Genomic DNA, 288,358 nt, shown 5'->3' with positions numbered 1-288,358 from the left:
GATTAATGGTTTCCTCTTGTCCATCGTTTTTACCCAAATATGTAGCATGGAAAGGAAAGACCTCAGGAATACCACCTTGGTGCTTTTTCTGTTTGTTTTAACATAGGGACTGAGCTATTGTAATGTTTCTAATAGCAATTTTTGTATGACTCCTTCTAATAGAGTCTTAGAGTCTATAAAAACACACTGTGTATGCTTGATGTAGGTCTCAGGTGTTCTGTACCAGGGAGTCAGGAGAGGGAGTGCTACTAGAAGCAGAAGCAAACCTCAACAGGTTCCCCAACACTGTGCTGCAGGGGCTCCCCCTGTTATCCTCTGCTGCCAGGTGGGAGTTTGCTTTCATGCCTTCTTTCTGTGCTATGCTTTGAGACACCCTCTATAGGCACTGTAAAATCTTCCTTGTTAGAAAAAGTCTTAATCCTTTCCTTTCTGTCTAGCACAATCATAACTGTACCTATTATATGCAACGTGATGTGTACCAGAGAGCAGAAAAATGTGCTTTAAAAAGCACGTTTCTCACTTTGAGGAATGAAGACAGCAACAAGCTTTGAGCAGACTCTCTGCCTCAAGTGCTCTGGGGGACAATTTTCCACCAGCCCCTCCCTCCAGAACCACCTAGTCAGATAGTGCTGAACAAGGTCTGAACATTTCATGGTAGACAATACACTTCATTGCTTTCCCAGTTATGCTGTTCCTTACCATACCGAGACAGAAATTTTACTGATACAGGAAAAAAGATTCTCCAAGATAGCCTTCCTTCCCTCTATAGCTTCCTTCGAGCTGTGCATGAGATTCACCACAACCCTTCCTTCTTTCTCATGACCGTCTTCCCTGTGAGCATAGTCTTTTTCTTCAGTCAGGCATTTCTTTCCTGTATGTGATTGCTTCCTCTGAACTCCTTACCAAGCTGGTTGAAGACACCACAAAACTCAGGTGTTTAGAGTCACCTGAGAGCTTACGTTATCTTTCTCAAGCCAGTGGAATTACAGGCTCTAAAAATTAGCCAAAAAATATTCTCCTTCTGATGCTATGAAATTCCAGCAGATCATTTCTAAAGGTGTGGCTCTTAAAATAGACATGGTTACTTTTGATACATAACACAAAATGTTCTTGACTTTTAGTGCCATGGAAGGACAGTAGACTGCAGGACATAACTACTAAATGTGAGCTGATAGGGATCCAGTTGTGTGGCTTTCTTGCTATTCTTCAAGACTGTAGCTGCAGTCCTGTCCTTTTTGACACTTGATATTATCATTAAAACAAATTCTCGGGAAGCTGTTTTCAACTGAAAATGGATCCTGCAGAACAAATAATAATTTAGGCAAACATTCGTATTGCCCAACAACCTTCTCTAGCATAACTCAAGAACAAAAAAGAGAAGCTGTTCGTAAAACTTGCATGTAAGTTATGGGACAAGCATGGGTGAGAGGACAAAGAGGTGATTTATCCACAACCCCTTCTCCCTCGGAACTCTAAGCACTTCATAAAGAGAGAAAAGTACTATTTCAGAGTTACAAAGCAAGAGAAGATGAAGTGTTTGTCCACAATCCAATAGGTCAATGATGGAAACATAAACAGACCTTAGGTCTTCTAGGAATGCCTTCCTTGAGAAGGAGCCAGAGGACTGAAGGCTGTGGTCTCTAGGTGCCCTCCTGAGATTGCCTCGGAATACCTTGGAATTGCATCTTTACCCTCTGCTTACACTTCACTGTTTCCTGTAAGTTTATTTTATTTAAAAATACTTTCTGTTGTTCAGTGCTTTATAGATGGGTGCGAGCAATTTTTAGTGTCTGCCCTTCTGTACCTATGAATTATATACAAGTCTTGTAGGCATAGGTGACAACGCACTGACAAGGAAATGCTGTCTATGAGGCTGTCTAGAAATTTAACCAGATACAATACACCCATTTCCAGCTTCAGCCAGATACCTACCAGCAAAGAACACCCTGCTTATCAATAAATTCATAAAAGTTACCTGACCATTTTTTGAAAGTAAAAAAATGAGGGAATGACAGCTCAAAACCAGCAATGAGAAAAGAGCAGAAATCACCTGGGAATAGTATTCCAAGAGAAGAGCACAAGGATGGGATACAGTATTGCAAGTGCTAGGCAACATTTAAGGACCCATTGAATAATTTGCAAAATTATTTTAGCATATCCATTCGTGAGTATGGAGCCTCAAATGTAGTCAAAATACTCTGAAGCTGAAAAACAAGTGAATAAAAATGCAGTAGTATCATTTTAGACCACAGAGTTAAAAGTTATTTTTGAAAATGTGGCTTCCTAAAAAAAACCCCAAATTTCACTGGCAACTGAGTAAAAATAAATTAGCTTTGTCAGGCTGGTTTACTTCTGGGAAGACTTTAGTTTTGTTTAAGATGCATAACTCAGCAATCAGAGGTGTTTCCTTGTAAAACCAGCAATGGCAAACTTCTTGCATATGGACCACTGGGGCAGTTTTGAAAGCAGAATTTTTTTCTCTCTCTATTAGGAGTCACATTTTCTTCCAACTAACAGCAAAGAGAAAAATGAATCTCTGAACTGATTGTGATACAATCAGAGCCAGCTCCCATATTGTATCCAAACTGGCTTAGAACCTCTTTTATAAAGTGCTGTTGACACTTTCACCTGAAGACTGAGTACTCTGTGTACTAAAACCCCCACTAGGTAATATGAAAGAAATGCATACAGCGTTAGCGCAATTCTGAGGACTCGCTTAAATCTTTAAGAGATTGTCTCTGCAGGAGCTAAGAGGGCACAGAAGTTACTGACCAAGAAATGACATCAGAATACACTTAAAAGAAAAAGGAAAAAGATAGATTGGTCCACAGTCCCTTTTTTACTGATTTGAGAAAGCTGATGCGGTCTTTGGCTGCTATAGTATGGATAATGTAAATGCACTAGAGAAATATATTTACACTGTTTAGCAAGAGTCAGAGATAATGGCTTAGCATCATTTTTCACATAGCCAGTTACTGACTCCAAGTTGCCATAATGCCCTTGAAATCCAATTCACTTGGATGAATAGGGTGACACAGCAGGATGGACTAAATTCAAGGATTGGGTTAACTGGGCACAGCTTCCCTGCTGTAATGACCTGGGCTGTGTGGTTTATGCCCAGCCAGCACAGAGAGGGGGTAGCTTGCTTTGCTCACACATGCTCCGGTACTTCCATCTGCCACTCTGAATTTCTGGAATAGTTCGGCTTTCACAGCACCATCTGCACTGAAACATTTCTAGGAACTGGTTGCATTTTGAGACTACTTGGCATCCCTCTGTCCTCTCCCCATACAAAAAATAGATGCTATTTCAGGAGGAGAAGCACAGTTAATGAAGGCTTTCCCAGCCTACTACACTAGAAACATCTCTCTCTTCATGCTTCTGAGCTGCGAATAAGTTAAATCAAATGCTGCTGAGTGCTGGTCAATTACATGGCTTGAGCCCATAGAGTGGGTGCTTTCAGAGACCATGACAGCTTTTTCAGGTCTTCCTGAAATGTGAAAGGTTGCCAAATCCAGCAGATAAGAAGGTCAGATGCAGGTGATATTCTACTGCTTTTACAGAAATGTTCTCTTTCTATTAAAGAAATTCTGTTTCTGTTAAAGAAATACGGAAAATGTGTCCTAAGGACATTGTTATCAACAGTACATCAGTACTTCTTTTTCTTTGCTGCCCTCAAAACCTACCCAAAATGCGTAAGGCAGAGAAATACCTTTTTCACCATTACCATAGTGTCGGATGCACCTTGTAGAGGTAAAATGGCATTTACTCCACCATCTGGGTGCCAACTTGTCCCCATGCTGTTCATAAGCTGGGATCCTATTGGGCACTGTCAGTGAGGCAGTGGGCAGCTCTCTTCGCTGCATGGAAGCATTGTGATGGTCTCCTAAACTTGGTCTGACAACCTGAAAGTGAGCCCCTCAGCTCAGGCACAGATCCAGGGCAGACAAGGGGGATAAGGGATGCCCTGAGTAGTTGCCTCCTGGGTGCTGCTGACCACTGGCCGACCAGAATAATACTCGAAAGTTAGTTACTTAAATTTGACCAGGTGGTTTACTGTATCTATTTTTGGTGTACCTGTTTATGTTGCATTTTTTTAAATTTAAAATACCCATGTGTAAGGCTTTTCATATCAAGGTACCTGTGTGCTGTTCATTTATAAACAGTTTAATACTGTGTAAAAAAGTCTTTCTGCCTGGCTACAGATAGTTATGCCGTTAAATTATCCCTCAAATCAGGAAAAGATATGCTGAAGAAGTATATATTAATTACAGGAGAAATCTACATAACACTACAAACAGGCCACACAGCTTGTCTGACAACTGGAAAGCATAGTTTCTAAATGTGCATCAACAAGGCTAATGTGAATGCGTGTTAGCGTATGACAGCATTGGTTTTTACACATTCAAAATTAAACCCCTAGTAACTGAAGTAAAAATCTAAAGGTAGCAGAACTTATTAAGAACTGACAAATATCATTTGTAGAAATGGTACATAGGGCTCTTGCACATCGGTAAATTGCAACAGGGCTGATGAATATTTCAAATCCTGCTCTCCACTCCATTAAACCCATTTTATACCTATGCAACACCATTATTATTAATAATTAATAATAAATAAGCAAATCCATTTGAAAACAACCTGTTGATGAAAATGAGTGCAAGTCATGCAGTTAATAACCTCATTACAAATAAAACTACTTCAAAGGAAGAGCAAGATTCTACTAAAGAGCTTTGTTCATGATGGTCTCTACCACAGTTGTACCCTGAGATCTCTGCTAGATGCTGTAGGCATAAAATAAGAACCCCTGCTTCAGGAAGCATGCAACCTAAGACGGAAGCTGAAACCAAGATCCATGGCAGTGAGGTGACTTGACTGAAAATGCACTGGGCACAGAGCTACCAGAGAAGAGGAGGCAAAGGAAGGGGCATGTGCAGGAAGCTTTCAAGTGGGGAGGTTTTAGCTGTTGTTCTTCATTTGCAGCCTTTCAGTTTAATAATTTAAAGGTGATTAGCTGTTCATTCACAGACAGGATGCCCACGGGTGTGAAGTGCTAGTTTCACTTAAAAAATGGAAACAATCTAACAGGATCGCAAAGAACATACGCTTTGCTTTGGCTTGATCAGTGTATCTGGAATTTCCTTGGTAATTATTATAGTGCTGATGCTTCTATCTGCATTAATGTACAAAATAATAACTCGATCGACAAAGGAGAATGTGAAATATTCCAACACATAGAAATTAATAAGATTTCTATATGTGAGCATGAAGTCTATTGAACAGGCTGCTAATATATTTGGATTTATTTCAGAGATATTAATTATCTCTGGGCAGACAACAGTGAACTACATTTAAACTGATTTTTATTTCACAAGCAATAAAATGTTATGGAAAAATAATAAAATGTGATCATTTAGACTAATATTTCAGCTAAATCCCACAAAGGCAAAGAGCATTTATAAAACATTTTCTTTTGGCAAAATACTAAGTTAAATTAATTTACTTGAATGCTTGAAAGACAGCTGAATGAGGTAATCAGGAGGAGATCCAATATGTGCAAGTGTCTCAGAAATGAGGAAAGAGCCTACCAATCACAACTGCTCAGGTACAGTTTTAGATTAAGTGCAACAGGCAAGGGAATCCACCACACAGGGACACCTGTGAAGTGCACAGGGGTTCACCACCCTCTCAAAGGACAAGAGGAGAAGAATGGCAGCGTTTTTCCTATCTTCTCTTCCATTCTGTTACTATATTCCCTTCTGCCCCACAGTCATACTTCAGCAGTAAAAAAAGGTAAAAAATCCATTAATTTGCCATGCACCTTCACCCAGGCTTATGGTTTGAATTTTTGCTTATTTTTAAAATTCTGCTCTCCCTCCACTGTTCTGAATATGTGATTTATGTTCTGATTGGTATCACCATAGCACATCTAAACTTTTCTTCAGCTGATCTGTCTACCACACACCAGTCAAAAAAACCTGACATAAATCTGAGACTGAACAAGATCCTACTGTGTCTTAAGAGAGTTCATGCATTTGACCTGAAGCTAAACCAAGAGTATAACATTTGGGGTTGGGCTGTTTCTGACAGGAAAGAAGAAAACCTGCCTGCAAAGGCACATGAAAATTTATTCGGGCTTTAGAAACCAGTGACTGACATGTATTCTGAGCAGTGCTAGAAGACCTTCTTAAATGCAGGATTTGCTCTGATTGCATATCCCTCCATAAAGATGTTACTTTCAGAATATCAACTTAAGTATTTAGACACCCATTTTATCTCTTCTCTATAGAAGTAGAGAAAAAAAAACCCCAAGCATTTTCTTACAATGCATGAAGATTTATGATGACTACTATGTAAGCAAGGTAGTTGTTTTTGCTTTATTAGCCTGAAATCAGGGAATTTATGTTTTCTTAGCAGGATGTTGGTTTCTGTAGTGACCAAATCATCCAGGTTTTGCAACATCTTTCTGGAAGCTCTGCTTTTTGACAACCTGTTGAACACTTTCATTTGTGTTCTAGGAGAATAATCCTGTATTAGCCTTTATATTAGCTTCAAGATAGTCTATTCAAAATGTTGGATCTGAGGGGACATAAATCTAATTTTATATTTTCAAAATTTGTAATGTTGTCACTTCTTTAACAGACAACAAAAGCATTCAAAAGCAGGTTTCCTTAACAACCTTAATAACGAAAGGCCTTAACTAACTTGAAAGCTGCAGAAAAAGTAATATAGCAGGACACAGATGCCCCAGGTCCCCAGATTTACTTATTTATTTATGTATTCTAAGTTAGAAGAAACAACTAGGTGGGAAGCTATTTTTTACTCGAGCCTCACAAATAGAGAGGAAACGCCTGAAATCCTAAAGTCAGAATGCCCTTTGGATGAAATACATCGTGAGCAATAGCACTCAATGCCAGGGAAGGAAATAACAGTGGCGTGAGGACATGAGGCGGTGGCACTCCTGCCGAGGTGGACAAAAGGAGAGCAGAAGGCACGGGCTGCTGCCGCGGGATGGAGACCACGTAGGCAGTCTGACTAGCTCCTTTGCTGAGGGAGCAAGCAGCAAGCACATAACACACACGACGAGGAGAAGGCTGAGTTGCCCTTTTGCATTAGCGTTCACAAAATTTGTGACAAGCCGTTTAACACAATAAATATTAGCAGGTATGTAGAAAGCAAGGCAGAACAGTTAAAGGGCATGATAGAGGATGGACAAATTAACTGTATTAAAGTCAGTGGGGCATGCTGAAATGCACCCTAAAGCCAAAGGATTCTCTTCTGAATCGCTATCCTTGAGAAGCCACGGAAAGCTGGTGAAAGGCAAGCACTGTACTTTCCTTAATGCAGAACAGGTCCAGGGAACCATGTATCAGCTTACTTCATACCCTGAAAGATGCCAGAGCAAATGTTAAATGATCAACTTGTAAATACATAAAGGATAGTAAGGTGATAGAGTAGACAGCAGTTTTCACATATATCAAAAAAAGGTTGAAAAGGGTATAGTGGTTAACTATTCTCCAAGGCTGTTGAAGGTGAAACAAAGAATAATTGGTTTGTTTCACAGCAGGGAAAGGTTAGAGGCTAGACTGGAGTTTAGAGCAACTTTCTACTCTAATAACAAGGACAGCAAAATTCTACAAGAGTGCCTACAAAGGTATGAAAATTAAGCTTGAAGTTTTCAGTAGTATGTCAGGTAAATATCTGCTAAAGAACATTTCATTGTGACTTCTCCTACCTCAGAGCAAGGAGATGAAATAGCAAAACAGGAGATATCTTCCAGCTCTTTATTGCTCAGATTCTGTGTTTCATATATTTTAGGAGGGTATCTTTCTTATAGATTTTCATATGTTGTTTTCAAAGGCAGTTCCAGATGTCTGTTGTAACTTTTTCCAGCTCAGAACTTTAAGGGGACCTTCAAGATATTAAACGACTTTAAGAGTCAGCTCACCATTCATAAGATTTTATGAGAATACTAGTTTTCACTTAAAAAAAAAAAAGGGGGGGGGGGCAGGGGGAGACACAGATCCCCCTCAAATTTTACAGTCCTTGCAGCTATAGAGAAAAACTTGACAATGTGACCAAAGTGTAATCTAAGACTCAGAAATCAAAGAGAACGACATTCACTTTTTGTAACACTGATTTTGAAAAGCTTGATGAATTATTTTTGAAATGTTCAGGACTGGTCATGAGACGAAGCAAGAGATATTTTCTTCTAGTATCAAAATGAATTTCAATTAAAAAAATGCTAATTTTTAATTTACTTCTCTTTGTTGGGTTTTAAAGCATCTTATTCTTATCTTGCATTGTTTAAGAAATTTAGTATGGTTTTCATCAGCAAGAATAGATGCAACAAACTAACAGGGATTTATTAAGCATGCAACTCAAGTCTTAGGCTCCTAATGAGCTACTTTTGCAATACTGAAAGAAAAGAAATAATACAAAAACTTTTAATTAGGTCTCCTCTTCCAGGTCTCCCTGGACTACCCGTTGTCACTTTGAACAGACTTACATGAGAGCATGTAGCATGACACAAATCTATTCCTAACACAAGCAATCACTTTTTTTTTTTAAACCATTACCCATCTATAAACCCACAATAGCTGTAAATTATGCCAGAATGTATTCTGTTGATTTACAACATGCATGACTTTTCCAGCATGACTGGAAAAAGAGTGTGATCCATGATTATGATGCTCTTGACATAGTGCTCGGATAAGTTTTACATGTTCCTCCCACCCTGACAGGCATCATTTCACATCTCATACATGACAGGATAATAATGCTGTCACCATGCTGTTACCGTTCTACTACTACACGCTGGCTACTACTCAGCGTATGTGTTTTTTCTGCATTCATTAAAGTGACAAAACTAAAAATCTGAAGCAATTCCATCTTTTCTGTATTTCTCTTACACCAATTTTTACCTATTGCATCACAGTGATGTATTTTCATGGGTTTTTTTCCCCACCCTTTTTTTGCCATTTAAATAATGAGTATTTGAGTTTTAATTTTTCAATACCTAAGCCCAGATTTACAAAAAAACAGCCTCTCACTCCACTGACCTTGTTTCACATCTGCACCTACATGTGCAATTTTATTCATTTGATCTAAATCAAGATATTCTCCTAAACATCACTTGGTTAATCACTTATCTAGGTATGCATCCTGAACATGAATACAAATGATGCAGAATCTGACTTTATAAATAACTGATGTAACAAAACATTTGGGTGCATGTTCATCATCAGTATGAGAATACCACTGCATGCCTAAAGTCCAGCATTTTGCAGGACTATGACCCAATGAGTAATATAAATGATGAGATTTGTATCTGTAACTGTTGCCACAAAAAAAAAAAAAAAAGCAGGTATGCATTTAGCAAGCCCAAAGTAGATCTGTAAGCTGAAGGAAGATGAGGAAGATGGGTAGAAACACCTTGAAAGAATGAGGCTCATTTCAATCTGTAACTTGTGCAGTGCTTTTTAGGCAGCTTGATTATATTTTGCTGTGATACTCCTAGAAAAATCTTAGTCTGAAAAATAGACTTAATTGTACACATCAGAGTGGGAAGTGAACACGGACTGCATTATTTTCCTTTTTAATTTCAACAGACTATGTGATAGTGTTGTTTTAAACACTGTTTTGTAGGAGGGAATATTTTCATACTATATGTGGGTGAATTAATGAAGTGTTCTCTGACAACTAGATAACATGGGAGAAGATTAAGAGCATTTTTTCTATGCACCCTACCAGTCCTTCAGAAACAATAACATTATCTTAATTCTGTGAGTACAATTAAACTCTACCATCATCACTTTATTTTAAACATGACATTTTCCCTTCAGACAAGGAATAGAGACAAGGTATCTTGGTTGCTTGTTCTCCACTGAACTTCCTCCAAGCTCTACAACTCTTGGTCCTCTTTTTAAGACTATTATCTTCATCAGTTCTTCATCAAATGAAATGGAGAGACTATTTGACTTTGGGAAAGGAAGCAATGAAGGCAGATGCTTTTTCCTCTCAACTTTAAAATCAATATTTTTAAGTTTTCTACCCATTTTGGAAAAGTAGGGCTCGTACAGCAAAATATTGGTACCTGAGAATCATCATGCAAACTGAGAGGAAGAGGCTGTGTGCTGCTGAAATGTAGCTTATTAGTTCACCAGCTTTCATAACACTGCAGTGATGTTGAAGGACTGCTGAACTAATCAATTACTGCATGTAACAGTCTCAGAGGAACAGCTGCACAAATAGATTGAACATTATGGAGATCACAGGTGCTGGGATTTTAAGTCAATCATCTGTGCAAGCATAAACATTTAAGGCCAGCGTCTCACATAACACCCTCTCAGACAGCGTGGAAACAGGCTTATCACAGTCGTTTTAGCCATTTCTTAAACTACCAACCTATACTTTCTAAAAGTCTTATCTGCAGAGCCAGAGTGTAATGCTAACAAATCTCTCTAAAAATCAGTTAGGTTAGATCCCAATACTGGAAGAACTATTTGTGTAGAAAAAAAAACAACTGTGAGAACAGGAAGTAGTCTCATATTGAACACCTTCTCCTTGCTTTCTATTTTTTTTAACTGTGAAAATGCCCTATATAAGGTCTGTATTTCCATCATGAAACTAAAAAACAACATGGCAGGTGAATACTCAATGGCCATATATTTCTGGTATGTGTCATAGAAATGCAAATGACCTCTTTTACATTTATAATCAGTGAACATCTCGCGTTAAATGATGAAACTAATTAAGAAATGATGATTTCTTTTTACTCGAAGCAGAAAAAACCCAGCTCTTAGAAGAAAGCACTGAAAAGCCATCATAGGCTATAGTACCTTGCTCTTCAAACTATCAGTTCAGAGGAAGAAATGAGTCAAGATATCAAACCCTGCATTTTTCATACTATATGCTGCAAAATAATTTGTACTATTTTGCAATTAAAAGCAGCATAATGGTATGTATAAAATGAGACAGAATAACATTTGGAAAAAGCCGGTGCTAATTACCAAAAGACACATCAATACTTGCATAGTGATGGTACCCACTGAGCATCAGATTGTCACCCCGTTTTCTGCCACAGTGCAGAGGAGATGGGAAGCATTGCACAAAAGGAATGGCAGATCCCTGCATGTTACCTGACCTCGCTGCAGACATCCAGACAAAGTGAAGGAACACGGACTAAGGCCCTAAGCAATCCTCATTAAAATGCAGTGGAACTGGTGTAATTTCCCTTGGGCCCACAGAAGCAGACAGTGAAATCTTGAGTGCCACTGCTTTTGAACACATCCTGATGTGTCCTCTGTGAACTTAACAAGTAAATTGAGTATTACTGATTTTCCAGAATTTGACGAACTCTTCCAAAAGCCTGAACTATATTTACATGTAATTTACAAAACACACTTAAGATACACAGGATCCATCATACTGTTTCACAAGACTACCAGTAACTGGGACTAATCTGGAGCCAAGTTCTGACACCACTGAAGTCAAAGACTGAAATCCTATTCACTTCAGTATAGACGTGATTTTATCCGGCTGTTCATGACGAGAGGCTGCTACAAAAGCTGAAGCACATCCCAGGAAGAGGGAACTGAACTGTGATCATTCATAATTCTGCTTGAAAGCCAGAGTGCACCCAACCACTCCGGAGGCATGAGGGGTATCTGCGAACATCGAGGAAAACATGCTGCAAGCCAGTCATCAGGGGTTTCCTGGTTGAATCTGAGTCTCATATGACACTGAGCTTAGATTTAGGTTTCTTATGACTAATTAGCTAATAGATAACATAAATGAAGGAAATGGTACAAAGGTTGTAAAAGATAAATAAGCCATAAAAGTGCCTCAGTGACAGAAAATGCAGAGTTTGAGGAAGACAGACAATTATTGCACTCTCATGCAGTTTCTTTTGGTTAAAGGTTTTGTAACTTGTCAGCATCACAATGCTGAATTTAAACTTCATTTTTATTAGCAATGAGGATCATTGCCCCCCCCCGCCCCCTCCGCCCCAGTGTTTGTAGATTGCTAGAGGGGGAAACAAGACAATTTTCTCTCCTTAGTCCTGAGGCTATACTCAAGCGTTCAGCAGTTGTCCCCCTTCTCCCTCTTCTTCACTGTGCTGGAGCAAGTGCCTCAGCAGCTACACTGTGAGACAGATTCATGTGGAAAAAATTATTCCCCAAGAGTGGGGTTGGTTTTTTTTAATAATCGGTCTCATGCCAGCATGAGGTAGGATATACGACTGAGCAGGAAAGCCTAATGGGAGGTAGGAACGAAGTGGCAACTGCTTAACCAACATTGCAATAAAAATCATTTGTAATGCTCACATGACTCATTAAAAGAGAATGAGGCAGAGACTGAGCTAGATTAGGTTAATGGAATGCAATTATTGAAGGCAGCTTTACCTGCTCCATCTAATAGCATTCAGCTCACCACATACAATCTAGAGTAGCTTGAGGGCTGCCCTGTATTTTATTGTTAATACTCTCAGATACCTTTTCAAATACCCACGAAGAGGAGCTCTGGGAAGCTCTTTTTGCCAAAGTTCCCCCCACTCCCACCTCAAAACAGAGAAGACGGGGTGCTGGAAAAGGAGTTCTTCATATCCTGTAGGAATCACTCTTGGGAAAAGGTGATTACGATAGGACAGTAAAACCAGACCTCCAGATGTTTTGCAAGTTTACTGCAAGAACAAAGCTGCCAACCCACATAGGAGGATCAGGGCTTGTACGCTTTCAGAAACCCTGTATGAAGTAAAACCACAGTAAATGATTCTCTGACAGTAAATTATTGAAAATATTGAGTCATCATACCAGATGAGGAGTTGTACTTTTCCTTTAGTGCTGCTTGAGTTCGCACTCTTACTGGATTGCTGCAGCAGGTCCATTTGTACTGCAAAATGAAAATTCATCCAGTATCTGCACGATTAGAAGCAACAAGATAAAAGTAGTAAATAGCTGGGATGAATCGCTATGTACCTAAAAGCAAAGAATGCTAGGAAATGTGGCAAATGCAGTTTGACTGATTTCTCTATATGACCTACCTAGATTAAGATTTTTCTTACTGATACTCAGTGAAGTCTTAATTTCTCTTTGCTATGATCAGTGAAAGATTATACTAAACCAACCACTATATCTTCATGCTCAGATTCATGATCAAGTCATCAGCTGAGATATGGTAGCTCTCCAAAGATTAATCTCACTTAACCTTAGACAATTATACCTGAGCTAATCATGTAGATGCCTTTTAGACTCAGTGGAGCAGGATTCACCTGCTCTCTTTTGAACAGCTATCCCAAGATCAGACAAAGTGCACTCCAGAAGCACCTGTTTCTTTCCGTTGACTTTAGCATGAACTTAGACAACTAGCTCAGACATAGACCTCTCTAATACAGAGATCTAAATTTAGAGCAGTGAATCCCTCCCCATGTGCACATCTAACCCATGGCACACTGGGAGTAATTTGATGCAGTGAAAGAGAGTTAAATAACATTGCTTCGCATTTTATGTGTCAATCACACACATGAACAATTGCCACAGCTCAGCTGACATATGTTGACAACTTAACTTGCTGAGCTGTCATAACGTGATTGTGAGTTGTTAATCATACAATATCCTTTGGCTTCTTGGTTACGTAGGACAAGTAAGAGAGACAAAACCTTTTGGTGTTGTTTTGGGGTTTTTTGTTTGGTTTTTTTATCATCCTGATATTGTAATGGATTTGGCAGGAGGAAATGTACGCTGGTCATAACCTTTCACAGCACCATATTATCTCTTCTTTTTTTTCCCCAATCACATCTGAGCAGCTCCAGCTATCCAAACTCTCACTTCTTAATTTCTCTCTCAAGAGTATGTGAGGAATCAAGAAGATCAGGTAGCAGACTGACATTGATTACGGCTGAGCAGCCGAGGTTTGGATTCCCAGCCCTGAATATGGTATTGTATGTCCAGTCTTTTTTCATCTCTCTGCTTCTCTGTGGATTTTTTCTAACTGGATTTTGCAGCTGTCTTATTGTATCAGCTTTTGAAGTATTCTGTTCTTCACATTGCACTCTTGTACATACTGGCAAAAGGAATGGCATTCAAACTGAACTTTTTTCCCCTCAGAAGACGCACTAGCCACTGTGAGTTCAAAAATGCCAAAGTATTTTCTTGATATCAATTTGTTCTGTGATATTTGATGAGAATGCTTCCCAGAGTCTTACTTTACCTGGGACTCTAACAGCTGGAACTATTCAGTGTTGTTCATGGCCATCCTTCATAGCACAGTAGAGAGTGTTGAACTCAGAGTAAAACTAACATGCAAAAAGCATGCACTGCCCAGTCTTAAAATCCATTCCAAAATAATAATTTTTTTCTTATGAATCCTCAACTCTCTTTTCAATTCTTTTTTCTCCTTCCATACCCATCTTTCTACTGAATTCAATCCAAAACCTATGTGACTGAATAGATAAGGCTATAATATCTTGTTACATCCACACACACATATATATATATGCACACACATCTATATATATATATTAGTCCTCTATATACCCAAGGTGATTTTTAATATGTCCTCAAATAAAAGTGCATAAATAGCCAGTCTGTTCTGAACACCAGCTGATATAAATGAACAAGGCTTCTCATAGTATTTTCTTCAATAGCCATTGCTGGACCAGAACTTCAAATGGCAGAGAATGAAGCAGGACTGGTATAAAATGATAAAATTGCACTTAAGTCATAGGAGCTATGTGAATTTAAATCTGAAGGATGCATAGCATTTTTTCAGGTGTGCCTGAAAAGCCCTCAAAGGTTCTTCATGCAGAGGGAGGGAGTCATAACTTACCAGAAATTATAAACCCAGCCAAAGTGGGCTTGCTCATTCAAGATATTCACAGCAAGGCACTATCCCTAGAAACACTTAACACTTCTGCAGCTTACCTGCTTTCAGGACATGCAGCTGAAGAAGCTGTGTTCACAGTTTGGTTAAATGGGCAAAGCCCTCCTGAGATGACTGGATCACACCAATGCGGGTCTGGAATCACTGGCACAAGTTTATTCATACCATTGTAAAGGCAGCCAAGCTAGTGGGAGGAAAATATTTACAGTGAGCAAAGCCCTTCATGTGAGGTCTTCGGAGGAGTTTATTTTATCTGTTCAGCCTGGTAGGAATAGCCTAGGGCAGTGAGGAAGAGAAGGGATGAGAACGTCACAGGTATTAATGTGGATTGGGATAATGGGCCAACACACCTCAGCTGTGGCAGTATGTTATTTAGCAGCTCCAAGGCAGGCTGATGTTCCCTACTGCTGTAAGGAGACTGCACCTAGCAGGGATATGAAGGAGGCTGTAGTCAACAAAGCTCTGTGCCTCCTCAGTAAATCCACCAAAAAGGGGAACAAAGTGTGATGGACATCTTCAGAAAAGCTTGATTTAGTGAAAACTCAAATTCATTTAGCCTTGCCTCACATGGTAAAGAAAAAAATCCCTCTCTGTTGTAGTCAGTGGCTGTTTAAAGAGCTCCAGGGTAAATTTCCCAGAGTAGCCATGAGGCAAAGTGCTCACTTCTGAGCATCAGAAGGAAGTTCAGCAATTTCATCTGAAACCTGCTTCCCTTGGGCACATCCCACCTCTTCTTACAGGCAAGCAAAATGAGTTTCTTCTACCAACTCTCTGTGCATGTTCATCACTTTGCGCAGTTCTGGTGTTCTCCCGCCTCCCCTCCCGCTCTCTCTCTCTCGGGGAAAGCTATCCGTCACAGTTAAAGCACAAAAGGGATGTGGCAAAGCCCAAATTTCCCAGGTTTCTGAAAGTGGTCTTCTGCTGCAGGTCATACCAAAAGGAACAAAGAGATAAAACAGCCAAACGCTAGGCTGTTGTAAATGAACAAGATAATGGATATATTTGCTTCATCGTTTTCACATAGATGCCACAAGCTGAATCTTCTGCTGATTCAGCTTGAAGTAGAGGATTTTAAGAACTGAAAGTCAAAGAACAAAGAAACCCAAACATTTTGAGATATCGGGTACCAACTCAACAAGTTTATCTAAAAGCACATTTCTATTTTATAACATCCTGGCTGTGAAACATTTAAAGCAATGTATTTTAAACTGGATTCAAGAGCTCTACAAGCTCATCCTTCTCTTGTTGAAACAGCCAGAAATAGATTTTCAAATGTCAAGTGTCAGAAAAAGCATGGTTAACATGGCAAAAGACATACCTCCTTTAGACAACACTGCCACTGAATTCCAAAATCCTCTGACCTGTGCTCAAAACTGTGCATGCCACTTTAGCTTAATACTGAGAGGTCCAATCCAACAGATAGTTTTTGGAAAATAGGAAGTTTTGAAAATACTAGTTCTGCTCCTCCAAGGGCTTCACAGAAATGAGCTTTTATGTCTTGTAGTTAACTGTCAAGTACAATTACAATGAAACAATTTCAGTACTAATGGTACTCCTACTCTATGAATCTTGGTTAAGATGTTAGTGACTTGCAATTCGGGCCTACCAGGATCTGCATAAAGATTATCTTTTGTAAAACAATTTTAAAATACTGTAAATATTTCAAAGTTTTTTTGTAATCACACATCACATGATTTGAAGCAGAGGCCAGCCAACGATTCCTGAATTAGAAACATTGCACTTCAGTTTTCCTGAAGTTGGATGGTTAAATATCTTAGTGTTATACCTGAGTAATGCCAGGTAAGGCTTATATCTATATCTGAGTAACAAGCAGAGATATGAAGGCATATAGCTGTTGTACGTATGTAGTATCTTGGTAGATTCAGTACTGGTGCTCACATTTATGATGTTCTTGGTGCACATGTGAACAATATTGTGGTGTATCTTTAGGAGAAATTGTTTGTGCCTCAGCATTGATGCAGTTGCAGCAGAGGGGTGGCAACAAAAAAGCTGCATTTGAGCGTGATTAAAGTCATCGTCATCACTGGTGACACTTAGTGGAAAATGGGAGATCTTTGCAAGCATAACGAAAGCATTTAAATTGAATATTAGGTAAATATACACTGAGAACAGAACATAGCAGCTGGCACAGATACTGACCAGTTTTAATGGTTCCCAAGAGACCATCTTGCGCAACAAAATTGCTTTCCAGATTGAAGACCCACTGCCTTCATGCCTGGAACCACAGAAGAGCATCTGTGGCGGTGTGCTGCCCCCACCTCTCCCAACCCGCCCTTTATTTCCCGTAACCCTGCTCAAGTGATAACCACCAGTGGCGCTGGTAATGGATGCCTGGGGTCGTGATGGCTGCATCTGGCTCAAAGTGTTTTTGGGGGAGACAGATGACAACACAATAGCCGAGGGCTAGTGGAGCAGGCGCCAACCAAAATACCATTTGCATGGCATGCAAATATGGCTATAAGTCAATCGTCTTACTCCATAAATAGTGGACAGCCCAGGGCCCACTGAGCTCTCCTGGACCGTAGTGGGCTGCATGCGGGGATCTCCTCTTGAGTAGGGACGCCTCTCGACGTTACTCCTCGAGGCTGAGGAATCCTTATCGCATCAGATAGTCAGTAAGCGAACTGGGAATAGGAGCACTGAAACTTTGAAATCTTAGCTAAGTGATATAAAGGAATGATTGCACATACATAATCCTTTAGACATAAAAAAACACTGACTAAGTCTGGAACTAAGTCTAGATCCAGCCACACCTAAATTCCCCTCTGAGAAGGAGTTTAGAATGCAAAGGGGTCCTTCCTGAACCTAGTGACTCAACGGGAGGGTCTCCCTGGCAGTTTTGTCTGACCCTGCCCTCTGCACAGTAAATACTCAAGTGTACTTTGCCATCTAATCTTGTTAAACCACTGTCGCATTTACTATTGAACTTTGTTAACTCACTGTCTCACATCAATAAAATACATTGTTGCTTCTCTCTTACAAGTGAAGTGCATCACTCCATCCGCGACAACAGCTGAGTCTGAGGGCCTCATTACAGAGCAGCAATTCATCTGAGATGAGAGAGATAATAAACAATGCAATTACATTAAAAATAAACTAAGCTAAATATGTAGAAACAATGATAAGGAGTGAAATTCTGAATAAGCTGCTTGCAGAAAAGGTAATAAGTAAAACCATGATAAATAAAGCAACTTAACTGCCACATCTCTTCAGCATCAAGACACCTGGGGAATACCCTACATTTGAAGGTTGCAAATAAGGGCAGTGGTAAGTGTGGCTGGTGCAACCTTTTTTGAATTCCCATTCACCTGACAAATAGCTTTAACTCCACAGAGCTGTACTAAAGCACTTTGGTACTTTCAAGCTTTACATTAAGACAGATTGCCTTTAAAAAAAGCCCAGTAATTTTGCTGAATTTTCAGCTTACTAAAAGGCTTATGTAGATTTCCAATCAGTTTCTATAATTTACAAAACACTCCACGATAAACAGAGTCTTTCTAACCAGAGCGTGCTGCAACTATGGAACAGCAATTCTTCATACACATTTTCTGTTTGATAGTCAAGCATTTAGTGACACCTCACCTTACAATAATGATGGCTAAGTTTCTAAAAATTTGGCATATGGTTAAAAGAATTCTTCTTGCATAAGTTTTTCATATACAGTAACGTTCTTGTTCAGCATGTTTGCACAAGTTAAGCAGGTAAGGAAGCTAACAATATAAATTTCTATAACATGAAAGTTTACCATCTATTGACTGACCTCTAGTGGAAATAAGGTACATTTTGGAATAATTTTTTAATTGGTATTGGATATTATGAGGACTATGTGATTTTGGGGTGCTAAAAATGTATTTAATTTGCATTACATGCTTGACACTGTAAAAATACAAAACAAATCTGAGAACATGTGACATTTCTTCTCAAAGTATATCCAAATACATGATTGGAATGGCAGGATGGAACCAGACCCCAGAACAACAACAGTGATTAATCACAATGACTATTGTGCTGCACGTGCAGAAACCAGCTCTTAAGTTTTATTCAAACTAAATAACTCTAAAATGGCAGTGTGTGAAATATGCCAATAACATAGACCCAGGGTAATGATATTCTGTAACAGGGTACAGACGCTGCTACTTTCTCTGTTGGTCAAAAACACTAAGTCATTATAAATTACCACAAAGTCGATCTGAACAACCTCATACATTCTCATCTTTATGCATCAGTTTCACTCCTCTACAGATGCCACCTTCCCACTGGCTCCATTTCAACTCCATTCTTAGATGTTGGTTCCTCACCAGCTGAGGTATCACTAAAATGTAGCCTTATGTGTTTGTATTTTATTTTCTTCACTGTGCGTTCCCTAATTTCATCTCTCCTGTAACAATTACTGGTTGGTACTTAAGGAAATAAGGGGTGAGTGTGTACGTGTACATGAGACACCAGTTTCATTCCCTTTTTTTTTGTAGGGTCTGGAAGTAATTGAAAACTTGCTCAATAGCGAGAATGCTGAGGATATTTCTTCGCTACTTATTTGTCTTGCCTGTGTCTGCTTGCCTGATTACTAATGAAATTCCACCTCCTCTCCCCTGACTCTGTTGGATTCCAGTTACATCTTTGCAATTAAGCCTTTGGTTCTGTAGCATACGGCTGTTGATGGTTTTGAATGAGGAGAACACAGTAGCATCTGGAGGGCTTTGATTAAAAAATATATTGAATATAAAATAAGCCAAAACAGTTTCTTGTAGAGATGCTTCTTTCAGTCAAAATTCTCTGTTATTAGAGAAAATATTAACGGATAATTTCTAAGGCTGCTGCATCTGAAAATTTTGGGCTTGCTATCTATTCAGCTCAGCCAGACCTTTCTTGTTTCACTATTTGCCGCATTTTTGATGCTTGGAGAAGCAATCTTGCATTGCCCTATGATGGGATTAGAGAAAACCCTGGGAGTATCTGTACTGGAAACCATAAGGAATAATAGGACAAGTCTGTAGTATGTAAACATTTGACTTAAAAGAAGAGGTATTTTGACTTCATGTACATGGAGTCCTCAAGTACTAATATGCAACATCCTAGAATACATAACACCTTCCAGTTCAGCTGTATTTCTTTCTCTGAGCTTATCTTTCCACCTAGAACTCTCCCCATAGCTCCCTCAAAGATCCCTACCCTAAACTGAGTCAGTGTCTCTTTTCCTCCTACCACTTCTGCTTACCAGGGAGACCACCTCCACCTCCCCTTCATCATTACTGACATCATTACTTCTGTTCCCTCACTTCCACTAATATATTTACAGTTATGCATTTCCTTGTTTAATGCAAAAGTCATAACAAGATCACCCTGGGAAGGAACACTGAGCAAAAATACTGATTGATATTTTATTAGGCTTTACAAATACATTCATTAAAGGTGTAAAAATGAAGATTGCTCCTACTCTGAAGTTGGATGAGACACACTGTAATTTTTGATTAATTTGTTTTGGTTGATTCTTAAAGGAAACTTGTGGTAGTTGATGGATTTTTGCACTGACAGTAAGAGAAATATATAGCAGCTCATTCACTGAGGATCTTGTGATTATACATTGTACCACAGACATTGACAAATGCTGTTGTTTGATGTAAGGAGAATAAACTATCTTTGTTTTGTTGAGTTTACCAAAGAGATTTTTTTTATACCACTCCTGGAATTGTGATCACATTTCTGATAGTTCCTCCACTTTTTTTTATATTGGCCATCCTTCCCATTAGCAATAGGGTGAAACTGTAAAGACTACAACGTCCCCATTTTTGGTAAAGATTTGAACGATGCAGTAAGGGGAGGGAGAGTACTGCTTCAATCCTGATTGGAGGACTGTGTTTTATACAACACAATTTCATACCATTTGTTGTTCACAGATTATATAAAGATTATGGGAATGAACATTCACTTAATTAGACTTTTCTGTACTTTCTTAGTTCTGGTTCAGACCTTTTCCAAAATTAGACTTTCGACAGGCATTTATCTCCGTTCTTTTTGCCCTTGTAGTTATTGTTGTGCACTCTGCCTACTGTCCCAATCTCTGAATAGTTTTTCCATTCAGAGTGGAATAGAGGTTGGATTTCAAGCTGCTGAGTACCTTGGACTCCTAATGACTTAAGTGAATGTTAAACATTCACCTTTGAGGTCTGGAAAAAAAAGCAGTTTTAATGTTATTTCACCATCATCTACAGGACCACTTTAGGGCTGAATAGTATAAAAGTGCTGAATATCTCATATATAAGGCTACAGACCTTCAGCTGAAGCTATCACTTCATCACTTAAGAAAAATGCATTGCCTCACAAAATTCACTGTAATCAGTGCTGTGAAAAAAACCCCCAACACTGGCCATCAAGATGCAAGCTAATTCAGAGCTGTCTTCACCTGGATGACCTTTTCCTTCTTCATTCCCCAATGGTGTCATGTGCAGCTTGAGAGATGTGCAAAGCCCCTTTGAGAACAGAGATGGGATGGTCTCCAGCAAGAGAGCAGTAAGCCCCTCCTCTACTGCCAAGGTCTTGCATTTGGCCCTGATAGTTGGGGTGCCTCCTTTAGTCTTGACATCATTATGACAGCAACAAAACACTACTGAAACACAAGACAAGAATGTCCTGGTACTGTTTATAACAATTAAATGCCAGGAGGAAGGGATGCAAATCACTGTTACAGATAAAAACAAGATTCTGTTTGGAAATGTTCATTTTCAAAAGAACCCATTGCATCAGAAAGAGAGAAAATATAAACAAATGGGCTCATGTGCATTTGCTTGAATCAAACCAGTCAGATCAGAAGTTCTTTGCCTGCAGATGCAAAAGCTGCAGTACAGTCATTTAAATGATCTGTAAGAAAAATTCTGCCACTTTTAGAAGAATACATAGAAATACCTATTTAGGTAACTACACCTTTGGAATTGTTAATGTAACATTGCGAGTTCATCAAATTCGCAGCTTTAACAGCAGAATGGCAGTTCAGGATATGGAGTCATGTAGGGATTTTAAGTTTCCAAAAAGTAATAGAAGCCCTGAAAACCTTCTGGGCAAAGTGATTTCTCACAGTACTTGTAGAAATTAAATGACAAACCTAGGCAAGAACAATACACAGGATGGAAAATTTATATGCGGTGATTTATTATAGCCTTTTTAGAGACACTTGTTATTTTTCCTGTAAGTTTTCTCAGATACTTAACAAAGAAACTAAAACATTTCTGTAATTTAGGGCAATTCTCTCCTCCTCTGATTTGCTTCCAGATAATTCTTCATAGCTTTCTAAAAATACTTTGCAAGAATTTACACAACTCTGATTTCCCTAGTAGAATGTGCATCATATGATCAGAAAGACTATGCCAAAATCATAGTTGTTTAAGGACTTGGCAGCTAATAGTTATATTTTTTTCCTCTCTTCTTAGACTGTCAAGGGCTGGCTTGTCTTTAGGAAGATCTGACCTTGTTAACACTTTGCAACCTCACATCCACTTTGTTTCTTGTGAAAAATGCTTATATTTTATACATCTACAATATGAGTTACTGTTTCCTACAAAAATGAACAACTTCAGCATGTGGTTTAATACTGCTGTCAGCTTTGCCTTTCTCAAACCTTTGCCCTCCTTCCCACTCTAACTTCTCCAGCCTATGCTTGAAATCAATGTATAGTTACTCTTGGGAAATTTCTTTTCCCCTTGGACCAGAATATTCACATAATTTTCCACTGGGTCATTAGTGTCCTACTCTGGGCTCACTGGAGATTTAAAAATCAGTTTTTCTTCTGTTTGACTCATGTATAGCATTTTTCACACTTCCATGCTATTGCTAAAGAATATATGGACATTTTTGCTTCACTTCAGTGTTTGGGATTGACCATGGAAATAAGGACATGCAGCCCAATGCATGCTCCAGAAGGCTGTGCTGGTATACTGGTTTGGGTATAATGAATACAACATCAGATGCATAATCTCTCCTGTATGAACCTAGCTTCCTGCAATCTGAAGTACAACCATGGAAATTGCATGCAGTGAAAACAAAATAAAACAAAAATTCTTCCACTGAAATGAGGAGTACTGATTTTAATGAAACAGGAGATTTGTGAGATTTTACTTTTCCACTAAAACCTTTTCTCATCCTCTTTTTTTAATTTTTTTTTAATTCCTAATCTGAGCTTTATATAGCCATCTTAATCATTCTTCATAGCAAACCTGGTTTCCAATCCTATTTGGCTGAAAGCCCAAAGGATTACTAGCTGCAAGATTAGCTCTCTAGAGACCATCCTTTCTTCTACTTGATATATCAGTCTTGAAAGCTGTTCAATAGATTGTAGGCAATTTTAAGCTTGAGATTAACTACTTTTTTAAAAAAACGAAAATGTCTAATGGTCTTTTTAGAACCATTTGGGTTTGCTAATGTGAACTCTGTTATTTTCTACATCCAGAAGACATCAGACTATGCTGGAGCTAGTGCTTTTGGGACAAAACATAAATATTTTTTTTAACCTTTCAAATATGGTTTGCAAAATATTTTTGGTAAATAAACATTTACCTCAGGAATGTTTTAATTGGTCATATAACAAATATTGAGAGCAAATACAGTGTGTTGCTCTGTTTGCTTGATCTGATTTTGCTATTTGTATTTATAACCATTAGACTGAAATGAAAGCAGGGAGAGCACCGGGCTTCAGATCTAACAAAAAATTTAAATCCCATGGAAATGAGAATTTGGAAATTTCAAAGCCATTAAAAAAGGCACCTCCTACCCTTCCCCACACAACCATGCACACTTTGCACATGATTAAATTATAGACCTCATTGCCTCAGAATTTCTAAGCTCAAAGAGAACTGAACAACAAACTGATCTGAAAAATATCAGGGGTTGTAATGATTAATGGAACTAAACACAGAGGCTGTCTGGTATGCTGGGGTCCCTTACAACCACTAAGGATTGCTGGCCAGATTGCCCTCCTTCCATTTTCTGCTGTGTTTTTTGCACCTTCCTCATATACTCAATGACAAGCAAGATGTTAAACCAGCCAAACCCCTGGCCTGAGCCAGTCTGGCCATCCCTCTGACAGGCTTCTCCTCCAACAGCTGAACTATTTTATTACCTTGGCACTGCACTCTCAGCAGACAAGATACAAGAAGAAAGGAGGAGGGCCCTTGTCTGTCTCTTATATGCATATAGCTGGCTGAATGGGATATAGCCTCGTTCAGCTGAACCAGCCGTTGAAATTGTGGTTGGCTCCCAAACTGCCCATTGCACAACCTCTTTTGAACATCACCTGCTTTTTCATGCTACTGTCCTCTCTTGCGCAGAGCCGTCACCTCTCAGCCTCTGCCAGGTAGGTGGTGCCTTCAGCTCCCTCTCGTCTCTTCCACAAGCTCATGGTGAACGTGGGCGCTGCCAGTGATGGTGCAGACAAGCTGGCTAGGTCTTTTCTGCTGGTCAGCATCTGCTGAGCTGGATGCTATTAAAGGTCCAGTACAACTCTGGGTTTACGTACGTGCTCATACATTCATATGCATAAAAACTATGGGGGTTTTTCAAACAGCCTTTTGAACAGAGAAGGAGAACTCAAGCCTTTTTTGTAAAAAAAAAAACTTTTTCTGAAGGTGCTTTAAAAATTCTGAAGTGTGGTGGAGAAGAACATACATAAACAAAGTTTTATGTTAGAGAGCTCACTGGATTTTTACCTGTTAGAAAGAATATTTTCGTACTTTATGGCCGGACGAAAGAGAAATTTTTGGCACCTGGTTCTTCCCATGTCACATATGTATGTCTGGAATTGTTTCACTGTAAATTAGGGACTCCTTACATTTTAAGGGCTGTGATTATACATGCGGGTCTACCATAGGCTGAGCTATGCTGGAATCCAATGGTTTCAGACAGTGTCTTCCTCAAGAAGAATCACACACTCCCAGAGAGTGGAAAAATGCTATCATCTGGCTCCCACTCACTTTGTTCATCCTCTGCATGGGTCCCAGCTGTTGATATAATTACCAGTTGTGAGATAGCAAGGTCTACAAAAGAAAAGGAAGAATAGAATTGACTTTCTTTTCTCTTAAAATACGAACATGAGAAAGTGCTTCAGTCAACTGCTGCACTATCTATCTCAGATCTCAGGAAATACACCTACAAAACAGTAATTAACAAAGCAACTGGGGAACTAAAGAGCAGCTCAAGACTGATTCATCAGCCAAAAGGTCTGAATATCTCCAAATCCATCTTAAATCAATACCAGACTTTTATTCTCTGTGACAATTAAAATCTATATTTTCAAACAGAACAGATTTCCAGTTCCTATTAAAAACAAGTAGCAAAAAACATGGGCCTCTGTGGTCCTTTTATCCCAAGTATTACCTTGTGTCTGTTATATGCCAGTTTTTACTAGTGCACTGTTAATTTGTGGGTAAGGCCAGGAAAAAAAATGGACATAGTCCTTTTGAATTAAGTCTATCTATATTAGCCTATAACATGAAGTGAAATTCTTAGACTAATCTATAAGCTCCTAGCAATCTGCTATTACATTAAGTATGTTTAATTCAGTTATCTCTTCTTTATTAATTTATCCAACTACTTTAATCAACTTTTTATTAATAAAAAAAGTAAGCAGGATATTTTTTTTTCAGGAAGAAGGTCATCTAGACCAAAAACATAATTATGTTTACTAAGATACTCTTTTGTTCAGCAAAATATTTGGGTAGTCTAATCAAAGTGCAAATTATGCCACTAGTGAGAAAAAAGACAGTACTTAATAGCTAAATGTTCCAGGATTGCACAGACATTGCTGATAGCAATTTATTTTGGAAGATCTCACTCTTAAAGATCAATCTCATAAATCATGGATTACATTGCTATGTGCTTTTCACAAGGGCATCTCATGTCTGGGAACATATGTTCCTAAAGCTTCAGTGCTTGGCTTGCTGAATGCATGGCCCCCATGCTTTTCCTATAGGCACTGAGCACAAATTCTCTTCGAATTTCTCTTTCTGGTGATGGCCATAGCATAAAAATACAGTAGAAATATGAGCAGTCTCCTTACCCAGAAGCTGCCATTTTCTTTGCTGCTAAGGGGATGAGGTTGGTGTCTACAGCCACAGATTATAGGTTACAATTTGTCATCCATGCTTTCCTTGGTGACACTGGCACTGGAACACCACCTTACAGTTCTACCTCATCTTCTCTCCACTTTTGTTATTGATTATGTAAGGCCTTGATTTTGTCTTCCAGTTGGTGTTTGATCTGCCCCATGTAACCAGACTGTGGCCTTGACAGCAGCTCAGTCGTGTGTGTATGTCACAGCGCGTTTCATTGCTTGTCACGCAAGTTCCTGTCCATCAGCATGTCACAGCAGCAGGATCAGGGCCTTGCTTGGGTTCCTGCAGTTACCTTATGGCCTCTCCTGCAGAAATCAGTTCCACATGATTAATTTCAACATATTTGACTTCTTTCTGTGCACTTCTTACCAAAATAAATAAAGAGATCAGAGAGCAAATACATGTTTTCATGAAAGTTATACACCCTTCTCCGTTTTCTCTCCAAGCCCTTCAGGCTTTCAAATGTTTAAGAGGTGAGGTTATGCTTGACAGCAGAGCAATGCCTTTCTGGCTTCTGGGCTCTTTCATTTTAAAAGTGAACTTTGGCATCTTAAAGCATTATAGAAAAAAATCTTCACAATCTCTATGGATAGTTCAAAAGAGTGGGAACATGTTAGAAAGACAACTTGCCTGCCAAATCTACAATAATAATTAGGCTAACTGCTAAGCCAAGCATCAAAGAGTAAAATTTGATTCCTCAAGCCCCACGTTCCGCTGTTTCGAGTCCTGTGGCACTTGAAGAGTAGTCCTCTGTGGAGAGAGGGGGGATAGTATTTGCTTCTAGGTACCCACAAGCTACCTATAACATAACAAGCCAGAACAACAAAACTTCCAGCTTGCTTTTAAGCCTTATTGAGAACTATGAACCTGTTACTGCTCTGGCTTTTCTGTGAAGCCTGATGTGATGGACACGCTCAAAGTACATCTGCTGGGTTGGGCCCTTCAAGGAAGAGAAGCAGAGTAGTCTGCTTTTATGGGCTGGCTTCATTGCCAACACCTCCGCCTCCTTGCCTCTCCATTTCTGTCCTTTCATCCTTGCCATCTCCTTCTTCTCTCTCTTGATTTAGCACCTCAGATATCAGCTCCAGCATGCCTGTGCTGAGCCACGCCTGTAATCGGTTTACTACATTTATTAGTCTCTTCTTTGGAAACAATTCAACTTGAACAGACTATTTAAATATGTCTTTGGACAGAGAATGATCTCGAGCATGATTAAAAATTGAGGAAATTTTCCTTCAGTGGAGAACCGGTCTCCCTGTCACTGCTCCAGCATCTATTTAGGTATTTAGCTAAGCATACATGGGAAAAGGAACTGAACTCCAGCTCTTCCCCTCCACAGGCCCTCCAGTTACCAGTTTGTATTTACTCCCCCTAAGCTGCTAGGAAAGTCAGTCCCTGCAAGGGGGAACCATGTAAGTGGAGCTTAATGAGCATCATCTCAACAGTACAAATAGCCTAACAGCTATTTCAGTCTGACAGGAGCTAGGGGTTTGAATCCACTCAGACAGAAGTTCAGTTAGGAAGTCACTAGCAACCAACTTCCATATTGTGCAGTTGGGCAACGCTTTACAATGAATTCAGCCTCCATTGAATTTCATTGTGACTCTTTAAAATCAATGAAACTGGCCTGAATTCTGTGAGAGAGGGAGATAGAGGTGCTGTTTTATGCAGAGAAATTTTAGCTCATGTAAAGACTCTAGGTGGTATAGGAATATTGGGTTTATTACTTATATAATTTATGGTTACTGTGGTAGTTCCTGCAAGTAAAAATACATCTCATTTGCTGGGTAACTGCACAGTCAAATTTTTTGGTCCTGGTGAGTGTATTTACATTTCAGTAATGTAATTTTAAACCACCATGAATTTCAGGTTTCTTCAGTAAAAAGTCACCTTTTGCTCTTGCAAGATTACTTGTAGCAAAAAAACAGATTTTACTTAAAAAGAAGCAAAACTGATTACAATGCTTCTTCACTTGTTTGCTGCAGCACTAAAAGACAAAGGTTAAACTTGGCTACTTTCATTTATCACAGTGATGCTTCATGGTGATTTAAAATTCATCATCTCTAATGGGATGTAAACGTTGCTGTCACACTTTGTGTTCTGCCCCACTGGGACTGTAGGAATGTGTGGTTTAAAACTGATCACTTGAAAAAGATATCAGAAGATCCAAACTCTGAAACAATCTTTTAAATTTTTATTTTTTTTTTCAAATATCTGTATCTGAAAGCAATGAGAAATTCTCATCTTTGGTGTTTCAAGTTCTTCTGACTCTTTCTTCTTAGTAAACATTACTTAATTGTACTAAAGAGTACAGAGAATGATTAATTTACATAGATATCAACTATTTTATGCTCCTGACAGATGATTTATTCAAGAATGAGATCCAGTGGATCTCATATCAGTTCCAAGAGATTCATAGGAACTCTCCTACTTGCCCTAATTAAACTTTGCCACATCATACACAAAAATCCCCACTGTTTTGTCACGGAAGAATCTTTGACCACATGGATTCCTCCCTGTTTATTTTTTAAATTTCTTTCAGTAGTTAATGTTTTATATAAAACAACTAACTCAGATTTCAGAGAATAAAAGTGCTAGAAAATAATGTGTTGATTCAATGTTAGTAAGTAATCTTGCAGTTTAAGCGTTTTTTCCAATACTGAACGCAATAGAACTTAAGTACATTGCTGAGGTTCTCAGCTGCTACAATGGTCTCTCACACACAGAGAGTAATAATTTGCCTTATTATATAATGATAACATTCCTAAAATTATTCATATCATTCGGGATGTAGGCTGACTTTTCACGTGGCCTTGAGGACACAGACTTCATATAAAGACTGCACAGAGGGGGCATGCACAAGGAGCAGCGTGTGGGAAGGCTATCTGCAGTCATTGTGTATTTGGGGCATATATTCTCACCGACCACATATCTAGTGTTACCATAACTAGAAAAAAATTTAACAGCAATATTCACACCTAAAACTGCAGTGTGGGAGATGAGATCACTTACAAGGGACAAGAATCAACAAATACAGCCATCAAAACCAATGTCTGGATGTAAACTTATACACTGGATGGTAGGAAAGGACGTTTGGACTAAACCTAGCCTAGTCTGCAAATATTTGAGCATACCTAGGAAATGAAAATGTGACCTGTATTTAGACATCCATTTAAAACACATTTAAAAGATTTTACAATTCAGGTGTAGTATAACATTCATCTTGGAATTTAGCAAAATTATTGTTATTTTAAGGATGAAGACAGTTCTTTGCAGTCAATACAGAATACATTCTCCTATCACACATACCTTTTTCTCCCGATTTGCTCTTTTATTGTAGCAAAAGATCTATCTCTATCATCTTAGCTATCACTTATAGAATTGTAAGGGACAGAAATTGGCCTCTTTTATAAATAGCCTATTACTAATAATTCTGGATTTAGTTTTAAGAAGGCTTGTTACTCTGGCAGATTTAGCTGATCTCGGTTGAAAGCAATGGAAATTGAAAATCGGGTCCTAAATAGGGAGTGACAGAATGGAGTTGTAGGAAATGCTGACTGCACATGAACCTGGAAATGACATTGGCATATGAAACACATTTGCCAAGTCTCCTCACTGAAATATCACCTTTGATAAAGATTATTTATGACAAATTTGTAGTATTGCTGAAACTCTCCTTCACAACATAAATCCAGGAAGGATATTCTAGTCAGACATAGCAATTTGTAACATATATACAATTCTGGAATATTTTATATAACCTGAATTTACTTTATTCTGACATACATAAAACTTTACTCATTTAAATTAATAAATAGAAGATTTTTCATTGATTTATGTGATGAACAGGTGATTTCTTATGCTAAACAGTTGTGCTTTTTTATTTTTCTTGGTTTTCTCCCCCCCCAAGAAACAAAACTTTCTACTCTACTTTGAATTCTTTCTACAATATAAAGGGGATTTTTGAGAAATTTTGCTCAGGGATTATAAGGATCTAAGAAGGATTTCTGTCTGTTCTAGAAAGAAGAGCTACATGTATCAGTCCCTTTCCCTTCTGTGGTTGGGCTAGGACAGATTAGTATTTATCTAGCCCTCTGAGCTCAACTTTTTATCCCTTATTCCCGACATTTTACATCAGAATGCCATCTTCATTGCTGCTTCATCTCGCTGGCCCAGAGGGGATTAAGCAGACTCCACCAGGGATGAGAAACAAAAGGAAGAAATCTGTCCCATATGAAGTTAATGGCAAAATTCCTGCTACCTTCCAGTGACAGCCAAGATTTCACCGGGAGTATTTTGCCAAGATCTCCCCAAGTTGTCAAGTACAATTCATCTGTTTTGATTTGGTGTAAACCAACACACAGGTTGGTCTAAACTCTCACAGTCCGGAGGAAAACAAAAAAAAGCTATGATCTCAAGGCATAACTTTTGACCATAAATCATTACAGGCCTTAAATCTCCCCTGATTTATACAAATTTATTTCAGATATAAAGCCACGAGACTGCTGCTTGATCCAAAATATTAGCTGTGCTGGGAAGCCCAGCGAAAAGGTTGGACTGCTTTGCACATGAGTTGATTGAACTAATATTGAGTTTTGCCACCTAGACAAGCAAAAGTATTCAAAAGAAAGGCATGTTGGCAAGTCAAAGCAAACCTTTAAAAAGTGCACCAGGATTTCCAGCAAGACGGATTCCTAATTCTTCTTCCACCATAAGAGGACAGTAATTGGTAGAGCTGACTAAAGAGTTATGCAAGGATTTTTAAAATGGACACTTTTTCTATTTTGTTCAGAGTTTGGTAACAGCCAAGGTGCTGTTACATCTCAAACTTATGAACACAAATAAAATTGTTGGCACGAAAGAGCCTTTATCTGCCTTTGAGAAATTGCAGGTGATGTTAGTGGTCTTTCCTGATTTCAAGTCGCAGGAAGGGTAGGGCTATTTTCTACTGTAAGTCAATACTGTTATCTAAAATGTGCCACCAGTTATCTCAAGTACTCCATACTCATTGCAGAAACAAGTCGGATTATTTGTTGGCAATAATGTTCGTTGGGCTTTATCTCCCTATAATCCAGCATGCAAATGGCTTTCAACAGCTTTGATTTGTGCATATCTGATTGTTTTATGTAACACTTGGCAAACCTAATTTAAACCCACAGATTGCTTGTAAGCCCTGCATTGTTCAGATGTCATTGAGTAACTCAATGACATCTGAACCCAAGTCTTATCTTTTCCTTAAGACTTTATTCTGGGGCCTGAAAGAATATTATTGTAAAAATTGGGCAAAAAAATCCGTAATTTGATTTGCCTTAAAAATGAAAACATTAATGTAGAGATACTACCGTCTCTCATAGAAATTGGTTGCATCTATGAGTTGCACTTATGCTTTCTTTTGTGTGGCTCGCTGGCCAAACTACACCACAGATTCCAGTTTATCCTGTTTAAATGTTGATTTTATTCTTGTTGTTGCGTTTAAGTATTTTTAACTTCTGGGCCAAGTGAATGTTTGGGGATACTGATGCCCACCATCTTCTTCTCTCAGCCTTATTACAGTATCAGTGAGAAAAACCGTTTGGGAAACCTCCCTTCAGCTCATCCATGACAGAACAAGAAAAACAAGGAAGAAGTTCCTTTAGTAATTCAAGTTCAGAGGGGAAAAAAACCCCACAAGTTCCTAAATCAAAACTGTTTGCAGCATTGCATTTCCTATGCAATCTGTAGCATCCCAAGCTTCAGAACAGATGCATGCCGGGGATCTTTACGGCAGCCACAGAACCACTGCCTGGGCAGTTAGAAATCAAGGTCAGGTTTTCATCCCAATTTATTTGAGCAGGCCTTTGGTGACTCAAATATTTTTTTCTATATTTTACTAAGAATTTTATATTAGCTATATCTTTATGTACATTCTATATTTTTACGTTAATTGTGAAATAAATAGATAGAAACTTTTCTGACACAGAAAATACTAAGCCTTCATTCATACCGTTCTTTCAGAGGACAAAGGCACGCACTGTACAGTCTTAAAATAGCTGTATTTATGTAGATTACTATCTATATATAGCTAGTCCTTTTTCCTTCAACTTTTGCAAAGCTGTAGCCTATTGAAAGCAGTTTTCTATTGATAGCCAGTTCTGAATGACTGTTCCTCCCAAGACTTAACAACTTATTTTCATATAGCTTTCCCACTTTCTGATTCATTAAAATACAAACTCAGCCCCCAAAAGAGAAACTTGAGCTTTCCAAAGAAAATGTGTGAAAAGCCTGAACATCTGAATGTAAAAATCCTATTCATAAGGCTTCTGACAAGATGCAGCTTCAGTTCCCAAATGCTTTCTTTAACCCAGAACTTTCGATTTAAGAAAGTTCTTATAGTACAAAATAAAATCTCCCCAAAACAGTGTATTCCATGACTAAAACTATGCAACGCCATATTTCTGGAGACCACAGAACAAAATATGCACCCTTATTTATACAGTGTCACCTCTTCAAAGTTTATTGGAAAATGGGAAACAGTAATAAACATGGTCCATTCTTGTGACATGCTGGGAGGTTTCAGACCTGACCTGGGTGGTGCATGATCATAGTGTCTGTGTCTCAGGCTCACTCACAGTGTCCCGAAAGGATTCCTGCATACCAGTTGCGTTGCACAGACACACAATCCTCCCCACAGCACAACTGCCAACTGCTCCAACACACACAGAACAAGTAGTGGTACGCTCTAGGTCAAGCCTATGGCTTGTGTCCTTGCCCATGCTTACTTTCCTGTTAATAACAATGGTAATAATAAACCCCCCACTAATCTTGAATATTCCAAAACCACAAGTAGATCATCAGTTATGAAGAGTGAAATTTCTTTTAAAAAAAATAAATTTCTCTTTCTTTACTTTGTTTTACCCAGCCTTCCAGAACTCAGCATAAAAAAGAAAACACACGCGGAAAGCAGTTATTCTCTCAGGACCCATTTAAGTGCAAGCAAATTCCCTTTGTGTTTGTGTGTGTGTTTACAAACAGCAAGAGCCAACTTTTCAGTATGAACTTCAGAACAATGGTTTTGTCTGTTGTATTTTAAAGATGAACAAAAACTTCCAGCCATATTTTATACTCCGTATTACTAACATCAGTAACAAATTGTTAAGAACAATCTGAACTACCTGAGTCTATCTCAACATGAAACTCAGTTTTGCAATTCATTGAGAAAGAAAAAACTAGGCTGCTGCAATAATAGATTCTTCTTATAACCCCTACTATCTTCTTGTGGATCCATAATATTTTCCTACAGATACTTTACTGTAGTAAAAATTCGTCCATTTTACCGTGCAAATCTTGACTTGCATCAGGCATTAAGGCTCCTTTCCAAGCAGCTGATGCATCATTGTCTTCCGGGGCCGGTACTGCCTCAGAGCTGTGGCTGACTTAATTCGTCCTCTGGAGATGATGCTCCATGGTCTGAGCTGAACCACCGCTCCTCGGGAGCTGGCATTACCAAATCTGACATAATAAGGCTGTGGGAGAGAGAGAAAGGTCTCATGTAGTAGCAAAGAGCTTCAACAAACAGATTTTGAGCCCAACCAAATGAGCGACAACCAGCATGCTGCACCTCATGGTCACAAAGCACAGACCATGGAGCCATTTCCTAAAGCACCACTGGTGACGGAGGTACCAGTTCCCAAATGCCTGCATGCATGGGAAGGGGCATCCTGGCACGTGATGAGCATTTCCACGCCACTTTTGTTATGGTACATTTATCGTGGGGTAAGAAGCTCAACAACTCAATAGAGAGTTGAAGGCAACTCTATTACGCTGACATGATGATTAATGCCTGCACTGGCCACAGTAGATTCACACTTAATTTACACCTGTGTAAACAACCAGAGACATGGCCAGCAGGATCTGATGCTACTGGAGCGTAACCACTTTGGCAAGTTTGTACTGATGTCAGTGGGAGCATGCAGCATTCACATCCTGACTGTTTTAATAATAATGTCTCTAAGCCCCTGGAAAGTTTGCTTAAAAAAAAAGATGCCTATCATTTATTGACACTGTGATATTCTCTTAGCCACCCACACAGAGGCTAAAGCTGTATTTCAGCATGGCGAGAGAGAAAATGATGTGCTTTTCCAAAATCCTTACTATTTTTTTCAGCCTACTATAAATAGATAATCTACAGGAGTCGGTTTTAATCCCACTCTGAACAAACCCAAGAACCTAAACTTCAATAGCATGCCTCCTGATTTACATACCCTCCAAGGTATCCGATAACCTGTGCTTCTGACCCCTTCCCCAGTCTCTTTGGGCAATATGCACTGGGCTATCAGCCCTGCCCAGTCCTCCTGGCTGAATTCACGCCTATCATCCACTTCAACCTGTCACCACCAGCGATGACAAAACAACTGCAGATTAGTAAAACCTCTTTGTGCCTGTCCTTCAAGTAGTCACCTCTGTGTTCTTCTGTGAAGCCATGGTATTGCTTTTGTGCTGCTGCGTCTTTGGCCCTCATCTGTCAGATCAATGCATTCATTAAGGAAAGCTTCCTTTTACTGCCCAGGTGAAGAACAGAGATCATGAAACTGTTATATTTGACAATTCTTATTACAGATTTTATATGGTGGCTACATTTCTGCTGCAGAAAAGATTCAGAAGACTTTTCCTGATGTAAACCTTTCCAACAAGAGGAGGAATGTAATTAAAGTGTATTTTCTAGAATTCTCTGCTTTGTTCAAAGATGAAGCCAGACCTCATTCCTCACATTCCCTTAGTTTTATGGTAATTGTGAGTAAAGTGAAGTGGGCTGCAAATATCTTTACAATTGTTTTATATTACTTGGATAGATAATTATCTGATTGTGCCAACAAATGCACGCTTAGCCTTCAACCAGTGAAAGAAATGATATGCATTTCTAGCCATAATTGTGTGCAGGTGAAAGAGCAAGAATAAAGTTTTGAAAGCTAAACTGAGTTCCCTTTGCAAATCAAGAGCCTAACTCTTCTCACCCGGGGCGGGGAGGCAGGGGGGAAGTTTCAAGGATGTTTTAAGATGAAGTTTCAGGACAAAAAGTTTTGGGATGAAATAGATATCTTTTCATTTTCTGTGTGATTCAAGAAAATTTTGTTTGTGGCTGAGAACTCTGCAGCTAGTGGGGAGGGAAAAATTTCCCCTTTCTCGTGAACAAAGCTCAGGGCTGTAGCTTAGCCCACTGAAAACACCGTAGCTTGCCCTTGCCACAGTACAAGGAATATTGCTCTTCTCCACCTTAGAAATGTCAGCCAAGTTCCTGGGAAGTGTGGAAAGAAAAAAAAGGTCCCTTGAATGGTTGTTCTGCCCAAGCTGCTTCTGCAGCACTGATCTGACACCTTGCCTGGGCTGTCTGCAGGTGGGATAAATTCTGTTTATCTCATGGTAATCGTTGTGGTTTGTTGGAATAAGAATTCATCATACGGTTATGTCCAAATGTCCTCGCCTTAGTTTGCCATACTTTTCAATAGTCATGTCTCAGCACTGCAGGGGAAGGTAAAAAAGGTCAAAAATCCACAGTCTCTGATGCACTAAAAATCAGCATACAGTTAAAGTACTGCCCCAGGTGTTCATAGTTTACAAACTTGGAAAAATCCCATATGGGCACCACAGAGGCACCATAACAGGACAATTCTCAATACTATTCATCACTGCCCCAGTGTATCACTGAATTACATCTCCATATCTATCCCTGCTTTATCTGTGAAAAACTGATCCTCCAATTAAAAGGGATGTAGGTCCACATTCTTGTCATTTTAATACGTGACCCAGTTGTCTCTATCATTGCAGCAAAACGCACTGTATGTCTTGAAATGACGGTGGGCAAGTGTAGATGTTCTTTTTCTGTTTGATGAATAATCATCATCATATCCACATGCTCCTCTACATTTTTAATCATTAATAAAAGGCACCTTTGTAGAGAATTTCTTATGAAATGTCTGTAATATCTTATTTCTAAAGAGAGAGAACATCATCCCCTGTACTGTCTTCACACACTCTGGCTCTGGTAAGACGAATAAGTGCTGCAACAGAAAATAAAACTTAGCTTAAAAAAAATTCAGTGGCAAAATCAAACCTTAGGAGAGAAATGCTTCTATGTAATGACAGATGGATTTTCCCTCAAGTGGGTATGATATTTGCGTGCACTAGATGCTATATGGATAAACAAAACCATATTAAAATCTTATTTCTTGACTTGTTTCCCTAAAAAAAAAAATTAAAAAAAAATTGTAATGCAAAAATTTCATTATACTCAAAATACAGTCTCCTAGCTGGAGAGAAGGATGCAAAACATTCCAGCCCATGATTTGCTTGTGACAGTCAAAGAGCAGTGTTGGGTAATGAATTATTCTGTGTGAATCAGCAGAGTGAGAAAGAGCTGGGGCTCACTGCAAGGCAGGGCTGCCTAATTAACACCTCTCACCTGTGACAGTCACCACCTGGAGACTTGACATCCCCAAACTCATTTGCACACAATCCTCTCCCCTGTCTCCCTGTAACAGACATAAAGCATGCATTTCCTTGCCACCCGGGGTAAAGTGCAGATTTTCTGTGTCATTTAGTCATTCCTTCCTCCCCAAGGTCTGTGTTTCATATGTTTTGAAAAGAAAAGTTCCTGCTGCATACATGGCAGATTTATAACTAAAATTGGGCTACTTTGCTCCCAAGCATGGAAAAAACCCCCACATTTCAAAGCCCTGAGCTACAGAGCAGCAAAGCCAGGTTCTAGGGAGGAGGAGAGAGATAAGCTTTATACGTGGCAGCGCTTTTTCCAGTTTATGAAAATCTTACAGAATCTTTCTGACTTTATATTTAACATGGGAATTATAATTTATCTGCTGTGATCCTAGTAATCTGAAATAAAAGGTACTTGGGGCATATTTTAAGAATATCTAATTCAACCTAATAGTTGTGGGGGTTTTTCGGCTATGTTTTGTGAACTCAAGGCAACAAATGGAGAGGGACAAAAAGACATAGACTGTAGTTCAATAAAGGTAGAAATTGCATCATTACCTCTAGATATATATATAACCTGGCACATGATCAAGAGAGGGATAATTGGTGCCATTTGACTTCTGTGCTGGGCACTCTGGAAAGGTTAATTGTGGTTACCAGATGTTACGTACACAGCGTCATCTAAGTGGGTATATGTGCAAACATATATTCGTAATCATTGTTTTAAAGCTCTTTAAACTGCTAAAAGGTAGGATAATGGTACAAAATATTAATATGTTTCATACAAAGCAAAAATACCATAAGTATATTGTTCAAGAGTGTGTTGTGGGGTTTTTTTAAGTGAATATAGCTTAATTAAGCTGTGGTTATGAAAGTAAATTATGAGCATTCTTGAAATACAATATCTTCGCGTAAATCCATTACAGCACATAACCAAGGTAAAATCTGAGCATCATGGAGTAATCGACAAATTCTGGTATTGCAATGAGCCTCCAAACAGCACAATCATCCAAACAGGAGGTTTTCTGCCCATCCATGTCTGCAGTCAGTTTAAACAGGATGAGATTACATTGGAAAACCACCAGAGATTGCGCAATCCAGACTGTCCCACTTATTATGAAGAGTTTCAGAGAGTGCTATGGCTGCAAACTGGCATACATGTACATCTTTCACATTGCTCCAGTCACACCAGTGAAATTATGGCAAGGATGAATTTAGGCTAGTATGTCTAATGCAAGAGAAAGTACAAAGCATTGGAAAAAATGAATAATATCCATTATAGGGACAGTATTGGTTTACTTATTGAATTATCTCTGTTAAAGCAATATCATTGACATAATAAAAAGTTAGAGTTCAGAAGTCTTGCAAGGACTTCTCCTAATTCCTAATCATTGCTCTCAGCAACTGCGTATAATATATCAATTTTATCCCACATGGGGAATCGTTACCCTTTGACTCTGAATTTGCAGAACAGAATTTAAGAGCTGCAGTCTGTTTCCCACATGACAGAAGACTAAATATTTCCATGAAGATTGCCTAGTCTGAGTGATATTTTTTGTCACTGCATTATAAAACTTTAAAAATATTGGGAACTTTTAATGTTCCACTGTGCTGAAAGCATCCCTTCTGGATTTACTGAGGCGTCCCAGAACCTTTCATAGTCTTCCAATCACACAACACAGAATAGTCAGCCTTCCTGTGCACATCTAAAAATATTATTCACAGCTGTGTTTGGACACATATTTTAGGACTGCTATAGACAGGGCTGGATGTAGCTGCCTGTGGCTACGATGTGGGTGGGAGGCTGTGCAGTAACACCGCAGCTTTCATCAGGAGACACAGGCAACCATTGAGATAGACCCAACCCTCCCTCATCCCAGTGCTTCTTTGCTCAGCCACAGAGACATTTATCACAAGGGGAAAGTCTCCCTTTCTCTTTGTTCTTCCATTATTTTTCCCTAGGTGTATATAGGATACATGAAAGGTGCTCTAGTTAAAGCGTCCTTAGTCCTCAAAATCCCAGCAACACCAAGTGTGTCCCCGTCTGACAGCCTCAGAAACATGCCCCAGCAACTGCGCTCAGGCTGTATTGTGCCGCACAATCTGCAATAGCAGTTTCCTCATGTCCCCATGACCCTAGGCTTTTGGGCCTCACAGATCCTCAGAAATATATGGGAAAAATAAAAATAACTGAATGTAACTGTATAAGCTCTAATAGTAAACTAATCTACCACTAGATCTCTGTACTTGCTGATTTTTGAAGATTGCATGTGATCAATACCAAAATGTTGGAGGGTGTTCTACACACCAGCTGGGAGACCCCTATGACAAAAACTGTGTAGCATTTTGTACCTCTTTATAATGCAATTAATTCATAACCTACACTAGAATCCACCAGAACCATTGGATTCTGAGATCAGGTAGAACAGCCAAGCATGACCATATAACAGGCTAGTAATTTATGCGTTTCATTACCTTGGGCTGTATGTCTTTTTTGTGGGTTTTACTACTAGAAATACTACAAGAAATAAACTGTGTAATGAACATTACAGGTACCACATGCACATACAGATACCACAAGCAGCAGAGCTATAGGACCCATTATACCAAACCGAGGACAAATTTGTTCGGATTTCAGACAGGTAGCTGAGAACTGGAACAAATTTTTTCGGGGATATGCATACCAAAGCTGCTGCATGGCAGTCATGACCTCTCACAAACCCTGGTCTTAATCTGAATTTCATGGGAGTTTAAAGTCCCTTCTTGGGTGCAATTTTATAACAATTGTTAGCTACTTACAGACCTTGGCATTATCAGTGGAGAGTGGATTGTTGGTATCAGTAAAACAATCAGTAAAACTATCCCAACAATGGCAGGACAAAGATGGGTCTAGTTTAAATAATTTCTTATTAAGACAGAGAACAATTTCAAGATATGAGTCATGGCACCTTATCAAGTCCTATCCAGTCCTGCTGAGGTTCACACAATAGTGAATTACCATGCTGATTATTTAGCATTTGTTCACCGTGGGCATAGCTCCCTGATAGTTGTAACCCAGTTGCCAGCAATCGATCAGTTGGGTTTTTTGGACATCTTTTATCAGCTCACTAAAAGTTTTCTTCCTCAAGAGAGATCTTAGGCCATAGGAACAAACTTGATGGCTAAATAGGAAATTGCAGCTGTAACATCCAAAGATGCAACTATTGTATCACTTGTAACAATGGCTAAAGAAAAAACAAATGACACGCCCTCCCCTCCCCCTCAAAAAGCAGCTTTTTGTCATATATGCATTATTAGAAAAAAAAAAAAGGAGGATATTTGCTATCAGTTATGTCTAGCCAACCAGCTAGATTTCTACCACATCGAATTTCTTGCCTGTTTTGCTTCTATGGAAGTGACAGAAAAAACATCCTGAGGTCCTGGGGAATATCTGGGTACTCTCCAGGCAGCTCTACTGATACATTTAAATCTTGATCTACAGAGAGAGAAAAAGAGCACCTGAAAATGAAAAGGTTAACCAGACATTCACTGTAGTAGTATTTTTTCTCTGCTTCTTCGTTAAATAGCTCTGGAAAGCCAATGCAAGTGTGGAGGAAGCAGTCCCTTCTCTCTGCCTGCCCAGCAACAGCCCTTTGGGGTGCGCCAGTGAGGATGTCCCCAGCTGCAGTGTGGTTGCTTCTGGATCCTCCCGCTACCCTCTGTCTCTCACAGCCTCTTTGCTCTTAAATAGCTTGTGAAGGGATTCACAGGAGTGCTAGACCTCCCTTTTCCATTATGAGAAGCTGTGAAACCTGGAACTTGCCTCACCAAAGAATAATTGTTCTTGTACTGGAAAGGAAGCAATTAATCAATTCCAGCATGCACATTTATTTACAATAGTGGATTATAAAAGCAAAGCGATCTGTTAGGCTTTGCTTTCTGATTTTCTGTTGGGATTTGCCTTCAGACTTGCCTGTGTGCCTTTTAAAACATTGGCAGCTGTGGTAATGAAAATGGCAAGCAAACGACGATTGAAAATGGTGTCACAGGAACATTCTTTATGAAGGAAGCACATGGGTGAAGTTGTAGTTTATCCAGGGCTTGGCGTGTGAGCCTTTTGTGCAGGACTTCCTCCTCTCCCATCACTTTCAGCCTCCCTCGAACCCAGCACGTCTTGAGAAGCAGGACCTGAGAGACAGCAGAGGATGGGCTCCCCGCTGCCGAGCCCAGGTCCCCAGCTGCCCACCACGGCGGGAGGCAGGAGGGAGAGGACCCTAGGGTGTGTGAGATAGTCGGCGTGAAGGGCTTTGAAAGCCCAGGGGAGATGTACTTTTCCACAGTAAGGCATAACTTTGTGGAGAAACTATTTGTTGGGTTTGAATAAATGCAGACTAGTGACAATATGTGAATCCAGGTTATGAAATTTGCATCATTTTTGTGAGTGACTTTCGTAAACCATTACTATCAAGTAAGCCAAAAAAATTCAGCGTCTGTCCAACTGACTTTCAATAGCTAGGATGTTGTATGCCTAGTGTATTTATAAAAACACAAAAATTTCTTTCTGCTGCCTTTTGGATTTCAATTGCAGATTAAATTATTTCCAGACATTGTCTCATAACCCTAATTGTGTGGTAACATCACAATTAAGTTTATCTGTGACCTTCTTCCTTCTGACAGAAGCAAAGCGTGCAGAGCTCAGGCTTCCCAGAATTCAGCCTCAGCACAGAAGCTTCTTGCCAGATCCACATCTGAGACAATGAAAGATGATCTGTTCCAAAGCATCCAGCTAAGGCTGTGAAAGGACTGCAAGATACAATACAATACGAAGACATTTTTGATTTAAAGGCAAAAATGTAGACTAGGTGCAATTCTAACCACTCTTTACACTGATTTTTATGCTCTTGTAACTTCTCTCTTTCAAAGGGTAAATGTCTTTAAAATACAGAACACATATCTGTAAAAGCAATGATTTTTAAAAGGGTAACATGACATGAGCCTAATCTTTCCTGTTTTATCTGCAGACAGAGCAAATGGGATATAACATGACTGTCCACATCCTCTGTGGCTTGAGCTCAGAGAGAAAGCTGATACGGAACATTTTGGTGGGGGGAAAAAATGGGAAACAAGACTTCTTACACACAAAGCACAGCTCTGTTATCAGGATGATTAAAGCCATTTACTGTAAAATAACAGCTTTCCAGATCCTCTCAACATCCTGAATTCATTCTGCTGTTCTGTAGTAATTAGATGGGTTTCAAATGTTGTAAAATACAAGCCTGTTTAAGGAAAAACATTCTGCTAATCAAGTTGTCTCAGAGTATTTGGTACAAGCTTTCATCTCTGTTCCTTCTAACATCTGTCATACAGGGGAGGCAACAGAGCTTTGCAAAAACATAACTAATACTCCTGCAAGTCTAATTTGTCAGAGCTTAAACCAAAACATTGAAGAACAGAAAATTCTGTAAGAAACAAGTAGAGCTGGAGTGGCTGCCAGAGACGCAAGGAAAATGAGAATTCTGTATGAATTCTGATTTCTGGGAGCCAGGACGTGCTTGTGTGTGCGTGTCTGGGTTCAGGTCCTCTGGGAGAGGTTGAGAAGAGAGCACAGATCTCCTGCACCCTGAGAAGATTTCTGACCCAGCTCCTGGTTTAAAAAAGAGGAGATAGCAGAGCTACCAGCAGCACCAGCTTTAGGTCTCCCCCTTCATTTCTTTTGCTTTCCTTACAAGTCAGAGCTTGCAAAGGAAAATTCCTGGTAGCCAAACAGTTACATGGTTTTTATTTTAGTTTCTCTTATCAATTGTCTTTTTCTAGATTTTCCTAGTCCTTTGAGGCAACAAACTGTTGGTCAATGGCTATTGACTACAGCTCCATTTTTATTTACTGTCATTCATTTCACTGCTCCAAATCTCTTTGAGAATGCAATCTGCTGCTTTCTGCAACATGGTAGGGAGACAAGACCTCCCCTCCGCAGCCCCTGCTCCCCAGCTCTTACCAGTTAGCTGCACTCTCACCATGACGATGGCTCTTTGGTGCAGGGCCATGCCATCATCCCAGTCATATTTCAGTCTCCTTCCCAGGTCACCGACTCCTGCTCAGGAGTTTCGGTCAGCAGCTCAAAATTACAGTACAATCTTTGGGGTGCAGAAAGGTTAGTTTTCCTCCTTGGTCTTTGACAATTATTTTTTATAACTAACATTTTGATACCATTTTTAAACAAAGACACATATACTAAATGCTAAAACCCAAACTGAGGAGTTGGACACCGATGTCAGGACCCTGCGGGCACTAACAGCCCTCCCTGTCTTTGCCCAGCCTCCCCTGGGCCTTCGCCCACCTTGCCCAACACCCAGGAGACCCATTCCAGCTCAGCTCAGGCTGTCAGTCCCTGCCCTGGTGACACCACAGCACTGCTGGTCTCCAACCCCACCTCTGTCCCTGCCTCCTGGATGGACCTAGACCATACGCTGCGGGTAGCCTGTCTCCAGGACGGACCCTTTAGATGTACCCTATAGCTGTCTCTCCAGTCCTGTCTCCTTTTGCCCCTGGCTGGGTTCCCCGGTTGGACACCAGAGCTGGTTCATCCCCTCACGGCATCAGGGGCTGTTGATGGACCCTGTTAGAGTGGCACCCAGCTGTGCCTGTGGTGCCCAGACACCGCGGGACCGCACTCCACCAGTGGGTCACCCTTAGCTCCTATCACCTCAGGCTGCCCTGACAGCACACAAGCTGCAAGGGGAGAAGAGGAAAAACCTGAAGGTGACTTGGCGTATACAGATGCATCACAGAAATAGTTCATCAGTGGAGATTTAGGAACTGGACTATGTCTTTTGAAGAGGGCAAGACTTGATTAGCAGGGTTTTCAGGCAGAAACTTTGCCAGAGGGATTTGAGTGGCACAGTATAGATGTACAGACATATAAGGATTGTAATGCTACAATACGGCTGTACTTATATCTATGTACGTATGGACGTGGTTCAGCTTTCTCTAGAGATGAACAAAGTTATAAGCTTCAAGGAAGTGTAGAGTTCTCTAAAACCAGCTCAGGGATGAATCTTTTCCATGATAATTATGTAGTAGTTTCTACAACCCAGTTGCATGATGTTAACCTGTCAGGATCGAGTGGCAGCCATCTGCCCGTAACCAAACGTGGGTGTAGTTGGCCACCAGGCAAAGTGAATTACCTGCATCTCTAGAGCCCAGCGAAACACAAACTCAGTGTTTGCAGCAAGCTGCACCGTGTAGACAGCTCAAGCCAGATCACCTCATCAAATCCCCTCTCCACACGCAGCCACTGATTAATAAGAGTAGCATCCCATCACAGACAGCTCAAGGAAGGTACCTATCACATATCCAAGTGCCACTGGAAGCTTTGAATCCAGTTACACTAGATATGAGTGAAAAAAAATTCATGACATGGCATGCCAGTACAAATATCCACACCACATCCTAGGGCTTAAAAAGTAGAATTGTTCACTGTGACCATTTCTCTCAAGACTGAACAGGTAATAGCTCCACTGTACTAATTCCTGCTTCTTCAAAACACTTCTCACCAAGTTAATGACACAAGGGAACAAATGGATGCAGATGCAGTGAGAAACAGGTCAAATAAAATTTTTAAGACCCTAAATCAGGCATGCCTATACAGGATGTTCTACATTTAGTAAATTTGGATCACAGTCTCAGGTCTTCTGATTTACAAAGAGTTTGTGTCCAAAGTAGACTCAGTCCGTATTGATAATAATTGACATTAACCTTGCAGGGGCTGCAGTGTTTTTTCCTACCATCGATAAAGGCAAATCCTGCTTGCATCTGAACATCAGAGTTGTTTGAAAAATGATATGCAGACCACTTACTGTTTTGGTAATGCTGGAAATGCTGTTTCTCTTTAAAAAATGGGCCAAATTCTGTAAACTACCAGTTTTAGTTCATCTACTGGGCATTAACATGAACATGCATTGTGGTTTAACTCCAGCCGCCAACTGAGCACCACGCAGCTGCTCACTCACTCCTCCCCGCACCCAGTGGGATGGGGGAGAGAATTGGAAGGAAAAAAGCTAAACTCATGGGTTGAGATAAGAACAGTTTAATAGAACAGAAAGGAAGAAACTAATAATGATAATAATAATAATAATAACAATAAAATGACAATAATAATAATAAAAGGATTGGAATATACAAAACAAGTGATGCACAGTGCAATTGCTCACCACTTGCCAGCCGATGCCCAGTTAGTTCCTGAGCAGTGATCCCCCCAGGCCAACTCCCCCCAGTTCATATACTGGGTATGATGTCACATGGTACGGAATACCCCTTTGGCCAGTTTGGGTCAGCTGTCCTGGCTGGGTCCCCTCCCAACTTCTTTTGCCCCTCCAGTCTTCTTGCTGGCTGGGCAGGAGAAGCTGAAAAGTCCTTGACTTGGTTTAAACACTACTTAGCAACAACTGAAAACATCAGTGTGTTATCAACATTCTTCTCATACTAAATCCAAAACATAACACAATACCAGCTACTAGAAGGAAAATTAACTCTATACCAGCTGAAACCAGGACAATATGAAATCTTTGCTGCAATTTCAGGAAGTTACCAGCCAGATTTTCAAGGCTGAAGGCTTAATATGCCTATCATTTTGTGCCTCCCTTGTTCTTACACCTTTCCTTAAGTATCAGTTATCATTTGCATCAAAGATACAGTACAGTGTTAGATGGACCTTGGCATGATACATCTTGTCCAGTGTTTGAGTAATTGAAGGAAAGTGGATTTCTGAAACAGATTCGTTATTCATTCAGAAGCACATATATGTAAACATAATTTCTGTTCAAATGGAAAGCTGACATTTTTTTTCCTTCTCTTTTATTCAGAAGATTATTTACCTCTCCATTTTCACTGGAACAAGTATTTTGAATGTTTCAGCATGGATTCTTGTAACACTTTGAGTTGAGACTACTGAATAAGTTAGACTAGCTAATTATTAATATATTAAAAACAATAATCTTAATAATCAGATGTCTGAGATGGAATTAAAGGAGCCAGAAAAGAACATCATAGAGGGGTGTATCAACTATCAACTACATTTTCCAAAAGAAAAAAATAAAAGAGGGCGGAAATTGAGCTACAGCACCATGTTGTGGTGTCAAAAATACCAATATTGGCAACAATTTCCCAGTATGTTCTGTTGTGGGGGGAAATGTCATTGGCAGAACTGTTTTGGGAATGGCTCCTGTTGATTTAGACAGAAAGCCTTTGGTAGACTAGTGGCAAAAGCAAGAATAGTTTACAGTCATATTTGCTCATTAACAGAAGTTCAGCTGATACACAGTTTGGACTGAAGTTTCAGCACGTACGTGCAGATGGATGGTATATTCAGAGAGAGGAAATTCAAGCGCAAGAAACAGTAGGAGGGCTAGTGACATAGTGAGACAGCTTACATCAATGCTTTTTAAATTTTACTGCCAACACACACTCTCTCCAATTTTACTGTTGCTCATATGGATAATTTTCTCTTTGAAAAACAAAATCAGTTCAAAGCCAAGAGTAGCAGCCAATTTCAGGTAACATACAGCATATTTGCACCAAGAACATCAATAGATCAATGCCATTTATAAGTGACTACTGGGACAGAAATGACCCTGTCACATGGTTATACAGGAAGAATCTGTCAGTGAAACAAAACTATTTGTATTTAAATGAAATTACTTCTTCCACATCTACGATGTTTGCAAGAGATGACCAGTGATCTGAGCACCTTCTGTCTGCATAGGAATTGTGAAATTTCTCCACTTTTTTGTAGATTCTCTGTTGACACCAAATGGTTAATGGAAAAGACATTATGCTACTTTGACTTTTTTGTCAGACTGGTTTGGAACATTCATAGGTCTTTTTATTTGATAAAAAGTTACCCTTTTTTTTTTTTTTCTCTTTTATCTGATACTTTGTAGTGCTGGAACAAGGGGTCTAACAACCTTTTATTTGTTCTATCGCATATCTCAGCTCTCTATTCTTACATGACTTTAATTTACTCATCAGTACAAAATGTTTGATTAAAATAGACATGGGTGGGTGTGTGGCATAAAATGCACTTAAAACAGCAATCTAAAATGGGGTTAAGAAAAACGATGTCCTTATGATTAATTGCAGTACTTTTTTATTTGATGTGAGATACATATTAATGACTGCTTTTAACATATTCCCTTGCTGCTTCTTTATCTATCTGTCCACAAAGAGATTTGATTGAGTAACTGCTGTGAGTGGGGCTTTATATAAACATGCTTTACAAAAACAGAGGAATAGGATTACAATAGGCTTCTTGAAGTGACAGATTCTGGCAGCAGCAGTCCAGCAAAGGAACAAATTGAGTATGTCAGCCTTTAATTGTTCTGCACTTTCATATAACTGATATTGGCACAAAGGCTCCATTCTGCAGACAGTGGGAGTTTAAATTATGGGAGGAGGGCGTTCAGTCTGTACTGTATATGAAAATGGTCAAGCAAGCCATTAACTAGATCTTCCAACACCACCTTCCATCCCCTGACACTTTGAACTCTTCTCTCCTCTGACTGATGCACAAATTGGATTAAGAGAAAAAGATTTTTCTGTGAGAGGACAGTAAAGGGACTGCAGACTGCTTGCTGGCACAGGATGGCACAGGTTTTGGTCACTCCCATCAATGTGAGCACTGTCTGCAGGTCTGGTATAAGCTACCGGGATGCCAGCAGCAACTGCCACTGAAAGCAAAAAACATCTACCCTCCATCGTTCCCACACGCACAAACAAGCCAAATCATAATGAATAGTATCTATATTTTACCCATAAGTATAACAAAAGTTACCTGAATAATATGTAGAGAAACAAAGTCAACACAAGTGGTTATTTTTCAGCCTGTGGTACACAGCCTGTTAGGGATCTCCAAAATACTTCTAAAGAGGCTACAAAAGTTAACTAAGGAAAGCAAGTTCCTTGTCCGTAAGCTCATGTCATTTGCATGGAGTCCACATATACACTTGAAAACTTTAGGAAAAAGGTTTGAAAAACATTGATTTCAATACCACCACCAGTAGGGGGTTCTTTTCTTTGTAAAAAGAGAGATCTATCAGACAAGCAAGATATAAGAAACAGATGCCTACCAAAATTATAGCTTCTTGATTTTTAGAAAATTTATCTTCTTAAGTATGGGAAATTTAAAACCAGTTTCTTAAAGCCATGAATTTCTGGTCCCAACAAACTAGTCACAGAAACCATACACCTTTGTGTAAAATAGATTATATGCTGAAAAAGAGTTTTAGAGTCACTCCTTCTTGCAAGGAAGATGTTTTTCTTTCCTTCCAATATGATAAAATACAATTGCAGTTCCTTACTGAGAGTCAGTTTTTACTTCATTCTAATGCAATTTCATGGGACACCCCCCCATGCAAGGTAAAACACATGCCACACAGGCCTCAGTGCTGGTTGGCAGCAAACTCCTGTCCATAAGGTGGGAAAATACAGTATACATTCCTTTCTGAGGCACATGAGATGGAGCTGCAATGCCCTTCCCAGCTGCCACCTCACCTTAGAGAAGATTAAATTTAAACCACTCAGATGTCAAAGAATGACTGGGACTACATATCAGTGATGCTGGAAGTTCGGTGCCTATCTCACAAACCATCCCTGCTGAAATTCAGAGGTATAGCTGTCACACAATCACAAATGTATACTTTACTGTTAACCCTACAAGAAGGGTAAAGGTGAGGGACACATATATTTTGGTCATTATAGCCATGCAAGTGGGACTTGATGGGCAAGCGAGTGACAGAGGAGACGTTTGCAGAGCTTTGCCTCTAAATTTCCTCCCTTTGTATATTTATTATTTTTTTAATACAATTTGATTTTAGATCCATTTCATCTTCAGAATGCTATCCTGACAACTTTTTCTCAAGCTAAAAAAAGCTTCCAAGAGAAATGGATTACACCCTCTCAGAGGTACCCTGGGCTGGCCTGGGTTGTGCAAATACTTTGCTGTGCACAGGGGAGAATTATAGAATGGTTTGTGTTGGAAAGGACCTTAAAGATCATCTAGTTCCAACCTTCCTGCCACAGGCAGGGACACCTTCCACTAAACCAGGTTGCTCAAAGCCCCATCCAGCCTGGCCTTGAACACTTCCAGGGATGGGGCACCCACACCTTCTCTGAGCACTCTGTTCCAGTGTCTCACCACCCTCACAGTAAAGAATTTCTTCCTTACATCTAATCTAAATCTACCCTCTTTCAGTTTAAAGCCATTACCCCTTGTCCTGTCACTACATGCCCTTGTAAAAAGTCCCTCTCCGGCTGTCTTGCAGGTCTCCCGTTAGGCACTGGAAGGCTGCTGTAAGGTCTCCCTTGAGCCTTCTCTCCTCCAGGCTGAACAACCCCAACTCTCTCAGCCTGTCTTCATAGGAGAGGTGTTCCAGCCCTCTGATCATCTTTGTGGCCCTCCTCTGGACTCGATCCAACAGGTCCATGTCTTTCTTATGTTGGGGGCCCCAGAGCTGAATGCAGTACTCCAGGTGGGGCCTCACCAGAGCAGAGTAGAAGGGAAGAATCACCTCCCTCGACTTGCTGATCACGCTTGTTTTATATGCAGCCCAGGTTACAGTTGGCTTTCTGGGCTGCAAATGCATATTGCCGGGTCACGTTGATCTTCTTGTCAACCAACACCCCCAGGTCCTTCCCCGCAGGGCTGCTCTCAATCCAGTCATCACCCAGCCTGTATTTGTGCTTGGGATTGCCCCGACCCAAGTGCAGGACCTTGCGCTTGGCCTTGTTGAACTTCATGAGGTTCGCACAGGCCCACCTCTCAAGCCTGTCAAGGTCCCTCTGGATGACATCCCTTCCCTCCAGCGTGTCAACCGCACCACACAGCTTGGTGTCGCTGGCAAACTTGCTGAGGGTGCAGTCGATCCCACTGTCCGTGTCACTGACAAAGATGTTGAACAGCACCGGTCTCGATACCGACCCCTGAGGAATGCCACTCATCACTGCTCTCCACTTGGACATCGAGCTGTTGACCGCAACTCTTTGAGTGCAACCATCCAGCCAATTCCTTATCCACTGAGTGGTCCATCCGTCAATGGATGGACCAGGGCTTTAAGCTGTACTTCATAGGTGCACAGCCAGATGTACGCTGGTTCACTCCAGGGAAATAGGCAAGTCAGTAGAAAATTCAGACTAGCCTCATTAACTCAGAATGTGCTCAGGCCTTCTCTTTCCTTTGCTTTAGCTTCTGCAGGCTTGATAACACATAACAAGATGCACCAGATAGTTTCTGGATGGGAGGGAAAGACTTTGCTGAACGAAGAGCAGGGATGAGAGTTAGGAACTGTTCCAAATAGAAAACCTGTGACTCCTGGAAGGTGAATGGCTACATTGAGGAAATTCTTGAGGAAGGACTTCAGGCTGATTGTCATCACTTGAGTGGATTTTTCTGAATTGGAGAGGGGAAACAAGTAGTTTGAGAAGGGGGGAAGATGCGAGACAGAATTGGTTTGGCAGGATTTAAGATAGATAAGCGGAGGATTAAATAGTGTAGTGAGGGAAGGAGCAAGGAGAACTCTTGAAGAGAGAGAAAATGTCAGCAAGTATCTGAGTAGGAAAAAGAGACAGAGGACAAGACTACAGATTGTAAAAGAAAGAAAAAGGGGGACTGTGAGATATAGGAGACACAATAAAGACAGCAGCCTTCTCACTCCTTTCCTCTGCCCAGATATTTGTGTTCTGCATTAGGAACAGGAGAATCTCATCTCATTCCACTTCCATCAAAATCCTGTTTATTTGGCTTATACACCCCACTACCTTTTTTTTTTTTTTTTTTTTTTTTTTTTACTTCAAATTCTGTTGAATCTCTGCTGATGGAGACACACATCTCACTGCAGTATGTGTGATAAAACTAAATCAAAAGAGCGGCTATCTTACTTCTTTTTAGACATTAATATTCTCTGGTGAATAAGTCTGAATCCTGTTTGAGCTCAGTTCAGTTCAATATCATATGGCAATATCATAAAGTTTCTGTCATCATCTCTCCTTCTGAGCAACATCAATATGTTTCAGGGCCTCCTTTATTCTGCATCCACTGCTGGACAGAAATCACCCTCTTTGCAAATTGTCTTGTAAGCACCTCATGGAGCAGTTGCAAAAGGACTTGCATCTACAATTTAAAATCAATATAAGTGCTTGACCATAATCAAACATATCATGGTGTGTACCTCCTCTTGTTCACTGTTTTTTTATTTTTTTGAGTCAGAAATAAATTTACCACTCCTCAGTTTGCAAGAAAATTGCTTTGATAGCAATTTGCCAATACAGTCCTCAGATCTTGTGACCTCCATGTTGCAGTCATTTGCTAAATTCCTCCCTTTGCCAGCATTTTGAGCCATAACCCTCTGTTTATTATTAAATCATTCTAAAAAATATCAGCTAAAATTAATCTTTGGGAGGCAGAAGAAATAGCTGCAAGACTCCATATGTTATCAGTCTTAATTTTTTTCCCTCCCAGTCTCATAATGCTCCTTCCATTTGTTCCAGTAGTTCACTTACCATCTCCCTGAGGGTACCTCAGACTAGTCACTTCTTATCTCTTTACCACAAATGTGACATTACTTAAAGTAAAAGCCTGAACAATGATATCACTGTGTTTTCCTCTCCCTTTCTTTGTTAATGCACAGTACTAACTCAGCCCACTCTTTTGCACTTGATACTCACTGAAATAAACAGTTAACAAATACAAGCTGTTTTCTGTATTTTCTTAAAAAATAACTGCAATAAGTCTTTCTCGCTAGATCATGATGAATTTGTAACTATTTGACTATGCAAGATAAGCTAATTTAAATATTTGTTTCTGGTGAAAATGGCATTGTACCAGTAAAATTGAGAGCATAGGCTGACAGCTGGGCTGATGGCAGAGTAACCTTTTGTCCTATGGGACTATTGGCAGGGCTGCTGACAAAAATTAAGTTAGAAAACACTCCCACACTGAGCATCTACCCCAGGATGCTAAATCGGAACACTTACCCCTGAACATAATGCTTTCTGCCAAGATTAGATGAGATGATTTCAACTCGCAGGTTCAGGTTTGTAAGGCATCATCAGTAGAGAGCTACAGCACAGTGACTTCAATGACCAGATGACAAACTAGGGAAAAATACAGAATACCAGTATTATTCACCATCAAAAATGATGAGATAAGCATTTATATGATACATACATTTTGATGAAATATTTATTCTGCAGCTTGCAAGGAAAAAGAAAAGACTGTTTACTAAGAACAACTGTGAATGAAGAGCAAGTTGAAAAGAGCTGACCAAAGCCATACATCAGAGAAGACATGAGAAAAGATAAGGTCATCCAAGAGAAGAGTAGATGAAGAAGCACCGGCATATGATGGCCGACAGGAAAGCTGGCGAGCAATAGGAAGGCAGTTAGGAAATCTTGGCCCTTTATGGAGGCAGGAGAAGAGGAACCGAAAAGTACTGGCACGGTCAAGCTGCAGAGTGGGAAATTGGTTTTACCAGCAGAACACCACTTAGACTCCAGTTATCAATGTAATGCAACCAAAATGAACAGAACAGTGTGTGGTTTGTTTGGGTTTCCCCCACCCCCATAAAATTTCTTTCAGAAAATCCACAATAAAAAAAAGTGAAAAATCTTTCTGATCCTTTGCAAGTGTCTTTCTTTGCAAGTCTCATGTGATTTGGTGACTAGTAGCTAACAAAATTAACTTCTAATTGCTATCAGGTCAATACTCAGCTGTTTTATCTGCAGTTCCCTAGAAAATTTGATTTGTCCAGTCAAAGTACTTTGAGTCATATGCTTAGAGGGCAAGTTTAAATAGCTAAATCTTGATAGATTAAATCATTTCTACCTGCGACATAACTAATGTTTGCAGAGCACCTGTAGAAAAATAACTGCATTCCTTCAGAGCTCCTGGTGAAACAAGTCATATATCTCTGTGAGATAGGCCCTTGTTTACGTAAGTGCACCGCTCCTAGAGCAAAGAAGAGAAAATAAATGGAAATCAAGACCTAGTAATTATGTTTGCACAAAAGCACATCATGGTGTTTACTGAGAATAACAAATTTTGAGTCTTTTGATCCTTAGCTTTTTGCGTCAGGGACAGTACCTCCTCTCTGTGGTTGTAGCAATCAACACAAGCAAGGTAGTTGCTATCAAAATTGGCTTTGAGAGCGCTAACGTAAGAGAGTATTTACTATTATCGAGAAACCTGGAAAATACAGCCGCAAAATAGTAAAATGCAATTACTGGAAGAGCAAGGGAGAAATTGCCTGCCTACCATCACTTATATTACACTTCAGAAATGACCCAATTTGTAATACATTTTCGAATACTGGGTGCAAACAACAGTTGTCAGCTCAGACGAAGGCTTCAGCTTGCCCTGGCAGTCCTCGTCCAAGGCTGGAGAGCCCATGTCCCTGCGGATGCTGGGTGCAGCCTGCCCTTGCCTTACTAGTGCAAGGCACAGGCACAGGCACGCCCCGTGATGAAAATGAAGGCCGATGGCAAACGTGGGGAGGTACTAAAGCTTAGAACTCCATGAGCTGCCTAAATTAGTCTAGGAGCTCTTCCAGCTTTGAATCGGACCAGAAATTAGGATATAAACACACAGCCTGTGTTTTCCAGCATATACCTGTGGGAGGCTAAAAGTGCAGCATTTGACCTGGATTTAATATCTGAATGTCCTTTTCCACATTTCCCCGAACACCACCAGAGATTTATGTTCCCCTGTCAGTGCCACGCACCTCCTTACAGCACGCACTTTTTCTGACAGCTTGGTTTATGATCTGTGGTGATTTCATTCCCACCATGGAAAGCGAAAGGAGGCTCTTCCTGGCTGAGTGTATCCTGTGTCCATCTCACACAAACCACAATTAGCTGTTTCAGCTCATATAAGGCACCTTCTGACAAATTTGTACTTTAGTTAACCCAGGCATTCTTAGCGTATGCTACAAAATCTCTGCCACCAAATGAATTCTGTATTTCAGTCTAACATTTACAGCATATTATGTAGGCTATTTTCAAAAAATTTAGGTCTGTTTTGTGAATTTATGGAATAATGTTTTAAATTTTATTTTAATACCAATATTAATAATTGTTAAATACCATTTTAATGTAAAGTTTAATTTTATATGTACAGTAAATATTAAATTTAAATACTTGACATTATTATTTTTGAACTCTAAGAGACTTTAGAATGTTTCAAATAAATACCCACAGTTTACCAATGCAGTACAAGCAATCACCTAAATTTATATTTTAAATTTAGTCATGAGGATTATATCTGGCTGGACTAAGCCCTAGCTATAATTCTCACATGATCAAGTAAGGCATACATGTCACTGCAGTTTAGTGAGCTGCCTACACTTAAACCTGATTGAAGCTTAAGTAGATCAGGAAGATAGTCAGCCTGTGACATAGTCTCAAATGCCAAATATGCAAAGGAGAAAGAGAAGCCCTCAGATTTTGATAATTTATTTTTATATTTCTTGGCTAGTCAGTCCAAGCCAAACAAGGAATATGTTCTAATTCAACAGTCAAAAAATGCTTTCAGATCTATTATCTGGTAACTTGGACAAAATTACATGCTTATATTTCTTTAGGATGGTTTAATGCTTTTAATCCTTGATTATATAACAGTGCTTTAATCCAAGAAAAATTGCAAGAGAGCAACGAACCCAAGGACCTCGAGAGTTTTGATTTTCAGATCCACTTTAGCGTAAAGGCACCCTATGCTCTCAGACTAGGTCAGCAGAAATCTTCAGACCTCAGCAGAAGCCATGCCTGATTTGGTACTGTTTCAGGCTCGGTCCAGAAAATATAGCGGGTTTTACTCTGTACAATTATAAAGTTTGATCAGTCTCTGGTGTGCATGTCCAGAGTGGTGTGCACACTTACAGTTCAACATCATTTTGTTCTTCAGTGGGGCAATTTTAATTCCTCATGTGTGTCTGTGGTGTCTGTCTACTCACTGTCTCTTCAGAGGCAAACAGTCTCTTTACTCTATTTACATAAGCAATCAACAAAGCAGCTTTAGTCAGTAAATTGTTATTTTTCCACACTGCAGATGATAGATACCAAATATCCTGCTTCTAGTTACTTTAACTCCTACAGCTGACACAAATAATACTGAACAAATACTTAAAATCCCCAAATCCATATGTCTAAAGAAAGACAGAGAATATAACTGGGCAATATGCTAGGTACACAGTGCTTCTTTTGAAAAGTTAGTTAGATAACTGCTGTCATGTTACAGATATAAAGACAATGATACACATAATTTTTATTTCCTTGACCATTGTTACGGCAGAGGTGAGCAATGACTTAAAGAAAATTCACAAAATATCAACATTTGCTGAGGTTAGATTTCTACATAGGAGTGAGTTTTAGGCTCAAGAAAAATGAAAACTTAAAAGCCAAAGACCATAGGTATACAGCAGACACCAGAAATGCAAGGTTGGCGTGGGGGGTGTCCCAGATTTGATGCACTTCCCTCAAATTGGGCCTGAAAGACAACCTCAGAAATAAAGAAAAAGATTCCTTCCAATTCAGTTGGCCTCAGCTGGGAGTGCAGAAAAATGACAAGGAAGTGTCACATACAGCAGTGGTTTTGGTAGTTGTTCCTATTCAGAATAAAATGGGAGCCATCGCGCTACTGCTTTGTAATAAGACACCTCCAATCAATCATAATTACAATGACAAATGTTAGGCACTATTTACCTGAGCTGAACGTAAATTAGACACTGCACTATAATAAATCCTGGCTAAAATATTAAACTCAATGAAATTACATTCATTAATTCAAGAAATAAATTATCCCCTGACATGTGAAAAACTCTATGCTGTTATGTGAGAGCAATTGAAATCTTTGGGGATGGTTAATGGAGAACAATGGAATTTTTTTGTGGAAAGAAACATGGAAAGTCTGCCAAGTGTTTTAGAGAACGTTCTTTCAGGATACACTTGAAAATATGAATAAATACTTTTATATTAATAATTTACTGAACGGTTTCAAATGAAAATAGATTGTATTTTGTAAAGTTCTATCGCCTCATAAAAAGAGGAGAGACATTTATTGAAAGAGCATGTTGACTCCCACGTGATATTAGTGGTGTTCCCAGTAAAGACCGCAACCTATTGCAAAGCCTATCTTTAGCACGGGTTCTCCCGCACCATCTCCTCCCCTTTGAGGCCTCCTGCTTCCTGCCAGCGTTTGACCTTGCAACTGCTCAAGAAATATCATGCTAGAGATGAAACTGGTAAGGAATTTCCCTCTCCGGTTTACTTACTCTCCAGTTCCTCACTTGCAGCCCCAGGATGTGTGTCAGCTGGGGGTATCAGCAGATTATTTCAGTAGTAGGCTTTCTGAGGCTAAGTCCCTGCTCACAGAAAAGTGTCCGCCCACTAGCCAGCTGATGAGGTTACATATGGAGGGGTGTCCAGCTTCAATTTCTGCTCCTGACACTTAGCTATGTCGTACATAAAAAGGCAGGGACTCAACATATATGGCTGGGAATCCATGGTTTCCTCCTCCTAAGCGAAAGGTGCTGGGCTGCTGAGCAAGGTTCACACTTACTCTTGCAATCTTGAGTTCTTCACCAGCCACTGCTGTGCTTGAAAAGGACACACAAAGGATGTGTCTTCCACCTACCTTACCCTGACCAGTAGGATTTTCTGAGAACTTAAAAAGAATGGAAAAAAAAGAGGTCTGTGGATTCATTCCAGCTTTCACGCTTTGCATGCGAGAACACTACCCACATAGCTCTTTCTTAGTTACCAAACTTCTTTGGACGTATTTTTCCTACTGAACTGACCATTTGAACTGACTGCAAAGGCAAAGAAAAAAATTGTGTGTAAAACACAAGAAAAAGGGTGAGCAGTGTGTCCAGCCAATAAAAGTCAAGGCAAAGAAGCAACAATGACAGTTGCAGTGTTTAGAAGATTGTTATGAAAAAGGGTGTAAATACTTTGTTCTCTGTAAAAAAAACCAAAAAACTTGCCAGAGAGGTAGTAAGTTGAATGTTAGGAAACAATTCTAATAATACAGTTGGAGAAACACAGGAGCAGATTACCAAAACGATGTTTCTAAGTTCCTAGTCAGGGGGATTTTCAGATCAGGGCATAACTCAAGCAAGGACAGGACTAAAGAAACTATGTGAACTGGAAATGCAGGTGGTCTCTGAACACCGGTGGCCTATAAACACCGGCATGCTTTCCCCGTGACACTCCTCACCACTGAATCGCTGGCTCTTGCCCGGGAGGCATACTCTCCTGTTTGCATTGGCACATGAGGCACAGCAGGGCCAAGCACAGCGCAGAAAAAACGAGGGTGGCTGTAAGGATCACAGGCTACCACATTTTCCTTTTCATAAGCAGGTAGAGTCAAGTGGTCGAGTGCAGTATATACATTAAAAGCTCCAAGTTAAGGTCACAGCGCTCAATTTGGCATTTCCTAACAGCTGTGTGCACAATATTTGCTGCAGGGAGAGGACCCTCTAAACAATGTTGTGCTGCCACCCTCTAAGCTCCACCATGAAACCTTCCCTTCCCAGTGATCCCGCACAACTCCAGAGCCTGGGAAGGTCCGTTGACCAACAGCACAGCTCCCAGGTGCCTCACCACAGAGGTCTGTCCCATGCGGCTCATGGAACGGATGATTTACCAGAAATCGAGAGCCATGGGTTTCTGTGGACTTTCATTTCCTATTTCATAATATCGCTAGTTATCCGCACTGGAATGCATGATGAATACATCCATACGAGCTTAGTGGAAAAAACATACCGGGCATTATCCATTTTATATTTTTCAAAGGCTCAGAAAGTTGGCCAAATCAAACCCAATTTCCACTGAAACTCTCCAAAGTCCTTCCCCGTGAAAGCTATAATCCCTGCCAAATGTCAGTTCTCAACTGGGCTATTCAAATATTAATTTTTAAATGTTTTCATGAAGGGCAGAAATATTTTTTTTCTCTTTTTGCATTTACAAACAGAATACAGGCATCTCATCAACATTTATTGAACGATGAAAAAGGGTTGCCTTTCCCAAGCAACGTTTTAGCCTCACAAGGGAAAGATTCTGCCTGAATGAAAAGAGGTAATTTTGGCGGCTGCCTTGGCTACCTGCATCATACGATCAGTCTCCATTTTTGCAAGATCACTGCAGTAAGGTCAAAAGCAACGACATGAATGTTGATTCCTTGCCAGAATGAGGACACAATGCCATACCATACCCTGACCAGAGCATCTCCCTGGGTGGGGGAAGCAGCAGCACTGACATCCCAAGTGCTCATCCCACACCTGCCCTCACACCTACTCAGCTCAGAAGGTCTTATAAATGAAAACAATAAACTGCCACATAAAAAAGTTAGTACTAAATCTTTCAGGAAAGAAAGAAGGCCAGCAAAGACATCATGACTCATAATCTTATATGTTTGTTTTTGCAGACTCTACCAATAGTTTGCTGTATATATAGGAGTACACTAAACTGCCCACAAAAGGTATGCACAAACCACAATATAATTCATCATTTTCACTGGTTTGCTGACAAAACCTTTATTAAGCCAGCAGACAACTATTTGGTATGTTTACATTGTTTTTGCTGCAGTGAGGTGCAAATTCTAAGTAAGTCATCAGTTTCAGAAAGCTCAGGTTTTAGATTAAAAGAAGAAAAATACGGCTGACTCGAGCTTACTTAGTAAATCTTTCTGACTATATCAGAGTAAAATTTCTTTAGTATTCTGGTTCAACTCTAGCTTTCCCCTGTTGTTTGAAGGATCTTACATCATTAGCCTGTGGGAGGAACAAGATTAACAGCTGATATTCTGGGGGAGGAAAGGGGAAATGATCATGATTAATTTTTTGCCTTTTTTTAAATGGCTTGTTATTATTTGCTTTTTTTATAGGTTCCATTAGAATGTACAATGAGGGAACTTCCACCTACTTCTGCTTGATGGTTTAGTGGTTTTATGCACAAAAGCAAATCCAAAAGAGAGAGGGAGAGAGGTTGTGGCAGTGCTCCCTGCCCTGACCTGTATTTCCCATAACCCTGCTTAAGTGATAACCACCAGTGACAGTCGTAATGGATGTGTTTGCTCGTAATGGATATGTTTGCTCGTGATGGCTACATCTGGCTCAAAGTGGTGGATTTGGGGGAGACAGATTGCAACACAACAGCCAAGGGCTAATTTGAACAACGCACCCACCTAACCACAGTGCTGGTCAGTGTCTGACTCAAGCCAAATTTGGAAGAAGCTAACATCTGTAGTCGGTATGCAAATAAGACTATGAGTCAATTGTCTTATTTCATAAATAGTGGACAGCCCAGGACCCGATGAGCTCTCCTCAGGCTGCACACCAGGATCTCCCCTTGAGTAGGGATGCCTTTCAAGGTTACTCCTCAAGGTTGAGTGATTCCTTGCTACAACAGATTCTCTGTGATTAAAAACATCCTAAACTTTGAAATCTTAGCTAAGTGATATAAAGGATTGATTGAGCATATATAATCAATCCTTTAGACATAAACCATTGACCAACACTGGGACTAAGTCTGGATCCAGCCGCACCTAAACTCCCCTCTGAGGAGTTTAGAATGCAATGGAATCCTTCCTGAACCTCATGACTCAATGAGAGGGTCTCCCTGACAGTTTTGTCTGACCCTGCCCTCTGTGCAGTAAATACTCAAGTGTACCTTGCCATTGAATCTTGTTAAACCACTGTCGCATTTACTATCAAACTTTGTTAAATTGCTGTTTTACATCAATAAGCATATTGCTGTTTCTCTCTTATGAGTGAAGTGCATCACGCCATTCACGACAGAGGTGTCCTAGCAGAGAACTTGGAGTCACCCCTTCCTTGGTGACAAAGCTCCCAACTGACCTGCTGCACTGCCGGGAGCAGTCACTTCTCCAAGATGCTGGTATCTCCAGGAGCCAAGGGCATGTCACAAACCTGGCCTCACCAGCCCACTCCTAAGACTGCAGTACCATGATCTGGAGGGTGGATCTTCAGTTGTAGAAAGCAATCTGGAGAGGATAGAAACATCATGCAAGAAAGTATAGCCAATTGTAATCTCAGCTCCTTCAGCTTTTCCTGATTTTTTCACATTATGAGTAGGCAATATTTTAGTGTTCACACTCCATTACCATCTTGTGACTGAGTTTGAAATGTCCCTGATAAAAGCCCTTGTACGGGTATTCTACTTAGTTTCCACACTGACATGACATTTCCAACTCTCTAAATCCTAAAAGCCAGAGAAAAGTCTATGCTCTATCTCAATTAAGGCTATAGTCAGGGAAGTCCAAAACAGCTAGCTATTTAGCTATGGGATCATGGCCAATCTTAAAAATATATTTGTGTGTAACTTGGGTTGGAAAATGATTGAAACTGGCATCAGACTTATTTCATAGGAAATTCTCTCTAAACATGCCACCACATTGTCATCACAGTTAGCCTGTGGTCTCTAGAAAAGCTGACAAATTTGCTATGGGAGGGGGTGGGGAAAGCAGTAGCTGTTGAGAGGCATCTTATAGATGATGTCTTTTATTTATTAATTCCTTCACTACATGCAACAAAGGAAAGCAAAAGCTAGGAGATAATGGCTGCACCTAACTAAGCTTCCTACCAGGAGAAAGTATCCCTTAATGCAAACGCAGGGTCCTCTTCAAATGCCTAAATATCATCCCCCCTTTCCTCATTCCACTCAGCAACGTGACATCCTGGATATCAAATCCTTTGACCATGGAGCCTCCAACACTCTGTAATACATATTTCCAGTGTATTAGAAATACCTCTAGTCTAGGAATTGCTGGGCTAACTAGTGCTCAGTGCAGAAGTAGTCCATACTGTCAAGTGTAATTATATCCAATTGATCTGCATTGGCCTCTCCCAAAACCTCAGCAGATTCAACTGACTGTCATCCTCTCTGTTTCAAGGTAGTGCTCTTCTCTACCATTTTCCCAGCAGATCAAAATCCAGGGGTTCACACTGCTCACAGAAAGCAGAGGCTGGTTCTAGGACTGAATTACCATCTTGTAATAAAGATTCCTGTTTTGAAAAAAATGTCTCTGTTGTTTACTGAGGCATTTGATAAAATTCAGTCCTGCATCAAGATTATTTCTGGCTATTGCAGAAAGTGTCTAAATAAATCCAGAATGCATTTTAATGCTAATTTATTTAAATTAATTTATTAGATATGCATATTAATTGTATTTTAATTTTTCTTTCCGTTATTTTTGGTGAATGGTGAAAGCAGGAGGGAAAACATCTGTTCCAGGTGAATGGCATACATAAAAGCCATCAACAGGAATGTGATACAAAGGCTGGCTGAGCCACTAACATTTCTCTACAAGCAGTGTCTAATGCATCTCAATAGCCCAAGCCCAGAAACAATAAGAAAGCCTTTGTTTCTGAATAGTTATGCTAATCAAGGTTAAATATACATAATCGGATATGGAAGACAAACTGAGTGCACAGAAAACCAAATAGATCAAAAATAGGAAATTCTAATGAGGTACTTAACAAAATAAATGCCAAGTTCCACTTTCAGCTCTGCTGGTGCATTGGTTTCAGTATTATTACTCCAGATTTACAGCAGCATAGCTAAGATCTGAATCTGGTCTGATCTAACTATTGGTCAAGAATTAAATGATATCCCAGCAAAGGATATGTGTTGTACCTGTATCTTACTTTCACAAATCCTACCTTTTTTTTTCCCCTACCAGGTCTAGAATTATTTCAATCCTGTCAAGAACTTGGTAAATCATGAGAGAATTAAATACAGAGTCAATGACTATTTTCCAGAAGCAAATACCATAGAAAGTAAAAGCAAAAATGACATGGGTATATTACTTGAAACACAGCTACTTTTGAAAAATGCGCTAGTTAATCAGGATGACAAAATATTTAAATGACTTATTAAATGAAAAATTTTTGCTACCTAGGTAAAGGTTGATTCAACCCACTCATTAGTGATATGCGCTCACCATCATGCTTTAAAAATTTAAGGATGCTCAACCATTTTTCATGGTGTTATACATTGCAAGTAGGACTGAGCATTTAGAAGGGCTGCTTTATACTTGCAGCACTTTCCTAGAAGTGCAATCTTGTTAGAAGAGTGTGCGCAGTAAACAGGTAAAGACTTATCAGCAAGCAAAGCACTTTCTTTAGACAGGCATCCTTTTATACCAATTTGATTTTTTCCATAAATCTTTACTTTTTATTTCAGCTTTCACTGCTGCTATTAGGTCAGATCTTAAGCCAGCACAACAGATAGAGGAATATATGTGGAGTTAATTACAGGCATTGGAGAACAGCCAAGAAGATATACTGCTATGAAACATTTATTCACATTCCGGAGGTCATACGAACAACAGTAATGGGATTCCCAGCTTCAAGACTGCATGGAAATGAAAGTGGGGAACCTCCCATAGGAATATAAAAATGTAAGCTAAAAACGGAAAGTCAGACAATAGGGAAGGAAGCTTTAGGACTTATTAATGCAAGCAGCTATGCCATAATGAAGTGAACACACACCTTTTTGTACTCATATGCAAAGAGTAGAGTTTCAAGATCCAGCCTGTGAATATGCAATATTAAAATATAGGGGAAAAAATGCTGCCAGCAGGTGAGCCTTCTCTCTCCAGTTTCCTGGCTTTGAGAGAAACGCCCACAGAGTAAACAGTAAACATCACACAGACTTGTTCTGATCTTCCTTTCTGACTTCCTTCGTGTTGATTTGATACTTAAAACTGTGCAGCCAAGATCCAGAAGATCCTGTTTTGGATTCCCTGGAATGGAATCTCTGTTGGTTAAATCCCCTGTTTCTGTACAGTCAAGCTGCTGGCAGCAGGGGTGCTTGGCCATGCTTCCCAAAGCCTCCAGCATGACAGGCATGAGGAGGGTTAAGATTCCCATGTATGGTTCTCCCAAAAGGGGGAGAGAGGATAAATTCTGTGGCCTGGTATGCCTCTGTGCTCTTTTGGGTCAGGAGCACAATTTTGAAGCAAATCTCCTGGTTGATCCCACTCACTGTGTTTTGGTTTGTATTCCAAGAACACCTCAGAGCACACAATTCCTTATGCATTAAATTCAATGGGACGATGCGCTCCAGGAGTGCACATACTGTGCTAATGGGCAGCAAGTCCACAGGATCAGACTAGAGCTATTAAAAAATAAATCCCCCCAAGGCATCTGCTGCAGAAATCAGGCTCCCCAGCACTAACTGTTTTACCTTACAGATCATCTCCTACTGCAGAGCATTTTTTGTTAATGTCAGGATAACCTTAGAGAAATAATTAGTTTGTCCAAACCAAACCGAAAAGGAATCAAGTGAGACCTGAAGAGATTTATTCTGCCTTGTGTTGTCTCTTCATAGATATTGTACATTCCTAACTTCACCTTCTTTTAACTGTTTTTCACCCACAACATCTCCCCTACAAATATACATAGCTCTCAGATATACCTCTTCCATACCTCTCAGTATTTGTCATTGTCACAGTGAGTCCCATGACTACTATTAGAAGAGGTGAGTCTGTCAGTCTCAGTAGGTGTACAAACCTAATCGCAGGAAATACTTTCTACCACGTGCCCTCATAAAGACGCTGTCAAAGGCATGGGTGTCCTGCAGAATTCACTGCCAAGGCTTCTAAGGATGAGATCATCTATCTAAAGAGTCATACATCTTTATATACTTGGAAACTGTTTTGCCAACATGCAGTCAGTGTATATCCAATAGAGGTTACTGAAAAGCTTGTCAGCAGTCTTTGAAAACACTCAGGTTTGTTGAGATGACCACAATTCAAGGTTCTCACTGCAACTAACAGAGAAATTGTGTATAAAAAAGAGGAGCCACATCCACAGCACAAACGGTCTGATTCCATAATTCTGCATGGAAGTGTTACAAAAATATTTAAATACCACAAAATATTAAGTTGCTATCAAAGTTCCCATTTGAAGAGTAAGCTTGGATCCACACCACCTAATTCAAGTAGACTCACTCTGTAGAACATTGTCTGATTTTTCAAAGAAGAGGGTATCATGAAGTGACGCACCCACTTACATGCCAGGTAGACTACGTCTTCCTCTGCTCAGCAAAATTCTGATGGGCAGGATGACAGTTTACACATTCCCTTTTCCAGGTGCTTTTGCCTTGTCACTGTTTTCCAGGAACTTGGTATCCCTGCTCAGGGCATAATTGACAGTCTGCTCATTCTACTCACATTTTAGTTTCTATATAATTAAAACACACACACACCTCCCACACACACTCACACCCACCTCCCCCCCCCAAAAAGAGACCCTTTATTTCACTGTTGTCTCTTCTTGGGGTCCTATCAGTAGGCTTTGGATATTGATGTTCTCTTTGTTGGTGTTTTCCCTCAAGCATCTTTCAGGAATCAGCAACTTTTGGAAAAATCCTTGCTTTCATCTCTTGGTTACATTTTCATTTTTTTTAAAAAATAAGTTTCTAGTCCTGGTAGCTGTAAAGGAAAGCTTTATAGTGTAAGCCAAGACTGTCATTTCTTTTTGTGAGCCAGAAAAAAAAAATAAAAAAGAACCCCAAATATTTAATACGAAAATAAACTCTCCTTATTGTAATTTAATTGGGGAGGGGAGGCAGGGAGAGAAGGGACTAATGTTTAAGCTGTGAATTCTTGTGGTTGACAGCTCTTTCAGCCAACCCACATGCTGACACAGCCCAGTTACAGTATTTGCAAACATTTTACGCAAGGCGAGACCTGTACATTTCACATGCAAACCACAGAGCTCTCTCTCTAATTGCACAAAACTCAGCAGCTGACCAGGTATCTTTTCAACAACCGCCAAAACCTGACTGGAGGTATATGGAATCCTCATCCCTTTTCTGATACCACAGACTGCAGAACAGCAACGGATTTCTCATCTTCTCAACTGCTGCATGAATTCAGGATGAGCTAAATTCTCCTGTGTGAAAACTAACAGCAGCTGGCAGGCGTAGTGGCTTCTTAGGAGGTTCACAGCTCCACGTACAAAATCCTAGTGACATAAAAGCATGGATGTGCTTTGGTTCAAATAATTAAGTATTCAGAATCTTGTTACGTGCATTACAGCACAGTAACACCACTGACTTCAACAAAGTTGCTGCTGCTTTCATATATGAAAGATCTGAATCTGGCCTCTAAAACATCTGAATCTTTCTTTGGTTATTCAGTCAACGGTACTTTAAATCTCTCTTGCTGACATCCTGTAGCCACAAAGTACATCCATGCCATATCGTGCTTTCCAATCGGACTTATGTATGTGTGGGATGCAACTATATCCTTAATACAAGCCTCCAAGAGAAATGCACAGACTATTAAAAGCATTCCTTCCAATTTTAAACATGATTCTGCCAAAATACTTAAATATAGCTGGTCAGCAGACTGCACAGTGGTTACTGTGATGAAGTGAGACACCAGCTTAAGCTCTGTCTGCACCACAAATTTAACCAAGCTGGTAGCTGGTTAGCAGTACAGTCTGTTGATCTGGACTCATCTCTCAGTATAATACATCCTAAGTCATATTTGGTCCCATCAACAGAATATCTGAACATGTCTGTGGCTCTGGGAAGGCATGGGAGCGGGTGTGTGCTATTCACAGATGTGATGCTATAGACCTTCAGGAATGCAACAGAAGAAATTGTTGAGGGTTATTTATCCTCTAATTTAAAGCCAGGCTTTTAAAGGTGAAAAAAACCTGAAAGACTGGCTCCCAACACTGCTTTGCAAAGTGAGACCAGGTGAGTTTGTCTTCAAACAGTTGGATGATTTACTTTGTGATTCATATCCCTGGACGCTACCCTTTCCTTTTTGTCGCAATGCTGACGCAAAAAATCACTAAAACAACATAAGAGCCAAACAGTAATTAAAACTTTCCATCACATTGCACTGACATTATCAAGCCGTGGGTGGATTCACTGACACAGTAGTGGAAGTACAAATTCAGCATTGGTTCCATTCTTTAGAGATGCAGTGCTGCTGGCACCCATACAGAAACGCCTACAAGTCTTGAGAGAATATGATAGTTGACCTAAAATATTTGTATACACTAGGTTATTCAAACAGTTTTCAAGATATTTCTGAGAGCAAGCCTTATTTCAGTTTGATCTCTGGCTCTGTGCTCAAGAAACATCTTGCACTTAACTGAGAATTTGCTGGGAATCTAGATTATATCCCAGCGCTGAATGCTTGGCCAAGGAGATCTAGGGTCTCTGCCAGCAGAAATATACACTGGAAGACAGGCTGCCTCCGTGTGTTTTACCAGTACTCCACCACATATTGGACTGATTTAAAACCACCAATTGCAGTTGTATTCCACCACAAAGAACAGTTAAATCAGGCACATTTCACCACGAACCACCTCAGAAGGATTTGAATTTATATGGAAATTTTTGTAATGTAATCTTTACGGGGGGACGGGGTGGGAAGCAATAGCTCACAGAAAGATTAAAGAAAAAAAAATAGCATTTACACAAGTGTGTACGGATAGCCATCTACTCCTATTTGGCTTTATCTTTCTTTGCAGGCATGCCCCCAGATAAAAATGCAGAAGTTTTGAGCTTTCTTTCCCCTTAGAAAAGAAGAAATCTACAAAGTATGCCCCTTTTTGCCATTATAGCAACCAAAGATCAGCTATGGAATAGAAACTTAAGTTAAATATTTGCAAGTATTTGACAAGGAGCAAATAATAAATGCATTCCAAAATATCAGAGCTGTCTTACAGGACAAAACAAGCCCTGGGCTATAATTCAGGGGGAAAGAAAACAACCCAGTAAATGGACTGTTGGAAGAAAACTGCTAAACAAATGATATGCCTGGATAGCCAAGGAAAATGGCACCAGTCACTTGGGGTGATAAGAACTGGTCTACACAGAGCACAAGAAAAGGTATTTCACAACAGAGCCCTTAATGTTAGGGACAGGACTCAAACCACAAAGGTCATAGACTAACAAAAAGTCAATGTTCACCAGCAAGAAATGTACAGACACACACCTACTTCATATAAAACACATTTGCTCTGTTTTAGCAAAGTCTGGCACTTAGAGGCACCTGAAGCCCATTCCTCCCTCCCAGACAAATGCTCCAAGCACTGGGCTGGGCCAGGCTCTCTCCCTTTTCCCTCCATCCTCGTGCCCACCAGCATTGCTTCAAGCGGGAGGTGGAAGCCCTGCAGCTCCTCCAGCCACGTGCTGCGGGTGCCCTGGGGCTCTCTCCCGACGAAGAGCGAATCTGGACGTGCACCTCCATGTGCCAAGGAAGAAAGTCAGCCCAGGGTCCCCAAGACATCTGGTGAAGATATTTAACACCTAAATTAGTTCATAAAAAAACAGTGCCCTTGTCCTCCTCTGCCAGCCCCATTTTCAAGGACGAACAGTCAGTTCTGGTCAGCTTTCTCAGAAAATGCTTTCATCTGCCTCCCTGTGGGGAGGACCCCAGTCTCTGGCTCCCAAGGGGACAGGAACCTCCAGCAGCCTCAGACATGCTTTTAAGGTCTGCCAAACACAAGAAATTCCCCCACACGCCTCAGCTTAACCAACAACTCACTCCTTTCTCTGGTCAGCAGCAGAGATGCTTCATTTGCCCATCTCAGATTCTAACTCTCATCACATACTGGCTGCAGAGTCTCAGTTCCCACACTCTGTGAGTTAGGGGATGAGTTACGCTAAAGCAGCTGAGCCTTTGACTGAATCCAGCCTTTAGGTTCATGGTCACTTAGGAAGTCTGTATCATCAGACTTCAAATTTCAAAGCAGTAATCGCAGGGCTGGGTTTGTGTCCTGAGCCATAGGTCACCCTTCCTCTGAAGCTGCCCTGAAATAACATTGACGTAAGATCAACGATTGACAGTCATTTTCCAAATCACGTATTTTTCTTACCAGCATTCATGAGCTGAGTTTTTCTGACACTATCTATTTCTTCCTGATGAGCAGCACATACACAAATTCTGTCCCATCCATGAATAAAAACAGGCTTGAATGTATGCAGAGAGCATACGTGGCATTTCTGCTACTCTGCTCAGGGCTGATCACCGATGCTGGCTGATGGTCTATGACATTTGACTCAGCTACGTGAGGAGGGATGGGGTAGGAGCTACCAAGAACAGTAACACCTTCCAGTGCTTTGATCACCTCCAAGGGAGGCAGGAGGGCTCCATTTCTAGAATTTGGCTGCCCTAGGGCACAGGGTTTTTTTTAACCTGGAACAGGAGAGAACTTCTAAAGCAAACCTCCTGAGTGTCATCACCTGAGTGTGCTTCAATTCACATCCCCAAGCAGTCTCACAGGTTGCAAACTAGGTTCATTTCATGTGAAACCTGCTTAGAAGATGAGCCTCAAGAGGGCACCTAACATCCTCCAGCTGGTAGGGGGCACTCTGTGCGGCCAGGCTAGAGCTAATCCAGTGTATATGCACTTAAAATCTGTAAAGCATGGATGCTAGGATTTCAGCTCCAAGTGTTTAGATCCACAGGTTTGCTCCTGCTGGGCTGCATTGCTTTTTAACATAGACACAACTTCTGTTAATTGAAATTAGGGCACCTGATTCTGTCCCTGAAATATTTGGTTGCAGAGGATTTTCATTCAGTCATATTCCAGGAAATCGTCTTATTGCCCATAGTTAGCCCCACAAGAGAGAATTTCAGAGCTCATTCTAAGGTGTATGGTGCATAAGACACTCCTTTTCCATATGTCATGCTATTGATGTCATTAGAGGAGAACGTGAGCAGCATTCCCAGACAACACCTCTTCCTGGAATTAGAGCTTGGATGGATCACAGTGCCTCACTCCAGAGTTTCCAGATTATTTTTTATCACTAGAAACTGAGTTCCAGTGCTCAAGCCCTATGTCCATCGGTTTCATTTCCTCCTCTAACAATTCGCTCTGCAAACATGCCCACATCGTTACCTTCTATGAGGATCCTATCCTCCCCACAGACCAATAGTTGGTCTTGCACCCACCCAGGCAGTATTTGTCCCAGAAATCCACCTCTTTATAAAATCTTCACATACACCATACACTCAGGCCATTAAAATAAATAAATAAAAAAACCACATGGCAACACAAAACTGTGAAAATTATAAATAGCACAGCTTCCCCTCTCCTAGCCTCCATGATGCAAAATGCACTAAGAACAAATGGGGCAGAATGGCCAGTCTTTCAGTAGGTGTCCCACAATCGCCATCCTACTGAGGTGGCCTTGAATTATTTCAGACTGTAACACCAAAGAGCACCACATTATTTACCCCACAAAACACCATACTGATTCCTCAGCAGTAAGTACAATAAACAGCACTATTAGAATAAGTACATGGATCTCATTTCCTCCTTGCTCTCTCATCCAGCGGACATTTAGAGAGGCTCAGAAATCTTTATGATCTAGTTAAAATTCCCCTCATATCACAAGATGGGTGCCTATCCTGGTAAATTACCAATTAATCTAATCTCTTCTTGTTGTTCCCATCGCTAAAATGTTTACCAAACTTCAAAACTAAGGCAAACTAATTTAGATTATAGCAGAGTGCCACCTAGTGCTAAGCAGGTTTGAATTCAAAAGGCATGCTCTTATCTCTAAGAAATTATTGACCAAAAATTCATTCTTCAGTTGTACTGGCAGTGTAACACACCCTCTCTGAGAGGATGCAAGGAAAGCATAAGAAATAACAGAAGGGAAGATTATAAAAGAGCCTGAATTAATTATGTTCTTTGTAAAGTTGACAAGGCTCTGCTGTTAACAAAGCCCTGCACTTCTGGGTGAGTGCTTTCAGACTGTTACACATGCTCTAGATTTTAGCACATAACATCATATACATGAACAGAAGAAAATGTGACAAAAATATGCTCAAACTACTAGAAATGCCCAAGAATGGAGGAAAACAAAAAAGTCATGTTTATTTCAAACTGTGCTTTTCAAACTTTGCAAGGATTTATTTTTTGTCCCACCAAAAGAAAATCTAAATCCCCTGGCTGAGGTGAACACATCACACAGGGCCAGGAACATCATCTGTATTTCAGATGAAAGGCACCTACTGACCCCAGCAAACATCAGCTGAAATCTTTATATGCCCCACAGCTCCTTGAAGAGATATTGGGTAAAAACTCTGCTTGTGGGCTCTGAAAATGGCCTTAGACATAAACAGAGATGAGAGAGACAAACGTTTTCACTCCCCAAATGCATTTACTGATATTCCAAGGGAGATTTTAGGCTGGCAGAGCGGGGGCAGGAAGAAGTTCCCTGATAGCTCAAACAGAGATCAAGCATTTCCTAGTCTTAAGCTAGGGAAAGCATTTCCCTGGCTAGAATGATGTTCCCATGCTGTAGACATTCTTCTCCAAGACCAACAAAGGACAAATTGAGAAGTGTCAATTTTTTTTTTAAATTTCTTAAACGTTCAACACACCCAACAACAGGTGTTCTGTAAAATAAGATTTCCCAGAAAATGATACCCAGACTACAGAAACCTCAGTCCCTTCTCTTGGTGATTGCTACACGTGGTTATGAACAACTGGCTCACACAGACTGTCAGGGTGGAGCACAGATATTCTCAGGAAAACACAGTCTGAGGTAAAGTCTATTTGCTGCTCAGTTCTGTCTTCTTCCTTGGGTGTGTTTGAGAGAAAGCTGAGATTAACTGACATTTATTACAAAAAACACAGCCTATCTTCAGGCTAGTAGAAGTGGGCACAGCAGATAAAAAATAATTCAATGAATTATTCTGAATTATTATTCTGATTCTTGTCTCATCCTGTTCAGACTGCAGCAAAGCCATGAAACACCACTTTCACTGTTGGTGTTTGGAGCCTGTTATAATTTACAAGCATGGACTGCAGCATAAAAATTACCAAGTTCTTCTGTTTTAGAGGATCAAACAAGATTTCATAGCTGCTTAGTAAATGTTTCCAAATACAGCAAATACACCCTTGCAGTGGGAGAAATTAATGTGATTCACAAGTTGCTTTTTCTTTTCTTTTTTTGGTTAAAACCAGTCGAGTTTGAGAGGAATAAAACACAAGGGTGTAGCAACTCGAACCCTTTGTCTGCTGTGCAACTGCTGTAGGAACAAAAGCCGCTTGAACTACGTTCCTCCTGTTGCAACCAAAAGTCATCTGCTCTGACCCAAAAGTCTTATCTTGAAAGACAGGGAGGTGCCACCCTGCTGAGACTATACCTATTTGTAGCCATTGTTACCATGGTGGAAGAATTTGGTGCAAGCCCTGCAGCGCGTTAGCAGGCAGGGTGTGGAGATGCCTCTGTAGGCTAGTGACCTGGGGAAGACTTGCTCACCACCACCCTTTTGAAGCATCAAGTTGGTCCCACTACACACCTTCCCACCTCCCCCAAAGCTCAGGACGCGTGGCTCCAGCTAGCAGAAGTGTTGCATACTTACATACAGTTTCATACTGCACTCTGTGTGACAGAGCTCATATCCTACAGGTAAATGAAAGTGCCCCATTTGTTAAGTCTTAAAATGCAGAACTCCCCTCACTCAAAACCTAAAATAATAATTAAGACAAAATTGAACTTGAACTGTGGCTGATTCCAATTATTTAAAAAAAAAAATAAAAAAGGGAAGGATGCACTCCCACCCCCTTCTCGAGATTATCCGAGGGTCCCCCAGAGAGCCTACATCTTTCATTAACCTCAGTATCCCACCATCTCCAGCACACTGCAAGAATTGAAACCTCCACAGCTGGCTCAGCAATCTGGTCCTGCAAACACTCTTGCTTGAGGCAGAGAGAGGAGTAAATCCATTCTGGTTAGAGTAATTCGCAAAAAGCTCCCTTTCCTCTTACAGGATGCCCAGATGGAGGCAAAGGGAAGTGCCGCTGTCCCTGACATTTCCCATTTTAGTGAGGAGGGTTTCTCATGCTGCGTGGAATGGACCTACTTCAGCCCAAGTGCAACAGGCACAATGTGCTCTTTCATCGTGCAAGTTCCTGGCCCACCTGCCAGTTTGCCATCTTTGCAAGTAAGTATCATCATCACAACATCTATTTTCATACATTTTAAAACATATTATTAAATAATATTTATCTTTATATAAATACACGTATATATATATTTCTGGCAGGGCAGCACACCTCGGTTTCACAGCGGTGAGTTGCCCTCATTCTACACACAGGGAAACTGAGAGACAAGGGTGAAGCCCTTTGGTGAGAGCTTCCCCATTGAGTCGGGAGCAGCACTGCAACGTCCCCAGCCTCCCCCCGCGGTGTCCCCACCCAGCTGCAGCTCTCCCCACTGGCGATCCTGAGGCACCATTTGCACAGGGTCAGCCGCCTTGTTTAAGCTGGGACTCCGGTTTAAGACAAGGTCAGCCGCCTACCCAGGACTCGGGTTTAAAAGATGGCTCTCCGTTGGGAAGCGGCTGTCCCAGCCGAGGACCTTTAAACCCAATCCAGCAAGCAACGAGGAGTCCCCGTCTTACAAAACTGCGCAGACAAAACAAAGGGGCTGAGCCCGAACGGCCTGTGTGATACCCGCCGGTGGAATCCTCCTCCTTGAGTTATTGCATTTGAACTGCTCACAGCGAAACGCAATGCTCAGCTGTAAAATATTTGCTTTTTGGCAGCTCACAATCTTGTTCCAAAGGCACATGTGAAATACATTCCTGGGTAATCTTGGAGTGAAGTGGGCCAGATGGTAGCAGTCAGATGTGACCCAATTCTTCTTAAGCTCTCACATTTTCAAAGACGTGTGCTTAAAAACCTCATGCTTCTCTCCCACAACATATATATATTTCAGACCATGTTTTTTGAGGCAGTTGCAGGCACGTACGGAACTGTCACCTTTCAGCACCCTGTGTCCTGGGGATAAGGAGCTGTGCACGTCTGTAACAGAACGAGTCATGCCATGGCAGTTTTCATTCCATTTCCCGTGGACTGAGGGGATATCAGGCAGCCTCCTCGGCTAAGGAGGGCGAGGGAGCGGAAATACTTTCTCTGACTTTACTGAAGAGAAACAGATAAAAGAGGGACAGGGGTGGAAACTGGTTGCAGTTGTTATATCAGCTGGAGGGGAAGGAATGGCTTTCAAAATGGCCATAGAGCATTTTAGCATAAGGTTTAGGCTTGTTTTTCTCGGAAAGACTTTAAAATGCCTGATTCTTGTTCAATTAAACATGCACGCAGGCCCTCCCCTCCTTCTGGAGGGTTTACTTTCTGTTCTTATTTTCTTTTCACGTATCTGGCACAGGCATCTGAGTCATATCCCTAGTGTTTAAATGTTTCAACATTTATTGCAATATCGTGGAGCTCAGGGTAAGCCCATGTCACTAACGCTGGAAAACCCATCAGTGTAGGAGGGCCACCTCCGAGAGCGGGGGACGGAAAAGCCCCGCCAGCCCAGATGGCAACCGGAGCTGACCGGTGTCGGAGCAGGGGTAGGGCAGTCCCTGACCCCGCTTTGCACAGGACTCTTCACCCGCCTCACAGCAGTTTTAGGACAGCAGGTCTGATTTCACATGTGTATGCAGACGAGACCTCTCCATAAAGCTTTTCTCCACAAAACTCAACCTTTTCAGTGCTGTGCTCTCTGACAAGAAGCTTATTAGTACTTGGTCATCACTACCTCACGTAATCATGGTCCCTTCAGAAAACAAACCAAGTCTGTCTTTCCCAACTTAGGAGAGGCAGAGTGAGAGCTGCTCATTACAATGGCTTTTCTGCCCCTCAGGAGAGTTCAGCAAACAAATCAATACATGCCGCTCTCGGAGAACCTGAGCTGGAAATTTTAAAGGTGCAGCACACCAAGAAGAAAACAAAACTAATGTTCAAAAGCTACCTACAGCCTGCCATGGCAAGCATGCCTTTAGAAGGTCTGTGTCGGGATTTTGGGTTTGATAGGAAATGGGATGTCACTGAGCAGAGCCTCTACATACCCTTCCCTGTGCCCTGCAGCCTCGCAGCAGCACAGTCCTCCCTCCTGGGGCTCCCCTGCACAGCCAGCAGCACCACTGTCACGCTCCGGCCTCATCTGGAGCTGGTGCAAACCATCACAGCTTCATGAAGGCACATGGACATATGGGTATCTCACTTGGGTTAGGTCATCTACTTCCTCCTTCAGTGAAAAAGCTGAAAGCAAGCTTGTGCATTAGAAGCGTAATATATAAAGAAAATGTCAAACTGATACAAACATTTGGTTCCATATTGTGGATGATCAGACTGAGCAGCTGAATTTAATTTACAAGGCACCTCCCTGATGGTGGCTGGGTGCAGCTGCTCGCTGTGAAAGGTCTTACACCCACACCGCACACACAGAAGCAGACTCAGACTACAGCAGCAAGAAGTGCGATATGAGGATCTGACACCTGCATTTCACCAGTGTAATGGTTTTTCATTGTCTGCAAAGAAGAGATCAATACCTTTGATTTAAGATCATAGAATCATAGAACAGTTTGGGTTGGAAGGGACCTTAAAGATCATCTGGTTCCAACCCCCCTGCCATGGGCAGGGACACCTTCCACTAGACCAGGTTGCTCAAAGCCCCATCCAAACCAGCCTTGAACATTTCCAGGGATGGGGCATCCACAACCTCCCTGGGTAACCTGTTCCAGTGTCTCACCACCCTCACAGTGAAGAATTTGTTCCTTACATCTAACCTAAATCTACCCTCTTTCAGCTCGAAGCCATTACCCTATCAAGCCACCCCTTGTCCTATCAAGATGTGGGATGGTTCTCTGTTAGGGAATGTTTTGACTGCACAGAGCTACACGATTCTGATGACAAGGTGGAGTGCTTATGGGTGAGGACGAGAGGGAAAGCCAACAAGGCAGCTATTGTGCTGGGAGTCTGTTATAGACCACCCAACCAGGTTGAAGAGACAGATGAATCATTCTACAAGCGGCTGGCAGTAGTCTCACAATCGTGTGCCCTTGTTCTCGTGGGGGACTTCAACTTTCCAGATTTCTGCTGGAAATACAACACAGCAGTGAGTAAACAACCTAGGAGGCTCATGGAGTGTGTGGAAGATGACTTCCTGACACAGCTGGTAGGTGAGCCTACCTGGGAGGAGCCTTGCAAGACCTACTGTTTACAAACAGGGAAGGACTGGTGGGAGGTGTGATGGTCAGAGGCCGTCTTGGGCTTAGCAACCATGGAATGATAGAATTCTCAATTTTTGGTGAGGCAAGGAAGGCGGTTAGCAAAACCACCACTATGGACTTCTGGAGGGCAAATTTTGGCCTCTTCAAGGCACTGGTTGAGGGAGTCCCTTGGGAGACAGTCCTGAAGGGTAAAAGGGTCCAGGAAGGCTAGACATTCTTAAAGAAGGAAATCTTAATGGCTCAGGACCAGGCTATTCCCGTGTGCTGCAAGTCGAACTGCCGAGGAAAACGACTGGCCTGGCTGAACAGGGAGCTTTTGCTAGGAGTCAAGAAAAAAAGGGGAGTTTATCATCTCTGGAAGAAAGGGCAGGCAACTTGGGAGGAGTGCAGAGATCGTGTTAGATCATACAGAGAGAAAATTAGAAAGGCAAAAGCTCAGCTAGAACTCAATCTGGCCACTATTGTAAGGGACAACAAAAAATGTTTTTACAAATATGTTAACAGTAAAAAGAATCCCAAAGAGAATATTTATCCTTTAATGGGTACAGAAGGGAACATAGCCACCAGAGATGAGGAAAAGGCTGAGGTACTTAATGCCTTTAATAGAGAGACCAGTTATCCTCAGGGTACTCTGCCCCCTGAGCTGGAAGGCAAGGATGGAGAGCAGAATATACCCCCATTAATCCTGGAGGAAATAGTTAGTGACCTACTACGCCACCTGGACACTCACAAGTCTATGGGACTAGATGGGATCTATCCAAGGATAGTGAAGGAACTGGTAGAGGAGCTTGCCAAGCCACTCTCCATCATTTATCAGCAATCCTGGTCAACAGGGGAGGTCCCAGACGACTGGAGGCTTGACAATGTGATGCCCATTTACAAGAAGGGTCAAAGGGAGGATCTGGAGAACTACAGGCCTGTCAGTCTGACCTCGGTACCAGGAAAGATTACGGAGCAGTTCATCTTGACAGCACTCACATGGCATGTGCAGGACAATCAGGGAGGGGATCAGGTCCAGACAGCACGAGTTCATGAAAGGCAGGTCCTGCTTGACCAACCTGATCTCCTTCTATGACTGGGTGACCCACCTAGTGGATGAGGGAAAGGCTGTGGATGTTGTCTACCTGGACTTCAGTAAGGCCTTTGACCCTGTCTCTCATGGCATACTCCTTGAGAAACTGGCGTCTCATGGCTTGGACAAGTGTACTCTTTGCTGGGTGAAAAACTGGCTGGATGGACGAGCCCAGAGGGTTTCACCCCAGTGGGGTGAAATCCAGTTGGCGGCAGGTCACAAGTGGTGTTCCCCAGGGCTCAGTGTTGGGCTCTGTTCTGTTTAATATCTTTATCGATGATCTGGACGAGGGGATCGAGTGCACCCTCAGCAAGTTTGCAGATGACACCAAGTTGGGAGGGAGGGTTGATCCACTTGAGGGTAAGAAGGCTCTCCAGAGGGATCTGGACAGGCTGGATCGATGGGCTGAAGCCAATTGTATGAGGTTCAACAAGGCCAAGTGCCGGGTCCTGCACTTGGGTCACAGCAACCCCATGCAGCGCTACAGGCTTGGGGAAGAGTGGCTGGAAAGCTGCCCAGCAGAAAAAGATCTGGGGGTGCTGGTTGACAGCCGGCTGAATATGAGCCAGCAGTGTGCCCAGGTGGCCACGAAGGCCAATGTCATCCTGGCCTGCATCAGAAATAGTGTGGCCGGCAGGAGCAGGGAGGTGGTTGTTCCCCTGTACTCGGCACTGGTGAGGCCGCACCTCGAGTCCTGTGTTCAGTTTTGGGCCCCTCACTCCGGGAAAGACATTGAGGTGCTGGAGCGTGTCCAGAGAAGGGCAACCAAGTTGGTGAGGGGCCTGGAGCACAAGTCTTATGAGGAGCGGCTGAGGGAGCTCGGGCTGTTTAGTCTGGAAAAATGTGGCTGAGGGGAGACCACCTACATGAAAATACAACTTGCTAATTAAAAAAACGAACAACAACAAAACCCCAAGTCTACGTGTTCTTCCACACACTCACAGTCTACTCCGCTGAAAAAACAGAAAGAAACACCTTTTTGGCCACTGCCTGGACTAGAGGTCCTGATGATTGATACCACTATGGGGTCAAAGTTTTGGTAGAGAGATTAAATAATTAGTTTCTACCTGCAGCAAAGAGATATACAAGATGTTCTACAAGTGAACAAGAAATTAGTAATAAAAAACATGAAAAATATATCCAGAACAGGATATAAGTTTGGAAAACATTTCCAAAGTTAAAAAAAGTAACTGTGCAGCACTGTTTAGTTTCAGTCTTAGTACAAGCCTACACACAGCGAACTTAGGTAATCATAGCTGTAACAAAGGTACTGTAAATTAATCAAAATATTTCATCAAGAAAGGAGAAAAATCTAAAATATATATTATCTGAAATGTCTTTGTAGAAATTTCTGCAAAGCTGTAGGGTTTCCCAAGCTATACACTAGCTCCAACATGAGGAAGAAAACAGTGTCATTGCATATCCTCCTGTCTTTATTGGGTACAGTTTTACACGTTGAAGTTGGGAGGTGTGAGCATCTTGCCACCCGGGCAGATCTTCACCTGGGAGTAAGAAAGGCAGCAACACAGCTGGTTATCAATCCAGCTCTAATTTATACTGAGGTAGTGGTCAGAGATGAGTAAGGTGTACTATAGCACTGCTGGAAGAACAGGACTGGCCATTGCTACAAAACAGAACATCCCACTATCTCATAGGTAGAGGTAGCCTATATAGCCTGTGTAACAGATGGGATGTTCAGAGGAAAACTGGAGGACAAAGTTCAAAAGCTTAAGCTTGAATACATAATTCCTCAGTGGCAATGTGTTTCCTTTAAGGACAATTGTCAAATTAACCATTATCAATTTCTGCACGTTAAGGAAAGTGCTAACACAGAGCCACAGAATACCTGAGGATGGGAAGATATTCAGAACCTGCTTGGATAGAAAAGCAAAATAATGAAATCCAAGTCTCCTGGAGGTAGAGTGGATGGCAGTGGCATGATTTCTGAGGAACAGAGAGCTTGTATTCACACTTCACGAGCTCTTTTTTAATGGAATAACATCCCTGGATAAAGACAGGTACGGGAAAACAAGAATTACAAACAAATGCTAGGAGCACTACCTGAAGTATGTCTAATTCTAGTGGTCCTAGAAAAAAAGAGCACTGAAAAAAGTTGGTTAAAAAAATCAGCAAGGAAAATCCTTCAGGAAAGTCTGCTTTCTGTTTTGACAAACCATTGCACAACATGCTTCCTATTGCCTTTTCTCTGCTAGAATATAAAAGACCCTTTTAAAAGGTCAAATTCTTGTAGTTTAGAGAATGAGAATTGCAAACCCACCGTCTAGCCTGCAATGCGCTGTAGTGGTGAGCACACTCCTTTGCTAAGAAAAGTAGGATGACCCATCCATGCAAATCCCCTTTTCCAGCTTTCTCCCTCCTTTCAGTTTTCAAATTACTCAAGCAGCATATCATTATTTCCTAGAATAAATCCACTGCTGAACTCCTATACCAGTGTTTGAAGACCACTTATCTGTTACGATTAAGAAAATTCAGTGGTGCAATCCCTCTCTCTTATTGTGTCAGTCATGTAAGACCACGTATTTCCTTCCCGTAATCAACTCTCAGAGTCACCTTTCCACTTCAGAGCTTAAATTTGTACCTGTAAATTTCTCAGGTGAATATTTGTTAATGCTAGCTTAAAATTTGCCTAGTGTGAAATTTCCATATTCATGATAAGAAGGGGAGGATTCTTTTCCAAATTAGTGTCAACAAAAAGCCACAAGTTCCTATGCAGCACTTCAGTTCAGGAGGCAAGAATTGTTATTACATTCATACATGGTCAGTGGTTGGTGCATGAGAGTCAAGAAAAAACAGGTATCAGTGTTACTCGTCCAAAGCAACTACTAAAGGCAAACAAGTCTGATTATCATGTCTACACAGCTGTGCTAAAACGGTATGCCTTTACTGCACTTGGCTTTTATTTGCCATTACTATGTAGAATTGGCTTTTTCTCGCTACTATATTCAGTAACTATGCAGCCTCACTACTGTAATGTTTCGTCAAACCATCAGCAGTAGCTTGATCAATTTTGGATCACAGGAGAAAACAATGGTGCATTTTATTGTTGTTTAAATGCAGCTTTGCCCTGAAAATGACTCTGAACTGGAACTCCTTGAGAACTACCAGGAACAAACCTCATGGAGGGCCTTTGAAAATTTGAAGGAACAAGGGAAAACAAACAAATCGGGTTAAGGATTACAAAAGAGTTGCATGTTGGGCTGATCAAAAACTTGCCTATTCCTTTACACATGATATTAATTCCCTCCATTTCATGTACATTTCATTAAATACATATTTTACAGAGACGTGGCATGACAGATGTGCAGCAGAGCACAGTACCCCCAGGCCCAGTTCTCTACGCATACAACTTCATGCAGATGTATCTAGCCTGGAACTAGTAAGCTGATTCCCATGATTTTCAGCGAGACAAGTCCCTAGAAGTGTTTTCAATTCAGCAAAAAGCTGAACTGTCAAGTAAGCCATTTATGGCAGCTCTCCCCATCTGCAGCCCTCCCCCTTATGCAGAAAAATCCTTTCTGCTCTTTGCTGTAGACTTATGATTTATTCCCACAGGATGATTCTGGGGAGATAGTGCATGCAGTGGGGAGATATTATAGTTGGCAATAATTCAGGACCCAAAAATGGCATACAGCCCATAGTTCCCCTGGGTCTCTTCTTATAGCAGAGCTAAACTATCACTGTATCTGTGACATTACGATCTGTGACATTGGTCAGGCTGCAAAGACATGGAGGGGAACATAAGAAAAAGCTTTCCAAACCTGCAGCATGCTTTGTGACAATGCTTTGCTTCGCCCATTTCCGGTCAAACAAATTTAAATCTGTGGAATAATGAAGAAAAAAAAGTAAAAATCAAAGCATTAAATGAGAATGCTGTATGTAAAAACCTCTTCCCCTCCTCTCTGAGAAATTTATGGATTGTGATAGCCTGTGTGCTGCTACTAAACTGAAAACACTCCAGGAGAAAGTAATCTGAGGAAGTAAAAGTGCTCCAGGAACATCACACAGGCTGATAACGATGATGTGTCATAGTGCAGTACTCACCAAAACAGGGTGACCTTGATGGGCCCTGCACAGCTTCCCCCCACCCCTTAAGTATGTGCATTTACGTATGTACAGAACCAGCCCTATTTAGTCTCTAACTGCAATGTCGGCACAGGATAACTTCGTCTTGACAGCTGAAGCCTTAGCCAAAATTTTCAGATGGCAGAAGGCCTACGTGAGTTGTAGCCGTTCCCCTCATTGATGGTTAGGGAGACAGACTCTGCTTTAATTGCTGGAAATAACCTGGAAGTTCATCATACTCTTACGAGAAAAAAAACATTTTGAAACATTATGTATAATTGAATAGAAATCTATTAGAGCAAGAGGCCTACTCAGGGAAAGATGTTTCAGAGGCACATACACACAATGTAACGTAAGCAGATCCATATGGTCCTGGCAAAGGGTGGAAAGGACATCTGTCCTGAAAAATCCCTCCTAGGTATGCTTTTTTAAAGTTTAAAATGCTTCACATCTGTTTCCCTCCCAGCCGGCAGAAGTTCCACAGGACTGCAGACCTCCTGATATGTGAATCAATCTAAAAAATGCATTGCAACTTTTGACACAAGAAGCTCAGCTTCACACGCTCAATTGACATTTAATTTGCCATTTGCCAAACTTGGGGCAAATGGGATACTTTCAAGAGCCCTGTCTATACTACAGCCATTTCATGTTAAACATTCATGACAAATCTGTGTGTGGACAAGGTGTTGACTGCTCTCTCCACTCTTAATTCTGCATTGTCCAATTCTTCAAGGAAAACTTGTAATCAAAGCAGTGCTGAAAGCAAGGTTTTCCACAGAAATTCTGCCTCCAGTAGAACCTGCAGCATCACTAGAAAAGAAAGTGCCCACCCACAGCAGGGATGCAGCTCACACCCACCTTTGGACCAGAAGAAACACAGTAAGAGCAGGTCTGGCATACAGTTACCTCCTCTGTACACACAACACTACCTAGCTCTTTGCTCCCTCTTCTTCCGCTGTCAAGTTGAAAACTCTTTTTTGTGTGCCTTGCTAAAGCCAAATACTTTAGCTGGCTTTTTGTTTTTGGTTTGGTTTTTTTGTTGTTGTTGTTGTTTTGTTTTGTTTTGTTTTCCTGAGCTATGAGGCGAGCCTCCAGGCCTCTCTGATGTAGCAGTAACAAGAAGTTTGTTCCAAGTTCCTTTTACCTAGGACATAGATAGTTTTTTAAGTTCCCAAGTCTACTGTCAGTGTCCACACAATACCAGAGACACTCTTTTATAGAATACAAAGTACTAGGGATTTTTGTACTTACATACTAGATAGTGTTTGAAGGTGTATCCCTTGCCTGATGCAGACAGCTTATGACTTTCATTCTCTATGGTTTTCCTGTATGCAGTTACAGATGCACAGGAAGTGTGAATGGGCTTAAAGGAGACTAAAAAGAAAAACTATTGCCAGAGCAAGGACTGCTCTTTTCTGTGGGAGGGGAAAAAAGGGTCACACACAGACACTAACTGGAAGGACAAAACAGCGTACTTAAAGGAAGCTGAAATGAACTCTGAAGCAGCATTAAAAGCAAATGTCACCTCTTGCTTTTATCCTGGGAGGGCAGCGATGTACACAGGACAAAGACCGTGCTGTGTGACAAGGAGGATTGAGAGCAAAGTTGATTGGCAAAACAGACGATGAATGACAGAAACATTGAATTGCTGAAATGTCTCACAATAGGGAATAGAATATCTCAAGAGCTATCTGGAGCACTTATCTGGCTCACTGTACAAAGGCATGTTCTAGAAACAGTAACTTAAAGGTACTTTATCAAAAAATAAAGCTGCGACAATGTAACTGATTGTAACTCAGACAGTCTAAGAATTTACAGGAAGTGTTTTTTTTACAGCTGTCTCAAAGAACCAACAAAGCGTGGTGGTTATCTGAGAGCAAAATAACGTGACATACGCAGAGGTACGCAGCAGAAGCTGTTAACAAGGCACGGACCTTGCTGCCTCTGCTGGAGATCACTTGTCTGGTGAGAGCTGGGAAATGCCCAGAAGTCCAGTCCCCTTCTGAAGAGGATGCTGGGCTGTAAAACCCACCACTTAAATCGCTAGGACGCACATATCGCTTGAACATGTAGACTTCCCAGATTTTTGTTTGTTAGTAAAACTTTTTGGAAGAAAACTGTTTTCTACAATTGTTAAAAATAAGACCCAGCCAAAATCTCCATAAACTTGCTCTTTCTCAAAACCACCCTGTAACTACCCAGTGCATCTAACAGAAGTGAAAGCTTTTCTAGGTGTTGGCATACGGAAAAAAACCTAACAGAGGGCAATTTTGGGTGTTGGGCAGGGAAAAGAGTTAATTTTTATTTTTTTTTTTAAATTATCCATTCATAATCTCCCCTTCTTCCCTTAAACCAGTTTAGTCATAAGTACAATATCAGGAGGTGGGGTGTTTTTGTTTTTTCTTCTTTTTTCAATGGCAACCAGAGTCCATGTACTGGAGTCTCTTCTTAATGGGGCATTTCATCCCTCCTTCCCCACAGCCCTCCCGTAACACGCTCAGCTGTGCCAGGAGGCAGCCGAGCTTCTCCACTTCAAGTTTTCCTCTTTAGAAAGAGGAATCCCAGGTCTGTGCTCAGTTCAAGGTAACTAAGGAAGTTTAAGGTAACGAGGTTAGCAGACCTCTGAAGTGGCTTTTCATTTAACTGAAAGCATCCTACATTTGTGAAATATCGCTTAGGGGACTTGAACCTTTAGGAGATGTGTCAGGAGCGTCAGCTTAGTCCATCCGGACGGAGGGGGACAGCCGGACCTGCACAGGAGGGTACTGGGAACCCATCATAGGAAACGCAGCTCTAGTACAACCACCATCCCACCACTGTGCCTCCTCTCCCAGTCCTCTTGCCTTGCCATCCTGCTGGGAACACTTTTTTTCCCCTGTGCTCCTAAACCTTAATTCACTGCAGTGTGAAGTCATCCACATTTCTCTTTCAAACAAACAAACAAAAAGGCCTCGAGCAGCCGTCTCTATTTCATGCTTGTATACATGTGTATGCACACAAAGACACACCATGCACATTAAATACATTAAAATGTGTACACTGCCCAGTCTTCTAAATTGTATAATCCTACTGTAAGCAGTTTTTCATTCTCAGTTGATTAAAGTATTAGTACAGAAAACATCTGTCAGAAATAAAGATTAGGCAATGGGCTCAGGCTTGTTCAGGAGGAAAGCAAACAAGCAGCACAAGTATCGCGCAAGTAAAATCCATCTCATGTAGTATTAATCCTTTCATTGCCAGGAACCAACATTTTATTGGCATGATGCAGCAGAAGAGAATATTTGTTGTTTATTTGGCTTGGCCAAGCTTAAATTTCATAAGGACATTCTACTTACTTTTATCCTGGTTCAACTGAAATACTGCACTGAACTGAAGGAAATATAAGGCGGTCTAACACACCTTATGCGGTGAAGCAAAAAGTAGAAATACAACATACTGTTCAGTGTAGACTGTAATCAATACAACAATCAAAATTTAATTTTTGCCTTATTTTGAGAGACCGAGCCAGAATCTATGTATTCTAGGGATGATTAAAAAAAGTAAGAGGCTGGAACTTGACATGCATCATATGCAAAAACTAGTACTTGTTACTTATAATGAGAATTACAGGAAAATCAAACCTAAGAAATTCTTGGTTCATCATTACCCATCCACATCCCCAGCCTCTTCCTCATCCATCCTGGATGTTCTACGGGGAAATACCCAAACCAAAGTATGTAGTCATATCCTTAAAAGTGCCCTTCCTATGTAAAACCCAATTAATACCATAACATGCATAACATGCACCCAATACGGATGCATACTGCAAGAATCCATAAACTTGGCATTTTGTAACATTCAAGTATTTTACTATGCAACCTAAAAGAAAATTTTAATGCAGATTTTGAATTTAAATTTTCAATCATGTAAAACAGGATGCTGTTGTAATTTTATGCCTTCAGTGGAGCTTCCACCCTGAACTTCAGCTCCACAGGACAAATACCATCACTGCAGCAGATGCTGCTGTCCCAAGTAAGAGTGGGCACTTACGAGCCCCATCCTGTCTCCACTCTGAGAGAGGCTCACAGAAGACCAGCTTACCTACTCTTCAGGAAGATTCCTGCCTTGCCCAGCATCCCAGGAGAAGAGGTGGCAAAAGCCTTGAGCTGAATTTTGAGAGAAAGGGAGCAGAGCCTAGAAAAGCACACCACTACACAGCTGCCCCCATGGCGAAGTGGTACATGATGTTGTGGGTGTGCTGGAAAGAGCACAGCATGACCTCAAGACATCTGCCTGTTGCTCAAGTTAGAACAGCAGCATTCTCTTGACAATTTGGTGGAAAAGAAGAGTCATTGAGGTTTCCAGTCAACCTCAGGGGGTGGCAATGATGGTTTTTTGCTGTTTGTTTTTGTTTGTTTGTTTGTTTGTTTAAGTGAGGATAAACATGAGGTATTTGTCTATCTTGCAGGTTTCTTCTCTACCCCACCCTCCCCTTTTGTGAAGGACAGAAACCAGCTGCAAGAAATGGAGATGATTCAAAGTCTTTAAAGACTGAGAATCTTTCACAAGGAATGTATTAAGCATATTGTGACCTTCTGCATCTGCAACTGGACAAAGACTATCAGGAATGTAGAAGCATCACGGTATTTAACATGTTACATCCAAAATAAGCTTGTACTCTTTTCGCATGACTTCCAGAAGAAAGCTTCTGGCAGAACCCTGGAAGGTAGACTGCATTTTGCATCAGGACAAATACCTATTTGTGATCCCCTGCTGCCCATCAATTAGCTACAGCAGGATAATGCTAGTAGGCTAATAATCAAAAATGAAAAAGGGAAATGTCATAAACATACAAAAGTAAACAAGACCAATATTTAGGAGTGCCAGCATTATTCATGATGCTGAATCAGCTTATTTTTAGGCAGTCTGGGAGGTTATCAAAAAAAGCACAAGTCAAAAAGGTTCTTCCAAAATCATAGACCCAGACATTGCAACTGTCATCACGGCATCCACTTTATATTCAGAAGAAACCAGAAGAGATATGGAGAAAGACACTGCGGTATATTATTTTGATGATTTTATTTTTTTTTTTTAATCTTCAAAATTTTCTGCCTTGAGACAGGAATGCATGATAGATAGAAATGGCTCAAACATCTTCACATGAAACACTCTTAGTCATAATTCATTCACAATTATTTTTCTAAAACATCTACAGTTACATAATCCCACCCATTTCCATCCATTATCACAGATTTAATTATTTGTTAAACAGTAGTTGCCAGCAATTGAAAGCTGTAAGGCTTTTTGCATATTAGTAGAGTCTTCTGAACTACAAACACAAGAATACCACAACTATAACTCTCACTTTACATGGCAACCCCAGGTGACAGATGTTCCAAAAAAAAAAAAAGTGTTGTTTATGTGGAGTTCATAAAAATGACAGAGAGAGCTCTGTGCCTCATTAACTCTAAAATCCTTTCTCCTTTATTAAGATTATTTTCTAAAACTACAGCATATTCCTCATTTGGAACCAAGAACTTTGATGAGCTGACCTTTACCTTCCATTGCTGCTTTTTGGCAAATTTGCAAGTCAGGCATACTAGAGCTCTCCAGCAAAACTCTATGTACAGAGCACAGTTTAAACAGATGGGTTGCTTGGAATTCATATCCCCCTCCATCTGAAGGGAACTACTTTGAGGTTTTCTGGAACTGTTGTAAACAAGAGGATATTTTTTTATATATATATGTGTGTATATATATATATTTATATATTTTATATATAAATGTTCTAAATGTCCTTTGGGAGTCCATTTGTTTTTATCTTTCCAAATGATGACTAAATACCTGATCTGTAGCATTTCTCCTGAGAAGATACTTGTAAGGGAATGACAGTTTTGATGCACTTTGGAATGGCACAATCACGTAAACGCTTGCACAATTAAGACTTATGAACTCATCCAAAGTTTCTAAACATGATATTCTAACTAAGAACTAAAATACCAGCACAATGCAGCAAGTTAAAAAAGAAAATTCTATGTAATCAAAATATGAACAAGTACATAGGAAATGGATATCTGTCAGTAAATCTATATCTTTTTAAAGTAGGAAATGTATGCACTTAAGAAAAAAATGTAGCTATCTGACAAACTTTGTAAAAAAAGTACTTTCCAAATGCATAACAAATGCCAAGATATCCTGTAACTGGCCAGGTAGAGCCACATGAAAGCTGCACGGCTTAGAGCAACCCAGGGAGGGGTGGAAACACAAATCACAAAAACAATAGATCAGCAAGTCTAGGGGAAAAAAAATAAAAAATAAAATCACATCATCATCTAAATTACTGTATGCTTATATCACAATTGCTAAAGGAGCCAGTGGGGGAGGGTAGAGATTGCAGTTTAACGATTCTTAGAGTCACCTCTAAAAATTCAAAAGAAAAAATTATCAACTTAATATACTAATCCTAAGCACCAATTTAATAATTTAAGTTAACTGTATTTATATTTCTCCTACTAGGGATGGAGCAAGTTCTGCTTGAAGGATTAAAGTTTAACTTTGGAGCCTGTCTGACTTCTGTGCTCTTGCCACGCTTCCTCTGCTGTTCACATCAAAGTCACTGTAAAGACTCTCTTAAAGTTTCAATCTCTCTAGGCAAGCAATTCTTTGAAGAGACAATTACATCTTACAGTTTAAATCAACTTTCAGGTCATGAAAAGTGAAACACGCCAGTATTTGGTTAGTCTGATACTAAATAGTCTGTGAAAATGGAACAGCCAACACCGTTCCTTGACAGGATTTGCCTTAGAACTAGCAGCACCCAGAGCAGACCAACTGCGAACACATCCAGACTCCACTAGGAATTAGTAGTGTTAGAAAATTGCATATATGTTAGATCAAGAAGGCATCGCCATGCACGTGGCATCATTACATTGTTTCTCCTCTATTTTTCTCATTAAGAAAAAACAAAGGAAAACAGCCCTACAAAGAGCTTTTTGGTTGTTTTTTTGTTTTGTTTGTCTTCGCACCTGGAAAAAGCAGCACAGTACTCCCCAGCTGGAACAGCTCAGTGCTTTGCATCAGCTTAGTTCTTTCAGAAAGCACTTTCACATAGTTAAGGTGGTCTACTTCAGCTAATTCTCAGAGCTAACCTTTTTGCCAGTATACATTTCATGCCACTTCCTGACAGCGATTTCAGAACTGAAATGGATCTATGGTAATGTCCACTACTAACCGTGACCAGATCTTGACACAGACCATCAAGCCAGGCCCTTAGGATGGTTCCACACATTGAACTGAAGCTCAGACTAAAAATCTCACTGAAACTCAAAAGCTGGAGTGGTCATGAATCTCAGCTACTTTTCCCTATTTGAACCCTCACCCTGTAATGAAAGCACGCACACCAAGGGAAAATAACAACCGCCTGAGCAGGGAGCATTAAGACACCGGTGAGTTATCTTGCTGCTCTTCAGTGACCGTGGCTTCGCTGTGCTCCTCGCTCATCTCGTTGGAGGGCTCCTCATAGCCTGGCTCAGCAGGATCCAGGCTGCTCCCCTCGCTTTGCTCCTCACTCTGCTCTTCGCTGGCCTCCGCAGACTGCTCCAAGTTGCTCTCCAAAGAAGCCGGAGAGCTGCCAGTTACACTTTCATTTTGGTTCATTTCATTAAAAGGCTGTGGGAGAGGTGCAGGAGACTGTACAGCATTTTCACTGGCAGAGATGGGCACTTTGGTTGCACTGATGTCTACAACAATGTCATTTTGTGGTAGAGTAACTTTCTCCACAAGTTTCCATTGAATAATACTCATGTCTTTCCCTCCAGTTGAAATCAAGTGGCCATCACTATGGGTGAAGCTGACATTTGTCACATGACTACTGTGAGCGCTGTATTTGTGACTTGGAGCCTATTGAAAACAAGCAGAAAGATAAATCACATGCTTGACTAGAAGAGCACACGATACCAAAATCTAAAACTGCTACTATTTTTGCTTAGCCCTTCGAGAGAGCTCTTTATTCACATAAGAGTAAAAAACTGTATTTATATTAGGTTCCCCCCCCACAATACATCCTTTCTTCTTAAGGCTTGTAACTTGGGACAGATTTAGATCTTTATGCAAAAAGTAATGGACCTTACACCAAGGCCAATGAACAGAAAGTGTCAAGCCTCTGCTCCAGAATTTAAGGAGAACTATTGCCTCTTTGCTTTTAGGTATATTATTTTGTATTTTATATTATTTTATATATAAACTTAATGGGGAAAACCATGCTTTTGTCTCTAGCACTGTTCTCAGATATAAATGAGCTGTTTGGCTGCCAGGTTCCAAACAACCAAGCTGGAAGCAGGTGTCTGGCAAGGAAAGCTTCATGCAATGCAAACAAGCACATAGACTAGACTGGTCTAGACTTACCTTTGGCTTGGAACAGGGATACTGAAAGAGATGGACCTTACAAAAATCATCAGCAACCGCTATCACTTTTCGGTTATGGGATCTGACAAGGGCATTTATGTCTGTCCCATCTGATCCTTCGGGCCAAACTCCTAGGAGAGAGTAGAGCAGATATTTAGTGATGGTAGTTTTAGAAACAAATTGAAAGACAATCCATAAACAAAAACAAGATCTATAAAGCTGTGAGAAAAGGCAAGCTTAACAAAAGGTAAGACAGACATTCAACTGGAAAATGGAATATGCGTTACATTAAATGTCATTAATATTTTGCTAGCCTAATGCTGTTCCTCCACCCCGTTCCCCCAAACCCTCAGCCTCAGCCAGGATAATCTCTCAGGCTTAATATATGTTTCCTGTTCAAAACCTGTCTTGTTTAAAGCTTATCTTAAGATTAAGTTTGCTGTTAAAACTAGCAACTCTTAATTTAACACTTTCATTCATGCAGAAATGTTTTCAAAGCAAGACTCATGCTGAAACATGGAACAAGCCCAGGTACTGTACATTATGCAGAGATTTCTTTTGGTTTTATTTTAAATCTTAGTATTTGCATGATTCAAAGGAGGCAACTGATTTATGATACTTTGCACAGAAACCCAGCCTCTATGAGTTTCATAGATTTAGGTGCTGTCAAGTGCTTAAGTATAATTCAATATGTTTTTAAGTGAAAAAAGTGACACAGATATGTCTAGACAAAAGAATAACAACATTGCCTGGATAAAAAGCACTGAACAAATTGGGGAGGGGAAGGGTCTATTTTTATTAAAAAACAAAGACCCTAGAGATTCCCATAACAAAACTGATGATTCACATCTGCAAGAAAAGCTGAACAAAAGGTAAGCAAGGGGTTATAAGATGCCAATTTATGCCAAAGGTACCATATTTTTACAGCTCAGACTTGGGTTTCTGATTAGTTCAGGAGTTAGGAGGAATTTCCCCCCCTCAAATTTCACCCCCGACCCTGAAAAACTGTGTGTCTGATGGAGTGAGAGGGATGTTCATTATCAGATAGGAAAATATCTTCTTCCTCTGTTACAATCACTGACTTTGGTAAAATAAAAAACATGTGCTGTCTACTATTTTATACAGCACAAAACACCAACTTAGAATCGCCTTATCTTTTTCAAACTCCCACACTAACTCTTCTTGTTTTTAAGCAAAATGGCAAATAGCATTTAACTTTAAAGTTGTTTTTTAACATTCTTCAGTGGGTGGAGTAAGAACTTCATTTTCTCTGAAGAATAACAAAGGCAGCTTGTTAAGCTTGTTACAATGCCAATAAGCTACACTGTAGGTAATTTACTAAATAAAGATATGAAATGCTAAGGAAAGTATTCAGAAACATTTTAGAACTCTCACATCAATGAAATTAATCTGAAAAATATATACTACTTAAGAATTTTCAAGTAGCTCAAAATGAATGAATTTTAACTTTCTCCTGCATTCTATGTATAAAATATGGTGATCAGGTGGGAGTAATAAATGAACTTCAAATCAGTTTCCTGAAGTTTCAGCTACCACCTTAGGCAGACTATGCCAAACAGCTATGCTATCTCCTTTTTAATTTAAGATTAAAAATACTAATATTCAAGATTGCATCTCTTACTGAACATCTTTTGTGTTCACAAATTTCTTTAGCAGCTCGAAAGGCAAGACAACCTGTTGTCATAAGACAGCAGGATTTGCTTTTGATGCATCAAGCAAACATGGAAAAACCAAGACATTAATATGACCAAATTCTTAGTTCTTAACTGTAAAAATAGCAAAAAATAGAAAATAATAGGACTTTGTTATTAGGCACGACAGCAGCACTTCAATTTTAATAAATTCTGCTAGCCAGTGGTAAGCCTCTCAAAAGAATCTGCTCAGATGAAAGTGTGGGAAATGTGCAGTAAATGAGAGTGTGACTTCCAAGTTCTTGGAGTGCAGACTGATGATAGTGCTGAGCCAATATAGTAATATCAACTGCCAAAAAGGAGCGATGCTATTCTCATCTGAACCATGCATTTCTATCCTCTTTCTTCTGCTGACAACAGTGCAATGCCTGAGCCTATGGACACACTATCCACAGAGCTAAATTAGTAAAACACATACCCCCAAAGCCCAAATCCCATAAACTTAACCCTCTGTCCTGAACATTAAAGTGAGCAGCCCCCGGCTTGTTTGAATCCCTGAGCCAGCTGACCCTCAGGTCAAAGCCAGACTTCTCCTTTGGGCAGCAAATATCTGCTAGATTGGCTTAGATGCACTGTCTGATTTAATGGGAAAATACTTGCCTTTGTCTGAGACCTAGCCATAATTTTAAGATTCTGTAAAGGGTGTCAGACTACCAGACAATATAAAGTCAAGGCATGATGAATCTTGGCTAGGAAGTTTAAATATATTCTGTTCTGCCCCAGAATAACATCACATTATCTGCTTTATCTACTTCATTCCCAGGTCCTCTGGCACACTGAAGATTTTGAGAGCTTTTGAGACTAATTAAACTTAACCCAGAGTGGTTAAAGTTTGTATTAATCCAAAAGGGAATGCAGAGAGGATCAACAGACATCCACTTTTTAAAAACAAAAAGTAAAAAGGCTTCTCAAAACAGTCATTATGGGAGCTGCTCATCTCCAGCCTGGCCCCAGCCACTTCTATCCAACAGCTGTTAAAAAGACAAAGCCAATGGTCTAGATGTGAAACCAAACTCTGCACTCCCACACCTCATCTCCTTAGGTCACGAGTAAAGGACACTCCTGGGAAAGCGCTGGAATTCAGAGAGCTGCTCCCCTTATCCTGCCTGCTCTACTACCAAATGAAGTTCAGTAGCAACAGAGCCACCGTCTGCTACCTCCACCTTCCTGGTACATTTAAGTACTCTGCATAAAATGTAAAATGCCTTCAGCTCCAAGGCTATTCCAGAAGGAATATTCAGTCCTTACAAAGTGTTTTCATTGCTCCTGGAGAAAGACATCATAATAGCATCAGAGTTTTGCTTTTCACTTTCTCTAGCATCTCCTGAATCTTCTGATACTCCATTTTAAAAAAGGCATTTGCGTTGCACTATTATTTCAGTCGCAGTAGCAAAGACACTGAGGAAATGACTGCTGTGGACCAATTCCTTGTCAGCCTAGGCTTACATGCACAGAGCATCAGGAGGAAACAGCCATCCAGTCTCTACTTCACCCAGACAGACTGAATAAAACCAAACATGTACACAACCCAGTTCACAGTTCTCAGGCTAATGAGAGTCAATATTTTCATCAAACTAGCAATAAGCAACAGTATTCAGCTCCAGAAACAGCATGCTCCTGTTTATTTCTGCTACCTACCTCAAGCTCCAAACAACTCAAAAATATTTATGCAGTTTATCAACCAGTCAGCTTCCTTCTCTGACCCCTTTATTTTTCCTGCTCTGCCTCAGATCTTTGGTACCCACAAAAGAAATCAAGCCCGGTTATAAAGCACCAAACGTCCTCCACCCAACCAATATGCCACACAGGGTCAGTGTTATCCCACAGATCAACTGCAATCAATTAAGGCTACTTGCTCATTAAGCACATGACAGTCCTAAAATATGCACAGATAGGTGTCAGAAGCTACAGAAGCACTCAGACTTAACTGATTTTTTTCCACCCTGCACATAAACTGATATTCAAAGTTGAACTCCTAGTAGCTGTGAAGAAAAGATTATAGACCTAACCCTCACCTCTAAAGAAAGTGCTGATTTACCTGCTTTTAATGTTTCCACCAACATGAAGAACAGAGGTATCTAATCTCAGCGGAAGTGAGACATGCAGCATCCTGCTTACACAACTTGGTTTTACAACACTGACAGCCCGAACCATACTTTTCAACCCCTCACAGAGGGGCTCCTCATTTATGGCCAACAGAGCTGCCTTCAGCAAAAGCACTTTGAACTGTTTGGCCACAGTCTCAAACTGCACTATTAAAATCAGATCTGCAGCTCTGTAAATTTTTCTGTACATTTTAAAAATAAACTACTAGGTAAAGAATCTGTTTAATCTTTAAAGCATTTTTACTCTTTAGAAGCAGTGCATATTATTCACCTTTGACTACAGGTATCAAAGTGCTGTCATGATTTTAAGTCATGAACTATAACCTACACTCACATAGTCTTGTTTCTATCCCAAAACAAGGTGAGCAAAGGAGAACGCACATGTGCCATACGAGCACTTTAAAATATCAGCTTTTTGCTTCAGTGCCTCCAAAATTGGTAGCCTAAAATGGCAGCAGAAAAGTCAAATCCCAAACTTCAAGATGAAACAGAAATCAATTTTATGTTGTCTATAGAGCATCCAGTGCTCTGTATCACAAACAAGTACTGCGGTCAGTCTCTTTGGTCTGTCATCTCAGCACCATCCCCAATATCATTAACAGTGTATTTCTAATGACAAATTGAAGCAAAATAAAACCACAAAAGCACAGCATGAATAGCTTAAAAGCAAGTTAAATGGTGCTTACCAAACACCTGGAAGCCTAGCACACAAGTGTATGTTGTCCAATCTATATCCTTACAGTCAGAACGATTCCTGATTAGCTTACAGCCACTTGGAATGTCCCCTGTAAAAAAAGTGAATGATGAGTTATGCCATAGAAAATTATATTTACATATGTGCCCTTTGAAGGTGCTAAGACAGTAAATAAATAAATCTTAAAACCAATCTGGAATCCCAGTGTAGAGGCAAAGACAGACCAGTACTTTCATCAACTTCCAGATACTTGAAGCTCCGCTTGGTATTTAAGAGTCACATTTACCTCTCATTTCCCTCTTTAGATCAGCATACCTCAAAAACATTTCCCTGCAGCTTGCGTCCCCTGCCACCTACTCTACAAAATGCTTTAATACAGTCTATAATAGAATAATTTCTCCTTCCTACCAGCTTCACTGATGTGTTAAAATTCAATCAATCATTCAGGAAGCTCTGCTTTTAAAACAGTGAGCAACTATTGCCAGAGGAGCCTTCGACTGCTTTTCAACTAGGAAAGGAAAGATTGTCCATCTTTCAATACACCAGCCCAGTACTAATGGGTCACAGCTCTTTGCTTCCCTATACAGGCAATTATAAGCACCAACATTTCCTTTTGGTAGATTGAGATATTGCACTATCCAGGTTTGAAAGCTAAGTTGTGACAGGCAGAAAAAACATGTTAAGGTGACAGATATTTAAACTGCTGGCTCTTCTTGCCTGTACAGGAGCAGAACTACAATCCTCTTGGATCTAGTTAAAACTACAGGAAGACAAGAATACAAAAAAGTATTTAAAAACAGACTGATATGCACTATGCAAGTTGAACTTTTGACATAACCACTATATATTAAATTCATATTTTCACATATTAAAAAAAGACAAACACAAACCCATTATTACCACTAACTCATTAAAGTAGTATTATTGCTTTGCTAAATTTTCAACACCACCACCCAAGATAAAGTTTAAAGAAAGAAACCCCAGAGCAGAACAGTGGCACAGACCCACTGATTTTATTCCCCGAAAACAACTGGTATTGTTGACACTAATTAGACAACTGTATATATTATTTTCAATCTACAGAACTTTGGGCCAACATCAAAATGTAGCGCCACTTGTTCTGTAAATTCTATGCTGTTAAACTGATTTATGACCTTGTAAAGAAGTAAGCTATATTTGGCATTGCCATTAGGTAATACACAGCTCTGAATAACATCAAGATATCAGGTTACACGAGTTCAAATTGGTTCCTTTGTCAGTAAGCATTTTGTACAGTCCTGATCAAACACACTCTTCTAAATCTTCTGACAGCTAATACATATTTCTGTTTCCAGTGTATCTAATTTCATACTTACAGTATAGTATTTCATAGTCTCCTGAGTTTGACATTATATACTTGTTGTCCGGGGACCAGTCAAGGTGTGTAATATAGCTGGAATGTCCCTGGAGAAGAATGCAGTAACATCAATGTGAAATGCTTACTTTTAATTCAAACACAAGCAGAAGTTACACCTACAGATGTGACAGCTAACAGCAAAAAAGCACCTCTCCACCCACCCCAGGTCTGCCACAATTCACTTGTGCTCCTTTAAAGGCTCCTTACTCCACAGTGCCACACTTGCTAAACAAATGCAGGCTGGGCATCATGCCTCTCCCACCGCATGGTGGATTCTTCACTTGTAAACCATGTCCCTCTTAGACCCCAGAATGATTTATTCCTAGAAGGTACATTGCTAAAATATGGATGAACTCACATTTCTACTAATTGAGAAAGGCAAGTAACTTGCACAGGATCATTTTTAGATCCCAACAGAAAAGTGACAGATAGGACTCTATTTTATTTCTCTATCCATTCAAAATAATTTCCATTAAATGCACGCACATTCAAATAACCTTTGCTCATCCTAAAAACTTAGGATACCTCAGTTAACAACCACCATGTAAAACTAGAAGATCAAGGACTGGTGTTACAAGAATACCCTCATAAGCTTTTTGAAAGTTTCTGCCATGCTTCTTACACTGCATGCATGTTAGTGCCAACTTTGAAGAAGTTTTCCCTATAGACACAGGGTCATCTATATAAGAATCAAAACACTTTGGCCCAATTGCTTAGCTATCACCATCAAGAGCACACTGCGGGATAAACACCCACCTTTGTTTTCGAGGGAGAAGCTAAATGCAGCTGGTCAGAATATTCTTCCTGTGCACGAACTTTTTTGGTGGTAGTAATAATAATAATAGTAATAATAAAGCTATGAGAGGCTCCAGAGAAGCCACACATTTGTATAAGGTAGGAATAAATTATTTCTCTGTAGAGGAAAGGCTAGGAAATTAGTAAGAGTGACGTCCATGTCACTCTCTTCTTCCTCCACCCTTCCATTTCTTCTTACTGCTCCTCTTCCCCTTGTAAGACCATCCATTTTCTCCCCTTCCTAGTCATTCTGCCAGGCAACAAAACACCACTTTTTGACTGAGAGATGCCAATTCACCTCCCTCTCTCAGTGGGCATTATGAAGATGGCATCCCTCAGCACCCCCCAAGGTCTCTTGGCCCAGCCTGCACCCACCGTGCCAGGGCCATGCTGGAGCACTGCACCGGCTGCCGCACCACCCACCACACCAACTGCCCCTATAGAGAACTCTAAGAGGTGCTGATTGCTTCCAGAATTACATGTAGAAATACGCCATGTCTGTCTCCCTCTCCCCAGGTCATCTGTGAGAGACTGCAAAAACATTTAGGAGAAAAGCTAGCCTTTAAGATTTATTTACTTATGAACTAGTCTCTGTCTCAAGCAGAGGAACTGTGTATTGACATAACTGCTTTGCAGTCATGGATGGGATATACGGTATCAACATGCAAACTTGGTATTTTGGGAAACAAAAAAAAAAAAAGAAAAGTGCAGTTGGCTAGGATTTTCTCTCCCCCCCTTATTTTCCAAGTCTTCAAATTTGCAAACGAACTCCAACATGGAAAAGAATTGGTCAGTCATTTACTAAATCCTGCCAGACATTTGGCAGCTGTTAAAATTCCTGGGGGCAGCGGGGGAGGGAACAAAGCAATTGGCCAGGGGGCTCCATGCTGCAAAATCCCTTCAGGCAAGCGATCACTGAACGAAGAACTGGAACAAAACATTGCTGTAGTATTTTCAATAGGATGATCCCATTTTCTATTAAAATCTTTGCCCACTGATAGGGCAACATTTTACTCTTTCCTTTTCTGTACCTTTATAGACAATGAACATAATTACTCATATTATCACTGGCTAATAAAACTATCTAACTAAATGGAAACCCTCTCCTTCATTGGCAATGTTCATCTGTTTCAGATTTAAGTGGTGCAAGGGTACAAATACCCACAGCCTATAGGATTGGCATGCTAATTATTTCAGGTTAAGTCCAGTGGATCAAATACTTCAGGGTGGCTGCCTGTGTGGCTTTCACCCCACAGCCCCCTCGGTAAACGCACAACACTTCTCTTTTGCTAACAGATATCTCTGATGTAAGGCAAACAGAGACAGCGCCAGCTACCATAGAGCTGCTGACATGCTGGAAGTTCATACCCCAGCCCATACCTTCACATTGCTGTCTGCATAGCTGGAGCCCTCAAAAAACAGCTGCACTAGTCGAAACGGTTGTTTCAGCTCATCTGAAATTCTTTCTGATCACAACCAACACCATCCCTCATTGTGGAAACACGTTCACAGGTCAGAGACTCGCCTCTCTGGCAGCAGCAGAAAGCCTGGTCGTGACTGAAAGGGGATTTAAATGTAACAGTGGGCATACAGCCCTTATGCACAAGCTGATGCTGGTTCAGTAGATAAAATCCTTCTGAAAGTATTCAAATAATTTATTCAAGTTGGAAGAAACAACCAGAAGTTGACTACCAGGAGGACTGAGTCATACTACTTGGAGGTCATCCGCGAGGCTACTGAATGACACAAGAACGCCAGAAGGACGCAGTGCCAGCACCGAAGCACTGGCCAGGAGAGTGCTCCGGGTCCCCAGCATGCCTGGGTGTCTCTCTGCTTAGTATCAAGCTGGTATCGACCCACCAGCATGCTGGCAGGCAGCAGAGGGGAGGTGCAGGGCACATGAAACCGGATCGGCAGCCTCGCAGCGTGCTCCAGCCAGCTAACACGCTGCTGCCTTCTGCGCAAGCTGGAAGGGTCAGGGGAGCTCAGCCCCGACAGAAACCAGGTTGCTAATTTTGGCCTCTACACACAGTCACTCGGACTGAAAAAAATGGTTAACAGAAATCTGCTTTGAACCCTTAACGCTTCTGCCGGAGTATAACAATGCTCATTTCTCCCAACCCTATTTTTACAAACCCCTTTCCTGCCAAGGCAGAGAGACAGACATACAGATGCTGGTTTAAATTACAACATGCTCTCTCCTGATACATAATACATATGACACAGAAATAAATGACCTCATACATCTTCAAAGAGCTCACAGAGACCTTGAAGTACATAGCAAGCTAAATATTATGTGTGTTAAGATTAGCCATCTCTGAGTGATTTTATCTTTTGATTAAAAAGTAAGTGATGGGGTAAAATGCTGTACTGAGGTGCAGCCATCTGCCGCCATCCCCACCAGCCCCACTGGGCTGCCAGTCTGACTTACGTGTAGGCTCAGCCTTTTCCCCACTGCCTGAGCTCCCTGGGAAAGCTGCAGACCTGATTTCTTGTCTCACGACGGCTGTGCTATCGGCTAAGCCTGTCACCACCCTGCTTAGGGGCTGTAGGATGCCCTGGCCCACCCTGCACCGCAACCCTGCCATTGAGGAGTCCCCAGCATACCCAACAGCCTTCCCTCCCAGCTGCATCCCATGCCAGCGCCAAGCCCTCCCTGCCAGTCTGCACACTGTAGGTATGGGGCAAACCCACAGCTGCTGACCACCCCTGCAGCCCTGTGCCCCTGGCAGCAGCTGGACACAGGCTGCTCTGGACTCCCATGCGCTAGCAGTGTGGCGCATCCTCAGCCAAGTCAAAAATGATTGAGAAATCTCTCAAAGACATCATACATGTCACTAAAGGACTGGCTAACGCCTGTTTGTTTTCCCCCTAACAGTGTCCACTGCAAGTCTTGCATCAAAGGTTGTAGGGGGAAAAAAAAAATATCTTAGAAATAATTAAAAAAACCCCAACCCTAAACCCCCACAAGTTAGCCTTATGGTCCCCTTACCTCCCATTTTCAAATTAACAAAGCAGCTTTTGCAGTTTTCTTGTTTTTAAAACTAAATGCAATTGGTGACAAACATACGAAAAGGGTTTTGAGCAGGGGATGCACTCCTTAAAAAAAACATTTCACATTTCAAATGTGAACCTATTCTTACGATATCATTTGCAAATCCCATTAAGGTTCAGATGGTCTTTATGTAAATATTCCTACTAACCTAAAGAGATAGCTGAACTTAAGGCCAGGATGTTAGACACCTAACTAAACACTGGGACAACCTCATATAAGGACTAATATAAACTCCACTGCTTGTGCTACACTTAGATTTATCTACCCTGGGCCAGAAATTTATTGTTAACATATCCCCCAATTCCAAATTTTGTAGTAACAATTACAGCTGAAAACAGTGCATATTTGCAACCTCCAAAATCACATATTCTAAAGAAATTCCACCATCTAATGTCATGTTGGTCCAATGAGTGCTTTACCGATAGGGGGAAAATACCCCCACACAAGTGTAATATTTTCCCCAAGAGTTTCAGCATATAGGTACAAGGCATTTCTCCATCTTACTGCTAATTTCCCATTTCAAAGAAAGTCAATAGACTGAGAAATTAGCCATATTCAATGCAAAAGTGTTCACCTAACACTAACAGTTGCAGTTCCCATCAGACCGAAGTTTAAAATCAATCAAATGCTGAAAAAAACCCCACAAAACATATAACCAAAACTAAAAATGGAAAAGCATCAACGCGGAGAGTTCCACTGCTTAACATCTTGGTGCATGTATAACATCAAAATGCAAGAACTGCTGATTATATTTGCTCCAAAACTTACAGTGCATTTTCCGTATCTGCTATACTTTCTTCCATTTTCTGTTACTACGTAGAGGTAAATAAAGTTGTCATGGGATCCAACTGCAAGTAAGGTGCCATCTACAACACAAAATATTTGATATAAATTATCAGAATATTTGTTTTCCAAATTTTAATGATTTCAGATTTATCACTAAGACAATAGCCTCGATTAAACTACTGCTTACTAATTGTATTTAAGGATACATAACTGTTTATATTATGTTGTTTTTCAGTCAGTATCTGTTTACTTTGTGGGCATGTTTTTTGGGCAAGTTCTTTCACTTCTGCTTTTTTTAAGTAAGTGTCCAATGGACAGGGTATAAATCCTCAGATTGCACTGGATTTCTGGAAATTGTCAACAGCGGGCAGGCTTGAGTTTTGTGCATCATAAAAATGTGTAACAGTATTTACTCTATAGTTAGCTTAGCTGGGGCGGGGGGGGGCAGGGGAGGCGCGGCAGCGGGTAGAGTTGTGTATAAATCAGCACCAAATAAGGTCTAAATGACAAGTGGAGCATTCAAACATTACAAGCAGTTTTCCAACCTGTGTTGTCTCCATTTTAAAAGAATTACATGGACAAGAGTTGCCCTGAACCATGATCAAATGCCTCTGTAGTGTCAAGGAACATCAGTGCTTTGAAATACATTGCTGCGCTTGGCAGATGTGGCAGCAGCAGACAAATATTTTGCCCACTGACATGGCATGTTATCCAAAAGCAAACAAGAAACAGATTTACGAGGGTGTTCTTCCATCCAGTTTTAACAGAGAGAATTCAGCCTCTGATGGTCTGTCATGTCACATCTGAAGAGGAGACTCAATACTGGCTTGGACACTGTGTAAACCCATAGCAAATACTGAGCAAACAGCTCTGAGTTTCAGACAGACCTGTTTGGTTTTATGGTTTTGTATTAATAAACTTGAAATTTAACCAAGAAGTATATTAAAATATTACTGAAACACTATGCTTTTTACAGCCTGTTCTGTTAACCTGCCAACTATTTAGTTGAGAACTTTTAGTTTTTCTGGGAGCAAAGCTAGCTTTTATTGTAACAGTACAGATCAACATGAAGGAAAGGCTGGGAAAGGTGACTGTAACTTTGCAGTTACAAAACTCCAAGATTTAGCATACACAAACAAATCTGTAACCAAGTATTCAGTTATATATTAAGCATCTTAAATGATTTTTTTCAAAGCTCTACCTTTTCTAGTGACTGGGGAGTAGTTTAAGACAGTTTAACAGAACAGACATCTCGTTTATCAGCAATTATTCTGAACGTACAAGTCTGCCTACCTACTGAGTAGCGCATCACTGAGAGCTGTTCGTTGCCATCAGTGTGTATTGAAACCAGATCCCTTGTTTCTGCATCCAAAACAAACCACCTACAGAGAGAATTCCAGTAAGTATCACTTCCACTAAACAAAAAAACAAGCAAAGGAGCAATAATCACTGCCTGCCTTCATCTTCTTATACTAGCGCCTCAAAAGCAGCACAGCAAACATCTGTTTTTAATGGAACGCTTTTCTGGTTCACAAAGCGATATAAGTCTCAGTGAAGAATACATGAAAGATTCTAAATACAGCCCAATTTTTTCCCCCTCCCTTGAACACTGCAGTAATCACCAAAATGTCTACCAGATGATAAACATGCCACCAGGTAGCTAATATGACTGCACCTTATCATCCTGAAGCCTTAAGGCTACAGCTGAATTTTGATCTACTACTTCTTCCCCATTTTGAAGAACAGCTTTGATATAAAACCTGATCATTCAATTTGTATGAAGCAAAGTTAAAAAAAATAAAAATAGAAGTAGTAGGGAGTGGAAAACATTTCCACACTCATTTTAAACACAAATATATTCTAATTCGGTATTTTCCCCTCAGTCCTTTCCATTTCTATGAATAATTTTATCAAAGTAAGAAGGCATAACCATCTACAAAAATTTGATGGTTCATAACCTAGCATTTTATTTTTTTATTTCCTGCTTGGATAATTTATAACTAAGGTAATTAATTGCATTTTTTATTATTTAACAATAACTTTCAAACTGCAGTGTTAGTTATGAGGCACACGTAAAAAGCTCAGAGAAGCTTAAAAAACTCAGTGGTCTGTACACCGAAATGGCCACTGACAGCAAGACAGGCAAGATCAGCAGAACCTGAGCATTCTGCAATGGTTCTGATGCCCACCTAACTCCTAAATACAGTGAACATTAGCAAAACAAAGACAATGAAAATCTAATAAAAATATAAATACATACACATGTATCATGAAAACATAAGGTGTCAACATGGCTAAATACATTAAAGCTGTACACAGAATTTAATTTCTTTGCTCCAAACTTCTGATCTCACAACCATGTGCATATGCCACAGCCAGGCTTCCATCCCTAGTGGCAAACGGTGAGCTCACACACTGGGAAAACGAGTAAGGCAATTCCACCCGCTGTCTCGTAGTGAACTCAGTGGAACAGTGCTAAAGCTAGGACCGTTTATTTCATAACAAAGTTATATGACCTAAAATAAACTCCAGGAACAACAGATGGAGATCAGATTCCAGCTCATGCTGATCCAGTGTCCAGTAGCTAGGTATCTGGAAAGTGACCTGGTCCAATGGCTTAAAACCACCTTGTGGTTAGAGAACCACATGAAAGAAATTAAATGACATACACACAACCCCCGTCCCCAGCCCCACATGCTATGGACTGCTGAATAATCTGTGTGCAAGACAGATGCAACCAGTGGAAAACAGCTAACATGTTTGCATTGGACAGCAGTAGAAACCATGCTACCGGTTTCTCTTCTGTAATGCTCTGGTGAAAGTGGACTTTTGATTTCCAGTCTACACACTGAAGCTTTGCTGGTTCTCTGAACGCATTAGGAGTTACAAGTTCCTATTCTGCTATTTAGTTCAAACTGTGCCCCCCTTTGGCCCTGCCAAATGCTTCACTAAGATGTTACCTGGGTGATAACCCTGAGAAGGGTGGGTGTGGATATTAAAGAACAAACAAAATAAATTAAAAAAAAAAAACCAACAACCAAAACCACAAAAGGGTTTGGCAGGGGTGAAGAGAGAGAGGGTACCTATGCCATTTTGCCACCACAGAAAGAAAAACAATCACTCCACCATGACAGCAAAACTGCTTTAAAAGTACATCCTGATGGGACAACAACAGAATGGTGAAGAACACACATGGAGGCATCACTGAGTTGAAATCATCTGGTTTTCAAACAACACAAGAAGCTGGTCTGAAGGCCAGTGCCCCACTGTCTCATTCTCATTTTGTGTCTTCCTGAATCCAGTACAGGCTGGAGGCTCCTCACTGCTTCAGCCCAGGTGGGCAACACACCTCTTGTGCACAGCCAGCAAAACAGGAGATAGGAAGACTGGAAGACTTTTTGCTTTACCAGAAAACTTAGGCAGTATACTGTAAAATCTATTTATCTAGCAAGATGACACAGCATGATACCTGTTTGTTTATTCTGAGAAGCGTAATTGCAGTGCCTGGATATAAAACCTGATGATCAGCACAGTAACAGCCAAAAGCAGCTTTCTTCCACAAAGCGGGTATGTACCCCCTTTCCCATGCCCTCCTGCAGGTGCCCATGCTGCACAGCGCTTCTGCTAGACAGCCAAGGGGAGAGCTGAACCCTCCGTGTCCCAAAATACACAACCAGGGCAGGGCAGGGCAGGGAGGCTTCTGCCACAAGGACATGCCTCTTGATGCTGGTCCTGACACTGACTCCTTAGGTTGGTCCTTTGAGGCTATTACCTGAACCAGGTAATCCTCCAGTTAATAGTCTGTAAAATGAAAAATACCCAAAGCCTAAAATGCAACCAGAAAAACATTCAATCCCCCCCTATTTTACTGAAAGCACAGAGGTGGGTATTGTTTGGTATCAAACACAATGCAAAACTGCTGCTGCTTTTAAGAGTGCACACTGAACTTCATCTGGCATTAGGAGACAGCATTTTGTGACACCAGTCCTTCTCAAAAAATTCTTCTGCAGAGGACATACTAGCAGCAATCTTAGCTGACCTTGGAAAGAGTCAGTGCACCGTGACAATTTTGATAATAATTTAAGAAAGGAAGCACTGGTCACATCTAGTTCAGCTGTTTCCTGATGCTTCCACGAATTGTAATGAGACGTGCTCTCTTCAATCTTCCAAGCTCTCCCAATGCCATGGCAAACACTGCAACTGCCAGCAAAAAAGCCCTTCTCCATGAAATGTGTCTTCAGTTTAGCAGCTACAGCGGTTCATCAGCATGCCCCACAGAACCCCTTCTCGCAAACAGCTGGGGTCCACCTTGAGACTGTGTTTCCGATCTTCCTTCCAAGACCAAGGTATGCAACATGCAAATGGCAGCTGACCCTGACGAAGTCCTAAGAGCTGTGAAATGCAAAGCTTGGCTGCCAAGTGAACTTCTGATCTGTAGATCGGATGAAATAAATGGATGAATGGTATCCCAGCTGTAAGATAGTGGTTCTTTCACTTTCTCTGATTTTTATTCATTTTTCTCCCAATTATTACCGAAGATAACATGCTTAACTTGTTTGTGAGTTCACGTAAACAAGACAAAACTTTTGCGCTTTTCATCTGTTTCTTGTCTTCCCATTCCTTTGCTTTAAAAAAATACTAATAACCGATATAAAAAACCATGCTTTTAGAAACAAACCCCCTTAAACTACTCTCTTTTGGAAAACAAATTCTGACCCATGACAGACATTTATTATTGATAATTCACATTTGTGAATGTAGATCTTTTCTGATTAAATCACCAGGGAAATGGTATTCCATAGTAGTAATATATTTTTGCACTTACACTTGCAATTCCCATGTTTAGGTAATACTGAATGTTGAACCTGCAAGGCATTAATCAGGGTGAACAAACCAACCCATCTTACAAGACTGGTTCCCTGGGATATTTAGGCTTCTTCATCTTAATACCACAACAGATGCTGAACTGGTATAATGCTCAATAGCTCTATTGACTGATTTACCTCCTTGTGGCTCTGGCTTATGCTGGTCTTGTCCTTTAGCCTTCAGTTTTCTTAATAATGTTAGTGGCTTTTGAGTACTCATATGCACAGCACTCAAGATAGTCTACATGATTAGTCACAGAAAGATCTACTTCCCTGCAAATAATACCACTGGCAGCATGGCAAAAGGATCTGTACAGTGCCTTGAAAAACCCACTTTTCTGGTAGGACTTCTGATTGCCAGCCCTTTTTAGTTTTCCACCTGTGCATTTCCAGCAAACAGCAGGATCCACAAAAAGTATTAGTTCTCTCCAAAGCAGGCTTAATCCCAGACAACTGATGATCAGGCACACAGCAGGTATTTAAAGAAGCAGTAACAAAACCTGCAGCAGACCGTTTGCAGACAGCCCAAAAAGGTAAATGATACCGAAATACTAATCATGGGAAGTGGTATGTGAAAAACACACCAAGACCATGACATGTTGGCTTGATAAAAACACACCACTGTGAAACAACAGACAAGAATGGGAAGAGAGGTAGAAATTTCATTTTTCTTCAGATGTCACAATTTCAACCATCAAACCCGACTTTCTTAATGCTCCATTCCCTACCTCTGTCTTACTGACCTCCACACTGGAAGCAGAGCAGCACAAGAACAGCAACACATAGACACATGCAAGGTTTGTGTTTATTGAGTCCTAAACAGATTAGACTCATTTAATACTTGCTTTAAGCATTCTGGGCTATGAATCAAGTTATTAAATGACTTGTTATGGGTCTGAGATTATTTTCTCCTATGTTAATCGAGGTATATCATGCAGCCCTCATTCCTTGGGAAATAACTCCCTTGGACTGGATTATCTGGCACAGAAAGCACTGCGTGATGTCGCTGGTTAGGCAGTAAATTTAAAACTGGTCTGTTTATCTTGATTCACAATTCCATTTATTTCTCATACACTTGTCCACTTACCAGGGCTCATTTAAATTCAGTTTCATTTGTATATCTCAAGCCTATCACTGAATCATGCAATAGAATGCAGTAAAATATAATGGTGAAAATACAACTGCTTAGTTCCAAGAACAGGGTAAAAAAATCAAACAAAAAACCCCAAAGGCCGCCATCACAAACTTATCCAACATAGTATAAACTGGTTGCCTCAAGTAATTTAAAAATAAGAATTTAAACTGAAAAGTGCTGAACTCAAAAAGTAACGTTAAATGGTCTGGAAGGGAGGGAAAAAAAAAAAGTAAAGCAAAAGTAAACAACAGACTGAATGCTTTGGCTGCTCAATATGCCTTGGTTGTGCTTTGATATAATTTCAAAAATGTCTAATAACTCTCAAGAAATGTAGCCTGACCTTCTCTTCCCTTTTCCCTATTTCAAGTACTATTAGGCCAGTATCTTCTGCTCTGCTTAATGAAGGCAGAAACACTTGTTCAATTTAATGCTATAATTAGAAAGAGATGAAAAAATGGAAAAGTACAATGTGGAAACCAAATATACAAGAGCTCAGCAAGATTTTTCTTAGGAAGGTAAACTAGGTTTTCTAGCCTGATATTATACCTAATGAATTAAGTGCAGACTGCATCTTCATCTTGGAAAAGGAAATTCCCTAAGAAGTATTTAACATTTCATTTTTCCAGGAAGGTTTAAGGGTATTGCACATGGTCACAGGTTTCTAAAAACCAAACTTTAAATGGTTTTTAGGCATGTGGTTACACATAAAAATATTTCTAGGAGGCAAATTAAACACAAAAAAATCCATATTTTCTTACATGCACTATGCATTATTTTATCATCTATTTGTCAACCATGAGGTAGAACTGAAAAACAGAATAAAAATCCTAACAGATTAAATATCTGCTCCTCTCACCTTCCTAATGCTATGAATATCCTGTTTTTCTTTTAATTGGTACTTGCTAAAAATCCATTGCATGAGACTCCTTTCTTGGGAGGTGATACCAAGCCAGAGTTTCACTATGAGTTAAAACAAATTTTTTCCACTACTGAAAGACGCCCAAGTTAAAAGATTCAGTTTGTGTTTTGATAGCTTTCAAATACGCAACGATTTCAGGAAGAATATGAACAGCTCAATAGGACTTCATTGCAGCAATGTGCCATGTCGAACTCTGTCTTACATAAAAATCAAAATACTAGCCTGTTCACTTGCCTCTCCACATCAATTTAAAAGATTGCAAGTCTGTTTGATTTGGGAAAGAGGAAGATCTATACTGTACCTGTCTTATTAACTAATGTAACATACACACACAATATTAAAATAAATGATACTTGGTAAAGCCAATAAGGAGTGCTCATGGAAGCCCCTGCAAAAAAAATAGTTTAAAAAAAAAAAATCAAGATCTGGGCTTTCATGAAAGAGTAGTTAAAAAACCAGAACAGCCTAACAACAGTCAATCCTTCTGTCTTCACCTAACCCATGTAAGAAAGATCGATCCCCTTCCCCCAAGCTTTTTAGGCTACGTAACCTCAAGCAAAAAGAATAAAAAGCAAATAAATTCCAATAGATAAGATACATAGTATCAAATTGTCTCCTTTAAACTTTCAATCATCACAATCATCACAATGCAGTTGAAAGGTGTTTACCTGCCCGAGTGCGTTCCTATCGCAACCACTGCTCCGCTGGGATGGAAGTCAGCACAGTGCCCCGGTTCCTGAACAGAGAGGCACAGACACATCATTCACCCACCTGCTTCTTTATGGTCAAACACCTCTCCTTATACCAAAGCTACCCTAAAAGTCTGAGGTGAACTGACACGGGAAAAACCAATCAGTTAGCAGCATGCTTAAAACCCTCAGAAAGATTTTCTTTTAATCTATCAGTGACACGCACTACATGACATTGAAAGTAAAAAGCATAAACTTCTGTGTAAAAAGATATTTTTGCTTGGGTATTAGGACAGAACTAGCCAAAATATGACACAAACAATGACAGTAAGGAAGGACATCTAAAGCCAAACCTCGCACAACTGTTTGATACCCTCTTCAGATTGATTGAATGACTGAGGAAAAAGTTAAACTGTAACAAGAACAAAGGACTAAGTTTTATACAACTTGAATTGTCAGAATGGCATCAGACAATGGTAACCAGATTACAGTCTGTACAATGTCTCATGAGCCTGGTTAAGTTTAGCAAAGCTTCTGAATAGCTGTTTTTAAAGCCGTAACTACAGGATTTTTGTTTCTCCTGCAATCAGATGGGACAAGGGTGTTGCAGAAAACTAATGCTTTTTCTTATTTTCCAGCTTTGTATTTAACATTAAAGGGTTGACATACATCTAGCAGCCTGGTCCATTCCAGTGTGTGGTCCACAGAGTTCCACATACAAACTTGCCTATCTTGGGCACATGTTAAAAATAAGTCTTTGAAAGGATGGGATGCCAGTCCCCAGAGTTCATCCGTATGTCCCTGGAAAGAAAACACATATGATTTAACAATGAATAAAATAAAGACTCTCTTAAAATAACACAGCAGCAGGGAAATCGAAACCATTTTTGGGTTGTAGCTTAAAAAAAAGTTGTGCTCACCTGTACCTCTACTAGGAAACCATCGTTAAATGTTCCCCGCAAAACAAAGTTTCGTGAAGTACCCACTAAAAATTGATCTGCTTTTCCTTCCGCTACTGCTCTGATTGTTCCATACTGGTCAGGAACCTAGGAAAAGAAACATCTGTAAAACCACATCACGCATCTTGATAGGTGCTTATTTTTGAAGGCCACAAATAGCGCACAAAGACGGTACCAGAACTGCAGTTCTCCCAGTAAAAAGAACAATCTAATCATGTATACACTAGATCAGGACTTGACCCAAAACCTACCTCGTTTATTTGTTCAGTATACAAGACGATCTCACTCCAAAACAATCACAATTATGCCATTTTAATAAGTCACAGTAGAAAAAACTTACAAATTAAATTACATGGATTTTTAAGTGCCAAACACACTAAAAATGCTCTCCACAACCTTACAACTCATCTTATAAGGATAGCAATAATACACAGTTACTGTTTACTTTTTAAAACACATTGTGAAAAATAAGGAACATCCTGTAGCCCACAGTAAATGCTTCCTGATTAGCCTTAAGTAAACGTTCATATGCCTTATGTCAGCAATGACCCCAAATTTTATTGAGTTTGTTTATTGCATGCTTGAATTCTAATAGACTGGTTTGTTTTACAGTGTGCATTTGTTTGGTATTCTAAATGATTTACCTTTAGAAAATACACTAATATTAGCCACACAAGATAGAAAATGAATGCAATCATTCAGAAAGATGTCTGTCAGGGCTCTAGTAATATTTCTCAACGTGAGAAATCAGCTTCAACATAACATTAACAAAAGGCAAACAGAGACACTGATACGAATAGAGTGTGTTACTTAAGCCTAAGAGTTGTATATAATAGTCAATGCTTACTTACTGTCAAGATGTGTTTTCTAAAGGTAAATATTAGATTCAAGGTAGTAAACTCTAGATGGAACTAAACATATGCAATAAGCAAAAAATGATGCTATAAATGGACACTAGCTAAGTGGAGTGAACCATTACTAGAACAACTGTTTAAGAAGAACACATTAATTCAAGAGGTCATCTTATTGTCGGGATGGGGGTAGTATTTTAAAATCCATCATGTACAATTTTTTTCCAGTTCATCCCAATTTACCTAGCATTGCCATATAGCCAAATCACAGACACATACATATTCACTAAACACTTGTTTTAGGATAAAGTTAAAAGAAGTTCCTCAACATAGCTTATTAATCATTAATTCTTACAGAATACCCATAAGTATCCCACCGATTGCTTGCCTTATGTCAAAAATTCTATTAAAAACCCCAAATCCTGGCAACATTTTCTTTCTCCAGACAGGCAAACTTAACAAAAACACAGGTGATACTAAACAATATCCTCAAAAAAGTGACAAATAAAAGAAACTAAGGAAGGGCTAGGAGGAAAGAAAAACCTTATAAGTTCTGTTGAACTTAAAACAGAGGAGAACTGAAGCCTCATATAGGCTCATTATAGGCTGAAAATTTAAACACTTTATAATAAAACATTGCCATCCACTTAAAAAGACAGCAACCAGAAGACATTCTATCATCCTAACTACTGATCCTCCAAAGGGTGAGGAGGGCTCTGTCTTGCTAGTCAATACCTTGCTCAAGGCAATTCCCTTGTCGCTCTTGCTTTCTTACCTCAATTTCCCTTTCAGGATTCAAATCATGATCCCAGAGGATGATCTTTCGGTCTTTCCCACCTCCAGTTAGTAGCATCCCATTCCTCAGTTGACAGAGTGTGAACACACTGCCATCGTGAGCTTTGATTTGTCTGCTTATCTGATATACTCCTACATGCACAAAAAGAAAATAATACAGAACACTACTCGTTTTTTCACCCGGGGTTTACAAGAAGCTATGCCTTTTGACAGAAGAATAAAGTAACAGTGTATAATAAACAATTACATTTGGACTGTCAGGCTATTAGTATCGCATCAGTATTGCAAACACAAGGTGGTAGTGTTTTCTTGCAGGATAAAAAGATAAAACAAAGGGCCTGCCTTTCTGAAGAGAATTTTTTGAGATTGATTGTCCTACAACTTGTGAAGGCAAGAAAAACAATTATTTGCAAAATGCTTTCATTTCTCTGCTATCCAAGGGAACACAGTCTTTCCAGATGCAAGAGAAACTGTCGTTTAGAGTCAATAAACATTTAGCAAGTAATTATTTGAAAACAATTAAAGTTACTTTCTCATAAGAAACTCAAAGATTTCTTGTCTATAGTCTTATAGGAATAAAAAGCAAATTATTTATAGCAAAGTTTCCAGGATGCATGAACTTAACATCTAGTGCTGGATGTTGCCTCACTTAAAAATAGTGTAAGCAGCATTTGGCATCTATCAATACAGTAGCCTACCCAAAGGAAAACACTAGGAGGAACAAAAGAGAGGTGAGAAAATTAAACAACAAAGGTAGCGACTTGCATATTTCCAAATAGCAATCACAGAAAAAGCCTAAAACACCACCCAAATAAATACCAGCTTAACTTCACTGACTTTGCCTATGGCTCAAGTCAGTTCAAGTCAGCATGCTCTCACACTGTGAAAAAGGGTATGAGATCAAGTCCTGTGACCAGTCTAACGTGATAAACCAACTAAAAGATCCCATATTTAATTAAGGCAATGTAAATAAATGTTCCATTTGATATCTTTTAAGATTATACTCAGGAACGGTTATTTTTGCACAAGAACTTCAAAATTAAACATCAGGTAATATGTTATTTTTCCATTGCACTTAGCTTGAAAGACAAGAAAAAGATTTACCTACAAAACATACTTATGTTTAAAAATTTACTTTTTACATGAATGTTTTCCTGGCATACCCATTTAAGCCAGAGTGTTTGAAAAGCTGCCAAGTAAAATAAATTATCCTTGAATTTATAAGTTACCTTAGGGCTCAACTGTGCCAGGTCTGCATATGTAGGGTAGCAAATAATTTTCCTTTCTTTTTTACAAAAGCTTTGCCCTAAAGAGTAAGTTTAACCCAAATTTCAAGTAAGATGGGTTTTAAAGTATGTTATACAGCCAAGACTTATCTGCTAAACCAGATACTCTTATTTGCATAATTGGTACAACTATGCATTATATTTTTCCTTCACATACAAGTCCCATTAACATCAGTTTCAACACTTAATGGTATTCCTCTGAGACTAAGCATGGTACAATGGAAGCCTTAAGAGGCAGAGGTAGCCTGTGGAATCCTCAAACTTATCCTACAGCCTTTTCCAAATATCAGGATGAAAGGAAAGCTAATTAACTGTACCTGTTTTTAAATGCAAACCCTTCAGATAAAGTAGTTTTCATTCATTTCAGGCACAGTCTCATTAATTATTTAGAACCGCTAGACTGCTCTTAAGTCAGCAAATTCATGACACTTTAAGGAGTTTAGTACACCTGTTAGTAACAGGAAGTGTACACCCTTAGTCAGGCCTGTTTCCCTATTCTTTTCTAATGCAATGCTTTATGTTTGTCTTCTACAGACTATCTAAAATCTGCGATTAACTGTGAATGTATCCTACCTTTAGGTCCTTTTCCTGGAGTAGATTCTACAGTAGTTTTGCCCCATGTAAGTATTATCCCACCTGAGTCTCCAGTGAGCACATCACCATTTCCCAAAAAAGCCAAACACTGAACAAATTTGGGTTTTTCATATTTCTGAAACAAAGCAAGCAAAAGAAAGGGATAATTGCTTGTACTCTCTACATAATTAGCATAACGTATCCACACCCATATACCCTGCATACACATAAGCAGAATTTAACCTTTTTTGTTTGTTTACACCTCTGCTCAAACAGTACATGGTAACAACGAAGCAAATTTATAGAAAGTGTGAGCAGATCATTCCATTGACTTAAAACTGACCTGACATCAAGACATTCTTACCCCAAATATCCCTTGCTTCCTTGATAATGAATTGCCACTCCAGGTCCAGAAAAATATATGAGATTTGCCACATGTTATTATGGTATTTGCATCAGTTGGATGGAATTCTACAGCAAGAACAACTTCATTTGTAGTCTGAAATAATAACAGAAATAATATTTATTCAGATGGGCATTATTCAGACATTAACTACTAAAAACACATGTTAAGATCCCAGGTTTCAGAACAGAGATATGTGGAACTAGACAGCTCATTGTATGCTTGAAAGAATCCGTACGTGTTCCATGCTAAATCAACTGTCTGAATGACCGCACATATCATTTTATATATATGGATTTTCTACATTCGTAAGAGATCTTTATAAAACTTCAGTAGGAAAGTCAGGGTTTTACATTTGCTTTTTAAATCATAAAAGCTTCTGCCCTCTGAAACAGCTAAAATTTCTGCCATGGAACGTGAATGATGTATAAAAGACACCCTGCTTATTTTTCACACAGACTAGTTTGGTATTCTGGATAACAAAGCTCTGACAGAGGCAAGTGAGACAATGGTAACAGCAGGATTACATCCATCATTCTCTTTCTGAAATTCTATAAAAATTCTTTTGGGTTCTTTCTTCCTCTCCTTTCCTCCTCACAAAGAAAAACAGAAGCCTGCATAACTCAAAACTCTGAAACACAGTGTCCCACCGTTGTATTTTTACTGGCTGCATATACTGTTACTGAATTACTAACACCTCAGTGAGTATTTCATCCTTTACCAATAGATTTTACAAACATAACAAAATGACTGGTCATTTATCTAAATTCTAATGTACATTCAACCAAACTGTCTTTGAAGACAATCTCCCGGAGGCAAGGACTCTACATAACACTTAAGTAAATGCATCAATGCATTTCAATGGGATTTAAGCCCATGCTTTAAAGGGGTATCCACAAAAGTGCTGCTGAATCAGCACCTTTTCCCACTTCATTTTTGGCTCACTTTAGGAAAACAACCTTCTTAAGTTTAATTTTTTTGTTGATGGCCATATTTACTGAATTACGCTTCTCACACAGAGCTTCCTCCACGTGAGTGGATTTGCGATATCCACAAATCCTATGGAAACTAAGGACTGAAAAATGTAATGGAGTTCAGCTGAGAAAAGGCTTCTGTTTTGCACCCTAGCTCAAGGGATGAAACTCTGCTCACACCACCTGTTGTGGAAGCTGCTTAAGATACTGCAAGATCAAGTCCTAAACAGGAGTAAGTACTGAAGGGCAAGCTGTCCCTGCCAAATTGTTTTCAGCCAATTCTGAATCACCAAGGAACTCCTTGGAGAGTGAAAACAGTCAAAACATAATGTCAATAAAAAGGGAAATACAAGGCACATGCCAAATAACTTCACATTAAATATCAGCAAGGAAATGAAAATACTGACATAGAATTACACTAAAACTTACAGAATAGAACATAATTAGTATTGGTCAACATAATTTGAAGAAAATGGGTCAAACCAACCTGATTTTGTTATCTGAAATTCCAAGTTTGTAATCATATAGACATACATGCCTGTATTCCTCTTGCTGATTCATGATTTAAAAAAAATTAAAAAATACACAGTTCCACATCCATGTAGTATCTCCTTGCTTGATATTGTATAATGCAAATCAAGATGTCTCAAAATATGGGCTTCAATAGTAAGTTGTTATTGGGTTTGGTGTTTCCAGTGGAATCAACTTTACACAAACATTGAGCGCACCTCTGAACGCTTCTCATCAATCAGAAATTTAGGAGGTTATGAAAAAAACAGGAAAGCAGACAAGACTGCAATCTACAAAAGTACTAATGGACTTCAAATGAGAAGAGACACATGTATGGATAATCTATGCCTGGAACTCGATTCAGACAAAAATGAAAATAAGGGATGTCTAAAACTACTTTTTGTTTTTGTTTTTTTTAATAAACAGCTACAGACTGAATCACCACTTCAGTTTCTTAAAGTTCCCAGGATTTTTTTTTTTTTAAATTAGGAAAATATTAGAGAATTGCTTTATTTGCATTGGCTCTCAAGGATACGTAAAATGTAATTATAAGCACTCCAATATGCAAAACCCCTCCAATATCAAAGTTAAGAATACACTTCTTTTGTATCCTTATACAAGCCAGTGGTATTACAGTTGCAGTTTCCAAGTACAATCAAATGTGTGTGTCTCAAACTGTTTTATTTATGGGAATAAAACCACCTGTATTTCAGAATATTAATTTGTGCAATAATTACCTTTATTTCTGCTATTTTTGATTTCCTCTGCCAATCCCACACAGTAAGCATATGCTCATTAGAGTCATCAATTACACACAAATGACTACCAGAATCCTAAAGGAAAAAGAAAAAAAGAAGTGCTGACAAAGTACTATCACACCCCATTTAGAAACAGGGCAGGGTAGTAGTATTTTAAAAATCCACAAAGGTACAAATATAAATTAATCAAGTCCATTTAAAGTAATTATAAACTCCAAATATCTGGTATTTTCCTTTTCTCTTAAAGACAGACATAGATTTTTTTATAATCTCACAAAAAATGACCATGCTTCAAATAATGATTCTAGGAAACCTTTAAAAGTATCTTACCAAGTCTCTCTCTCCTAGTTTGTTTTTGTTGTTGTTGTCTTTTTTTTTGCTTTCTTGTTTGCAATACCATGCTAGTAGCAAAGAGGTTTCTCCCTTTTTCTATTCTGGAAATATTTTGTTTTTCCTCAGGTCTCAGAAGCAGACACATAGCTCCACTTTTGTTTTTTTCTTAAATGTCACCGTCACATACACACAACTTTACATTATCAAATTTTGTAAGCACATATAATTTGTTCCGCATGGAGCATTAAGTACCAGTAGTTTCATCATGTGGTTGGTAAAACTGCAGCAAAAGTAACACTTTCTGAATAAAATTATGCTTACAGAGCAAAAAGACTGGCATCTATAGTATTAAATTACTAAAATGGCTTATTTTGAACAATTTTACAACAAAATGTTAAATATGGCTATATGGAATTAGAAGAGCAGACAGAAAATCTTAGAACAAAAACATACTTATTCACAGCAACACATACTTGCACAAACCAGTTGTTTCAAGGACATGTGTAGAAAGATTTGGAGGAAGCCTTATTTATTTTAAAGTTGATTCTTGCAGTTCAACCGCATTCTCTAACAAATTATGAAAACAGAGGTGGCTGAAATTTTTATTCCCAAATACTATTATGAGCAGTAATATGCAAATATACATGTCAATTATTAAGTGGAAAGAAACCCTGAAGACAGCATTGGCGATATACGCAGCTCTTGTGTGGCTTAATGAAATTATGTGCTAAAAACACAGTTCTAGATACTGCACGTTCACTGTTTCTGTCTAGTGAGGAATCATATGAGACTGTAATAAGGTATCAAAATCAGTTTCAGCTGCAAACCAGAACTAATAAAAACTAAAATCTGGTCCTCAAAAATTCCTGTGTTTTTTGCTTGTTTGTTTTGTTGGAATGTGTTTATTCACCTTAGAAAAAAAAAACAACGTACTTCAGTTCAAAAGTTTTACTGGTTTGTTAGAGTGACAGGAATGACAGTACTCCTTTCACATTATTTTATTTATGCTACCCCTTATTTGTGTAAAAAAACCCCACCATAAAAATTATCTTATTTACTGAAAGACAAAACCTAGATGTAACTAACATAGCAACGTTTCAGTGTTAAGTGAAACTGCAGCAAGATAGCATAAGCATTTCTTTTCAACAGGTTGCCCAGCGACACCGTTGAGTCTCCATCCTTGGAGATACTCAGAAGCCAGCTGGACACAGCCCTGAGCAGCCTGCTCTGGCTGAGCCTGCTGTGAGCAGGATGGTGGATGAGGTGATCTCCAGACATCTCTTCCCACCTCAGCTGTCCTGTGAATCTCTTCCTCTATTAGCAAAATACAGCAGAAATTATTTTTCTGCCTTTTTTTTTTTTTTTTTAATTTTACACACATTAATTCTTCTTGCTGGGATGCAAGAATCACAGTCTAAGTTTTCAGCAGGTCTGATAAGTCTCAGTGCTTTGGCAAAAATACAAAGGCAGGTTAAAGATTAAAATATACACATATTTTACAAAAAAATAAACTCATTGCCAATTCTGAAATGAGAACTTTATCAATGCCAAGTAGCACATCTCCGTTTGCTACTGATTTTTCTGACAAATTCTGTGGGCCCAGTAACAAGACTTCTTTTTTTTTTTTTCCCCGTGTAAAAGTAGAGGCACAAATTGAACAAATTATTCCTTGGGGGAAAAAATAGCACAAGACAATGTTGGGTTTTTTTTATTTCTCGGTGGATAAAAACCTACTCCAGCTGTGCAGGCAGGAAAAGTTACCCCTTCTATCAGAACTTGCTAAAATTCGTCTTCACGAACCTCACTAACAAACTTGTTTTTAACATCCAAACGAAAAACCAAGCCCCTCACAAACAAAACCAAACCACTAAACCCAGCATGGCCTTCAATTTCTAGTTAAGGTTTTTCTTGCCTGCTATTTTTTCACTGTGCTAGTTTGTTACCACAATTTTACGTGTGCAATTTCCTGTTTTTCCAGCTAGCTTGCTGTCAGCTGGTTTTATAAAGTATACATAAACTTTACTGACACACTTTTAATACCAAAACAGATCAGCTAGACAACCACATACAAAATGTCCAGAGATCTCCTTCCCGTTTACATAGGATTGGATAAATTAACACACCAAGTAATCGCACCCATCTTACCGCTTTTGAAAAATCCAAACACCCCACTCCACGCTCAAAAGTCCCGAGGCCGATAACCTGCAGCGTCACCAGGCTCACCGAGTCCCATACTCTAACATGGGGCTGCAGAGGCTGCATGAAAAAGCAATGGGACAAAACAGCGTCATCAACGGTGAAAGCATCATATGCACGTGTCAAGTTTCCTTAAGCAGATGCTACCTGAATTACAAACTGCAGACCGAAATGCAGGATGACCTGTGCTAATGATGCTGCTGGATAGTATCCTGAAGCTCAAAAGGCAAGTCAAGACAATCTTCCCCCCTGTGTCTGAGCTACAAACGTGGCAGCAGTGCCACCGAGGCAGGAAATTAAGTGTGGTGGCATTTGGTAGTTGTGAAAATAAATCTTTGCCCAATTTAAGTCATTGAACCAATAATGGAAGAGTCATCTTGCATTTCAGGCACCAGACCTAGCAATCTTATGCAACTGCTGAAAACAATGATCAAACCTTGGTTTTTTTTATACATAAAGTAGGAAAAAAACCAAACCAAAACAAAACACCCTGGTGAAGCAAGTCTCCTAACCATCACCAACCACTCCATGAAAATGTCCACGGTTGTATTTCATACAAGTACTATCCCAAACCAACTTAGCTTCATAAATGTGAAACAATCACAAATGAAGTGGGAATTAAGTTGGCTTAAGGACAGCATTCACCATCGAAAGTGTCAATAAATCATCCCACTGATGGAAAAACAAACCAGCCAGCCCTAACAAGAAAGTCAACAAATGTTCAGTGGAAATTATAACACCATCTATACAAAAAAACCCACATCAATTTCTTACAAAAGAAATTAAGTTGAACATCTGAATAAGGGTTATATTTAAGGTGCTTCTACACTTCATAGCATCTGTGTTCTTTTTCCCCTCTTTTTTTTTTTTCTTCCTCTGTCTAGAACTTCATGAAGATAATCCAATTATTCAAATTGTGACAGAGTTTCCCAAGAACCAGGGACAAGAGCATTTAAACACACTTGCTCCCAAATGAGCAAGTTTGTAGGAAAGCTTGACACACCTTCCATGAACTCTCAAAGTTGGTTTCTTCTTCCATGAAGCCTTAAGAGTACACTGACCCACAGAACTGGGGACTTCTCCTCCTCTGGCAGAAGACTTATTGAAAAAAATGTGACAGAAATGATGTGGCCTTATAAATCAAGTACAGGCTTCACATTTGCTTGCACAATTAAAATTGAGTTTCCTATGTCACAGATAAAGGACTTTATGAGCTTCTGCTCTTTTTGGCGTATGGCTGAGTGCTTAGTTGTTACTGTCTTTTGCTAGAGATATAGGCTGTTACCTTAGAAACAGCAAAATATCTCAGTAAATGCAGTGCATAAAATAAACTACAAACAGAAGGTGATGATGAGATAAAAAAAAAAAAACCCCAAACACTTTTTCCTGATTTTCAAAACAAGATACTACTGCTCAACAGCTCTATTACTTACCCTTCCATCTTTATCCACTCCAGCTAACTGTCCTGTTGCAATTCTAATTTTGTCTGGATGAACTGCAAGACTAAGACAGACAGAAATATGACTTGCTTTTGCTGTCATAGGTCTTCAAAACTGAGAGGTTTTTTGTAAATTTTTTTTTCTTTCTCAACAGAAGCCCATGAAGACACTTATGACCCTAAATCCCACATGAGACGGCTTGAATGTTTTTCATCAGACTATTTCATTACATACTGTACTGATGGGTTGATCAGGCTCTTGCGATGGCTGCTGGCATACAACCAGGAGTGCCAGAAGAGCCACCTCCACACATGCTCTGACAAATCTAAGGTTTGACTGTATCAGGAGTCCACTGTAACAAAATGTACCTTGTCTCATGATGAACTTCCTATGCATAGTTACGTGCCATATTTATAAACACTATAGCATATTTTATGCCTAAACCTACAGATAGCATGAACCTGGGGAAAAAACAGCTAAAAAGTTGGCTGAGGGCTTGTGCACCGAGGAGTCAGGGATTAACTACCACTTGAAATGAGTAATTGTACTAATGAAGTTTTCCAGTATGGTGTACTACTAGTGTAAGTAAAAATCTGCTTTTGCTTATCACATTTTGCTTTGGACCCAATGCGAAAAAACAGATTTCAGAATACACATCCTCTTAGTCCTAGTGATTTTTTTGACCGACCTTCCTACTTGCTTTCTCTGTAAAACTACAAAGGTGGAGAAAGCCGTTGAAACAGGAAAGGGGGAGCCAGGGAGAGCCTGAAGAGGTCAGGATGATGGACACCAAAACCATTTACTATTCAGTCTAGTTTTTTGAATGAAAGTGAAGAACACAAGACTGACTGACAGCATTCCTCCCACAGGAAGCAATTACAGTTATCAAAGCACAGCCAGGAAAAAAGATGTTTAGATGTCAAACCTTCTCCATTAAGGTACAGTAGGGAGCTTATGTTCACCATCACATGATGTGCACTACTCTTCAGACTAACATTGTAAAATCAGCAACTGCCTTTCCACCCACAATGACATTGGCTTCAATTTCCCTGCTTTTCTGTTTTGTTTTGCAAACTTCTGATTTCCCAGACCATGTTAATACTTGGATGGGGTATCTATTATAAAATAAGAAAATTATTGCTCAGTTTTCCGTTTGGTTTTCTAATTCTCCTTTAGGACTACACCTTCACCATACTGCCTGTAAATCACTGATTTAGAATTAGGCTGACAACAATTTTTCATTTCTGGGATATCTACTTAGAATAATTTAAGCAAAGATCCTTTCTCTAATCTGGCACTCTTAGATTGTCTACGCATCGCATTGTTTTACATTTAAGCCAGAAATTGTAAGTGAGCATAGACTGCTCTAGCACCATTCATTTGTGCAGTGTTTACTACAGTGAAATCTACTGGGGTAGATGAAACAGAAAACAATTACAATTAGGATGACATTAATGAGCTCATACATACAGTAGGAGAGAATAAAAAAAATACATTTCTGCATTATTACACACATACTTACATGCAAATGTTATATACTAACCATTTAACGCAGTCTGTATGACCCAAGTAGTGTCGCTGAGTTCTCTCCTCATAGTTAAATAGTACCACCACTGATGCTATGAAATACACAATTTCTCCAGTAGGAAGGAGGTAAACATTGGCTCGACAGTCTCTTCCACGATACCCATATCTACATATATATTTTTTTTTAAAGTCAAGGTTTTCATAATCACTGTATATCAGAAAAAAAATACCAACTTTTTTTTTTTTTAAAGGATTCCTGGGAGCTTTCATGTCAGGAAATGCCCTTTATGATTTTCCTCTAAAACTATAGCACAATTTCAGTAACACAGTTTAAAAAAACAGAACAAAACAAACCCCATACAATTGGATTTCAGGAAACCAAATCCCTTAAAAAGTGATGCTCATTGATGTTAAAAATAAAATATATAAGGCACACTGAAGTAAAACAAATACAGTGCTGTCATTTTATAAAAACTTCCACATGAAGTTTCATTAGGTAATAGCACGACTCACTGTTTTGATTTAACAATTTTTACAGCAATGGAGCTATGCATCTGCACTGCGGGCACCAGAGCATTACTTTCAGTGTATACTATTCAGCCTTTTACAACAAGTGTGTGAAAATTCCTAATGCCCTTCAGAAAAAGGCGAGCTTCTGCCCAGCAGCTGCCAAGTTCAGGAAATATTTCTTTAGACTGTTTTAGAGTATTTTTAAAACAAACAAAACTAAAAAGGAACTGACACAGTGAAAAATATTCTATCCAAACCTACCCAAAATATATAAAAGGGATGACTTTTGGAGGAAACCTGCATGACTCCTAATGATGTTCAGAAGTTTTACACACTGCGACTCAGCCTTAGTTACGCTGATCAAATGTTATTACAGCTTCTTATTTCTTTGAAGCAGGTGCAATTTTCTTCATCTAGACTATTAAAGTGTCTGTCTGCCTGTACTGCAGTTCCCAGGGTCACTAAGTACAATTAACATCATAACTCAGACTTTACAGTAGTTCTGTAGCCTCAGAAAATGTAATTTTCCTGTTATGTCCTGCACTTCAGAGAGCTCTCCACTTCAGCGCCAACTAATACACTTGCAAGAGCAAGGAAAATACGGGAAATGCATTAAGCAACTATCTAAAGGATTCCAGCCTTAGGTCCTGGTTAATCAGGTAAATAAACGGAAGTCAAAGACCCACATGGAGAAAGCTGGATGCATGAAGCTGGCCATTTCTCATAAATGAAAGCAGGTGCAGTAGTCCAAGTTTGGGAGTATCTAAACTGACATCTAAGCTGACAGCCTGACCTCTATTCTTCTTGGAAAAGGGCTACCTTTTTACCAAAAATACCACCACACCCCTTCCAATGCCACCCCCACAGCCAAGAATCCCCCACCACACTACCTTTCCTCTTTTGCAGTCCCATCAAACCACAGGACTGCTATACCACAGAAACACTCGCAAAATTAAAAACATGCTGTAACTAAACAATGGTTCAAAGAGGGACACTGCATTCAGTTGTCAATTAAATCTCTTAACAGTACAGAAAACAAACCAGATTTATATCTTGCTGTCTTCCATTTACTACAGAAAACACAATGGCTCCTCTGAAGCAGAGGAGCTTGCTTAGCAAATGATAACGAGAGAAATGCTGATACAACACAATGCTGAGGGCAGAAAAAATAGAGGATGCCTCTGTTTCTCCTCCATCACTGTTTACTTTCCCACTAAATTTTCCTCTTTCTTCTTCTTTTAAACACTAATGGAACAAAAAGAAACTCCAGAATGGCCTTTTATAAAAAAGAACCAAACCTAACCAAAACAACCAGATCACTGAACTTTCAAAAACAATGGGCTACAAACCAATGAAAATATTTTTTCTATCCTGAAGCATTAAGAACGCTATTCTAAATACCTTCTCAGAGGAGAAAGGCAGATCTTGTTAATCTGCTCTATACAATAGGGAGTGTATTGGTAAGGATTTAGTAAGATTGACATCTTTGAACATTCATCCTAGAAAAGTATTAACGATTTATGCAAACACACCTTTCCATAACAGAAGTCTACCATGCAAAGCTAAGGCTAAATACTTTGGCACCCACCATTGAGCTCTGGCATTCATGAGGCTGCAAAAAATGGTTACATTTTCTCAGCCCATTCCTTTCCTTTCCCCCTCCTACATAATAATGTACCAAAGAGCAGCTGCATTTTCTAGGAGTGTGTTTTTTAGGAGCATGTAAAGAAACAACCTGTTTTGTGGGAGAAATTTTTTGCTTTCTTCATTCTCCATCCCAACTATCTCGAGAGAAAACAAGAGGAGCTGTTGCTCCACAGCAGTTCTTTCCTTCTCCACAGAGAACAAATCAGCACATACATTAATACAATAATTGACTGACTCTCTCTACAGAAAAAGAGGTGACACAACGTTGATGCTTAATTTCCACTAAATTTCAATGTTAATCTTTCAATGAGACTGATGTTTCAACCAGGGATATTCAGAGATGGTTGTCTTCATATTGTGAATGTTTCTCACCAATTACAAGGACTGTTTTGTTACAACATTTTATATACTTAACAGCTTTTAGTTTTGAGGTTTTTTTTGTTTTTAATTGGCTAAGAATAGCCATGGTCCTCATGAAAAGTGATCCACTCTACACCAGAATTCAATAGTACATTTACCACTAGCTTCAATTATTCTTAGAAAGAAGAGCACCAGTGCTAAAAATAATCTTACAAAACAGTCAGAAATACCCTCCAGAAACTGAGCTACTATACATTGGGAGAAAGAGTCCATAAAGTCACTGTATGTCAACAGCAGCACTGACTGTGACCTCTCTAGCTGTTACATAAACTCATTTCGCTATTACTGGGAATGCCAGATATGCTTTAACCAGTTCTGAAGTGCAGTAGGAAAGACTGCACTACAAAGCAGGGATACCCAAGCTAAATTATTAAATTTAAATGAAATCACTCAGGAACCAGACACAGTGAAGAGCTCAGACTTCTCCACGAGCTACTTTATCTTGCCAAGCAGCTTAGGTATTTCTTCAACTGACAGTAATCTGCAGGGCAGACAAAAGCTAAGCATGTTCTGTTGAATCTACAGTACTGGGTATCAGTAGTTGAATATACATGCAGGACACAGTTCATCTACAAAGGACACCCCCCTCCCGAACCAATCAACCAACCAAAACAAAAAAAACAAACCCCAAACAAAAAACCCACCGCAAGAACCCTTCAGTTCTTGCCTTGAAGTTGTTCATAGTTGATTAGCATGTTCCAAAACAGTAATACTGAAGGAAAACCCAATTATGAACAATCATGCAGAAGGCAGGAGAATTAAAAGTGTTCAAAACAAATCTTAGATTGAACAATTCAACACTCAATTGACCTTTCAGCTGCAAAACACTGACACTGCTAAAACATTCTATGAATCACTGTCTCTATGCCTTTTTAATAAGGTGTACAGGCTTCAGAGTGCCATCATATCTGGAAGTTACAGCTGGCCTGCAGATTTCTTCCCCTTGCTAAACCTGTGCATGAAGTACAAGATCTGCTGCTGCTGTATCTTCCCATCTCCAAAACTGAAGAGCAATTCTGTGCAACTTCATAGAGACCAATATTAAGCCCTCATAAATTTTACTGCCTTTTCGTCATTGTTTTCTTCACCATTGTATCCAAAAGATACCTTACACTCATAAATATACCGGTCTGATTTAGGATGACATTTCCTTAAACAGATTCCAAAAACATATGGACAGTATGTTTAGACTAGATTTATTTCACTTTAATCAGCCCTCAGCAGGAAATGGGTTTAACCTAAGGTCCTTGGACATTAAGTAAGTGTGTCTACACTGGATTTGCACTTATTTAACTGAGGGTGTGATTTCATGATCAGTTTTGTCAGTCCAAACTGCTCGCTGCTGCTGAAAAAGTAGATCTGGTCTTCCTCCAGTATGCCAGTTCTAGCTCTTGCATGTTTGTGGGGCAAATCAAATTAATGAGTTGATCCTGCTGAAAGTTAACTCCACAAAAAAAAAAAGATTACATTTCAGCCAGATCAGTGACTGACCCAATTCACTCCACGGTCATATGAATGCCAGCATCAGCACCCAAGAGCTGTGACAGTAGGAAAGCTGGGCATCACAGCTTTGCAAAGCATGAATAAGCTCTGTTTTCCTTCCCGTCAGACTTTTAATCCAAAACTTTCCCCCTTTACAGTCTAAGCTTCCACAGTCTCACTGAAAAGTTCAGAGGACATGAGCTCCACAGCTGCTCTTCATAACCAAGTACCCAACATTATCTGTTTTAAACATCTATTAGTTAATAAAGGCAGGAAAAATAATAGAGAAATCTTCTTTCCTAAAGGGAGTAACAAGGGGTGGCTTAAAAAATACGTATGCCTTAGTCACTAAGATATGCTGATAGAGGTAGGGGTAGCCTCTGTCTGTACATATCCTGCCATATGACAGTGTATCATCAACATTCCTAAAAATGTTTCTGCTTTCAGCAACATCAGAAGGATCAAACTTGAGATTATTACACCAACCTAAGTGCTGCCTAGACATGTTGTTTTACTGAAGTACTAAGAAATTTACACAATCACAGCTTACTGGAAGAATCTGCAGAGATGAGGGGGTGTCAGGAAGACCCAAACATGTGCAAAAACACGTTTCTTATAATGAACTTAACATCTCATCTACTAAGCCTGGAGAATTGTCATCAGCCACACACCAACTCCATTCTTCAAATGATAAATTTATTTAGAGCATTTAATGCACACTAGTCTCCAAGAAAGTAACCCCTTCACTTTGGAGCTGAAACACAGAAGCAGTGCAAAGGATGGCTGCTTCTTCAATCCTCACTCCATAGGTAAGGACCACAAGAAATTCAAGATCTGCCATAGCTCTAAACCCTCCTAAAAATGAATAGAGATTGAAAACAACCAATGTTCCTGAATGCAAAGCCTACGTTAATACAGTGGGGGGACAGAGGAGGACATTTCTGAAACTCTGTAACTCTCCAAAGAGACTTTCTTTCACACTAAAAATAAATTTTAATTATTTTCAACAGCAAAAAAAAGAAAAAATATGGCTTTTCTGTGCCTACATATTTTGCAGCTTAAAGTCATACTATACAGTAGCTACGAACCATTTCAATTGCCATATTAAATTGAACTTTTTTCCCTGCTTTTAAGTAATTTTTGTCTCTGAACAGAGCAGACAAGACCAAATTCTAAAGGAAAAAAAAGCAACACAAGACGAAAAGGGAACAGAGCAAGTAGTTACTGATATCAAGGATACACCCACTCCAGTTTTAACTTTTCAGGAGGCAGTTCTGTTCTAATATCATCATAGTTTTCTACATCAGAAGGAATGAACATTGTGATTGGTCGACCTCGCATGAACATCTTGATATATTCTCCCTCTGTTGAAATAAAAAAGCATATTAATCACGTGGCAAGTTTACACAAGAAATAAGCATGAAAGAAACCAGTAATAAGCACAGAAATGCAAATAACACTTGCGATATAACAATTATTTTTGAAATGTGAGCTTGGTAAAGGCCCAGATTTTTATTTTTTTTTAGACAGAACACTAACACACACGCGCGCGCGCACGCACACACACACACAGAGTAAGCGTTAGTAGAATTTGTGATAGAACAGACTAAGCATGTATCATTTTAGACATGCAAATGAAATTACAAAGGCAAATTTCAAATTCGAATTAAAATCTGAAATTGAATAAATAAGTAGTCATAAAATCACAGGATAAGGTATTCCAGGTTGAAGGAGACCTCAGGAAGTCTTTAAATCCAACCTCTGGCTCAAAGCAGGCTCAGCCACGAGGTCAGACTAGGTTGCTTAGGGTCTTGCCTAGCCCAGCCTTGAAAACCTCCAAGCACGGAGACGGTACAACCTCTCTTGGCACCTGGCTGTCTGCCAGCACCCCCAGGGCCTTTCCTGCAGAGCTGCTCCCTGCGGCCCCTCTGTCCCCAGCCTGTATCCCTGCCAGGGGCTCTTCCTTCCCCCGGGTGCACGACTTGGCATTCGTCCCTGCTTAATTTTGTGAGGTTCCTGCAGGCCCATCCCTCCAGCCTGCCCAGGTACCGCTGGCTGGCAGCTCTACCCTCCAGCATATGAAGTGGGGCCCTGGTCTGCTGTCCTCTGCAAACTTGAGAGTGTACTGTGTTCCCTGCTCCAGGTCTGTGGTGGTGCATTCCCCCCCACCATCCTGGGCCGCTCTACGATCTCAGGAATTCCCATTGGACCTCAGCCTTTGTGTAGTGAGTTGGGTGGTTAAGTGTCCCTTGACCGTACCAGGAACTCTTGCATGGCTAAGGTGGGGAGTGGGAACAGGAATAATCAGTCATCCCCCGACAGCCTTGGAACATCCCTTATCTGAAATTTAGTCGTCCCCTGGCAGCCTTGGAACCTCCCTTATCTGAGTAACTCTTGTGAAATGGTACCCGTGTTACTGTAATCCCAGTAATTTGCTGATGACTAAAGCCAATCATCTTGTGAACCCACAAAGAGCGGTCCTAAGTGAGGCCCTCTGAGCTCTCCTGGACCACAGCGGGCTGTGACCAGCACCTCCTTCTGAGAGGGACACCTCTCACCGCTCGCCAACTCTCCCATTTGCGAACATCGGAGGACCGTTGCTGAAAGCTGGCAACAGGACCTGGGCTGATACCCTTCACTCCTTGAGGCTCAACCCCTTCGCCTGTTGAGAAAATGCCAAGACATTTGATGTGGGTATTTCACTGAACTCAAGGGGAATTCTTAACAGGTATACCTTTGCTTATCTCTCTCTCTCTACCCCCCCCCCCTCTCTCTTAGTGTCTGTGTTCATGTGTGTGTGAGTTGACCCAGGTATTCTACAGCAAGTATAATATAAATATTGCCCTTTCTAATCTATAACCAAGTCACTGTTGCGATTGTAGTAAATTCTACTGAATCACTTTGTAAATGTTAAAATGATCAAATTCTACTAAATCTTGTGATTCACATCAAACTGTGAATGAACCTCAGACGGCTGCTACACACATAATCCCTTTAGACATAAACCATTGCCCAAGTCTGGGACTAGGAGTGGATCCAGCCATACCTAAGCTCCATCAGGAGTTTAGAAAGAAGGGGGTCTTCTCTGAACCTCATGACTCAACAGAGGGTCTCCCCTACCTTTTTACATCTCTGTGCAAATCATGAAAAATCAATTCTAACTCAATTTTCCTTTGCGTGTTTCTCTCTTAGCGTTTTGCGTCTTCAGTCTCTGTATAAAAAATTCTAGTTTGATTCTAACTTGATTCTCCTTTGTACGTTTCATCCATGTATTAAGTAATAGAGTGAACTTTGCCATCAAACTTTGTGAAGTTGCGCTTTTATAAATTCCTATTAAATCACTTTTGCTAATACCGTTGACAGTGATTGCTTAAGCAGTCCAAAGCACTCGTTCATGACAAGGTCATGGCTAAAGTTGTTAAACAGGACAGGTCCAGGACAAACCCCTCCAGACTCCACTTGTTACCTATTGGCCACCAGGTAGAGTATGACCCATTTAACCATGACCCTCGGAGGCCAACCATCAAACTGATTCTTTTACCCACCTAGCTTCCCACCTATCCAAACCATAATGGCCAAGCTAAGACAGAAGGATACTGCAGGAAAAAGTGTCAAAAGCTTTGCTGAGGAGTATCATCTGAAGTTATGTATCATCACACACACTAATACACTAACCTGAATTATTAATTTATTGAAATCATTCTAATTGCATGCTATTGCACATTGCATCATATCCTGAAGAATGGAAAGAAGCAACAGCTCCTAATGACTCCAGCTGTAACACTGTCTACAGCTGTGGCAAAATACATGTAAATCTGTTGGGGCATCTGAGCACTTCACAAGCTTTTAGCAGTTCCTTTTCAAGGAACATGAAATTGTTTTCCACTGGAGAAAACTAATTACAGAGTAGCTGGGTGGCTTGGTCAAACAAATCAGCTAGTCATTGGAAGATAAGGCATCTGGATTTAAGGAATACATGATTGCAACTAGTATATTAGGTGCCCTACACAAGTCTTCCCTCCACACTACGACAATAATAATTTTCTAACTTCAGATGGCTAGAAAAGTCCTTGGAGACTTTTAAAAGCCTTTACGCTCTACCCACATAGCAAAACCAGCACTGTAGTGCTGTTTAACCATGGTTAAATCAGGCCTCAAATCCACAAGAATTAATGCCAGACTCCAATGCTGCTGACATGTGAGTTTCATTTCAAAAAGCACTGATCACAAAGATCCAAATATTTCACTAATTTTGCGTCAATGAAATGGCAACTTTTTATCACTCTTCAACTTCTTTAGTAATTAATATCCATTGTTAATGTAACTTATATCACAAATCCAAAGTAATATAATATTCTACTGTGAATCTGGAACTACAGTATTTTTTTATGAGTAGGGATTTGAAAATCACAGCAGACAGAGGGAACTCAGAGTCTCAAACCAAAATGTGAATAGTTGAGAAGGACTGGAGTAGAAGAATAGCTGTGAATTAGCAATACAGTATTAAGAAATCTCTCACTGCACTTGATGCAACCAATATTGAGCTCTAAAATTATGATCTTTAAACAATTACTATTATATTTCTTTCAAAAGACAAACACGAGACAGACTTCCCTGTAAATGCCCAGGGAATGCTTGTAAATATTTGCCCAATTGGGCGCAATATTATTACTCAGACTGCATGAATGTGTAATCTGTGTTTTGCATTCCCTAAAATATCTATAATTGAAATTATTAGAAACTCAGACTTATTCCCACAGAATTATAGCTTAGCAGTTCAAGTCAAACTTGGAGATCTAAAAAGGCAAGAGAAAGCAGAGCATTTCAGTGACAGCAGAAGCAATGTAGACTCCAAAATAGTCTCTTGCTTACAGAAACATTTTAGAAGATGCAGAGATCGAGAAATAATCAAAGCTGTGAGCAAGACCAACCTTAAGCCAGGGTCTCTACCCTTCTCTGAATTTGAAATACCCCTACTACACAGACTGCAGAAACATACTCTGCCTTACTGCAGTCAGAAGAGAACGCGACAGGAAAAACCTGTAACCGTTTTCATCCACCAAAGATATAAAGCAGTCTTGCACAAAGTTTGGAAATCAATTCTTGACACTCAAGGTCTTTCTTCTACAGCTAGATAAGATAGAAGAACAACAGTCATCAGTCTAATGAAAAAATATGGTGAATATTCTAGGTTATTTAAAAGAAGTATTTCTGACCATAGAGAATTTTACCAGAGTTGTGTGAAATTCTGTGGAATACCACCCCAGCTCTGAAAACACTGGAAAGCACTAGCTTTGAACATAGCAGTGATGATCCTAGCACACACCAATGACTTGGACAGCGTTGACACATATAGGAAAAACCTATGGTGACCAAATCATATAAATTTATTCAGTAACTCCTAGCCAAAGAAACCACTTGCGTGGTTTTAACATCGCTCGTCAGAGCACTGCTCAAACTTAAGTAGGTCAATGAATCTAAGTACCTGAACATAAACTAGTTGAAGTATTCTAGTAGGTGCATGATACTCACTTTGAAGATTTCACAACACGTATGGCTTAATTAATCAAAAACTTTTGGTTTTCCTCCTAACACACTGTAGTTTGATTTCTTGATGCTCAACAGTTTTAACTTTTTTTTTTGTTTGATGAAACAGATCACAGTTTATCAAATTTACCAAGTTCCCAGACTTAAAGGATATGATTAGTGTGACTCCTTTTCCACTTTTCGTGTGCTCACGTCAACCTTCTGAGACCAAGAATTCATTTTCCTTGAATTTTGTGTCGCTTTTGACCCTGATAGTAGGTTTACTCTGTGCTGGAGGCAACATAAGAGAATTCTCCTACAACAGTCCAAATACAGCTGAAAGCTAGTGCAAAAAACCCACAGGCTCCAAAAATAATTCCTAAACAGAAATCGTAAAAATTGAGCAATGTAAAACTAACACATGCATAAAGGTTTTTCCTTATTTAGAATACTAATATAATGAAAGTTGAGCCATTTAAGTCCAGTATCAAAGGAACAAATACTGAGAAGATGCAAAACAGTTGACCCACTTTTAAGAACAAATACAGCTCCTTTGAACAAGAACCCTGTGAGTCCATCCACTGACAACAGTAGAAAACTTGCCTCAGATCAAATATCAAAGAACAAAGAAAATCACTTTGTAATAGCTACATTAGAAACAATAGTTATTTTACCAAACGTGCACTGCTTAATTGCATTGCTGAGAAAAGCTAAAGATCAGTGTTGTCACTAGTTTAACACAAATGTTTAGATAATTACTCCAAACTAGTAACATGTCTCATTTTTCCACCTAAGTATTTTCTTATAGTATGTATTTTACAGAGATAAAACAACACTGGCCAAAACCAAGAGTAATGTATTAATAGTGACCTTTCTATTAAAATCTGGCACTCACACTCTTATAAATTTAAGCACAGAGTAGCCTGGGGGTATTTAGAAAAGACCATGCATTTATGCAAGTCAAATTCTCAATTTGATGCTGAGCTTGGCACTTCTGGTTCCACAAGATCAGTGCAAAATGACACCACAAATTTAGGATCAAATTTCTCATTGCTGCTTAGAATGGTGGAGACAAGCTGCAACTGAAATTCATATGGATGGAGGCAGTTGCACCTGTTGGACTCTGCAGATGAGAGATGAAGAGTCCAAGATGAATTCAGTCAAGTCTTTGGCCAGAAGAGAAGAGGTTCTCCTGGAGTTCAGGGAAAAGATTATCTGCAGGACATTCCGACACAAATTGGCTCTCTGAACCTCCCCGTTAAAGAAAGAACATTTTTGCTTTTATTAGCTAGCTGCATGTCATTCAAGCTTACCTTTGAAGATAAGTATTTAACACACTTGTTAGAGAGACATAGGCTAGGCATAACTTGATTAAGCCTCTCCTGAGAGAAGAGGAAGGATTAAAAAAAAAAAAAAAAAAAAAAAAGAGACAACCCACTGAAAGATTTTTGTCTAAGACTGTAAATTTCCTTTCATCAAAATAACTTGTAGGGCAGATTAATATTAATGTCAAAATCTTTTGAAATACTAGAGAGGGTGGCAGCATATCAACAAAACGATTCTCAAATACAAACTAATTGCCTCAGGCCAAATTCTTGTATTTGCAAATTAAGAAAACCAGTGATTTAACTCTTTCATAGCATACTGGCTCAACTGAATGCTCAAGAGCATTAGACTATCTGTTTCTTTCCTGCATTCTCACTATTTCCAGGTACAAAGCAGTATGTCAAGACTTTTTTTTCCCCTCACTTGATCTTCTGGAAGAAAAAGGCCTTGGTCATCCCATAACAGACACGTAGGTAAGAGAGTATAGGGGAGATAAAGTCAGAAGCTTTAAAGCAAGCAGAGGAAAAGAAAAAAACCCCAAGAAACAAAAAATCCTCAACAATTCTGGTATCTACCTGCCTGAAAACAGTAGGTACAAAAGTAAAAATTCTCTACAGCATATAAAGAGATGTTCAAACCCCGCTACCCACTGTGCAGAAGCATTTGGGGGTCAAGGGGGAAGAGACAGGAGGGCATACCTGAAAGGACCTTGGCACTTGCTAAGTTAATCTGCAACTGCAGATGTCCTATCAATCCTTTCAAATATGGATCAAACCAACCTGAAAGTACAGTTGGAGCTCTGTAGATAGCACACCCAGGTGCCATGGCTTATCCACGCCACACAAAAAGGAATAGCTCGGGCCCAGGGTTGCTACAAAAGGCAGCATCAAGTGGATGCAGCGCTCTGGCTTCAGGGGTCAGCTCTTCACTGGGAACAGCTGTAGCTGCTTTTGTGCAGCTTTGAGCTCACATTCACAGCCCTTGCCAAACTCTGCTTGGCTACGCAATAATTCACCTCTGGAGCCTCAACAATCTCTTTGCACAAGTGCCAGGGGACACATGACCAGCACTCCCAATTTTTGCCCCCAGGATTGGGTCAGGCTTATTAGCCTCACATGGCAGCCCTCTGGGTGTGCTGGACCCAAGCAAACTCCATGCAGGTATCAGCTGTCTGTGGGATCCCCGGAGGTCTGGGGAAGTTATTAACTCAGCCCCAGAGATGCAGAAACACTTCATCTGATGGTGCTGTGGCCCCAGTCAGCTGAAGGGACACAAAACATCAGTCAAGAAGAGTGACACAAAGACAGAGCCCAGTGACTTGGCAAGAGCCCACCTAAAGGTGGATTTGAGTGCTTATCAGCCATGAGGCTCTGCCAACCCATGTCATGAGCTGGAAGAACATCACAGCTGAGCCGAGCTTAAGCCCTGCCCAAGAGATGCACAGCACTCCCCGCAGTGCACTCTCTCTGCCTGCATCGCTCTGGTTTTTACTCTGAGCAGGGTACTTGCAGCACTTCCTTTAGACAGGAGAGACTCTGCTGTCACTAGGATACGTACAAACACACTCTGCTGATTTTGGAATACCATCCAAAAATCTCCTTCTCCTAATAGTTGGGAACCTCTCAACTTCCAGGCAACAACAAAAGCATGGCCAGGTTGTTTGCTTTTTGTGCGTGTGACAGCATGGCTGTTAACTTCAGCACAGGTCTGCCCATCTGCTGACTGGAAGTGCATCAGGTGAGCATGAAAACAGATATCATGCCCTTCCTCCTCCCAGCCTTCATTTTGCAAAAATAAAAACATCCAGCTATTTAACTCTCTTTTTGTGTGATTAGGTTTCAGTCTGTCTCCACATCACCACAAAATTTGCCTTTTATGATTGTGGGTGGCTATAACGGCATGCAGTGTTACAGAGGAGAACCTAAAAGGGTTTGACGCATTAAAATTTTCCATAAGGCTGCACATCTCCATTACAATTGCTTCTGATAAATCCTGGGATTGCATTTGTGTTTTTCTAACAAGTGAGTAGTTCAATCTTTGTATGATTAACTAGCATGTTAGAGCCCTTTTCCTCAACATTTAATTCTGGCAGACAACCTGTTTATAGCTAAAACACTGCCAGCAACTCCTGCATGTATGATCTTTCACTTTGATTAATTTAATTTTGTCTTATACTAGTCCAGGCCACAGGAACATCTAGGTCTTACTATATTAAAATCTCAGCTTGCACTATATCAGTTTGGTCTCTCAGCTTCATGTCATCAGTGAAATTTCATCAGTGCTCCTACTTTCCTATGTTAAGTTCATTAATGCAAACACTAAGCCAAATATGTCCCAACAGACTGGAGGCAGGTGTTAGCAACCAGAGATCTGCTGTGGGTTCTCTGAAAGTTTATAGCCTGCTAGAGAAGAGAGGAATAAATATGTCGGTGAAACAAGGTGCTGCTACTGAGAGGGAACCCTAGAACCCTGCCTGATCTACAAGGAAACAAGTGCATCTTCTTCATTGACAGTCACTGTAAGCCAGCATACTTACCTTGCATGCAAGGAAACTGTTGGTAAATCATGCAACACTCAAGAATCCAGGACTAAAACTAGGGGCAAATAAAGAATTGTAGAGAAACAGTAGACAGTGGCTGAAAATTTTCTGCAAAGCCTCCTTGTATCAAAATGAGATTCCCATTAACATAAATAAGCTTTTAATCGCGCCTTATACAAGAAAAAGAAAGAAAGAAACAAACAAAAAACAAAAAGAAAAAGCAGCACAAAGGTAACAATAAAATTCAACTGCAAACAATGCCTATTAATTTGCTCTTGGAAGAAAGTTCAAAGCCCAGCAATTCAGGGAAAGCAAGCTGGAAGGTAAGACCAATGAAAAACACTGCAGGTGATAACAAACAGTAAAGATATGGCAATACAAACCACCTGAAAGGCTGAAATTAGTGCTTCTATGAAGTCAGTCCAGAAAGACTCATGCAATGACACTTAAGCAATTTATTACTTTCTGTGAATCATATTCTTAGGGGAATATGGAAGGTTTTCAGAGGAAAATAATAAAAATAACAGGAACTGATAGGATAAGGAAAAAAAAGATCAAAGAAGTCTTTGTAGATTAACTCAAGTATCTAGAGAGAAGAGCAATTCAGGAGACATGAAAGCTACTGTTTAGATCCTTCAGAAATTTGAAGGCAGTGACATAACAAAATCAAAATCCTTCTGGTTTCCAAAAAACATGCCTCAAAATAAAATCATCAGGGAATACACAGTAGTTTCCTAGAAGCATGTGAGAAGCCCTCATCCTCAATTACTGATTTCTTAAAAAAACCTGGAGAAAATATTAGAACCTATTTTATATCACACTATTCCTCATTATTTAGATAGACCCTGGGGTAGCCCCCCAAGTCTGTGCTGTAATTAACTGCTCTTCAGCTAGCAAGTGTATGCACAATGGGAAGTCTAATGAGCATGCAGTAGATTATATATATATATACACACACACACACAGAGTAGATAATAGTGAATAAATAACAAAATTATCTATTTTTCTACATGGTTGTAAATTTAATTCTTAAGGAATCATTACAATAATCTTATCTCACAAATTATTAGTGACTATTTTTCAATAGGTCCTACCCCATCTAGTTTGAAAGAGGAACACGGACTGATGCATCAAAACCCTCAGCTCAGTTCTACTTGTGTTTAGCATGTGAATCTTACCCTTAAAGTGAATTACAAGCAAATGAAAAACCCCAAAAGACTTCAACTAGCTTGGCCAAGCAGAACTCTCTAATATACAATAAACTACCACATCCAGAGTACATTTATTAATCTGTCTTCACCTTCTAGTTGCTTGACCAGTGAAGTTATGCTTTTTAATACTACAAATAGCTTCTTTCCCACAAGCTTTCTGCTTTCAGGCCTGTGTCCAAGAACTCTGTAGGACCACTAACCTGAGGAACAAAGGCTTAAAAGCCTGTTTCTAATTTAAACCAGTGCTAACAGCACAGAGACAAATACAACCAAATTCAGCCACTGTGCCCAGACCATTACATTTTAAGTTACAGTGGAATTAAAATGCGACTGCAGGTCTGACATCTCTCTCCCTGAGCTCCATGTCAATGCTTTCTGAACCTGACAAGCGGACATGCCCTGTTGCTATTGAGTGCTGGTGCAATGCAAACCAACAGTCAAAAAAAGCAAATGAGACAAGAGGTTTCTCAGTGTGAGATGATTTTACATCTTTGCCTTGTGATTTCTTAATAGATCTTTGGTTATTAATTTAATATAACTTGATGAGTAAATCATAGTTAAAACCCCGCTTTGGCATGTACCAGGTGACATTAAGAATCTAGGTACTAACAACAGTTACCATTTGCACTGAAATAATTCAAGTTTAATAATAAACTCTAGCCTTTTATTAAAAAAGAAGAAAAAGACTCTAAAAGAAGTACTGGACACAAACAAACTCAATAAGACTGTATCTAAATGCTTCCTGCTTAAATAATAAAATCCTGATTTCACCAATCTGTTTTTCTTACAGTATCTATGGTTTTTAATAATATGCACAATGCCTGAATGAGAGCAAGCAGCCCAATAATAACGAGACAGACTGGGTCTCCATTTGCCCTCAGGTACATGAGCACCTTCAATAAGCATCTGACAGAAAATCTGTGTCTGATGAAAAAACTGATCCAAGGTAGTTACTGAATTTTGCACTCTCCATGGACAGGACACACTGGAGCAGGGTAGATTTTTCTATTGTGTGCTTCACGATCGCCCCGTTCTGTGAAGCTAGAACTACAGCACAGTTAAACTAACAGAAGAAAAAGTACTGGAAACTAATAAAGCACAATCTAAAAAGAAACAAACTGAGGCATGCAGCGAATGTTTTTCATTAATTCTTTCACATATGGTTTTTATTGCCATCCAAAAACGTCTAAAGTGTCTCTTACTTTATAAGTGAACAAGTGATTCATATATGGAGTTGCTATCACTGAAAACCAAACTCAAACATGGAATCTCAGTGAAAAAAAATTACCTTTTATCTTCAAATAAGCCAGGTCTTTAACTTCTGGGTATAAAAATATGAATGCTTTATGATTAATACTTTAAAAATGTCTCTGCTGAAGTGAAAAGCAAGATGGCTTTTATAGGCAATTATAAACACCTGCTGGTAAAGAATTTAAAAGAATAACTTTAGCTAGTGTCCTTGTAAGGCTGTAGTCAGCACCTGTTCATTCCACCCACAGCTTTATTGGATTTTCACAGAATTTTAATACCTCCTTAGTACTGGATTTTATTGTAAAAAGGTTGCTCCTGTTTACAAGGATAAACAAATGCTCAAAAATAAGCTGAAAAACACCCCCCCCCCCCCCAAAACCTCTTCAGCAAATGTATGGAAGTGTGTATACCTCCCTCAGTGGATTAGCATCACCGAAGTGTTCCTGTCTGTATTACCCTGCTTCGGCATACACCCAGATGCATAAAGCTCAGGCCCAACATTAACATGGAGTAGGTGCAACTCAACCCAAGTAAGAGTGATAAAGGCACTGGTAACATGCATGGTCTCGGCATGGTGCTGAACAGAGGAAACTCAAGTGACTGCCCACAAAGCAGCTGCAGACTGTGGCTCCCCACACTGCTGCTGCTGGCAGGAGGGAATTTCCGAGGTCTTGCTGACATTCACACGCAATACCTGCAGCATGCTCTCTGGGGGACTCCATACCGAAGACAATGCCTTTCACTACGGAAACTCATCTAAGATTCATCCTCACCTGCTCCTCAAGTCTTTCACTTTTACAGCTAATAGATACTATCAACAGAAATCATAATGAACATGCACAGATGGTTACAACACAAATAACACTGAAGTAACTTCTGCTGTTAGAAAAGTACGATTCTAAGAACTACATGTGCAAAACCACATTCCTCTACATTTTGTGGTACTGTACTACACTGACAGGTTTCAAAGCAGTTTATTTAATAGCTGAATCAAAAAAAAAGAAACAAAAATGACTGCAGGATGTTCAAAACTACACACCTTCCATCCCATTATCCCACACAAACACCTTCTGCTATGATAATCTGCAATTTCACTGTGTTGCCAAGCTTATGTGTGTATAAAGACACTGAAATATTCTTACATAGATGTGCTTTGAAGCTTGACAGTTTGTACACCAACAGTCTCCCCAAGCGTCTCCTTCACACAATTTCTCAGAAGTGCACTGACACAATCGTTAGCGCGGGAGGTGTGTGCCGGGGGCGTACACAGTGTTTCACATACAGCCTAGTGAAATGAGCAGCTCAGGGGAGCTACTGTAACTTAATTAACACCATGCTAGAGACTGCTTACCTCTAGAGGCAAAGGCTGGCAAGCCACGAAGCAGTGTTAAAGCAGCTGTAACTTTTCATGCTGTTGGGTTGCAGAACATGAAGGTCCTGCACAAACAGCATGAGCAAAGGCTACCCTTCATCCCACCCTGCCCAAGACAACTCTGTCCAGCTGCACGGGATTTACCTCCAGAAATCATGTTAACTGTCTGTGCAACCCTTCAGCTTTCTGACTGGGTGGGTCATGGTGCCAGCTGGAAACTGATTTGATGTGGCAACTAGTGAGTACAAAACAGGCTCAAGTCACCTACCCTGAACAGGAAGCTGCACTACAGAGAATTGGCTAAGTATTGCTAAGCTTATACTGAAAAGGATGGGAGGACCCTCTGCAACTACAGTAATGAACAGGTGGTTACTTCTGTGGCAGCAAACAACACAAAACCTAACACAGCCTTACACACACACACAGACAGACACATACTCTAAAAGCTGTTGAAAAATACACTCATTGGTCCATATAAAAAAAAATAATAATCTTTGGAGACTGAACCCTGCTAATCGCAACCATGTTAAAGGCAGAATTATGTTTTGCCACTATACATGTTTAAAATGTTAGTAAATGCATTTTCTACAACAAGATTTTCTCTCAGTCTTCCATATACATGGGGCCACTGTCATCTGCATCGTATTTCTCTTTCGTTCCAGTTGGGCTAGAACAGACTGTGGCATGACACACATGGCAGGTACTCATTCACCATTCAGTGAAAGCTCACATCATCTGCAGAGTAACACAAGAGATAGCAGAGTACACATCGAGGCCATGTAAGTTATAGCTACCAGGATGAGAGAACTGAAGGATGGCCCATTCTTGGCAGAACACATCAAATTGTAGAAGCACATTGTAAGGAAAGAATTAGTATCGAAGATATTTTAGCTGTATGCAATTTGACTTTGTGAAAAGTTGAGTTTGGTAGAAAGGGTATTTTTAATATAACAGTTTTATTTAATTCTTGCAAAGCTAAATTGCAGCTGGTCGGGACACTACTGATTAGTTGTCTTTCTACAGTAACCATTGCTGCACATATGTACCATTCCACAGCTAGTGTTAAGCAACCTGCCATAAAGAAACATTTCTTCTTTGTTCCTCATGCTTAGGCACCCTCTTTCACCCCTCTTGTCTTTGAAGGATGCTTTTGGTAAGCCTCAATTTAGAAAATTTTTAATTAGAAAAAGATAAAGCAATTGGATTCAAGTTGATTTTGCTCTCATTACAACTATTCATATATTAACTTTTTGAAAGAAAATCTAGAGAAGACCAAAAGTAATCAAACTGTGTATAATGTAATCTTGCTTACAGCACAGAATTTGGAGACTTCAGATTTGTTAATTAGCAGCAAAAAAGCATGAGACAGAACCTCTGTGCATAGATACATATTGTGTACAGCATGCACTTGGGTTACATGCTTTAGTTTTGAAACTGCATGCTTCAGTACACTTTGCAGGACATCAAAGCAGAGTAGTTTTGCGACACAAGAAGTGGATTTCTTTTGTTGTCGCGTGCCACCACGTTCAGGTAGATGGCTCCTTTTTCTGTCTGAACAAGCCAGCAGCAGCAGGTAGCCACAGAATGCAAGATTCATCGGTGCAAAGACATACGCTTTAGAAGAGACTCATTTTTTATTTTAGGAGACTATATTAAAACCTTCAGTCTCTGTTCTTGTCTAATCAGCGTGTATATGTTGTAATATTGGCAAGACAGAAAGCTGAGATAAAACAAATCTTTTAGTTGGCAGTTCTTAATATTCTGATATCTCAGGCAACAATGCAAGACTTCTAGAACCTTATTTGAACACACGTTCCTCTCTGAGGAAGTTGTGTATGTAGTAATTTATTTTAGGCTACCCCCAAATAAACCCCACATAGATTGCAATGTGATATGCATAAATATTTCCATAACAAGAGAGCTGAAATATTTATTTGAATGCACAAAGTTTTTAAGAGATCATGCACTGATGCTCTTTGATGGCGAAAAGCCAAATAAAAGATTCGTGAGAACACTAAATTAGAAAGCAACCAAAGGGCATAGCTTAATTCTTACCTTGGCTGTTTTTTTCACGAGTTGACATTTTTGCTGGTTATGGGACAGAAATAAAATATCTTAAAACTATTTCTAAAGTCTCACACCTGCTTGGATGAAGACTGGCACATAGGTCAAAACTTTAGATTTTTGTTTTCATAACCTCTCTCTATTTATGCACACACACACAGAAAATAATCAAAAAAGGGTTTTTGTTTCACAAGAGTAAAACAAATCCTCCCACCACCCACCAAAAATTTATGTCCTTCCTAAAGTTCCAATTTGATGAGGCATTTCTCCATAATTTCAAAGATCCTTATACAGGTCTTGAGTAACATTTGTCCAGATGAATTCTTGGAGTAATTGTTAATGCTATTTTAGCTCTATATCTGTTTCATAAGCATGTATCCCAATGTATTTACAGGAAATACTATTCAGTCAAAAGCAAATCTTTCAACTTTATCCAGTATTTAAAAATAATTTATTTACCTTGGCTGACGATGACATCTTTATGCCTGGGGAAAAATTCAAAATAATATTGTTAATAATATGCAAAATGCTTATCAAGCCAGCGCTATCTAGCTCTTACACTCTATTGCATTTGGTAATCTCATCAGATTCTGTGTACAGTGTGACTGTAGTATAGGATGCTAAATAACTAATCTTATAGTGCATTTTCACCCATATATTATTTTACGCAGTTCATCATATCTTTTGAGTAACTTAAAGTCTTTGGCCCTATGGCAAGGGTTCCTAAGAACTACTGTGATAACAACAAAATACAAAAAGCTTTTAAAAATAAATTATGGAAGGCATGTTCCTTGTGCACAGAAAATTCCATTTTGAGAGCAAACTTGTAATAAGCAAGTGTTTTAAGCTGCCAAACACCCTCAGGCCTGCATGCAAAGCATTTAACACCTTTCAAAATTAGCTGTCAGCACACACCACCACAAACTTTTCTAGAAATTAACCCTGTTGGACACATGGATTAAATGTAAGCAAGTTGCAGTTTCATTTAAACTGGACCCATAAGGCATTAGTGGATGTACAACACAAAGTCTTCAAAGGAGTGCAGCTGAGATGTCTCTCCTCACCAGAACCAGAAATTAACTACTCACAAAAAACGTCAATCCTTTTTTGTGAAGAGGGAAGAAATACTAATTTCCAGCATCAGAGCTACTTCTTACCAGAACACCACTCCTTGACAGGAGGGTGTATTGCATAAAAAAGCCTCTTGAATTCATTTGAAATTCAGCAGGAAGGTATGAGTGGCATCCAGTATTTTTAGCTGGATGAAGGTCAAATTTTTGTAACAGTGGCAGAGGGTCAAGCATATGCATGAGGAAAGCAATCTCTGGCTATTGGTAGAATCTCCCTTCACCACACTGCCAAACGAAATATTAGAACTAGACTCCCAGTCTTGCCTGAAAAACACTGAATGATGGGCTGCCGTGGGAACCCTCTTACTTCTTATGGCTTTATCAGACTGATTTACAGCTCAGTGCTGGCTTAAAGACTGAGCTTACTAAACAAAATTCATATCCTGGGCTGGTAGCACAGAGCATATGTAGAACATTTCTGTCCTGGGGCCCACATTAGGGGCTGAATTCTATTCCCTTGCACAAGACTCGGGTAACTTCAGGCAGATTAGGCCAATGTTTCTTAATTGGGAAAGATAAATGCAATATAACAATATGCCTTTGCACAATACCAACCAATTCTTTCAGAAATTGGGCACACAGGATATGAGTAAGAAATTAGTATGAATGTGTACTCTTGAACGCAAATAGTGCTTTTATTATAAATCTCAGCATAAGAACAAGGTACACAAACAATACAACACCCAGTCTTCAATCAGATGATAGTCTGCAACTGATAATGTTTAAAGCTTTGGGTTTTTTCCAAATACTTTAAGATACAACAGCTTCAAGTAATGAACAGACAACTTTCTCTTACAACATTTAATCCTAATCTTTCCTTGTCTGTTACATACCTGATTTTTTTTTCTGCATTAGAGATTGTAGAAAGGAAGCATTTAAAGTCTTTTATAAAAAAAATCACAACAACAGGAAAATGAAACAAGATACCTCTGTTTAGACCATGCCTGAACCAATATACAAAATGTCAATAAAATTTATTTTTTGTGATTAGCAAATTTGAAGTATATACCACATTGTGAAAGGTATTTTAGTAGCATAACAAAAACTAAGAAAAGAAACTCGATAAACAGAAATCAAGTCAGAGAGTTTTTTCATTTCAAAATATTATCTAGCAGTACCCTGCTATAATCTTAACTGCCAAAGGGCTTTTAAATTCCAACAGTGAAAACCAATCATAAAAGGAAAAAAAATACTTGCAAAATACATAACCCATAGTCCCTCACACACAGAACTTCACTGCTCTGCAGAATTCTTCAGACTAAGCATAAAGCTTTTAGTAAATGTGCTGATATCCACACCCAAGATTAATTTAAGATGTTTCTGTTCTTCCCATTCCCAGGGAAGAAGGAATGCACTTGCACTGCTCCTGACTAAGTATGTATTTGACAGTCTTATATCCAAGCTAAGGACAGCACTACAGACACAATCATAAAAAGACTGGAAATTACTCTGAAAGGTCTGAAGAGTTTTATTTGTCATAGTGGGAGGGATTTTCAGGTAGTTCTGCCTTGGACCAGTTAATGGCTATTTGAATGAAGATTAATGAGCAGATGCATGAAATCTGCAGATGACATCAAGCTGGGAGAAGCTGCCAGCACACTGGGTGATCTCGGCAAATGCGAGAGGGCTCAGTCAAAAAGTCAACACAACAATTTCAACAAATTCAGCAAAATTTCAACAAAGTCAAAACCAGCAACTAAGTGTGTGAATACAAAGTGGTAAGCCCAATTGGCAAAGAGTATTGAGGACAAGAAGTTGGTCACAATAGGGATCAACAATGTGGAGTGACAGCAAAAAGAAAACTCTTGTATCTGTGCTGACAGGAGTGGGAGAAGTAACTACTCTGTGCTATTCATCCCCAGTGAGGCCTCCACTGGAGACCACAAACTGAGAAAACCTGCTACTGACGAAGAGCATGAGAGGAATGGTGGGCTATAGCACATCACCTACTGAAGGTGAAGCTGAAAAGAAGATCCCTGCCTATTATCTAGAACGTGCAATCAGGAACCTGTTAAATAGTTAATTTGAGAGACCCACCTGAAATCATAAAAGTATATTCTTACTACTACAGCCTACTTTAGAAACACACATACTACGTCAAATCCAGTAAATTAACTTCAAGGAAATACACTTGCATTCTCAAATCAGTTTTAATTAGGAAAAAACTGGTTGGAAGATTCACAACAGTGGCATTAAGCCATAAATCTTAACTCATAGTGCATAATTTCGCTAACCCAAATGGGCAACATTAAAATATATTTACACTCAAATCCTGCATTCACAGTTCATAGTAATTTTGAGATTCCACAGGCACCTGGAGCATCACATTGGCAGGTTATGCAAGTAATTACTCCTGGTAAAAACAAAGATACAAATGGTCTTAGCATATACACAAATAAGTTTACTAAAATTATGCAATTTAGTGATATTTTGACTCTAAAGTTCACTTGCTTTTATGCACCAAACTGATACATACTTGTCTGCATTCTTTGCCACTTTTGATATTAATTTAGATGTTGATGCTACTCTCAGCAGCTTGTTACGACTGTCATCTGAACTCTCCCAAGCACTGTGAGGTTTTTCAGCAGTCAAGGATTTCTTTATGCTAGAAGAAACAAAGATACATTTTAAAATTACAAGATAATAAGATATCAATAATTGGAACTGGTATGCAACGGACAGATCAAGCAGCAGGAGACAAAAGCAGAGCTAGGTCTTCCTTCAAGCTGAAGCATGAAACAGGAAAAAAAGATTAGTCAAAAAGTTCTAACTGGATGAATGAAAACAATTGAGCAAGACAGCTGCCAAATGTTTTATCCATTACTTTCCACTTCCAAATGCTCTCATATAAAGACTTGAACAAAACAACTCTGTACTTCATTACTATATTGCTAATGAATTACAAAAGTGGGAAAAAAAATGAGGCTACAGTAGATTAGCCTTAAAGAATAAATTATTAAAAAAAAAAAATCACTTAAGAAGGTAACAAAGAAAAGTAGAATTTTTTTCCCCTGATTAACTGTTCACTAGCTTTAACACACTGATTTCTGAGGCAGAACAATTCTATCAGATTACAGATTCATATGGCTGTTTTACAGATAGCACATTCTAAACCACATTAATGGCTTTAATCTTTTTGAAAAAAAAGTCTGCAAACTTCTTGCATGAATAATGCAAGCTAGGTTTGGCCCAATACTACAGATGATTCAATCCATGAATTCCGATATAATTTTTCTGCAATCTAATTGTAGCCAATTTACACTAATGGGAACCTGCAAGTTTTGCAGTCACTAGTTCATTAATTTCACGCACATCTTAATCATGGAAAACATTTTCAGAAGTGATGTAGCCCAAATTATTCTTCAATCAGCTGATCTAGAGTCTACATATGTCCTGCTAACAGTATCATACTTCATCCTGTCAGAAACGCTTTTTGCAGGAGTAAGTCCTGAACTGCAGCTTTAGAAATGGCAAGCTCCTTCCACAGCACCTCAGGAGGCTGAAAGGTCCTGTGACAAACAAGTTAATCAAATCAAGTTAAACCATTAGGAGACTAAAAAAGGCATTTATTTTTTTCCCTACACTGCAAAAGATTAGTAAGCGAGACTTCAGACAAACATCTTTACAGTGAGATACCAGGCAGGAGAACAACAGGCCACAAGTTCAGCTTCAGACAACTTAAAGAGTTTGTGCAAGACATGGAAACAGAGCCTTTATGGAGTGTTATAACATGCATCAGTCAAGTGAAAGTTAAAATATTTATTAGAGCTGTGAAATCGAGCAATGCAAGACAACATCATCTTGTGAACTACGGTAAATTTCAGAATAAATTTCATTTATTTAAGAGCTTGTTTCAGTCTCCTAAATGTCAAACAGTAAAAGAAAATTTCACACCTCCCAAAACAATAAGGTAACAATGAACCGAAAAAACAAAAAGAAACCACACTGAGTGATCTGCATAGTTTTGAAACTCAGAAGTAATCACCCAAATCTTAAAATCCATTTCCTTGACTTAAAAAGGCATTTAAAAAAAAAGTACCATTTTTCCTGTACCTAATTCCCACAAAAATGAGTGGGAACTTAGAGGCAATCCTAAATAAACTTCTACATTCACCTCAGTCAAGCAGTTCTATGATTTGGGTGTAAAACCAGAACTTCACTCATGTAAAGAATCAGAATAAAAGTGAAGTGAACCACCCTGCAACCTAGCAGGAAATGAAAAGTGAACGGCTGGAAAAAAAAATAAAATATCCAAACTGCAGTCACTTTATAGAGTACTTTGAGAAGAAAAACTCCCAAAGGAAGAGTTGCAATGATACTAGTATTTAACTAATGCTGTTATGAGATGTAGTAAATGGCCATGTGCAAAATACACTCCACAACTCAGCTATGCCAGACAAAACCTATGAAGTGTATTTTGAGAAGGATCAAGTCAGAGTCATCGTTAAATATTTTAGAATAATGACTGATTAGAGGTAATCTACCATATTAGGATTTCAATCACAAAGAACAAAAAAAAAGCCTAAACTTTGTAATCTTAAAGATTTACTCAAAGAAAAACTGCATTTTTACATATTTGCTCTGTTGCAATGCATGTTGAATGCATGTTCTCTAGCACAAAAAATATCAAACATTTATTAACTTGATCATGAGATTGGAACTATTTCACATGACTTGTTGTCAAATATGAACTCAGTATCATTACAATCATTTTCTACTTCTGTACTGTGGTACTGTGAAAACCTTTTAGCTGGAGCAGAACTCTTGCTTTCTTGAGTTTGCCTGTGTGTTTGGAGAGTCTGTGAGGAGGGCTGGGGAGAAGGTGATGCTTGAGTTTGTGGACTTTGATCATTAGAATGAGATTCCTCTTTTTTTTCTTTCTGTCCTGGAGGTTTTTCCTTCTTTTTTTCTGTACCGCTGTAAAATAAAGTATAACATAGGGGGGAAAAAAAAAAAGAGAACAAGCAAATAAATTAAAAAGGTGGGAGAAAACACCCTCTGTGAAAAGATGGGAGAAGCATGTAACAACTTACTATATATAATCACCAAAAGAACACTTTGATTAGTTACTCAATCTTTTCAGGTTAGTGTTTTGCTGAAATAAGATTTATTCACAAACTCCAAAAATAAAAAAGGTGAGGGAGGCATGAAGGTTATTTACTTATTTTTACCATGTAGTTGTACTAAGTTTACTCTGATTTTAAAATGAATATAACTTTGATTTGAGTATGTCCTTCATTTGCAGGTGCTCCTACAGCATTCAAAGCTGACACAAGTTGATACACCTCAAGTCTGCTGTCCCTCAGAAAAAAAAAAAACCATCCTCTGGTTCAGCTCACTGACTACCTTACTGTGCTGCCAGCCAAGGTTCAGTGCAAGGGAAAGGCAGGAGTGTGACTTGCATTATCTCCAATTAGCTTAAGCCTGCCATGAAACTATACCTACCTCTCTGTATTTCTGGACACGTGTGGTACCGCTTATCTTTGTGCTGTCACTGAAAGACTGAAATGCTGTTGCTGGTCCCTGGGCTCTCCCTGGCTGCACCATAGTTCAAAGGAAATCATCCCTGAAAACTCATTGCTGTTTTGATCTGTAGTTGACTAACATCAGACTGTCTTGCCACTTCTTTAATGCCTTCAGTAAACGACAGCTAAGGATACATCTTTATTTTCATAATGCTGTATTTATTAGGTTAACATTTTAAACAGCTTCAAATACATACCATTAACAACCTTAAATTCATTAAGAATCTAACCAATGGTCCACTAAGTAAACAGAAAGATTAATTAAAAGGCTCTTCTATCAAACAGCATGCTTTGCAATATACTGAATACCACAAACAATAGCAGGATCTGAAAGAGAAGAGTATTCTGTAGTACGTGGCCTATTTCTTTCTTAAGAATAAAAAAAAAATCTTCCAAGATAAATTTCTCAGTGAACAAACAAAGCAAGATACAAACATTGGCTAAAAAGGAAAAAGAAAATTTTTTTCTCTGGGGTTCAAAGTAACCTGCAAAGTAAAAAAGAAATAGTATCTTTCTGAAGGGGAGAATCCAGATTTCTATTCCTTCACACCAATTCCCTCCCAAACCCTTGTATAATCTTAATTATTTGTGTTTCCATTTACCTTTCCCCCAAAACCAATGAAAAACAGTAAGACAATATTAAAAATAAATGAATAAAAATGGTCCCCCAATTTTAATATAACATTCATAAGACCCTCTTTTTGTTTCATTTATTATTTCAATTAAAGTATATCATCTACCACTGAGACAAAGCCCTCAATGCTTATATGAGTTCAAATTTTCTAAATGCTTCCAAAGAAGCATAGAAGAACAGGTAAAAACATATGCCAAAATACATTTATAGTGATCACTCAGGATTTCTTCTGTAAACCATATTGGCTAGTTAAAAATGTCAATAAAATCCATCAAAAGTTACATTTTTTTTTCAGAAAAACAGATGAAAACAAGACAGAAAGAGCTTTCACAGTTCTTCGAGGGCATATATGTGATCACAGAGAACAAAGCTTGAAGAACTGTGGGGTTTTGGTTAATAATTTATAGCCAGAAGTCCTTAATTAACTAGAAGCATAAAAATCACTATTTTTTAATCAGAAGACTTAGCTTGCATTGCTGGATGCAAAAGCACACTATGAAATCTTCATCTTTTTGCAGTCTGTGGCAAGAAATGCAGTATAGCGAAATTTTCGGAATCTCTTGTCACTAAAGAAAACAAGAGTCTCTCTATTCCTACTCTGACATGTACACTCATAGACCTCTGCATTCACTCTCCCATAAATGCAGGATTTCTCACAACAAAGTCCATCTACTAGGACGGGGGTGTGTGTGTGTGTGTGTGTGTGTGTGTGTTCCATTTTTTTAAAGAGATCATCTTTTAGGAAGACATGCTTCGAACTTTCCCTTTCCCTCTACTTGGGGATTTCAAAATACAGTCTAATAACAGTAAAAGAGATGAGGGAAGCACGAGAGAGACCACACAAATGTAACGACTTCCGTAACTCCAGCTTGCACGTCTACAAAGAATGGTCCTACTTGGTCAGAACAATGGCTCTCCTGGCACCACGCTCTGTCTTCTGATGGTAACATAAAAGAGTTCAACAGTGGGGTCTTTACCTGTAGTCCCTTTCACCACACTTTTTGTAATATCCCACTTACAATGACACACCAGCAATCCTGCAATTCACCTCTGTGTTCCTCCAGCAGGCTCAGGTGAATGCCACCTGCTGATAGTGGCATACATCTAACTTATCAATTTGGTCTTGTGTTTTCTGTGTTCTTACCCAAACTCATTTAGCTCACCTGATCCATCTCCTAGAAACCACAGGTTCAGTGTGGGAATCTCTTCAACGTCTTCATTGAGCTTGCAGCTGTGGACTATCCATTTCACACCTTTACCATTAGGCTCACTCCTTAATTTCCCCACTGGGCCACGAGAATCACTGGACCACTCTGGCTTTTCTTTGCATTGCAGCACAAGGTATACCTTGGGTTCCAACACAGTGCTTTTATCTACCACCAGGTTGCAAGCAGGCTTCTTTTTTTGACTGCCATTTTAATTTGAAAGTAAATTATGTAGATATGTGGCAGCCTGGGTATGGAATATCTTTGTGCTGAATTTATTTCGTTTGCTCACTTCTGCTAAAATCTTCAGCTTAATTGTATTATGACTGGCTATTACAGAGTGGCTCTCCCACTAATACTTCTTCAACTAGGTCTTGTGCAACAACTGAAACCAAATCAAAACCAGCACCTTTTCTTGTGGGTTTCTAAAGACTAGTTGTTCTGGGAAGCAGTCATTTAATGCATCCAAAAATTCTTTCCAAATCCCAACCTGATGAGGCATCTCTTCAGTCTACATGTGAGTAGCTGAGAGCTGTTACTATCTGCCCTAATTTTGCAGATTCTTTAATTTCACGCAGCACAATGTTTCATCCTTTGGACCACAACACATTGGCAGCTACTGTGGAGTATTGTCATTCTGAAATATGAAGACTATTCTTACCAGAAGCTGCTTTCAGAAGAATGTTTAGTCCTAGGGAAAACGATCAGACAGGTCTCTGTGACAGTCACCTACAGTACGAAGTACAAACCTGCTTCCAACTCTGGTGATATACAAGGTATGCAGCATGGTTCTTTCTTCTGAAGTGTTTCGACACCTCTATCACAAGTCTGTTTCAGACTATAGGGCTGAAATTTTCCCAACATGTACATGACTTCATTTCTGTCAATGGGACATCATCTACCTGTTGTTCGTGATACATTCCTGGGCTCTGGTTTTAGCAAGAGCTGCTATTTTAGCATACCTTTGTTAAAATGAGACATGCTGCTGTTGTGCAGCTACTGAGCCATCAGATCATCTCCATGAACTCAGTGTTCATGTTGGTAGAACAAGGATTAAATAGTCTAAGAAATGAAACTGTTTATTCACAGAATAAATTCTCAGAGATGGCAGGTCTACAGAGGCCAGAGCCACAGAAATATACAATATTAAGACCGCATGAAACAGACACTAAACTTCAGCAACAACAGTTTGGACACAAGTAGGCCACCTGTTATTTTTGACTAGATGTGTGGCTACATATATTTATAACATGAAAAGCTATAAGCAGGCTATGGGGTCTGTTTGGCAACTACAGCGTACTTCTACATCAACAGATGACCGTGTCCACCTGCTGCACCAGTTCCACGTCCAGCCTGAAGAAAAGCCTGGACAAGGTGGGGTGAAGCATCCCACGACCAGCTGATACTCTCCTTTGGCCTTCCTCTTTTTCACCACGACAAGAGTGTTAGAAATAAACATGTTTACCCTATCTTTGTTACGGAAATGGGACTACTACTGACATTCACTTATGTTTCTAATAGGAACACTATTCGGTACCGAACGGTTTTACTGTTATTAAAAAAACACATCCACAAAGCCTGAGATCAGGCATTTTCTTTCATCTTTCTTGAGTTGGTAATTTTACAAGAGGGCAAGTCTATATTCTTCCGAATACCAAACAATTTTAATGGAAGAACATATAAAGACAGGAGAGTGAAAGGAACTGCTGGAGAGTGAAAGGAACTGCTGGAAAGATAACTGAAGAATGGACTTAGGCCTTCCTAAAACAAGCCTTGAAGAAGGGAGTCATGTATCTTCAGCTGCACGGGAAGCACCAAAACCTTCCCTGAACAGTTACTTGGGGGCCCAGGAAGAGTTGCTCTTTGCATATTAAGGTTTTCCTCTTTTGGCCTATCCAGGTCTCCTTTTAAAGACCTTAACTCAGATGAAAGGGATGCCGTTCTCTTCAGGCTGCTCTTCTTCTGTAGTCAAGTGTTGAGCAGCCAATGAATCAAGAAGGTGATTCAGCGCAAATGCAAGCTGAACACCACGGGAACCGGACTGGCTCTCATCAAAGTGCCAAGAGCCACAGCGGTAAGATTAATGGAAAAGTGCTAACTAAGAAATACCTTCCTATGGGAATGTCTTTTGTCCCAGTGCCTGTCACACTGGTATAGAGACATACAGTGATCACTTTCTGATTTATTGTTGAAAAGTAAACATAAGGATTCATTAAAAAGAAAGACGTGCAATGCTACACAATGGAGAATAGCAAAGAGCAGGGCATTACCCTTGCTTTCCAAATTCCAAACGGCACTAAAGCTTTTCCTGGTTTGTTCCCATACAGTTTATATTTGCATGCAGCATTTTTATTCCCTGAAGTATATCATTTCCCTGTCTTGTTCTATAGCACAGTATTTACATCCATGCTAGAAGATAAACCAGCCACTGAAGTTACCAGAGTACTCTACAGAGGCCAAGAATTTGTTTGCATAATTTACCACAGTTATACATTAGAGTATTCTCTGCGCTGTGGCTGTACCTGGCAGCCCGTTCTTCCCAACAAAAAGGAATAGGTGCAAAACCTACTGATTAAAGAAGCCATGCAATCACTATTTAACAGACCCACAGAAGAAAGTAGTTACACAAACATTTTGTTTACTGTATGCAGCTGAAACCATTACATGGAGGGGAAAAAAAGCTATGTTTGGTGCTTAGCTCATTCAACTTCAAATACTCAAGTAGTGTTATTTCTACACATTTGAGATCTGATACAGATATTCTTCATAAGGACTAAGTAGCCACATTTTGGGTTAAGATCTTCTACACAAAAATGTAAATTTTTATCTTACACAATTCACTATTGTTTCATAGCTATTTTGCTACTGCCTACTATTTACACTCCAGACAATGAATTCAGTTTTGTTGTTTAATTTCTTTGAAAAAACCCAACAAAGATGCAGATGAATACCAGAAGGAAAAATTTTCCATTTGTATTGGAAATACGTTTGCCTGTTCTGTCCCTCAGTGAGAATGCATTTTGGACACTATACACTATAGAAATACTCTCCATTTATGAATTGTTTTTAGAACCCTGCTGTAAGCAGCCCAACAACGCGGTACATCTCCAAAGTTTATTTGTGCCTTACTAGACTTCAGGAAGCTCTGCTGAGGGTCATGCAGAGGCAAAAATCAAACTCTCGCTCCATTTGTTTGTTAAAAAAAAAAATAAATTTTCAATTTTAATAACAAGGCGGTACCTTTTTGCAGCAGATGAAAGAGTTTCTTTTCTGGCAACAGAAACAGATGAACTGTGGCTTGTTTTCCTGCTTCCTGTACTCCCGTTAGTTATACAGGACATTGAGATAGCTTCTCGAAGGCTTGGCTGACCTAGAAAAAAAATATATTGAAGAACACAAAATTTTACAGCTGTATCCAAAGATCCATCCGAAAAACCAAAAGCTCTCAGGTGCGGACCTGGTATCACACAGCAGCAGCCCCAGCATTCAAGACAACCATCTAGCCTATATCCAGTGACATACATTCATGAAAGCCTTAACATAGGCAGCTAGAGATGGGAGACCTGGGACAGTAAGACAGGCAAGAATATCCTCTGATAGGGATCAGCTTCTCTACTGCCATGCTGCCAGCAAATACTTTAATTCAGTGACACGCCACATCTCTTTCTGGTTGTGATCCACAGGGAGAATTAGAGACTACGGCTAGCCTTGGGAAGCTGGTTAGCTCCAACAGCCGTGGGACAGCAGATCTCATTATTTCAATTCTGTTGTTCAAAACCATCACAGCTCAGATAACACTACATGAGGGTTGTTGCTTTCAATCTGTTTTTTACTAAAGTTCAAAGAAATTGCAGACAGAAGCCCTCTCTACACTGAAAGAATTATTGAGTTATTTAAGGGTTGTGATTCTAAGGATTCAAAAATCCAGTTTTTCAGCTTGTTTTCAGCTTTCCCTTCGATCTTAAAAAAGTATCGACCTTTGCATATATGCACTACAACATAGCTGTTAACGTTTCTGATACAGTTCACTCCATAGAACATCTGCCACATCCAGTGAACATTACAGACTCCCTCTGGGGATGAATCAAGACTGTATTTGTGAAGAAGGCTGTTGTCTGTCAGATGCCCACTTCACTCATTGTAGAAGTTTGAAACTATGCAGTGAATGTGGGAGGGGATTGCAAGGAAGATGGGGGGAGTGAAGGCTCTTCTATTTAAAGAGCTGAACGCTAGCCTGGCAGTTGGCTCACAGACCTGCCTCTGCCACAGACCATCAGGGAAATAGAAGGCATTTTACTTGAACCTGACATTTCACCCTTTCCCATTAATTGTGTGTGTCTCCTTTTTTGCCTGCCTGTCTTATTTCTAAGGTCTTACTCAGGAAACAGTTTGCCCCCTCCTCCCCCTGAGTGCTAAACTTGTGCTTTTACCCTCTGAAACATGGCATGCCCTGAAAAAATTCCTGGGCTAATCTCACATCAAGCATCCAAAAGTCAGTGGTTAGTTTTGATCCCATCTCCGTGCCACATCCCCATTTCACAAACAGCAAATTGTTACTGCATCTCATGGGGTCATGATGTCGGGTCTCTCTGACTTCAGCAACAAGCATGAAGGACACAACTGACAGGAAAATAACAGTTCTGTGTTCATGGCAGGCTTGGAATAGTGTGAGTTAGATAAGGCATGAGGCCACACATTGAAGATAAAAGTGAGGAGTAAAAAAGCCGTCAGGGAGAATCAACTGCTCTGTGCACTGAGGGCAAACTCACACAGATGCATCATTTGAACAATACCAGCGTTTGGTCCATTTATCACATCGCAGCTCTATCAGGCAGGTTAAGAGGCAAATTCTTGTTTTAAACAAGCAATTTACATATGAGAGATACCATCAAGGGAGTATTAGATTTCAGAACTATTTGGATGAAGGCAGAAATAGGCTGACCTGCGCTAACCATATACTGCTTCAAATGCACCAAGCGGCATGTGACCAAATCTGAAATTGAGATCAGGAGAGCCAAAAGGAGCATGCAGAATAACCCCGGCAGAAATGAGAATAAAGGAAATATGAAGAAAGTAAAGACACACTCAAATACAGAAACACTGCAAAGATCATTGTTCTTCCTAAGTTCTGCATAAATCAACTCAGTGTGATTCCTTCCAACTGGTACTTCTTAGTGACTGTTTTACTTGCAACATACACATTTGGAATATAGATTTTTATATTAAAAGTTAATATGCTGTACAAAACCTCTGAAGCTCAAGAGATTTTTACCCCCCTGTGTAACTTAGATACAAGAACAAAAGCACATGAGCTTAAAAAGCACTTTTAGTATTAGAAGCCTATAAATTAGCTTCTTTTATTTTCAGTGACAAAGTAAATCATCTTCTTTGTGGAGATGCATAATATCAAGGCCTATGATTCACTCTTGAACCGCATACGACCTTAACATCTCCGTCTGCTCATCATAATAGATCAATGCCTCTCCAAGCAGCACTAGCACAACTTTCCAGAAACATGGATCAGGAGGCATAATAGCTGTAATTCTCAGTACGGTGGAGAAAGCATTCAGTGGAAAGTGTAAAGAACAACAGTGCTAAAGACAGGGTACAGGAACTTAATGAGATGGGGAACAAATTTCTCAGTTTTCTCAAGCAAGGAGCACATGGCTATTTTGTGAGTAATTCCCCCTTCTAGGTACAAAAAGTGTTAGCTCCTGCTTATGTTCAAGGACAAAACTGATTACGAATAAAACTGTACATCAGTGCATACTCATGACAGGAACATGCGTTGTTCCATGCAATGTTGAATGCAAGAATAATAATAATAAAAAAAGGATCCGTATGGCAGTTTTTGGGTTATTTGGTTTTTGGTAAAGTGGATGTTGATGGTAGATCTGCAGAGTACTTCCTAATTTCAAAAAGCGGCATGCAAAATTAAGTTTGAGATGAAGATTTTTTGAATCAAAATAAAAACAATTTTTCTAAAATGACTAACAATTATACATAACAAAGATCTCTTGAACCATTCATTCCTTGAAAAGGTGACCAAAACATTTGGACACAGACCAAAACATCAATATCTAGGAAAAAAGCCACACTGACAGATTTTTTTCAAGAGTCAAAAATACATCAGGCTTTCTTACAGTCCAGAACAAAATCTTGGTTAGTCACAGTTGAGAGTGCCACACTCAATGTGCAATAAAATGTAAAAAAAACAACAAAAACAATGGAGAAAAAAACCCCCCACAACCCAACCAAAACAAATAAAACCCCTCAAACCCCAAACTCAACACCCCTAAGAAAAAAGCCCCCTTCCAGACTCAGTATATATTCCTTTTTAACTAGGTATTCAAAAGTGACCTTTAGAATACTATTTTTAAAGGGGGGAAAAAATGAAAAATTCAAGAAATCATCTGCAATTACATGTAAAGAAAATGCATTTACATTTTAAGCCCTGTGCACATCCCAGGCAGTGGAGCAGTGAAGCCTGCCTGTCCATGGGGTCAGAGACACACAACCAGGATCTTGCCAGCCAGGTCAGAAGCTCAGGGAAGCCAACCTACCAGTCCAAACCATGCAGCTCTATTCACAACTTTTAACCAGGGCATCTCTACAGTCAAAAGATGTCAAAAATTAACAACGCTATAACCTTCTTCACTGCATGGTAGGCCTTCATAGCAGTCAAGCAACTTTGCTTCAGACCTGGGAAATAATGAAATGGCACAGGAGAACACAAATTCCAGATCAATAGACTAAAACAATTGAGTTGTCCCAGCACTCGGATTGCACATCTCTGCCAATATCATGTCATACGTCACCTGCTAGCATAAACAGTCTGAAATTTTTCAGACTGAATAGCACTCAGCTTTATCTGTTAGTTTGGAACAAAAGCCAGACATAAACTGAACGTAAAATGAAAGCCAGTGTATGGTGACCAGGATTAAAGCCAAATTGTCAGAGATCAAAGTGGAAAAAAAATGTCTTTTATGGATAACGGATTCATCTCTGTTCTGATAATTTTCACAGAATAGTATCTGTTGAGTTCAAAAGAAGCATTTCATTAACATCTGTCAAGTACACAAGTGTGTGAATGAAAGATAAGTAGGATTAGAAAAAACAGACCACAATAAACCAAGAATCTATTTCCAACTCTTTATCAGCCTTGATTAGCTAACTGGGGGAAAACTGAAGCCAAGCTGTAAGAGACAGTGCTAGTTTTGAAAATGTGTGTCCTGTGATAACATGACAGCTTTTCTTTCCAAACATACATATAAGGTACTAGAGCTGAGGATCAGTTAGTAATTCTCTTCTTTTTCCCAAAGCCCAAAGTTACAGGTTTTTATGTTTAAATATAGTTTATTATGTTATTAGTTGTATTAGCTGGAACAATAATTTGCTTAATATCTCTGTATTTGCTGATACCCTGACAGGTAAACTGCCTTTCTTCCGAATTAAAATCTAACCCTTCTTTCTCTTCTTCAGGTAATTTCAATTTAAAGTTAAGAAGCTGCAGCTACATCAAAATAACTTCTCTGGACACTTCATTCTAGTGGATTTAAAACAAAAAGCTCAAGAAATTATGTGTTACAAAAAAAAAAAGATAGACTGTATTTTTAGGCTTGCCTTGTTGTTAAAAAAAAAAAAGGCACACAATATCCAAGTCTTTCAACAATCTTACAATACTTCATTTTCAGCAAAACTTGACAAAGGTTTCTATATTTCAAGCATATTACATGCCTAGGGGTTTTGTGCAAATAAAACTGATGGGTTTAAGGACAGAAACCCAATTTAGTACTCTTACTAAAGAAGCATACAGTGTGTGTTCAACCACCCTATTAGTCACCAGAGAACCCACACAGGTGAGCCGTAGAAAAACAGACTGAAATAGTGCTAAGTGTAGAAAAACATAAGATTTTATCTGCACTTCCTTCCTAAAATAAAGACATCAAAAACAAACTAGAAGTTATGACAAATCCTAAACTTACTTCAAGATGTTATAATAAATTGTACCAAAGCAACTAACTGTAGTCACTGCTGTTTCCAAAGTTTCAAAGGATGTCAAGTCCCTCAGCTCATGGAAGATGCTGGCAAAGAAATAGCTTGGGAGCACTAAGACTCTTTTAAAAAGACTACCGTATTCTGAAGGGTAGGGAAATATTTTCTTCAGCATTTTTCTTTATTCAGCTACTTCACTTACACAGTAAGAGTGAAATTCTGATTGAGATTTCTCAAGTAGAAAAAAATGTTCTCTTCTTCTATCCCATGAACAAACGTTACAGGTCAGGGTGAGATATTAGTTCTCAAATAATGACCAGTATAAATCAGGAAAAAATAATTCCGTTCACTACCTATGGGTTATACTTAATCTTGTTTAATAATCCAATTTTAAGACAAAATTAAGTTTTGACAAACTTTATTATTCTTACAATAATTGTATCTAGCTGAAAAAACACAAGATGCTTTTCATCCTTTTTTTTAATTGAAGCCCAATTTCACAAATCTCAACTGACAATTGGCTATTAAACACATTATTTGTCATTTCCTGTTAAGAGCATGTTAATATGCAACAGTTCGAGAATGTATAGCTAATGCATAAACATCTTGAGATGCAAGTGAGTCTCTCCCAACAGGCAGATAAATTAACTACAATATTAAGAACAATTAGATATTTATTTAGAGATTTCCTACAAAAATTTTATAGCTGGTGACTTAACCTGTCAACACACACATTTCTAACTATAACTGATTCTCCTAGAAAAATAAAACTAGTTTTTCAGGTGTTCTGCTCTTAAGAGTCTAGGGGAGCCTGCTCTAACGCATGCTCCTTGGGCAGGCATTTTAAAACCTACTACCCAGGGAAACTGAGGACTTCTTTGGCATGGGACAGCCAGTTGCTTCTTCAAACCACAGCCCCTCTCCTCCCCCCCTACCATCTTATTGTTTTGCTATACTTTCCCAGAGGCACCATCTACTTCCTCAACCAACTGCCAAATGAGCTATACCCAAGCAGAGGACATAAAATTTTAACTATGGTTATCTGAAACAATTTGATGTACTTTGGCAAATAGTGATGAAAGAGCTACTCTAGTGTTACACACAACAAGCAGTTTTTATCTGAAAAAGTTAGTGGCACCATTTAACTCTTCCAACATTGCAATTCTTAGTTTGAGGAAGCATCATGGAGAACGGCTGAGTACCGCTCAGGAGAATTTGCCCACACTGTTCTAAAAAAAGCACAAAAATGCATAAAATAGATCCAAAACTGTAAGAAACATATGGAAGAAGAATAAAGACACTTACCACCACAACTGAAAACCACTCCTCTACAATGCCCTAAGTATATTCTCCAATGAACAAGATTATTAGGTTACAGAAGTTAAAAGAAAACTGAACTTTCTTCTTCTTCACTTCTCTTTCCTTAAACTTAGCTTAGCTCGTTAGTAACCCTTAGTTCATCAATGCCCTCTAGATCCAAATTCTTTGAATAAAGGAAAATATGTGAAGAACATCAAGAATAGAAAGTATAACAGAAGAAAAAGAAAATATTAAAGACAGAGGAGAAGATAGGAAAAAATGGGGAAGAAATGCAGAAAAAATAACGTTAATGCAGAAAGAACAGATGGCACTAAAACCAATACATGGAAAATCCATTAAGACCTCAAGAGTATCATTATTTGTTATGCGAGCATACAGCCTGCAGACTTCAATTGGACTATTCCCATGAGTAAAATGACACACGTACAAGCTTGCCAGGTTAGTTCTAATATTGTGGATAAAAGCCTATATCCTACCTCTACCATAAGCATTTTCCTGTCTACACTTCTATTTTCTGTTCCTTTAACATTTACTGATTAGACAACATAAACATGACCCAGTTATTAGTACAATTCTGTGCATTAAAATGTGTTAGAACTAAAAACATAAATGCAAGTCTATCCTATGCTTTCATTAATGAAACTTCCTGAACACCTGAAATCAATTTTTGTTAATATAAAAGAAAATTACTTAATGTTATTGAAATGAAACCATTGTTGAGATACAGCAAAAATGACATCTGAAGTGCTTTGCTTACATTAGTGCAATGAGATGGAATTTGATCCAAGATACTACTTAGGATTTTTCCTATTGAGGATACACACTATTTCACACGAGAGAAGGGAGCAGGAAAGGAAGGGGTTCTCTGGGTTCCTACTAGAAAAATCCACTGCACAAAGGAAAAAGTATAAAATAAGTTTTTAAAAAATCTGCATTTCCAGTACATGGCTGTTTTTTCAGGTCCCCAAGATCATTGCTTTAAGTAAAATAAATGCCTCTCAAGTCTGCCAGCCTGCATTGTCATGGGAGACCCTCTCTGCAAACTGCCATCCACTACTTCAATTTCACTTTGCGAGTTGAGTCTGCATATGAGTTATTTGATATCAATTCTTATCCAAGCAATAGGAAATGTTCGTCCAAAGGTTTAACCTGTGATGAGGCTCCTTCAGGTCCAGAAAAAGGACATGAACTCTTTGTTTCTCTACAGGCAGACATCAGATGTACTTTCTGGTAGATGGCCGCTTTTTCAGGCAAGAGCTCACACCCCAGTGATATGATTAGTCTGAGATATTTTACTGGTGCCATTGTGTGCCACAAACTTGTCTCCACACCCAGAGCCTGAGGGATGAATTCTCCTGTTACACACATTTTGACACCCTAGAAGATTTTAATAGGTTTACCAGCCACCAGCTGCGAGCCAATCTATCTTGCTGGCAGCTGCAAGTACCAGACTGCTTTATGCTTTCCTTTTCTTCGCTGTCCAGGTAATCTTTGTTTTTGGAACTTTCTGTGAATGTTAACAGCATCAATCATTCATCAACAGCAGAGACATGTGGCAACAAGAGCGCAGAGCTGCCAAAAGCAAAGAACTTCCCACCAAAGAAATTCTTCTTACCAAGCCATCTACTAAGAAAGAAAAGGAAGACAGATAGAAAGAAAACATCCTCCCACCCCCCTCCAAATGCACCCTCACGCTACGATCCCCACAAACCCTGTAGCTGCTGGGGACCAGTTCCCTAATCAAGCCCTTTCACATTTCTAATTCTCAACCCTATCTTTGGACCTGGTAATTTCTCCTTTGTGTAGTTACTCTTAGCTGTGTGCAGAGATGGAGAAGTAGTATTGTAGCCTTTTTATTTTGAAAAGATTTTCTCTATTTAGAATGACACTGCATCGAGACATATTGAACAGGAAAACAAGCCACGTGCAAACACTCCAAGTCTGCTTTTCACTGTGCAGTAACAGACAAGCACTAGGTCTGTTGCAATCCTTACTAGAGGTATTTCCCTCATACAGTATCCCCACTTCATACTTTACTATGAGGCACTACAGTGGCTAAAAAAAAAACCATAAAAATCTAACCCTTTAGCTTTTCTCATACAGTTTGGAAATCACCTATCCCTGCACAAAGAGCAGCTTGCTTTTGAGACAGGGCAAGACAGATAAAATCATAGGTAGTAACCTCCTGACTGATAGCCAATGGCTTAGAAATAAAACTCTACCCATGCCCATGTGAAGTTTTTCACTGAAGACTGGACTAAGTTCAAAATAAGCATGCAACAGAAATGTAGGAAAAAAGAAAAACACAAGACTACAAGGATAATGCAAACAATTTTATCTTCAGCTATGGTTGCTTCAAAAAGGCATAAGAAAAATAAGCACAGAATTAGCTCACCAGATACGCAATGCAGACAAACTAACACAAAGGACGAAGAGATTTCTTTTTGCGCTAAGTTGGGCCATGAACTTCAGAATGAAAAAATCAGTTGAAAAGTGATCAGGATTTGTCCCTTTCAGCATGATTCATGGTCTATTCACAGCACTTACTTTTAGCCTATGAAAAACCTCTCTTCAAAGACACTGCTGAGGTGGCAACAAGAAAAAAAAAGGAGAGGTTTTAGAAAACTTATTTCAGCAGCAAGTAGGAAAGACTCCTTCAAACTACTTTAGATATTGTCTCTTACTCAGATTAAAACTCTTTTGTTTGATGGAAAGATTCAAGATGGCTTTTTCCGGTACTATGATTCTTCTAAGTTCAGTTTATTTTAAAAGTATTTATCTTACTGTGTTGCCATACTTCACATCTCTCTCAATGTATTCAGAAATATGCACACATCTATCCTCTTTGCTCATTTATGTCAGCATGTATTTAAGGGCTGCTGTAGAGACAAATACTTCTGTGAATCAAAGCGTCAGCATTTTTTTTTAAAGAAAACCTACCTATAATATTTACCATGAAACTGCAATCATTGTAACGCAAAAATCTGGATTCTTGACAGGATCATGAACACCAAAAAGAGTTTTGGAGGAATACAATTACCTTTGCAGCAACCATGACTTGACTAGTAAGAGCCTGTTATGTACCCGTAAAATACTTCAAAGAAAAATTAACAATGACTTCCTTGAGTATTATTTTTGTATGACAATTCAGATCTTCTGCCAATCCTACTCATTCACAAAACTAATACATTTCTCTTTGTTAAAACATTTCAAGAGCTCTTTACCTAATGAATGAACTCAAAATATAGAAATCAAAATCAATCAAAAATCAATACCTAAGGTATTGCAAAAAGCTATGTACAAGCTTCTTTTGAAATGTTTATTAAAATATTGATGTTTAAGTCAATATTAATCTCAAACTCATTCAAGTCTAATTTTAGACTTTTACAAAATTCCAGTGACTGTACATGAACATTTTCTTTTGTGATGTCTTTATAACATGTATATGCAGCTGATTTCATGATAAACAGTGAAGTTAATGTGTTGCCTAATGGCATTAGGTAACTGAACACAATGGGGACACATCTACCACGAATTAAATACAGTGCCAATTGGGCATAACTCATTTAAAGTTCAATGCATTAGCTCATATGTGTACATACCTACCTCCACCCCCATCTTTTTCTTCCATTTACATGCTATTGTCATTAACTGGTTGAGATGTAATAGCACAAAGCTGAAGATTTTTAGATATTCCACCCTCCCTCTCCCCCAAGAAATAATTAATTTATTTTTCACTGAAAAAAAAAAAATCACCTGGAGAAGTTGGTATGGCTGGCCCCAAGACCCCCAAAGTCTCACTAAGGAGATGGCCCCAAGGCATTTTGCAGAACACTGCAAGTTTGCCCTGCCTGTGCACAGAGTTTGCTGGGTATTAGACAGCTCCAAGCCAAAGGTCTTTAGCCGTGTTTTTGCATATTCCAGCTCCTCTGCATTTAAAAGGGAAGAATAAGGTCCTATGTTGCACACATTTTGCCCACAGTTTTCTACTTGGACATTTTCTTTTTATCATAATGGACAGCACACAGCAAAGAGTGATTTAGTTGAAATACTTGCTAGAGCTCTATTTACAAAAAGTTAGAGAAGTAAGTCTCAATCTTGTTTAGACCAGAGATGCATATTGGGTAGATAAAAACTGCGTTTATAAGCAGGGATGACAACAGTCTACCATCTAGCAAGCAAGAGAGAATGGCAGGATTCAGAGCCCAAGCCAATTAAGCATCATCACTTCCTTCCATCTGGCAGAGAGACTGCAAAAACACTTAATTAAGGAATTTGATCTCTCTGCAACTTCTAAAATAATTCAAACTTTCAGCATTTTCAGCCTGTATAATGCAGCCACCCAAACAAACATAGGCTATGATGTGTCAGTTCAGTGTTATACTGGCTTTGGTGTAATGGGTGTACTTCAAGGATGAAATAACATGGATTGAGCCCAGACAACACTGCACTGCATGGTTTGATGGGGATACATGCATTTATGGTGAACTGGAACTGTGAATTACCTGAAAAATGATCTAACCTTTTATTTAATCAGAGGCCTAATATATACCACAAACATATATATAGCCGTAGTTCTCTCTGAACACACAATTTTACATTGGATTAAATTCAAATAACTAAATTCAATTAGTCCTCTGGAACAGAAAAGGAAATGTCCACAGGGGGAAAAAAAAAGTATGTAAAAACTAGTGCAAAAAGCATCTAGTTTCTCTACTTTTAAACAATCCTGTATATTTCAAAGTTGCTAGCTAATAAGTAAAAGTTACTAGCTAATAACCAAAAGAGATATTGCTGAATGGCTATATGGCCACTTCTTACAAGAAACCTACTGGTGGTGAGTTATCTCTGTAGATGAACAAAAATTAACTATATTCAGAACGCTTCCTTATTTGGTGGCAATGTGTTTTGGTTTTTTTTGTTTTATTTTATTTTTAAATCAGGAGCAGGGAGAAATGTAGCCTCTAATATGCTCCTTCAGTTGAATAACTTCTAGGTGAAGTCAAAGCTGAGACTCAGAACTCCCCATAAGCCCCAGAACATCCTGTGGCAGGTTAAAGACGGCAGCTGTAAAGCATTTCGCCATTTAAATTAAAACAAGAACCTTTTAACAAGAAGTAAGATAAACTTTCAGCAGTGTTAAGTACATAAAAATGTTAGCAAACAGCATATTTCAGATATCTATTAGCCATATCCTATAAAACCACTCTTAAAAAACTAACCCCTCCAGCTCAAAATATATCTGCCTTTCCAAATGAGATAGAAAAGGGAAAAAAGAAGTGATCAATGGAGAACATTCTAAAGGATAACATTCTCACTCTAGAAAGAATTTACCAAATACGGGCTTACCTTTACTTGGTGCTGATTTTCTCACAGAAGCTACATGGTCTTCGGAGATAGCAAGACGCCTTAGCACGTCAGCCAACGCTGCTTTTAGCACAGTGATTTCATCTTCTTGTTGCTGTACTCTCAGCTCCAGGGCTGAAAGACGGTCCTGGACATCAGACGTGCTCGCAGCTGAGATGCTGTCATCTGTACAGTGGGAAAGCAGAGTAGAAAGAGACGTTTAACTGTTTTGTTCTTAACTAAAAGCCACAGAAAAAAGCATGTACAGCATGAGTATGTCTGTCCCATCATTTTGAAATACTGAAGACATTCAAACAAATATGTTCAGGCAAATAAGGAATGGATATTATGTTAAACATATCAAATTAGTGCTTCAAGACAGAAACTTTACTTATCATTAGCCAAGACAGAAGGCTTAAGGTGCATGGCCCTATAACAATCAGAAGAGGCAATGTGCTTTCTGTTAAAATAGCGTAGAAAGAAAAACATGCTTAGCAGCAGAAGACAGACTGAAATTAAGCTTATTTAAATAGCCAGCTGAATTAACCAAAAAGGTATAAAACTGTGGTAAAATTTTGCAATATATTCTTTTGGAACTGTTGAAGAATTTTAACTGTGATCCTTAGTATTAAAGAAAGTTGTAAAGCTGAAGAAAAAATTCCACAGTTGAACATAAAAGTATTGCTAGCCACGACCTAATTGCATCAAGTGGCAATCTCAATCTAAATGGTCTAAATCAGAGTTCTTAACTTCAATTCCTTCTCTAACTTTTTTCACATCACCACCCTGTACGTGCCAGAAAAACATATGACATTATAAAATTTGGCCTGAAGTGAACAGAAAATAAATACACTGCAAAAAGGTTCCAAAAATCTGTTTGGCCACACAGAGATAGATTAGCATTGAAGGCATAATCCAGCCAAATCTATTCTTCAGTGGTAAAAAGAAAATTACAGCTTCTGCATACTGTTTGCCTTTGACAGTTCTTTGTATTACTTCTGCCAAGCCAAAATAACGCGTAACAGACTTTTGTATTTGGCCGTTCCAATAAATCACAGGCCAACCACTAAACAAAAAACACCATAAAAGAATATGTTGCTTAATCACAAGGTACTGAATTCCTTATCCATCCTGATTTAGGCTTACCAAAAACTCAGGAAGGGACTTCTAATACAGGTTTACAAAATTTACCTGTATTACACAGACAGACAGTGTAAGTCCATTTTCTATGAAATGTATACAAAGAGTGAATTTACACGTAAGGGTAAATAGCTGATATTATTACTGCAATTATATACAATCAAAACTTTAGTTCATTAATCTTATGAAGATATACCAAGGAAAAAAAAGAGTTAATATAAGCCACAATCCTAAAACTGTTTTTCACTAAAAAAGCCTTAATCTTTGAAATACTTGAATAAGGGCACTTTTAAAATAAATGTAAGCAAAAGAAACACTGAGCCAAACCCCTCCACTGAATTAAATATGAAAGCGATTAAGGAGTTTAATGCCAACTTCCATTCAGTTAAAACATGATACTCACTACTGAAGGACCAAGAATTGAATCAACCAAAATAAAGAATCACAGTAACACTTTCACAACACCAACAAAATTCCTGCATAGAATTAGTAAAACAAACTAATATTAGTAGTGAAATGTATTCACGATTATTATTACATTGAAAGGAACAGTTAAGATTACATTGATAAAACAACGCCTACACGAAGACAGTTTTGCGTATTGATTTAATTCACTATTTGGTTAAACCAAAAGCAGAAGTGTATCACTTCACAGGTAATACTGTATTCATTCAGGCTAATAAATAAAACAAACTGTGGGGGAATTAATAAGGCATGTACTCAGACTGAGATCCAGAGACAAAAGATCAGAACAACTCTGTACAAAATGCCTTTAATATCATTAGCCATAACTGTACCTCCTATATGCAGAAAATTTATTTTAACGACTCTACAGCCCAGCATATCCAATGCTCTCTCAAGAGTACTTTACAAATCCAGACCAGTGACAGCTACCCCAGGTTGGGAAAGACTGTGTAAGATTCTTTTATTAAAAACCCCATTTTCAAACGATAAAACCTATCTGTTTTAAGGAGCTAGTAGAAGTTCCTAAAAGCACACATACCTGTGCAGCATATAAAAAGGAACTAAGGTAATTTTACATTAATTCAGGAAGAAAAGCTTTTGCTTTAGGGAAGTAAATAGACTTCAAGAAGCACCATATAATTCACATTTTTGCTATCCTTACAATATTAGCCTTTAAATACATGCAACGGACCAGTCAAAATGAACACTGCAGAAAACAATGACAGTTATTTTCAAAATAGTATAATCTTTCTAACTCATCTTACACTGACTAGCAGTTCAAACAGAAGAGACAAGTATGACATTTCCTTAAAAAAGAAAAGAAAAAAAATACAGGAAAAAAAAAAAGGAAAGCTTAATTTTTTCCTTTTTTGTCTGCCAAAGCCTTCAATTAATGAACTACTAAAAGGTCTTATAATGGATAAATTATGGATAAATTCCCAGGCTGTATAAATATACAGCAGATCACTCTAAAACATTTGTAAAAGAAGGAAGTAGTTATGTCAAATCATCATTTCAGAAGCCGGACATTACTGTGTTCTCTGTGTGGAGTCCAAATAACAGTAATTACCAAACCAGCCATGCTCCACTGTTGGTCTGTCTCTCTGATGAGCATAGATGCAAGTGCTCTGCCCAACGTGGACATCTTTCTTCCCCACTGACTACTAACATGGCCTAGACTGCTTCTGCTGAACCCCAGCACCCCAAAAAAGGGACGCATTAGATAGCTCCTGCAGTTCCCAAAGCCACAGTTATGTCACTAATTAGAAACCTGAAAGGAAAGCAAGAGAGCAAATCTTTCTGCCCTGTAAGGGTGAGCTGCAATGCTCTGACCTCCTCAACTTATCAAATGCGATGGTAGAGGAGTTGAGCAATGTCCACCTCCGTGACCTGTCCTATGGAGGTTTAACCCCTAGACACAGCATCGAGAGGCAGAAGGACCCACAAACTCAACTTCATCCCAACAGCTTGTCAGAGGTCGTAGCTGTATAAATAGGGCATGAGTAGGAAACCAAGACGGTTAAGCCATTTAGCTGATTCAAAAACAGGCAAAGCAGTGGGCAATGTGTGTGTACAATGGCAGAAAAGAGGTTTCAAACCACCAGTGGCTTTTGCATTGCAAAGAGGGCACATGAGACAGTGACTGAAGGTTGGACAGCAAGAAGATCACTAGAAAATCACAGATATTTTGGTTGATCAAAGAACAGTAGCACAATAGGAAAATATTTTATTGTTCTTTATCACTCTACAGAAGCAGCATCTGTTTCAAGTGATGACAATCATATATTACCCTGGCAACTATTAGAGAATTAAAATGAATGACTCCCAACCCAAACACCTCACCCATGAAAGCAAATATTCAACTGAACTTCAACATGCCCTCCTTGGTAGTGTCTTGAAAAGCAAGTCAACTAGGGATTAGCTTAAAAGAAGATGCCTTGAAAGTAAACACAACTGCAATCCTTGAGATCATTTTGACAAATCTGCACAATGCAAAACTATACTTTTTTTTTTCCATAGAAGTTTTCAAAATCTCTTCCAGATTTCTTCTTCCATTAAAAATACATTCTTACAGTCTACAGAACTATTTCAAAAGAAGTTTAAACAAAAAGCTTCCTTCAAGTGCATGCCCTTCCCCCTTCAGAGGGGAAAGAACTCTTATGCAAGTACAAAATCTGTCACTTGTGAAGCAGAAGTCCATCTCCTCCCTTCCTCTTCTCCCACTCCTAAACATCTGGCCTTTTCCTCATGCTGTCTCAGACATCTATCCAGGCCTTCCATGAACCACTCTTAATTTACTAAACCAGAGGGAGATTTATTTATTTATTCATCTATTTAAAGAGGGAAACCAGTTAAGGGTACATATCAAGAAATTTGTAAGTGAAGTTGACTACTGATTCATTCACTTAATTAATTTTAAAAAGATCTTTTTAGTTACCTGGTTATTTTTATTATAATCAAATAGCATAATTTCTGATGTGTCAGTCACGTTTCCCAAGCTGTTCATGACCTATGCATTCAAGAGAGCCACTGGGAAGAGAACCATTGCAAAAAAAGCACCATCTGCAGTGCTTGCTGGTAGTAGTGAGGAGACATCCACACAGATGAGGATCTAAGGTCCTTCAATCTTAAAAAGTGGTTTAAAATAAGAGTATTGGTACTCAAATGACAGCAAAACCATGCTAGGTCTAAACGTACAGTACTGTAAATTTCAAAATAAGATGTCTTATTTTATCATAGTTGCCATAGCTCAATAGATTTTTAATTTTAGCCACTAAAACATCAATTCTTCCCCCGCTTTTGGAGTAAGCAGGGATGTATACGGGATGTTTGTATTCAGTACTCATGAGACATCTGGACGACCCTAAAAATTAGGGTTCACTTTTCATAGTCAATGAACAGCATTAAACAGATGCATTATGCTGCATGGGACTCCTCAAGTCACATGCATCAAACCACTCCCAGTAGACTGAACAAAGCAGCAGCTCAAACCACCCCTTAGACTTGGGCCAGGAACTTTGGAAGGGGTATCCAGCACATAGTAATGGTACTTAACAAACCTTGTGACCCATGTATCCCTCCTGTCCTCACATGTCACCAACCAGGCAAGTGAGGATAACAGCATTTGAAAAGTATCACCCTTCATCACTCATTGCCTAGCAGAAATTTGAAATGGCTGCATTTAAAAAAAAAAAAAAAAAAAATCATACTACTGAACCATCTATTCTGGAGGCCCCTCAACAATTCCAGAGCATCCATTATCACTTCTCTGAGTCAATTCCTCCCAGCCCCGACTAAACATAAGTAAGGGCTTCATTTTAGACATAAGTAACATTTCAGAAAAACAAATTTTACAAACTCCAGCACATGGAAACTTAAACCACAGGGTGGAAAATTCTACATTTTATCCAATAAAGCCACACAAACCACAGATATTTTTAAACCCCTGCCTGCCAAGGCACCCACACAGTTTTCTATGTTTTCCCCAGAGTGGTAAGAGACTTTTATTACAGAAATGCAATAGAAATTACTTGGAGTGGTATAAAGCTCTGGCTCACAATTTCAGGGAGTAATTGGCCCAAAAGAACCCTTTCTCACTGGGACTACAATCTGTCCATGTGTGTAGGAAGGTACGTATTTGCACGACTTGTAATTTTTATTCTGAAGAGCAGTGAATAATTTGACTCTGTATGAGGCTTATATTTCCAGAGAGATAACTGACAAATTTGTTTTTCCTACCATGTTAACTGAAAGAAAATTCTCTGCAGTTCTCTGCAGCTCACTTGTCTTAAGACTAGCTTATAAAAGATCAGGAATTCTGTTCCATATCTCAAATATATAATTCTCAAAAAAAAAGAGAGAAGTAGAACTAGAAGTAGAACTAGACTCTACACTTTTGCCCACAGTATCTCCTTCACCTCCTCCAAAGGCCAGCACACACACAAATTATCTCGGTTTTGTAAAGGACGTGAGTCATGGAAGGAACATGAGAACAGGAATTAAAACCCACAACACAAATGTGGAAGATTAAAAAAGCTTCTCCCTCCTCCTCCTCCCCACCCCAATGATACTGTATTAACTCTGATGTGTCCCTAGAAGCTAGATCTGGTAGCATGGAAGTGGAATAGGAAGTTGTCCCCAAATTGTCCTTTCCTGCAAATGCAAGACTATGGCCTTTAACATTCTGGATTACTCCACATATTTTTTATTTCCTTTCCTACTTCTTCATTCTCTTTCCCTAATTTCCACTTTTTCCATTCAGAAGTAAAATAATGCACTGCTTGATCTCACATTAATTGTTGGAGACAAAGGTAAAAGCTCTTTCTGCACTTTCTTGTAGAACAATGCAGATGCTTTGAGATGGGTACAGATAAGTCACTGACTGCAGACAGTGATCTCCAATTCAGGGCTCTCAAATATGCAGCATGTTAGTACTTCCAACACTAGCTAAGCGTTGTGTTTTTCTCTTCCACAGACATTTCTTCAGGTTTTCGGGAAGAACGCATGTTGTCACACACCACTCATTTGCTCAGGCTTGATGCTGCACAAGGACCACCATGTTGAGCAAATTGTCTTCCTTCTGCAGCTCATAAGATTAGACTATGAAACATTAAACAATCTCATTTTAGTCCTCTACATGCTAGTTAATAAAAAAAGATGCATTACTCTCCACTAGCCTTTAACAAGCTGCTTTAAATGCAAGTCCACAGTAAGCACTAAGTTTATTTGCACAGATCTTAGTGCAAAATCAGACCATAAAATGAGAGTGCAATGTCTAGTGGATAGTGCCATAAACATCAAAAGTGATCACCCCAATAGCTAATCTGCCTTTTTAATCATAAAACGTGTAAAAAGATTGCTTATTATTCACTTTAAAATATAGCAGTGCAATGTGCCATGCTAACTGATGGATAAAGAACTTGGTCATATAAAAAAACACCAACAAAAAAACCCCAACCCTCACTCAAGTCTGAAAATGCAGACTGTGCCTAAAAACCTCAAAACCCTGAAAGGAATATAATCTATGCTGTTAAGAATTTATGCATGACTTGAATAAATGTAAACTGGCCCATCTGGAATACAGACCTGTATATATCTGTATAGATAATCACACACAACAAAATGCAATTTAAAAAAAAAGAGGGGGGAGGGGACATAAACTATAAATTTAAATCATTAAAGCAGCGCATTAAATCTTAGAAGAACAAAGATATATAACTACACTGGACAAAGTTTCCTTAGGACTTTTCAATTAAGCACAATATATACATTATACAACTGCAGTTTTCTGTCTGTAGATGATCCATGAGGAGATATTACCCTAGCATGTGAAAATTATGAAATGCAATAGTCACTACTGATCTTTGCTATTTGTGAACTGCTTTATGGTTTATTTGAAGTGAGTTCATGCCTGGCAGCCTACTACTGCACCATTACATTATAAAGAACATCACCTGTGTTTTCAGGCAATCTCATTTAAAGGGTTGGTCTGACACGTAAGATGATCTACCGCTTCATCTCTAGTAATTAGTAGTTCTACTTGTGTACACCAAACAGATTTGTGCACATAAGCTTTCAAATATTTTTTTTTTTCTGACGTGAAAAAGCAAGGGAAGGAGAAAGATAAAAAACGATACAAAAACTTCCTGAAAAAATAACTTTGTAATAACCACAAATTACAGCTGTTATGACAAAAATATTTTTGTAATAATCCTGTGCATCTGCTGCTGTAAACACTCATATTATTTTTAATACAGATAATCTAGAAATATATCATCACAAGATTCACAGGGCACAACTCCACCCATGCTGTATTTGACCAACATGACTGTTCAGCTTGCCTAGGTTTCCAGTATTTATTGGGCACACAAGTTTTAAGAAGAAACAGATCAGACTTCATACTTGCCAACACCAGTTTTGATACACAGACCAAGAAAACAAAAGAAAACCAACACTTACACAGACTTCTCATATTTTATATTGGTATCTGTATAATTACTCGAAAAGGCAGGTAATTATGCTGGCTCTCTCATGTAACCTTCCCCAACTGCATACTTCATATCAGCTCCACCTCCATTAAGACACATCTCAACAGTAAGACTATTCATGGGATTTTCACCCCCCACTACTTAAAAAGCCTTGTGGTTTTTAAGTATCTTTCTTCCCCTAGCATTGCTTAACTCTTGATACTCCTGACACTGTTCTAAAGCTCAGGACTCTTCAACACTTTGCCTTCAACCAGCAAGACATGCCTTTATCTTCCAAAATGGTGTTTCTGCTCAACAGATGAGCAACTGTTGCTCACTGTTGTGACACTCCATAGACGGAATTCATGGTGTCTACAGGCACCTGCTTGGGATCCCCCTTATAACTTGCTCAGCAGCAATCCCAGTCACCCCAAGCTCTTTTTAATATCTGATGCCACCTTATTTTCATGTCACAGTAAGAGAAAGAGAGGGGCAGACAGCATCTTTTCTAACACATATGCTTGGAATTTCACATAGCAACCAGAGAGACAGCTGCAACAAACTGCTCTAAGTTACACATGCATTAAAAATAACACTTTAGCACACATACATTAGGATTCCTTCGTCAAAAATATTTCATGTTGGGCTAGAAGTGTTAGAACACTTCCATGATAAAATGCTAATCTAAGAGTTACAAATTAATAACTTTGCCAAGCATGAAACTATGTAGGCTAAAAATTTCAGTGCCTGGAGTTCCTTTCCCCTATCCTCCCCCATGCCCAAACTGATCTAGTTAAAATTTTCTAAGGAAACAACTTTTCACTTGCTGAAGATGAAGAGGGACCGGAACTCTGAGGTCTTCCTTGCCACCAAGGGCTCTGCCAACGCTTGCCTCCCCGCACCATGAACAGATGGCACCCCGGCCGCCCCATGGAGAAACTCAACAGGTTCCAGCTTTGCAGGATGAAGGCAAAGCCAGACACTGCTTCGGGCTGAAGGGTGCCCAGAGCAGGACACCAAGAACAGGAAAGCATCCATCCTGCACTCCTTAGGCCACACAGAGGAAGAACCTGCATGTTCTGCCTAACCTGAAACCCTGGACATCAGGGTGGAAAAGTGCTGAGCTCTCACAGGTACCTCACACCAGCAGCAATCAGGCTTTTGATGTGTACAGGGCTGTCCTACCTATGCACTTTGACAATCAAGTCTTCCCAGTTTCAAATTGGGCAATTACTTAATTAGAAAATTAGGTAATTAGCAGATGCTTTTGACCTTAATCTCTTCTTAACTTCACTCTTCATCTGTTAAATGCAAGCATCATCCCACACTGCATAAAGGTTAATTAACACTTGTGGGCTACCAAAGCACTACCATAAGTGCTGTAGTGAAGTCAATGTTTAAATTCATGCATTTCTCTGAAAAGCAAGGCTAAAAGCTTTGCCATAAAAATAATATAGGAAGACATGCAAAGAAAATTAAGGCAACTCAAAATGCTGAACAACCGCTTTTTAGGCAGAATCACCTTTTCCGAGTTCTGAGTTGGAGGAGACTATGATCAAGTAATTAAAGGCTGCATCTTAATACCTATATGATCCAGAAGATTAAATATAGGCTTGAAGGACTACCCCAGTTCTGACTTTCATGTCCTGTATTTTGACTTCCCACTCACAACACTTCTCTTTAACCATATGTCATTACTGCATAAATCTACAAAAGTCAGCAGCAGTAATTGTCACTGATCTGCTCAACACAACGAATGATAATAATAACCATATTCAGGCTCGGACAAAAGTACCACTATCCAAAACATCATGAAGTCCAGCAAACGTCGTAGAGAGTTCACCGAGAAACATGGGATCATCTGAAACACTGGTTTTCCTGGAGTATTTGCAAACTCAGTTTCACAGACAGGTACTCACCAGTTATCTGGCAGGCAAGGAAATTGGTGTGAAGGCTTGTAAATGGGGGGGGGGAAAAAAGGGGGGGGGGGTGGCGGGACGCGGCAGACTAAAAAAAAAGGAGCACTCAGAATGATCTCAGACTCTCCACCTCTCTCTGCACCCCTCCCTCCCCTCGGGGCCACTTATTTTTTAACTGTTCTTGTCAGAGTGATGGTGCTAATTCCTGCTCAGAGAAGTGTCCATATATTTAGGGTATCTTTTTTTCAGAATTTAAGCACCAATTCATACAGGTTACCTCTGATTTTCCAAGCTATATTTCCAATATATTTTTCTAGTAACATGCAAATAAAATGCAAGTTTGCAAAATATTCAAGCTTTAGATTGCAACATCTCAGGGAAAGTCCAACATTCCCCATCGCTGCAGTACACCTCCTCTGATGCAAAACATTTGAATTCAGTAGTACCAACATACCTTTAATCTGAAACTTACGGAAACCTTCCAACATCTTAAATATTTATTGCTTATTTGGGCAACAAACTTATCTGAGTTTTTGTTTGTGATGTGCTTTTAACAAGTACATTTTTGCCCCGGAGGAAAGCTGGTTTTACTCTTGAAGCTTGTTATACTCTCATCAATTCTAGGGTATAATTTCAGCAGCAAAACAGAAAAGCACTGAAATCATTGAGATAACATCAGGCAAAGCAACATACCCTCTTCTTTTATGGATACAATTTATTTTGTACCATGCAATGTTTATTTGCAAAATTTTACTAATCTAAAATCCTAGAAGACAAATGAATAATCTCCAGCTTCTGTTACAGAGCAATCAAGTTAGACATTATCTCTGTAAATAAAAGTGTTGGAATATTTCTGAAATTTGTTGTATTGGCTGCTTCATTGTGCTGTTCTTTTTTCCTGCCCCTAGGACTCATAAGTAACTAATTTGTAACATCAAAAATACCACTGTACAAACTATGTTTCTTTTATCTCATTCTGTGCTATTTTAAGGCGCTCTATCATAAATGCCACTATGCAAAACTCCATCAAGTCAGGAAAAAGAGAGTCCTGGCCTATTTTATTAATTTCTTTTGCCAAAAGAAATATGTTTTTGTCCACGCTGTCCACTTATGAATCTGGGTTGTACAGGTTGTGCAGCTGTCAGTGGTTGCTTGTGTTTCACAGGCAATAGGATGTTATCTGGTAGATTTAGTGTTATGTTTACGCAACAAGAATAATCTCCTGTTGGAATGATGGACATGCATATAAAAATACCAGTATTAAGGTACTGACACGTTAAAGAGATTCACTTCTTGATATTGATATTAAACATGGAGCATAGCAAATGCTGTTCTCACTTGTCTTCATCTTCCTTCATGCTTAAGGGACAGCTGCCCAAGCCTGTCCTTTGCAGCATCACTTCAGGCCCAAAATTCAGCCTTAAAGTGCAGACATCCCTGTTCATCAGCACTCCTCCAAATTCACAGCGACCCTCTTGTGGGTGCCAGGACAGCAGGGCAGGATGCCATGCTCATCCCAGGGGACAGAGCCCTGCGCCCACTCCCAGGGAGGCTGGCGACTCCCCACAGGCCACCAACTCACTGCAATTCAGTTTTGTGGTGCTGGCATCCCCCTGGGCACTCAGAGCTCCCTCTCCCAAAACACTCCTCTCCCCCCCCAGGGGAAGCCTTCCCTTTCGGCTCTGCTGAGAAGAGCGGGATCTGGTGGGTTTTTGTGCTCAACAGAAACACACTTGCACCAGAGGAGGGAGGGGAAAGGGACCAGGGCTGGTGTACACAGCAGGATATTTGACAGCTCTTATCTCTGCAACTCACAGGACAGTGATTTCAGATAAAGGTAAAATCTGTTTGGAAAGAGACTTGGCAAGTCACTGTCTTATCTTAGTTTTCTAGTATTTCATAGAATCATAGAATCATTTAGGTTGGAAAGGACCTTCAAGATCATCAAGTCCAACCATCAACCATACCCACTAAAGCATGTCCTGAAGTGCCTCGTCTACACGCTTTTTGAATACCTCCAGGGATGGTGACTCAATTACTTCCCTGGGCAGCCCATTCCAATGTCTGACAACCCTCTCAGGAAAAAAAATTTTCCTAATATCCAATTTAAACCTCCCCTGTCGCAACTTGAGGCCACTTCCTGTCGTCCTATCTCCACCCACCTGACAGACCAGCACCCACCTCACTACAACCCCCCTTCAGGTAGCTGTAGAGAGCGATAAGGTCTCCCCTCAGCCTCCTCTTCTCCAGACTAAACAGCCCCAGTTCCCTCAGCTGCTCCTCATAAGACTTGTGCTCCAGGCCCCTCACCAACTTGGTTGCCCTTCTCTGGACACGCTCCAGCACCTCAATGTCTTTCCTGTAGTGAGGGGCCCAAAACTGAACACAGGACTCAAGGTGCAGCCTCACCAGTGCCGAGTACAGGGGAACGACCACCTCCCTGCTCCTGCTGGCCACACTATTTCTGATACAGGCCAGGATGCCGTTGGCCCCCTTGGCCACCTGGGCACACTGCTGGCTCATATTCAGCCGGCTGTCAACCAGCACCCCCAGGTCTTTTTCTGCTGGGCAGCTTTCCAGCCACTCTTCCCCAGGCCTGTAGCGCTGCATGGGGTTGCTGTGACCCAAGTGCAGGACCCGGCACTTGGCCTTCTTGAACCTCATACAATTGGCCTCGGCCCATCGATCCAGCCTGTCCAGATTTCTCTGGAGAGCCTCCCTACCCACCCTCAAGCAGATCAACCCTGCCTCCCAACTTGGTGTCGTCTGCAAACTTGCTGAGGGTGCACTCGATCCCCTCATCCAGATCATTGATAAAGATATTACACAGAACAGGGCCCAACACCGAGCCCTGGGGAACACCACTTGTGACCTGCTGCCAACTGGATTTCACCCCATTCACCACAACCCTCTGGGCTCGTCCATCCAGCCAGTTTTTCACCCAGCAAAGAGTACACTTGTCCAAGCCATGAGATGCCAGTTTCTGAAGGAGTATGCCATGATGAGAGACAGCGTCAAGTCCTTGCTGAAGTCCAGGTAGATAACATCCACAGCCTTCCCCTCATCCACTAGGTGGGTCACCCAGTCATAGAAGGAGATCAGGTTGGTCAAGCAGGACCTGCCTCTCGTAAACCCATGCTGACTGGGCCTGATCCCCTGATTGTCCTGCACATGCCATGTGAGCGCTGTCAAGACAAACTGTTCCATAATCTCCGCCAGTACCGAGGTCAGGCTGACAGGCCTGTAATTCCCTGGATCCTCTCTCCGACCCTTCTTGTAAATGGGTGTCACATTGTCAAGCCTCCAGTCATCTGGGACCTCCCCTGTTGACCAGGATCGCTGATAAATGATGGAGAGTGGCTTGGCAAGCTCCTCTACCAGCTCCCTCAGTACCCTTGGATGGATCCCGTCTGGTCCCATAGACTTGTGAGTGTCCAGACAGCATAGTAGGTCACTATTTCCTCTTGGATTATGGGGGGTGTATTCTGCTCTCTGTCCTTGCCTTTCAGGTACAGGAATTCCTTCCCCTTATTCACACCCCATTTGCGGCCACTGCTTTATTACCTCTCAATACCAGAGCCCATTCAGGAAAATGCCAACTTTCTCTCCAGCAAGCCAAAGTGACCTTGAAAAGTTACTGTCTCTCTTCGCATTTTCTTATCCAAAGGATGACGATACGCTCACTGCCTTGTGAAAAATAAGCTCTATTAAGAGACAAGCCTTCTGGAGGGAGTATTAATTCCAGCGTTAAGTTTTCTCCTGTGATCATCCATCATGGCTGAGGCACTGCCACACCGGAGCCAAGGCGACCGGTTGTGCTTGTGTACCTGTCACGCTCTGTCCCAGCAGGCCTCATCCCCTGCAGAAGGCACCCCTGGTTCCCAGCTCTGTGTTGGAAACATTACACTCGCTGTTGCAGCAGAGGATACCACCTCACAGTCATTACATGTCTCCTGTATTTTGTAGGCAAGAACAGACATAAGGTTTGCTTTTGATATTTTTAAAAGTCCACGGTTTCTTGGGAGTGTAAGACTAAATCTCTTTAATCACAAGCCAGATCCAACATGACACTTCTAACAGCAGCAGTCAAAATCCCACTTTTGTTTACCTCCACAAAGATGCCTCCCCAAGTTCTGCAACTGCTTGCAGCTTTGATACTAGAGGAACACCTCTACAACAGCTAATGCTTACTCCAGGTACAACCAAATCAACAGCAGTTTGGTGGGGTTTTTTTGCATAGGAAAGATCTAAAATGTCTCCATACAGACTAGGCATAGTACAGACGCTGCTAAGCTATCTGCGTAGTTTAAAGGATAAAGCACAAGCTGCATGACTCCCACACAGCCAACCTGTAAGGTGGTATCTGTAACTACTCATCGCACATTAGTCACAATCTCCATTTCAGTTACTACAGAGGAGCAAGTATTGAGAAATAAAGGGAATATTTGCACATTGTGTGTCACAGAAAACATTTCAGACCAGACAGCAAGTATCTATTCTGGTGTAAGTCAACAGCCACCCTCAAAAAGGGGAACCAAATGTAAATACAATTAAAAAAAAAAGAAAGACTAGTTCTTTAGTTAAGCTCGTTTTGTTTTATTATGTTAGTGATTAAACAGCCCCAGCAAAGCTTTGAAGTTAACACCTATAAACAAGGTGTGGGTGGAAAGCATTGCTCACACCTTTCCTGCCACTGTGACTGCTGCTGCCTGACAGGAGACGGACTGCCAGGTCATTGATCCGGCCATTCTGCAACTCGCTGCGTCTGAACAGCTGTAGAAGTATTTCATATTAACGTTTATTATTTTACAAAGAAAGATACTCTTTTAAACAATTCAGACTGCAGATCTACCATCAAGTGTTGCCACATTTTCCTTAGCAAGGACACTATAAACAATAAGTTTCCACAAATGCTCTGCAAACAAATGAGGTAACTGTCAAATTGAACTAATTTAATTCATGAAGAGGAAGAACCCTCGAACCGCATGTGTGACTACACATACATTTTAAAAAGCTGTAGTTAGGCTGCTTCTACAGAAATGAATACATAAAAATGAAGCCAGTTTCAATGGTAATTTCAGTTGCTAATCCTGGCACTAGTACGCCTAAAATGGAAAACTCCACTGGAAAGGGAGGAATTAGGTCTCATCTTTATTTAGGCTAAGCCACAAAGCAGGTTTCAGAAGTGATTCACCTGCAACCAAACACAAACACACAGCAACAGTGTTATGTGATGCTACAAATTCCCAGAGAAAAATCACTTAACAGAACATTTTGGATGACACAGGAAGGCTAAGACCTTATAGAATTTCACCTTGAACAAATTTTATGTAGAAGTCCTACATAAAATTGAAGTGTCACAATCGCTATTGATAAAGCATATGAAACCATCATGAATGCGTGCATTGAATTTGCCTGCATGGGAAAAACATACGCCTTTTCACGGAGATACCTTTTCCTTCCTTCTCAAAGAATCCTGTAGGAAAACACATACATTTCTTACGTGGAATGTTTGACAAATTTTGTAAACTCAAAAGGGACCACAGTTCTATCAAAGTTGCTTAAATACATCATGTTTTGTATCATAGACAGATTACTACCTGTTCTTTGAACAGATGGGGCCTCTGAAGTGGAAAAAATCTTCAGGTTTCTTTTCCCACTATTTGGTACAAAGCAACAGGTTTTTTAGGTAAAGAAATATCCCTACAAATTAGCAAGGGAGACGGGACTGATCATGGATGTGTCTGGTATTAGAAACGATCAAGTACTACAAACGCTTGATGGGGAAACAAGAATTAAATCTGGCTGGGACTAAGTAACAGCAGTGTCACAAACCAGGAATAAGCTTAATTTTTTCGCATTTTCTTCCTTATTCCCCAAAATCAAGGCATTAACTAATCAAGAACTGACATCAGTCAAAGCCACCTCAGAAAGAGCAATCTTTATGTGCTAAAGTACACAAGTTCAAAAAAAGCAGCAACGTTTTGCTGCAAATGTACACCACCACTGATGCAACCACACAGCCTCTACATTGCCACTAAACCTGCCACATCGGCCATTGCTCCTTCGCACACCTACCACAAAGCTTTTCTCTTCAGTACACTGGGTATCACTTCCAGCTTTTTATAACAGATGAGGAACAGCAATGCTAGGGAAAGCCTGCCCGCAACCCACGGAAAGAAAATTTATAGTTTCATACTAATAGACTTCAAACTAATGAAGTGAAAAACACACTGGAAAAAGCTGTATGTTGTAGATCTCCAGTGTTTGCAATTCAGTTCTCTTCCCTTTTTAAAATCCTGGAGATTTCTATAACTGTTTGATATCTGGGAGGGAACAATCTAAAACAAAAAAAATAATAATTATTCTGAAAGTAGCTATCATCTTAAACCACAGCTTATCCACTTTATTCCTTTAACGCTTATGTTTTAAGATTGATTAATTCCACATACACTTATTAAGCATTCGCTATACTAATTCAGCTATTCATACGTAAAAAAGAGCCATCCAGGAGCATGCAATTTCTGCATAATAATGCCAGACAAAATAACAGGATCGTTCATGCATGAAAAGGATTTCCCCTCTCCCCAACAGAATAGATCAATAAGAACAAAATTGGTTTATACATTTTCAGCATCTTCTAACCTTTCTGATAATCTTATTTTACAAATTTTATTTTTAGCATTAGCAGGAAAGAATAAAAACTGAGCTAGTATGAGCAAGTTCTTTGGGCTACGACCTGGGGTATGGCCACATAAACTACAAGGGAGTGAGCCCAAGAGGGAGTTAACAGCATCACAGCTTCCGTGTAGTAACTACTCAAGTGCACTCTCTTACTCAAGACTAAATGCCAGGTTGTTTAACCTACTAATCCACATTTACAAACCTGCTGTGTCAACATGCTGTAAGTTTTCCGCCTTCACTTAGCTCTCTGCAACTCATGTGCAAGCCCACACTCTAACTAGGTGTGACCATCCTTTCTGACCTGCAACAGCAAAAAGTCCTCGTATGGGAGCACTACATGAAACGCAGCTTGTACGCCTCAGAGCTGGGGAAGACCTCCCAGCATTAACCCACAGGCGGAGAGGACAAACGACCCTGCCCCAGCAACGTCACTGCTCTGGTGCAGAGGGAGCCGCGCCAGGAGCACGGCTTTGCCCCTGCCAGCTCCTGCCAAACCCCTGCCCAACAGCCCCCGGGGCCATTCTTCCACCAGTCATGTAATCTAACCCCAATATAGAAACTACACGTGACCAGTGCAAACCACTCAGGAATCAAAAGCCACTTCCACCTCCAATTTTTGCCCCTTTATCATCTAAAAAGAAACAACCCCCTAAAAACCCTTACCACTCAAGACACCGTGCCACTTAAGCAAGCCATTGAGCAAATGGGTAAAAGTAACAGTGGCAACAGCATTCAAAAACCTGAAGGACCAACTCAAATCAGCTTCTCATGGAAGGGAACGCTCTGTTCAATGCATCTCATAGGTATCAGAAATCTCACCGTGGGTATTCTCATGGTTTTAAATGCTTCTGAAGAGCATCACAAGCAAACAAGGGCAAACCCCAACAAATTCATGCATTTTTAGAGCATACGAAGAACAAAAAAGATGCTGCGAGAGAAGAGCAAAGCCAGAAAACGTGGCACCTAAATCCTATCTGGTTTTGCAATACATCACAGCATCTTCTCATCACACGATAAACAGCTGTGACCAATGACTGCCACATCTGGTCATTCCTTCTCCTTCCCCACTCACAGGGCAGGTTCTACAAGTCCAGCAGTTTTTCTGTATTTCTTTGCAAGTTAGGCTCTCAGAGCCACTCTGTCTCACTGCAGAATGAGCAGGTTGAAGAACCACTTTAGTTTTGCATGCTGCAAAAGGGAGGTTTCCAATGCTGCTGCTTTCCTGATTAATTTATTTATCCACTTGAAGCAGGGGTGTGATGTAGCGTTCATAAAGATACTTTCTTGGGTTTCTTAATCTGGGCATTACTCAAAATTTGAGATCATTGACTTAGCGCTCAGAAAGCGTGTGCAGTCTGAACGTTTTTATCTGACCTCTAATGACAAGTTTGCTGTGTCAACTGCACCTTTGATATTTCACCAGTTTTGATACTTCAGCAACTTCAAGTGTGGCTTGCAATTACTTCACCTTGCAACTACTTTCTGCGACTGCTAAGGAAATGCTAACCATTACCCTGCACAAGTCATCATTATCTTCTCAACTCTCTTTTGATGACTAATACATATTCCTAGAACTGTTAGAAGTGAGATAGAGACCCAGACAGGCAAAGCAGAAGAAACATTACCAAAAAATGTAACCGCATTTTTAAAAGGTAACTATCAAGTTAAAGAAACTAGACTTTTCCACTGAGTCTAGGTAAGTATTAACCTTCTAAACAGTGTGAGTTGAAAACCCCTATGGACCTTTATGATTTTGTAATTTTATGCTGTATCTACATGGCACTGCTGTTACAGTGCAATACTGCAGATATTTAGTCATATGCTATAGATTAATAAAGCAGTTATTTACCAAAGTATATACCAGATATACTTTTTTCTGTTTCTCAGTCGAGACATACATCGAAAGATTTTTAATGAGCTGTGTAGGTGCAAATATTTACAGCCCATCCACAGTTAGTGACAATCAAACACTGTGTTTGACCTGACAGAGGGATCCACGTGGCTCTGCATGATGTCACCACACCAGCCTGTACTGTGCATGGTTGGGTCAGACCAGGCATGTCCCTTCTCCCGGTTACCTGGAAAGGCAGTAGTATCCGAAGAGGAAATAGCACCTTGACAATAAATTTAATGTAATAAAGCCTGGAAACAGCTAGCCCACCTAGCTTAGAGCTGCCTTCATTAAGCATAGGCTCAGCTAACTCATGAACCAAGTAAATACTGCTTTGTCCAACTGTGCTTATAATGACTCTAATATAACCACTCAATAAAAGCTTCATTTAACTCTGCCAAACTAGTAGAAGGTGGTAACTAAAACTATCTAACCTGATAAGGAAGTAGAACTTAAAAGCAAGTATACATTATCCTGCAAATTCTAGTAGACTTACGGCTGCGCAAGAGGCAACAATGGTATTTTCACAAACTATAATGAGATGGGATTTCACCTCTAGACATAAGACAAGTATCCCAGCTGAAGATGTCCAACTGATGTGGAAAATGATGCCAGTAAAGAGTGGTAGCTCTCATAATTTCCTTCTATAAAGTATGATATAATAAGCAAAGAAGCATACAAAAGGAGAGCAACATCCCATCCGTCCCTACATTCAGAAATCCCCAATTCCAGGCATTTAAGCCCTTCAATCACAAGCATGAATGGCCATGTCCACAAAAATGCAACCCTTTGCATTCATTTCTTGGTGACTGTTGTTCCTCCTGGTAGGGACCAGTTTGCCCTTCTGTTAGGTGATCAATAGGAAGCAGAGAATTTTCCCAAAATACAGCCTAAAGCATTTGGACTACCGTAACCTTGGGGAAAGGGAGCCCCAGCTCTTGTGGAATAGCTGGGTTGCATTTCACTATTTCTAGAAAATAAAATGCTCTGCCTCCTTCACTGAGGAAACTCACTGCGGCCCTTTAAGCGTACTACTATCAAATAGGGTTTTTTTCTGGAAAACAGGAAAGCAAGTTCAGAGAAACTATTAACACATCTCTAGCCCAAGACTGCAGACAATACGTTCCTTATGTCAGATACTAATCCAAAGTAAGTACTCCTCCGCGAGCGCCTGGTTAGGGAAGCAATGCAGCAAGCGCAGCAACGTGCACTGGCCACCGTCACCCCTGCCAGCGAGGCAGAGGGCAAAGTCTCTGCCAGCCAAGGTGCCCTCCATGGCACGGTGACACCCAGGGAGGACACAGTCTCACCCTTGCAGAAATCCTGCAGAGCCACCACAACACCACCACCTTTACCACCAAAGCCTCCAGCAACTGGCAAATCCCCACTGTGAAACAACGCCTAAGCAAACTCTCTACTAGTCTTAACATTAAAGATAAATGTATCCAAATCAATTCAAAAGTCTGGAAACAATCAAGCTTACAAATTTGGGGACATTTGTGGGGTTTTCTTCTGTTTATAAATACTGTTCACAATGCCAAGTGTCATTGGAGGCAAATATTTAATCAAGAAGCATGCAAAACTAACAGTTTTGTTTGCAGGTAAATATTTTCATTGGTCAAACTAAAAATTTCTATCCTGATCTGTATCACCTAAGCCAAATTCTAGCCCAGATCTAATTTGATAGCTAAGATCTTTCCCAAGGGACATGTTATGACAGAAGCCCTTGCCTTAGCTTCAGTTATAAAAAGCTTATTAAATGTAAGTAGAAAAAAGAAGTCATCCCTACTGACATCAAACAAGTGTTTTTTAAAAATCTGATTAAGCTGCCCATCGGCACTGATATCCCATATGGTAAAAGGAAGTGCTAGTTCTTCACTGCTGAATTAGGAATTTATTTTTAGCTTTGGCAAGAAATGAGCTACTGGACATAGGTACAGTCATACCTATGCAGAAAACAAATCACAATTAAAGGTAAGGTAAAGAAGTTCCTATAGAAAAGCATATCACTATAGGATGCTTACTAAAAAAAAATTAAGTTATCCCCCAAACCTCACCTGAAATACCCTCCTGTTAGTACAAAGCCTTCATCTCCTTCAAATAAAGCAAGAATGAGCATGTATTGCCAAAAAAAAAAAAATTCTTTCTACAGCTTAATCTCAGGCTTTTTCCTACTTGTTACCACTGCAAAGTTGCTAAAAGCCCTCGAGGCAAGGAGCTCTCGAGGATGAAGTTAGAAATTTCGTATGAACAAAGCACTTGTTGATTCTCCAACATACCAGTTTCTTATCACTGTAAGTTCACTTGCCAGCCAACACACATTCCTCAGAAAACTTTATATAAATGTACATTAGGTTTAATGATTTAAGTAGGAATCAAGTTTTAAATCAGCAGAATACATTACACTACTAAGAGTATCCAAAGCCACACTTTCTTTTAATTACAAATGCTGTCTTTAACCTTTATCCAGCAAAATCCTCAGTCTTGTATCAAGATTATAGCCAAAATTATTTTAAGATGCAGAAAAAAAACTGAAATAGAACATACGCATTGAGAAAAGAATGTATTTCTTGCACCTTATTCTGCTGCATTTCTAGACAAATCTCAAAGGTAAGTTCACCATGTCACACTCGCTTCTGAAATTCAAGATATGCCTCAAGCTCAAGTCTGAGACACTGCTATATTTTTTACAGATGACCACAGAAACTCTTGCTAAAAGCCATTAGAGTCAATAGAAATGTCAACATAAACCTCTACTCATCAGTAACAAAGCTGCAAGTTATAGCCACAAAAATTGCTGTTCTTTGGAACTTTATTCTGAAGATAAAAGAGCTAAACATTAGCCTTCTTTTCTACCATAAAAATCCTTGAAAGCCTGCAAAAGATTGTACGAAGCACTTGTCATTTTAAATTTCCAATTCACCCTCCCTCTTTCCTCAGGGTTGCAACATCTTGAATTCTAAAACAAACGCTTTGAATTCTGAAGCAGATGAAAGTACAGTGCATTGCTCACTTTAAGAGTAAGCAAAGTCGTTCCTTTCTCCCACTAAATACACATAGAAATCTATGCATTAAATACCTGCCCTTATTTCCTTATTTTTTTTTAAGCAAACTGCTGACCATCATATTTTAGGGCAGAAGTGTACTTTTTTCTGTGCAAGATGCCATGTTCATATCAAAACTGCGCGGCATGAATCAGCAAACAAAGAAGAGCGGCTCAGTGACGTTTGTTTCATTTGCAGTAAAATACTTCACCGTATACAGGAGCAATACATTTTACCTCTGAACCGATTTGTCGAGGGGGGGTATTTGTTTGGTTGGTCTTTTTAAGCCTTAACTCATATGCTTTTGGTTGATACAGCTACAATGCTGCAAGTAATCACCCAACTTACACTCAAGAGAGGCCGGTTTGATAGCAGCTGTTTAAAGAGAGGAAAGAGGTGTCAAAATATTTCATTTTTACTGCGACACTAGTGAAAAATAAAGCGGGGGGAAAAAACTTGGTTCTGAAGAGCAAATCCGTGTTTTACGGGCGCACAGAAAGTAGAGCAAGGCACACGCTGGGAGCCGCAGCAGATGCAGGGAAGAGCTCCCCGCTTTGAACGAGCCTTTACTGCCTCCTCCCGCCCGAGAGGCCCGCACGCTGCCCAGGCTTCCCGGAGCGGGCTTGGTCTCACTCGTCCTTTGCAACGCGCAGAACCGAGGGATGGAAATGAAAGGCTGGACGCACAGAGGCAGCTCTCCCCCGAGGGCTGCAGCGGGCCCCCTGCACACACCGCCACCTCCCGCTCCCACTGCGGAGGCCGGCCCGGGCCGGGCCGCCCGGCGGGACCCGCGCTGCCGCGGCGGGAGCAGCCCGCACGCAGGCTGCAGGGGCGGCCACGCCGGGAGCCTTCTCTCCAGCAAGCGTTAACTTCGCCGCGATCCTCCCGTCATTTTCTCTGCTACCCGCACACGTCAAAACTCTATTTAATTTTTTTTTTACTTTTCTGAAGGTTAGGATGCTGCACGGCAGCGAGTGACCTCAGCCTCCGAGTCAGCGCACCTTGCTGGCTGCTAAGGAGCGCGCAGAGTTAACTGAACCGCGCAGGTGAGTACTGAGCCCGGCGCTCACTTGGCAGCTTTCCCTTCTCCCCCTCCGGGGAAGGGGAACGCGGAGCGAAGGGCGCGGGAGGTCACTCCGGGAAAGCCAGCCCTCCCTCCCTCCCTCCCGGGCGCGCTGCACGGGGGGCCGAGGAGCGGGGGGCAGGCGGTGGTACTTTACCCGCACAGAAGCTGACGAGCGCCGAGGGGTCGCAGGCTGCGGCCAGGCAGGGCAAGCCGTCCTCCATTCCTCTCGCCGACGCCGCCGAGCCGGCCCCCCTCGCGGCTCAGAGCGGGCCCCCGCGCCCCGGCCCAGCCGGCATGCCGCGGGCTCCGCGGAGACGCCCCGGGCCGCGAAGCCCCGCTGTGGCGGCGGCCGGTCCCCGCTGCCGGTCCCCGCCGCCTCTCCCCGCAGCCCCGGCGAGAGCGAGAGGCTCGAGGGGGCGGGATGGGGACAGAACTCGGCGGCTGCCGCAGGGAGGGGCTAACGCTCCGACGTCAGCCCGCCGCTGGCCCCGGCGCTCCCGGGCGCGGGCAGCGCAGGAAGGCTCCGCTCCGCGCCGCGCCGCTCCGCTCCGAGCCTCCAGCACCGCGCCGCGACGGCTCGGGTGCCTTCTCGTCAGGGACGCGCAGCTCGCCGGCCTGCTTCCACGGAGGAACCCGCCAGCTGTCCCCTCACTCACAGACCGACCGACCGACCGACAGGGTCTCGCACCCTCCCCACGTGAAACCACAGCAACGCGGCGGCCGCACAGGCAACCAGCCCACTGCGCCGCAGGGTACTCGCCGCCGGTTTCGGAACCGTGGCGCTCGGCGCCAAAAGCCAACGGCCATCGGTTTGCCCTCGGTCTGAGCGCGAAGAGCCACCACAGAGGACTGACGAAAAGGATTTCTATACCCCGTCAGTTCAGATGAACCATTACTGTTCCAAAGCGCCTTTCTGTGTCAGAAACGCCACAGACCTGCTGTCAGTCAAAGCACAACGTGACATGAAAAGTTCACACGGGGGGGGGCAGGGTAGGAAGGGGGTGGGTGGTTGTTTAGTATTATATTTGAATATTTTTCATATGACATCTTTCGAGACGAAAGAGCAATGACATCACTGGAAACAGAGTCGTATCCATTATATTAAAACAAAGCAAAATACCGTGGCTTAAACGCAACAGCTTTGCAAAGCTATCGTTCTGTTCAGCAGAAGGGAACTCGTATTACAAACGCATTACAATCTATTTAGCGTGATCATGATTTCGTCTGTCTTGCAAGATGAAGCACAGCCAGATGAGAACTAATGAATGCAACATGTGTTCATTCTTTTGGTAGCCGTGCCTGAAGCCAGTTGGCAGAATGACTACAGCAAGATAAATGTCAAAACAAAACTATTTGTGAGTATGTGCTGCATATATTTTTCCTAGTCTCTCTATCATACTTCAAATAGTTTATTATTTTCAAGCTTTGCAAGCATGATAAATAACTCTATGGATTAAAGCTTTGACTTCCAGACAACAGTGGGATAGTAAAAAATAAATAAATAAAAAATACACGGGGGAAGTCCATGCCTCCATTCAAAAAACGAGGCACAGCGCTTTTTTCCACCGTCACAAACGGTTGATAAGAAGGTTTGTAACAACACATATAGCTAAGACAGCACACAATGGGTTTTGTGTGTTTTCCATAGAATTATCAATCTACATAATTTCAGCAGTATCTTCCTTTTCCAGCAGCTCCTGACACATTGGAGGAATTGACCTCTGCAGTGATTTAAAAAAAAAAAAAAAAAAAAAAAGAGAAAGGCAGTCAGCTGAATACAGGTCTGCAGTATGAAGCCAGCCAGGAAACTACCACAATTAATAAGAGGAAGAGACTAAAAGACTGAATGGTGGACGACGATAAAGCGTAAAAGGCAAGGGCATGCAATTAAGGAAAGGGCCCTACTGAAGCCATGGGCCTCAACATGCAGCCGTGGCACTGGGATTGACCAAGAACCCATGCTTCCAACTCGTCCCAACCACTATGTTGCATCACATCATTAGATGAAACAGTCTTCATTGCAAGATGAAACACTGAGTCTTATCTTGAGCGGGTTGGACACACAGAATTATATAACATGCACAAACATACATTTTGGTAACCCTTCAAACTCAACATCTTCCCTAATACAACTATGAAGCCTTGAAAGAAATTGTGGGCAAAAATCCTCCATGAGGCCAAACAGACATTGTATGTGCTGGTAAAGACAGGCACAGAGAGCAGAAAGAGCTTGATTTGCAATTTTAAGTGGCCATTAGTGCTCCAAATGATGACAGATTACATACAGCTGGCAAGAAGGAACCAATGTAGTTCAAACTAATAAAAATTTTTTAGAGTATTTCATTTTTAGAGTAAGAAAAACACTTTATTATAAAAAAAGTTAGGATCTCCTACTGTACTAAAAACATATGAAATACTGATATTTCCATGTATCTACGACCCTAATTTTTAGCTCTAAAAAGAATGGATCTCCTCAGTGTAGGGAAAAAAAAAGAGTTGCATTAAGGCAGTATTTTAAATAGATGCCTGCTGAATTAAGAGCATACAGGTTGGGGCAGAAGGAACCAAAGCAAATGTTAGACCCTCTGAATGCTAACGTTTGAAGTAAGATTTCAGATGGCCCACTGTGCACAGCCCACCCTGAAAATGGCAGCAGTAGTCTGAATCCACCCATCGCCTGTTCCCTGCTGGTCTGAGGACTTAGATCAAAATTCTTTTGCCTAAAATTGATTTGCCTTTGAATCTCTCATGAAAGCCTTAACTCCTCATAAGGATTTTTCCACTCTTCTAGCTCTGGCCCATACCTGGCCTTCTAAGCAATCTCACTATCTTCAACAGCTGTCTACCTCTAACCTTTTCAGGCTTAAAAACCATCTCAGGCTGCTCTTCCCTGCTGTTATTTAACATGAATGAGGGGGATGAGGAGGTACTCAAGTTCTTAAGTATTTTAGGTAGGCACAAATGATAAAACAAGTACTTAAAATACGGCACAGGCCAAAATAAAACATATATGACGTAGGCAAGGAACCTTTGCCTAGGAAAAAAAACCTCTCCGTATATTAGTGGTGCAGATTACAATGTTACACCATGAAAAAAAAAACCTCTCCATTCTAACATAATAACTACAGTTAAAGATCAGGAACAGACCCCCGCACATTGCACAAGCACAGATTCATTTGTTGTTTTTGTCCCCAACACACAGATATTTAGGAACATTACACATCTGGTAAGAATAGAGGATGTCTCAAAGACCACAGCAGATTATGAACCTACAAAAGGAACCATTTTAGACACGTATCGGATTTTCATGCATCAAAAAACACTCCAACCCACCCTCAGAGGTGGGAGCAAACAGCTCCTCCAGCTTTTGAAGAGAGCCATAGGAAGGCACGAACTCTTTGGAGTAATCACTTCCACATGAAGAGGAGGAAGCAGCGGGTCTCCTGCCCCACACCCCAACCATTGCCGTCCGGTGACCCAGAGCCCACTAAGGAAACTGGGGATGCCCCCGCCAAAGCCACCGCACCTCCAGCTGCAGACTGCAGAATGGACACCGTGTCCCCAGGACACCTTCAGCAAATAAAAACCAAACAGGAAGATTATTTATTGAGTTTCCTTGCCAAGTGATCCTGCTACTAAGAAAATACCTGCAGTTACATGAAATTTGGAAATTGGTTTTCACAGGACAAGGGTCTCTTCATCTCCTTCAAATCTAGGAGATTATAGATCCAAGAGCTGCTGCATGAGGCAATCACATTGCTATCTTCTCTCCAAAAGATTATTGGAAGCTCTTCCTACCTACCTTTCCTTCAGAAAACCTGTAGCTATAACTACATACACAATATAAAGTGATAGCAGTACTGAGACTAGTTTAACAACTGTCTTGCTGTGGAACTGCAAGAGGGCAGCACTAGTTAATTTTGTTTCTTCATATGTATACAACTAATCATGTTTCCACTGGCAAACAATCTTTCAATTATTTTGCTTTCTTCTTTCTGAAAATGAACTGCAGCAACGTTTCAGTTGGCAATCAACCTCATAGCCAAACAGTATTACCTTTCAGCAGCTGAATGCATCTCTGTTCCAGTATTACCTTTACCCCATGGAAAAGAGAGAACAACAATGATTTCTTTAATAACTACCCAATTCCTAAAGACTTGAAGCCTTTTATTCCTTTTTCCTTGGGGGAGGAATCCTTTCTGAAATCAACAGACTGTTTTTAAAAGCATCTTTCACCTGCAATCACCTAACAAGCGCACCAGATCAAAACCATCTCATCAGATGAGACAAAAATAATTAAGCACAGTTTTAAAATACACACTTCAGTTAAGGACGCTCATTGCATCAGGCCTGTTTCCAGCAGGACTGGTGAGGTGTACCGAGGTTAGTAAGCTATGAAGGACAAGGACAACCTGGCAGGATTGAGTGCTCTCATTAACGCCTGCAGGATGCAGCAGCCTCTGCTCGCTCCTCCTTTTCACTCCAGGTGCTGGCGCTGTAATAAAACCTATTAAAGTCCCATTCTCTGAAGCATTAATACCAAGAGTGATGGAAGGCAGGACCTTTGGCTATGATTAAGGTCACCTAGATTTGGCATACGGCAGCACTACTGCTAAAATAAGCATCCCATCCTAATCCTGCTCCTGCCACTGGCACAACCGCTCGTGGGGCTGTACAGGGAAGCACACCGGGAGACTCAACAGCATGAAAACTAACCCATTAACACCAAAACAGGAAAACTCACCGGGCCAGTTGTGTGGCAGACAACACAGTGAACCATGCTGCAGCAGCAGGGAGGTGGCAGCATCTGGAAAGAGTGGCAGGAACCCTGCCCATCAACAGCAGCTGTGCCCATGGATGACTTAAGGTGACTGTGAAACAGCTACACTTGTAAATCACCTTTCATTGCCAGAAAACTGAGTGAAACAAGAACTGATAGAGAAGAGAGTGAAGTCCCCGAGCGAGCAGTGCCAGGGCAGGATGTGCAGAGAACGCACAGTGGCGCTGGAGGCCGTTCCCTTGTCACCCCTCCAGACTCTAAACTGAGCTCCTTCGTTCTACGGGTGTTTTTCTCAAACAGAGCCACCGTGCAGAAAAAATAAGAAACAATAGGTGTACATCACGTCTTAAAAGCTGTCCTGAGGCTGTCCTCCACAACTACACCATACTCATGTCCATGTGGTCAACCATCCCGGGAACGGGATCTGAATAGGGGAAATATTTTTTTCTCCCAAAACCACATTACCTAACTTGAAAAAAAAAAAAAAAAAGAAAAAAGAAGAAACCCCAAACAATAAACAGCCCTCCAAATGCACATGCCTATTTTAAGAAGAACCACCTGAATTTCTGTTTTTGTCAGGTGTTTTTTCTGCTGCATCAGCTGCTTACTCTAGTTTGTCACAGACCTGCAGAGGCAGCTGCACCAATGCGACTGAGGTGGCAGCAGGCTGATGTGAAGAGTAGGAAGGGTGGCAATGTTTCAGGCTGGTTTTTCACTGAGCATAACATCAAACCACAGCTGCGGCGTGCCTTCCGCTGCCTGCATGGAGCGCTTGCACAGCAGACTGCTTGCAGCTGCTTACCTGCCTACCCATCAAATACAATACGGAAACAGCCAGCAAACAAGATGAAAATGTATTAAATCCAAAACATGGCCATGAAAAGTTTCTCCTGCGAATTTTATTTTGGGCATATGTTTCAGACCACGTATCCTATGTGGGGGCCCATTAAAACGTGCAACCCTGCCCCCGAGAAAAGGAAGAGTCTGAACAGCAGCATCCCTGTTAGGTGCAGTCTGTATTTTTGTGGAGATAATCACAGTTTAATCTCTGGTCAAGAACCTACGCAGCTTCAAACACACAAGTTTTGCCTAAGTGAAATTTTTAAAGCTACAGGCAAATCATATAAGGTTGTTAAACATGAAGCATTTCCATTTTCTGAAAGCAATCAGCAGAAATTTGATTCTTAATAAAGATGACTAACTGGCGGTCTTAGTCATATCAAAGCTACGGTTATGGACTAGCTATAGTTAAGTGACTGCTGTCTAACCGTTTAGCTCATACCAACAGAAGAAAAAATGTTGCTTTTGCCACGCAAAAGTGGGGAAACAGAGGGGGAGAGACCAACTGCAAGAGTGTTTTCTAACAAAGCACTTTCAAAAAGTATCTACTTCTAGAAATATTACTGCTTAAGAGTTGCGTATTCTTTCAAAAAAAGATTAAATGTCATTCTTGCATATTAAGACATCTCCAAATATTGGCTGTTTCCACTAACATATTGCTGCAGTGTTGACTATTTTTACTACTTTTAAAGGTAGTAAAGAATAAACTAAGTGTAAAAAAACCCAACAGAATTTGAAAAAGAATCCACTACTTATGACAGAGAGTTTCTCACTTACTATCCACTTTGAGATGCTGAGGAAGTAGAAAAGCCTTCACAAAAACACCACCAACAAAAAGGGCAATCCTTCACACACAACTAATTCTTATTGAGGATGTCCAGCACGAGACTTGTGGACGCACCGAGGGCTTGCACAGCGGGTGACCAGCTCAGCAGCGCACTGGGACAACGCAATCCTTGCTGTGCACAGAAAGATACTCTGTGGGAGCAGATAGGGATGGGAAGTGCATCCCAGAGGATAGCTCAGATGTAACCACACATCTTGGTACGGCACGTAAATGAGGAATAGAAACCACAGACATTAGTTTGGCTTAATCTAGATGGCTAGGAACACCTTTTGGCTTCCAGACTTCTGCATACGCCAGGAGAACCCAAGTCTTCTACCTGAGGTATGGGGTGATCATCTCCGTTTGTGACCATGCAACATAAACACAGTATCTCTGATTTAAATATTACCTAGCACACACAGATGTGATGTAGGTGTCAGACCTTAAACTATTACAACACTTCAGAGTTTGACCCTATCAAAAGATCATTTACAGCCACACAGTTTTAACATTATTATATATATAACAGCTGTACAGTCCATAAATTACCCTTCTGATGGCACAAACTACTAAACAAAGTGGTTTAAAGGGAATCTGTAGAGACGGTGCTATATCCGTGTCATTCCTTTAAATTTAGTTGACAGCAGATTTTGTACTCTCAGTAAAATGGGTCACAATAATAAACATTATGGTTTGTTTACAAATATAGGATTGAACTGTTGTGAAATACTCAGGCAGAGCTTATGACCTACACTATAAAAGATATAAGTTGGGGTTTTTTTTAAAAAGACAAACATGGAAACTCCTGTTTACTTCTCTTGTTTTTCAGTAGTGTTCTTTGTCTTGATATTTCAGCTTCACTTTAAAATTTGGTGAATATAAAATGGGAAGAACAAGCCACACTATTTCCTTGAATTGTTTGATAAAAAATTGTCATTGGAAGGAACCAACTTGGTTCACACACAGAGGTCAAAAGAGACCTTTCAACTAAGTCAATAAATGAAATCTGCCAGACTAGAAGTCATGCTTACTTGAAAGTCTGAATAACATTATTGACACAAAATTAGGTATTGATTTCCAATTTATTCTTCCTGTAGGAATAGTAATGTTACAAAAAACTGACACAAATGACTTTGCCAGTCCCTCTGGAGAAAAAACCAAAGGACAGTAAGAGACAACAAGCAACTCGCCATTTTAATTGGTAGCTCTTTCACAGGTCAAGACTGAGGTCAACTTTTGACTACAGAAATGTGTGTTGATATTGCCAGAAAAAGCATTCTATAGGTCAGGAAAAATAATTTCTTCCTCTGGATCATCAATCCTGTTATGACAGCTAAAGGTCAAAGCAAAGAACAAAAAGGCTAACTAGAGAGAGAGAGCAGAAGAGAGAGGGGAAACTTTGGTGTGCAACAGTAGAGGGCTGACTGAATTGACAGATTAAACAGCTGTGGTGTAGGCAAGGATGCACCATGCTATGGGGCAATAACACCACACAAGAAAAAAGGAGGTCCTTGGTGACTTTAAGAAATGCAGTTGTATTTTCCAAGAATCCAGCTTACCAAAGCTTCAGAGACCTACTAAAGGTCAGAAGCGGCAGGAATTTGACGGTATTACATTACGTAAGAGGCATTTTCATACACTGCAAAACCACCAGCCCTAGGAGGTGGGGATGGTGACGGCAGTGTATGATCGAGCTTGCTATGTCCTTACTCACTTCACCACAGGAGGTTTCTGCACTCCAGATCTACCTAGTCATCTTCAAGTAATAAGAGCTGGAAAACAAGAGAACAATCTAAAACATACTGAAGTCACGACTTTAACAGGAATTTAATCAAGCCTCAAATGAAGAGTTTACCCATCTGTTCCTTGAGAAGGATAAAAGTCCATGATCTAAGTGAATAAAATACCAAGGGTGATGGGACTACAATTAAAAGCAACTTCTTCACTAGCAAAGAGACACAGTACTGACTGCTCTAAGCTCCAGAGGGATTAGGATAAGGAATAATCTACACATATTTGCATAGGAAGTAAACTAAAATAATAAAAACTATTCCCCCTGCCCCACCTTTTTTTAAAATACACACTGCAGACTATTGCAGCATTTGTATTTTTCTTAATACAAGAGGGAATCCCCAATCCATGAAGTCAGGAGGCTTCATGTAACTAGAGGCTTACATGCAAGTTTACAAGATCAAGACAGATAGGAGCACAATTCTACCACAGGATTTTTAGATAGAAACTTGACAAATACCTTTACACATAGCTTTTTTTAATCCAAGTTTTGGGGATTTTCTTTGTGTGTGTTTCTTTTTTAACACGAAGTTCTAACCTACAGACAACCTGAACACACAACTTCGATTTGAATTATGTATTTCCTAGGAAATGGACTGTAAACACTTCTTCTTGTATCAGCTTGTACGATGTTTAAAGCACTCCACAAAGTCAAATGAAGGAGCACAGAATTGTAACTGTACATGGCAACACAGCTTTTAAATTATGGACATAATAAAGTATCATTATATTTACAGTTTATATTTTTCTTTTGTATTCCAAATTTTTAAAGTAAGTGAGAGTTGATCTCAAGACAGTCTTGAGACACAAAAGATGTCCAAACCTTAGTAAAGTGCTCTAAATTAGGTAGCAAAAATAAGATTTCTTTTTTTTAAACGACGTATGCCATAGGTCACCTCTGACCATTGAAATACTCAGTCCAGTATACAAGCCCCAAAACTCCCACATTCTTCCTTCTTCTATTGCCAAGCCAAAATAAATTCATGGTTTTAGAAGTTTTTGTCAAAACAAAGCTTCAGAAGACAAACTGTAACAGTGATTTATTTATCAATAAGTTCATAATTAATACAGGAACTTACAAGACACTGAGCAACTGACAAAATTACGTATTCAGCATAAGTTTTATTTAGTAGAAATGTTTTGCCTGCTATCTCTATAAACAGGAAGACTCAGCTATTTCCTTCGACCAAGTACTACAGACTTACTAACATAACAGAGCCTGCAGCAACATCTGCTTGAAAGTAACAAACCTACAATGCTGGACATTTTATTATATTTCTCCATTGGCTGTATTTACAACATGAATATGCTTTTTCTATTTTCAACATAAATGAAAATCCTTCTACAGGAAAGCATACACTATCAAATTATATTGCAGGACACCAGATTTAAAGGAATGGTATTAGGTAACAATAAGAAGACAGACTAAAACACCAAGGAAAAGAAAATTCCAGTCCCTTCTTCTGAATCTTCCACTAAATGTTGTTTGTCTCTAGGCATTATTTGAGGATGCATTCAGTTTGCAATGTAACAGATGTGAAGCAACCTTAGAGGCATCATCAAATCAAAAATACAGGTTTTCATTCTTCTGTCATATTACTCAACATTCTGCCACTCCACAAGAAAATAAACTGTAAAATTATATTACAGCAATCGGGAATTAATTAATTAATTGTTGCAAGTCACTTGTGCAGCTTTCCTACACTGGAATAGCTAGGATATTTACATTTTAACATAAACACATTTGTATCTCAAAAGTAATCCTCAAAATAAGTGCTTTGCATTTTTTCTTCCTGTCACTATACACCTCCTTGTTGAAAAGTGTCTCTCACCCTGCCAGGTGGCTCACAAGGAGGCAGCTCCCCCCAGCCCCTTTAAAACCAGGTCAAGAGAGAACAGTTGCGGATTGCAAATGACTATACTTCATACCTTTCAACATTTTCTTAACAGAAGATTTATACCTCAGTATTTTTCTTTGCTAGTCTCTTGACAGAATTCAAATCACTCATTTTTTCACCAAAGGAGGAGTACTTGATTTACTGATTAACTCATCTTGTAGTTAATCAGGCAACCAATTTTATCTGCTTCATTGCTATCAAGTGGTCAGTGTTATCTTCCACTAAGGCAAATTACAGGTTTTAAAGCATACCTGCCATCAGAGGAAATCAGTTTGTTCTTGCAGCATCCTCAAAACCCATGGAGGATATGTGCATTGGAGGGAGATGAGGAGAAGTGGAGAGAAGAGGATTAAATTAAATAACAATTTGGAGGAAGCGTCTTGATGTTTTCTGTCTGCACTGATGAAATCAGGTCTATGGCATTAAAACCGATATGAGAGAACACAGCTTATTTGCATTGTCTCCTTCCTTTTCTCGTGTAAAAAATCAACTGCTATCCTTAGGCAGGATATACATTGGAAGGAACAAACTAGCAAAACAGTGAACTGAATTTGCAATCCAATCCTAATCGCCCACCCCAGGAGCCATACAAAATGGTCTGGAGGTAGACTGCAACTAAGACCACTGAGCATGGGCATCACATGTCAACGTCAACATGTGATGAGCATCTGGTTTACAGAAAACTTGGACATTTCTTTTCTTTAAAAATAAAAGCTGCCTGAATCTGCAGTGGCAATAATTTTTAAATGTTAATTAGCAAAGTCCTCCACTCTACAAGAACACATTACTGATTTTCAAACCCAAAGCAACACCTTGGGCTGTCTGTATCACACACACACACGTATACATGGTGTGGAGCAGCTTGATGCAGGTGGGGAGAGCGTGGTGGCTTTTCAGCACAGGTCCACTCTCCTACAGACAGGATGGAGCCAGGCACCGGCTGCGAGAACGAGTCCAACCATCCCTGAAGACACGCCATAAAGCACTTGCAGGTAACTGCTTTCAAGGTACCACTCTTCAGTAAAAGGATTAGAGCAGAAATAACCTCTACCTGGCACGAACCTCTTGAGTCAGGAGTTTGGTTATTATAGCAAATTAGTGGTTTAAACTAGATTCATTGGTGGAAGATTTGATTTGGCAAGAAATTTTTAGATCCTGCTGCACAACGTTGCAGGGAGGAGTCTGCCTGACAGCTGTGGCACTGGGTGGAAGGGGGACACAGCTCTGAATGCAGACCATCTCCTAAGTGAGGTGCTGGGCAAGCTAAAAATCAGCAAGAAACTCCAGCTGACTGAAAAGGGAACAGGGACTTACCTCAAGACTATTATACTCTTTACTCTGACACAATTTAACATAACACGGCACTTCCAACAAGTTATTAAGACAAGGCATCCTCATAGATATAAAAGTCTTTTGAAAAACAACATTTTAATAAAACTATACCTAAACAGCATTTGGACAGCTTGGGCTATAGTAAATATTATATGATACTGCCATTCCTTCTTTTATAGCATCACGTTCCCAATGATTATCAGAGCTACTTTCGTAAAACAAATGGCTATTAATATTATTACTCCATCAGTTAAAAAAATTGCTTTTGCAAATTATTCAAGTACTTTGATTTCTCATACTTGTTTTGCTAGAAAAATGTTTAATAAATTCATAAAGATGACAAAACAAAAAATATGCTGACTTAATAGCATTCCATAGAAAAAACTGCTTTAGAGTACCCCATGAAGTAGGACCAGCACAGGTTTTACTGAGTTGCTTCTACTCCAGATGAATTCCACTAATGTGTATTAAAATGCTAGGTAAGTGGCTCTATGTACTGAAATTATTTTGTATTATATAGTAATAGGTTAAGGACAGTTTTGCCTCCAAGGAGACTGTAAACCTGAAAATTGGTCCACATCAGTTAATTCATTATCAAAATCTGAAACACTAGTTACTACCAGAGACATTTTCCTTAGAGAGAAAAATGTCACTCATTTGTCATTTACATTTTAGCTCTATCTTAAATAGAAAAAGATGGTATAATTGAAGTCTGAAAAATAAATATCTTTGTAGTTAATAACAGAAAGTCATCTTTTCCCCCTACAGGTTGCTGCCCTAGTACAGCTGTAGATACCACTCCCTATGTTACAGAATATAATAAACTAACTCCCCAAACAAGGCATCCCATTTTTCAATATTTTTTTTTTCAAATGTTCCATTGCTTTGGCTTTCTTTATGATCTAACCTAAGCAGCATAAGCAAGACGGTGCACCGTCCTACACAAAGCATTAACTGACTCCACATGAGAGGTACAGGAGAGTCAGTGTTTCAATTTCACCTGACCTGGACACAGCTGACATTAAACACTGATGAATGCAGTACTCTGGATTTGCATTTGAAATGATCCAATGTTTCCAGAGAATGGGGAGGGGAGGAATATCAGCCTCCTGTTGGGGGATGGGGGAGTTTCTTCTACAATTGCAAAAATGTTTTTGAATATATGGGGTAGCCAGAGTAGCATGAAGACCCCCACAGGTGTGTGAGGTTGTCTGCTGGGCATAGTGACTAGATAGCACGATCTGTTCACTGAGATAGCAGCTTGAACAGAACAACTACAAACACTGTCAGTTTAAATTAAATATGTTTGTTTAAACCATATATTATACAACAAGTATCTGCCACATCCAAATTTTTATCATTTATGAAGATGATCTTAAATACAAAGCCAACCTCAAACCGCCAAATTATTGGGAGGGGGGCAATGTCTTCCGGTCATCCTGTGTTTGTTAATTCAGGATTATTATTTTTTTTTTCCTTAACGCTGCATCTCTGAGGATGTCTGATTTTCATGCTTTTTCCTTTTGCAACTTTGAGGACTGCTAACTTCCCAGTTTTATTAAACAAACACAGAAATCCTCTTCCTTGCGCTTCACAGCTTCATCCAGAGTTTTCAAATGTTCACAACGAAGTCATACCCAGTAGCAATAGAGTTGACGGTGTTGTAGAAAAACCCGAATCAGGAGCTACACAAGGCCTTCTCTACCAGGGTGACTGCTGGAGTTCAGTCCCTGAAAACACAGCTCTTGATAAAGCTCACTTCAGTTTGGCTTACTTGAACATTCACAACAAATATGGACAAAGCCTCTTATTTTTATGGGTCATATCAATTGTTCCCATGCATGCTGATCGTATCTTCTACAAACAAAGCCAGGATTTAATTGCACTGGAGCATTAAGCAGAGAGCCTTTAAAACTCTTTTCTGCTTAACCTATCTGAATTGCAAGTGGCTGTATCAGAAAGGACTCAAGCATGTGCCATTCTGCAGAATAACCCGTAGTCGTATATATGGGCAGGTGCATTTCCAAAGTCATTTCAAAACACATAAGTGATGAGGAAGAGCTATGAGTTTGCCTTTCTAACCCTCCCACAGATTAACACAATTTCAGGCTCCTGAAAAATAACCACATACCCTGCTGTAGGCATTGCTGACATTGCTGGATTATTCCCAGCACAGTTAGGAGGGGCTGCATATTAACAGCAAATCCACTCACCTGAATTAGGAGCGCAAATAAAGTTTCAGTTTAAGCCAGACAAGACTGTATATTTTTTGCTTCTATTCATTGTTTGAGATGTATGCCAAAATTTTGTGCCCGTTACAATTCTATAATTCCTCTGTAGATCATGAAAACAAAGCAGTAAAGCATACCGATGAAAACAAACTAGTGATTTTCCCATATTAAGGAAACAGTCGATTTTGCAATCCACTGGAAAATCTAGCAAAGTAGTAATTTATTAGCCATGCCCAACAATTCAAAGGTACACAAGAGTATTCCATATACACAAAGCAAAAACCAGAACAAAAGCCACGCAAACACAGATCACCCCGCAGACCCCCCTATGCTCTCCTAGTGATCGCATGGATTTCTCTACTTCAGCCAGCATGTTGTTCCCCAAGCCCAGCGCTGAACAAGGCCCTTCCTAAGGTGAACTCTTGGCTGCAATGCTTTTCTAGCGACTACAAGACGAGAGCCGCTTCCAGCTCTGGGCCCGATGGGACACACACCAGCCCCCCAGTCTCTCCCCAAGCAAGGCCCACCTCCTGGGACCACCACCAAGGGAAACACCACAAACTCCCAGCAGCGCTCCCACAAAGGGTCTCTTTCCAAATTCCTCCAGGGATTGCCTTTAAATTAATGATGCTACAACTGGATGCTCCTCTTTGTCAACATGCACAAAGGCGGTAACTCCACAGCTTTGGGAACAGAGAAGGTGTAAAATGGGCATGTTCGGCGCTAAGCGCCAAGAAAGAAATAATGTACAGGGGACACTGGCAATGAGGGGAGAACAGAGGGCCGACAAAATACTTTTATTTACTTTAAATATTTCTTTTTATCCTGTTTTTTGCTTTTCTTGCCTATTTAAAGCATGAATTGTTGATGATAGGAACTGTTTTGAGACTCCTATTATGCTAAAAGAGGTGCTTAGATGCATTATGAAAGGGTATTTTTTACTTCTCAATCTAGTAAGTTTCTTTTCGTATTTCTGCTTAGAAACATATACCCTTACTCCAGGATTTCTCACAACATACACAATTCCAGGCCCCTCTGAGCATCAAAAGGACAGACAGAGAAGAGAGATTTAAAATTTACACTTCATTCCACCCCCCAAAGGGACCTTGAAAAAAATGAAACCTACACCTGGATTAGCAAACATTAACAAGATTTATTTCAAATGCTTACTTCTTTTTTTTCTCTCCCTTGCCCAAAAGCAGAGAGTTGGAAGACCTGGCACTAACCCTTCTTTTGTCAAGTGGCAAAAAATAGAACTCAACACTCGGTAAGATTTGCACCTCCCCAGATAGACTAAAAGCTCCCTTTCTTGACAAAGCGGGACTTGGTTGGAATAGTCCCTAGATCTCAACATTAAGTCACCTTACAAATAACCTGCTTACAGGGTTAAGCAGGATCCTTAGTGATAGAAGCAAGGAAGACCCCACCTGCATAGAGGACAAAAAAAGAAAAGCGGCCTTCAAGATTCAGCAGACCTCCTTAAGAAGTTGTTATCGCCTCTGATATCGCCTCGCGCTGCGGTGGACGAGGGGACCCCTCACCGAGGGGACCCCTCACCGGGGCTAACCGGCTGCACCGACGACGACCACCGCCAACCCCACGCCACACGCCGCGCCAGCTCGGTAGCGCCTTACACCGCCACAGCTCTGAAGCAACTTAACCTAGATTTAGCTTAAAACAGCTCACCAGTCCAACCGGCGTACACACGTACGTGGGCATGTACCTGTGACCTCCAAAGCCAGGTGCCTACCTGGCCCCTGGGAGCAGCAGCTCCCTTAGGGCGCCTGAAGGACAAACCTAGCACCGGGGTAGAGTGCTTGCTGTAAAACACAACTGAGTTTTAACTGGTGCTGCATCTGTTCAGTGATCATAAAGGAGAGGAAGGAAGCACTGTGTTAAGTGAGAAGACAAAATTGTATTTCCAAATCAGTCGTTTCTGGGCTCAAAAGCGTTGAGATCCTTTTTTCTGGTATGAGTCACTGGTCAAGGGGAGATTACACTAACATCTCTGTAGATCTCTAGAAAGAGTAACGAGAGATCTTGTCTCACTCTGCCCCTTGTGAATCACTCTGCATCCTTCCCTGTAGCTGATGGCATCAGCATTCAAAACACGCTCGCTCACCTATTAAGAGAGCAGCAGCAACAATATGCCTGCAGCTACTTGACTACAAAGGTCTACAGAGAAGAATCAAGCCTGGAATTGTCCACCAGCACAGACAAAATTAGGAAGAATTCTCAACAGTTGACAATACTGAACATTTTCCACATAGAAAATAATCTGAATAGTATGATTGGACATGCTACAAAGATAAATCATAGAGTGTTACAAGAGGTTGTTAGGCAGGATGTGTCCCACTTCCTCTTCCTCCTCATCAAAAACTAAACAACATAAATCACAACTAGTTATTTCAAATGTAATCAAACGGTGCCAGGCATCACGACTTGCTAATGCGTCCCCTCTGCCCACCTCTCCTCACCGTTAACTTAGAAGAATAAAACAAAAAGGAAAAAAAAAACAAAAACCACACCCTCTGCACAGCCAGGCGTACAGACCCACAACCAATAGACCTGATGATGTCTTCCCCTTCTGGAGCTTAAGTAAAGCTAAACAAAAACAAACAAACAAAAAAAAACAAAAATAAAAAAAACAAACAAAGAAAAAAAGAGGGTAACAAAGCAAGAGAAAAGGGAAAAAAGAAAACCAGCACACACACAGAACAAAGCCACACAAACCCAGCAAGCACAGAAGAGGGTCTGGACAACTCAATGAAGGGAGCACTCAGAAACAGCATACCAACAAATATAGCGGATTCAGGTGTACAAGTAAATTTTAACCACTCAAAGCTTACCAGATTTCACAGCATGATTAACATCTATCCCTCCAGTTTTAGAGAGAGGAACCGCTAACAATTGCATATATAGTACATGCACCTTCAAGCAGATGCATTACTGTGCACATGGAATTAGAAAAAAAACCTGAGTCAGTTATTGGTGTGATTAGATATTTTACATGAGTCTTTCTGTTCCTCACCCTTCTCATACCCTAAAATTGCAATTAAAGGTAAAGGGATCATGTCTGGAAAAAGAATCGTACAACTTCTTGTTTTCAGACAGCCACATTTCTTGTATGGCAGTTAAAAATCTGCCAGAATTTCTCCTATAAACATGTTGCCGGCAACTTCAGCTCTTCCACGCAGTCTTTGGTCCTAAAGTAATAGCCTTCTGCAGAAAAGGTTTTTTTAAACACACACAAAAAAATAACTCAGCCACACATTTCTCTTGCATGGTGCATCGTTTTCCACATGAAGATGGCAACGCTAGCACTGGAATGTCCTGCCACAGCGGGCAATTAAGAGACTCAAAAGAAAAAGCCCTAGTCTCAAAATACGAGCCGTTGCCACAATATACTTCTTGTACTTCATAGTAAGAGAAACATAACCTTTGAGAGGTAGCCAATACCTACACAAAGGCTAAAATTGCCAGGTAGGATAGTTAATGAGAGAGGAGAAAAAATAAAGGAAGAGAAGTACTAAGTGCACACACACACCTTCATCAGTGGATTCATCCACCCACCAAAACTGACTACTGTAGAAAGACAGAACAATTGACCATATCAGTGAGTTTAAGAGCTCAACTTAGGAGCTCTTGTTTTACTGCCAAGGAGGATGGGGCTGACTGCAGGACACAGAGCTGGCTGCTGTGCAGCACATTGGCAACATCTATACACACCAATGGCAATCTCAACACAGGCACTGGAGGCTGCAAGGCATTGAAGCTGAATAAAAAAAATAATACTAAAGGAATAAGGAAGCACTGTATACCAATGAAGTGGTTAAGAAATAAGGAACAGTTGAAACAGACTTTTGGCAATTACCACTTCGGAGAGCAACTAGGATCCTACAGAGATTTACACCTAAACACAGACTGCAGTCCACAGATTACCCCTCATAAAATGCTGATGAAAAGTGTGAATTCCTGGGAAACCAACATATTTTATTAAAAAAAATAAATAAATACATGAATGTTAGCAATAGCACAGACACAACAGCTGAAGGATTCCTTTGGTCAACAGTCATCATCAGTCACAGGTCAACAGGGATGCTCTCTCAGAGTCCGTTCACGCTGTTGGACAGGAGAGATGACTCATAGCTCAAGCAATCACAAGTCAATCCTGACCATTCCTGATCACTTCCCAGGGACATGTCCAGAAACAACTAGAATTTGTTAATGGGGCTGATGAGGCAGACAGATTTCAGAGGATATTTGCACTCCAGCTGAAACCCGTTTCCACTCATTGGGTTTGTTTTCCAAGCTAATGGACAAATTTGGTAAGGAGGACTCCAGACTACCTAGCCGAATAAAAACCTGACCTGCTAAAAATAAGCAGGAAACCTTTACAGGGTACAAAGAGAAAAGTAAAACCAACTTGGAGCCTGCTTGAGCTGAACCATGCAAAGGAAATACTGGGGGCATCACTGTTACTATGCACTGCAGCTTCAAAAGAGGGAGAGAAAGGCAGGTACCTACACACTGAGGTTAAAGAGGATGTTTAGGAAAAAATAAGGAGGAACAAACACCAAAGCAAATTTTTTGCCTTCTGTTTCAATAAAGATAATAAAATAATACACTGAAAATGAGGACAGGATAATGGTTATTACCACATACAGTGTGGAAAAAAAATTAGACCATTTGCAATAAAGAAATAAGGGGATCTGGATAACCTCCACTCCACAACACTGAAATAATTGGCACACACAACAATGACAGAGATGCCAAAAATGATTACAAGAGGGAGAGGGAAAGGAAGTAGTTTGGGAGAGAAGGAAAAGCAATCGTGGTGTTAGAAGTGCATAAGCATGACCTTGATAATACAAGATCTGAACAAAAGAAATCAAGGAAATGTAATTGAACAGTGAAAAGAAGACAAGGCAAATTTGATTTTACCTGGGCAATTTATTCCTCAAAAAAAGGATAATACAGTGAACTTAATCCAGAGTTAAAGCAAGAACTGATGTGATATCTCATGCAATAATATTTAAGGTACAGACCTATAACATTTTAAAGATGAACAAAGCACTGGCTTAAAGACAGACAATAAAAAGATATGCAGACAAAGAGATGGTACTGTGTTCCTTAGGTTTTGTGAGATCAGGGCTATTAAGTAATTTATGCAGTGACCATACAAAAATGCAGATATCCATTAATGACTTCTGGGAGACCAAAGTTTAGAGAATTCGCTGTTCCTGAAAGCATCTGTCAGAAATTAGATAGTCGTTTGGGCTAGCTGAAGCAACACAAATGCAATGAAAATTAAACATATAGAGTGAAAGACAATTATGAATAACAACTTCTGCTATGATCTGGGACCCATTAACAGGAGATGAAGGGGAGAAGGGAGCTGTCAGAGCATCAAAAGATCACAGGATCCTATTAGCCCTTTTAACAGCCATTTGATACCAATGCTTTTCAGTAGTTCTACATATAAAAGAAAAAAAAAAAGGTATTTTAAGTAGAAAACCAGGATTAATCAATTATATAAAGTGTCAGTAAACCACTATTTGTAATTTTATATATATAGTTGTGGCTACCTAGTCCAAAGCAAAACAAAACCACATGCCTTCCCCCAAAACCAATTTGACTGAAACAGGTGCAGAGAAGGCTACTCAAAAGATATAAAATAGATTTTCTCTATCCTGTAAGGGAAGCTAAAGCACTTGGGATGCTCTAGGTAGCAATTAAGTGCTGAAAGCAAGACAGCTCTGTAGGTATGTCTTGTGTAAAGCAGCGTGGACCTCAGAGGAAAAGGAAGGCTTATTTGGGGGGGGCGGGAAAGCAGAGGCTGGTCCCAGCGCAGAGGGTGGGAGTGCCTGTTAAACTAGCTGGGGCCAATAAGGAGCAAAAACTGTTTGAAGACAGAATCTCAAACAGGTGAGGAACAAAGGCAACCCAGGCACTCTTGGTTTGAGGCTTCAGGTGTTCAGTCTGACCAGTTTCCTAAGAGGCAGTTCAAAGAAGGTTTGTTACTACACCACATGCTCTATTATAGTAATTGAAATTCTGTACTGATAGCTTCTGCTGATTATCTGAGAGACAGAAAAAAAAAAAATTTCCAACAACCCACTGCCTGGCTCAGGAGTGGAAGGTTTCCCACTGCCCCGAAGCAAGAGGTATTACTCCAGCTGAAAAGATGAAGGGCAAGCTGTACTTCAACATGAACACAAACTTCAGCGGAATCTGCACTGCACCTCATTCATATTTTTACTGCTGTTTGAGTGAATCTTTCTGGGGTCAGACTTCAGTAGTTTAGGTATGGTCTGTTCCAGCACTTAGCTAGACATTTAAATTTAGTACATTCCCTCCTATAACAGGGATGTAGAAAAAATGCCTCTGATCTTTTTTGCTGTCTCCCTAGGGCACAATACAGTTTATTCACTCTTTCAGTCTTTTTATTAAGGCTTTAAATTTGTTAGAACATGTGAGGAGAGGGAGCAAAAGGCCCATCTAGATTTAAACTTTTCTTCTTTACATCACTGTTTGGGGAAATTGTCCCCTTCAGTCCTCCATTCCCAAGTCAGCCGTACTTTAATAGTCCATTACAAGAAGAGAAACAAATCTCAATATTTACTTTTTGTTGAACTATCAGATAAACGCTGGGTCTATTTCTGTGCTATTCACATTCTCCCACAATTTCCATTACAAGGTATGCACTGAGCACTTTGACAAGAAGTTCCCCACTGCTAAACATCTCAGTGCTGGAAGAAAAAGGAAATATTTATTTAGGTTTTGGTTTCAAACAGAAATAAGTTTTCAAACTTAAACTGGAATTCCCCCCAACTTACCCCACCACAAAGCAGGCTCATACAGTCTAGCAGTTCACAGACACAAACTCTAGATGTTGCAAAGTGAATTTGAATCCCGTTTTACTAGCAACACCTTTGGTTTGTTTAACTGTCCTGGACTACCAACGAAACCTACACTTCTTTCGGTTCTAACCACTTCATTTGGTCTGAAATGCCTCAAGGTAACGTTCATTCTCTTCCCAGGTTTGCATGGCATCCAGTAAACAGGACCACCTGCACTGGGTGTAATGTACAAAATACAGTAGCATCTAAAATTAATTTTTAATCATTAAATTGTAAAGATATCCATACATACATGTTACTTGTTTTCCTATTCTTGGTAATGCAAGCATAAGGCCTAAAAATGATATCTGTATGATATTTCAATAGAAATCATTTGCATGCCCTAAAATGATTGTTTTTCAGCAAATTTACATATTACTTTGCATGTACTATACCTCTAGTCTTACACTCTACTTGAAAGCATGATGGTATTCTGGCAAAGTTCAGCTTGCCATACCCTACAATATTTTGGAGTAGCTGAGTAGTTAGCTTTGAAAAAAGTTCCCTTCTCCAAATTGCAAATATGCCTGCACCCTCTTTAAAAATGAACTTCAGCTCTGCATCCTTAGTTGTTTTGAATTTTTTTTTTTTTTTTTGAGGAGGGTAGAAGTGTTTGGTTTTTAATAAATTATGTAATGGTAAACTGTGGAAAACAGTTTGTAGTTGTCCAAAAGCAGCAGGCTACTGTCAAGTCCAAAGCAGTAAGACAAACTATGAAAGGAGGAAAGTGCACTTGATTTGCGTAACTGATTCCGATTTTATCCCTGCTTGATGGTGACCTTACAGTCAATGAAAGGAGAAAAAAAAACAGAAAGAAGATAATGAAAGGAAGAATAAAGTGCAAAAGTTATATTAAGCCTACTTCAGCATTTTTTTTCTTTTCTCATTCTTTACTATGTATACATGATGAGGTTGAAAAGCCCTGGCAAGACTGGTATATAAGAAAAGATATCACATGCATGTAAGAACCTGAAACTACAGTCCTAGAGTTAACATCCTGTTTTATTTCAGTTTATGTTCAAGTGTTGCTGTTTGCAGGTCATCAACCCGTATGTCATGTTTCTGCTGTTCAAAACCTGATAAAGTAAGCAAGGATACAAGAAAAGCAGTTGGGTAGGACAAGCAGCTTTTAAGAAAAAAAAAAAAGAAAAAAAAAAGTCAAGACTTTTCACCTGCAGGGGAATTACTTTTTCTTTTTTCTTTGCTTTTAGTAGAAGCACTAGAAATATTTCATAAAACTTTCTTTATAGAGAGCAGCGGCTATTTTGCTGGTTTTTATGAAAGAAAAGCATAAATAAAGACAGTATACAACCCATCCCAAACTGTTCAGAGTATTTAGTATTTCTCTCTCACCAGCTTTCTCTGCCTCATAAGAATGTAGTTAGTCCTGCTTACAAGAGCTCTGTCCTTTCCTTTCCTTCCCTCCTGCATAGGAACATGTGGTTATTTTTGACAGCACATTAACACGTTCTGTCTGCTATAAATCAATTTTGAAAATATACCACAGCAAGTTAATTTTGTTTGGGGATTATACATAGGCAAAAGCAAACGTGACAACCACACACACACCAAAAATCAAAAAACTCTTCCTGAACAAAGTTATTGGTTTCAAATAGCAGTAGGAATAGAAGGAAAATTCACTTAATATGCTGAAAATGTTCTTAGAAAACTGATATATAAATCGTTTTGTTTAAATGCAAGGGGCTAAATATGGGGTTTATTACCACCAGTAGTTAAATATCAGTGCCATCTGAAACTCGCTCTAAGCAAGCATTCCCACCATTTCTTCCACCAACATAATGGAGCATCCTCCAATTGATACCCATCTGGCACCTGTATGAATGGCTTCTACATCTCGTGCACAAGAAACCATTTATATCCTTGGCCTTTTACTAATACAGAAACTACTGTTCAGAGAGCCGGCAGGTTTGAGTTTCATCACCAGGCTTAATGTGGATCTGGCTGGGTTCAACTTTTGGAAAGAGGCTGACGGACAACCTATGGGTTGCAGGGAGAAGCACAAGGAAGTATGGGCACTGTGTGTCAGTAACAGCCTGGTGCACCAAGTGTTCATCATCCCTACGGGAGATTCGCCACAACCGTTCCCTTCTCGCTGCTGGAAGAAATGGTCAACATGCAGTTCAGAGGAGGTTTCAAACTGGCACTGTTATTTAACTGCGTGCATTAAACTTCTGCACACCATGCTTTTAAAACACATATGAAACACCTAGCTATATTGCCAACAGCTTTTCCACACAATGTTGTGATTAGCAGCAATATTAGCTCCAGGAGCTACTGCCACCCCGCTGCATTGCTAGCCCCAACATCTCCTGTGCACAAGTTCATAGCAGGTGGTGGTACCACCCACTTCTGAGCTGGAGACCTGCTGGGGACCTTCACATCAGAGGAAAGGAACAAAATCTCCATTTCTAGCTCAAGCTAGCAACTTGGTGAAAATAAGCCTGCTCATGGAAGTGCACTGGAGTTACCAGTAAAAAGGAACTTGTTCGGAAAACTATGATACTGTTTAGAAAAAAAAAGAAAATAAGCTTTTAGGCAACAAGAATTTTATCATTCTGGGAACCCGAGATGTCCCACAATTCTGGGCTTTCTTGACCTGATCCACTCCTGAACTCTATTCATTGCCAAACAGTAAAAGGGAGATGCCAGGGAAGCTAGGGGAAGACCACCAAGGATGGTGGAAAGACCCATTAACATATGGGGTTGGGAGCCAAGACCCCTCTAATGAATCTGGGCACTTTCTGCTGCTGCTCCTGCTCCTAGCTCTGGGGAAGCCAGCAGGACCCAGTGCCAGCACGCTCGGTCCTCTAGAAAACATTGTCTCTGCTAAAGCCAAAGGTGTTAAGGAAAATAAGTTTCAAAAAGCACTGCCTCAAATGCAGAAACCTCACTGAGGATCCTCTGCCTTCCAGCCTGGACCCCTGTGGATGCACAGGTCCTTGGCTCCTGGCACACACAGTCACGCTCACACAAAAAAAAAGATCAGATGGAGCTCTCCTGTGCCACCTGGGAAAGCCAAGTAATGCCAGGAAGCCCACTGTTACTGGACTTGGGAGACAGTATCAACAAAAGAAACAACATCCTGTTATTGAACTTGCTGAGCATCTACCCTCTCAGTTTCACCTGATTAGCGTCTCTGTTTTAACTAAATTATTCTCTGCAGGAAGGTTTTCTGGAGCCAAGCCCATAAACTGATGATCCATGAAAAAACATTTGTAGTGTTTCCTTTCCACAAATTATCTAAGTAGAGATTCTATCAGTCAAGGTTGGAAGAAACCCATCATACTTTTTTTTTCCTTTTATCAACACCCCCTCCCCCATTTAAAATACATAACCTCTCAATAATAGCGAGCAGTTTTCTTGCTTTTATGTATCTGGCACATACCAGCATTTGACTATGCTAAACAGAGTGCTTCCTCATGCATAAAGCATCTATTCTCTCCTCCTCGGCTCGTATGTGTGCTATCCAAACAACCTGAAGAGACGGGATGTTTAAATTAAAAAAAAAAAAAAAAATTAAAAAAATCACTCTCTGGAAGGCATAAAAAAAGGGGCTTTTTAAAGAGTGTCATCTGTTCCTGAAAAGCCGCCCAAAGTGTTGTGCTAGTTTTGCCTACCTTTCCTGGCCCAGCGTAACATTTCAGTATAGCATTAATTGAGGGCTGCAGTGATAACCCAGTAATCTCTCTGAAAGTTCTTCTAGAAAATAATTCCTACAGCAACAAAATATTAAGACATCCAAGATGCAAGTAATTCTAGCTTTACAGACATTTCAATTTATTCTGGGAGTTCACTTGTTCTCCTCCCCAGAAGTCAAGGACAAAGCTCCACCAACTCCAAAAGGAGCATGACCCCTCTCAGTTGTTAGCCTCAACTCTATCTAGATAAACACTATTATCAGCAAATTGAATTAGACTTGACCACTCACACTGCAACAACCTGGCACACAAAATGGCATCATGTGTTTGTGTTTGATGGCAGTGTTTCCCTCTTCCCTGCGCACTGCTCAGCCAGAGCACCTGCGCTCCCTACGGCCGCTGCCCCAAAGGAACAGAGGCAACCCGAATGCTCCTTCTCTTCGGGTTTTACAAAAAAGGTTTAACTCCAATAAACAGTCATCTTACTAACTGTTACTGAAGCCAGCTGGCAAAAAAAAAAAAAAAAAAAAAAGAAAAAATCAATATAAATACATGCATATAATATATATAAGAATATGTATAAAAACATATAATGTGTAGATTTTTATAAGTACATATAAAATACATGAATATACCCTATATATATTTAATAAATAAATACATGCATATATAAAAATACAGAGTCTCACTTTAACATATTCCCTTCCTATTCCTGCCACAAACCTGTGGCTTTTCGGAAGTTCGAGATTTTCCTGAAGTGGAAGGTGTCTATATGGGATGCAACAGTCAAGAGAGTAAAAGCATTTGTAAAAGGGAAGCATACAATTGTGATTAAAGCACAAAACCTATAGTTAAGTAATAACTCATCTGTTCCCAGCTCTACTTTTTTTTTTTTTTTTAATTGTGCAAGTAAAGGACAAATGATGTTTTCCAGAAGCCCTACAGTAGACAGCTACTCATCCAGTACATGAATTTGGAAGAATCGGGCATTGATCTGCTTGAGCCTTCAAAAGCCTGAGACCATGGATATATTAAAAAAAAAAAAAAAATGAAAAAAATTTGAGACACAAAATGGCACATGCTACCCCTTGACTCATGACCTACACAACTCAGTTTATCATGGTCAGGGCTTTCCTCGTCTTCTCCCATCCTCACCTTCCAGCTAAAAATATGATAAAAAGATTCTGTTCCTCCAAATATTACATTCAACCCACAGTCAGGTTTTTAAGTTTAGTAAAGAATATTTTGCAAGCAGACAAAGGTCCCTCAACAGGTATCTGCCACAACAGATCTATCAGGCACTTCAGGCCATGATAAACTACAGCCATTTCAGAACTAAGTCTTTAACGAAGGCCAGTTTTCTACTGACACAGCTACAAACAGAGCTTCTTGAACAGCCATAAACTGCGTGAAGATCTCTAAAGTGTTTTTAAAGTCCCATAAACACAGACTTATGTGCTATTAAGACAAATGTCAGTAATTCCCAGTATAGAGTACATACATATATAAAGTATTTCTTTAGCATTAAGTCTTTTGCATGCCTGAGCAACAAGCCTCAACGTACCCTGCCACAGCCTCCGTTTTATACACATTGCAAAATGACCCACTTCTTTTGACCACAATAAAAAGGTGACTACTTAAATTATTAGATGCTTAGCATTTCCCTATCAGCCCAAACAAACAACACCATGACTTTAATCTAAACACATGTAGCAATATTACTTTATGGAAGTTTTCACTTTCTCCAAGCAGCAGACATGTTCACAAAACAGACTCCTCCAAATTTATGCATGCATGCGGTCTCAAGCAGCCTGTACTCCCCACTAGAACAGGCTGACAAGATGCTCCTAAAAATGTCGTGTCTTCGTCCTAAATTTTACACATCAAAAAGTACCTGCTGAAGTAAATGGCTCTTTCATTGGAAACAAACAGTTGCGCTTATTAATGTGGTACCTTTAGAAATTTGTTCACTAACAGCAAAACAGAATAAAATTAGCTCTTCTTCCAGGATCAGGCAGTGAAAAAAAAAACTTTATTTAAAGGCCAGGTATATTGTTCCAGCTAAGTGCAAGACACAAGACTTCAACTGATATTTACTTTGGCAACCTCACACAAATAAAGATCACCCATTCTGCCTTCAAAAAGGGACTTAGGACTGACCACGTTAATGAGACATTGTTCATTTCTAAGTATTCAATAGAAAGTCACAGACGAAAAGTATTTCAATTCCCCTTGGAAGGAAAGAAGCTTTTTGTGAAAGTTGGCAATGTCCCTTTGCCTCTTCTCCAATTAAGAGAACAAACTAGATGGAGGAGAGGTAGAACTAGCTATACAAGAAACAACGAGCACAGAACAATCTGTGCTGTAACCTCTAATTGCAAGGACCAAACAACCTTTTTCTAACCAATGCACAATGAAACGGGCAAAGCCACAAATAAAAAGCAAGGGTGTCTAAGTGTTGTACAGAGAAGACAAGACAAAAAGCTCTCAATTCCCCCACTCCGGAGATAAAAAGCGGAAAGGTTGTATACAGAGTGTACAGAAAACTGCTGCTAAAGAGGAAAAGCAACAACTACCAGTATTGCTGTCCCGTCCAGAAGAGAAGAGTGAGTTGGGACAAGCGAGGCAGCACCTTGCCTTGCCATTACGCCTGGCGTGTTCTGGCACCCCGCAGCAGTGACCGACCAGCTCCAGCACACACCGTGCTTGCCACGGATGGCTCTGATATCTTTCCTGCTTTCCAAGCCGAACGTGCTTTCTGCTGCACTTCTCCATTTCCTAGGAGCTACTCCACAACCGATCACAAGTCTGAATCTCAGGATTACAAACATTTCGAAGGCAGTTGTGTTAAATCTTCCTATCTTCTCCTATTTAAAAATCAGCACTAATCACTACTTAGGCAGAGTAAGCTTTGGTAATCTTCATGCAAATGTATTCGGGTGTTTAATTCTTGGTGCAGGTCATAGAGATGGATGTTGTTTCCACGACTAGAGAATTTTCCTTGAGCTAATTGAAAACAGGCATATTTTAAGTAATGTACACTACTGCCAATACTCTTGCAGGAAGGCAATGCAAGAATGATTTATGGGCTGTGAATATCACGTAAATCTGTCTTCAAGTAAAAGGTTCATCTCTGCATAGAATAAATTTAAGTACTCAATTATCAACGCTCTTAATTTTACATACTTCCTAACTAAGCAAAAAAAGCCACAGCACATCCTAGCCTTTCTCAAAGGTGGTCACACACCAGGTAAACAGGTATCAGTTAAAGCTAAACACAGCCAGAAAACCAATGCTTAATTAAAACATTCTTAAATTAGATTATTTTGTGCTTTTTCCAAGTCTTTTACCATCCCATTTTCACATCACCTTAGCGTTCACCACTTTGTGGCCCAAGGGGGAGGTAATAGTCAGTCAGTCTCCCGGAAGCTGAAAGAGGTTTTTCATCTATAACAGCTGTTGTATACCTCCTCTTTCTCACTGCCTTTTCCAGCAAGCATTTATTTTTTTTTAAATTTTAATTTGAGGCCTGCAATTTCTGCCTATTATACAGACGGGGGGGGGAAATCATTTTTTTCAAGGAAACTTTCAATAAACATCAAACACTTGAGCAACTATCGTGATTCCTGGTGGAAGTATGTTCCCCAAACAACTTGAGGCATGTGCAGTTCGCTTTCGTTTACCATTTGGGTGACAGCACTCTTGAGCATCTGGATCTCATTCCAGGTATCTTGTATCTATCACATAACAGATCTACTTCAAGTAAAGCTGAAGCTCCTCTCTCTGCATATACTCACTGTCTCCTGGGCAGACGCAAGCTCTGACCACACTGAGCACAGTATATCCCTATTTGCATTACAGCAGGCAAGTTAGCATATATCAATGGCTGGGAACGCATTCAATGAGGAAATTGAATTATTTTTTTTTTCTAGTGGAAAACCACACTAAATACTTTGATAACCATATTAAAATCTCAAAGGAAAAAAAAGAAAAAAAAGTTTCTGAATCTGGTGACCATTGAGTTAGTCAGACAGTGCTGCCCATGAAAAAAACCCTGGGTTTGTAAGTTCATTTTCCTAGTCCATGCCTAGTGGAAAATAGTTTAGTCCCTCAAGGTACAGAATATGCCTATATCCTTCACCAGCTCCTCCAAGGGACTTAGGAAAGCAGTAGTGTTGCTTAGCCCTGGAAGAAGTCAAGTCAGAAAGCAGGAACATAAAGAAAGAAACATGGCATTCTTGGCAAGTTAGAGAAAAAAATGTATTTGTAAATGACGAATTTTGCATGCCCATTTTAACACATCAACAGTGGACTGTGCTGATGAATGTACTTAACATGGTGCCATATTTAAAGGTAACTCACCACAGAAGAAGATTACAAACTGCTTTCAGTGAGGACCTTTGGCAGCTGTCCCATAATTTGGCAGTAAATAGGGACAGTACGAAGATGAGGCATAGCTGAACGCAGCGACAAACAAACTATAGAGGCTCCACACAATACTACTATCGCCTCTTCACAAGTCATTGTAAAAAGATTGCTTTTAGTTCTGCTGTAAACAAGGGTTCGACCCTTGGCATCGCATCTGGCTGAAGAGGAGTATTAACAATGCACTGAACACTCTCCAAGACCACAGCTCTTCATTTCAGCCCTCTACATTCAGCAACCATTCAAAAAGGATGCTTAAAGCACTTACAGGCTTGACAAAAATTAGCATTTGCATCTGAAGGGCAAATTTCAGAAGTCTCAGTACAAAACTTCAGTATTTGATAATTAAAAGCCATGTGTGTATGCACGCGCATAAATGTGGATGGCTCCAGGCAGAAATGGATGGATCTGCTTTTGAAATGCTGATCCTTCAGGACTTGATTTCAAAACTCTGGTTTTCCCCCAAAGCAATTAGAACAGCTAATTTGTAATTACATGCTCACTTTCAGTTTGATGATGGTGAGAAGTTACGCTAATCAGAGACCCAATCCTGCGCTCATCCGAGCACATACAGCACAGGAACAAAGGTCAGTATACGCAGGTACAGCACAGGCAAAGGGACCAGCTCAGCACATTAATAGTGAAATAAGCTTCAGAACTGTAATTGCTATCCAAAACCTATTAATTTTGAAGGGATTCTTACAAATCCGTAATTACAGAAAAGCAAATCCTAGGCATAAAGCAGTGAAAACTATATTCACGCAGTCCTAGAGGGAGCACTTTCAGCAGCATGGCTCATTAGAAAGGTATTCTTGCATTAAACACCAACACCAAAGACAAATGCGAATGCAATACCCCAGAGCCACACTGAAAACTGTATTACGGCAGTGAAGACATTAAGTATTTAATTTGATCCAGTATCCCTTCACAATGGAAGGCAATCAGAACCTAGCGATAGCATTTCGCATTGTTTTTCAGGTATCAAGTATAGCTTATTATGAAATCCTATTCTAGAAAAACCACACCATCTATACCATTCAGCCTTATGAATATTCAGAGTTCTCCTTACCACAGTGATTAGGAAGAGAATCCATTTATCCTTCTGCTGTCCAGTTACCTTAACATAAAACAACTGCAAACCTCAACAGTACTTGCTGCTGCTTTTTCTTCTGAAACTCTGCATTTCTTTAGCACAGCTCCATTGCAAAAGGAAGAAAACCACCTCAGATGTTTTGCTGGAAAAGGAATATAGCTATGAACAAAGGTTAAAACTGAAAACTTGAAACTGCTTAGCAGAGGTGTGGCTGCTGAAACCTGACATAGTTGCGTCACCAAGATTTTACTTTGGCAAACACAGCTTCCTGCATTCAAACAAATCTTAGACAGAACTATCTTTTGTTCCAGCAATAAGCAATTATTGCACAGACGTGCTTTCAAGGTCACTAGCTGGAAGAGTAAACTACACCAGGATGTGTCAGTCATAAGTAATGTTTTAAAAAAATTAACACCAAGCAACACATATTTAAAGCCTTTCACGCTTAGCAGGATGCAAAGTCCTTACTTCCTTCCAACTGACCACAAACAAACGTGAACAAAAACATCCATAAAAAGAAGCAATCAATATTTCAGAGGTTCATATTCTTCTCTATTACACCTCCTTTTTAACATTCTTTACAACCAAAACTATTTTTTATTACTTTGGAAAGTAAAACAAAATCAAATGTCTCATTTTAATGATTTTGGTAGAAGAAAATGTTGCCTTCAAAACAATTTTAAGAAGAGGAGAAAAAAAATGAACCAGGAACTTTGTTCTCCTTTATATTAGGAACTCTAATGTAAATGTGTATCTGGAAAAGAAGCATTTTCACATTTGTTAACGTTCGGCTATGTAAGCTGTATTAATATTCTCCTTAAAAATAGAACAGCACTCTAATTACAAGTATTGTTGTATTTCTATTAATAAAAACATATACATTTGACAAATGCAAAGTCAAAAGTTGCAACCATTCCTATAAATGCCACTTATTCTTTTCAGGAGGGCAATAAATACATTCAGATTACTATTGACAAACACAGGCATAAAGAAAACACCAAGAAAAGCCAGTTTTAAAAACAGACATGATAGGCAAGAGTATAAAAAAATACAACCACAAGTGCTTTAGAACAGATACAAAGCACCCTTCTTAAGGATGTAAAACAACTTCTATTTAGAATAAGGAGGAAGGTCATCCCACATTTGTCCGGCAGGGAGGTTTTACACCTTTCTTGAAATTGGCTGATGATGCCTGAAGTTAAATACCAACAACTCTATGTTCTCATACTGAAGGTCACCAGGTGCGTGGAAACTATTACTATGAGCTTTCCTACACAACTGTTGAAAACAGCAGTTTCTTTTACTTCACCTGTGCATTCATGTTTCAGTTACAGTAAACTGAACATTGCCAACCGCATACTGAGTGATAATGAAGAAAATGATGCAATTGCTGTATTTTTATTTTTTTTTTGCTTTTGACAAACATATGAGTTGTCACATCTAATGCTTTGGTAGATTTAACTATATTTCAGGATGCACAATTATACTTCAGCTTTACTGTGCTTCAAAATATACAACACTACCCAAACATTACAAGATCATTTTTGGTAAGACACTGTTCACCAATGGTTATTGGATTGAAAAATGCCTTCAAAGCACCTAACACAGGAAAATCAGACTTGAATATCTCACTGGGCACACAGAGCTGAAGAAAACAACTTGAACTGTTAGATTTACTGCCTTCAGTGAACACATTCTCTCTCAACGTACGTACACACACGAGCAATGATTAACTCCCGTAGTTCAATGCAAACAGTAATAAAAGGTGGGGTTTTTTCTCCCCTAAGTAGAAAAGTTAGTTAAGCACCTTCCTTTCGCAAGCCTCAAACACATATTGAGCTAACACTTCGACATGAGGCCTCCTCATGCCCAAGAAAGTACTTTACATCCATAACATACAGACTTTGAGGTGTGGGGTTTCTACTTGAACACATCTGTGCAAGCAATTCACACATCAAAGATTTACACACACATACCTGGGTAAAAAATGTAACAAACCCAGTATAAATGCAATAGGCATGTAAACTGATTTGCAGATGTGCTCTGCAACATGTAATGAAGGAGAGAAGAATACTTGTTAAGTGCATTATGAAGTTTAAAGCCCCTCTGAAAAAATATTTCATTCCATTTGATGCTTACTAATGGCAATTGGTTAGGACTTAACGTGACCATTAAAAGAAAAGGTTATTTCATAATCACAAACTACAGAGCTCCCTGTGCCACAAGAGGTGGCCGTGACCACCAGCCACCATCTGTGCTAGATCTGATGGGTCTCCAGCATGATTTGCCAAAATACTCATGTCCTACAAATTCAGCTTATAATTTCTATATCATATTTTGAAACTGCACAAGAGATCTCAGAAATCTCAAGGAGCGACATGCCCAACCTGACATCAGCTAATTTATTCTCTTACTAAAGAGAAATATAAAGAAGTCAAGAGTTGTATTTGACGACTTCAAGACTGACTCTATTGCACCAGCCTTTGCTCAACCCTCAGATTTTTATTTACATTTCTGAGATGGAAATTCACATGCTACAGGGCAGATCTCAACTCGTCACAAGTCTTTACCCTGTTGACAGCAGTGGCTGCAAAGTAGCTGAAATTGGGCAGATGAAGGCAACATGGCTCCAGCAGTCACTAATGCTTGGAAGCACTTAAACTGCTAAGGCAGTTCAGTTTCCAGCCAGAGCAATTCCTGTTTAATTCTGTTTATATTCACAGAGTTAAGAGCCCACAACATCTCCATTGATGCTACAGCCTCGTCTCAACCTCCTGAAAGTGGGAGAGAAGATACTCGTTTGTTCATAAGACAAGTTGTTCCTGATTATTTTCCCAAGCAAAAGTCGAGCAACGTACAAATCAAACCATTTGATTTTTTGTTTTTGTTTTGTTTTGTTTTAAAAAAGGACGTAAATGAATCTTCCTCCCATCTCAGGAGGACTTGATGCACACTGAGGTCACAAGTTGCCCATGCAGTAGGACTGTACTTCAGAAAAAAAAGTTTTCAATCTGGTCAGACTACTGGTGAATCTAACCTACACCATGTTTCTAAAAATAGACAGCATTTGCTTCTCCATTTATGTTAGTAACACATTCAGAGATGCTTTCTTCCAGAGGGGAAAAAAAAGCAGAACACCCCACACCTCTGAAACGTGCTTATGCCTAAAAACATGATAATTCTACAGTTTTCTAAAACCAGATTATTTACTGTAACACCTCCTTCTTGCTGCTCATACAAATGTCTAAATCATCTCAATTCTCAGGAGAGTTCTCAGCTTCAGTAGCCTCTGAAGGAGAAGTGTTTTTCAATGTAAACACTAATTCTATGAGACCAAGGATAAAGAAAAAAGAGTGGGTGGGAGTATTTCCTTTTCCTTGGATTTAGTTTCGCTGAGCGTTCATTGTTCACAGGAGATGTTCTACCTTTCCATTGCCTCATATGCTTCCCCCACCCCCTTTTTTTTGATCCCTTGGAGACAAGCACTAAGATAAAGCAATCTGTTTTCTTCCGTGCACTTAAAATTTGGTTGCCCAATTCTGGATTTAGAATCTAAATCAAGGTCCTCTTATCTGGAAACTCATGTCTGTCCTGCCCCCCTTCCTTCACAAATTAAGACAGTAATTAAGCCTCTGTAAATCCTCTTAGTCCAATGTGCTATCCTTGTCTCCTTATTGCTCACTCATGCTGCTTCATCAGGTTACTCTGTTTTTTCTCATAAACCTGCCTAGTCTTAACCAAATTAAATAACTGACTATTCTTATACAACTTTCGCCATTTCATCGTGTTGCTTACACCAACAGTGAAACGCACGTTTGGAACAGAGCAACCCCTGTCATCCTTAAATTCTACCAGAATTCTTTGGCATATCCAACTGATCACGACAGTCTGCTGTGCTTCAACACACCAGCTTTTTTATTTAACATCCTAAAGCCTGACAATAATTCATTCTTATTAACAAGACAAAAAAAACAAAATCCCTACAGAACTAGAGTACTTACCACCACAGTTCCACCTATTTTTTTCCTTCAACTATCTATTGGAGACAGAACTATTTCACTTACTTCCTATTTTTGTAAGGTGACACATCACCAAGTAGACCATCTGCTTCACAGACTTATCACCCCTCTGATTTCCTTCCCATGCATTTGTCTGATGTATTTTATGGCTTTCTGTATCGGTTTTGCTAGGGTTGAATTCCCCTTTTCTGAAGGGCCTCTGTTGACTCAACCTCAGTGTATCATTCTGTCTTCTGGCCTCCCTTCTGTATTCCCCCCCCCCCCCCCTCCAGACATATGTATCCTTTCCAAGACCAGATGTTACTTAAACTTTTGTGACCTAAATTTATTCAAGTTTCTTTGCTTCCCCAGTCAAATTATTGATGGCACACTTCTGTCCGAAGGGGTAAGAGGGCAGGAATTAAATCCTTCCTCCACAGATTCAGTGGGGTTGTTTGGGCATAGCATTAGTTACCACTTCAGGGCTATGACTTCAGCAGTACTCTTGCACATTATACTTAGGAAAATATCTAGAAAAACCTCTCATATGTAAAAAAGACAAATATCATGGCTTAGTTTCCTTTGTCTATCACAAAGATTTTCAAAACATTTTTGACTCTGAGCTAATCTGCTTTCACTTTAAATAAGTAAAGGGGTTGAAGACAGAAGATTAAGACCTTTCTGAAATGTTAATTGATTTTATTTTTTTTTTTTCAGATCACAGCTGGCATGTCGAAGTTTAAATAATTGTGACTGATGTAGCAGAACTTGGCCAACCCCAATAAGCTGCGTCTGTACTTACTGCATACGAAAGGCAGGCATTCAAAACTGCAGGAACCTGTCAAAGCACGGTGCGCAGCTTAGCTCATCTTTCCAGATCAGTAAGTACTACAGAAATCCAGTAAATACCTCTTAATGCAGAATTATATAAAATAGGTCTTGTACTGGCAAAAAAAATCCTCCTCCTTCGTACTCAGAGTGGTATGAAACACAGAGCAGCAAAACACAAAAAGGAATAGTGTCATTCAGAAGTAAGAGACTTAAAATCCTATGGCTAACCAGAATGAAATATGAGAAAATGTTCCATTTACCTTAAGCAAAGAAAAACCCAACACCAAAAACCCTAAGGTACACAACTCTAATTATACCTCTGACACTATCTGTATCAGTAATTAGTTAAGGCTGGGACCATTCATTGTGTAGATAGAAGTTATTTATTTATTTTTAAAAGACCTTGCACTCTATATAAATAAATAGAGGTAAAGAGCAATGGGCTTGTGATTAAGCCCCTTATAATACAATTTGGTGTAATATGCAAGCCACAAAAAATTCAAATGTTGATTTATATTTATTTAATTTTAACTGTAGACTAGAAAAGTTCATCAGAATGTCAACAGCCAATTAGGAACGGTATCATTTCTACTCTTCATTTATATGGATTTATTTTTTTTTTAATACAGCAGCATTTTAATACAGTTTAACAGAGAATTGTAACTTCAGACTCCCACACATGGCAATACCTGGAAACCTTTAATTATCTAGAGACAAAAATCAATATTGCACTTTTACGTCTGTTCTGTGAAATACACTCAGGTTCAAATTTTGATTCGAGTAGAGAAAATAATTATCGTAAAATAGCCTCGGTTTGTTGTCTGAATTGACTTTGTTAGACATGCCAGAGTGTTTTACAAAAGCACAAACAGAAATGTCAGCTTTTTATGCAAGTTTTGAAAGCATACACACCTCTTTCTTAAGAAACAAAGACATACAAACAAACAAATCACCTTATTGAGGATGAGTTTCTTTTTAACATTTTAGAGGGTAAAGACCTTGTTTCATGCCTAACTATTCCCTGGTTCTGGAACCATGAACAAGCCATCTGGGTAGAAGTGCCATTTTCTGCACTGTGCCTCCTCTGTAGTATTATAATCGTACTCTAAAGCATTTTTTTCAGCTGCTTAATTTTTCTCTTCCAAGTTAAATGTAATCCTGCTTTTTCAAGCACACATATTATACAATTCAGTACCTCCCCAGTAACGTGCAGTACAGACTATCACCACTATCACAGATGCTTTTTAAATGTAATCCGACACTGCAAGCAGTGTGTTTCCAACAGACGGGTCACTTAAGTCAGATGAGTTTAGGCATTTGTACGCATTGTTATTTCCACTGCTGCTGTCCCAAGAAACGCCAGATGAAGATCAGAGCAATAAGCACTGGACAGACAAAAGGACCCGGGGAGTTTACAGATAAGGTTTACAGCCAGCTGCCCTCTGCTTTAGAAGAAACGGGAGAAGAACCAGAGCGAGCAGCAACGTACCACACACACTACGCAAGGGCCAACTAAAGGGATGGATGCCTCAGAAGGGAAATACACAAATTCACATACGCTGTTTCCAAGCAGGTAAGTGACTATCTTAATAGATATGAATTACATTTTCATTGCTTTTTCTTCTTAACAATGCCATTACGTTTACTTTACACCTCAAAAAAAAAAAATCACAGCGAGAAACAGAGCAGAAAATAAATAAAAGCCTCAAACGTTAACGCTGACAGTTCATTTGTGAAAGTTATAGTTTAATCTCACATCGCCAAGCTAAGCTTCAAACGTTTAGGTCAACAGCTACTTAGCCTACTGGAAAAACCATTTATGCTCTTTTTTTAAATATCAACTATATTGAAGCAAAACACAAAACTCACCAAAGCAGAGAACAAAAATATTATTCTACAACTAAAGCAAAACAGAAAAGAGGAATGTGTAGTTATTTTTAAGCACCTCTGTGGATGCTGTACAAGATATTTCATACTACAGTTCCTTTAGTCAACTTATGAGCAAGTACATGCAGTAATGCATAATCAGTATTTGAGGAAGGACACATTTATTGCTGAATCTCCAAGAGCTGCAATCAAGAGATTCTGGCTCTAAGCACACAGAATTCAGGAGACGTGATTTCAGACCAGTCCTGTTACAGCAAGTTAAAATAAAAAAGCTCACAGTCTTTCCATTAAATGGGTTCATTTTGCTCCACTACCAATATAAAAAGGTACTAGAAGCTGTATTTCAGTATTGACTCAAGCATCAACAAGTGCCACAATCTGTTCAACTTGGAAAAGTTACAGTAACAGATTTTTTTACAAGCTCTTTCTTCCCTAAACAGCAAGCTGAGGGTTAGAAGTACTTCAGTGTCAGAGTGATCTCCCGCATCCTGTACCCAGTTCCTTAACTTTATTTTGTCCTGCCCTGTAAACAGGCAATAAGAGTGCATCATTTCCAAAGTAAGCAATACAGTAAGCCTTGACTTCCCGGAACACCAGAACTGCCAAAACACCCATATATTATTTCACTTGTAAAAAAACCAACCAACCAACCAAACAAACAAACAAACAAACAAAAAAAACAACAAAAAAACCACGCCAAGCCTTCCCCCATTCCCCAAAAAACCCTTTTCATATTACACATCCGTTCTCCAATTCTCTTCCCTGGGGAACAAAGAAACTGAAGAAAGTACATGGACACCTAAACAACCTTTTCAGAAAGCACTTATTTAATCAGACCAGGGCTCATGCCAAATCAATCAAATTCAGAATACTGTATTTTAGTTAAAGTTAACACTGCCTCTTCTTTTCCATGTAAACAAACCACTAGCCTTTTCATTCAGTGACAAACTTCAAACAAACTTGTTTTGCCCCGAGACTTTTAAAGTTACCTCTTACTTGCACCATTTGATAATATTTACAGATTCTTTCCCTTTCCTTAGTGCAATTTAATCTGCACCTGAAGTGCAGATCCTCCTGAATTTAGAACAATACATAAAAAGGGATGAGTTATTTTATAAATGGTGAACACAGGTTTCTCCATACAAACTATTTATGTGTATGTACATGGGGCGGGGGTGTTTGTTCAAGGAAGTTAAACTTCTCAGTAGTCTTCAGAGAATCAGCTGAAGGAGACATGTTCTTGCACAATACATTATTTTAAGCTTGCTGAAAGCTGATGCAACACACGAATGCACATCTTTCTTTATTATTTTTAGCATGGGGATCCACCTCCCTGCTGCCCCAAGCTACACCAAGGGAATATTAAAATAATCTTCCAGTAAGGAAGAATTCTGCATGCTTACTAGACAGGATAATTATCACTGCCCTTACAGTACATGGTAATTGTACTTGGCTACAGATGGTTAAACAAATACATTCAGAGACTCGCCATCCGACTTTCAAGCCACAGAGTGAAATTCATATTTTATAAATATTTAAGTGAAAGTAAAAATGGTAAGGCTTATCATAGCTGTCACAGCTTCATGCAACTGAATCAATTAACAATAGAAAACCTTAAGCCAATACAGATATGGGAAACTTGCAATTACTCACAAACACCTAACTGGAACAGACTGCAATGTAATTTCCCAGCTCCTGGAGCAAGTGTCTACGTGATCTCACCAAATCCCACCAACTAAGAGGAAAAAGCTGTTGGTCCCTGCCAGCAAGGTGCTTTACGCATCTGCCTGCACCTGGGGGAAATAGGAAAATGGAGCAGCCGAGCCAGGGGAGCAGAGGGATGGAGTAGAGCGAGAGATGGGAAGGGAGAAAAGGCCAATGCATCACACCAAGGGAGATTTCCAGTTCTTCAGTTCTGATGCTACAAAGTATTATTTGTATATCTGAACTTTTTTTTATATGTAGACACACATATATACACACACAGAGCAGATCAAACTTCAGGCAGCACCTTAAATCTGCAAAGGGGAAAAAACATTCAGGCAAGTAGTGGGAACTTCTGCATTTCTCTTTTGCTTTGTGGTAAAAGCGACTGAACTGTCTGATCAGATGAATCTTGGGGACTGATCATACAGAAATCAGTGAATAAATGTCTTAAATTGCCTTTAATTTCAGCTCCAACCTTGGTTTTAATTCCATTTAGTCTTTCATTTTAACTCTAGCTATGCTCCTGTTTCTTCTGACAGTTTCTGGACATCCCTTGATGTAATCCACAGAAAAAAAGAAAATAGTATTTTTCCATTGTAGGCTTTCTGCCCCCTGTAGAAGTGAAGTTTCTTCTTCCTGTTCTACCACAATGTTCACTGAATGTAAAATGTAATGCTGTTATGGACTGAACACCAGCTCCAGATCTGCTGCATCCATACATGAGAAAACCTTAAGAGCTCTGGCATTACAGAATTATCTTTAGGCAATCTTGGATAAGACCACTGCATAACAGGAAAGTAACAAATCTTACTCCAAAACAGCACACAAACTTTTCTGTTTCAGCAACTCATAACAAAGACAAGCTCAAAATTTGTATTAAATTTTTCACCAGCTTTCTTCCTGACAAGGTATTAAAGTCTGATGTTTTCAGAGCTGAAGTGCTTTAGTTAGAATCCACTGCCTTATACCTGCTGAAACCACAGAATTCACTGAAATTATGCAAAGCTTTAAATAAAAACAAAAAAACCTTATCTACAAGAACAGCAGCTACTAAAAAAAAAAACCAAACAGAAAGCTACATCACAGCCTCAAAAAACTAGTCGTACATAATCAGAACCATCCTGTGAGATACTAGGGTGTTTCTGAAGGACCACAATAAAAGCTTCTAGCAATTACGTTTCTCAAAACTGCTACTACGATTTAAACCTACTGAACTGACAAAGAGAGTACAATATTTATACCACGTTGTTTATTGCCTCAGGGGGAAAAAAAATATATCAAAAAGATTAGTGAAAGAGCAAAACTTTTACATCATCATCTGATAACATGCTCTACACAGTATCATATATACAAGCTACAGGTGTATTTTCACATCTAAATTTTGATTAAAGACCTCTATTTAGCATGAATGTGATGCTGTCAGCAAAAAACTAAGCTCTCAAGCTAACAGTGCCCTCTTAACTACATTTCTGTCTTAAAAAAATAATGTATAAAACCCACAGGCAACCCGATAAAGTTTCTTCCTCTAAAATTTCTTACAAAGCTGCTGAAAAATTGCAAGTTTTGGATCCCATTGCCACCGTTGGTTCATGAAGTTGAACTCCTCTGTCCGTACTTAATCCCACTAGCCTCATCTAACAAATTTACAGATAAGGGTCAGATTTTTTATCCCAAGTGTTTTGTACTTATTTGTTTTGTACTTATTTCTAATAGCACAAAAGACAAATTAACCAAAAGCTCAACACGAGTGTTCCTCAAACTGATGCAGCTGCAAAGTAATGACTAGACTACTAGTAATTATTAGAATAGCAATTATATTCTCCAAAATGAACTTGATTTTTAGATGTCAATCAGATTGACAGACCAAGAAGTTTTAAACACCTTTATAACTGCAAATCATGAGTTATACCTAGGGGCACGTGCACCTGATGATCAACAGAACTACTTAAAAGTTAGTGGTCTCCAAACTACAGTTACTGACTTGTGCCAGAAACAAAGACTGCACATTATGTTGACTAAGTCACTACAAAGATCAAGCTCTCCAGTGATTATATATAGTGAAAACAGAATAAACAATTTCTGCCTGCAGCACCATAAGGGAAATTCCTAACTGTACATGTGCTTTTCCCTCTGAAAACCCTGCCCCATTTTCCCCCAAACCCAAGTTCTCTCTTGCTGCAACAGCAGTTAAAGGTGAACTTGCAGCTCCTTCTAGCAGATACAGCTCGCTGCCCAATTCTACATTCAACCACGGCAAGACGGGCTTCAGGCAACACGTAGAGGGGGAAAAAAAAACAAACAAAAAAATCACTCACTTTCCACTGTCAACAATGAAAAGAAATAATGGTTTTTTAAAAAAAAAAAAAAAAAAAGAAAAATCACACATCTTCCATTAGATAAACTAGGCTGAAAGTTGATAGCTCTCACTTTTTCCCTGTATTTGACAGCAGATTATTTTTAGGAGAGTGACTACTCCTCAAGGTATGGTGAACAGGCTTCTACTCAAAACTGAAGGCATTCTCTCTATTATAAGTACTCCTGCTGGCATCAATCTATATGTCCAGCACCTTAAGCAACAGATCATGATTTTATTCTGTGCTTCCAACAAACTCGAGTGTTTAAGAATAAAAGGTCAATGCATCTCCAGCCTCCTTTATATTTGACAAGTCAGTATCTCTAGTACCATGCACAGCTGTGTAAATTCATACCTGGCATTTTTTCCAAATTCTCTGCAAGAATTCTTAGGATTTGGGGTTTGTTTTGGTTTGTTTTTTTTTTTAAAAAAAGCTATTTGGAGAGAAAGTGTTACCCAGTCTTATTATAACTTTCAAGCAAATTGTATCAACATTAAGGACAAAACCACTCATACGCAAATTTTCGATAACAATTTTTTCTCATTTCCAGAACACTAGCTCTGATCTCTGCCACCAAATTTTATTTTGTGGGTGATGTTTTGACCATTAAATTTAATAATACAAGTCAGTTGTGACATAATAAAAATGAATGTTCATTCATCAAGATGCCTCATAGAAGAGATTTTCCATAGATCCACCTAATTAATCTACCAAACGCTTGTCCGCTTGCAAAGTCAACATACTTGTGTATCTTTTGACAATTGAAGCTGCTTGGCTTAGTGAAAAGGCATGCAAATACACCTTTGTTATTGTGCAAACTTTTCCAAGCCCAAATCAAACAAAAAAAAAAAAAAGGAAAAAACGTGTAAGTAATAATGGATCTAGTGAGGTTAGCAAAATGAATGTACTAAGGCATGATGTAAGATTTACATGAATTATGCACAGCTATGTGTATATATTTGAAATACAAGATACTCATTTGAACACACGTGCCTGTCAATGCGGCAGATTGCGGTGGGATCTAGTTAGTTCGCCGAGGAGGGGAAGGGGATGGAGAGGGAGGCGTCAAGGAGGAAAAGCAGGAACAGAGGTATAAAATCCCTGCAATCAAGACAACACAGGACTTCCATACAAATCTTCCCTTAAAACAGGACTGTTGGACTGAAGTCTTCCAGCATTAAGTTGCTGTGCAACATTGGAAACCCTGCCTCTGCCCAGAGAGCATTTTCCCCAATTTGCAACCCCATTCCTCACATTCATATGGTGGGAAAATGCTCCCCAAAGCTCACGGACATCAGCTGTTCCCAAGCTGGAAACATGTTCTCCCATCCCTGTTTTCTACCTAGCAAGTTCACAGCTCCATGGTGTTCAGCTGTGACTTCCTAACACCCGCTGAGGTGGTCTCACTGTGTGGGAAAACAATCCCCCCACACCACGCTCCAGTCAAACCCTGCCCATTGATGCATTTCACAGCTCAGATGAGCCCAGGTGCTTCAGGACAGCCATGTTTAGACCTTGAGGTTAACCAAACCAAACCCAAGTTTGTTTTCAGATGAAGAATAATTTACAAAGCAAATTCTGACTAACAATAATTTTCCACCACCTCAGGAAAAGTCTCTCACAAATCTTAAAGAAAAAAAAAGAAAAAAGTCATACATAAAGATGACTTTAAAATTCAGTGATTTTAAAGCAAAAATTATTTTAAAATAGTTCCAATATGCTGAACCTTCCTGATACTTTGCGGTTTTACCGTCAAGTATTTCCCTTAAAACCTTCCTCAATTGCTTTTCCTATAAAGGTCCTCAACACGCAACCAGTACAATAAAGCTCAAATAATCACTTTGAACATATCACTTTCAACATGAATATAGACTGCTTTAAAAAAAAAATAAAATCATTCCTCTGCTGTACTCTGTCCTTTTCACAAATAATTCCCCATTCCTTCTTAAAAACAAAGATGCATTTTTAGAAGTCTCCAATACAAACAATTTCTGTTCCACTGTTCAGCTTTCCACTAATCTGTTTGTTAAATTTGCATTTCCAAAATGTAAGGATTGGGTGAGAGAAGATGACACATGATAATTTTTAGAAGCCGGGTGAAAAACCAGCTGGATCATCAGGCTTCAAACGCAGTCATTGTGGTCTAATGGTTCTGGTCCAACCGTCAATGGTTCTAGTCTAATGGTCCAACTGGGGATTAATTTCAACTGGTGTCCCTCATGGGTCAGTACCAAGGTCAATACTGCTTCATCTGGTCAACGGGGGGGGGGGGGGCACGCCTTCATCCTATTTGTGGATGACACCAAACTGGGGGAGGACTGAAGTGGTGGAGCATAGGGCTGCCACTCTCCAGCAGCAGGACAAACTGGAAGACTGGCTTGACAGAAGCCTTGCAATATTCAGCAAAGACAAATACCAAGTCTTGCAGGAGTGCCAGGATAACCCCACGCAGCAGTGTGGTCTAGGGCGACCAGCAGAAAGGAGCTGGGGGTCCAGGTGGACAAACTGAGCAGGGGTCAGCAGGGCACCCTTGCAGCAACCAAGGCTGACCACACGCTGGGCTGTATGAGCAGAAGTGCAGCCAACAGGTTGGCAGAAATGATTATTCCCTTCTTGGTGGCAGCTAGACACATGTCCAGTGTGGAGTCCCTCAGTGCAGCGGAGACCGACCAACTGCAGAGCGCCTAGTGGAGGGCCATGAATATGGTAAGGAGGGTGCAGCACATCAGGTATGACCACAGGCTGTGAGAACTAGGCTCGTTCAGCCTAGAGAAAAGTCAAAGTGGGATCCAATTCTACTCTTCACTACCTTGGGCGGCAGGGGCTACAGAGAAAAGCACGCCAAACTCTCTTCAGAGGTGCAAAGGGAAGGGGCATGCATGAGGCAACCATCACAAGCTGCAACAAGGGAAACTCCAGCTCAGCAACCTGTTTTAGCTCTTAACCACTCTCAATCCGGATTTTTTTATTTTTGCTTTGTACCCAGAGTTGTAGCCTTTCCCTCCTTGGAGATATTCAAAACTCAACTGGAACAAGACCCCAAGTAACACAATCCGTCTTTGAAGCCAGCTCTGCTGGGGCTGGAGGGTGTTGGACCGGATGACCTCCAGTGGTTCCAACCCACATTTTTCAGTGATTCTATGATCTATTCTAGGAGGGCATGCATGGTATAGGATTACAAATGTAATATACCAGCAAGCCAAAACGCACTGCCAGCCAAAATGCAAGAATAGAAGATACTACTCTGAAGTCCTTTGACATACCCTTGTCAGCAGATGTTCCAAAATGCTGGGTCAAAACTCATTGGAAAGGGCAAGTTAAAAAAAAAAAATCCAGAAATGCAAACACACAGTTTTTCCAACATATCTGTACATAAGGACTTCTACCTTCAATACAGCAAATCATATCTTTTTGTGGCTCACCCTTGAGCAACAGACACAGGCAGCACATGCTGGTAGCATAGACTTGGCTTGAAGGGGAACAAACATCAGGGACAAAAGATAAGTGTTCTGAAATGGAAATTTCCTTTTTTAAGATGCCTTCCGCTGGTTTACTCCCAGTAGAACCTACTCTGAAGTCACAATTCAATGACTGATTTATCCATGTGTTTGAACAAACGTCGCTTATTAAATATGTACATATTCCCCATTTGGTCTCAGTCAGAGGTACTTCACTGCAGAACATCTTGAGCTAGCCAAAGTCACAATAAAAAGTCTGTAACAAACAGCCCAGGGAAAATAGATTTTCTGTAACACAGCTGATACAACAAACGATCCTCCAATACAAATGTCCTCCTGGTGTCTCACAGAGCCAGTACGGCTATGTTTGGGAATTGAGAGCACTGGACATGCTGGGCCAGAAATTCAGCTGATGTTAATCCACAGAAACCCATCAAGGAGAGTGGATCTGGCCTGCTATGCTTTTGTTGTATGTGTTGAAAAAACTTCAGTAAAGTCTGTTGTGATAACTTTAATTTATGTTGGTGGACAGTCCTTACAACAGAAAGCCTGCTAAGGCGAATAGGGCAAGAGATTGGTTGTTTCAATGTCTGATAGTTTAAGTTGGGAGTGGACGGAAGCATACCACGTTTTTTAAGAACGTGAAACCAGTCTACTCTACACACAGAATATAGAAGTAATTGCTGCTTTTTGCTAATAAATATGATTTAAGATACTGTGTGTCTAAAGTCCATGTTAGCTTTAGGAGACTAACTGAGATGTACTATGAAAACTGGAATCTGGCCACAATTTAGGTTTCCTAGCAAGGTGATACAAGTAAGAGGAACCTACCCTGCTGAAAAATTTAGGTGTCAGTAGAACCTGCAGACAAGATGAGAGCCAGTAATAAGTTGGCTCCCACACACACTGATCTTCCTGCTTCCTGTAATTACAAGGACGCAGCTCATCTACTCTACGGAAAATGCTATTTTCATTTGAAAACTACTATTTTGAAGAATTTTGTTTTCACTTGGGGACTGCAAATTTCAGAGGTTTAATAGGGTACTGTTAACTGTGGATAGGAAATGCTGATAGCCCAGGGGAGGGGGGGAGGGGGGAAGAAGGGAGATAAAAGAAAAACAGGCTTGTCCAACACTACAGCACCAAAAAAAAAATAAATACTCACTCACTCCATGTTGCTTCAAGTTGTGGGCATTTGCAAACAAGAAGCCCACAAGCAAATCAAGGAGACTGAGGTGACCAGACTTGGGTGAAAGTAAAGTTAGAAGTTAAAATACTGGAGAATTTATGCTCTAAAAGGTCTGTAATTAAAAAGTGAGAGGTTGAGACACGTTGCAGAGAGGGTATTCAACCATTAGTGAGAATGTCAATTCTGACATGTGGAAAACATAGCCTCCATAGTAAGAGCTTCTGCGTGATATGTACAAAAAGTTACTGAGCTGGGTGAAATTTATATAAGCATACATGTAAGAAAAGGAAAAGAAAAAAAAAAATCACTAAAAGAATAGAAAAGAGGGGAAAAAATATTTTGGTAGAAGACTCTCCATTTTGCTTGCCAAAATGCTAAGTCTTCTGAGACATCTGATGAAAGGAGCACATTCAAATGTGCTGAATAGGTACTGCAGGAATGCTGTGAAAAACACAGGAAAGATGTTAAATGCTAGACTCCTCACCATTCTTGCCAAGTTGCAAATTAAGACTTTGAGCATGCATCACATAGATGCAAAGCAAAACCACCTACACCAGTAACATAAGCAATGTGTAAATATACATTAAGTCTAACAGGTTTTGCTAGCTCCCTGGTTGCAAAGAAATAAACGCAAAAATAACCCAACTAACATAAGTCTGCAAATCAGCTAACAAGCAGAGAATAAGCCCTATATGAACAGATATAAGGGAAAGAAAAAAAAACCCTTGGAACACTAAAACCCTTCAAGAGAGCAAGTGTGGCAGAGCTTGATCAGTGACTGAAGATGCCAACACTTACCAGTTTCTAAATTCCTGTCTGCTAGCTTGTCAAGTGTCATTTACGGAAATGCAGTATGAGTGAACGAGACACACTTCATGACTCAAGATAGTGTGGCATCAGAAATTCAGGATTTAAATAGATACATCTGGTTAACCCATTTAGAAAATAGAGAAAAACTGAATAACCACTCAGGCATTTGAAGAAAGTATGTAGTTGCATCTAATATTGGTATCATGGTTCATTAAACTAGGGAGGTTATACAGATTAGAGGTTTACATGTGTCTACTAAAAATATCAAGAAAACTTAATTGTACAATTGCACTCTTTTGTCCCCACTGGTGTCCTTATGTCACTCAAGATTTTCTTATTTGGACAATTAAAGTAATCAGATTAGACTACCAGAAAAAGTTGGAGAAACCACTGTCTAATCCAGTTAGGGAAACAGAAACCTGAAACATTTCACAGTACGTTTCTATATATTTAAGGATTTTAACCTGAGAACACCTACCTACGGGTAATTTTTAAACAGTTACAACTCCTCGTTAGCAGTTTTACTTGGGTAAATCAGCTTTTTGCAGAATCAAGAACACGCCTACCATTTTCCTCTTCAGAGGTCTCAAACTAAAAATTTCCAACCCACCCATACAGAAAGAGCGAAGTAATCAAAAGGTGCCTTTCAGACCAAATATTTATAAATATATCTGTGCCAAAAGCTATAGCATGTTTTTGAGTAACCCAGAGAAACTTCTCTATCAAGAAATTAACTGTATCACAAACTTCTGTCATTTAACAATACTCTAGATTTTTTATGCAATGCATCACCTTATCTTTCAACACATTTTGGTTATTGCAATTGCCTGTGGCAACCCAGACTGTAAAGAAGTGAGACTACACACTATTTGCATACCAAAAAAATTACTACATATTGAAAAAAATCCATCCTTTCATAATAAATTTTGCTCTGCAGGACAGGACAGCATGGATCTCATATTTGTAACAATATTTGGTATTTCTTCAACTAATCTTTATTTCTTAAAGTAAGTAAAAGTCACCTCTGCCATCTCCCTTTAGGAATGCATTGACAATGCTTTGTAATAGCTCCTAATCCATCCTCTCCTCCACACATCTTCAGTTTTACATAGATTAATGTAGTATATTAATTGAATGTTTAATGGTTTGCTTAGAGATATAATGCTGTCTTTTGTCTTCTGCTAGCCCACATTTCACCTGAAGGAACACCGTTTGTTTGTGTGGAAGGATACGCTGGGGGAGGCAACCACACCTCCCATTATAGCATCCCCTTATTCCAAATCTTAATTCCTCATAGCTCCAGCGAATTACTTCTACATGGGCCTGTGCTCTTCATGCCCAATTTCTACCTAAAGGCAATTTCTGTAGAAAGACTAAATGTAACTGATTCAGCCATTTTTTGTTTAAGCTGTCTATGTACCCACCCCACAGCATCTTCCCTATGCTCCGCACAGAAAATTGGTGCCAACGTAACTGAGAAATCTACGCATTTCTGCTCCAAAACAGTTTCTATCATAAGTTACTCCAAGACCTTAGGGCACACATGCACCGCTAGCCTCCCATCCCTTGCAAGGGCACATGCTGGCAGATTTTGTCAGCTTGCAACAGTTTTGCTCAAGGACTTCTGAATCTCAAGCAAAATCCTGTCACCTCATAGAACGAGGCAAACGCACACTTCTGAGCGGCTGAATCGCACAGGCACTGTAGGAAAGAGGAGGAAAAGGAGTCCCCAGAGAAGAGGGAGCTGCTGGTGGGTGTGGTGACAGTGTCTTCCTGAAACCCTGATGCAGAGGAATGATCACAGAGCTTAAAAAATGCCAGACAGTGCCTCACTGCTGCTACATCAGCTGCTTAAAAATAAAAAAAATGCACGCAAAGAGCACCACACCATACACATTAACCAGCCTTACATGTCAAGGCAAGTTTTCCAGGTTAACTGCTCACCAAATAAGTCAGCTGAAATTCTAAAATGAATCAAACAGTCGGTAGGATTTCATTTGCAAAGCAGCATTACTGAGGGGGGAGGCTTATAACAGCTACTGCGCAAACAAGCCTAATATTGCAAAAGCTCATTCGTTCCTTGGTTTCTCAAAACAACTGCATGAAAATACCCTCACCCTTATACGCAAGGGCTTGTGAACATGTTTAAATTTACATACTGAATGAAACACAAGCCAGTCAACAGAAATATGTAGCTGCACAGGACAGCTTTCATCCAAGGTGTTGAAGGGCCATGGCAATGGTTTCATAGAAGAGTGACAAAAGCCTTTAAAATACAGAATTTGAACCAAAAAAAGTCTAAACCACAGATAAAGATGACCACAGAAGTACTCGAGCCCAAAGAAGCATCTCATGCTATCCCTCCTCCGAACATTTTAAAAGACTGCTGTGTAAAAACGGTACAGTCACAAGCATGAGAAAATGCTTACTGTTAGCTATCCCAGTCCTCCATACTGCTAAATTTTGCTCTCCTTCTAATCCTGGCCTCTTTCCTAGCGGTATTTCAGAAATAGCACTGTACAGTAGGTTCTGTACTCCAGAAACTATTTTACTCAAGTTGCACTTTTGCACAAAGATGATGCTTCTTGAGGAATCAAAATGATTTCTCTTACATCACACATACTTGTAACATTGGTTGAAATTGATCCCGATTTTAAAAAAAATGCTCATGTTTTATTCACGTTTACATTTATTGCAAAAAGGACATATCACAGAACTCTGTTTTCTTACATCACATAAAGAAACCCCACAATTTTCCGACATGAACAGCTATTACATCACCACAGTGCATGAAGAACCTCTTTACTTAACAACCAGTTGAAAGTCATTGGGGCAAGCTTATAAAGGCTTAAAAGCCACAAGGCTCTGAAAGTCCTATTTTATACTTCATGTGACTCCTGAATAATCAATAAACAATATTTTTAGCCCCAAGAAGTATTAAAAGAAGGATAAAGTTCTCAGTCATGAAAACGAGTTTTCCAGATATTCTGACTTCGTAATTGTCACAGCCAAGACTAAATCCTATACCTTCCTCTGCCATGAAGTAAATACAGTACATAGCCTTTCTTAAACTCCAGAACTTTTGACTGTGGCAGCGGAAATAAAACAAGGGAGGATGAAGATGAAAAAGCAACCTAGAACAGGCACTCTTGATGCCAAGCCCACCATCTGCATTATTAATAGGTCACACATGGACCCCATGTGATGCTTTGAGTGAAATTAAAGAATCTATTGACATGAGTACAATTATTATTTCCTACAATACTGACTTATGAAATACTGTTAAAACTCTGTGAGGAAGTAGTAAATAAAAAAAAAAAAACAAGGAAAACACAAATAGACATGCATAGTAAGAACTGCAATGATCACCCTGAATTACTTTGGGATATCCTAGTGCCTTGGCATAAAGAATGAGCAAACAAGGACTAATAAGGACCTGAAATGTGAATCAGGCATTCCCCATGGGGATCAAGAATGATCAAGTTGCCCAGGGCAGGAGGGGAAGAGCACTGAAGGATTACTACAAACCACTCCTGAGGCAAGAGAGTCCCAAGCCACCTTGGATACAGGAACAATTAAGACTCCATTAACTATAACCTAAAATTGCATTTTCCTCACCTTACCATGGAAGTACAGGTGCAAGTACTGAGATGGGATATTTAACCACTGCCTTTGACAACACGAACAAAGCTCATGCCTGTTTCTAAGCTGTAACAAAAGGGTCTTTAAAATTACCTGATAAACACAAAGTACTCCTCCCCCGCCGCTCCCCCCCCCAGAAGGGAATCATTAAAGAGAATAAGCTGGCAAACTCTCAGAGTATGTTTCTTTCAAAAGCAGTTGCAGGGTGCACTCGTGCTGGCAGCCAGAGCCATGGTTGCAAAACAATTTTCATTATAATATTGTTTTCAGAGCTTTATAACATTCTCAAATATTTACCTTTTTATTTGAAAGGTTTCACGTTCACTCTGGGAACACTCTCGATAAGCATCTGACTATGCTTCTTAAAAATACATATAAAAATAATTGTGCTGTAAAATGTAATCACTTAGGAACTACATAATGATAATGTACGTAAAGGTCTACACAACTAATCTAAACCTGACACATCCCTGATAGCTCAGCTATGCAACCAAAATGTTGGCAGGTGGGAGGGGAGAATGAATAGGTGAAAAGTTCAGATTTATACACCTAGCAAACCAAATACATTCCTTTCTTCTCTCCTGTTTGTAATATACCTATGGATCGGCCTGTTTACAAAAAAAATAAAGAATTCTGAAGAAATTAAATCCAAAACAACGAATTATAAACCAGCAGCCTTCCATCTGGAATTATTCAAAGGCACATATGGTCATATTTTTAATGTAGAAAAATTCTGTAATCTGATACTTATTTGCTTTTCTTATGATTAGGTGTTCCACAACATGCTAGCTTTAGAATATGGGGCTTGCAATCTGCTCTTATAAACAAAATATTCAGTAAAAGTTATTAATTAATTGAGACTATTTCCATGAAACACATACATGCTAAGAGACCGAGTTAGGTTGGCTTCTTTTTTCTTTTATCACACAGCAACAGCAAAACTAAATTACAATACATTTTCTCATTGGGAACATATGCATAACTGCCTTAACAAGGACAGCTAGACAAATAGTGATAATCAAGTGGGATAATTATATCATTTGCTGCATTCGAGGTTGGGGTATGGTTCAAAAAACAGTAATACATTTGTTTATATATGATTTTTGAGATTACACGATGACATAGCCTAATGCTACACATCTACCTTTTTCAGAAGGCTTTGGAAAGGAAAACCCATTCCCAAGTTGGGAGCACCTGGTCTCTCTTTTCACACACCTTTTTTGAGGATGGCGTGACAAGGAGAAGGAAGGGAAGAAGGGGAGGAACAGGAACAGAGGGGGAAGAAAGCTGCTAGGTTTTGGAGAGAGGAACAAGGAGGTTCAACAGCATCCAACTGGCTCCACCACCACACCAAGTCGTTTTTCCCTCCCTTGCAGCATCAGCCCTGCAGCCATGCCTCGAGGAGGTATTTTCATCTTTGGGGTGGGAAGTGAACTAACTTCACCATGTTGGCAGACAGGAGCTCCACAAGGGAGACAGACGGGTCTTTGCAAAGGGGGACAGGACCGCAGGCTGGCCATACTGGGCGGCATACAACAGCTTGGCACCGTCTTTAATTTCTTTCCCCTTCCAACTCAAGAGCTCTTCGAAAGGGCAGAGGCACAGCGTTATCTCTACCGTTTCCAAACCAAAGCTTCAGATCACCATCTGACGGCTCAGTTCCAAGACCCACGTCTTCTGTCCTTCAGAGATGACAAATTGATCCTCCCAGTAACCGCCTACACAGCCACTAACAGTGACCCACTGAAGTCAAAGGCAGCACCGACACAACACCGGCACTGCCTCCTGCACCGGGGCTCCTCAGGGAGGGCAAAGACAAGCCTGCAAGGCTCAGAGTCTCAAAACTCCTCAGAAAGGCTAGAGAGCTTCTCCAGCATGACTGAAAGAATAGAAGAGTTACCGCTGCCACCCCTGGACACACAAGAAAACAGTTACCACAAGGTAAACTGTCTAGCCTGGAAACCCAAATCATTAATTAGCCAATTTTCTGCAGAAATATACCCATCATCAAGCTGATGGGCACACGGCTAATCCTAAACATTTTATACAAGACATCATTTGGGCTTCAAGCACTCACCTTTCATTGTTCTCATCCCTCTGCCCTCAAATGCAGCCACTACTCAGTATTCACCTGATGAGGGTTTACAAAAGCAGACTAGTAAAAAAAAAAAAAAAAAACCAACAAAATCCTTTGTTTCCTAAAGCAGGAGGGCCACACTCAGGAGCCCTCTCCTTGAACAGCAGTGGGTAGCCCACTGTTCTCTGCTGGCAGAGCTGCCTCTTGCCAGCCCTCTGCGGTCCTCCAACACAGCCTCACACACCATGTGGTCTGAGCCACAAGTTTTGGAGAACACCTCCAGACTGGGTCCAGCTCCTCCTGGGCCCAGCACAGCACGGTATCACACAGGTGAGCTTACACGCGTGGAGCAAAGCATGGTCCCAAAGCCAGCAGCTTATCGTTCATGGTCCAAGGAGGAAACGTAGTGAGAATGCAACCAGAACTCGAGTCTATCTGGTTTGCCCCTACAGACACTTTTAGTAATGTTTTCATACAAACAGGAACAATGACCTACCAAAGGACTATAAATACTGCCTCAAAACTAAAACTGAACTTTTTCTGGTAGGTAGAACACAGCTGAAATGCTGAATATGCAGGTCCACTCTAAGGCTTACTCAAAAGAGAGCAGAAAGAGAAATGCGAAATGACTGTAGAAGAACACATACGGCAATAACAAGATCACAGTATGTAGCAGAAGAGCTGCACTACCTCTTGATAATTGTAACTATTCTATATGGCTACTGCAGGGCACTTCCTAGATCAACAAAAGAAGCAGCACCAGAAAGCACTTAAGCACAACTGTGTGTTCAATTACAAAATCAAAGATAAGTTTCCTACTAATTACGCTGACACGTGGGTTCAAAAAAATACTATCAGTGATAAAGCAGACACAATATAAACTATGCATGTGAAACAGAACATGCACAGCAAGAAATCATTAACTTCAGCACCACAAAACATAAAAGTTAGCTGTAAAAGTAGCAGAGAATCTTCAATGATCTGATGTTGCACTTCCTTCTAGGCTTCCTGTTGTACATGTGTAATTGCCGCAATAAAAGTCCTTGGAAAAAATGAGTCATGTCAAACAAAATAATCAAATTGTAATGATTAACAAAGAAGTGGAACGTACTTTGCAGTATAAAAAACACCCCTCTTCTCCAATGTAAATGCTTTTAAAATAAGATTATATATGCTAAAAAAGTGTAGCTGTATTCTGCAATACAAGTTGTGTCATATTTCCATAGTTAGTTACCTTTAAATGCATTAACCGTTCTGCAAACAAAAGAAAAAGAATCCAAAAATCCAAACATTAAAACAACCCCAAAAATGTAAAAGCCTTCAGGAACTCCAGGAGTCTGTTTTACAAACATCAACAAAAAAATTTCTTACTTTACTAAACTGTGAATAAACAGTCCCTAAAAACAAGTAGAAACTTACCTACTTTCAATGTTACTCTAGTATGGAAAATGGTCTTCCTGATGCTTTTATTGCATAAACACACATGCGAAATTAAAAGAAGGGAAGAGGGGAAAGAAGAAAGCCATATGGCAGCCATCATCTCATTAAACAAGAAGGATGGTTCTGTTAGAAAAGAACTGATGAGAAGATCCTTGTTGGATTGAACTGCCGGTACAGTGCAGTAGCACCCTCCTGCTCTAAGCTCTCTGGAGTGGCCCAGCAACACGTCAAGTTCTCGGAGCATCAACGTGATTCAGTTTTCCATTTCAAGAATATTCATGGTTAACATAGCACAAAAGTTAAATTGTTAAAACCTCTTCTAACAGCTCCTTCCAGGAGACAGAAAATTGCTTCTGGAATGCTGAAACCATTCAAAGTCAGCATCCAAGCAGGGCACAGGTTAGAAAAAGACTGACATGACATAAACCAGCCCATGACAACCGAGAGCACAGTAGGAGAATATGGGGGTGCATGTCGTGCACCAGCAGATCTGGATAAACAGAATTAACTGCAGAGCAGGGCTGTGCTAACCTGCTGCCTGCATGCCCTAGCGATTTGAGGGATGACTTCATTTTGTCACCACCACGAGGCTGGGGACACACTGTCAGGGATCCCAAGCCAGGGCACCAACATGAGTGCAGTCACCACCTGGGGCTAATTTATCCATGAGGTACCAGTCAGAGACAGCACGGATGGCCTCCCCATTTCACAATCTATGCATTTTTAATGTACAAAAAGAAATATAAAGCACATGTCACCTCCACCATTCTCCCTAGCACAGCAGCACTGCAAAGGAAGACCGCAGTACCATCTTTCTCTGCCATCAAGTACGCTGGCAGGATGATCATCACCTTTCCCTGCCTCTTCTTGGAGGATTAGAGCGCAGACTTGCAGCTAACAGCAAAAATACTCAGGACCCACCTCAAGGATTTTTCAGCAAAAAACTTGAAGTTAAATGGCAGTCAGTGAAAAACAGAAAACAATATTCCCCGAGGAACCGAAGTTTAAAAAACAAACAAAAAAAACCACAACAAAACATCCATACAGATACCATGAGGAAGAGGGGAAGTTCTACAGAATTATAGAGTGTTGGACAATCTAGGTATTTATAGCGAGGAGCACATGTTATGGCAGCCTAGCACAACAGGAAGAAATAGGAGTTGCTCTGCAGAGCACCACTCCAGTCAGCGGCAGCTTGTCAGCATCCCGGTGACACTTCCCAGAGAGTAGCCGAGGGTGGCTCCCGCAGCCGGCGATCCCAGGGGCAGACGTCTGCCTTTCCCTTCCCTACTACAACAATGCTTGTTCACAGCAAGCCGAAACTGCATTTAATATCTGGTGATTAACATTACCCCTATTCCGTGCAAGCGCACAGAAGTCTCTGCTGTCTCACGACCCATCTCCAGCTTCCCTAGACACTGCTTAGGATCACACGTGCCGTGGGATTAGCAAACAGCCACAGGGAAGGTTTTCATCTTGAGCAACATCTCGAGGGTTTTCCCCCAGATGGGTAACCCCAAACCCCAGCAGGGTGCCACAACGGTGCCCATGGGTAGCACGTGGCTCAAGGCCACCGGCCACCCACTCCTCATGGAGCTCAGAGGGAAACCCTGGATGCAACATGTACTGTACACTGCACGGAAGAGGGGACATTAACACATACACATCAAAGCCGATGAAACAGATGATGGATCACTATGAAATGGTTATTTCTACACCCCTGTTCCACAACCGAGAATGATGCAGATCAAGCGCAGAAGCTGGTACCAGAGGCTGTTCAGCTAGTACTGCAACTCAAGGGTCCTTAGCATCCCAGGGTACTTAAGCTGATGAAGAAGAGTTAAGAGTGCACAGGCAACTCTTAGATGGCATCAACCCTACCCATTTTTCTTCTAAAAATACATACACAAAGATCATGTAATAGTACAGAAGACTTGTTTGCCAAAATGTAGCTTCTTGTTCATCTTAGGCAAGTCACTTCTTTCTAGTAAAGACTTCTATCTTCTTTTACCTGCCAATTAGTTTAACTTTGAAGGTATTTGAGTTTTAATACATACATTACATGAAAAAGACTTGTAAATAGCGATATGGGAAAGAGGAAAAAAGCTGCTTCAAAGTTAGCTTAAAGTTTTACAAAACCAAAATACATACTGCAATGCATGAGATAATCAAGACCCGATAATACTGAAAAGAAACTAGAATATGTATTAATCATACATAAAGTACCTGAAAATAGGTCTATATAATAGAAATGTTTCCACTGAAGAATGCATATATACTTTGATGAGATTATAGGTGCACTATGTAATGATTTTATGCAGTTTTTGTAGATGTCAAAAAGACCTGTTGTAGACTGTGCTGAAAATGTAAGATATGACCAGGTCCAGAACAAACTGTAATGGCATTCTTTGAAATGTTCAGTTATGAACTAAAAAAGGCCAGACTTCAGTCCCTTTAAATAAATCAGGGTGGGGGGTGTGCAGGGCAGGGAGCGGTATATGTATGCCCACACCAGAGGCTGGAAACTTCCCAATCAGTTCTGGAAACAAAAATAAGGACTATTCAAATTTTATCTGTTTAAATTAACTTCAACTAAAGGCTGAAAGGCAGATGTAAGTGACTCTATCAAACACAAATCCACACAATACCGAGAAATACAATACATGCTATATGCTGCAAATACTCTATGCATGCTTTTTTGTCAATTCCCTTTTGTTTTCTCACAATTCCCTGTCATTTTATCTACAGCTTTGAAAAAACATCCCTTTGTGGTCTATAAAAAGCAAACAGCAAATGTTGCCATTAATTCACAAAAACAGCGGCCAAGTTCAAGCCCTTTTGCTGGTAAAGCTGCTATGGCTATAGGAACAGGAAATTGAAATTTCTACTGCAAATAATAATTACGTAAATGCAGATAATTAAAAGCATGTTAGCAAGAACCATTACACACATACCTATATTACTTAGCTAGGCAATAACTGAACCAATATCTAGAGAGTGCACAAACAGTAGTTCTCATTTTCATATTTCTGAAGGTTTCAAATCACTATATTTAGATATGGGGGGACGGACAAGAAGGGGGAGGGTCATCACATAAGCCAAGTCCCATCTGGGGTTTAAAGCTCACCTGCACAGACATCACCTCCCCTCTTTACCTTTTCCCAGCCCTTACCCCAAATTTGTAAGGCTTAGGAGAAGCAAGCTATGTTCAGCTCTGCCAGCACGGGGGGCCAACAAGGACTCCCTGCATGGAGACGAGAAATGCCAGAGAACTGGAGCAGGACAAGGACAGGAATGGGGCCTCGTTCAGGGGAGGGAAACAAAAGGTAAAACCCCTGCTTGGTCAACACTAACAGGGCCTTTTTTTTTTTAGTTATTATTGACTTCAGCATAGCCAGAATTTCAGATGCATAGTTTACAGCCCATAAATATCTGAGTTAAAGGACAGACATTTAACTCTTTGGTGGCCCACATTTTCAGTACCACTTAAAATAGGAAGACCTGACGAATAAATGGAAGGAAACAGAGGAAAAACAGAGGAAACAGACTGAATACAGGGGCATCTAAGGTCCAAGCCCCCTGTAAAGGCAATGAGAAAAAATGCTGAGTGATCCCTGTGCGGGGCTGGGGGGAAGCCGCACGCTCGCACTTCATTTAAAGACGCTCTCTTGCTTAATGCACTAAGTAACTTCCTCCCTCCCACTAAACAACTCCTTGCTGGTCCCAGGCGAGTGCCCGGGGTTCAGGGCACACGTCTACAGCAGTGCTCATCCAGCAGCACAGAGCCTCCCCTCCCTCCTACATCTCCAGCCACCTTCAGGGATACGTCACACATTAAGCTGTAAGGCTTTCTGCAGGTACGGAGAGAGAGACACTGCTTGCTGCTTGCACAGCTTGCAATCTTTACACGCATTATGGTTTGAAATACCTTAACACAGTAGTAAACAGCTTACACTCTTCATGGTTCAGACGGATGACCACTTCAACATTTGACTACTAGAATTCAAATTAAATACTCTCCCAACCCCATATTCCTTTAAGAGCAGAGCGCAATACACACATAAACTTTTTTTGTAGCAGAACCACAAGCTTGGCACACACGTACAATATGAATGATGAAAAATCTGTTCAAAATGCAGATGACTAGATAGAAAAGAAGCTGTCTCTCATCCCAGTTCAGAAAATAGGATGTCAGATGAAGTCCTGCCCAATACCATACAACTCACTGACAATCTATCCCAAAGTAAAAGCAACATAAGGTTCCTCCAAGCAAACTATATTTTCTGTGTTTGCTAATGCACACCAGGATATTTAACCCAAAAGAAACCATTCTGCAGTACACCGAGATCAGAGATTGATAACGACTGCCAACCTGATGCCCACAGCTTGAATACCTTTGCACCAAAGCTACCTTGGTAATACATTTACACAGAACAGACCCTGAACGTACAGGGGTTCTGCCAGCATCCTCAGCACTTCCTAAAGGTTCACAAGCACCTTTTGTGGGTTCTGCTGCAGAAGAAGGGTCACAGCATCCCCTACAAATTTGAGCCAGCCTCCGCTCTGCCTCTCTCAGGGCTGGAAATCAGGTTCTCACCAAGGCACAAAGCAACACAGCCACCTGGACCACAGCCCCGAGCTCTCACTTGAGGAAAGGGCCAGCAGTTTTACTGCGAAAGGGCCCACAAAATCAGGTAGGGGGAAAATAGCATGTTGATATCAAATAAAGCATTGCTGGCCTGGCCCAGAAAAAGAAACAAAAAAACCCAAGGAGGGCGAGGATTTAGGTTGGAAATATTTTTTAAATAGAACTTTTAGCAGGATGTTTACTGATGCACCAAAGCACGGGATCCCATTTCTCTACTTCAAAAGCAATGGAGTGAAAAGTAGAACCATACGTCAAAGTTATCTTCAAAAAGATGTCCAGACCACACCCCAAATAACTGCAAGACCCACCGTGACAAAGCTGTTTGGCCTAGAAGCCCAGAAGGGCATGCAACAGCGTAACAAGAGCTATCCCCTCTTACAAGTAAGATTCTTGCAAATATTAAATCTAAATGTATTAAATTGTCATGCTGAAAAGACCAGGACAGGAGGGTTCTTTTCCCTCCTGTCCAATACACTCTACGTACCTAACAATTCAAAAGAAGTAATTGCCGCAGATTACCTGGAATATTTAACTCCCTTAACCTGCACCAGTATCTTTCCCACCTCCTCTCTCCAATGCTAGCACATATAATCAATAAGACTTTTGTTACACTAAAGTATTTAAGCAGCTCATTGGGTATATTTGCATTGTTATCAACTACAAATAGGTACTTTCCACACAATGCATCTTAAAACAAAAGCTTGCATCTGCAACATTACTTAAATAACTAACAACTATTAACATCTACAGGTGTGGCATCTAAAAACGAAAAATGGAAGTCTATTTTAGAATTAAATTTGTCATTGGATGAGGCTTTGAGCAACCTGGTCTCATGGGAGGTGTCCCTGCCCATGCCAGGGGGGTTGGAACTAGATGATCTTTAAGGTCCCTTCCAACCCAAACCGTTCTACAGTTAAACAGTAACTTCTAGTATATATTTTTCCACATCATGAATAAAGGTGGACTGTTTTTCAGTTCTTGGCTGCAGTTGTTCTAAACATCAAAGTTTATAAATTTGCAGATTGCAAGCTTAGACCTATTTTCTTTGCATCTAAACCAGCTAGCATGGAAAAGCTTGAGGCCTGGTGTTAATCTCACACAGTCTCTGCACTTTGAAAGTTTTCGAATCAAATCATAAAAATGGAAATCAATTTCTAATACAGTTACTGACTAATGTGCTGGGTAGGTTTTGGAGATGCACCACCTGAGGCTCTACTGCACTTGGGGGTCAGCAGTCGTTTCCTCCCAAACCCACCATGGGATGAGGACAGAGCTCCTGACGCAGCAGGATCCCAACTCTCTCGCACACAAGACATCGGAGATGATTCATTTCTGTATCTGCTTTCCTCCATGGTACTGCAGTCCTCTGGAAAAGGCACACCGCTGACATTCCTTACCTTACGATCCACAGAGCATCCCAATCACCCAGCTGCAGCAGTCCCACTTGGTGAGCACGTTCACCTCCAGAACTGACGAGGCACACAAGCAGTAATGGATATGTATACACACCTATTTAATGCTTGTACCTGACCACTCAGGTTAGCTGTACGAGCAAACAGCACAGGAATAGCACCATACTGGAGTACCATTTCTAATGAAACACTAGTAAGCCAGATCAAGTGTTCAGAAAAAAATACATGTTTTTTCCAAGAATCTGAATTGCTTACAGTTTTCTACTACTATGCCCAATACCCATTTTCCTCTATGTTTAACAGGAAAATAAGTAATTTCTTTTTTAAAGCTACACTGAAAATATCTCAAATCACCTTCCTCTTTGTTTATAGAGCCACTAAACACTTCATAACTATAGCTTCCATTAACTTCACTATACCAATAATACATGAATGGTCATAGGATTTTAAAAATCAAACAACTGAAACAAGAAGTCTAAATCAAGGCTAAATACCTTGCGGGGGGGGGGGGGGGGGAACAAACAAAAACAGTACAAATTGGGAGAACTCGGTTCTGTTAGCTTACTGAAGTCAGGAAACACAAGTTTAGTTGTAGAATTAAGGAATATCATGCTGTTATGCAGAACTTGAAGTCACAAGGAATTATATAAATACCTATTATTACCCTACCTTACTGGATCTGTCCTCATCACCACTGGGCACGCTGCACCTTCAGTCTACCACATTTCACCATAAATCCTGCACCCATATGGTATCTTTGTGCAGTTCCTATTCCCTCTAGCCTTGCCTGTCAGAATTGAGTCCTCAGCCACGTCAGCTACAACAGATTTCTGGTATGGGGTGAGAAACAAAACGAAAACAACCTGGGAGGGATGTTGCAGAAAAGGCATATATCCTCCAGGAAGCTTTTCCTGGAAAACAAACACATGTACCAAATTCAGAACAAGATTTCAGGTATTTCTTAGCTTCAGGCTAAACACTTGCCCAAATTACAGTAGTTTTTGCATATCCAGCCTATTAAAAATAAGTTAAAACAATTTAAAATAAAAATGTTAACAGATAGAAACAGCATCTCCCCTGACTAACACATTTTTAATTCAAAAAAATAATACTTTAAAAAAAAAATCGCATTTACATCAAGAATACCACCATCAAGTCCACGCTGGCTAAATAAATGGCCTTATTACTCTGGTTCTTCAGTGTAAAGAATAAACTCAAAGAAATCAAGCTCCTAAGCATTTCACCATATATACCTCCAAAAGCAACTTGGATATTCACAGAAATTATACATTCACTCCTCTAACGAGGATTCAGTCCGAGAATTGTGGCAGGCAAAGAACAAGCAGACTGTTAGTATCGTTACAGCCTAACAGCTGCCTTATCCGTGCTGACCAACCCTTCACCCCTCTGAGCATCTTTCAGAAAATACTATGGTCACAGATTATAGAAAACACAGCTAAAAATCCAAACCGGGACAATGGGACTGCCAACAAGTCATCTCTCTTAAATATGTCATATCATTTTCATAGCAAAATGCCATCCCACACGTTAAGTGTTTAGAAAATAGACACGCAGAAATCCTCCCCATCACCAATCCCAATGCACACAAGTCTAAAACCATCTCAAAGCAGTGCTTATTACAGCTATCACAAACCTGTCAATAGGAACTTGGAGCTCTTTCATACTTATCCTATGGGGGGGGAAAAAAAAGCCAAACACCAAAGAGTTTGGACCGCTTGTTATTGTCGTCCCCCTTGCCTCATGACTTTAACGGACACGTTTAGAGGTCAGAAAGCAAGCACTACAGGCACACAAACCACTGGTTTCCTGCTAGATCTCTCTGATGGCATTTGCACAGTACATGTTGGGAGAGGAGGCGATAGCAGTTCAATGCAGAATTTCATAGCTAAACAAAGCTGTAGTTTTCTCCTTGTTAGAGTTCTTGTTTAAAAAAGCTAAGCGATACTATGCAGACGCTGAGTATTGCCATGTCTCTGAATCCTGCAGCTGAAAGGGTTTCATTTACAGTTCCTACTGCTGAAGGGTCCTCCTTTTCACACCTCTCTTCGGAGAAGCGCATTTTCAGGAATGCTCTCCTGAAACTCCATTCAATCAAATTGCATCCAAAAAGCCCCAAACCCTAACAGCTGTAGTGCATGTTAACACATCTGAAGTGGATGCTGCTCCCAGAGAAGCCCAGATGTACGTGTGTAGCGGCCATCTCAGAACTGCTCCGACTCAAAGCACGGTTTCACCACAGCTACATCAAACCAGACGTGTGAGAAAATCTCTAACAGCAACACTTTTCCTTCCATTCCACATGGTCAGGTTTCAATATCTACTGCTCCTGGAAAGGAATTTGGTCAGCCATGCTCTACCTAAAGGATTACATCTACAATTCAAAGCCAATCCAAAGTTTATTAGTTATAAAAGCCAGAGGTACTGTAAGATGTATAACAAAAGTCTGGGAAAAAAAACAGTTAGCTTGGGGAGGTGACATCCATCCTCAAAAACTGAACCTGCAAGACTGGGCTTTATTCTGCCATTTTTAAACAGAGCTTGCCAATGAAATTCAGAGGTCTAATTAACTAAAGATCCATATAATGCACACAACAGGAAACCTCTCAAGAAAATGGCATGGTCTGCTTGTGACCATGAATAAGGGGGAAGGAAATAAACTGGAGCCCACCCTACTGCTGTTGTTTTGTACAGCGATGGGCACAAAGCTTGTCAGAACCCTGATGTAAAAGCAATGTTTTTCTTTTGCTCTCCAAAGAGGAAAAAAATGTAACACACAGTAAACCATAAGCAAACTAATACTTCTACCATTCATTTTACGTATATTTGGGATTCTTAATTTAGTTACGCACGTGAGGGCTTGCTTACCTCAGCCGCTGACTGAAATTAAGCATTTTAAAACAATTTCTATTACCCTTATGTCATAATTTCATTAAAAAACATAAAAAGTGGTGAAATCATTACCTCTTGTGTTTGGACAGCAAATATAAATTTCTCTTGTTAATAGTCATTTTCTTGCTTTTGTGTCCTCAACTCAGAATAAAGAAATCCAACCCTTTGTCTTTAAAATTATAAAGTTCTCATGAAAAAGCATTTTCATTTACTTTAACTAAACCACATTTCTAGGCCTAACTAATTTACAGCGTCCCTTTAGGGAGCCAAATCTGGGGCTTAGAAGCATTTGTGACTTTAACTTATCCACTGGGTTTCAAACTCCCAATTTTCCCAGAGGATTATGAAAGCCTGCCAATTTAGCTTGATGCATTAAAACTGTGTACACAAATCCAAAATACATTCAAACATAAACCAGTTTGGTTTCAGCCCCCCCTCCCCTTTTTTTTTTAAGCCCAAGGAAACTGGCAGGAGAAGTGGGAACCAGCTCCAGGCTGGAGCACTGCATTCACAGCTACAAGCCAAGTTTCAGTGAAGCAAGAGAAAATCAGGTGAGAGAGAACAGTGAGTATTTAATTTAATATAACATCTGAAATCCAAGGTAGTTGTACCTCTCCAAAATATATCATAACTGTTTATAGAGCATAGCTATGTTGGTTGTCTCTTGCCCCTTCCATTGCACTTTTATTATGCATGTCATTCACATGTACAAGCAGCTCCAGAAAGCTAAAGAAAATGTATTTAAATACAAAAAGTAAGCTTACTTCTACAGTAAGACAGATTTGCAATCAAAAGTATCTTGCCTAAAACCTGCAAGAGCATGCAATCTACATCATTAGATGGGGCAGAAAGGCAGTGTAGACAAACAACCAAAGAAAGAAACTGGATTCTCCAACACTTGCTAAAAGAACGTTGTCCTTCCCAATGAACAGCACTGTCATGCAAAGTAGAGCAGTACAGACATTAAAAAAAGTCAGGAGAGCAGTTGGGAAACCAGCAGTTAACATCAAGACACGGCTATATTTAGTAAACAAGTTAGGCTGAAACTATTGAGGATGAGCAGAAGAGGCAACCCACTGAGCAGCAAAACAATCAAAAAACTAATTAAAAAAAAAACCTAGTTCATCCAACCCAGTATAAAGTCTTAGGGCAGAAAGCTTAAGAATACTGTACTCACTAGATGGTATGTAGCATAAATACTTAAAACATGGAGCAAAAAGAAAAAAAATTAAAGTAGTAAAGGGGAGCAGGAAAGAGGAAGAAAAGAAAAACAAAAATCAGGAAGAAAAAAAGGGGGGCAAAAGCAGAAGAGAAAACATTTTGTACATTCCAAGATTTAGCAATAAACTCAGGCCTTTAATGACTCTGATGTCTCTCTTCACATCCCACCCCTCCAGCAGCACCACCCGTTTACTTCCACTGACTGTCTGAATTATCAGCTCAGATGGCAAGCTTCTCCAGGAACACAGCCTTTTTAAATCTGAGTGCACTTATGTGCGTTTCCTGAAGATGACTCAAAACTCTCAGAAGAGCTTGCACATCACCACGTGGTGTTTGCAGGTATCCATTCTTCAGCACCCAATGAAAGAAAAGCCTAGAAAATCCACATTCTGCAACCATTTAAACAAGCAGATCAAAGAAAAAAAGGCAAACAATTCCTCTTTAAACTGTTGGTGCCTGTGCTCACTTGTTTACAGAGGAAAAACGAGGCGAGCAGCAGCTCCACCTGAGCTCCTAAGTAACTGTAGAAAGATTTCTTGAAAAGGAAGTTAGTGAAGCTTATAAAAAGTTGTTTATCAGGTGATTCTCATCTCCTAAACAGAGTGTCCCTACTAGAAATGCACAACACCAGCAAGAGCAGAGAGACTTGCACTGTCATCACACATGCCATGTGCTATAAAATTAATTACCCTCTAACACCCTTCCGTATTACATTATGTGTGGGTAAAACAGGAACAACATTCTTGGCCTTAAAATTGCATTCATTAAGGATTAGATTTAACAAGGACCTAAAGAGAGAAGGGAAAAATAAACCTCAATAAATGATAGAAACCACACCAAGAAGGGAAAGAGCTGCTCTGAAGAGCAAGGACTGACATACAGATCTCCCTGTACATTACTAACAGGACAATTAGCAACATCATGCTGCTTACAAAACAAAACGATGCTTCAGAGGATTTGTAAGAGCACTGTTCTTGACCAATTTTTTCCCCTCTTACGTACCTCATGATATAAAGCACAGTAAAAAAAAATCCTTTCAGAGCAGGTTCTTCAGGCAACAGAAAATCCTGTCAGATAACTGTACTTCCCGTATCAAAAATATTCAGTTAAAGAGTATGAAAAACACAGTGTGAGGCCAAAAATTCTTCTCAGCATCCCAAGCATTAAAAGCCTTTCTAAAGGAGAGAGAACAGAGTCTTTCTAATAGACACTCCTGTGTTTGGGATTCTGTTTCTTTTTTTGTTTTTAAAAGCAAGAGTGTTACTCACAACCAGGCCAAATATTGCCAATTGCTCTGTGCAAAAAAAGGATTGTTTTTTAAACACACGATCCTTTGCTTCTCAGCTGGCTACAGAGCAAAGGGTTCCTCCTCACTGCCCATTAATTAAAGACCCTTTTAGCAAAAGGTGGGCCACCACTGAGTTTCTAAAGCAAACAGCCTCTCCTCCTCGCTGCTATAGTTTAATCACCCCTGGCACAAACCAAGGCCATCCTTCTCAGGCAGGATAGACTGATGTCCTGCCAAAGTTTTTATTTTTAAGAAGACTAGCACACTGACAATAGCACACAGCAATCCCACGAACAGAGCCCGGTGAATTAAGCTGAACTCGCTGTCGCTATGAGCAACTGCACTGCTGCACCACAGCCACTTTTGCAGTCTAGACGGGCAACCATAAAACTTCATATTCTAGCCCAAATAAATGACAAATACCCCAGCTTGCTGTAGCTAGTCATTCCACACGCTCATTTTTCTTGGTACTGAACCCAGCTAGAGATGAATCATGATGCACACGCACTCCCCAGGCTCAGAGCACTGGTGACCACAAGATCCTCTCTGCTTGAGCTCTCCTGACCCCTCTAGCACACCTGCCTGCACACCACTGGGGGCTTTAGAGAAGAAGACTTACTGGGTTTTAGCAAAGCCACGGGATCAGCAGACACTGTTGACTCTTCCAATGCAGAGGAGAGCACCTACTCGTAACACTGCCTCAGTAGCTACCCGAAGCAGACTTGACACACCTATGAAACAGGAATGTTTTCCAACAACTTTTATATGATACCCAGTAAAAGAAATGGGAAAAAAAATGAGGAACTGACCTACATGCCACCCCTCCAGTGAGTAGTTAGCACATATACTGCAGTTGGTAGCAGTACATATACAGTGACAGAACAATAGTAGATCCTACATAAAAAGAAAAAAATAATCTCTTATTTCTCCAGCTCTCTCTCCAATAACAACAGCAGAGCAAAACGTTGGTGTCCACTTAGTCATGACAGCTCTCCTTTGCCTTCTATGTGTCTGAAAAAAATGCATAAGCTCAACTACTCTGTTCTTTAAAAAAAGATCCTAAATTATTCTGCTTGCCTGAGACTTCAAGAGAAGATTGACTTTAATTTCTCTGTGAAAATACTTTCAATCATAGAGAATTTTTCAGTAAAGACTACTTCTAAGCTTCAGGGCATCCTGCACAGCTGCACAAAAACCACAGTTAGAATTCAGAAGTCGAGACTTCTTATTTTTACGAGTTACTATTCTGCCACAGACCTCATCGCTGGAGAGAGTCCTACTGAAACACTTTATACCATGTTGTTATCATACCATACCATAAGTTGGTGACAAACTTGGAAACAGCTGTAGTCATTTTTTTAACATAACATGATGAATGCTGCCATATCTTTGTTTACAATGAGTTATTGTTACAGCGCTCAATTAGCAGAAGCTTTCTCAGAAGGGAAAACAATGCAACAGCTAAAAACAATGGAAAACTGTCCACCAACAAGCACCCCTCACCAGCCCCAGGCAGCCAGTCAGGGCTTACTCTTCACAAGCCTAGATCTAGTAGATCTCATACCTTAGCCAATTAACCTTACAGAAAGGAAGATAAATGAACCTCTTAAGAGGTGCCGCAGAGAAGCTGACAGGGTGACCAATGCTTCATATTAAGACAGCACTCTGAGACACCTTTCAGCTGAAGGTGGACATTAGCTGCACCAGAAAGTTGCATTTTACGCCCAAGAAAGGCATCACCCTCCACACTGCAGTAGGTTCAAAACAGAGCAGAGCCAACCTGAGAGCTGCCAACCGTACACAAGTGCCACCACGTCCCACCTACCCTCGGCTGAGGGCTCTTACCACCTGTCACGCTTCTCCTACCCTCCAACAAGCCAGTCTGGGCAAAAACCTGCCAAAACAGCTGGGGCGAGCAGAAAGGCTGTAAATGAACATCATCCACGATGATATGTGAAAATCAGAATTACTGTTGGCAAAACTGTCTGCCTTCTACAGTCCTGCAGCCCTCTGATGGGCATCTCTGAATCAGTTCACCGCGGGCTCACAGGCACCAGCGTGAGGGTGGAAGAGATACAGGGCAGCAGTGCAGCACGAAGGGGGGGGTAAAGCACGACAAGCCTTGCCAACAGGCTTGGCTGTACTATCTCCCACATCAACTTTCTGGTTTGTTTGCCTTTTTTTTTTTTTTTTTTTTTTTTTTTGGTAGAACTCTCTGCTTGATTCTTTTGGTGGAATTAACAGTGCTTTCTTTTCCCTGAAGATGCCATCTTCAGGTTGTTTTGATCAGGACCCTAAGACGGGAGAGAACTTGGCAGAGCCAGAGCCAGACACCCATGCTGTGCTCCTGTCTCGGCAAGGGCGCAAGGCAGGAGCCCAGGCACTCGGTCCAAGTTTCTGGACTTCTTGTTCCCGTTCAGAAGCACATTCTTTCACTTCGAGGGATGCATCTGAAAAAACAGATGGCCAAAATCCATTGAGCCCTCTGACAACCATCATGTTGGAAATGCTCAAATGTAAGGTACGACTGTCCTACCTGAGACAATAAATGGGATTCAATAACCGCTTTGCTACTGGTGATATTCAGAAGGTACTGAAGTCCCAGCAAACGTGAAATAACTCAGTGTTTTATCAAAAGAGTAAATCAATACCATTTCAGCTGTGCAAGTTAGCTCATAATACTTTTTTTTTTACTGTATACAGTAATTGTATACTCTTAAGTACTGCTACATAAGCATTTACTAAACCAATAATCAAAACAATTTTCTAAATTACATATAAAATGGTTTCTTTCATCATTTATTCTCATAAAAATTTCAATGTGGAAGCCAAAAGAAAACAGCTGCGTAAAGTATTTTCAACTGCAAGAGACATGTAAGAAGGTATTTCTGCCTGTGCTGGAGGGCACAATCTGTAATAACATTTTGCCTTCCAGATAATGACAGGAGGTATTAAAAGGACAACTTGCTCTCTAATGAGCTCGCTTGACTGGTTGAGCACGCACATACATAGATAGCACAGTTTTGCCAACAATAATTTTAATTGATTTTTACATTTCATTCTAAATTACATTAATTTATGGCCTTCCTAAGAGACATTTAGCAGACAGCTAATTAAATTCAAGCCATTAGATTTTAATTAGAGATGTTTAAAAGAAAAATCTCAGAACAATTCACACGTCTTTGTGAATGCTACATGCTTGTTAGCAGCTAGAACCAACAAGTGATTATAAATACAGAAGAGGACTAAGCAGCATGATTCAAACCTGAAAACCTGAAAAAAGTCACATAAAGTTCATACTTCAAAGCTGGAGATTCTGGGAATGCCCTCTCCTCAGCCCAAGTCCAGAAAACCACTGTGCATCAGTGCTTGCCATAACTAACAGTGAATATCGTGATACACAGTTTAAAAGGTTGAGCTGAGCTTAATCCTCATTAAATTCTAATAAAATCACAGCATCTTCCTGACCAAACAGGGAAACAAATTAAAGGTCCAGATGGAGCCTCCCTTAATATGGCAAGCGGGATGCTCTGAAGAGCCCATCACCACTGCTCCAGCGCAAGATGCTGGGCCACCCAACCAGCCCGCGCCATTACTCAGCAAGCAACCTCCGCGCAGGAAAATGATGCTTTATTATTTCAAAATAACTGTTTTTTTCCCCACTTCCAAGAGAAAACAGTTATTTCTAAATATCGACCTCAGCAGGGCCAACACTCCATGAGTTAAAAGCAGTATCGGTGCCCTTTGATATGGTGATCAGTTCCACTGCTGGGTAAAGAGGTTCATAAATATTAAAAGTGGCACATTTGCATATGTCACCCACAGGCATAATCTTCCCTCTGAAAACCGGGAACAGAACCCATACAATTCCTCCGTGTGTCACTTTTTGATCGTCAGATATAAAATGACCACAGAAGTTACTTGAGCAAGGAGAGTATATCAGGCAAAGAGCCAAACTCCCAAAGCGTACTGTTAATTACGGTGCACCAGTTTGGTTTGGACAGGTGCCCAAAATGCTGGAGTTGACATTTCAAAAACCTGAAAGGTTAGGATCACACTCAGAAGTATTTAAATGAGTCAATTTTTCCAGAAAATTGAGAACTATTCACTATTATTACATATTTCTCAGGAGTTCTATAAAAATAAATTAATCTAATTTTTAGAGGCACAGATTTATTCTTCTACAAAAGATGGAGCGAGTTTGATCACGAAATGCCTGCCACGGATGCAGCAGCCCCGAAAGCAAACAGAAGGCGCACAAGAGAGCGGCAGGTAGGCACCGCACGTAACGTCACCACGAAGTGAACGGTCAGACCTACATTACGCTTATAATTTGCGGCAAATGCATAGCGACGTGCAGACTTTATAATTCTTACGCTCAGATATATTTTCACTTCACACTTTTAATCAGGACGACTTCATATGGCATGCAATCTGTCCTCCGAATCATTCGGAAAGTGAGCTGGTGAAGTATTTTTCCTTGAAGAAACCAATGACAGTTTGCCACAGCCTTAACAAAACCGAAGAGAACGCAGCCTATCGGTTTTCTGGGAACATCTGGATAAATGAACGGTGAAAACAGTACATGTTTTCGCTCACACCACAGCTCCAGGCGGAGGAACCCGACGCCCGGGGAGCCGGGAGGACTCCTCGGGCAAACGGAGGGATGCGCGGCCACCGGGAAGGCGCCGACTCCCCCGCCCCCGACTGACATCGCCGCGGTCACGGCCACCGCTCCCAACTTTTAAGGGGCGCGAGCGAGCACGGCGGGGCCGAGCTGCGCCAGGCCACGGGGCGAGCTGGGCCACGGGGCGAGCTGGCCCACGGCCTCCCGGGGCAGCGGCGCTTCCCGGGGCTCTCGCTGCGACGACACCCAGGCCCGCTGCGCCCGCCCGCCCGGGAGTCTCTCCCACCCGCGGAGCAAAAGGGAGGGACGAAAAATAAAATAATAATATTGAAAAAAAAACAAAACAACACACACACACACAAAAAAAAAACCCAAACCAAACCCAACCAAACAAGAAAACACCAACAGCCCAAACCCAAGCAACTAACTCCGGGGAAGCGCAAGCCCACGGCGAGGGAAGAACAAAGGAGGCAAGTGCAGCCGGAGCTCTCGCAACAGATGGTTTGAAGCTGACCAGATTTCGCGCTGACATCCCCTCCCCTCCCCGTCCGCCGCGGCACGGGCGGTGTTTGCACCGGCCCGGCCGGCACCGCGTCGCCCCCGGCCGCCGCCGCCGCCGGGCCGGTGCTCGCCGCCCGCCCGGCCCCGCGCAGCCCAGCCCCAGCCGGCGGCGGGACCGGCACCCCCCACCGGCCGCAGGTGCGCGCCCTCGGCCCCGCGGGCTGGCCAGCGGCTGCCGGCACGCTTGCCCCGTCCCTCCCGTCCCGTCCCGTCCCGTCCCGCCCTCTCCCTCACGCTTCCCGCCGCCGCTCACCCAAACTCCCGGCGAAACCGTCCATTTTGGGGGGGGGGAGGCCGGTACCGCAGCCCGAGGCGAAGCCGCCGTCGCCGGCCGGGACAGGTTCATTCACCCGCGGAGCGGCGGCAGGCAGCGGCGGCGCCGCAGCCCGGCGCTCATGAGCCGCCCGGGGCAGCGGCTCCGGCGGCTCCCCGCGCTCGGCGGCGGCGGGAGGCGGCTCCGGCGGCTCCTCCTCCTCCTCCTCCTCCTCCTCCTGCTAGCTGCTGCTAGCTGCTGCGGGGCCGGCGGCGGCGCTGCCCAGCTCCGTCCCTGCGCCGCGACCCCAGCACGGCAGCTAGGGCCGAGCTCCTCCCGCCGCCGCCAGCGCCGCCCCAGCGCCCCGTGCTGTCGTGCTTCCGACTCCGCCCGCCCTGGCAGCCGCCGCTTCCCCTGCGGGCGGGTCGGCCCCGGCCCCGGCCCCGGCCCCGGCCCCGAGCTCCCGCCGGCGGGCAGGCGCGAGCCGCCTCCGCCCGCGGCTGCCGCCCGCCTCGCGCGCCCCGCCGCCGCGAGCGCTCCGGCTGGGAGCGCGGGCCGCGAGGGGCGGCCGGCAGGAGGGGGAGGCGGCGGGCGCTGACCGCAGCTTGCGGGCGGGGGGGGGTCTTCGGCGGCACACCTTGTCCGGGTGAGCCGTTTAGGAGAAACGTCTCGGTTTAGGCTCGGAAGCTGATGCTGTCGGGCGCTTTGTGGGAGCGTTCGCTGGGCGGTTATAATATAGTGATCCCAGCAGTCCAAACAGCGATTTCCTTAAGACTAGTCTAAGAAGGCTCGTTCAGACTAGTTTGGGGAAGTTTACCCTCGCTGCGTGTCAAGCCAGAGGAACTGTCACTTCTGTAACCTTATGTTTCTTACAGCTGCCTATAGGCGACCTCTCCCGCCGCTTCCAGCCAGCCACGCTCCCCGCTGTCTCCTGTAACTTCCAGCCATGTGCTCGATGGCAAGGGAAAATAGAAAGGAGAACCAGAAATTCAAGTCAGCCATGCTGCGCACCGTCTCATCTCTTAGCCAAGAGCGTTTCGTACGTTAAGCAACATCATCAAGTTGTGTGATGCATGGCTTTCTCCTTGGTCAGGAAAAGCTCCGTACCCATTGCAACATCCTGGTTTGCTCTGAGTGTTTTCCTTTATTGCACGCGAGTGACAGCTCTGCGGTCGTACAGAGAAATGGACGATTGCCTCGCGAGCACGTCCCTGGCATTTGCAGCCATGTCCTGTAATGACCGTCTGTGCATGTTGTTGAACAGGACCGGGGAGAAACGTGGTGCTGGAGAGCAGCACGGACCTGATGGTAGCAGCCCCCATTTCCCCAGCACCTTCCACCCACTCAGGCAAAAGCGTGCTTATCTTGCTGATCGGCAACAGAAAACAAACCCGAGAAGTTTATGCTTGCCCACATTAGAGGAAAACGCCTTGAAATTTCTCATCAAAACCTGGTCTCCACTAGATTTTCCAGCAAATTTTACTGAACAGCTGCCGCAGCAATGAATTTGAGTGTGGCTGCCTGCAAACTACATAAATAATCCATCTTCATACATCCCATAGTCTTGTTGAAAGAGTTGCCTTTCAATCGATCTGCTATAAATGGGACATCATTAGCCACCAAGTTCTGGTCTTAATTACTAGCAGGTATTAGACTTCCTACCTCCTCATGGGCTCTGTTGCTGTAGAATGGCTCTATATAGACTACTTCCATGGTCTTTAAGTTATGGTAAGTGGGTGCTGCAGTCAGTCCAGCCCAGTAAAAATTCCCTTTAAAATGCTTCATTTTACAAACAAAAGCAAGAAGAACAAGGCGCTATAGCTCCAGTTCCATACCCTCACCTCCCATTTATTACTTGCCTTAGGCCAGGTTTGCAAGATGCTTAAAGCATCGGCAGTATGGAGAGAAAAATCTCCCCATGCTAGGAAAAATGCCCTGGGAATTCAGAACCTGTGGACAGTTTCCTTCAGAAAAGGGCCCTTTCCCCCTGAGACAGAGCCTTATGTAAATTCTTCAGGTGGGATTTGTGTGCTTCGGTGTGCTCTTTTGCTGTTAAACAAGCAAAAAAAAACCCAACCAAACAAAAAGCATGCTCTGCTGCTGCCTGGAGCTCTCAGCAGGACCATCCTTCAGACACACCAGTGAGTTACTGCAAACATCCTTAGATTTGTGAGTAAAGAAGCCTTGCCTCTATTTTATAGACTGGAAACTGAGGCACAGAGGTGAAGAGGACAGCAGGGATCCTTATCTAGATGTTTAATTCCTACTGAAATTGGTTAGGAGCATGAATTAATACCTTTGATTATCTGGGTCCTGCAGAGCTTGCACAAAAGTACATAAAAAGTTAGAGAGCTGCAAAGAAAGCTAGTTCTCCATACTCATCTTAAACTCGAGATGAGTATGGTACTCAACTACTGTTGAGACCTCAAACTTTGGTTCCAAGATTTTAAAAATAAAGCTCTATCATTGCAGAGTTAAGGAAACGAACAAAACCTAAAGAATTTAAAAAGCAAGGAAGTTTGCTTCTGTGTGACTTGTTAATTGAGAATTTCTGAAGAGGAAAAACTATGCAGGACTTAAAATATGGCAAACTCCAGCTTTTAAATTCTTATGTTGACTTCTTCAGTCTAAGCCAAGTTCTGAATGCTACCTAAATTTAGGTGGGGTTTTGATTGGAGTGTTAATTTATTTGTTTATGGTGTACACAACAGGTAATTGTGGTATAGACAATACAGAAGCAAAGCTTTAGCAAAAAAATCTGCAGTAAATACATATTGGGCATATGTATATCATCTTTAACAGTTTTACTTGGCTGCTGAGGAGAATAACACAAAGCAAAAAAGACTTTTGTTTATGTAGGTTTCAGACAGGTACTGGCAAATTGCTTAATATTGCCTGCAGACTGATAAACAATATAACTGTTCCAGGTGCAAACCCTAAGGACAAGGTGCTCTCTTACCTCTGGTATAGTACCTAGTCCTTAACTTGGAGGAGGGAGAAGTTGTATGGTGCTTTAAGGGGTTTAACTTCTGTTCCTTAGTTGACAATGATTCAAAACCAAGAACCAGAGTTGTTACAAAGTTTTAACAAGTTCAGTGATTGTCTCCTTTTAGTTTATGTTTTGATGCTAAAGAAAGATTACATTAGTCAGAATTGGACTAAACTTAGAATATCTCACCTCAACTTTCAAATCAGCTAAACATCCAGTGCTTTATTGCATGTATAGGTGGTAAATACAGAAAGAAAACTGCAGTACCACAGAGCAGGACTTTTACATCAGTTTGACGGATTCACAATTTAGGAAATCCAAATTCTTGTCTGCAGCCTTCCCTCCCTCTGCAGTGCAGCCTGACCCTTTGCAAGTGCCACTGGTGCAGGAGGCGGCTGGACCGATGCTGGGGTAGGCAAAGCCTGAGCTACGCTTCTCAGGGTAGCTGGTGAGCAGTGAGCTGGTGCCTCAGCTGCAGTAAATCTTTTTGGTGTTACAGACTTCAGGCAACACTGAGGTGCCCTAGCCGAGGGCCCGGGCATACCCGTGGAGTCTGCCTCTTACTAGAAGGAAATTATGAATCACAGAAAAGGGTCACCCTGAAATACACAGTAGAGGCTACACACATTCCAGAGATTTCTGCCCAGCCCTTGAAGGAAATAAGCTATTTTTCCCCCATTGTTTCATTTCTCTGGCACATTTTCCTTGGACTACAGGTGTTTGAACGGTACTTCTTGCAAGAATACTTTTGTTAGGTTTCATTTTGTTTTAATTGACATAGTTTGGCAACATTCAGCCTGGGAATTGTTTATAACTTTGATGGCTTGAATGTAAATCATATTTAAACATTTTTCCACTGAGGAAACAAAAATTATTAGCAACTGAAAATGAAATTTGCTGAGATTCTTGTATGCAAAGTTGGGAGTCTGAACCTGTGAGCCACTTCATCTTGCCCATTAGAAAGAGGAATCTGCTTCCCACAGTACTGGTCTCCTGTTACTTAAACTGGTGTCGAGTTTCCTGGAGCAAAGTGGAAACATCTGAAGGAAATCTTCTCCTTCCTGCATTTTTTCTGGTGCACCTCTCCAGGGTGAGTGGCGAGAGCCTGGATGCATGGCAAGGCGCAGCCAGGGAGCCCCAGGCCTGGTCCTGCCTCTCCCCTGCTCCCACCTGCAGACCTGGGAAGGGGGGAAGAGGTGATGCTGTTTGTAGCCAGCTGTGCCCCGCAGCTGGTGGTGGTGGTGGTGTAATTAGTGTAGGATCACTCCTGGTGCTCCTTTGAGATGATGTTCCTTCACAGATATGTGGGGTTATTTACAGTGCCCTGTTTTGAAGAGGAACAACTTTGTTGGCTTGCTGTAAGGCATGGGATATTGTTAAATTCTCCCAAGTGAGGCTTGAGTTTTAAGAAGTTCCCAGGGGTCACTGACGTAAGGGAAAAAAATTGATGCCTGACCTAGAGGAAGATTAAATTACTCCTTCCTGATTTATAGAGACTACTCCTCTTACCTCCAACAGAGTCTCTGGAGTTTTTCTTTCTGGGCTGGGATTTTGCCTCCCCACAGAAGCAGCCTAAGGTTCAGTCCCTCTAAATTACCCAAGGGAATGAATCAGCACCTGTAACGCTGAATGGGCTGGAAGGCACTAGGATTCTTGCCAGAGCCTTGAGGAGAACTAGAGAGCTTCCATTAAAGCTTTTAATTATGTGTTTAACTAAAATATGACATAGGGTTTTTAAAATGGGGCTGAATTTGTTAACTGCCGCGTCTATCCTCATTAATTTTGGTAAAGACGCCTAGCTGCTACTGTATAATATGTATTAGAAGCCACTCTTCTTCATGTTGCTGTATACCTGCTTCACTCAGTTTTTGTAAATTATTCCTAGAGGTCTGAGGTTAAGGCGTACCGAAGCGTCTCCTGGTCTTCCTCCATTTTTGTATAAAGTAGGAACAGAAATTGTCTTCCAGAACAAAAATATCAAAGTTTGCCAAAAGGTTTCAAGTGGCTAAACTCTGGTTAGCTGGACTTTTTTTGTAGTAGGATGGATCATGGTCTTGTTTCTATAATGGCTACTACTTCATCGTTGATAAACATAAAAACTCATAAAGGGTCAGGGTTGACTTTTGCAGCTGTATATAGTTGACCTTTAATTTACTTCTGCACATTTGGTTTTTCAGTTTATTGCAAATAGATTTTGATCACAGTTTGCAAAGTTGTTCCCAAATGTTCAGAAATGTCTTCATTTAATAGGATAAATACAGTTTACTGACAGTCAGGACAAAAAAGAATATTTTTTAAAGATACTAATGATTTGTGAGGAGAATGGAGACTCAATAGAGATGGTTTTATTTTGAGGAAGTGCAGAGCACCCACTGCCTGAAAAAGCAAGCTTACAGTTTGCTGCTTTGTATTGATTATTCCAAAATTGCAATTCCACGCCATTAGTGAAACTTTGGCAAGAACTACATCATTTCCTGGAGTCCTCATTAAATGCGCATTTTGGTTCAAGTGTAGAATCTACAAAACCCTGTTAGCTTAAGCTAAATTTCACATCCATTATATTAATGTATTTAGAAAATGGCAGTCTCCTAGAAATGTGCCTACTGAGTAAGAGAAAAATAGCAGAGCTCTAGTGCTAATTCATTCACCAGCCCTGGTGGGGAATGAGCAGATTCAGTGTGATTCCTAAGCATTCGAAAATTGGCAGAATTTGAGCAGAGATAGTTGAAACCCTGTGTGCACAATACTTTCATTTCTCGTGAGGGGAAAGGCTTAGCATTTTAACTAGAGAGCAGGTTAAAAATTTTATTCTGAAACTGTGTTTGTATCCAGGTTATATTAAATGAGGAAATCTGAAAAACATTTCAGAAAGCTTGAAAAATAGAATCTTATCTTCCTTCATCTCTCCCCAATGGATAAGTGGTCTGGTTTGTCATACCAAAGAGCACACTCAGTTGTTTTCTCAAATTAGTGAGCTCCTCATGAAATTCATACCTTGGTCCAAGCCCTATAAAAGTCTAATGTCTTACATAAGTGCTAAGTCAAGGATTTAGTTGAGGCATAAATTGGTGCATTGGCTTTGTATCAGCCATTTACATTAGGGTGCAGTTTATTCTCTGCCTCAGGAAAAAATGTGCTTCAGCTTGTACTTGGGAGCACTATGATGAGCTTCGGAGCAACCCCTTTTCTGTTCTCCTTACTTAGAAAAATTGGGAAAAGATAAAGCTAGCAGGTTAGCAATGTTAACTAGGGGTGCTAACTAGTAAGTGTTAAAACTGGTGGAAGAGGAGCTGATTTTCAGACCGACGAGTTTATGGAGATCCCCCTTGGGGACAGAATAAATTAGCATCACATGCGGAATTTGTATTTTTTTCCCCAATTGTTAAAACATCTCCCGTAGCTTTGCATTTTATACAGATCATTACCCACAATAAGAAGCTGGTCCACACAATAGCCTGTGTGTATGTGTCTGTATCTGTAAATAAATACACTCGTATAGATCCTTCATCAGTGCCGTTCACTCACCCCTCTGTGCAATTCTGTTTAAGCTATTACCCCGCTTGAACCATTTGTCAGTGGAAGGAAGTGCCTGCAGAGAAGTGATACATTACTGTATAGTTTCTTGCTGTGAAGTGTTGATTTTAAAGCAGGCTAGCAGTCTGCAGCTGACCCCCTAATAAAAGTGAACAGACGTGCCTTAGGAGGTTTTGTTTTTCTTTTGTCCTGTTGTTATGCCCAGTTTAAGGAATCTTTTATTGTCTTTCAGCTATGCCATACTCAGCAATAAATTTCTCTCTTATGTTTGGCCTTTTCCCCTCTGGGAGTTTGGGATTCTTTCCCATTTCCATTTCTACATTTTTAAGCTGTGACAACCATCCTATTGCCTGGTTATTAGCTAGCAGGGCAGGTGTGCAATGTTTTCTTTTAGAAAGGATAATGTTAGCACCCAAATTCAGTGAGCAGCACAGGGATCATCCTCCGTTTTACAGACTGAGAACACAAACAAGGATGTTAATGTAAGACCATAGGCTGGAGAATGAAGACCAAAAACAGGTCAGCCTAGGCTAAACTGAAATAGCCTGGAAAGTGGAAACTCTATTCCCATTAAAAAATAATCCTGCAATAGTATCTATATAGAGATAACCTGGATTAAGGGCAAGGCTGCTCTCTGTATACCAGCAGTGCACAACTGAGCTTTTAAGCATTGGTATCTTCCATGTCTGCAGTAGCAGACATTTACTTTACTACTCCATGAGAAAATGTAAATCTAGGAAGGAGGCTTCTGCCAGGCTCTTGGACACACTTATACTGTTACTGCATTTGCAGGATGGGTCATACAGAAATTGTGTATCACTTGCAAAGTCTAAAGACATATGTGATTGCATCTTTGTGAATTAATAATGTCGGGACCATCACTGTCAATCAAGAAAATAAAAATTCTAATCTTGGTTTCTTAATGGTGATCAAAACATATGTCTCAGCTGAGTATCTCCTGCTTTGAGAAGGCCTTCAAAGTAATTTAGGCAGATTGTGTAATGGGGGCAGTGTTAGTTGATCTTTCTTTGGACCGAATCTGTAAAGACTCAAAGACGAAGCTTCAAACTTGTCTTGCGCCACGATTCCTGGATGTGGGTCCCTAACAGATGTAACCAGGGGAGTTAGATTTGCTGTAGTCAAAGGCAGTAAATTATTGACTTATTCATAATAAGGCCGTCTTAGGCATGCAGTGTGTTGCTGGGGTGAATGAACTCACTTTCAAATAGATTTACCTGTGCCTGAAGGATTAGTTAATAAAGCACATTTGTTTTAATTTCCTTTACCTACCCTACATTTACAAATTATAGTTCCTAATTAATGACATCAGGAGTGGAACTTGGGCTTTTAAAGCACCAGACCCATGCTGTGCTGTAGACACATTTACATTCCATTTATGCAAGTCGTCCAATTAAAATTTACTCATAGAAAGTATATAATATACCAGAATGAATACATTATTTCCCCTATTAAATCTGCTTTCTTTGCTTTTCAGCAGAAGTGAACAACCTTTTTCCTTTGCCCCAAATGGGAATTCTTTTCAACCCACCCGCCCCCCCTGAAATAGGCAGCAAAATTAAAGGAAAATTTCTCAGATCAAATTAGTAAATTATAGGTCTTAAATAAAGAATTGGGAAAATGAAAGGCCTCCCTTTAATTTTGCGTATATGACTGCATTTAAAAATTGAAAAAAAGTGGTACGCTCCTACACAATATCAATGCCCCTTCACGTCAAGAGAAAAACATCACAGGATTGAGATGCCTCTGTCACAGGATGGCCCATATCTCAGAGAAAGCAAGTCATTCAATAATAGCAGGACGAACTACTTCAGGTTTTCCTTTTAAAGATAATGAGCAAAATTTACCAGGCACTTGCCAAACAAAGACACATAAAAAATGACTTCCAAAAGCTTTCTGGCACACACTCTTCTTATTAAGCACAGGAACAATTTTCATGCAGCATCCGTGAAGAGTTTCTTGTCAGACCATAGTAATATGCACAACAACTTTTGCAGCTCCTCAGTTCTGAGCGGTGCCCCTCAGTGCATCCCGGTGCCCTTCTGCTCCCGAAGGGTAACGGAGCAGCTTCTGCAGAGCATTTCAGGTGTGCAGCTAGCGTTAGCCTTTCCACAGGTTGGTTTTCTTGCAGGCGCTTACGAGCAAAGCTGATCTAAGCGCGGCATCTTCAGTAAGAGCAGCTACTGTCAGTAATTCTGCAAATTAAGGAGTTGGTGTTTTCTGGAACCACGGAGTGAACAAATTGGCATGAATGATACCTCCTCACATGGTCCATGAAATTATGCCAAATTGTAGGTGGGCTTAATGCAGTAGGTAGAGGGAAGAATCATGGTATAGTATTTGAAATTTTCCATGCTTCCACAGGAAAACAGCAGATGGCAGCAAGAGAGACAGCGTGCATCCAGGTCTGGGGTTTGCCTTCCTCGCTTTGGTGGGTAGGCTTTGAATCATTTCTTGGCTAACTTCTCTTCTAGTTGGTCATGAAAATATAAGACAGTTGAAATGCCCTTTTCTTTTAGGCATGTGATCTCAGTATCTGTGATCTTCATCCTGGCAAGGTATTTCTTGGCCCAAGTCTCTCTGGCCTGGCACTGAAGTATCCTTTGTCCTTTTATGTGGTTTATAATGCTTGAGAAATCGCGCTGAAGGCAAAGGTGAGTGCCCAGAGCAACTCGATCTTTTTATTTTGTTTTAAATATAATAGTGGTGAATAGGAACATTTCTCGTTCTAAAGCATGCTTCTCAGACAAAATCCTTCACACGTCAGGGCCACAGCTCCCAGGGTTTACTGCTGGATGCAGAGAATGTATTAGACGGGAGACAAGATAGGAGAAAATTGCTGCCTGAGCATCATGTGATAAATAAATGGAGTCACAGGCAAAGGCAATGCTTTTCAAAAGAGAAAGAAAAATATCATTCAAAACCTAATATTGCTGAAGTTGTGAGACAGGCATTAAAGACAAAAAGTTTCATTTAATATCCAGGTGCTCATGAATTCATCCTTTAAACAGCAGCCCCTGGAGGTTAAGATTTCCACAGGAAGTTCAGGGCATTGACATTAGGTTCTGCAGCTCCACCTCTGCAGAGGTATAATATGTTTTAAGGAAATAAAGCTTGAACTGTGAGAGGGGCAAGTTTCCTTTAGGGCTTCATAGCTGAGGAAAGCAAGTGCATTGGGACAGTACAGAGTCAAATTTAGCAAAAATGTCTTAAGTTAACCATTCCTGTGACATTATGAATAGTGTCTCTCTTTTTTTTTTTTTTGAGCAAGCTCCCCACTTCCATTGTTTTTACAGACATTCTTATGTGAAGTTTTTTCTTACTCTTCCTGCACATTATATGCTGGCTATACAGATGTCTCATGCTCGGTAGATTCCTTTACCACATTTCGAATCAGGCAACCCAGTCCTCTTCAGAGCCATATATTTCTAAATGATTTTTCTCGTTACTCTGCTAATTCTTTCACCATGTTCTTTTCTACTGTGGGATATAGGATTTTTTTTGGCTCAAACGGCCCTGCTGGGTTGACTGCCTGTTCCAGTCCCCATTCACAACTGATAGTGATTTTCTGAAGGTTCCTTGTTTCAGATTTAAACAAGAAAATTTCTTATGGTCTCCTAGTGACTTCAAAGTTACAGTGCTCTTCCTGTTCCTATGTAAGCCTTTTAAAGGTTTCCTTTGTCTTTCTGTATCTCTGCATGCCTTGGTTGAAGTATGCATGATAATGAATGACATTTTCTCTCTGAATAAAAGATGTACCAGACAGACTATATTGGCTATACATACTATTTTTCTCTGCCAATTCAAAGGAGTTAGAGATGTCTCCAGCATTTCTTCATATGGAAAACCATTGTGAGCTGGTTTATATCTTGCTGTTCCAGCTGTTACAATTTATGGAGATCAAAATCTGATTTAAATATTCTTTCTACAAAGACTGTCAAACCAGAACCTTGCTGGGAGAGGACAGGTGGCAGCATACGAAAGGGGGAACTGATCTGTTTATCTTATTTTTCTTATTTCAATATGATTGCTACTATAGTTTGTGCTTCAGGTAATGTTCTGAAGTCTAGGAGATCTGCACTGAATGTTTTTTTGTCACGTCCCTCCCCAGCTATGTCAGCCTTCCAGCGTCATTCAGAGCTGGGAGTACCAGAGGGGTTATCTGTACTGACCATATACCTGGCTAAGACCATTTCCACCCATTCTTCCAGGGCATACCACACCAGTAGAGTAGATGAAAGGATGGAGTCTGCCCAAATCTTTTACCAACATGAAAGAAGTGGTTGAGCAACCAGTCCACTGGTTTATGAGGAGACTGTAAAGATAACAGCTAAGTGGAAAAGGCAAAAAGCACCATCAGGCACTAGTAGACCTTAGTTAGTAGTCCAAAAGAAAATATTGCTACTTAGACTTATAAGGGTTTCGGGTAAATGAAACAGTAAAAGTTTGATTGTGATGACAGGCATTTGGACAGGCTTTTAAATTATTCTAGCTGGTTCCACATCAGTAGAAAAGAGTAACTGATCTTGAGGACTGCAAAAAAAATGTAGATTAAAAGTAGTAAACATGAATAAAATGGGAAGAAAAATACAAGACTGCGGCAACTGAGAAAAAAACATGGAGGAGAACTTATTAATTATGTCTGATAGTGGGAGGAATGGAGCAGCCTTTCTTTAACAGACCTGGAGTCGGTAGTCATCGTTTTCTTGTTTTCTATGCCTTATGGGTTTAGGTTTGTAGAAGGAATACTGCTGAAAACATGCTGTGTACTTCAGGCAGCAAGTGAAGAGTTGTATTGGAATCATTTTTGTATGTAGCCAAAAAAATTACTCAAGGGCATTTCGAGTGCTACTGTCTTTTCCCAAGGAAAGTGGAGGAGTTGGTGGGCAGGTACCAGTTTCTCACTCTGCTCATCTGTCCATCGCGAGGACAACTGCACCAAGCAAAATCAAAATACCACCCTACTCTAGCAGCAGTCCTTTATGCCCATTCCTACTCAACTAGCTCTCACTTAAATAGATGTAGGATAGTAAAAATCCTGATTCAAGAATATGCATCTCACAAATGGAGGAAAACTACATGATGCATAAAGGGACTTTCACAAAAAAATGGCATTTGTCATGCGAACTCATTTCCTTTTAATAAACCAACCTTGGGGTTTTTTTTAAATACAAACTGTTATCTGTAAATATTAATGAAACCACATTATAACTGGAATGTGAGAGTATGGAATAAGCACAATTTGAATGTAATGTGAACACACAATATGAATAAAATGCTTTTGGTGTACTTGGACTTGGCTGCATTTTATTTTTTCTCAGCATTCTTCCTGCTTTCAGTTCCTGTATTGTCTATACTGGTTATTTAAACAAATTTGGTCTGGATTTCATCTGAAAAAAGCAAGGAGGGCCATATATGCCTTTTAAGATAAAATTCATGTTTCCTTTTTAGTATTCCTACTGCTTGCTAAATGATTGCAAGTACAGTTTATCCTCTAAGTTCATTTCGGCAGAAAAATTTGAATCACCACTGGAATGTATGTGGCGAGCAGAGAAACTCTACCAGCAACGAAGCCCCTCATCAAAAAGAGCGCCTACTAGTTTTAAGACTGCATTATGGCTTGGATTGATTTTGTGGTGACTTTTGTTTAGTTTCTTGCCATTATTCCAGAAAATACAAAGATCAAAGAAAGAAAGTCGTATTGATTGGCTTGGGTCTGGTCAAAAACTAGATTTGTGTCTTCTAATGTAACTAAGATTTTACAGATGACTTGGTTCATGTTAAAGCTAGGGATGCATGTATATTGAATTATCAGAGGGTTAGAACCAGCTGCATTTAGTTTGAAAATATTTTTGTGCATATTCTGTCCAGCAAAATGCACAGAGCAGGCTCTTGCTATATGAATTTTAGCAAACGCCTAAAAAAACCCCCATGGAGACTAATTGAGGGTCTGCCCCTGTTTACTGCTGATTACCTTTTCTTCAAAGAAACCACATTGTGCATGGCTGAACACATGAGTTCAGGTCCATAAATCTCATCTTTGACTGTGAGTTAACGGTAAAAAGGATCAGATCTGAAGAATTTACTTGAATAAAACTAGAATCCAGTCCAGTAACAGTAGGAGATCCACAAGACACTGGGAATGACTTTCCAGTTTCCTGCCTTACATTTCGTGCACCTTCATAAAGGGATTTTGAACAATCTGATTCTAATTTTGTAATGTTTTGCACTAACTCTGCACATCTGTAAATGACTACACCAGATGCAAAATGATGAAGAATCAGCACCAGTGAATAGTGGATTCATCTGCTAGCAGAATTATAATTATTTACTTCTTTAGATTCTGAATATTAAAATCTTTTCATAATGTCTCAGGACACCCAGAAATATCAAACACAGTGCTAAAACAGACCATCAAGATTTTCACTGTTAAAATAGATTTACCCCAATTTATTAAATTAATTTGAGCTCTTTGAAGACACTAATTGAAGAACACTTAAATTATTAAAGTATTCCAAAGATACTTTTTCTTATCATTAAAAGACCAGCATCCACACTTGCAGCAATGTTACTACCATTAACTAGATAAAACCAAAGTAGTTTTCCTAGCATTAGTACTATGTAGTTTATTCTATTCCAGGCTCTTAAGTTCATTACCCAAGAAGTATTATGAAAAACAAAGAAAAATTCTTGCTTAGTGCCCATGAAGTCTTCTGTTATTGATGTCCACTTACACTGAAATTATTCTGGATGCTCATCTGCAAGGAAGATCATTTGCTGCAAAATTCAGAATTCTTTTGCTAAGTTAATCTCTTTTTGCATATATGTCTTAGATTTAAAATACATTATTAGTGGTGCTTAGTAAGACCAGTTAATTTTTTAAGGGGTAATTCTTGCCAAATTTATTGCATGGGATAATCTCACCAGAAAAAGTTCAGGCTTACAAGGAATAAGCACTTTATATTTTTATTAAGTTCAGGGGATATTTCTTTGCAGAACTTTTTTCCTGAAGGAGATCACTTATGGTAAAAACAGCATGCTTCTGCCATGCATGTTTTTCCCATAAACTTCAAGTCCCTTTACAGCAAATGCTGATGCTTCTGAGAAATAAGGCTTTGTCTTGAATACAGAGCCAAATCAATTATTAACTTCTCATACATAAGGTTTATGGTGCAGGCCAGGCCTCTAAAGCCAAGTGTGATTTTGCATCAGGTATTATAGCTATATGATTTTACTAAAAACGTAGCTTTACTCTTGTACACATGTATTTGTATATCAAAGGAAAATACAAAGCAAAGTCTTAACTCTGTCTTCATCTTGCCTGGGCAGTCTTTGTGGGTTGCATTGGAGCTGTACAGGTTCACTACAGGTTAGGCATCTCTCCCTGGTTTTCTGCTAATTACCTCTTTAATTCTCAGCAGTAGTGAGTACAGTCTAACTTGCTGTAGCAAACTCCAGTGAAAAGCATTATTCAACTCCCAGGAGATTCTTTTCTGGAAGTCTTGTTTTATTTTTTCTTTTGAATATTAGTTTAAAAGGAAAATGTGGCTCTTAAAATTTCTCGGCCATACCAGAGAAGGCTGGAAGGCATTCAGGCCCAGAGTTCAATAACAGCCTCCATACTTGTGCAAAGATTTATTTCAGTTTTGCTTGGTAGCAATTTTTACTAATTTTAATCAGGTGTCTAATTAACTTTTACCAGGTTTTTACTTGCAGAACCAAATCAGCTTACAGAAGGCTTTAACAAATACGTGTATTTTTCTTCTCTTTCGGTCTGTTCAGTTTGCATTCAGCTCAGGTTTTTGAGCTTTCTTCACATCAGGGGATATGGAAACTGCTTTTAACTGATACCTGAAATTCTCTTGTAATCAGTTTTCATATTTTCAGGACTTCAGAAAAGTCTTCTAATTCCATCATTGATTTTACAATATTAATAGTTTATGACAAGAATAATGATATGCTAGATATATAATAATGTATTGACTATTGTATTTTAATGCAATGTGTATTATATGATATACATTGTATTTTAATACAATATATTGCAATAAAAATCTATAATAAAGGCTTTATAGTCTTCTCTAAAATGTTGATGTCTGTCTCAAAAAAAGGGTGAGTAAATCATTAGACATCCACAGAGCTGCAGCAATTTTCAGAATCAGAGAACACTGCATGGTGTTTCAATGCTGAAATAATCATAGTGCAATTTCTATTTTTGAAAAATACATCTATCAAGGGAATAGATCTGATCTTAGATTTGATTGCACAACACCTAGCAAGAGAGGGCATGGATCGGCTGGGTAGGCACTAACCTGGACCACAAAGAGCTAAGCTCTCCTCAGCCTCTCCTGGGGCACCCTGAGCAAGCAGCTCTGCTTCTCCACGTCTGGACCCCACAGAGGGATTCCCATCCCGTGTGGGATCAGAGGGGCCCTGTTGCTCTTCTTACTCAAATAGTCATGAGAGTACCGCATGAAAAGTGTTCAGCAGCAAGCAAATGCATCTTGACTCACCAATGTGATATTAGGAGTAGATATTTCAAACTTTCTGTTCCAGCCTTTAAAAAGCAAACTGATTTGGGGAAATAATCTTCCTGATTTTTCTTTTTCCCGGCTCCAAATCATTGACTGCTACTGATGGGTGACATAAGTAGGTCTACACTAACAGCTAATGCAAATTACAATATTGCAGAGAGGAAAACTACCCGTAAAATTTTTGCTTAGTCTGCTAATGTAAGTATAAAGTAGGAACGAAGAAATTTAAATAACAACTAAAGACATATTAAAGAAAAAGGTCTAGGCCAGCTCTTCTTCCATTTACTTGCCAAGACTGGAAGACTGATTTCATATTGCTTTGTGTGCACTAGCCATGTGGGACACTGTCACCTAATCATATCCATGAACCTCCCGAAACCTGGCTGACAAGAATCTCCATCCCACGAGACTCACACCAGAAAATAGTTGTGCAGAGAGGTGTCAGTGAACATGGGTTCATTTTTTAAATGCAAACCACATTTCTACCACCTCAGTTTCGAGACTAGCCAACACCTTCAATGTAAATACCAGACAGTAATAAAAAGAGATAAGGCTGATGTTGATTAACTAGAAGTTTTATTATAAAATAAAGAATGAGATTTAATGATCCTGAGTCACGCAGTGTCAAGTTCAAGAAATTGCTTCACCGATTGTTTCACTAAGAGGGAAAATGGAGTTTAGAGAAGGCCGGGTTGCTTGATATGATGGCTTACGTCATTAAATGTATTATTAAGTGATACGTAGTATATTATGTGATGCAGTTCCAGATTTATAAAATGGATCCTGAAACTCACTGGGAACTGGTAATGCTAGATACTTCGTACATCTGGTTATCTGCAGAGTTGTTGAATTATGCCCATGGGAACTTACCTCTAGGCATTCTTTTGTTGTTGTTGTTTTTTGGTTTGTTCTTTGTTTGGTCAATCTTGACCCCTGTATGTAAAGTTTTCTGGAGCATTCACAGATTATAGATATTTTCCTGATAAGGTTATATTTCTGAGGGCTGTGATCCTGCCTGTGGATTCACTGATTAACTATGCCTGTAGGATACCCTATGGCCTTACTTGAGTGCAAAGGCAATAGAGGTAAAATCGTCAGACACAAACTGGTAAGATAACAGTCGAAGGGAACAGGTAGAAAGTGACAAGCATCAGAAGTGTCAGTGGGGAGCAGAGTGGTGGTCCGAAGGAGGAAATGGGCTCTTTTCTGTGGCAGCAGCGCTTCATCTGCTTTACCGGCAATGTTGCTCTGCGGCTGAAGCAGGTCTGGAGAGAGTGTGAAAGCTGACCTGGGGAGGTCTGAAGTCTGAAGTGAGGTGGGAGCCATCAGCAGAGCAACATCCATCTCCGCTGACTGGGGCCGCAGCTCTGAGCCCTCCGTTGGCTTTGTGCTTCTGCGAAGGTATCTATTGGAATAATTCAGCAGGAGCACAGGTTTCTTTTTAAAAACTACCTGGAAATAAGAGCAGCACAGAATCTGTAAGTCCTTTGCACAAAGAATGAATGTTTTTTTCTCTAGGCCTTGCTCTTGTAAGGTCAAAACTGAGAACCTGTAATATAAATATGCTAGTGAAACTGCTCCATATGGCTTGATCCCAGTTCCCTGAGATCACTGACAACTTCTTTTGTGTTAACTTAAATGGACTTTGGGTAGGACCTGGTAATAATTAGAGTACAAAATGTCTGGCACTCTCAGGAAAACAGGTGGATGAATCCATAACTAAGCAAAAAATGAACTTGCGCATATTTATTGTGGACAGCTGCAGGCAAAATCCCAATGTTTTAACCCTATGTGCCTGCATTCCTTTGCGCTAACCACCTGTTATTTATCAGTTGCACCACACCAGCACCTCCTTATGAGGAAGAATTGGCCGTGATTGATACGGACACCATCCTCTGCGCATGGCCTTGCCCGAGGGACTCCCAGGGAAGTCAGGGACATCCAGTGTGAGAAAGGACTACAGGCTGGCTGCTGAGTGTAGCCCTTCAGTCTGGAACTTCTTTGGAATAAATACATGTGGCTCTTCTTCACCTCTTTGGAAAGAAGGACAAATTTGCATAGCAAGAGCAAGAACAGCAAAGATACCAAATCTGTTACCACACCCTCCACCCATGAACGTGCTTTTCCAACCTTCCTTGAACCAATTAAAACTATCAGTTGAGTGTTTAATGAAATGTGGCTTAATATTCTTTATCAATAATAATTTCAGAGATAAGGAGATTCTGCAATAAGCTACATAAAAAAGAAGCAAGGGCTGTGTCTAGCAGACACTAGGCACACAAAAATTATTCTCATGAAAAAAACCTGCATTAGCAATAATGTGTTGCCGATTCACTTCATGATCTGCTCTGCTTTGCTGCTCTGGAAAGGACTAGGACTGCTTCCAATAAAAATGAGAGACAAACCTTCACTTACTCCAACAGCAGTAGGCTCAAACTTTAAAACACTCCTTTCATTTCACCCACACTTACTGATATGTGTCTGATTAATCAATATACTGTACAGAATTTGAAACAGGCATTCTAGAAGATTTGGGAAATATCCTTGCATATTTTATACGTTTACACATTGTTAAATTGCCACCTACTGCCACTAAAACCACCGACATCAACTGCAGTCTTTTGTTGTTAGCTTCAGAAGGTTTTGCATTAGGCCCTATAATTTCACTTGAAAAATAGAATTAAGGATGAAATCCTGATTTCTCTGAAGTCAATGACAAAACTTGAATTTTATTTCAGTGTTAATGCCGATGATTGCAAAGATAACCTTCCACCAGGTATTCAATCCAATTTATATAATTATATTTCTGTATATGTAATGACTAATACTTCCTCATTAATGTTTAAAAGAGATTTCAAAGTCTGTACAGCTATGTTTGCTTGCCTACAGAAGAGAGAAATAGTTAAGAAAAACTTCCTAGGACACTGTATGTCTTAATGAAATTATTTTTTACTTTCACTGTTTAAAATCAGCCCTGCCTCTTTTTCTCCTTTTTTTTTTTTTTTTTTTTTTTTAATTTTCCTGAATCTGCCAGGGCAATGCTGAGATGGCCATCAGTTGTCAAGATGATCTGAATCTGAGGCTGGTAAATACGGATGGAGTTTCAGATTTCAGGCACAGAGTGTTGTGAACACGCAAAAAAAAAAAAAAGTCAGGAAAAGATTTTAACATCTACCTCCTAATCTGTGTTAGCTTAATTTATTTCTCTAGGTGTTTACCTGTACTGGGAAACCACCATGACTTAGCCTATGCCCTTTCACTGTTTGCATAAGTGACTTGGTAGAAGACATTCCTTCACTGTCTTTAAACTTCCAAACTCCTATTTCCCCTTACAGCTTTACCTGGAGTTGGTGGGATATGCAGTACAGGATTAAAACAATACCATGGGAAACTTAAAGTTTCTTATTCTTCATTCCTTCCTTTTAAGGGATCATGACTGAACTCACAAATAAATATTGGGTATAAATTTCCAGTGCCTGTTTGTTTTTATTAATATCCACATAGTTCTTACAGTCCTTTTGGTGGTATTATTCTGGGAAGAAGAGTGCTCCTCTTTCTGTGTTGGCTGTCAAATCAATTTTTCCTATCTTCTTTCAAAAGAGGAATTTATTTCTCACCAAGCACTATCAGTCAGAATTTAAGATAGAGTTTTAAACCATGTAGAGTATGGTTTTAACGGGGCAATTTTTTATTTGGAATAGTGTTGAATTAGAGCAAGAAGTGGCATAAAGAAGACACATATATGACTCTGCTGAAAGCTATTGCTGGGCTAATTCTACATTGAATTAAAGAGTTTGGGAGTTTTACTACTCTGAATAAAACTGTCCTCTTTAATATCCTAGAGCTCTGTGTTCCTAATAGTTCACATTACCTGGTCCTTTCTCTTCACTGCACCAAGGACGGTTTCTACAACAAGGAAACTAGTGCTACTGGGGTTGTTATAACACCATAAAATATCCATGAAGGCACCAACTGGTTTTGCTGTCTTTTTTTTTAAGACAAGAACAGGCCAGCACAATACCTACTGATGGCTAACCTTACTTCTTTCGCCCTTCCAGTATATCTTCAGTGCTCTGCGTCCACAAAGGTTATGCAAGAGAAATGAAGCACACAGTAAAAATATGCCTTTCTAACACTAGAGATGAAGAATTGGGCTCTTTGTATTGCACATTAGTTGCCTCATTTTGAAAAATAAAATGGAGCTAGAGCACTGTGCATCTGCTGCTGGACAACATACAAGGGGTCAAGTACAAGTACGTAGTATCATACTGAACCCTCCTCAGTACCTGCTGTCAGCACTCCAGATGCCTTGTTTACATCTAGGATGTAGGGTGAGATGACAGTTTAGTAACAGGCATTTCTCTGCAAACTGCCTCTTCCCTCCCCCCGCCATCACTCTGTCATGGAAGACAAAGTCTTGGATTTATGTATTCATAGGAAAGCTACCACTTCTACTTTAAAAAATGGAATAAGGTAGCTCACATCCATTATGCATTAGGGGTTTCTGGGCAGGAAGCTAGCGCTGGATAATTGGTGCTCTATAAATTCACACACTCTGTTACTGCACCATATCCTCCCTTTGTAGTGAAGCCGTAAGTACGAAATGTCTATAAGCATTTCTCATGACAAAATCCTCTGTCTAGATGTAATAACAGCTTTTTGCTTGGCCATACCTTATATATTTAACATTTTCCTAAAGCTCCCATTCCCAACATTTCCTTTTAAATATAGATGTCTTCCAAATCCTCCTAATTATAGCTATTATCCTTAATCTCATATTAAGGCAGGTCTATCTGTGATGAAAAAAGTGCTATACAGCTACAAAGAGACAAACAGATAGTGCTACCTGACATACAAAAATGTTACCTGGCAGAGAAAGCTGGGAAGATAATGGTTAGATAAAAATCCCTCTTCCTCCTTTGCCATTGAAATGCCTTAATCACATCAATGGATTCCCTGCAACAGCCACCCTGGCAGCAACATGATCTTTATTCCTGATCCTCCGCAGAAAGCGTAGCTGAACAATAGATCCCTTGTGCTTGCTCTGAATGAGCAAATAGATGGGAACACCATCAGATCTGCTGCGCCAGTCAACATCAAGTAGCATTAAAAATCACGAGAACCTGGATCCACCTCTGGTACATGCAAATCTAAGCATATTTCAGCAGCACATAGTGTCCAACCAAAGCTATGTGTTTATTTGTACTTACAATGTAGTTCTCATTTTCCTCACAGACTGTGATTGTATGGATTGTTCTAACTATCTATGAAGAACATATTTTGCAAGAACTATTTCTATGCTAGCAAAATAACCACAGTTATTATTTAAACAATGTGATCTGGATTTTTGATCTGGATGCACCAGTCACACCATTAATTTCTGTTTCATGATTCATTTGGTACAATTCTTGGAATTATTTTTTTATTTCAGTGGTCTTTTAAACTGTCCCTTTACTATTGTTTTTAAGTCTAATGTTTGGATTTGATGAGTTCCTAGAAAATAAGCTTCAGTCCTGCTCGCTTCCACGCTGGCATCCTTTGGAGAATTCAGTGTTCTCTCCTGCGAGCCCTTGGAGAGCGGTGTAATGTGTTTAGCACGATGGAGTGTTTTCCTTTTCCTGTGCTCTGCTTGTCAACAGTACATTACCTTTGACTTTCCATGTCTCCAAACTGTTCCTCAAGCAGATTGCATATGAAATTTAGTGCTCTCCACTCTTTACAGTTTTCCACTTGTTATGTGGAGGAGGTAACAAATCCTTCCCTCACCACGAAATACCTCTCTTGCCAGTCACAGTCTTTAATGTTAGTGTTACTCGTAGCCTGAAAGGGCTGTTAGTCTCCCTGAGAGGCAACAGAGTTGGTTATTTATGCTCGGCTCAGCCTCTCTTCCTTTCCCGTGCAGTCATCCCATGTTTTCAGTTGACTGCAGGTGTAGGAGCTGGACTTTGGCATAAGCAGACCCCCAGAGACAGAGGGACGCCTGAGTACCAGCCCCTGGTGGTACCTTTTTAGCAGTGCCAGCCCGACACCTGGCTCCTGACCCAGCAATACCTGCCTGGGACACCGTTTTGTCTCAGCCTACCCCTTAGTCTCTGCAAATCTGCAATTACAACCCCCCACATAGTCTCTTTATGAATTTCTACAACATTTGCTGTTTCAAGGTGAGGAGCCTCAAAAAGAGATGCTTTTAGCAGGATGTTTTGAGAAAGAGGGTCCAAAAAGGATGTGAATATAAATTAAGCAAATTTGATTACTGTTTGGAAAGTACATTTCAGTACAGTTTGTGGCTGTTCTTATCCAGCAGTGCCGTGCACAGACAGAGGGAAATCATATGTATTTACAGAGGGAGAAAAGGATTTGGCTGGCTCCAGTGCCTTCAGCTGACTCTTAGGTATATTAGCTAAGAGTATGTTATATTCCTATCCAATTTTTAAAAAAGATTTTAAAAGACCTCTGTGGACCATAGCTGCCACTTCCCCACCATTTCATGGGTGGCTGAGTTGTGCGGCGGGCAGGAGGTCCCCGTTCCCGTTGTTGCCCGTGGCGGTGGAGGTGGTGGTGGCAGCAGGGGGTCCCCAGGCACCTGGGGAGATGGGAGGTTGGCAGCGAGCACCGGGGCTCCCCTCTGCAGTCCTCTGGGTGCCCCCACACCACTCGGCTATGGTGAGACCCCCCCAGGTCTCTGCTGGTGCTGTCTCCATCATGCCCATTGCCTCCGGAGCCCTCGGCTCTCGGGCCAAAACATGCACCTGAGGATGCTGGCGTTAAGAGGCAGCTGAGGTGAGAGGGACGCTTCCTACTCCTCCAACCTGGAGCTTTTATAATCAGACTTTGCTCATATACCAAAGCTGGGTTTTTTCCCTGTGTTTTCTTCCCCCCTGGCCCTGATGTCCATCAGAGCTGAAACACCAGCTGAGACCCCACGCAGTCGCAGGGCTGACAGGGCTGGACCTCAGGACGTGGAGCCTGCAGCCTATCGACCCCACCATTTTGCAGAGACTTCAGCTCCTTCACAAAAGACATGAAAACAGAGGAAATGGTCCTTATTCTTTCTCTCCACAGCGCGCACACACTCCAGAGCAGCCAGACTGTGGCCTTCTGGTTTTCATTATGACTAAATGTTGGAAATGTGGTGTGCATTTTCCAGAAGGGGCATGTTGTGTATTTAATTTATGAAAGTAAAGAAGAGAGGAAAAGTCTTCTAGATTCCTTTTGGTTCAGCATTTTGTATAAATCTGAGAACTGGGGTAGTGCTGTGCCATGTCTTCCAATGATCATTAACCAGATGTCTGTGTATATGCTGTTAAAAATTAAAATATTATAAAAAAGATGTGTGCTACTGTTTTATTTGTAATGCAGTTGTGTACAGGAGTCTTATTAACATTTCTTGATAAGAAGGACATATACCTAGAGGAAAAAAAATCTGCAGTATGTGGATGCTATTTCAGTTCTGAAGCCTAGATATTTTTAGCACCTTCATTTTTGGAATAACTTCTACCCTAGCTCTATGAAACAGAGATACACAATACGTGCAGAGAATGCAGAAAAAGACTTCTTTTACTTCAACTATGCATATGTACTGGGCTGCACAGTACAGCGTGTGTATTGGGAACTGGCTTAGAGCTGAGACTTGGCAGTATGAGGGTGTCCACGGGACAGATAAATGAGCAGTTTGCACTGACGGACTCTGGTCTGTACCTACAGAGTTGCAACAAGACCTCACTCATTGAAAAAAACTCAGGAGAAACATAGGATGTCATAAACCTGATTCATTCCTACTTTGTAAAGATGTACATCAGGAGTAAGGTTTTTTTGATCCAGTGAGGTTAAGATCTGAATTGAAGAAATGGGCTATCTTTGTCTGATAAGTGAAAACTCATGTCTGCTCTGTGCAAGCTTTTCACAGAGCAAAGGCAGTACACCTTGGCACGTGGGGTTTCTTCTGGGAGGTAATGCTTGAGTGAGCATGAGAAGCACAGGCAGAAAATTAATGAACAAAAATTCAGCCTTAATTACTGATGGAAAAGAAAACATCTCCCTTCCTTCAGCTGGAGCTGCTGTTGCCCAGTATTTGATCCTTTCTTTACAGGGCATGAGCAGCATCCTGAACTACATGGCAGAGTTACCTCCCAAGAAAAGGTTTCTTCCCTAAGAAGTGCCAGAATTTCAGCATGTGAACAGCATGAAACAGGGACCGAACCAGATGCACCAGCCCTATGCATTCAAAAGTCAAAAGGCAGATCACAAAAATCACGAGATTTGTCTAAAAATCATGAGATAGAAAAATACTAGCTGTGCAATTCTTTTCATTTGCTTTGGATTGTTAGAAGTTTTCAATTTCAATTCAACTTTTCTCCGCAATCCTGGGGGCAAATTAATTTTTAAATGAAACCTACAGGACTCTAGAAACCAAAGTTTAAAAAAACCAAACCAAACAAAAACCTTGAAACGGTAAGAGTTAAAAATATTACACTCAAAATATGACATGAGTAGCTGGGAAGGATGGGTTTATTACAATTAGAATGAAGAAAGAGGACATCAAATTAATTCCAGAACTTGATACTGCTGACATGATGAGGGAAGGTAAAGGACAATATAACTTACTAATACGATGCATATGTTTGTAGTGACTCTATTGTAGTGATGGGAGGTTGCCAAAGACTTTAAAAAGCATACGCATACACACAAAAGCCCTTCTATGAGAGGAGAGCTAAGCATCTCTCTGCAAATTCTGGAACTAATCATGAAGCCAGCATTTCTTTCTTCCCAAATCTCATGGTGAAGCAGATTGGGTGTTAGCTTGGGAAGGAGAGCCTTACTGCCACCATGAAATAGTCTTGGGCTTCCCTTAGTACTTTACCTCACTCTTGCCCTTTCACTAAAGGAGCCATAGATACAGACAATATTTTTTCTTTCCCATTCTTTCTTCCTATGGCTTTGTACTTAAGATTTTACATGGACATTCAGGGATATTGAAGGTATGTTTTGTAACTAGGGGTGAAAGCTCACGGATGTTGAGGACAGAGGCCAAGCAACAGCAGGGCAGATATTGGTGGAAGTCTGTAACCTCTGTTATGTTTTGGAGGATAGGAGGGAGGGCCAGTTGTTGTGCCCAGGTGGGCTTACCTCTAGTCTGTGCTCCCATGAACCCTAGCTGCTTGTCATTTTAATGACGAAAGCAATTAAATACATGCAAGTTGGGAGGCTGATGTTCTTCAAAGCAAAGGGACCATACACATATAGAGCTGGGGTTTTCCCCCATGCCTGCAGACACCTCTGCAGGGCACAGCTGTGCCTGCACCAGCTACGCCAGAGCCTGAGCCACGCTGCTGCGAGGTGATGGCACCAAGCCTTGCTCACTGGGTATCATAAGGGTACGCGGGAGCAGGAACTGCTGGCTTCGAGGAGCAGGATAGCCATGTATTCACTCCTCCAGGAATCACTGGTGATGCTTCTCAGCAGGCAGGGCTTTGCTGGAGGTAACTTGGGTACCTTGGGAGGGTACTGCCCCGGGCAGCCGGCAGACCCTGCAAGGGGCCACTGTTTTCCCATTTATGAGCAGCCTGTGGATGGCTTCGCAGGATCCCAGATCTCCTCCTCAAGCGAGAGGAGCTTTAGACAGAGCAGAAAAGAAACATATTTTCACAGCAGGGAGGAAAAGAGAAAGATGAGGAGCGTGGCACTAAACAAGGAAGAAAATCTGATGGGGAAAAAGAAAAGTTGGCAGCAGGGAAAGCCAAGTCCAAGTACTAGCCTGTGGGTTGCATGAATTATCTGTGCAATTAGGATAATAGCTTCCAGGGCAGTTACTGTGGAAGAAATCCCATAAGACTCCAGGACAAATTGTTAAAAAAAAATCCAACTACAGAAAAGAAAAACAAAATGATACACAGATGAGAGATCCCATTTTGTATTCTTCAACAAACCGTGCTCTAGAATATGTGATGATTTTTCATGTCTTCAGTATTTTTCTTTCCCCTTCTAATTGAGTTTTCTCTCAACTTTGTCTTTTTTTTTTTTCCTTTTGGTTCTGCGTGCATAAATCATGATGGCTGGGACTTTCTTGTTGACCTCATCTGCACTAAGAAGTCTCGTGCGAAGTAGTTCATGATATGGTGGCAACATCTGAACCGTATTTCACATAACTGCTCATGTATCATTGTTTGTAACACTGTAAGTGCACGATTGCTGGAGACAAGTACAAATTACCCTGCTGGAAGGCTAGCTGGTGAGATTTATGCTGTATTGTTGCCTGTTCTTCCAATAGGAAGTTCTCTTTACTGGTACAAGTATGACCCCTCCATTGAGCAATATACTACATGGCCAGACATATGGAGTCTAGCCTTTCTGTCTTTATGGTGCAATACGAAAATATGCTACAATACCTGACATAACTCCAACTGAACCAGCTCCAGAACTGGGAATAGTTTAGCTGCATCAGCACAGTGGTATGCCCAGGCTAATTAAAATAGGGCAGAGGCTGCACTGATACAGCTATATTGTTCCTGAAACCAAGATATTATCTCAGCAAAGAGCTGCACTGTGCCATATAGATATACTCTTTAAGACTGATGAGAGATATATGGATATATCCTTCAAGATTCAGAGACAAGCACCCATGTAATAGTTTTCATCTTACCTGCCTGTTTTAAATATTGGCACAATCCTAAATGATTTTCATCTCTCTTCCCAGGTTTTCCCCTACGTTCCAACAGCTGCTGAAGAAAAACAAAAACCCACAACCAATAATGACTCAAGGAAGGAGTTCAGAAAAGTCCTCAGCCAGTTCTTTTAAAATTCTTGAATAGAAATTGTTGAAGCCTTCCCACTAATATCAGACATTCTGGCTTGTTTATTACTGTTGAAAATTTGGCCATTTTCTCAGAGTTGGCCATTTGTTCCAATACATGCACTGAATTACTTAGTCCTTTCACTCCTAATCTTTTAAAGATCTCTTCTCACTGTTCTTAACTGTGCTGGCCTTAATTTTTTTGCTTGCCTTTTCAGGTTTTTACAATGCTTTGTAAAATGCATTTCCGATGCATATTTTTATCATAAACTTCCTTTTTTCTTCCACTTGCCATTTTTAAAATTTCACAGCTGCTTTCTACATTCTCTGTGCTACTGATGCTGCTTGAGTCTTCCAGCTACGCAGAATTTTACCCAGTTCTTTTCTCTTTCATGGTCATAACTTGCTGGCCATTTTCTGCCTTCGACCATATGAAGGGTAGGCTCATCCTCTTCCATGTCCTAGATGCAAATGGTCAAGCCTCCCAGCTGATTTCTTGTTGGCCAGTTCTTTCTACATTGAACTGAAGCAAGTGATGCTTTCTGAATATGTTTGCTCAAGACTGCCTCAGTTTCTCTGTTGGTCTCAGGTAGTGTTGGAGCTTTCCTGTGGTTCCAGGCTCCGGCAGACTCAGCAGAACCATCAAGAATGGGCTTCGGGGAAGAAAACATGACAGGCCAAAAGCACTGTTACTGGCTGTTGTATGACTGCATACAGAGGTCTCTTGGGAAATTTGAAGTGGAAAATACAGGAAAATACCTGTAGAACTTTCTTATTTGTTGCATCTGTTGATAAAAGAGAACAAGGGATATTCAAAGACCGCATATCCTCACTCTCTGTCCTCCCACAGACAGTGGCAAATAGTACATCCTGGGGAGAAGCTTAAGAACTTCCATAGAGTATCTTCTTCAACTCCAGAAAAGTTTGGCTTGGAGTCTTCCTGTCCTAGAGGTAATGTTTTTGTTTTTTACAGTCCCAAATGTTTACTTACATATCTTAATCCACCCACTTTATGAAATCATGTCATCCTTTAGGAACCACAGTGCCCTGTGACAAAGAGTTCCACAGCTCAGCCAGGCACTGTGTAAAAGGCTCATGTAGAGAAGGGCTGAAACTTTGCCAGTCAATTCAGTTTTATGTGAGGCTTCCCTCCTGAGCTCCATTGTTTCACTAAAATGCAGATAGACAAATAGAGAAACACCATTATTTTGAGTGTAGGGATCTGCAAGTTAAACCACTGAGAAGCACATGCAAATATAGATGTCTGTTCATGAAGCTTCAAAAATTTGCTAATTAATTGATGATATCCCTTCTTGGGATGGCATTTCATGCCTTGACAAGGAATAGAAAGAGAAGAGGAGTTGTTGGAAACATCTGCATTGTGTGCAGGGCAGTATAGTCCAGAGCCTCAGCTACTACAGAATCTCCTCAGTTGGTGAATGGTTTGGTTCAAACATTAAATGAGACACCAGAGTGCCTATCCGAAATAGCTGATATTTCTAACAAATCTAATTAAGATCAATAGCTGTAAGTCTGTCTCAGGGGAGAGTTGTCATTAAGGACTGTCAATAGGAGGTACATAGGAAAAATTCAAAAGCAAAACCAACCCTCTCCCATCCACTCCAGATTTGTTTATCTATACCTAAAGTCCCTTTATTTGGGCTCAGTAAATGAACAACGAAGAAATCCTGTTTCCAGTTTTGCTTTTTGCAACACACTAACAGCAAAGATTTACCAGTGTTAAGATTTGCACAATTCAAAGAAATGAGCTTGTTTCTAGAACCTGACCTAATGATGCTCATTTTCTTTTGAAGCTTAACCATCTCTGAGAGCCAGAAAACAGAAATGATGCCTTCTGCGCTGCCCCACGCAACTCTATCCAGGCAGCTCTGCAGGCATTGCACCAAGTATGAAATCAGAGAGATACTGAGTAAATTTATCTATGAAACACAGTTGGAAAATCTAAGATCTGGAAATGGATAGCGTATAGGCTAAACAAGTAGAAAGTGTATTTAATAAGGTACGATTTAATTTATTCACCTTCACCTGTCTCCCGGTGATACCTTTATAGGCAAAAATTGTGTAAGTGGGATCTATCATGACGTGGAATGAAGGGAGGGAAATACACTTCTGACTCAGACAGAGAATGTATCTTACAAGTATTAGCCTATTTAAGGGGAGTAGCCATGCAATTGCCTAATCGAGGAACCCCCTCAAATTTGCAGCTGTACCCTGGCAGCAGACCAGGTGCCTTGCTTGCATGTGTATTTGCATACTTTCAAATTTAACAGTAGCATAGGGAATTGCATCTGCCTGTACTTTAACTTTCTTGATGAAGGTTAGACAGCGGCACCCTGCACATGAGAAGGCAGGGGCAGAAAGGCACCCTTTTCCATGTCAGTCAGAGTATCAGACTCTCCTAGCACATCCTGGATGTCACCTGCACCCATGGGAGCGGGAAGAGCCAGCCCAGTGCTGGAGACCTGCTCTCACAGCTTGTCAGAGGAGATGCCGTGCAGGCCGGTCAGTGTGGGTCAGTGTGCAGTATCACTCTTCAGATAGTCCCACCGATACAAATCTCCTGGGATAAGCCCTCAGGAAGTAACACAAACCGGTATTCCCAGGGTAAAACATGCATATGTGTAGCTTCACGAGAAGGAATTTCCTGTTGCTTGATTTGCAGGAGCTCGTCTCCACCATCAGTCCAGGCAGAGAGCTGTCTTTCTACCTGGATTATAGCTGAAATTGTAATTGTTCCCTTATTTCTTCTTGACTGGTCCTTTCTGTTGTCTCTGCTGAATTACTGGTGTCCTCATCATTTACTTCTTTGCACATGAAATAAAATCAGGCATTTTCATCTCTTCTCATAAGGAAGGCCCACAGGTCTGTAAAAAATTTCATTGCCCTAGTCTGAACATTTCCCTTTTGTGTCCTTTGATTAGATTAAATATACTTCATTAACAACAATAACAGACCAGACCAAAGAGTGACATCTCCTGTCATGCATAATAACTCTTGTGGTCTTTTCCAAGAAATAGGTTTTCCTTCCCTTTATTTCCTTTTTTTTACACTTTTTGCTTTGCCTCTTCTTAATATTTTTGAAAACTTAATTGGATTTATTTTGGGGGCATTTTTTTGTCTCACACCAAATGGCATTTTTGCAATACCGATCTTCATTTAGAGAAAAAAAAAAAAAAAAAAAAGGCTGCCCAAGAACAGCTTTGCAGCTATATTTGACCCACTTTGTACAATAGCCACTACCAAAAGTAACTTCTGCTGTGTAGCTCAGCTACCACACTAGTGCTGCAGCGTGTTTAAATTGCTCTGCAAATGATGGGTAAAAATAAGTGAGCTAGACATAAAAGCAGAGGGTGAGTGAAAGAGCAGGCAAGAGAGAGGTGTCCTCAAATAGACTATATGGGTCAAGTCATGCAAGTGCTTTTATTACTGCTGATTAATTCTGTCAGCTGCTATGTTAATGTGCTGCATGGCATGAGCGGGCACCAAGCAAAAGTACAAGGAAGCTGAGACTATTCTCTAAATAAGGATGTGGCCCAGACTGCTTGAAGTGGTGTGTGTGTGTCTGTGCCTGGCAGAGTGATGAGGGATGATAACAGGATGAGAATGAACTCTCTATTGCTGGGCTTTTGCAATACAGATACATCTCTCTCCAGACTCCAGGAATTAGAGGCAGGTTTTGTATTGCAAACCCCAAGCCTTCAGAAATCTTGAGATGGCCTGACGTCATGTATTTTTTAAAATAATAACTATGGATTCTGGTTTTGGTTGCCCTTTATTTTCTGGACTGACAGCATTTCATTTTCAAACCTCCCAATTCTGTAAGGTCTAGAACTGTACTTAATAAAACAGAAAGCCAAAACCTTGCTGTGTGCCAAGAACTGGGATCTTGGGAAAATTACATGCTGCATGAGCTTCTGATAACATTATGCAAGCTAACCTGTCTATATGGTCAGACCTCAGGATGGGAAGTACGGTGAGAAAGATGCGTGCAAGCTGTGACAGGCTTCATTTGTGAAGATTCAGCATTCAGCAAAAGAGCACCCAGAAGGCTTTGGGAGGTGGTTGCAACACAAGCCTGGCGTTTAACCCAAGAAGGCATTTAGGAGAAGGTGAGGACTATGAAAGGCATAGGTAGAGCAGCGCATAGTCTGCTGGAGGTGGCTGCCCGCTCCCAAGTGAGAAAAACGCACGCAGACTGTGGTGTGGCAGCTTGCCGGATTGGCTTCTTCCCCGGCGTGCTGGGTAAGCAGCGGCTTTGCCTGCCCTGGGCTGCGTCCCTCGCCGGGCAGCAGGGCTGAGCCCTTCTGGCGCTGCGGCGTCTGCCCCAGGCTATCGCCCACCGCGTCCTCCACACGCGTCCTCCGCTCCTCTCGCCAAAAACAAGGCGTGGGCATTGCTGCAATGGCCGGAGCTCTTCCACTGCTACAGACGGTTGGGGTTTTATCCCTAAGGAAGCATTCTTTCCCACCACGGAGTTGACAGCAGTAAGCCGGCACAGCCTACCTGGCCTTCCTGCGATACGTGATCCCCCCGCAGCTGTCTGGCAAAATTCCCCATTTCCGACGTGTGACGGGGACTTGAAGTGCTGCCTGCAGGGCCCCGAAGGAGCTGAACCTCGGAAGAATTATGACATGGGCAGGAGGGGACAGTCACCTAGGGCCAGGGCAGGGTGAGGGTTGGGTTTTCCTGGGAGCAGGAGGAGGGTGGTCCGCTGCCTCTGGTTTGAGAGGCTGTGTGCAGGGGGCTGCGAGGGGGGGCCACACAGGAAAGCCCCTGCCATTTTTTGCCTGTGCTGGACCGCTGTGCGTGACAGTCCCCCGGGGACTGCCAGAGGAAGACCTGGGGGTAGCGGCAGGGGAAAGTCGCAGGACGTGGCTTTCCCCTGGGCTCCTGGGACACGGGACCCCCTTGTCAGGCCAGCGTCACCCATCTCCTATCCCCATGGGGACCCCCCTCCTGCTGCAGCCCCCAGGATGCTCACTGCCATGGCAAGGCCACGCTCCCAGCAGCCCATGGCCAGGGACATGTGCGTGGCAATAGCCTGTGGCCAGGGACACGTGCATGGCGGTAGCCCGTGGCTGGGGGACACGTGCGTGGCAGTAGCCCAGCTGGGACCCTGCCCTGAGGAGCTGGCTGGGCTGCAGACCTGCCTCCCAGCAGCTGATCCTCTCACCTATGGTGTTCATCGTAACGTGCATCGCTAATACCATAATAATCTTTAAAAAATCACTAAAGCCAGGAAGCTGATGTCTTTTTATACCAAAACTCTCACCGTCGGTTTCCTCTGGACTTACGCCCTCTTATACAGTTCCTCTGATTCCTGCACCAGCAGACATCATGGCTGCATGATACAAATAATGTTTGTGGCTTAAACTCAATCTGCTGGAACAAAATCCAGTGAGAGGATAACTTGTTTAATGATCTTAGAAACTTCCCTGAACAACAAAATGTCCTCTATGGGGCGTGAGGAGTGGCTGGGGAAAGAACAGGCTGAAAGTGGTTTCAGATTGTGCTTCGAAGAAGAGTTCATGTTCCTCAAAGCTTGTTCATTTCTTCCAAATATGCCAACTAGTCTAATAAAAGAAATTGTCTTTCCCTAGAAGCCTTGCCTTGCCTTGCTTATAGCCATAGTGATAACAATCTGTTATTGAGAGATACTATAGTGATGAATAATGTGGCATTATTTGAGAGTGTCTGCTCTAAGAGTGCCTTGTTGCTGCAGGAGACTTCTCTCGCTTTTTAGTAGAGGTTTGCATAGGCTTATGGATTTGCAAGGGAAACTCAACTCTGGCTAAGGCCTTGCTACCATTTCAATTGACATTTGCTTAATAAAAGATGTCCCGTGTCCAGCATGCTACATTTCAGCCCAGAGCAAATACATCTGGTCAAGTGGTGCAGGATGGAAATCTTGACGGTCTCAGCTGTAATCAGTACAACTGTGTGCTGCTGTAATGAGCAACAGACAATGTGAACGTCAAGTTACCAGAATCTGTTTCCATCAACACTGGCTCTATTTAATAGGCTTTTTTTTTTTTCTTTCCCTGTGGCTATTAGCAAAGTGTCTTCTTTTTTTTTTCCTGTTAAAATATGGGTATGGTTGTAGATCAAAGAAGAATGACACTATTTTATATATTGATTGCACTACACTTCCCTGCAGGAAAAAAAAAAAAAAAAGAATTAATATACAACAGGAAATGCAGATGTTGCAAAAAGCTCCCTTCTTTCTGAATTTCTCTGAGATAATATACATAGCTGCTCAGTGTACAAATAAAAATGTGTCTTAGATGTGGGAAGTTTTGGTGCCTGACATTTGGCAGATAAGTTTATTCTTTGTGAATTTGTGAAAGGATATTAGGATAGTTTTATTTTCTCTTTTTCCTTCTCGGTAAGGGGGCTGGAGGGACTGGATTTGAGTGGCAGGAAATGAAAAGCAGGCTGGAGGGGAGAAGGATAGAGACTGAGCGGTTGAGAATATGGTCAGAAGGCTGAATGCTGACAAAAATGGGAAGCAGTCCTATGCGCTGGCAGATGCTTGAAGAACTAATTTAGCAGCTTTCAGTGCAGCTAGAAGCGGTGTTAATTTTTCTAAGGGAGCCATAGTTGTTCAACAGGCTGGGGCGGGGGGGCGACTCCAAATTACTGGAGCAGGAGCAGGAGTATGTAACATTCACGGGAGACAGCACAAAGAGCAGAAATGAAGAATTACAGGGTGAGAGATTGCATTGCATAAGGAAGATAGTGGGTGTTATCAGGAGACTGAGTGAATGAATTACTCAGAGAGTGTTCTTCTCCTCCTCCATCTTACCTCCTCTGTTCGTGTTTGACGTTTCTCTAAATTCAGCTTTGCAAACTTTCAGCTTTTTCGTGCCCAATGAGGGGGCAGCGAGTAGGCCAAGGAAGGAGTACGTCTGCCCAGGGGCTGGGGAAAGATAAGCTGCTACCAGTTCCTCTGTGATGTCCTGTCCTTCATACCTCTCATCCCTTCCAGAAGAGGGGTAGCCATGAATCCTGGCACCGATACCAAGGACCTGGCACTGCCAAGCCCTACATCAGTAGCAAGTGATCTTTCTGGCCACTTGACTTCACTTGATTTTGGCAGAAGGTAGTCAGAGATACCTGAAAGTGAAAGGAAGTTGAAAGACATTTTGCATGTGACAACAAAAAATCATCTTACCACTGATGATTTTTTGTAACTAAAAATAGGCTCTGAATATGTGATAGCATGAAAACTCTTTTTAATAGATACCATGCTCTTTCTGAGTACTTGACCCCTTTCTTCTGGCAGACTACTCCAGTTTTTCTTATGCCCCCTTTGTAGCCCCATTTTTAAGGCAAGGAGGCTCAGTTAACCTCAGATCTTACACGTGTAGGAGAAAAGCCCTGAAATCTGATCTGCTGAAAGAAAACATACCCTAACTCTGGAAATTCATTCCAGAATATGGACTTTAGGGCCTGCCAGTGAAAGAATAACAGAAGCAGAAGGGAAAATGCACGTTTTAAACTGACAGCTTGTATATTTTATTCCTGATGCAGAAAGACAAATTGCTACATGAGTGAGCATGCACCAGAATGCGATTAAATCTAAATCCAGCGTACTCACCTTCTCCACAGCAGGGCCTTGCACAGAGCTCTTTTCTGGGTGATTCTGTCTGTTCATGGAAAAATGAGGTGGTATCTTGTCAGAAACCCAGGCCAGGCAACATATGCACGGCTTTTTACCCAGCTATTTCTTTAAATCCTCTGAAATATAAAATTTGAATGTGCAATGAAACAGCCAGAAAAGCATCCTGAAAATATTTGGGACCACGCTCAGCAAAAAAAGAACCTTTTTTTAACACAGCTTCAGAAACAGCAAGCATAGTGCTGCTCTGCAGTTTAATTAGCTTGTAAAAGGGTACAATGGCTCTGACACTTTGTCTTCTCAAGGGAAGACTCTTTCAAGTTGATCTAAATGAGATTTGCTATCTCATGCAAAGGAAAATAAGACTTTGGAATCACTAATGAAAATTGTGAGAGAGAATGCTGCCTCCGCTAAATGCAATGGATTTTGGAAAGGGTTCATTTTAGGTGCATGGTCATGTAAAAAAGTACAGTTTGGCTCACCAGCTGTCAAAAAAAGGCTTCCAGTTTCTGCTGTAAGCAATACAAATAATAATACAGATAAACAAAATAAATAGAGTTGTTAAAAATTAATGCTAATGTAAACAAAAGCAGAATCTGGCACAAAAAAAGAGACACAGTAATTTCCCTCTGCAGACAAAGAGGTAAAAACCCAGCATCATAAAAAAAATCATTTTTTAGAACTCTTTCACTGTTCATCATTAAGGGCTATTTAGTGATCTAAAGCTTCTGCAAGATGTATGCAAGGAAGCTGACTCTAGACACCTACAAATGTGGGGAAGAAGTCCACTAAAGCTAGCATATACAAATCGCATTGGCTCTATTTGTGGGAATAGCCATTAGCAGAATGATCCCATAAACCTGAAACTAATATTATTTCACTGGAAAATCACAGGTTTTTATGCATAGTACTGCAGAGCAGCACCATACAAGTTCCTCTCAGGCAAAATTTTTTCTGACATCTACAGTAGCTTAGCCGAGTAAAAACTGAAGTCTAAACCGTGTAAAGCAAAGAGAAAAAGTCCAGTAAGCAGATCCAATTTCTCATTCTGTGTGATGACTCTTCTCTTGCTTGATCCCTTACCCGTAAATCAGTGAAGCTCCGTGTGAGTTTTTGAATAGGAGTTTTCAGGGAAAATCCCGGGCTCTGCAAGAGTCAGTAGGTGGCATGTTTCCCTCTGAGTCAGCCAGCCCTCAATCACACCTCCAGAAAGTTTGGAGGGATTGCCGACAGCCCCGTCCTTCAGCCAGCGCTGACCCAAAGCCTGACTTT

At 40.4% G+C, this 288,358-nt stretch overlaps 1 protein-coding gene and 1 long non-coding RNA gene across 4 annotated transcripts; one reads left to right on the top strand and one right to left on the bottom strand.

Annotated features, from left to right (window-relative positions):
• Positions 1-85,081: 85,081 nt before the first annotated feature.
• On the bottom strand, positions 85,082-253,876 carry EML4 (EMAP like 4). 3 transcript variants are annotated; one of them, XM_075042793.1, is made up of 24 exons: positions 253,581-253,876; positions 161,319-161,501; positions 149,895-150,024; positions 144,034-144,207; positions 141,767-141,895; positions 138,620-138,645; positions 138,152-138,184; positions 124,112-124,235; positions 118,829-118,978; positions 117,280-117,349; positions 115,796-115,906; positions 113,297-113,392; positions 111,037-111,171; positions 110,673-110,808; positions 108,794-108,945; positions 107,129-107,254; positions 106,878-107,009; positions 106,188-106,255; positions 99,894-99,982; positions 98,583-98,680; positions 93,924-94,011; positions 92,561-92,659; positions 88,058-88,188; positions 85,082-87,553 (listed from the first exon to the last, which is right to left on the bottom strand). In XM_075042793.1, exons 1-24 carry the CDS (start codon positions 253,603-253,605, stop codon positions 87,089-87,091), a joined length of 2,970 nt encoding a protein of 989 aa, XP_074898894.1. In that variant the 5' UTR covers positions 253,606-253,876; the 3' UTR covers positions 85,082-87,088. The 3 variants fall into 3 exon arrangements, with proteins under 3 accessions (XP_074898894.1, XP_074898892.1, XP_074898893.1); XM_075042791.1 differs by lacking the exon at positions 253,581-253,876 and adding an exon at positions 183,645-183,886; XM_075042792.1 differs by lacking the exons at positions 138,152-138,184; positions 253,581-253,876 and adding an exon at positions 183,645-183,886.
• An 8,633-nt stretch (positions 253,877-262,509) lies between these two features.
• On the top strand, positions 262,510-263,585 carry LOC142037578 (uncharacterized). The gene is made up of 3 exons (XR_012652410.1): positions 262,510-262,552; positions 262,641-262,717; positions 263,519-263,585. It is a non-coding gene; the product is annotated as an uncharacterized LOC142037578 (long non-coding RNA).
• Positions 263,586-288,358: the final 24,773 nt, after the last annotated feature.

Source organism: Buteo buteo, chromosome 12, assembly GCF_964188355.1.
Source record: "Buteo buteo chromosome 12, bButBut1.hap1.1, whole genome shotgun sequence".
Taxonomy (NCBI): domain Eukaryota; kingdom Metazoa; phylum Chordata; class Aves; order Accipitriformes; family Accipitridae; genus Buteo; species Buteo buteo.
The sequence above is the reverse complement of the archived record's forward strand: the minus strand, read 5'-3'. Positions and strand labels throughout refer to the sequence as shown.

Excerpts from the sequence above, each read along its gene's own strand:
- EML4 (XM_075042791.1), bottom strand. The coding sequence starts at position 183,711 with ATGGAGGACGGCTTGCCCTGCCTGGCCGCAGCCTGCGACCCCTCGGCG. Across the intron at positions 138,185-138,619 it reads AGATGTCATCGTCAGCCAAG|CAAAAATGTCAACTCGTGAA; the intron begins GTAAATAAATTA and ends TCCCATAACCAG. Across the intron at positions 106,256-106,877 it reads AATGGACCAGGCTGCTAGAT|GAACCGGGGCACTGTGCTGA; the intron begins GTATGTCAACCC and ends CTCTCTGTTCAG.